The following is a 229094-nucleotide window of genomic DNA, read 5'->3' as shown; positions in this document are numbered from 1 at the left end:
AACTAAGATCGCTAGACCAGCAGAACATAATGTCACCGGAACAGGAAGCAAACATTTTGCTAGTGAATCACTAGGAGTGATGGTGAGTGGTGCCACTTCTACTCCCCCAATGACTGAATTATCAACAAAATTGGATTAGTTATAGATAAATAAAAATCCACACATTCTTTGCACATCTGTATAATGAGTGAATTTTCTACCCTGCAACTATAGCATAAACATTACCACTTAAGTCTGGCATAAACAGTTATAGATTAAAGTACTATGATCCATTCCAGACCAATCTAACTGATCGAGTCCTCATGTGCTACTTCACATTGATTAATATAGGAACAGAACAATTTCTACTAGAGTCTACTAGTCTGAGAAAAGATATATAGACAGAAAAAAATAAGCTTTTATAGTGACTGAAATGTTGGCTGTCAACATAATCAGATGTATATTAAATACAGAAACATAGATATAGGAAAAAATACATACACAAAGCCTACTTTCTTCTTCCATGGTTCCTAATAAGTTAAGGACAGACTTTTCTCCATATTAATCATTCAGTCAACCAATACTCAAAGTAGGAACTGATACCCTGAAGCATTTCCAAATGGAACACTAACCAAATATATTGCCATGTGACTTTAGGTAAAAAGAATGAATCAGGACATCTCTTAATACATGTAATACTTTTGAATGAGAATGTAATACTTCTTCCTTTAATTTAATGTTAATTTTTTCTTTAACTGTGTGTTTGGGAAAGACTAGTTACATATAATCTATAACAGGATCTCAGTTTTTGCATTGGTCATGTAATGAAGGAATTTAGTACAGCTGTTGGTCAATCTAATTACTATTTTTGAAATAAAAATAAGGAGTTATATCCTGTTGTTGTTTTTGTTTGACAGTCACTGATAGAGTTTCCTGGCTAAGCGACTAAGCTAATGTCATAGCAATTACTTAAATGAAAGGTTGGAGTATAAGACTCACTGGGGAAGATGGTCATGAAGACCTATTAACTAACCAAAAACAACTACTCTATCCATCTTACAAAAATTCTCTACACAACAAACAGGCAAGAATTATTAAAATACCATTGGGCAAAATTTGGTCTAGGTATTCCAGTCATTTGAAATACTGTAACTGGTTTCAATGTATACACCAAAATTAAAGACATTCTATGAGAAATCCAAAGGTAAAGTAAGAAAAAGACATATTTTGTTGTTTTTTCCATGTGCAATTTACTAAAAATGGTTAATTTGCCCCATTAAAATAATTTATAAAAATTTTCTTCTCACTGCTAATACTATTCTCTGCCTGTTGTTCCTAGTCACTGCATTTTATGCTTAATCATTGATATTTGCTCCCTTTCTTCTAGTACCAGTTCTCACTTACCCGATTACAGTTGTTCCTAAATTGTAGTACATCATACACAAAAAACATATTCTCTGTGGTTTCTTTAACGTAAAAATGACTAGAAGTGAAATCAAATATTAGTGCTGGCAATGAATTCACTAATTGGAAAATACTCTTGCAAGGTCAAGGCAAGTAAGGAAATAAATAATCAAGAAATAGATCTGGTGGCTTTTATGTTCAAACAGTAATAATTAACTGGTTGATTTAGAGAAATATAATCTTTTCATCTCATTTAACATTACAGAAATTTCTAAGACCAAGAGCAAGGTAATCAACAAATTTCAGTGAAGTGTTTCCTTTAAGATTGTAAAAATTAATAGCTCAAAAAGCAAAGTTAAACAGTCATTGTGTTGGAGTATAATTCCAAAGTTAAAATTATTAATGACAATAAAGTTATTAAAAGTTAGGTATGAAACCTAAACTGAATTTCATTATGTTTTTGATAATGTATCATTTTCAAAAAGTTGAAAAATTGACTAAAACAAATGTAGAATAAACATGTGTCAAAGATTTATTTGGTTCACTAATGAGGGAAACAGAATGTTAAACCTGGTTCCAAGCGCAGAAATACCACCAACCACCACCACTAGTCTGGATATCAAAAACTTGTTCTTTTCAGTGGTGATAAAATATTTTCCAATTGACATAAGGTCACAACTATACAAACAACAACAAATCCCCAGAGATTATTTTTGAAAACAAAAGAAGACTGGTCTCATTTTATCCTGACATATGATTGTAGTACAAAGTGTTAATTAACCTCCTTGCTAAGGTTGGCACATCTAGAGCCATATAATGTTGAACAACTACCCAGTCTAGAAAATTAACTTCAGTGAAAATTTCATAAAGAACCTCAAATTACATTTTTAATAGATTTATTATTCCAAGTTTTTTCAAAATTGCTCTTGTTGGCTATTTTAGTCCAAATCTAGGAAACCAAACCCAAGATACTCATCTCAACAGATTTTACCTATAGTATCTATAAATTTGAGTATATTGTTTTCTGCTCAAGGTCCCTAAAATACAGTGAAGTTCCTGGCCTGTTAAGAAGTAATGGTATTTATAGCCTATAAGATCTCAAATGCATATTAGCGACCATTTTTCTAGGACTGTTTTATGGGCATAGGTTTCACCTACGAAGTGCAACCTTTGTTCCTTCATGGTGGTCTTGTCAGAACTGATGAAATAAGATTTATTCTCATATATGTCACTTCCAAGAATGGTCTTGGTTGCACAATCAGTTTGTCTATGTCCTGGTAAAAAGAAGGACAGATTTTTATTGAGCCTGTGCAATTAACTATATTGCCATAACAGAAGATCAGAAAGACTCAGGAAAGTATTCTGTTCCTCAATTCTGAAGCCTCAGGGAAAATAAGTTACCATTTAAAGAGTGTTTCATTTTCATTTGCAAAAGTATAGTCTACTATATCAAGAGTTAAGGAGAGATTCAGAAAAAATGCGGGAGGGGTTTCTAATATACCCATTAGAAAAAAGAACACTAAACATAATAACAACAATTAGATTTTCCTACACTTTAAATCTTAGGTATTAGGTCAGCAGTTTGCTTTCATGAGGTTGTCTGCAGGACTAAAAAGAGAGTACCTAAAATCCTGACTCAGTCTCCTAATACTATCTGACAGTTGTCTAAGTGGTGACACTTAAGATCCACATTCTATACCCAGATTCTATATCTTGAAGTATCAGTAGTTAAGAGTATAATCAATGAAATATTTTCATTAATAACATAAGTATAATGTAATTACATTCATGGTATTTAGGGAAGGTAGAGATGCTCTTTGATATGCCAACTACTCCATCGGATTTTACAATAGTGTACAGCTCTTTAAGAAATATAGAATATAACCTATAACTCAATTATTTACATCTTCCTGTTTTATGAAGTAAAAGGAAAAAATTTTGGAATTGCCCACGGCCCTGGGAATTTCCAAAAATGGTTTAGATATAAAATATATATTGAAAATAATACTTCTTCCATTGTAGGATCTGACCTTAGGTAGGTAAAATCATAAGAGTTATCAGTAGATATTTGGTCACTTACAAAAGACTCATAGATGCCTGAGAACAGTGAATGGTTTTGATTGGCTACCTATTAATCAAAGTGGCAATAAAATATTTAAATTAGAAGTCAGGAAATTTTATTTTGTTTGTGAATAATCAAGGATATGAAAAAAACACACTACCACAAATTATTAAAAATTATTAAGGTGAGACAGAATCCCTGTTCTGTGAGCAGATTATACAGTATAACTTTTTACTACCTCTTGCTAAGAGCAGATGGAATTCTCTAAGACTTACCTGCAATTTTAAGAGAGAGTAAACCAAATTCTAGTTTTACATAAATGTAACATTTGACAGAGGCTCATTCATAAGCAGCTACTTTAAAAATTATCTTATGAATAGCACCATCAAACCTGAACAAATTTGCCAAAAATTTAACACATTATAATTCTTCTTTTTGGACTTATCATTTGCAGGGAATTATAAACCAAAGCAACTAAAATTCACTTTCTACAAACCTTCTGCAATTGTCTGTATCTATTCACATTTATTTTTTACTTTCTTCTTTCATACTTTAGAACAACCAGACATTTTACCTTAGGATAATACTACTTTCCCCTCCCCTTTTATCAACTAAAACATATTCCATCATCTTGATTTACAATCATAGCACTCTGCCACAGTTGCTTTTAGTAACATTTCTATCACCAATATGAATTTTAACCATAACCAAAGTAACCAACTTCCACTTCACAGAGATAACGGAGATATAGATAATTGAGACATTTTCGTCAGACCCAAGCAATTTAGCAGATTATCAAAAATCATAATCAAATATAACATGACTTTATACATGCATTCTTTTTGTATTTTCTTAAAGTAACAGAAAGTAACATGCATGCTAGCATGAACCAAAAACACAGTTTCTCTTTAGTGAACAAAAAATATTGGCCTTTGTTTCAGTATTCTATATTACTTAGAAATTATCTAAGTATCCAATAACATCCACCAACTAATTAGATTTCATGCTAATTCCAGTTCTCAAAGTTAACCAAGGGGCTTGAAAATTGTTTAAACTGATACATTACAGAAGATACTTAGTTTTATTTTTAAAAAGATTGTCAGAATTGTAATTCAATCTACATGATTGTTATTTTTTCTCACATTATTTTTTTCATAAATTACGTGAGAATAATGTTAGCTTATCTAATCAAGAAACAGTACAAGAAGTGTGGAAATCCAGATTAATTAATCTTTTCATAAAAAACAAACCCAAGTCTTAAATGAAAAAACAAATAAATAAATATGTTTTATTACACTTCATACAGGTAAAAGACATATTGCTGTATTTTAAAGCTAACATTTTTAAAAGTCTAATTTGTTTTCATAGTTTGACCTTGATTAAGTAAACTTGATTCTAAAATTGAAAGGTTTCTGATTGGTTGGTTTCTGTAGGAAGGGCTTTTTGCTTCAGAGTCTAGATCTCTTAAAGGCCTAGAACTTTAGTTTCTTTATTTTCCAGAAATTCTGGAAATTTGAGATTTACGTAAGTGCTTATCCCTAATAAATAAAAATCGAGCTCTGTTATTTTAAAAGACACTGTAACAAATATTTAAGACCCTTCAGAGATACGAAAATACTCTACACTCGGTCAATGAGAGTCAGTCTTTTCACTATCACAGACACATGGAAAGCCTGCATACAAATATAAAACATGTATCAAAAATTTACTTAACTTGTTAATGAGGAAACTGCAATATAATAAACATGATTTCAAGAGCAAGCACACATGAAGAGATACTAAAGAAAAGAAGGGCCGGGCACAGTGGCTCACACTGGTAAACCTAGCACTTTCGGAGGTCAAAGTAGAAGGATCCCTTGAGCTCAGGAGTTCGAGTCCAGCCTGGGCAATATAGTGAGACCTCGTGTTTACAAAAAACAAACAAAAGTTAGCCGGGCATGGCAGTACATGCCTGTAGTCCTAGCTACTTGAGAGGATGAGGAGGGAGTATCACTTGAGCCCAGGAGGTTGAGGCTGCAGTGAGCCATGATCACACCACTGCACTCCAGCCTGGGCAACAGGGCCAAACCCTGTCTTGAAAAAAAGAAAAAGAGTCGGGCACAGTGGCTTCTGCCTGTAATCCCAGCACTTGGGAGGCCAAGGTGGGTGGATAACCTGAAGTCAGGAGTTCGAGACCAGCCTGGCCAACATGTGGTGAAACCTCGTTTCTACTAAAAATACAAAAATTAGCTGGGTGTGGTGGCAGGCACCTGTAATCTCAGCTACTAGGGAGGCTGAGGCAGGAGAATCACTTGAACCCGGGAGGCGGAGATTGCAGTGAACCGAGATTGCACCATTGCACTCCAGCCTGGGCAACAAGAGTGAAACGCTTCACAAAAAAAAAAAAAAAAAAGAAAGAAAGAAAATAAGAATGTTGGAGTAAGATTGCTAGGTTAGATATAAAACTTGATTTATGTCCTATAGGGAAATCAAATAATAATCTTAGAGCAATCTTTTGTACTAGACAAATCCTTTGCATCTCTACCCAATGAAAACCCACAAGTTAACATGTAACTTCACAGCGTAGGTTCTAATCAATAGTAAATACTATATCAAACAAAGGGGCATTCTCCCACAGAGTTAAACTACCTTTAAGTGGACCTGTTAGACAAAGCTCCCATATGATACTGAAAGGACACATGATCCTTTTTGCTTCATTTCCAATGTGTGAGTAATTTTTCATAACAATGTTTAAAGTTGAGATTCTTGATAAACATGAGAGTTCCTATGTCTTCAACTAATCCAAATAATAAAACTTAATTAGATGTTTATCTGTGACAAAATTAATATTATTTTTCAAAAGTTCATATTTAAGCTAAACTTCAGTTGTTGTCAGATACCAACATGAAATTCCTTAAAATCCTGGAGGTCGAGGATAAATTTGATCATAAGATTAGAGAGGGATCAAATTGATATGAGTAGTATTGGGCTTCAGGGGGCAGAGAGCATTCTAAAAATCAATACTAAAAGACATTTTTTTCCCCACATGGTAATGTAGGGCATAATTTGAGTCTAAATGAACTCAGGAATGCCCAGACATGTCTGAAGAACTAATTAGGTAGACCACAGGAGTTGACTCCTGAGTTCTAGGGTAGAAGGAATTTTGAACAGAAGCTGAAGGAGTTTGAGAAATACAAGGATTAAAAGCCCGTTGGTGTAGCACACAGCCTGACCTCAGGATATTGAAGACTCCAGGAATGGGCACCTCCCTAGTATCTTCAGGGCTTACAGCTGTGAGAGCACCAGTGATAAGCTTCTGTAACCCAGAGAGATGTGTGCTTATGGTGCAACCCTGCAGCAATAGTAGTGAAGAGCTCTTGCCCTAAGTAACTGAGAGTGAATAGAACCCAGTAACATAAGAAGACTATCCATGAGCTCAAATTAAGCAATTTTACCTTTAATCCCAAGATCTCCAGGAAAAATATGAGAAATACAAATCCTTGTTATATTGTGAGAAATACAAATCCTTGTATTTCTCAACACTTGAGTAGCTACAGCCAATGCATTAGCAAAGAAGGACATGAGTCCACAAAATATGGATTTTCAACACTACATAACCGTTTGTACCCAAAGGTAGAGAGTCTAATGAAAGAGGCAGCTATTGAGAGAAAAAAATTGGTTGAACGATTTCTGATATTTTAGAAGAAAAAGCAAACTTACTGGTGTGCATTTAGAAATCTAAGCTTTTTCTTTTAATTTATGACCTATGCAGAACTATTAGCACATTGATAGATTTTTGTGTTTTGTTTTTGGAGAGTATTTATTAAATGTTTTAAACAAATAAACAATAGTAGCTTATAGGGGGCATTTAATTATATCTCCTTTTCCTCACCTTTGGTCAGAACATTTAATAAAAGGGAATAGGAACCAAAAAATGATGTTTGGAGTTGCCCAGGTGATAAAACAGGTTAGAGTGTTATTATTGTTTTTTTTTCTGGGTTCATAATTAGGTGAGTGGATGGAAGGGACATTCCTCAAAACGGGGTGAAAGCATTCTGTGAACATGCTCCAATTCAGAGGATTGTTCAAATGTTTCATGTTCTTAATTTGGAAAGTAATTTTTGGGAGATGATTGTTCTCAGGTATTGAGCCTGCCATGAAGGATGAGGATCCTCTCCTAACCATCCCTCCTTACCGCCTCACCACAATATTCTCTGTGCTCTGGGTTATGAGGTTGATGTGGTTTGGTTCTGTGTCCCCATCCAAATCTCCCATCCAAGTACTAACCAGGTCTGCCCCTGCTTAGGTTCTGAGATCAGATGAGAACAGTCACTTTCAGTGTGGTATGGCCCTAGACACAACCCTCATCTAGAATTGTAATCCCCATGTATCAGGGGAGGGACCTGATGGGAGGTGATTGGATCATGGGGGTGGATTTTCCCCATGCTCTTCTCATGACAGGGAGTGAGTTTTCATGAGATATGATGGTTTAAAAGTGTGGCATGTCCCCATTTGCTCCCTCTGTCTCCTGCGGCCACGTAAGACTTGCCTTGCTTCCCATTCAGCTTCTGCCATGATTGTAATTTTCCTGAGGTATCCCCAAGCCATGCAGAACTGTGAGTCGATTAAACCTCTTTTCTTTATAAATTACCCAGTCTCAGGTAGTTCTTTATAGTACTGTGAAAACAGACTAATACAGTGGTTTTACAGTTATCTTATTACTATCATTTCCTCTGGCCACCAATTCAACCCCTAACACACATGCACATATACAACATATGCATACAAATATCTGTTACAAATAAATTACATCTTCATAATTTTACACTCAACACTCCTTATCCATAAATGACATTTTCAGAGCTGTTGAACTCATTAAAACATTAATGTGGAAGATTCCCAATGTTTCATATTTTCCTCAAACCTCTCTCAACCACAAAGAAGTTGTTGGGTTTGAACACCAACCAACCCCTTTCCCAGTCCAGCCTCCCTGATTCAACCTTGCTTCTGCTACTCCCACGAAAAATTTTAAGAGAGAAAAAACAATTAAATGTTTAGCTACACTCCATTTTCTTTTTCTTTAGTTATTGCTGTACCAGTCACAACATATCATTGATTTCTTTTGTAAAACCAACCAGGTAATAACAATTTCTGCTCTGGAATAGCTTCTTTGTTAAAAGAAAAAGGTGTTGCCCCTCTGCATTTCCTATTTTGTCATAAATTTGAGCTGCATTTTACTCATCTTTAAAATAAAAATAAAGGTCAGGTCCACTGGCTCACACTTGTAATCCCAGCAGCTTAGGAGGCCAACATGGGAAGATTGCTTGAGCCCAGGATTTGGAAACCAGTCTGGGCAATATAGTGAGATCTCCCTCTCTACAGTAAAATACAAAAATTAGCCAGTCGAGGTTGTTCACACCTGTAGTCCCAGCTTCTCGGGAGGCTGAGGAGGGATAATTCCCTGAGTCCAAGGAGGTTGAGGCTGCAGTGAGCTGTGATTGCACCACTACACTCCAGCATGAGCAATAGAGTGAGACCCTGTCTCAAAAAATAAATAAATAAAATAAAAATAATTATGCTTCCTTGTTGTCTTGTAACATGTAACAAGAATTAACTGCAACCTTTAAATATATAGCACTCCTTAGTACCTTATAAGTAAATATAATAAATACCAAACATTACTATAACATTGGTAAGAGATTTTTCTCTTTATGGCTTGCTAGAAGGCACTATGTATTGTAGTTTGCACTGTTAATAAAACTTCTTTTATAGAATTTTAAGACTTTTATTTCATATTTTTAGGAGTACTTTCATATGAAAATATTATAATTTGAAATTAGCTACAACTACTGCTTTTGCTAAATAACACAACTTTCAAAAACAGACTTAAATTTAAGAGGTGTCTATTGTTCCAACTTCCTACTCAGGGCAGGCCTCATCTCTATAACCAATCTGATAAATTGTCTTCTAAATCCTACTTGATTTTTCCCTGGGGACTACTGGAAGAGCAATGCATTGCATTTTTAAAATTAAAAATAAACATGCAGTGGACATGAAAAGCCAAAAGTTGGTAATGAAAAAGGTCTTATAAAATTGACATACATCTGGCAAGACTATTAAGAATTTAAAAAAGAAGATAGAAATAAAATGGATTTGGAATAAAAAAAATGCAACATAATTACAGCTTTTTAGGCTAAAACAAAGGATGTTTAAAACTTCAACTAATTAATTTAAAACTTCAACTTTAGATCAGAATAAAAGATATAAGATTCTTCTACATGGTTCTAATGTATACTTTTTTCTCAGCTAAGATTTTTCTACTCTTAAAATGACTTTAATTGTTTACTAGGAGCATAGGTATACTGTATACTTTTTTTTTTAGATGGAGTCTTGCTTTGCCATTAAGGTTGGAATGCAGTGGCGCAATCTCAGCTCACTGCAACCTCTGCTTCCTGGGTTCAAGTGATTCTCCTGTCTCAGTCTCCTGAGTAGCTGGGATTACAGGCACATGCCACCATGCCTGGCTAATTTTTGTATTTTTAGTAGAGACGGAGTTTCACTATGTTGGCCAGGCTGGTCTTGAACTCCTGACCTCAGGTGACCTGCCTGTCTCGGCCTCCCAAAGTTCTGGGATTACAGGCGTGAACCGTGACGCCTGGCCCATATCTCATTTATTCTGTTTCCCTTTATCATGCTTCACAAATACTGCATTTTTACAACCTGAAGGTTTCTGGCAACCCTAATCAGGCAAGTCTATTGGCATCATTTTTCCAACAATGTACTCATTTTATGTGTCTATGTCACATTTTGGTAATTATCCCAATATTTCAAACTTTTTCATTATTATTATATTTATTATGGTGATCTATGATCAGTAATCATTGATGTTAATTACTACTGCAATTGTTTGGGGGCACCACAAATTGCACTTATATAAGATGGCAAGCTTAATCAATCAATGTTGTGTGTGTTCTAACTGCTCCAATGACCAACCATTCCTGGTCACTGATTGATTAAGTTTGCCATCTTATTGGTTAAGTTTGCACATCTGTCTCCCTCCTTTTGAGCCTCCCTATTTTTTGAGACACAACAGTATTGAAATTAGGCCAATTAATAACCCTACAATGGCCTTTACGTTTTCCAATAAAACGAAGAGTCACAGGATGCTCACTTTAAATCAAAAGCTAGAAACGATTAAGCTTAGTAGGGAAGGTATGTCAAAAGCTGAAAAAGGCTAAAAGTTAGGCTACATGCATCAGTTAGCCAAGTTGTGAATGCAAAGGAAAGATCTTAAAGGAAGTTAAAAGTGCTACTCTAGTGAATATACAAATTATTTTAAAAATTCAAAACGATCATAATGCTGATAGAAATTTTAGTGGTCTGGATAGAAGATCAAACCAGCCACAACATTTCTGTAAGGCAAAGCCTAAGCCTGAGCAAGGTCCTAACTCTCTTTAATTATATGAAGGCTGAGAGAAGTGAGCAAGCTGCAGAAGAAAAGTTGAAAGCTAACAGAGTTCAGAGGAAAGAAGCCATCTTTCTAACATAAAACTGCAAGGTAAAGCAGCAAGTGCTGATGCAGAAGCTGTGGCAAGGTATCAAATCTAGCTGAAATCATTGATGAAGGTGGCTGCACTAGGGAATAAATATTCAAGGTAGATGAAATAGCTTTATACCGGAAGAAGATGCCATCTAGGACTTTCATAGCCAGAGAGAAGTAAATGCATGGCTTCAAAGCTTCAAAGGACAGGCTGACTCTCTTGATAGGGGCTAATGCAGCTGGTGACTTTAAGTTGAAGCCAACAATCACTCACCATTCCAAAAACCCTAGGGCCCTTAAGAATTATGCCAAATCTACTCTGTCTATGCTTTATGAATGGAACAACAAAGCCTGGATGATAGTGTATCTGTTTACAGTATGGTATACTGAATATTTTAAGTCTACTGTTAAGAGCTACTACTCAGAAAAAATATTCCTTTCAAAGTACTACTGCTCATTGACAGTGCACCACATCACTCAAGAGCTCTGGTGGAGATGTACAGAAAAATTAATGTTGTTTTCATGCCTATTAGCAGATCCATTTTACAGTCCGTGAATCAGGGAGTACTTTTGACTTTCAAGTCTTATTTAAGAAGTAGATTTCATAAGGCTATTCCTGACATATATAGTGATTCCTCTGATGGCTCTGCACAAAGTAAATTTAATGCCTTCTGGAAAAATTCACCATTCTAGAGGCCATTAAGAACATTTGTGGTTCACAGGAGGAGGTCGAAATATTAACATTAATAGGAATTTGGGAAAAGTTGATTACGATTCTTATGGATGACTCTGAGGCATTCGGTAGATAAAATAACTACAGTAGATAAAATTCAATACATAAAATAATGACAGATATGGTAAAAATAATCAGAGATGGAGAGATAGAAGTGAAGCTTGATGATATGACTAAATTGCTGCAATTTCATAATCAAACTTGAACCAATAAGAAGTTACTTCTTATGGATAAGCAAAGGAAGTGGTGTCTTAAGATGGGATCTTTCCTGGTAAAGTTGCCATGAACATTTTTGAAATGACAACAAATGATTTAGAATATATGTATATATTCTTTTTTTTTTCTTTTCTTTTCTTTTTTTTTTTTTTTTTTTTGAGACAGAGTTTCACTCTTTTTGCCCAGACCGGAGTGCAATGGCACGATCTCGGCTCACCGCAACCTCTGCTTCTGGGTTCAAGTGATTCTCCTGCCTCAGCCTCCCAAGTAGCTGGGATTACAGGCATGTGCCACCATGCCCAGCTATTTTTGTACTTTTAGTAGAAATGGGGTTTCTCCATGTTGGTCAGGATGGTCTTGAACTCCCGACCTCAGTTGTTCCACCACCTTGGCCTACCAAAGTTACAGGCGTGAGCCCCCGTGACCTGCCATGATTTAGAATGTTATAAAACTTATAAAAACTTGGTTGATTAAGTAGCAGTAGGGTTTGAGAAGATTGACTCCAATTTTGAAAGAAATTCTACTGTGGGTAAAATGTTGCCAAACAGAATCACATACCACAGAGAAATCTTTCACGAAAGGAAAAGTCAATTGACACAGCAAACTTCATTGTTGTCTTATTTTAAGAAATTACCACAGCCACCCAACCTTTAGCAACCATCACCCTGATTAGTCAGCAACTATCAACATCAAGGTTAACACCCTCCACCAGCAAAAAGATTACAACTCACTGAAGACTCAGATGATAATTAGTGTTTCTTAGCAATGAAATACTTTTAAATTAAGATATGTACCTTGTTTTTAGACATAATACCATTGCACACTTAATAAACTACAATATAATGTAAACATAACTTTCATATGAAATGGGAAACCAAAAAAAAATATGACTCATTTTATTTCAATATTCGCTCCATTACAGTGGTTTGGAATGGAACCTGCAATATTTCCAAGGTATGCCTGTATTCAGAAAACATGCCTTAAGGAAGAACTGCTATTCAGTTCTGGTTAACAATGGTTGCCAACTGAGGAGCTACAAAAAGGCTTCAAAAGTTTTCATCTTAAATTATTAGATGTTTTTCAGTTTCTTGTGAAACTGTGGTTATAAAATATGGTTATTTTCTTTTACTAAAACATGCTACTATATAACTTTATCAACTATAGGAGTGATCTGTAAACTCTGTAACTGTTCAGTTTCTATTCCTGTACTAGCATATAATTATGTGTATGCCCTCTGAAAAGAATGATCATATCCCATGAGACATGAAACTGTAAAACTCCTAGAGGAAAACAGAAGAAAGTCTCCTTGACATTCATCTTGGCAATGATTTTTTTGATTCGCATGCCAAAAGCACAGGCAACAAAAGCAAAAATAAACAAGTGTGGCTACATAAAACTAATAAGCTTCCGCATAGCAAATGAAACAATCAACAAAATGAGAAGGCAGCTTACAATTTAGAGAAAGGAGCTGCAAACCATATAGCTGATAAGGGGTTAATATTCAAAATATATGAGTACTTTACACAGCTCAATAGCAAAAAAGATGAATAACCTGATTGAAAAATGAGAAAAGGACCTGAACAGACATTTCTCCAAAGAAGAAATAAAAAATTGCCAACAAGTATATAAAGAGGTGTTCAATATCATTAATCATCAGGGAAATGCAAATCAAAGCTATAGTAAAATATCATTTCACACCTGTTAGATTATCAAGAAGTTATTACCAAGAACAACAAGCGGCCGGGTGTGGTGGCTCATGTCTATAATCCCAACCTGGGTAATATGGATCTTTACCAAAAACAACAACAACAGTAACAACAAGCAAAAAATTAGCAGGGCACAGTGATTCATGCCTGTAATTCTAGCACTTTGGGAGGCTGAGGCAGAAGGATGGCTTAAGCTCAGAAGTGTGAGACCAGCTTGGCCAACATGGCGAAACCCTGTTTCTACAAAAAATACAAAAATTAGCTGGATGTGGTGGTATGTGCCTGTGGTCCCAGCTTCTTGGGAGGCTGAAGTGGGAGGATTGCTTGAGCCCAGAAGTTCGAGGCTGCAGTGAGCCATGATTGTGCCACTATACTCCAGCCTGGGCAACAGAGTGAGAGACCCTGTCTCAAAAAAAAAAAAAAATTAAGGAAAAATAAGAAATAACAAGCATTGGTCAGGGTGAGGAGAAAGGGAACCCTTGTACACTCTGTTGGGAATGTAGATGGATGTAGACACTGTGGAAAATAGTATGGTGGTTCCTAAACAAATCAGAAATAGAACAACCATATGATCCAGTAATCCCTACTCTGGGTTTATACCCAAAGGATATGAAATCGCCATCTTATAAAGCTATCTGCACATCTATGTTTATTGCAGCATTAGTCACAGTAGCCAAGATATGGAAATAACCAAAGTGTGCATTGATGGATAAATGGATAAAGGAAACACTGTGTGTGTGTGTGTGTGTGTGTGTGTGTGTGTGTGTGTGTGTGTGTGTGTAAATGGACTGTTATTCAGCCTCCAAAAAGAAGATCCTACTTGAGGTGAGAGGTTTGAGACCAGCCTGGCCAACATGACGAAATACCATTTCTACTAAGAATACAAAAATTAGCCAGGCGTGGTGGTGCGTGCCTGTAGTCCCAGCTACTCAGGAGGCTGAGGGAGGAGAATCACTTGAAGCTGCCAGGCGGAGGCTGCAGTGAGCCGAGATCTCACCACTGCACTTCAGCTTGGGTGACAGAGCGAGACTCTGTCTCAAAAAAAAAAAAAAAAAAAAAAGAAAGACGAAGAGAAGAAAAAAAAAGATCCTGCCATTTGCAACACTGTAGGTGAACCCAGAGCACATTATGCTAAGTGAAATAAGCATGACACACAAAGAGAATTGTTGCATGCTCTCTTATATGTGAGATCTTTTTTAAAAAATTGAATACATTTTGAATAAAAAATTGAATACAGAGTAGAATGATAGTTACCAGAGTTGGGGGATGTGGGTTTGGGGTTGGGGGTGGAAAATGGGCAAAAGGCTCCAAAGTTACAGTTATATAGGATGAATAAGTCTAGAGATTTAATGTACAAAATATGGTCAAAGAAACGAACAAAAGGAATTGTGATACCTCTACAGGTAGGGTCGGCAGGTAAAATGCAAGATATTCAGTTAAATTTGAATTTCAGATAGACAGCAAATAACTATTTATAACAGGCAAATATTGCAGGTGACATACTTATGCCAAAAAATTATTCATTGTTTATCTGAAATTCAAATTTAACTGGTTATCCTGTATTTTTATTTACTAAGTCTGGTTATCTTACTTATAAACTTCAGTTTTCTAATATATGTAATGAATAGTTTGAGCACATGTTATCTAAAGTCTTTTTCAGGTTTAATGTTGTATGATTTCTGTTACAATCAGATATTTTTAATAGAGCACAGTCATTTGCCATACTTATTCATAATTCATACCCTGCAACACAGATGATGATACTGTTGTATTACCATTTTATTGATAAAGAAACTAAAAATTACAAAATTATTTTTTAAAATATTTTTCAGATATGGGATTTTGAATTTCCACTAATGAAATTATGATAATTGCAGAATGCCTAGCTTCAGTGAATTGACTTGATTTTGATATTTAAAATATATATTAATCCTGAAATAACTTAGGTAATTCATCGGTTTTGCTAGACTGCTATGACTGATGTCAACTGAAGCACAGAACTCACAAACAAAAAGACTGTATTCTAAAACCACCACTAGCATGCTCCACCAATTTCTTACAATCTTCAACTTCCTTAAACTTTTTTTCTTTAAGTGGCATATCTCAGAAAGAACTGGAAGAAAGTTCTTGGATGTTGAAATAGTGTTAACCATAGCTCAGCTTGTTCTGTGATATTGACAGATTGCAAAATTTATAACATACATAAGAATTACACCTGGAGTAATGAGGCAATACTTCATTTAAATCAAAATATGTAGAGAAGAAAGGAGTCTTATATTTGCCAGACATAAAATTATATTTTAGTAGCATTCCATGTAAAAGGTCACTGATTATCACAAATAGTCCCCATGTAGCAGGAGATTGAGAAGTTAAAACTGATATGATAATTTTGAAGTCTGGATATTTAAAAAAATAAAAAAGAAAAAGAAAAAATGACATGGTTTCCTTTAACACGGTCAGAAGAAAAAGTCTTAATCCCAGTTTTGTTTTTAATTCCAAAACTAATTATTTATTTACTTAGTACATTCCTAGGTCTCTGAATGAAAATATTTGTTCTTTGTTGATCAAAATTATGCACTCTATTTATTACAACAGAAAATTATAAAGATCTAGAAAATATATATCACTATCCCTGAAATATACACTGTAGCCCTTGTAAATATGCAATCATATAAAAATACGTCAAACAGGAAAATCACCTTATTTAAGTAAGCTTATCCTGCTACTTACTTGTATTGTGGCAGCTGATAAATACTGTAAGCCCAGGAGAAAATACTTCAGTCAGAGATCTGCATCACTCTTTCCATTACCTTGTTAATTGCAGACTCATACCTGTATGCCAGGGATGCCTGAGTGCCCTCTATGCTAGACATTGAGCTAAGTCTGTTAACTGTGTTCTCTCATTTAATTTTCTCAACAATCTTATGGAATTGCTATTATTTTCCCACGTTACTAGATGAGCTAAACAATAAAACCCAAAATTCACACACTTACATATATCTAATAAGTTATATCATCATTTTCTGCCTTTCTATCATTTTTCCATTTCTACTGCAGTTACCAAGGAAAAATAATTAAAGTAGCCAATAATGAATGTTTAAAACATTAAAAAATTGTACCTTATATGTGCTAGAAGCAGTAATTTCCAACATACTAGGTGAACTTTTGGCAGTGTGCTCTTCCCATCATACTATTTGTAATCCAAATATTCATTTTGTGTAATTTTCCATGTAGGGTTGCCTTTGATTTTCCTAGATTGTTGTTGTTATTGTTGTTAGTAGAGGAAAATGCACAGTGTCATTAATTCTGCTGCAAATCTCTCATGGGGTGGACCTTGTTAGGAGTACAGAATGATCTGATTCAACTTCATCCTGTTCTGTACAGTTTTCAATGTCTTGGGTGGATCCCACAGCAGAACATGGACTGATAATAACAAGAGTTCACATTTTTATAGAGTCTTTGTTCTTGGTCTGGTCAAGGGTGCTCATTCCAGAATGTATCTGAGTTTCTGACCATCTCTTAATTTTTCCTCTCTCTATTTTGCCTCCCTGATCTTCATATTCCTTAAACGAAAATGGATATGTCTACAACCTTAAACTCTCCCCAGACTGAAGTGTGTCCTGTGGGACTAGGCGGGTTCAGGTAGGCAGTACCTTTGAAGCTGGCCTAGGAGATAGAAGATCTTCAGCATGCTGCTTACACAATAATATTTATTTGCTCTGGGATAACTGTTAAGTCTGCTATGATTGCAACAAGGTAACTGTAATGCTACTGCAAAATAAAGTAAAAACCAGAAGAAATAACTTTGGATTCTAGTTTTGCTACTTTACTAGTATCAAGGCTTTGGGCAAGTCTTTGCTTCAGTTTCCAGAACAGTGAAATAAGGATATGAGTGTCAATCTATGCAAGCCCTTAAGTGGCTCAAACTAGATTCAATAAGTGAGAGTGCATTGCAAGGGGCTGTATGTGACATCTTGTTATTAATAGTCCATATATATGAATTCAATAGTTTTAACACAATCAGCTTGATTACTCAACATAGATAGTGAGAAAACTCAGAGATCACAGAATATCTATAGATTCATTATAGAGATAAGGAAATTGAAGATCCCGCAGTAAAGTGATTTACTCAAGGTCATTACAGAGCAAGAAGCCAGAGCTCTCAGCTTGGAGGAGGAAATTCTCTGCTTCACAGATGGCAGCTTACAGAGACACAGCTGGCTCCCATTTGTAACATTTGTTTAATAAGGGCTTCCATTACCCTCACTGGACACTTACTCTTTGCCAGAAACAGTAAATTTCCTAATGTCACCCAGATAGTAAGAGTCAAATCCAGGGATGTAAACTCAAATCTGTCTGGCTCCAGAGCCTGAGCTCTTAACCACTGTGGTACTTAGTTAACCGCACACACACTCAGCCTCCCAGGAGAAAAGGCACAGGAGGGGGCAAGGAGCCCTGCCAGGATGAAATATGCTGAGACTTGTTAGGTTTTATGCCTGGAAAGCCAAATCAGTGGCTACCTGGCTCAAAGTCGTACATTTTGAAATACATGGAAACTGACAAGCAGTTAAGGCTTTAGGAAGCTCTTTAAAACAGAAAGGGAGAGATGCAGCTTCCAGTTACAGTTAGAATTGAATAGACAATGTAAATTCTAAATACCAAGATTTAGTTAATTGTATCACACGAAATAGAAAAAAGTTGACTGTTTTGTCCTTATCATTTTTTTTTTTAAAGGAACACCCGCATTTGAATGGTATTTGAATTTTAAATTACCAGGGTACTTTTAACAAAACTGATACTTTAATAGAAGGGCTTATTTACTTCCAATGAGTAAGAAAATTACTGCCAACAGAATTACGGAATCCAGAAATAGAAATTTATTTGACAAAAGGATATCTTAAAGAGGGAAATGAGAAAGTAGATTTTAGTTAACTTTGTGTTGATGGAGGAGAATCTGAGCTTGACATTTGAATGGGCACTGAAAACCCTGCCCTCTTTAATGCTCATAGCACTAAATTACATGTCTGCATGCCCGTGCACGTTTCTCCAGGCCTCACCTCTATTCTGGAATGTGTGCATATTTATAAAGAGTTTCTTTTTAGCACTGAATATGATAATATAGAAATATAGCACCATTTTAAGAGATAGCATACCAAACTCAGGCATTTCTTCTTCTGATACTTAGAACTGAAAAATTATTTATATTTTGGGAGAGCAGTAAAAGGCCCTACACTGATTATTGACCAACTTCCTTAAGATTTTAAGTTGATTGACAGTCACAAAAATAGTACTGATGAGCCCAGTGGTCTGTGAGCCCCTCAAGGACAAAGGCAGTATCTTTGTGATCTTTGTTTTCCTAGCCCAATTCTTAGTATAGCAGATATCCGATAAAATGCTCCTTTGATTGAAATAAAATTTAATTCATGAATATATAATCCTCTCGGAAGTTCTATTCTAAAAAATGTTCAGTGATTTTTCATGTTTCAAAATATAAAATCTGATGAGTTAAAAACTGATTAAAATTGAGAACAAAGCACATCTATTTTGGTTCTTTCAATCTCTAGAAGGCTTGTTTGTAAATGACCCTCCAGGAGAGAAAAGGTATTAAAAAAAAAAAACAAACCTCTGTAATTCCAAATATAGGACCATGAAGAGTGTAATTCATATTTTCCCTTTAAAAATAGTATTGCCGGGTGCGGTGCCTCACGCCTGTAATCCCAGCACTTTGGGAGACTGAGGCAGGTGGATCATGAGGTCAGGAGATCGAGACCATCCTGGCTAATACCAAAAATACAAAAAAAAATAGCCCGGCGTGGCAGTGGGCGCCTGTAGTACCAGCTACTCGGGAGGCTGAGGCAGGAGAAGGGTGTGAACCCAGAAGGCGGAGCTTGCAGTGAGCCGAGATTGCGCCACTGCACTCCAGCCTGGGCAACAGAGCGAGACTCCATCTCAAAAAAATAAAAATAAAAAAGTATTGTATTTATTTTCTTCAAGCTTTGATATCAAAGTGAATACTGAACTTCATACAAGAAAAACAGGGATTTATTCATACTTTAGGAATAAATTAGTCAAATATGACTTTTATTTCTTCTGTTAATATAAAATAACTGGATAAAAATATCTCCCACACTCAGTTACTCTACAAAAAATATTTGTTATCTCTGGTACTTAAAGAAGGGGCATGCATTAAACTTGAAAGTATGAATAAATGTATTACCACTTCATTTGGGTAGGTCATTTAACTCACATATTAAAATAGATATGATGACAGTTAAAATGGCTACAATTATTATGGTTATTAAAAACTACATAAACAATACAGCATTTAGCCATTATATTTGACTTTGAAATGTTTAACAATTGGCTTTAATTTCAATGGACAAAACTAATTCTGTCAGTTTTTATTATAATTGCATACATTGGACATCAAAGTAAACATTTAATCATTTAAGAGTTGTTAACAAGTTTTCATATTTTCCTTTGTATATTTCTAACTTCAGTGCAAAGAAGAAAACAGTTCTCAATGAAACAAAATCAAAATTTTTTTTCACGAATAGACATTTCTGTGTTAAGGAAACTATACTATTTCAACAAACATATCTGCTGAGTTTATTTATTCTTACCTATTAATTGTTGGTCAGTTTGGAAAAAGGCATTAAAATAAGATTATGAATTGGAATAGGAGGAAAGGGAAAGGGAGATATACCAATGATAAAGATAAATACAATTACAAAACCTGGCTAATTACAAAACCTGGCCCAGGATTTCTGACAGCCAAAGAAAATATTTTTGTTATTTTGGGATAAAGTTCTCATGCAGCATTTATATAGGGAACATCAAATTCTAACAACACTTTCTATGTGTTAATACATGTAGGAATACTCTGTCAATTATGAAAGTACTACACAGAGATGAAAAGATAATTAACTATTATGCATATATTACTGGATTGAGACTAAAGCTACAATTCTGACTTTCAGCTCCCTGTTTTCATCAACGAAGTCTTATGCATAAATAACATAACATACTTGTCTGAGATTGGGCAGCTTCTCTGAAATACAAAGTCTGAAATAAGACTTTCATTAAAATTGAAATGCAACAGCCCTGATCTCGTTGTATAAAACCACAAACACATACAGTCTAAGAAGACAGAAAATAAACACTTCCTTTAGGTTGTAATGTGCAAAGGTGAAATGCATAGAAAGATATTAATGACCTTTGAAGTGTAATTTTTCAGTTTTGAATAAAGCTTTTCAAGTGGTACTTATAGTATGAATATAATGGTACTTTTCAAATGGTACTTATAGTATGAATAAAAACATACGTAAAATAAGCATTTATAAATGTTTTCATTGTTCCAAATAGTTCACAAAAATTTTAGACAAACTCCAACCATTATGGCCCACTTTAACATGCCTTTCTGCTTTTTATATAAGCACACAGGAATTTATTAAGCATGTAAACCTCCTTTCCATTTATTACTATCCAGCAGGATTCCAAAACCTAGATTATTATTCAGAGAGATATATAGCTAAGTGAGCCTTCCTTTAGCATCATTCTACCCATTGATTTTGGTACTAACCCCATCAGGTAACCATGTGAAGAATAAGTCTTCTTTCCCTAGTAGGACAAACTCACCTTCCATCTGTTCCATTTAAATTGGCCTACCAGCCCCTTTGAGTTGACGTCTTTCCCCGACTCAAGTTCCTTTTAGGATTCTCCTGAGGAGGGAAGGCCTGAAGGTTTCCTTCACTCTTTTATTCAGTGCACACATATTGGTGGAGAGTCTCCTGTGTTCTCGGCTATGCTTTCAGGAGACAAAGGGTAAGACGTCGTCCTTTAAGGGCACGGTGGCTCACACCTATAATCCCAGCACTTTGGGAGGCCAAGGCAGGCGGATCACAAGGTCAGGAGTTCAAGACCAGCCTGGCCAACATGGTGAAACCCCCGTCTCTACTAAAAATATAAAAAATTAGCCAGGCGTGGTGGTACACACCTGTAGTCCCAGCTATTCAGGAGGCTGAGGCAGGAGAATCACTTGAACCCGGTGGCGGAGGTGGCAGTGAGCCAAGATCGTGCCACTGCAGTCCAGCTTGGGTGACAGAGCGAGACTCTGTCTCATAAAAAAAAAAAAAAAAAAAGAAAAAAGAATAAACCCCCCTAACTCTGCATTGTGTAAACGAATAACTGAAACAAAATGTCATGGGGCCTTGCCCTACCTAACAGAACCTACTGGGGGCCAAGAAAGGGAAGGGCTACTTCTATCTCTGCAATGAGAGCAGTCTTCCTGAGGGGATAATACCTATGCTTAGGCACTTAAAATGATCGGCAGGGTGGTGAAGAGAGGGGGAGATTCCCAAATGGGGAAATTGAGCACAATCTTGGAAACATGGGCAATTTTGAAACAGCTCTGCATAACCAGAAGATTGGAAAACAGCAGTTTTCTCCTGTTATGTAAAAAGATTTATAGCAGCCAGGCACGAGTGGCTCACGCTTGTAATTCCAGCACTTTGGGAGGCCGAGGTGGGCAGATCACCTGAGGTCAGGAGTTTGAGACCAGCCTGGCCAACATGGGGAAACCTTGTCTCTACTAAAAATACAAAAATTAGCCGGGAGTGGTGGCGGGCACCTGTAATCCCAGCTACTCGGGAGGCTGAGGCAGGAGAATCGCTTGAACCCTAGAGATGGAGGTTGCAGTGAGCTAAGATCGCATCACTACACTCCAGCCTGGGCGACAAGAGCAAGACCCCTTCTCCAAGAAAAAAAGAAAAAAAAAAGAAAGATTTATAGCAACTGTGATTATTATTTTGCTAATCATTGGCTACAGTGAGGATAGCTTGTACCATATGTGAAGACCACCAAGCTTGGTGGTGCTCTTAAGTGGTTTTGCCCAACATGAGCTTATTTCTTGGTTATGTGGATTCTGTTGTAGGTCCTTGGACTCTCCAGGGCAGCTGTGCTCTGGGTGATAGTTTAGCATTCCAAGAACCTTCAGTCTTGTGTCACCTTCATTTTAATACATGCTTTCATGATTGTAGCAGCAAAGGAAGGGAACATAGAGACTCAAACACTGGCTTAAGTAATTTCACCAGGAAACAAAGCATTTCATGTCTGTTCACATTTCCACTTACCAAAGTCACAGGGTCATACCTAATTTCCATGGGGTGGAGCATATATTTCTCCCTAGGACCAGAAGGAGGAGAGCAAAAAGTGGTGAGCACTGAAAATGCCTTCAGCGGTTATGAAATGTTATGAAAATGTTTTATGACTAAGATAAGGCCTAATCTTACTAGTATTAGGGTCCATAATATTACTAGTATGTCGTACATTAAGGCTGAAACTAATTAAAGATTTAATCTTGTCTTGTGATTGAAAGTTATGGACTTTCAAGTAGTTTCACTGTTACTCAATATTTGCATCATTGTCTGTGCAAGCAACTGTAAAAGCTTGCACAGCTCCGTGTTCAGAAGCATAAATGATTCATGAAATTGTTTAACTAGAGTTATTGTTTAAAGACTAAAACCCAGAGGTATTTACATAAATTGCTTTACTCTTAGTTAAAATCTCTAAAAGCAACTTTTTCTAATATGGTTCCAGTATTGCAATCCAAATGAGTCATGTGTTTTTCTTTTCATATTTAAGATGCACTGAAAGGACTACATTATGCAGTGAAAGAAAGAAATACCAATGCCTGCGTATGATAGACAAATGGCACACTGCTAGGTATTTAGTTCAGCAATCTTTTTTGTTGCTGAAATGGATAAACAACTAAAGGAGCATTAAAATCAATTTAATTTTAATACCTGCCAAATGTTATTCTATCAGTGGCTAACACAGGTTTATTACTTGATGTTAGTACTACAACAGAAGTCCCCTGTAGGATGTTCCTTCATGTAAGATCTCTCCATCAGTTTAATCCAAATATGTTTTTAAAACTGTCATTTTAAGTTGATTTCTTAATGTCATATGGTTTTCTGAAAACACATTTTTGGACCCATCAGAATGGCTCGCATCTTAAAACAATTGGCACTTATGAAAAATATAAAATATGTAAATAATTAGGGTGGTGCAAAAGTAATTGCGGTTTTACCATTACTTTTAAAAATGGCAAAAACCGCAGTTACTTTTGCACCAACCTAGTACCTGTCTGTCAGGTGTAAAGAATCATGTAAAAGGCATGCACGTGGATACTAAAACGTTCAAACAAGCACACATCTGTGTCTAATTCCTTTACCCTTGTAAAACTTCCAATAAGTGAATACAATCTATCAGTTAATTCTTAGTTTATAGACTGTCATCAGACATTCTGTTGTCCAGTTCAGAGCTGTTATAGGCTTTTACAAAAAATGCCTCTGAAGACAGGGCAAGCTTAAACCTGCCATCAATTAGAAAGATCTGTGTCACAGGTGCACTTTTAAAAGAATGGCAATCTTAGAGGTCAAGTTAAAAACACAAATTAAAAAAAAAAAAAAAAAACAATCCTGGACGTCGAGGGTCAGACTCCAGGGAGGGCAAGCTGCAGGTCCCACTCTGCGAGTTTCTGTCCTCATTCCGCGGAGGCCCTAATCCTCCCCGCGGATCCTGGCAAGGCAGGTAACCTCCCTTCCCCCACACCTGTCCGGCTCGGGCGCACCAGCCTTCCCCAAGCGCAGCCCTAGCGGTGGGAATGGGAACACCTCGTCTGGGAGCTTCCTTTCGGTTCAGCTTCCCCAGCCGGACCCCAAAGACCCGAAGCCCTGGGGGAAGGAAATTCCAACTCGCTCCCGGCCCACCCCCGCCCCGTTCCTTTCTCCGGCTCGCTGCTTCCCTCGCTCCGATGCCGCCGAGCTCGTCCCCACTTCTGCGCGGCAGTGCTGCACAGGCGGCGGCGAGCTCCCGGACTCCGGGCAGGGAAATGGGGCAGGGTGAGTGAGAGATCGGGCTCCAGCGAGGCCCCCAGCGCCCAGCGAACGCCCGCACCCCGCCCGCGGGACAGGGGAGGCGCTGAGTCGGCCCTGCCCGCGCTGGGCTGAGCCTCGCAGGGGTTGCCGCTTCTCCATTCAAGTCCTGGCTTGAGAGCCGAGCGGCAAGAGCGCGGGCCGGGGGAGGGAAGAGTAGGAGAGGAAGCCGCGAGGGAGAACAGGCGAGCTACTGTCTCCTTTGGGAAAGAACGTAGGAGCCTTGGGTGGGAAAAGAGAGATCAGCCCTTCCAACTTCTCTTAGGGAAAAGTTTTCCCGGGGCGTTTTGTTTGTGCAAACTCGGCCGGAGGAGCCTGGGAGTGCGCTGCCGGCGTGGCGGCGGTGCCCGTGCGCCCGGCCCCGCTCCTCTCCCTCCCCGAGAGGCGCCAAATGGCTACCCAGTAAACCCCACGGGGCGGGGGCTGCAGCGCCGCCGCCTCCTCTGCGGTGCTCTGGGCGCCCGCTAGACCTTGCAGCGACGGCGGCGGCGCCCGCGGGCTGGGAGCCGGGGCCCGCAGGTGGAAGCGCACCCGGGAGGCGGGCCGGCCCGGGCTGGGGCAGCGCGGGCGGGCTCTTGACGCTCAGCCAGCTTCGCTCCGGCCTCGGGAAGGCGTGCGTCCCGCCCTGACCCGCCGGTCTCTCCCACCCCAGCAGTGACGCGCCGCCTGGGAGCTGGAGCCCGCGCAGCGCCCCGCAGGGCGATGGACGGCCGAACCCCGCGCCCGCAGGACGCCCCAGTCGGGTAAGCCCAAAGCGCCGCGCCGCCCCTCACTGGGGAGGGCGAGGACGGCGAGGATAGCGAGGCCTCGGCCATTTCACCTGGCTGGCAACTCGCTGCCCTGCCGGCGGCCTGACTCACTGGCTGTCCTCCACGCGGCCGGGGAGGCTGCTTCCTCCCGGCCTTCTCGGAGGCCGCCCGGGCGGAGGGCTCGGGTCGTTTCTGGTTGCCTTCCTACCGGGGCTGCCCTGGGTTGCTGAAGGCCAGCTGAATGCCAGGAATTGGGTGAGGAGTCCGAGAGCAAAAATTGTAACAAAGGGGCCCTTGTTTGGGCTCTGGGGGAGCGGTGGACGATACCTGTAAGTGAGCTCCTGGGGAGGGAGGGCAAAAGTTTCCTTGGCCATGGGCTGAGACCCAGGCAGGTGAGCAATGCCAAGGTGACTGTAAGGAGTGGGCTTTCTGCAGGCGGTTGGAGGGGGACAGGAGGGTGTGCCAGCTGTCAGCCCGCATGACAGTTCCGGGAGCGAGCGGGGTGCGCGCCTCTGACTGGGGGTGTGTGTGCCTGTGGCCAATTGCTGGTGCCAAAACCCAGGGCAAATCAGATTGCAAACAACTCTACTTTTCTTTTTATCCTCACATGTTTGAGAAGAGAGGAAGGGGCTGTCACATGGTGAGTTAATGTTAAATGAGGCATGTCTTCCTGCCAGATATGCTAATAGTCACCTTGCTAAGCGTTTGAGTAAACAGCAATGAGAACAGGTAGTTCTGCAAGAGATGAAGAAAACCCGAAATTAACCTTGGTCTTGGTAAATAGTTCAGGAGTAACCTGGATGCTAGTTGAGCTTCTGAAGTGGGAAACTCATTTGATGTAGTACAACTTCTTTTCCCCCCAGCGTTAAGTGTTCCTCCAACAGTTTATTTTCTTAGTTAATCTGAACGCAGAAATGCCCAATTGAGAATATGAGCATTCCAGAAATAGAAACGTTAGGGAAAAATCGACGTTGTCACTAATGAATGAGACTTGTACAATTTTCCTGATTTAAGAGTGTAGAAGTCATTTTTCCCTGGAACATGACAGGCGTTTCCTTAGAAGCAAGTCACAGCATGTTTATTCATCAGAGACCATGCGAACATTGGCAGTTGTCTAGAGGAAACATGGAAAAGTCTCAAAGCAACATGACTAATCTAAAAGATATTTAGTATAATTTTTACATAGAGGAAACGTAGTATGTGAATTAATTATTTCATTTTGCTCCAATTAACTTTCTCCTCTCTGCAAATATTCCTCTCGCTGTTGACTTTCATTTCTTTCCCCAGGTTTTTCATTGTTTAAATATTATCATTTCTCCTTACATATATTCTCACATTAGGATGAGTAAAGAAATATATTGGTAGAAAGATATTGAGCATACAAGCAAGATTCCTAAGTGGAGCTGCAGAATTATGTGAATTGACGAGACAGCTGTCAGGATACTGAAATGTATTCAGGGATTGCAAAATAAAATAGAATTAAATCGGGTTTGGAAATGGATTAGGTTAAGGTACTTTCAAAAACAAGAAAGAAAAACATACCTGCTTTCACAAAATACACCCATGGGTGTTCAGAAGTCACTGGGGACTTTAAGTAAATAGGTGAGGTCAGGTGGCTCTGTGTTGAAGAAACAGAAAAACACTTTTTGCTGGCAAGCATAACTATAGTAAGAACCTTCCGACTTTACTCTTGGTATTTTATTTTAATGTAGAGACGAGGTCTTGCTATGTTGCCTAGGCTGATCTCAAACCCCTGGCTTCAAGCAATCCTCTAACCTTGGCTTCCCAAAATGTTAGGATTACCAGTGTGAGCCAGTGCGCCCAGCCACTTTTGAGAATTTAAAGGTTAAACTGATAAGTTATTTGCTTAAAAAGGAAGTACAAAAGAGCTTTATCTAATTTGTCAAACATCTTTAAAGGACTTTTGCCCTCCCCTTTTCAAATTTAAGTAGGGAAAATGTGTCAACACCTTATCTAAAATAACACAGTAGTTCTATCATTTTACCTGACATTATTCTATTCAGAGAAGTGATCATTACCTGAAAAATATCAACATTAAAAAATTACCTCTCTACTTCATTTGTCTTCTTTCACTTGTCTAACTTGTCCTTTGGCATATGCCTGTCATATAAGATTTGTTGAATATTTAATATTCAGTATTGCCTCTGTTCTTTCTCAAAAACCCAGAATATAAAAGGTTTAAATTGGGGGAGAAATATCTAGACAAGGATATTTTGGAGGTGGCAGGCAGCAATCTTAATATGTTATAATTGTTAGGTTTTGGAGGAAAATTTCTTGCTATAAAACTGACTAATTATATCATAACTCATAACTTTAATAGACAATGAAGCCTAGTTTAGTCTTTATCCTTGGATATTACTGTTGGAAAGAATTCCTCTGTAATTTTCCAAGTTTTACATTGTTGTAACATGTCATTTTAACATAGCACCAAGTTTTGTTCTCCACATTTTATAAATGAGACTCTGAAGCTCAGAAACACTGAGTGAGTGTGTTGAAGTCCCAGCAAATTAGTAGTAAAACCAGAAGAAAAACTCTTAAGTGCCTAGTTCATTTTGTTAATTGCTTTTAATCTTTTCTTGACCATGGTATGATATAACAATCTACATTTTAACAGATAACTTATATTTAACCATTACTTCTGTAATATTTTAATACATTTCAGGAAAAATGTAGTTAATATCCTTATCCTCACTTTTATTAATTCTATGATAAATTAGCCCATTCGGGGAATGATTGATTATTTTAGGAAAATAAAATAGTATTATGGCCTCTCCGCTGCTGCTTTTTCTTTGAAACATTCTAAATAATAATTGTAACATCAAAAGGGATAGTTTGAAGGTTTTTTGGTGCCTTCCCGCATTTAACTCGCATTTAGCGTTCTACGACATTGTGAGTTATGTGGGTTGGGTGTCATTTTCTTTTCAGTGGAAGCGACGGTGCAAAGAAATAGTGGCTGCCTTAGGGTGTGTGCTGGTGAAATCCCTGCCTTGAAAGGGTCTGATACTGTGGTCATCTTGAATGTCTTTCATTTTGGCCTCCATTGTACTGCTTTAATCCCTTACCATTCTAGATTAGATCCCTTTCTTTTGAGACAGGGTGGAGTCTTGCTATGTTGCCCAGGCTGACCTTGACCTCTTGGGCCCAAGTAATCCTCCCACCTCAGCCTCCTGAGTAGCTGAGACTACAGTCACAAGCCACTGTGCCTGGCTTTAGATCCCTTTCTTAATATCATGCAGAAGTATCCACTTTATATTTGTTGTTCTGTATCTTATGGGCTTCTTTTTGGCATTTGTTTTGAGGCTAAGAGTTCAGATGTCAAAAGACATTGAGTCACAACAGTTTCGGTTTTCCTTTGAGCAAAAAGTTTGCATGCAACTTTATATATATTCAAATGTGATATGTACATTCTTATATATTTACATATTTTATGTATACTATACATATACATACATAGATACTCCTATCTAATTCGTGTGTGTGTTTTCATATGTATGTGAAAGTTGACTGGCTTAACTTGCATAGTGATCTAGATGAAAAATGATAAATCATTTTTATATTTGTTTCTACGAAGTGGAAATCCTAGGTTGGTTTGCGTTTTTTTGTAGAGAGCAACACTGTTGGAGACCCTTGTTGGAAAATTGAAATGCTGCATTGGAAAAGAGAGTGATAGCCAAAAGTGATTTCCTTCTCTAACGTGGATATCCAATTAGTAAAGTTATTTAAGTTTCCTATATTAGTACTTAGTAAAGTGACATTAATCTCTTAGAAAAAGCAACATGATTGCTGACATCAACTTGGGTGCTTATCTTTGGAACTAGTGCTTACGTTCTTTACTTACCCAGATATGCTTTACAAAAAAAAATCCTTCGAAATTTAAATGTCAAAAGCTTAATTGACCTTGCTCCTGAGGATCTTAATATTTTGATTCTGAAGTACATTTTCAGGAATGTACAAGGGGGACAAAAGCTCTCTATCATTTTGCAGCTTTGGAGCTATGGGGTTAATTGAAGGCATATGAAAAATTAAAGAATGATGTAACAGCTGCTTTCTTAAGCTTTCGTAGGGGAGTGTTATTGGTTCTAAAGTTTCCCTGTGTGAACTGAGTTCTTGAATACTTAGAAGTTAAGTGACTTTTCTGAAGTTTCAACATGAGAGTCATCTGGGGTGCTTTCACACTAATTCTTGGGCTCTCACACCCCCGCCCATTCTGATTTTAATTCTCCTGGTCTGGGACCAGGGGATGGCTAGTTTTAAAATGCTGCTCAGGTGATTGTAGTGTGTGACCAGATTTGAGAATCATTGATTAAGTAGATATCAACAGCTAACATGGAGCTGATGCCAAAAAGAGAATAGAGGCTGTTACTAATCATTTGTAAGGAACTCAAGATTGTAACTTTAGCATTATTTTGCCTTTTGAAAGATTCCATGTAGGTGCTTTACAGTATTATTTTTAAAGCTTTTGCTACTTCTTTTTGAATAAGTATATTAACTTCATTTTACAGTGAATGAAACTGAGGATCAGAGAGCTTAATTAACACATTGAAGGTCATACAACTCTAAGGAATGGAAGATTATTAGAAACAAGCTCTGATTCCAAACCTATGCTTTTCATAGGGCTATGTTTTCTACCATGGATTATACTGAATGGCTAAAAATGATTTTTATTTAAAGTGGCCTTATAAAAGCATTATCTTGATTCTTTTTAAAATCATGTTTATATTTTATATTTAAAAACTACAAATTTCAATGCATATAAAATGTCTAGCATTTAAAAGGAGATTAAATATTGGATTATGTCTTCAAAGTAATGTGTAACATATTCCTGTGTTTGGTATGATGTAATTTAACTCATAGTAAACTGGCATTTTTTTTCATCATATGACAAAGTCTATACTTATTTTTTGATATTAGGCAGCTATTAAATGTGTAATAATATTTCAAAAGTAGGATTTTTGATTACTGAATAAGAAAAATGAAATTATTTGTTAAAACAGTGCAATACTTGTCCTTCAAAATCAGATTATCTCTACATGAATTAGAGGATATTGAATAACAATATTATGACCTTATATTTTTGGTTTATATTTAACCATTAACTCTGTAATATTTTAATACATTTCAGGAAAAACGTAGTTGATATCCTTATCCTCACTTTTATTAATTCTATGATAAATTAGCCCATTCGGGGAATGATTGATTGTTTTAGGAAAATAAAATAGTTTTATGGCCTCTCAGCTGCTGCTTTTTCTTTGAAACATTCTAAATAATAATTGTAACATCAAAAGGGATAGTTTGAAGTTTTTTTGGTGCCTTCACACATTTAACTCGTATTTAGTGTTCTACAACATTGTGAGTTATATGGGTTGGGTGTCATTGAAATGCCAGATGTGTTAATATAATAATAAATGCCAAACTTCATGTTATTAAGACAACTACTTTTAATTAATCAGTCAAAAACTCCTGAACCCTTACTTTATATAAAACACATTTTTCTAGGCACTGGGAAATAGCCTTCTAATCTTAAGAGCTTCACTACAGAAATTATATGTATCTGTAGGAATAAAAGGAACATGATATTAGTGTATAAATGATACTTTGTTACTGGCTTAAAACATTATGTCTATGCTTATAATTTAAAATGCAACAGCCTAACTCATGGGTCAGCAAACTATGGTCTAGCCAACTATGTCCTGAAAGTCAAAACAGCCCTCTACCTGCTTTTTTCCCCCTTTTTTCTCCTTTTTTTTTTTTTTTAAATTGTGGTAAAATATGCATAGCATAAAATTTACCATCTTAACCATTTTTAACTGCATGGTCATTGGTGTTAACGCACATTCATATTGTTGAACCATCACCACCATCCATCATTATAACTCCTTCATCTGGCAAAACTGAAACTCTAAACCCATTAAACAGTAATGTCCCCATTCAACTTTCTCCAGCCCCCCAACAACCACCATTCTTCTTTGTCTCTATGATTTTGACTACTCTAGGTACCTCTTACAAGTGAGGTCAAAGTCTGTCTTTTTTTGACTGGCTTATTTCACGTAATGTCATACGTGTTGTAGTATGTATCAGTACTTTATTTCTTTTTATAGCTGAATAATATTCCATTGTATGTATAGACCACATTTTGCTTATCTATTCATCCGTAAGTGGATATTTGGGTTGCGTTCACATTTTAGTTATTGTGAATAGTGCTGTTGCTATGAATAAGGGTATACAAATACTTCTTGAAGACCCTGCTTTCAGTTCTTTTGGGTATGTTGTTAGAAAGGCTGGATCATATAGCAGTTTTATTTATTTATTTTGAAGAACTGCCGTACTGTTTGTTTGTTTGTTTGTTTACAGTGGTTGTATCATTTTATATTCTCACCAAAAGTACACGAGGTTCCAATTTCTCTTCACCAATTTTTATGTTATGGAGCTCCCCCCCCACTTCCCTGTAGCTGCTATCCTAATGGGTATGTGGTAGTATCTCATTGCATGTTTGATTCCTGTTTCCCTAACGTGTAGTTATTTGGAATACCTTTTCGTTGGCCATTTGTAAATCATCTTTGGAGAAATGTCTGTTCAAGTCCTTTGTTTTTCAATCTGTTTGTTTTAATTCTGTCTATATTCCGGATGTTAATCTGCTATCCTCCACCTGTATTTATAGAGTTTTACTGGCAAACAGCCACCCATGCTCATTTGCATATTATTCTCCAACTGCTTTCACATTATAGTTGAATAGTCCAGATAAAGACCATATGGCCTGCCAAGCTAAAAATATTTGCCCTCTGGCTCTATACAGACAAAGTTTGCTGACCCACTGGCCTAATTTATAAGATCAGTAAATTAACTAGTCATTGTTTAATTAAAAATTTATTGTATACAGGAGACTTCTAAGTATGAACTGAAATGTCGGTTAAAACAAAATTATTTATTATCTGTATGGAGTGAAATATATCTTATACTAGAGGATTTTGCAGAATGGAGATTGGTGATTGATTCCTTTTTCAAGTAAAGACTAGACTTGGCTGTTGGCAAACATTTTAGACTTTTAACATTTATAAGATATTAGAATATATTTTAAAGAGAATTCCAGACTTCTGTGCCAGAGAAACTTTAGAAAAAATGACTGATATAATTAAGAAGATATTTAGAAACAAATGTGCATAGGAGGAAATGGACCGAAGGTGGAAGGAGTTCCTATCTAGTTTTTTGAGTCTAAAAGTCAAAATGTCTTTATAATTTCCAGCAAGTATTTTTATTGTTGTTCAAGATACTTCATGTACTCAAGCTTTTGGTGTTCTAACATTAGTATGATAGTTGTTATGAGATTTTTTTTATGACTTTGCTTTGCTAAAATTTTCCCCCCATCTGCTACAGTAAAAACAAACTAAAAGTATGAGAGAAAGAAGTTTCCCATGACTATTTATAAAAGGCCAAACGTCTTCAGTTTTGCATACAAACTTCATATCTGAGGAATGAATCCTTTGGAAAAGATTCTCAAAGATTGGCTAGTCTTTAGAAAAATGGTAGAGTGAGCATGGGTAATTTATTTCATATAATTTAAGTTCACTGTGCTGTTTATAAATTTAAATATTTTAAAACCGTTGACTTTAGATGTAAGAAATCTGTGGAGTTGAATTTTGGAGCATTTTGGCAAAGTGCTTTAATTGGAATTGTCATCTCAGTATGAAGGCAGCAAAGAATGTAAAGGCAGGAGATATGGCCTATTAAGCTCAACTCATAGAAAGTTGAAAACTTAGTTCTATTTGTAGCTTGTAGCTATTTATTTATTTATTTATTTTTGAGACAGGGTCTTGCTCTGTGGCCCAGGCTGGAGTGCAGTGGCACAATCTCAGCTTATTGCAGCCTCTGCCTTCTGGGCTGCAGTGATCCCCTCACCTCAGCCTCCCGAGTAGCTGGGATTACAGGCATGTGCCACCATGCCCAGCTAATTTTTGTACTTTTTGGAGAGATGTTGTCCAGGCTGGTCTCAACCTCCTGGCCTCAAGAGATCCTCTCACCTCAGCCTCCTAAAGTGCTGAGATTACAGACATGATCCACAGTGCCGGGCTTGTAGTGTGTGTGTGTGTGTGTCTTTTTTTTTTTTTTTGAGATGGAGTTTCACTCTCGTTGCCCAGGCTGGAGTGCAACGGCGAGATCTCGGCTCACCGCAACCTCCATCTCCCAGTTTCAAGCAATTCTCCTACCTCAGCCTCCTGAGTAGCTGGGATTACAAGCACGCACCACCATGCCCGGCTAATTTTGTAGTTTTAGTAGTGACGAAGTTTCTCCTTGTTGGTCAGGCTGGTCTGAAACTCCTGTCCTCAGGTGATCCGCCCGCCTCGGCAAAAGTGCTGGAATTACAGGTGTGAGCCACCGTGCCTGGCCATTTGTTGGGCCATTTGTAGTTTTTAATTCCTCAATTGAAATCAGAGCTATATAAACAATTATTATTTGTAATATAAACAATTATTTTTTAAAAGTATGGTTTAATAGGACAGAGGTTTTCTTTTGTAATGACTTCAGGCTTGTAGAAAATTCCTTTGGACATAAAGGTGTAAAAATACCATATATTTGAGAATAGTCAAAGTGTTTCAGAAGCAAACCTCTGAAGTGTGGTTGAATAAAAGCTGAGTTATAGTAGTTTGGGTTCAAAATATGGTTGTACTTATAAAATCTGATGTTTTAAAATATGGTGTGTAGGTTGACTTTAAATAGGATTGAATGCTAAGGCATCGGAATATATCTTTAAAATAATATTAATCATTAGAAAAATTACATTGATTCTCAGTGTGATTAATTTGAGGGATTAACACCAAGTAGTTGGTAGGCATTCTGGTGTATTTTTAAAAATTAAATATACCTTTTTACCTTATAGCCTAAAGTAAAGCTTTACAGCATAGCTTCTGTAATTACAACAACATGTGTTTGTAAGGAAGTAGAGTTAAGATGCTCAAATCTAGGTGAGACATTTATCTACAGTCCTTGAGGATTCCAGCTCTCAAATCTGCCTTCATGCACATGCACACATAGTATTTCTGGAGAAATGGAATCGAGGAAGTATTAGATGATCCCAAGGGGAGTAGCGGGGGCTGAAGCCAAAGTTTTAATAGCTACCACAGTTGTGTATTGATTGAGATGTGCTGGAAAAACAGGAAATTGAGCTGCTAAACGGGAAAATGACTACTATCCTACCATTCCCAGACCTGATTGGATGTGCCACAGTTTCTAGGCCTGTTAGCCATAATCAAGATAATTACAGGAGTCATTGAATTCATTTTCTCCTTTATGCTAAGATGAATGCAAGTTACACACAAAATGGAAGCCTCCGAGGGTAGAGCAACTCTTTCTCTTTTTTTATGCCTGATAGTCACTTGCTGTATCACTGCTTTAATAGAATTAGGAGAGAGACAGGGTCACTATCTTATAGGACAGTATCTGTATTTCCTGGTCTATGGCAGCTCCTATAATTCTCAGGTATCCGTGATTCAGTTATTGGTGGCAAACTCCTGAGCAAACTGTCGTACCACACTGTGGGGGTGAGTTCTTCCTGTCTTTTGCTCCTACATAAGATGTGGTGTTCCCCATTTCCAGATAGCAGCTAGGTGCTTTAACTTAAAGCAAAAAAAAAAATACTGTTTCTGTGCTTCAGGAGAGCAAAGCTGAAAGTGGTAGAAAAAAACATCAGCAGGTGAAACGAATGTTTAAATTTTATTTATTTCTGCTAGATAACGTAAGTAAAATTTAAATGATCCCTACTAGGTAATTTAAATAAAATTTAATAACATTTTAAATGTTAAAATAAAAATTATTTTTATTTTTTAAATTATTTTTTGAGACAGAGTCTCACTCTGTTGCCCAGGCTGGAGTGCAGCGGCTTGCTCTCAGTTCACTGTAACCTCTGCCTCCCAGGTTCAAGTGATTCTCCTGTCTCAGCCTCCCGAGTAGCTGAGACTACAGGCATGCACCACCATGCCTGGCTAATTTTTGTATTTTTAATAGAGACGGTGTTTCATCTGGTGGCCAGGCTGATCTCGAACTCCTGACCTTGGGTGATCCCCCTGCCTTGGCCTCCCAAAATGCTGGGATTACAGGCATGAGCCACTGTGCCCTGCCAAAAATAAAATAAAATTTTCAATGTTCGTGATCCTATGATATCAGTCTTTTCAGTTTCCTCTTTCTCTGAAAGTAGGTAAACTTTATTGTGATTATTATCTATGAACTTTGTTCCTCCCTTTAGGAAAGTGAGATTTGACTTTGATTGAACGAAAAATATTTAATGCTAGTAATCTGAAAAGAGGAAATATACTCATTTTTCCTCTCACATTTGAATTGGGATGAGTTTTATATCTAGAATCTATTCCACTTTCTAGTTCACTTCACTTTACCATACATCATTTTGAAATACAATCTGATCTGAAACAAACAATATTCAAGAGTAATTCACACCATAGGTTTGTGATTCTATGTAGAAATATGTAGGAAATTCACTCTTAGATGACGCTAGGAAAATGTAGTCCTGAAGTTTGTGCTGGTATCCTTGTGAAACCTAGAAACATATTTCCAACACTAATTTAGTTACACGGTTATAAGTTATATAATCTTAAATTTATTTAGGAGAATTTTTACAGCTTTCTAATCAAATTCAAGATTCATATATATATGTGGGATGCAACACTTTGAGATTTGAGATTTTCATTTTTTGTGTATCATTTAGGACACTAAGGTTATGCATGTTTGAATTAGTGGCAGTTCTAAAAATTATCTGAGGATTTTGAATATTTACTATACTTTTTGATAACCCAAATCCATTCTTTTTTGTTGACAGCAGTGGGGTGTTTGAATGTCTTGGATTTGGGACATTCACAGTTTCCGTATATTACTATAAAGCGTAGGTAAGGTAGAGACCAAGTTTCTGTTATCCCATGGATATTTGGAAGGGTTTGAACACAAAGGTACCACAAATACCAGTGGTATTAAAGGAATAGCCTTGCGGCACCAAGAAATACAGTTTAGGATGCAGGGAGTGAGTAGTACAGTGAAATGATTTAATTCCATGATCAGCATCTTTTACTTCTACTTTTACAGAGGAACTCATCTCAGCTTAGTTGCCACTCGGTGGCTGAACCATTGTGGATGGTTTTGTACTTGTCATCACCGTGGCCCTAGGACTCTCTTTTTTCAGAATGTGGATCTATGTCACACCAGTATGGACCTATGTCAAACATTCTTATGGAAGTGGAAGGAGTGCAAGAAAAGGAGGAGACACTTTAGGATTTGAGAAGGGAGATGTTTTTATTCCTAAATCTTAGAGAACCAGCCAGCTTCTTAAATTTGACACTTCTAATTAAATAGTTTTCATTGTTATATGCAGCTGAAGCTCTATAATTGGTTATCTCAAGAAAAATATTTTAAAGTATTTATATTCAAAATAAAATGGAAAAATCTGGGAGATTTGGGGTAATACCCCATTCATATACAATTTTATTTTTCATTTATATTTAAATATATTATTTTTCAGTTGTGTATATGATATATATTTCTTTCTTTTCCCTTTGCCCTGTGTGATCTGCTTATGTATTTACACTACTGCTTCATGGAAAAAAATTAAATTTCATGGAGTTCTCTTCAAGGAGAGAATTTTATTTTTTATTTTTTGCTTTGGTTAGCTAAGTAGATGCATGCTTTGCTAAATGGAAATGGAAGAATAATTGTGTTTTTATTTGGGGATGTGGATGAAGATGAAAGAAGAAAACAAGCAAAATATATTCAGTGGGTGGGAAAATAAAAGCAGAGCAGTTTCTGATGGTAGAAGAAGAGGCAGCTGTGCTAATGCTGGGCTGTATTGCCACTAAACAAGCAGTTTGAAGGCTTTGATCACTTGTATTCACTTTGTAACTCGGGTACTGTTTGTGGAACACTTCTGTGATCTTAGGTTATTATGAAGTGTTTTCTGCCAAAGACTATATATAACCCCTTCAAAAGTACCCTATCTGATTGTGGGGGAAAATATTTCGTCCAAAATTAAATGGATGGTTGTGCCAACGACAGTTCTTTACAATGGGATTTATGGGCCATGTTATTTATTCGTTATTTTTCTAATAGGCAACATATTCAAATGTCACAAAAAGCAAAAGAGCAAAATGACAAAACGGTGAGACATCTCCTTCTAGCATCTTGGTTCCTGTCACCCATTTCTTTCCCAGAGGCAAAAAGTGTTATGAGTACTTTTGAATCCTGGTAGCATTCTAAACTAGCACTGTCCAATGGAAATATAAGCCACAAATGCAATTTTAAATATTTTAGGAGCCACATTAAAAAATTAATGTAAATAACATATTACATGACACATGGTTATATGATTCGAAGTCTTTCAAAACAATAAAGTTGTCTTTAGCAAAAAAAATTTTATACCAAGTCAGATTTGAAATGTAAATTAATTCCATTAAAATGTCAGTTTCTTAGTCACACTAGCCACATCTCAGTTGCTCAAGAGCCTCATGTGCGTAGTGGCTACTGTACGGTTAGTGCATCTCCTTATATTCATGAGCCAGTGTGTGTACGTATATAGTTTCTCCCTTTTTTATACACATTGAGTGCTGCTTCATACATTTCTTTTTTACTTAACAATCTACTTTGTAATTACTCCATTTTATTACATAAAGAGCTTTATTTTTTTCCTAGCTATGTATTATATCTTTGTAGGGATGAATTTTAATTTATATAACCAGTCTCCTATTGATAGATATTTAGGTTTATTCCCCTCACTCACCCTTTGCTACTGAGTTGTCATTTTAATAACCTTTATGCAGTTTACAATTTGTTGTGAAACCCTAAAAGGAAAAGGCCATATTCTTTATTGCTTCTTTTGTGTAATTTGCAGGGTTTAATATCATTTCCACAGATACCTAGAAACAATGATCAGTTATTGTATAGGTGGTATTTGAGTTTGTGTGAACTCAAGCAAAAAGTCAGTGTTGAAGATGGAGACAAATTACTTGTCCATTGGAACGATAGGAGCTCAGTTACGCAAAGTACTGAACTGATTATTTAATATTCATTTTTATAGCCATTAAGCAATGAATTATTATTAAGACACCATTAAATGCCACACCGTTAACATTACTGTTTTATACCTCTCAGCACTCTATTATAAAATTCCATTCTTGGTTTGAGCTTCTCATTTAGGATTATTCCCTGCCATAGTATTTTTGAAAGAAATATGCATTTCATTAACAGTACTATATAAGTGAAAATTCTGAATAACATGTTCATTTTATATCTAGAAAAAACAAAAACTTTGTCCATCATGGGTAAGGTTGTTTAACAAGACAGAAAGGGTATATTATTTTTTACAACCTAAATATCCCCATTTGAGTAATTACAGCAGAGTGCTATTTTATTTATAGAACAGGTTGTATGTTTGAGAGTGAAATAGTCGTTAATTGTGTGACTAATTAGTACCTAAGAATTCATACTCATTTGTGTCAACACCTTGAAATCTAAATTGTCAATTTCCTTGCTATTTTGATTCCAGACTTCAATTGGTAGAGGACATTAGTCTTTTGATGTGAACAATAATGGGCTGAAGAATAAGACCGAATAATGAAGGGTGTTTTCTTCTAGCTCATGAAAGAAAAGATGAGAATTTAGAGGTCTCATAAATGCAAGGAATCCAATTGTCATGTGGGCAGATAGGAAAAACAAGTATGAGTATTCTTTTATTCTTTCTTCCCAGTGTTTTTTTGAATGTTACTCTTCAAAATGGCTACAAAACTGCAAATATTGTGGTAGAAATCAGATTTGTGCTTTTTAAAAAAATAAATGTTTTTTGGCAACAAATCAGCATTTTACATTATTCCCAAATAAGATGAAATTCTAAGCCAGAATTTACCATGAAAGAAAACCTTAAAGAAATGGGCCGGGCATGATGGCTTATGCCTGCAATCCCAGCACTTTGGGAGGCCAAGGTGGGTGGATCACTTGAGGTCAGGAGTTCGAGACCAGCCTGGCCAACATGGGGAATCCCTGTCTCTATTAAAATTACAAAATAGGCAGGCGTGGTAGTGCATGCCTATAATCTCAGCTACTCTGGAGGCTGTGGAGTGAGAATCTCTGGAACCCAGGAAGTGGAGGCTGCAGCGAGTCCAAATCACGCTACTGCACTCTAGCCTGGGTGACAGAGCGAGACTCTGTCTCAAACAAAGAAACAAGCAAAAAACAAAACCCACACAAAAAGAGAAACAAAACAAAACAAAACAAAAACCAAAAAACTTTAAAGAAACGATCATTTAATAGGATCAAGTATTCCATAAAACATTTTAAGTAAGCCTAATACTCTACATTTAACTCTGCTGGCTGCCTCACAGTTGTCTGATGCAATGAAACAGTGCACTTGGCACTCTAGCATTTAACAGCATTAGTTTTGGTTTCAAATAAAACTGGTCCAGCAAGAAGTCAGATAGCACTTGGCAGGCGGCTACTGGATAGCGAGCTTGGAGACAGAACCTAGACCTCAATCTGTGCTCTGCCACTTGCTGGCTTTAGGCACTTTGTTTCCCCTCTCTCAGCCACAATTTCTTCCATTGTGGAAGAAGACAGTAATACATAATGAAAGCGTGACAATAATACAGTATATGCCAGCCATTTGGTTTATGTTTGTGAAATCTTAATTACATTGCTAGAAAACAGCTGATTGTGATGTGGGCATCATTATTGTACTATTTTGAAACCAGTGAAGGACAGTACACTCCCTGTTCTCATTTGCCTCTCCCAGGAAGTGGAGGATGAAGTTGGTTAGAAAGTTCATAAGTCCACTGTGAAACTTCTTGTGCCAGGGAACTTGTTCTTGGCACATTGAATGCAAAATGTGTACTAATCTTAATGAAAATCACATTTCCTTTTGGAGGAGAAAAATGCCCCCACTGAGATTAGGAATATGCTACCAAGGTGATTGTAATTCTGATTCTTTCCTTGCTTCACCATTCTGAGAATTGCCTTACCTCTTAATATTTCACTTTTCTCTTATGTAAGATGAAAGTAACTCTAACTGCATTTCTTTGATTTTGTTAAGACTGATATGCAGTGACTGAAAATTTTCTATGGTAAAGTCGTATACAAGCATCATTACTCAGAGAGGAGGTAGAAACTTGACATCCATTCTAATCATAGGTTATCATATATTGAATATACTTTCTTTACACATGGATTAAAATCAGATTTCCTACCTCCTATAAACAAGAAATTGAGGTATTATACTTTACCACAAATGGCTGTAAAACTGTCAAGAAGCTGACTTCAGTTATTAAAAAGAGCAAGAGAAGTCTATAACTTCTGACTCCTCCATCTCTCAGGATGACCGCGACCCATGACTTAGTACAGGGGATAAGAGTGGGTGGCATTTGTTTCAGGTTGTTTAAAGCTGTAACTCTTTCAGGTGTGGTGGCAGCACAATGTCATAGTCTGAAAATTTGCCTCACCCTCGACTAAAAGCTTTTAATAGCACAAATACAGCCAAATAGACTTATTGATTTGTATTTTTTACTGGATTCGCTTCTTGTTGTAATATAGAAATTTTAAAAAAATTTTCTTTCAGGTTAAGTTTTGATGTAAAAAGAAAGTGATTTTATTTTATAATTTCCATGTACTGTACAGCAATATTTTCAATGCAATTGGCTGCTATCAAAATCTCAACATAATTAAGATCTATTTTTTTCCTAAGTAAACTTAATGGAAATTTTCAGGTAGAATACAGTATAATCATGCATAAACTCTGCACTTGGAAAGTTTCTTAAGCATCAGGGTACTCCTGGTAAGTTTACCTTATAATAAATGTGTTTCACAAGTAGTATATAAAATAATATGGTGCCTTAATTGCTTCAGAGATTGAATGAATATTTGTAAATGTATTCAAATTTCCACTAATTAAAAGTGTCAGGGTCACAGTAATTTAAGAACAGTGACCAGTGGCTTGCATGACTCTGGTTATGCAAGTAATGAACATTTATGATTCACTAGGTACTGTGCTAAATGCATGACATGTTGCTATATTTAATGGTCGCATCGAGCCCATATCCAGTAGATGTAGATGTTATCCAGATTGTACAGAAGAGGAAACTGCAGCTTAAGGTATAACTTGTCTGAGATCATGTGGCCAGGCAGTGGCAGATATGAGCCTGGAATCCAGATGTCATTTGGAACCTATTTGCTTGACCACTTTGCTTTTTGACAACTTATAGACAACTTGTAGACTGGCTTTACTGACAAAGCCAGTAGGATAAGTAATAGCAAGAGTGATCTTAAATGGGAATGAACACTATTTTTTTGCATTTTTAATATTTTTTTCAATTACAAAATAAACATGCTTGTCACAGAATGTTTGAAGCAATAGGAATAGGTAAAGAAAAATAATTTTGCAAGCCACCTAGAGATAAATAACACAACTGACTTGCATTCCAACCTTTCTCAAGGTGTATTCTGATTTATAATTTAAAATGCTTTCTGTAAAAACAACTCCCATGGTCACATAACTTTGGGAAAGTGTAGGTTTTAAAAAGTTAAAAAGTTAAAATTGTTAAACTGTTTTCTTCTCTCCAGGCTTTCCCAGAGATACCTTGAAATCACTGTTTTTTTCAGCTATATTTTAGATAATGCTATGGATAGACTGCATCCTTCTAGACTTTTTTTTTTTTTTTTTTTTTAATTGAGACGGACTCTCACTCTGTTGCCCAGGCTGGAGTGATCTCAGCTCACTGCAACCTCCAGCTCCCAGGTTCAAGCAATTCTCCTGTCTCAGCCTCCCAAGTTGCTGGGATTACAGGCATGCACCACCATGCCCAGCTAATTTTGTATTTTTAATAAAGACGGGGTTTCTCCATGTTGATCAGGCTGGTCTCAAACTCCTGACCTCAGGTGATCCACCTGCCTCGGCCTCCCAAAGTGCTAGGATTACAGGCATGAACCACTGTGCCCGGCCCTAGACTTTTTAATAAGCATTTAGGCTTTTAACTGTGTATACTATTTATATATTCCTTTTTCTTCAGGGTTATATTATAGGCTATTTCAATTATTTAAAACTCATTTAAAAATATGTTTTGAAGTATTTGCATAGCAAACCCTGTGTGTATGTGTGTTCTGCATTTTTTTCAACCTTTCATCTGTTGAACATTTCTGCAGTTTCCAATGAAATCATTAGATGTGAAAGTTTTCCATTTGGGTGAAGGTGATTCCAGAACTGAAAGGTTACAGTTCCTGCAGCAGTGAGGAAACCAACCCCAGGGATTGTTACACAGCTAGAAACTGCAAAACCCATCACAAATTTTATCCTGTGATTGGCCATCGTGGGAGAGACATGCCAGAGAAGGGACATTCTCAGGGGAATAAATGAGAAGTCATCTATGAGAATGAGTTGGTAAGTTAGGTGTCTGCATATGTAATTACACATTTGGTTCAGAGATGTGGAATTATTCAAGCATAGCCTGTGTGTTCCCCAGGTTGTACTGGAGAAGCTTGGACACATGAGGAGTTCTGGTTATTAATCTTTGCTGTGGTGAAGGAGGGTAGGAGGTTTGGAAGTTTTCAGTCTCCTTGAAGGGTGAAGAAACTGGGCCTGTGGACAGGGATCGATTTAACAGGGAGATTTAGATTTGTTGTAGAGGATTGGGTTTGAAGCCATTTAATCAATAACCCATTCTAAGAAGAACAAGAAGTCTTGAATCAACAGTTTGTTGATTTTCAATAAGTATTTGTTAAGTAAACAAACAATGTCTCAGACACTGTGCTGGGCACTAGCAGCTAATTGTATTGAAACTATTACTATACAGTACATGGAAATTATACTTATGGAGTAATGTAACTGCTTGTAATGAAAACATGATTGAATCTTATTAAAAACACACATCTTTGAGCAACCTCCAGGGCAGTGTAAACAATACTCTGTTTTAAAATAAGGAAAGTCCAAATCTCTGAATTGCCACTTACTATGCAGTTTCAAATACATTTTTTGGTTGTTGTTCCTTGGATGAATTTATGTTTGGTTCATAAGATCTCTTAAAACTTTTCACCAGCCTGGCCAACATGGCAAAATTCTGCCTCTCCTAAAAATACAAAAATTAGCCAGGTATGTGGTGGTGCATGCCTGTAATCCCAGTACTTGGGAGGCTGAGGCACGAGAATCGCTTGAAATCCGGGAGGTGGAGGTTGCAATAAGCCGAGATTGCGCCACTGCACTCCAGCCTGGGCAATAGGGTGAGACTCTGTCTCCAAAATAATAATAATAATCATCTTTTCAGAGAGCTTACATGACTATGGAGCATGTAAATGTGTATATACCTTCTCTCTACTCATATTGAAATTTTCCCTGAGATTAGTTCATCTCATTAGACTTTGGGAAGTTAATATCAACTTCTCTTGACCAGAGCCAAGTTTGAAACCTGACCTTCCCAGTTTGAGATAATTAATGGCAACACTTGGAGAATATTACCTTCGTCAGGGGCAGTGGATTGCAAGGGCCATTGAGATGTCAAAGGGAAAATTCCCAAAGGGAATAGCCAACAACCCAGAAGGCATATGAGGACCATTGTTGAGGCAGCTAGAGGTGGTTGGCTTTGGTGATCCCTTTCCTGCCTGGGGCTTCCAGGGCCCCCAGCTCAGCAGACACAGGGGCAGAGCTGCCAGTTTGACATCAGACAACAATAGAGGTTATTCTTCATCTGACCAGACTCTACCAGTCACCTTTGTTCCCTTAAATGTGTGACTAATTATGAGAAGTGACAATTAGGACACACTGGAAATAGTCCAAGGGACACTGGTGTGTCATTTTAGGGAGACCTATGGTTGAATCTTGGCTCAGAAATTGAACAGTTATGAGATTTTTGGACAAATAAATGTCTTTGACTCTGTGTTTTTGTTTTCCATCTGAAATTGAGGATTACTTGTCTATTTCACAGGCTCATGGGTATTAATTGGAAGCATTTATATGTAAAGCCATGAAATATTAACAAAGTGATAAACCTCATGGACCATGATTTTCATTTAGTGATTAAATATCTGTAGCTAAGTTATTAATGTTTTTGTACATCAGCCATATGAAAAGTTAACAAGATTGGTTTAAGCTCACCACTCTCAGTTTCTATTCAGTAAGTTGGTAGTTGATACTTGGTTTAGGATCATTGTTTTCCAAATATAAATAAGGTAGTTTTGTAACTCATGAATTCATGGAATGTGATTCTTGATAAGCAGGTTTTCCAGCCCTTAATCATTAGAAAAGGTTCTACTAGGTAAGATGCAGAGATAGTGAGCACACAATATGTATATTATAATAATTCCCTTTTCCTGTAGGAAATAAAATAACCAAGTAGCCAAATATGTTCTTTCCCTAAACTTTATTGTTGGTAGTGGTTCCTAACAAAAAGGCTTTGTCTCTGAGCCCGTAAGACAGTCCTCTTGTGTAAGAAGATAGTTTTAATTTTGTTCCTCCCATGAGGTCTATGGCTTGGGTTTTATCTCTTGTACACAGATTGGGAACATTCACTATGCTGTCTCCCAGTAATTGCATAATTTCCACATCTCCACGTCTGTAAACTAGAAATAGTACCTTTACATTATAAACAATGTGTAAGATTGTTGACAATATGTGTCTTGAATAGGTTATGCATTTCCTTTCTGTGTTTTTGACGAGGTTAGTTCTCTTGACAGCACAAATTCCCTTGGGTGTGGAGAGTCAGATGGCATTTGTGTGAAAGTGTTCTTTCTCAAAAGTTCTTTGAGCTTTGTGGTGCCATCTTCATGTCAGATCACATTCATTTTGACATGGATACTCATCTAATTAAAAATTGTCCATGGCTGGGCACGGTGGCCCACACCTGTAATCCCAGCACTTTGGGAGGCAAGTGGATCACGAGGTCAGTAGATTGAGACCATCCTGGCCAACATGGTGAAACCCATCTCTACTCAAAATAAAAAAATTAGCTGGGCGTGGTGATGTATGCCTGTAATCCCAGCTACTCAGGAGGCTGAGGCAGGAGAATTGCTTCAGCCTGGGAGGCGGAGGTTGCATTGAGCCAAGATCACGCCACTGCACTCCAGTCTGGGCGACAGAGCAAGACTTCATCTCAGAAACTAAATAAATAAATAAATAAAATTGTCCATGTCATTTCTGAAGGAAGGCAGATTATTATTTTATAATATTTAATCATATTATTATTTTAATCATAAAGCACACAGTTGCACTTTTTCTTATTTAAGGAATCCTAACCAGGTTACCACTGCTCATAAACTGCTGAAAATTGGTGAGAACCTCAAAGTCATGGAGGAAGAAGGTGTGATCATGCAAGAGGGTAGCCCACTAAAGTGTGCTCACGTTTTGAACTTGATGTTTTCTGATAAATGCAGGTATTCTTACTGAAGCTAGCTGGACAGTGTGAATACATTACTATTTTGTTATTTCAGATAACTAGATAATTTTAAAGATTTGTAAAGTATTATTGTTTCCTGGCAGTACTTGTATATTTTATGAAAATAACAGCAGGCCTGGCGTGGTGGCTTATGCCTGTAATCCCAGCACTTTGGGAGGCCAAGGTGGGCAGATCACCTAAGCCTAGGATTTCAAGACCACCCTGGGCAACATGGCAAAACCCCAACTCTATAACAAACAGAAAATTAGCCAGGTGTGGTGACATTTTCTTGTAGTCCCAGCTACTCAGGAGGCTGAGGTGGAAGGATCAATTTAGCCTGAGAGGTAAAGGCTGAAGTGAGACGTGATTCTTCTACTGCATACTAGCCTGGGCAACAGAGTGAGACCTTGTCTCAAAAAAAAAAGTGGGAGTAAGGAAATGACAGCATTTTGCTCACTCCAATAAACCGTTCTGAATAGATTAACATTTGGGAGTCTATGAAGTTAAAAAATCCAGTGGTGGCTGGGCACGGTGGCCCACACCTGTAATCCCAGCACTTTGGGAGGTCAAGGTGAGCAGATCACCTGAGGTCAGGAGTTCAAGGCCAGCCTGGCCAACATGGCGAACCCAATCTCTACTAAAAATTTTTTTAATAAAGGACAAAAAAAAAAAAAAAAAGCCGGGTATGGTGGCAGGTGCCTGTAATTCCAGCTACTTGGGAGGCTGAGGCAGGAGAATAGCTTGAACCCAGGGGGCGGAGGTTGAAGTGAGCCAAGATGGCACCATTGCACTCCAGCCTGGGCAACAGAGTGAGACTCTGTCTTAAAAACAAACAAACAAAAAAACAAAAAACAAAACAGTGGCAGAAAAACTAGATGTTCTTTTTTACCCTGTGGAAATAACTAAACGAAAAATATTTTAAAATCCCCAGCTTTTAAAGCTAAGGGCATATTTTAAATGAAAGTCAGTGAAAACCTGGACCCAAGATTATAAACAGTAGAAACACAAGTTTCTGAACAATTGTTTCTTTCTCTACCTCAAATTCACTTTGTGTTTGACACTTTGCCACATTCCCTGACATCTCTGAGCTTTCATTGCATTTTCTCATTTTTCAGTTTGATTAAAAAACTTTTTTTTTTACATTGTCAAACCTTGGTGGTTTCCAATATGATCAGAGTAAATAGAAGATTATTTTAAGGTTGTATATTTTAGATATTTGACAAACTCTTAAAATATTCATAACATTTCAGAAACTCTTAAAATATTTAATTTTAATTTTTCCATTATAAATTCACTTTCTATGCTTTATCTCTTTTATGTTTGTGTATCCATTTTTCTCTTGTTGACTTTATAAAAGCTCTTAGTATGTAAAAGCTATTGATGCTTTAAGACCTGTGTTCTAAATATTTTGCTAGTTTTATCATTTACTATGCAACTTGGTTTATGGAAACATTTTTAGCATTTTAATTTCATTATTATTTTAGAGACAATTCTGTTTATTTTCGCTTTTCTTGGAAGGAAATGCTTACACTTTGTAAGTCTTTAAACTATTACTTTAAGTTATGATAGATTAAATATTTGACAGAAACAGGCCAGGCACAGTGGTCGACACCTGTAATCCCAGCACTTTGAGAGGCTGAGGCAGGAGGATCCCTTGAGGCCATGAGTTCAAGATCAGTCTGGATAACATGATGAAACACTGTCTCTACCAAAAAAAAAACAAAAACAAAAACAAAAACCGCGCTTGGTGGCATGCACCTGTAGTCTCAGCTCCTTAGTAGGCTTAGGTTGGGAGGATCCTTTGAGCCTGGGCGGTCAAGGCTGCAGTGAACTATGATTGTACCACTCACTGCACTGAGTGACAGAGCAAGACCCTATCTCGAAAAAAAGAAAAAAAAATGTATATATGCGCATGTATGTATATATGTATATTGTATATACATATACATATGTACATGTGCATATATACATATATATTTGGCAGAAATTAAGAAGTATATATTCTTTTTTGTTATGAGATAGCATCTAAATTAAAAAGTAATTATTTCAACATTACCTGCTGGACAATGAATCTTTTCCTACTGACTCAAATAACACCTTTATAATATTTGATATCTTTTTTTTTTTTTTTGAGACAGAGTCTTGCTCTGTCGCCCAGGTTGGAGTGCAGTGGTACAATCTCAGGTCACTGCACCCCTCGCCTCTTGTGTCAAGCAATTCTCGTGCCTCAGCCTCCTTAGTAGCTGTAACTACAGGTGTGCGCCACCATGCCTGGCTAATTTTTGTATTTTTTGTAGAGATAGGGTCTTAACCATGTTGCCTAGGCTGGTCTTGAACTCCTGAGCTCACGCAACCCTCCCACTTCAGCCTCCAAAAGTGCTAGGAGTACAGGTGTGAGCAACTATGCCTGGCCTTGAAATCTATTTTTATTCATGTGTTTGGTATCAGGCTTTCCATTCTGCTCCATTGATTTTTCTGCATTTCTATAAGTGTTTTACTTGAGGTGTGTTTATAGTATGTTTTAATGCTCTGGTAGAGTAAGTCATATGGTTACTATTCTTTTGCAAAATTCTCTTGTCTCTTTTCAGGCATTGTTTTTCCAAGTGGCATTTAGAATTGGGAATGAGAATTGATTAGGTTGCATACAATTTCCATTTATATTTGTATTGCATTTTCCCATTCAGGAACTTCTCCCCAGCACTATTGTCTTCCCCTGATGTCTTATCTCCCTGTTATAGGACATATTTTATCACTGGGAAAGTGTTTCTTCATGAGTTCCTTCTGTTAGGAGCAAGTTGTCTTGAGGGCTACTGTATTAACCAGATGCCTTCAACTAAGTAACTTATGGTATCATAATGTAACATAATGTAATTAAATCATATTATGGCATTGTGACGTGGTTCTTAAAGTGTGGTCCCTGATCCGTAGCATCAGTATCAACTGGAAACGTGATAGAAACAGATTCTCAGGCCGGGCGCAGTAGCTTACCCCTGTAATCTCAGCACTTTAGGTGGGCAAGGTTGGCAGATCCCTTGAGGTCTGGAGTTCGAGACCAGCCTGACCAGCATGGTGAAACCCCATCTCTACTCAAAATACAAAAATTAGTTGGGTATGGTGGTGCACGCCTGTAGTCCCAGCTACTAGGGAGGTTGAGGCAGGAGAATAGCTTGAACCTGGGAGGCGGAGGTTGCAGTGAGCCGTGATGGTGCCACTGCACTCCAGCCTGGGCAGCAGAGTGAGACAGAGTCTAAACAACAACAACAAAAAACAAAAACAAAAACAAAAACAGACTATCAGACCCACTCTGGATGTATTTAATCAGAAAATCTGAGGGTGGATTCCAGCCATCTCTATAAGCCCCCTAGATGGTTCTGACCATGGGAAAGGTTGAGAACCACTGGTGTAGTAGAGAGAACATAGGCTTTGGAGTAATATAAAATAAAATCCCACTTTACCCCTTTATAGCATTGCAATTTGGATTAAGTTTTTATATGCCTAAGTCTTGGTATGCTCTTTTGTAATATAGGCTGTAACAGGAGTAATCTGTATTATAAGCAAAGGGTATAGATACGTAGTAGCTATTAGTGCTATCAGAGTGCTTCTTAATAAGTGAGAGCTGAAGTAGTGTACAATATGAGTATTAGAAAGAGTGATGGTGCCTAGGCAAATAGAAGGAAAGGTCTAGAAAGTAATGGGTGTTGCAGGTTTTGATGGGCTCTATATAGTTGGTAATGGCCAGAAGTACATAAGGATTCTTGTTATGGGAAGGTGAAGATAAACACTTTTAGTCTTGTTCACAGTTGGCACCTTTTAAGTGGGCAGACACTCGAAGGTGTGCTATCATTGAAAACTAAGAATTTGTGTTAAGGATATATGTAGGATTAAGTTATTCGAGCTCTGCTGTTATATTGCTCAAAATAAAACACTTCTCTCCTACATCTCTAGTTTTAAACAAAAATCTGTCATAATTAGAATATGCCAGTGGAATAAGGATTGATGTCTTCATTTGGTAAAGATTAATATGAAAAAGTAAATACACAAAGCCTTGTTTGTGATTGAGAAACTGGAAAAATTAAATGATGTAATTTATTGATAAATTGCTTTATGCCAGAAACTGGGTTAAGTGGACTTAAAAGGATGATCAGCATTTAGATGTGGCTCATGGGCAGTTTATAATTGGGAGGGAAAAATAGCCTAGTGATGTGATATTACCTATGACAATGCCTACTGATAAAAGTAGCCTACTGATATGATATTACCAGTAATAAAGGAAAAACAAGCATGGCTATGGAAGCCGCAAGGTGGCTTCCCTTCCTAGAAGAGGGAACTGTTGCACTAATCTTGAAGAATAGGTAGATCCTATCCCAGGAGAGGTGTGTAGAATATACTGTAGGAACTCATTCAGTGATTAGTTCTGCCTGAGGCCACTGGGGTCTTACAGTGATGGTGAAGGATATAATGGGAGTTGCCAAGCCAGACAACGAAGAGCTATTCTAAATGATGCATAACTGTTGGAGATTGAGGAGTAACCTAGCGTGAGAACGTACAGGCTTGGCAGGGCAGGTGAGGCTACAGGTGAAACTGCGCAAGTTCTTCAGATGTTGTGGTTGACTGAAGAGACTCTTTGTTTTGTTTAATATTTGTCTTATTTTTAGATAAACAGTATTTTTATCTCCATTGTTGTAAGTCTTTCTTTTTTTTTAATTTTTTTAAATATATACCATTACACTCAGATAAGGGAATTTAGGTTAGAAGTTCAGGAGAACTTTTATGTTACAAGTTCACATTTATACATCCCAATTTTAGTTTGGGTTCTATTCAGTTTTTCTCAGCCTTGAAGGCTTTCAGCTGTGGGCTTAAAAGTTGGTTGGTTAATCTGACAAAGCCTCTTCCACCAGCGGCTGTGGCTATGAGTTATTCTTGCTACCTGCAATGCTGTTGCTCAGTGAGTTCTCATCATTCATGTTCCAGATTCTACAGTGTTCCCCCCTGAGCCTATGGATGTTTGTGTATACCTCGCTGGAGTCCTGACTTAACTTCAGTTCACGTAGCTGGGTTCTGACTCCCTGGCTAGCTTTTGCTAACCTTTTCCTCTTGGGGCCTGGATCCTAAGTTCTGTGGCCTCCATAATCAGCTGTAAGCCTGCTATGAATCAGAGAGATCGACTGGGAACCTTGGCTAGATTCCATCCTGACTTCTATACATGGTACAAAGTGCCTTGAGATCTTGGCTGTTGTGTTTCATCCACCAGATGATACCTGTTTAGTAGAGTGTAGATAACCCCCCATAACTAATATTGAACCTCTACTTAGCAACTCTTGGGGTTCTTTTGACTATTGGTCACACATGTTGATAAGCTCCTCTTGTCTTAGTCCCACATAGCCAAACACTGACTTTTATCCTGAATGAAAGATATGTATTTTTATATTGTAAGGATTATAAATTGCTAAATTCTGTGGATTCTTACAATATAATATCCTTTAAAATAAAATTTCTAATTTAGTCCTGGGCTATTTTGATAACCTCTTCTTGCCCTCAGCTTTTAAAAACTTAATACACTACAGTGTTATTTCCAAACTACGTGTCAATTCCTGTCAAGCTTTCCTTCTCTTCCCAAAAGTCTTTGCTGTCTGTACGGTAAAGGCCAGATTCTGTAGAAGGCATTGAGAATGCAGGGTGTCTGGTTCTAACTTTCCTTTGTGGCCTTATCTCTCACACTGTCTTTTCATCCATATTCTTTTCAGACTTGGAGGGCTGCTGGTAGCTTCTGAAGACTGGGGAGTTTCACACCTCCTTGCCTTTGCCTGCTGTTTCTTCAGTGTGGAATTCTAATGTCTCAATTCACTTCCCAGAGGAATCCACACATTTTTCAAGACCCACTTCCAAATTCCGCCTTGTCTTTGAAGCTTTCACAGATCCTCAAACCAAATGCATTTCTTCCCTTTTTCTTTCATGATACTTTTAACTCTATCAGAGTATATATTACCTTCTATTTTCTATGTTTTTATGTACAAGCTTGCTTTTACACAAAATTATAAACTTCTTAGGCAAGATTTCTCTTTATATCTACATTAGCACTTGCTCACATTGTTTTGTACCTACTGGGTTTTCAAAAATTGTTTTTTCCATGATTAGGATTTTGATGGTCTAAGAAATTTTACTTTTTGCAAAGAAGGGTACAGTGGAGGAATTTAAGTCTTTCAAATGGTTGTCTGTTTTTTCTAACCCCTTCCCTTTCTCTTGTACGTGTCAGGTAGAGGAATCTGGGTGAGTGCTTGAGGCTGTGTTAGAATGAATAATATGGTTTGGGGAGGAACAATTCCCATGGATCTTTAACCAATTAGGATAATGGTAATACTTTGTTTGAAAATTGTTTAAAAATAGATCATAATCCTAATGATTTATTGATATTCCTAATACCAAGTACTGGGATAGCACTTTTACATCCTCCTGCAACAACCCCATACGGTTCATGTTTTATCCCTTTTTATACAGGAGGAAACTAGGCTTATACAGTTTTCTTAACTGAGATTAAGTGAGAGATGGAGTCAGGTTTTCATGTCAGATCTGTCTGATTTCAAAGCCTGCGTTCTTCATCACTGTGCTCTCTTGCCTTAAGCGTTTGGAAAGTATGCATTTCTGTGAATCTTTTTTTTTTTTTTTTTTTTCTTTTTTCAGACAGGGAATCACTTTGTGCCCCAGACTGGAGTGCAGTAGCATGATCTCAGCTCACTGCAACCTCCGCCTCCCGGGTTCAAGGTATTCTCATGCCTTAGCCACCCAAGGAGGTGGGATTCCAGGTGTGCACCACCACACCCAGCTAATTTTTATATTTTTAGTAGACGTGAGTTTCACCACATTGGCCAGGCTGGTCTCAAACTCCTGACCTCAAGTGATCTGCCCACCTCAGCCTCCCAGAATGCTGGGATTACAGGCATGAGCCACTGTGTCTGGCCTGGAAAGTATGCATTTCTGACCTCACTTTCCTGCTATGGAGATCAAATCAAGTTCACCAGCTCACAGTAGAAACTAGTGATTTCAGTGTCTGCCCTTCTCCAAATTAGCTCATTAGCTTGTAGGTGCTCAAGAGGTCAACACGGTAAGTTACCTTATCAAATTGGATAATAGATAAGAGAAAGAGGCTAAAATGCTGAGACACTTATGTCAAATATAGTTACTTTTTGTTGCATATAATTAGATGCCAGGTAATTAAGAGAACTTGTTGGAGGGTGGAGGAAGGTTTAGAGGATAGTGAGAATTTATACATTTTTCTAAAGTTGAGGTATAGTTTACTTTTAATGGAGAAAAGACTAAATTGAGGTATTTTGTATGTACATGTCTACCTGTTTTTCTTTATATGATATATGCAAATTCTGTCTTTTTCCCCTCTTTCTCTTTAACCAAGTATGACTTCCTATGGAGATATGGTGTCCTCAGAAACTTTTGAATCAATGAATTATTGTGGGGAAAAAAGAAAGATTAGTAGAAGGAATACCTTATTGTTTTACTCTCCATCAGTGTACATACATTGAGATAAACATATATGGAAACTTTTAGTTGATTTATTTATTCAATCACTATTTATTAAACATCTATGTGTCAAACTCCATCAGGATGAGAGATAAGACACACCCAATGTCTTCCTCAGAGATTGCTTAATTGATCACCCAGAAGAAAGTAAAGACTCTTTCATTTTATATATAAGAAAAAGAGTAATAATACAAAAATCAGTTGTTTATTAAGACCTTATTAGATGCTAGGTCATTGAATATATTAATGTTATAGCATTTTATCCTTATAATGAGTGTGTGTGAGAGATACTACTATCTTTGTCCCAATTTATCAGATGGGGAAGGGTAGGGGGGAACCAAAGAGACAATGGGAAATGAAGCAGCTTCTATAAAGTATTTCATTCTCGCTACCTTACTACTCTGATTCATCTATTTAAATTATATATTATTTTGGTGTATACTGTGTGAAGGATTTTCTTTAGACATTACTTGTCCAAAACTTTATAGAAGTAGCATTCCTTGTGCCTGTTCTGACCTTGTTACACAGACATGGGTCTGAATCAAGGATGTGCCATTTTCTTATTGGGTAACCTTCAGAAAGTTACTTAATTCTCACAGCCTCTGTCCCCTAGCTTATAAAATGTAGATTAAACCCCATTTTGCATAGCTCTGAAAGCACATGTTGGTAAGACCTTAAAAGTTTATTTCTCAGTCATTTTCCTCTTATGCATTTCCATAAAATAGCTCAAAATAATCGTGTGATCATATAAAAAAGATTTTGCTGAAATTTTCAGCTTGACTGAAAACGGTTTTCTTGTAAATTCCTTGAGGTGTTCCAGCAGCCCAATAAGTTCAGTTGTGATGTTGGAGAGTAAACATTGGAGTTGAAATTGGAAGCCCTGTATTTATTTTGCTACTTTGTTGTTCATTTCTTATTTTAAGAGACATGGAGTTGCTTTCATTTAATAATTAGCTTATAAGTTTTTACTACTTGTTGATGCTTGAAAGGGCCACCAACTCAGCAGTCAGATGGAGAAATAACCAACACCCCTGATGTTCCATTTGGATAATGGTAGCTGGTTACATAATGAAAATAATGCTGTTTCTATCTGTTTAGCTAAAAAAGCAACCATGACTCAAGATAAAAAATCTCTCCTGAGAAGCTTCTTGAATGCCCAGTTTGACGTTATACATTTTGTACCATTGGTTACCCCTGTGAGGTCTTTCAAGGGGTACATGGTTGTTCATGTAGTGGTTACAATAAGTGCATTACTAAGAGATCTTTGTTGATTAAACCAAAATTTCATATGACAATGTAGATTCACATTAGCATATTGTTCTGTTGTGATTTAAAAATCTTGACTTAAAGTGGTATCTGAATATAGTGAAGATGTGTTTATTCAATATTTTCGCATATGTCCATCCATTTGATGATATAGGCCTGTGATATTAGAAGTGTGTGTCACTTTCTAAAATCTAATTTTAGAAACGTTGCTTAGAAATCAGTTATTTTTTTTTATTTAAATCAGAAATTTAATTTTTGGTCTTATATGTACTGAAAAAAGTTGTTATTTCAAAGAATCAATGGTAAAATATTTGAGGTGAATAATCAAGACCTAATTTATTTGAGTGTGCATAAATGAATTTGGTTATGCCATACTTATGGAGAAAGTGCAAAACTAAAGTATTTCTATTTTAGTGTACAGTAGGGTGCAACTGCATAATGCTTATTTAAACAATGACTTTTTTTACAGAGTCTTTTTAAAACTAAAATCAGGGTTATAATTTTTAATACAAGGATCAACTAACAATTATCAAATGCTTACTCTAATATATGCTAGGCATTGTGCCAAGTTTTAGCTTATATTTTATTTTTATGACAACTCAGAGATGGGTGCTAAGATACTTGTTTTATATCTGGAGAAATCTGGGCAGGGAAGGGTGAACTCTTGCCAGAGTTACAGGAGGTTTGGAAGGTCGTGGGAGGAACGGTGTGAAACCATTCACATTCACTTAACCATTAGTCTGTTGTTGCCTCTATAGTGTCACAAAAATGCTATTTGCTTACCTTTTTATGAGGATTTTTTTCTAGAAATTTAATGTTTCTAGAATATAAACTGATATATAACAGACAGGAACTAAGTAGTTCATAAAAATCTTAGGAGGACAGGGACAATGCATGCCTTATTTACTTCACTATGTACCTAGCACATGGTAGGCCAGTTAATTCATTTTAGTAAAATGAATCAATTAAAATGTCATCGTAGAATAGTGGTATTAAAAAATCCTATGTACATCCTGATTTTAATTTTGTGTGTAAAGCCAACATTCGAGTGTTCTTGACTGGCTGACCTAGTTTCGTACATAATACAGTGTCAGAAATTAAAATGGTTTTGTTCTTTTATTTGTGTTTCTAGATGTTGGTGAAAATAGTATAAGTCTTAAAATATCTTCAACTAATTGTGAGGTCAGAAAAAAATGGTTTTGTTTGTTTGTTTGTTTTTTCGGAGCCTTAGTTTGAAATGGGTTGTCATGGTTACTACAAATTGGAATCTAATCAAGAAGAGTCTCATGAGGAATCAAGACCATGCTGCAGGTATTTTAGTTTTAGAATGAAAGGAAAAAGGTCTTGACATCTCAATCTATGTGAACTGTTGAACCTCAGCAAAAACTCTACCACAGAGGATTATGAATTTAGGTTGATAGTTGCAAGTGTAGATGCTTCTAGCATTCAATTTGGATAATATAAAAGCTTTTTTTTTTCTTTTTTGGTGAACTTTTGCAGACCGTTGCTCAGGTTCTTCATGTATTTCTAGTCTTGATGACAGAAACCTGGATAAACTTTTTTGGGTGTTCCATTTTTTCAGTTATGTCTTGTTGATTCTATCATTAAATGTCTTTCAGATAGGGGTTTGAAAAATGTAACTTCAACTTTTCTGGAAGTCAGAATACCATTTTAAAATAAGTAATCTTAGAGCAAAGAAATTGAGAAACTGGAACCCAATATAGAATGCTGGTCACAGATGATGGAATTCTAGCTCTTTAACTAGAGTCAATGTTTAGATACATGGTATTCCATTCAATCTAGGATGACATAAAATCTTAGATTCACCATTATGTATATTTCACTGAAAGAAAATCACGGCCAATTAAACTGATACAGTGCTTTACACCAGTTTTGATAAACACATGCAGTCATAATGCCACTATCACAATTGAGATCTACAATTCCAAACACGATGCATTATTGCTTAGTTTAATATTTAATGATACTGAAAGATTTTAAATTTTTCCTGTTTTCATCATATCCTGTGCAATCATGAGAAGAAACATGTAAACAATAAATAGTTTTAAGGTGTTTCTTAAACTTCTTCAGATTCAGATCTGACTCTTCTTTTGAACTCCCAGTTGTCAATGACTGTTATTTCGCTTATCTTGTTCTTTATGCAGTGAATTGCATCACTAGTTCAATACTTCCGTAATCAGAAATGCTCTACTGTTGTCCCTGGGGTTTTCTTTCAAGTGGATTAAATCTATTATGCAAGTTTTGGCCATCATTTTCTTATTTGACTAACTCTAGCTTTTGTTTATTTCTCAGTTGAGTAATATGTCACTTGAAGTTAAGCAATTTCTGTTCAAAGTCAATAAGAATGTTCTGACAGATTAATGCTTGAAGCATGCTTCATGTATTTATTTTCGTATATTTCAACATGCTTTTCATATATTTTGTTATTTTTCTTTATACTTCTTTTCAAATAACTTTTGTTTTGGATAGTTTTTTTAAAAGTTTCCACTGTGAACCATATCTCTGATATCTGAATTCCCTTTAGAGAACTTGAATAAAATTCAGTATTAAGAATTTTGAGCTTTAGTGATTTAGAGAATTATAAATTATTAAAATATGTTCATGACATACATAACAATTAACTTCAATGTTACCATACCTAAAGAATCAACTCTTTTGATTTTAGGATATTTCCTTTGTTTTAAAAATTTGGATCCTATGATTTTATGACAATTATGAATACTTCTATATTGCTATAACAATCAACATTTTCATATCTATATTATATTAAATTTCATTGCTATGTCATTCATTTAGTTTTTATATGGCATGTGCTTATATAATTACTTTTGGATTATTTTATAATAACTTGGATTTTTACAATAAAAATTTTAAAAAGAAATTTTCCAATAAATATAAAATCTGTATATGAGACAGATTTATATTTCTAGAACATACCTCTCCAACCCCAAATCCAATTTTCAAATCTCTTCTTTTAGGAAAAAAAAAAAATTCTTAAATATATTCCAAATACCAGAAAGGAAAATCATCTATAGTCAAGAATCAAAAGATGTTTCTTTATACTAGAATTATAGGTAATGAAAATATCATATGATTATAAGATGGTATTTATTTGGGTTGAGAGCTAGAGAAGTGGATGATTTTTTGTGTTAAATCCTTTTTCTCTCATACATGTGCCAATATATCTGATCTTTGTTTTATTTTTTCTAAAGTAAAATTTTCTAAGCATCTCAAAGTAAAATAAGATAGATAATTTTTTAAAGAACTTTTTGGGCATTTATTTAAAAGAGGGCTTTTTTGTTAAAATTGTTACCAAACAGTTTAAATAATTACTAGAATTGTGTGGCTCTTCATATATAAAATTCTAGTTCTATTATATGATGTTAATGTCATGTGAATATCTTGCATAAAATTTTGAGCTTAAATGCATACAGTATTTGTATTTGAGAAATTATATATCATGATCAGGGCAACTCAAATTATTAAAAGATGCTGACTCCAGGTGTTTCAAAAGAAATTATTTTATAGTCTGTTTAATGGAAATGACTATTAATAGTCTAATTCAACAGCTTATTTAGATACTTTAAAAATAATTTTTATAAAGTCAGTTCTTTAGAGGTTAAATATTTTCTTGTCATTGTTGTCTTTGGATTGTCCTTAATACCCTGAGACTTGGCTGTTTGTTCTTGAAAGACCAATTCTGTAATTTTGAGCTGTTTGTCATTTAGCTTAGGCAATGAATCATACAAAATTTTAGACCCCCAAAATATTTTTTGTGTTAATATCCTGATTTTATGGATGATTAATAGCAATTCCCAGGATGTCCTCAAAAACAGGGATTTTGCTGGCGAGGGAAATTTTGTTACATGTAGGAATAAGAGTTCATTATACTTAATAATGAATATTTCCTTTGTAGTTGGACATTTTAAAAATGGCTTTTATGGATGCTATCAAGCATACCTACCAGAATATTAAAATATATAAACTGCACATATCTTTCAACTCTGTGATTTCTATTGAAGGGCAAGAACAGATTGCTGAAGGTTCTTTAAATTCAAATATAAATCTTATTTATTCCCAATTTAAATGATAGAATTTATCCTCTAAGTCAACAAAACACTATTGTAGTCAAGAATGGGAATATTTTGGCTACTTCATATATTGACATTTTTTTGAGGATGACAGTCTGGTGATTAATGAATTCCAAGTGTTGCTCTAGTGCTGCTCTCCAATGTACTCTGAGAGTATTTAGTGAATGCTGTAGAAAGTACCACATTGTTTGGCTATAAAAAGAAACATTGTTCTTACTTGTTAAGAATATGTGAGGGGGGCAACAAACCAGCTATTTCTGGTTGAAACAACTTCACTTAGTGATAGTTTCTTTCAAATACAGTGATATATGAAAGAGTATAAAACACTGTGGACTTTTATTTACTTAAAATTTTCAAGTTTTTAGAAAAGTAATAGTGTTGTGTTTTTTTTTAATGGGCTTAAATGCTTTAAAAATCTGGTTAAACTTATACTCTTCCTTGGAAAGCTAAACTAAAAACAAAGAAGTAAGGAAATAATGTCAGACTAGCTAAAGGAAGTACCATAAAATTCAAACATGTTTCTTAAAAGACACTAACAGATTTTTGTTCATGCCTTATCAATTTTTATTTAACATTTAATCCTAACATGTAGCTAGTTGGTTTGAAAACCAAAGGCAGATGGTAGAAATGGTGATTTAGAATGGTGAAAGATAGACTGCTACAAATGTGTTGGTCTAACAGTAAGCACTGATGACGAAAACAAGAGGAGACAGAAAAACTATTAGAACTAGACTCAAAAACTGTAAACCTTATCATGAGGGCCTATACATATCAGTAAATCCCTAAGCTATTGTATAATCCAGCAAAGACATAGTATTAAACATTATTTACCAAGTCAAAAGACCATAAAGCATCAAACTGAGGTAAAATGTGCTTATTAAGGAAGGTTGTAAAACTAATTACAGATTGGGCCCGAAGGAAAATCTAGTCCATTTACACAAATATGAATTGTACAGAGACATTCTTTGACCCAAAGATATTATTTAAAGTAAAGCCGAGGCCAGGCACGGTGGATCATGGCCGTAATCCCAGCACTTTGGGAGGCTGAGGTGTGCAGATCACTTGAGATCAGGAGTTTAAGACCAGCCTGTTGAACATGGTGAAACCCCAGCTCTATTAAAAGTACAAAAATTAGCCGGGCGTGGTGGTGCATGCCTGAAGTCCCAACTACTCAGGAGGATGAGGCACAAGAATTGCTTGAACCTGGGAGGCAGAGGTTGCAGTGAGCCGAGATCCTGCCACTGCACTCCAGCCTAGGACACAGCAAGACTGTCACAAAATAAAATAAAATAAAATAAAATAGAGCTCAAACAAAAACAAACCACTTGGAAGTAATAATCAAATTATCCTAAATGCTTAGAGGAGAAACTAATAGGAGAATAAATTATCCTAAATGCAAAGGAGAAATCAAAACAAAACAAGTATAAACAGTAAAAACAATGCTAGTACTATTAATAGACTATACTCAGATGCAAATAAGTATCTGCACTGTATTTACATTATTAAAGTGAAAAATGAGAACATGAATAAGAAATTCAACTCCTGATACTAAAACAACAAAACAAATATATGGAGAGGATGTAAATAATGCGTACATAAGTAGTAATTAATGATTTGACAAATATAGAATTGAAAACTGTGTAGCTTTTTTTTTTTTTTTTTTTTTTTTTTGAGACGAAGTCTGACTCTGTCGCTCGTACAGTGGCACAATCTTGGCTCACTGCAGCCTCTGCCTCTCAGGTTAAAGCGATTCTCCTGCCTCAGCCTCCTGAGTAGTTGGGATTACAGGCGCTCACTGCCGCACCTGGCTAATTTTTCTTTTTTTTTTTTAATTTTTAGTAGAGATGGGGCTTCACCATGTTGGTCAGGCTGGTCTTGAACTCCTGACCTCAGGTGATCCACCCACCTCGGCCTCCCAAAGTGCTGGGATTACAGGCATGAGCCACCATGACTGGCCCTATGTAGCCATTTTTTAGGAGAAGGGCAAAATAGACTTCTTGAAAATTTAATGAAAAGGAGAACAATAATGTTGTAATGGCTTTCCAGAGTTAGACATAACTTGTGGTAATGGGTTAGAAATTGCAGATGAAATGGATGAGTTTCTAGAAAAAATATAGGCCGGCCATGGTGGCTCACGCTATAATCCCAGCACTTTGGAAGGCTAAGGCAGGAGGATAGCCTGAGCCCAGGAATTTGGAGACCAGCCTAGGCAACTAGTGAGACACTGTTTCTGTTTCTACAAAAAAATAGAAAAATTAGCCGAGTATGGCAGCACATGCCTGTAGACCCTGCTTCTTAGGAGGCTGGGGTGGGAGGATGGCTTGAGCTTGAGAGGTAGAGGCTACAATTAGCTGTGATGGTGCCACTGTACCACAGCCTGGGCGACAGAGTGGGACCCGGTCTCAAAAGAAAAGAAAAATAAATAAATTGAATCGAGAATTAGAGCTGTTGGATCTAACAATGATAGAATGAAAATTATGAAGAAAGTTATCAAAGGTCTACCCTCCAAAGGCTCTGGGGTCATTCATAGAAACAAACTTATTAAGTCTTCTAAGGAAGGCATTACACACTCTTTATAGCTTTACAGAGCATAAAAGAAGCCAGGAAGCTTGAGTTTATTTCACATAGTGGATACATTTCTACTAACATTTACAATGAAATTGCACAAAATGAAAAAGAAGCCATCCTCTCTTATGAGTATGGTTGTAAAATCCTAAATTAAATTATTGTTACTAAGTGGGATTATTGCAGGAGTTCAAGAATGGCTTAGTTAGTAGAAAATTATTCATATATTAATTAAAGAAAAATCATGCTTATAGTTATATAGATTATACGTGGCAGAACTAGGTATCAAACTCAGTTTTGTGGTACACCGATAGTCACTGTATATTCCTTGGGAAGTCACTGTTAGAGAAGAAATGGCAGCACAAATTTCAAAGGAGTTTCTTTGGAGTTTCCTACCCACCCCTCCTTTTTCTTCCTTTTATTTTTTGTAAACAAGACCGCTAACAGTAAGAGAAGCAAAGGAAATCTTTCATTTAAAACCAATAAAAACATTTAGGAAATTGTCTGGATAAAAAATATGTAACCACCTATTAAAATGGCTAAAATGTAAGACATGGACAGCATCAAATGCTGGAGAGAATGTAGAGCAATAGGAACTCTCATTCATTGCTGATGAGAATGGTACAGCCACTTGGGAAGACAGTTTGGTAGTTTCTTACAAAACTAAATATGTTCTTACTATATGATCCAGCAATCATGCTCCTTAGTAGTTAGCTGAATGAACTGAAAACTTAAGTCCACACAGAAACCTGCAGACAGATGTTTATGGCAGCTTTATTCATAATTGCCAAAACTTGGAAGCAAACAGGATGTCCTTCAGTAGGTAAATGGATACACAAACTGTGGTATACTCGTACAATGAAATATTCATGATAAAAGAATGAGCTATCAAGCCATGAACAGACATGGAGGAACCTTAAATGCACATTACTCAGTGAAAGAAGCCTAACTGAAAAGGCTACATAACTATATTATTCCAACTATATAACGTAAACTATGGAGACAGCAAAAAGATGAATTGCTAGGGATTTGATATGGGGAAGGAGGACCAAATAAATAGATCATGGGATTTTTAGGGCAGTAAAACCATGACGTATGATATAGTAATGAGGGGCACTTTATACATTTTTTCAAAACCAATAAAAAGCATGAACCCTAATGTAAACTGTGAGCTTTAGTCAATAATAATGTATCAGTATTGGGTCATTAGTTGTAACAAAATTACCACACTGATACAAATTGTGTATAATAGAGACAACTGTATGTGTGTGCTGAGGAGGAGATGAAAGGAGTATGTTTGTACTTTTTGATCAATTCTTTGTAAAGTTAAAATTACTCCAAAAATTTATGAATCAAAAATTAATATGGAAAAATCTGCATCTTTTGCCTTAGCCACTTGAGGCCATCGTCATCTGTCTTCTAGATCAGTTGAATTTTCAGAGAAAGGAGACATATAAAATGACTTGCCGGCATGAGAAAGAAAGCACTAGAACTTGTATTAATATGTAATTTTACAATCAGAAATTAAGCTTCACTAATAAAACATAAGTAGGCACTAGAATGTTACTCAGTTTGTGGGTCAGAGAGTCCACGTGTGGTGTTGGAGTTGGGCTGTGGGAAGAGAGGTTGATTTGAGCTGCACTAGGAGTTGCCTTGTTGCCCTCGTGTAGTTAGCACCTTTCAGTATAATGCAGGTTACATAAACCAGGTAAGTGTTTTACACATTGTATTATTTATTAACTAATCTTCATGATGGATAGGTGAATATGTTTGCAAAGAAACTGTACATTGAATACAGTGAAAATGCAAGCACCAGTGACCCACAAGAAAATAGCAGAGTGGATGGTTATCCTTTGTATCAACGTTTTGTCAGCCACGTTATAAGAAACAATCAGATCTAATAAGAATTGAACCCCCAAAAGCAGTTATCAGACTATCTGAAATAAAGATTTATATTCACCTTTACTAAAAATATACCATTAATAAAACATTTTATATAATATGAAACAGACATTTCATATTATAGACTTTTGATTTCATAAGTAAACTTTTATTATTCTTTTCATTTTCATTTTTTAAAAAAGCACCCATGAATACAGCAGCACATGTTATTTATAAGTTGTGTCAATTCTTTTTCTTTTACTCATAGAGTTGTGTGATCCAATACGTCTGGAGATTGCTGGTCTGAATGACTCCAACAGTTTCCCAGCTGGTTTTCCTGTCTCTGGTCTTACTTTCCTCCAAACCATTTTTCATATTGCCACCAAGAAAAGCACCCCAAAATGCAACTTGGATTCTGTCATTTTCTTGCTTAAAACATGTACTTTCTATTTTTTTAGGCTAAGGCCTAACACTGGTCATGTAAGACACTGATAGGGGCCTGGTCCTCCTCCCTAGCCTTATCTTCTACTATCCCTGTTCCTGAAAGATCTTTCTCTCTGTCTCTCATGAGTATCTAGAGGAATTTCATCTCCCCCTTCATTAGCCTGTGTCTGTCTCATTATTCGAGTATGTTGAGCCCTCACTGCCTTCAAGAAGATGTTTTCTGCCTCGAACTTGGGTGTGATGTGTCCTTAAATAGCTACCTGCCTAGTCCACTGGGCCTGGACTATTGGTATTTGCTTGTCATCACTGTGACAAACTTCAAGTACCTCTAGGGCTTACTGTTTTGGCTGTCTTCGTGTGTATAATATATGTTTGTGATTAGACAAATTGATTAAAGCCGTATTTTAGAAGGACAGTGATATTTTGTACAATGTTAGTTGACACAAGATGTATTATTATAAGCCTACTTATCCAAAAATAGATCAAGGATTATAACCAATGGTAGTTTTATTTGTCAAACTTTGTTTTTTAAATCTTGTATGATTAACACTTTTTAAAGATATCACATATTACTAATACATTTATTGAGAGGCAGAGAAATATGTAAAAACTTAAACTAACATATTAAAATAGTTAAAGCAAAAGTTACTTTCTAACATTCTCCAAAAATTTTGGTTCTTATCCTTTGACCAAGTTTACATTCCAGAAGATCACTAAGGCTTTATAATAGTGGAAAATTTCTTCTTTTATTTGAGGAAATACTTGTCATAAAAACTGAATTAAAAATCTGTATATTGTAATCTATAATCTTTGAAGTGGCAATTTCTGTTCTTCAGAAAGTGAAAGACTACTTAGCACTGACTATATCACCTGATTATTTAGTTTTGGAAAACTTCTATTCATGTCTTCCTTTAATTATTCATTTTTCAGTTTGCTTCCCTCCCCTTCCTTCCTCCCTCTCTTTCCCTCCATTAAGCATGAGTTTTAGTTTAAAATGTTATTTCCTACTTGTAAGTCTAATGGGATGTTATTTAGGGAATTTTATAGACTTTCAAAAATAGTTATGTATCAAAATAGTAATACTTCAAAGACTAAAAACTCTTAGTATTAAAGTAAACTATGTCAGACTTTTAATTTGTTACAGACTTTCTGTATCTAAATACCTGAACATATGTATGTTCTAACTTTATCAGATCACCCAATGGACCTTATTTGGAAAGTCAACACTGTCTAGTGAGTGAGGCAGTGGAAGCTGTGCACACAATCTTCTCTTGATTTCAGTAAAATCCCTCTCTGCCTTCAATCCTGTGCTTTTTCCTGCTGTATTGGGCCAAGTAAACTCAGTTTTTCCACATTTCCATCATCTCTTTCCTTCACATACATTACTGGCAAATACACATGCACATTTGGATGTATGAATTGTTCAATCTTAGCCTACATTATAGAGGTGCAGGTTTGAACTGTTTAAAACTGTTATCAGAGGACCCATTATGAAATTATGATCGATGCTTACCATGTGCCAGGTATTGTGCCAAATATTGTGAGGTTTACGAGAGTAGAAGCATTTTACTTTTTCTTTCAGTTTCTTAACAATTTTACTTTCCCTACAAATACTTTTTTTGTCACTAGAAATTATTTATGAATCTTAATATACTATGTAATTTGATAGTTGACTGTAAATAACAAATATAAAACATGCTAAGTATTTTACAACTTTTTTGCTTAAATTTTGTTTTAATTTTTAAACTCTAGGTTCTAAGCTAAAATGGAATTTCATATTTATTTCAAATGCAGCTACAAAGAATCAGAAAATACATTTTTTTTCCTCCTTTTGAACGTTCAGGAAATAGGACATGCGATTCAAATGACTGGTTCTGTCTGTAGGAGCTTGCACTGTAGCCCAGTCTTCTTTCAGCTTCTGGATGCCATTATTCTGCTAGAAATATACAGCATGTTCACAGATAATAGAAATAAATGTACTATTTACTTGTGTGATTTCTTTTTCCTGTCATGGATACTTTTACTTTAAAATGGAGGTGGGACAGGATCAAATAGAAAACTGTGTGGCAGCCTGGATATCAATTCTGGCTATTAAAACTTTGGACAAATAAACATGCAGTAAAATTGACTTTCATTGGATGTATACTTCTAGGAATTTATTAAATTAAAAAAAATTGAGATAGGGTCTTGCTCTCTCTCTCAGGCTGGTGTGCAGTGGTGTGATCATAGCTCAGTGTAACCTCAGATTCCCGGGCTCAAGCAATCCACTTCAGCCTCCCAAGAAGCTAGGACTACAGGTGTGTTGCCACCACACTTAGCTAAGCTTTTTAATTTTTTTTGTAGTGATGAGATCTCACTATGTTCCCCAGGTTGGTGTTGAACTCCTGGCCTCAAGCAATCCTCCCTCCTTATTCTCTCAGAGTTGGGATTCCAGATGTAAGCCACTGCACCCAGCTTCAGTGCTAGGAATTTTAACCCATGCACATGTTTATAAAATTTCCACCACTGTCAGGACATAGACTGGTTCCATCCCTCCAGAAAAATCCCTTTTGCTGTTACTTTGTAATGAGACCCTCCCTATCAATAACACCTGGCGACCACTGATCTATTCTCTGTCAATGTAGTTTGAATTTTTATGAATGTCTTAAAAATAGAACCATACAGTATGCAACCTTTTGAGACTTTTTTTTTCCCCACTTGGTATAATGCCTTTGAGATTCATCTAACTTTTATGGGTGTCAGTGGTTCCTCTTTATAGCTAACTGTAGTATTTTGTAGTATGGATGTACTGCAGTTTCTTTATCCATTCACCCATTGAATACCATTTAGATTGTTTCCAGTTTGGGGTCATTATGAATAAAACATTCAAGTACAGTATTTTCATTTCAAGTACAAAATTTTCATTTCTTTTGTGTGCTGCCTAGGAGAGAGATAGCTGGGTCATGGTAAGTGTATATTTAATAAGAAACTTCTAGACCATTGTCTAGAGTAGTTGTACCATTTTGCATTCCACCAAGAGTGCAAGAGAATTTTATTTGATCTGCATTCTTACCAACATAGTATTGCTGGTATTTATGTTAGCCATTCTAATACATGTGTCATGAGATCTCATTTTGTTCTTAATCTACATTTTCATAAAGGCACTTGATGTTGAAAAGCTTTTCATGTGCTTATTTGCCATTCGTATATCCTTTTTTGAGAGAACTGTTTAAGTCCCTGGCCATTTTTAATTTGGGCTGTTTTCTTACTGCAGAATATTCTAAGTTCTTTATATATTCTGGATACAAGTTATTTGTCTGATATGTGATTTGCAAATATTTTCTCCTAGACTGTTGCTTGTCTTTTTTATTCTCTTAATTGTGTATTTATAGAGCAAAAGTTTTCAATTTTGATAAAATCCAATTTACCATTTCTTAAAAATGTACTATGCTTTGGCGTCTTAAGAACTTGTTGCCTAAATCCAGATCATGAATGTATTTTTGTTTTTTTAAATTTTACAGTTTTTCATTTTGTATTTAGATGTATTCATCATTTTGAGTTAATTTTTGTTAAAGGTATAAGCTTTAGGTCTGGATTCATTTTTTTAGCATACAGTCCAATTATTCCAATATTATTTGTTGAAAAGACTATCCTTTCTCTAATGAATTGCCTTTGAACCTTTGTCAAAAACAAGTTGTTCATGTTTGTGTGGGTCTATTTCTAGATTCTCTATTTTGTTCCATTGATCTATGTGTTTGTCAATATCACATTGTTTTGATTACTGTAGCTTTCTTTATAATAAGTCTTGAAATTGAAGTTTATCAATTCTCCAGCTTGCTATTCTTTTTTGAGCTTTTTAAAAATTCTAGTTCCTTTATCATGCTGTATATTTTAATATCCGCTTGTCTGTACCTACAGAAATCCCACTGGAGTTTTGACTGGAATTGTGTTACAAATACAGATCAATTTGAAAATAATCTTCACTGTACTGAGTCTTCTAATCCATGAACAGGATATGCCTCTGAATTTAGTTAGGTCATCTTTGATTTCCTTCATCTATGTTATGTAGTTTTCAAAATACAGATCCTCTACACATTTTGATGGAGTTACAGTCAAGTATTTTCATTTTGGGATCTTAAAAATTATTTATTGCTATTATATGGAAATATTTGTGGTTTTCAATCAATAAAAAAAGGGCAGCTCCCTCTGTGCATTAGGAAACCCCTTCCCTTTCCTTGGCCTTGAGCTATAGAGCATCTCCTTGTATTCCTTCTAATCCTCTGCTTCTGAGTTTAGGCTGCATTGAGTCCAAGCTGGGGTATACTGGAGGGGAAAAGTAGTTATTCAGCTGCTTTTCAATTTACTTTTCAGATTCTTTGAATTGTTGCTTTATGGATTCTCTCTGGGTTTTATAGCTGCGTTCTGTTAAGGTAGAGTAAGCAACCACTTGCTTACTCCCTCTTAACTGAAATTTGAAGCAATACCAGTTTCTTCTGCTGTGAATAGAACTAAATAATTTGAAAAACATTGTAAATATGTTTTGTTAGCAGATAGTCCTCCTGAGTATTGAGATTTTGCAGCATTCTTCCCTTGTCTGCTCCCTCTCAAGAAAATGACAGTACAACTCCTTTCCCAGCCCTGAATACCCAGCTCTTATTTATGGTCTTATTTAAGTATTGATTAGGGAAAAAAACCTTTTTTGGCTTGAGTAGTTGTAATTGAGTATGTGATGTCAGAGTAATCTGTTTGTGAAAATTCTTCTTAAAGAAGAGAAGTCATAGTGTTCTATCTACATAACTAGGTTTGAGTTATTTAAGACTGCGTCTGCTGGCAGCCTTGGCAATCTCTAGGGAGAAGTGGAGGACTGATATTTAGAAAATTGTATGAGAAATGTATGAGAAAAATGTATGAGAAATTTGATATTTCACAATTAAAACTTTTATGTAGCAAAGTAAATGCTGAGATGTGAAGGCAAATATTTTAAAGAAGGAATGAACTCCCTTAATTTACATAAGAGCCTTAGATTTTTTTTTTAAATTCACTGCTTTAAAAGCTGATTTATCTAGGTAGAATTCTGCAGTGAGAGTATTAAAAGCTTTTGGATTGTAACTGGTGCAAGTACATTTTCTTTTACATTTGTTGGCCACTTTGTTTCAGGTTTGTTTTAGGTATGCCAAGCGCAAACCAGTATAACCATGAATTTCTGAACCCATCTCCTGTAATAATTGATCCTTTCAATGTAAGTTTTAATTATGTTCTGGCTTAGTATAATGATATAGAGATAGTGTTATATAGTTTCAGTTCCAATCTGGTTTTCCCTAAAACGGAAGATATTTAGCAACATTTGTATCTGCTATTACTTGTTCTTGTATAAGAGAAAGGAAGTAAAGAAATGGTTAGTTTTGTGTTTGCAATGGAGGAAGAAAGTGTTCACTTGCTTTTTCAAAAGTGGGAGAAAAGTGCTCTACATTCCCTTTTGCTTTTCTTGGAAGAAATATGTACTGTAGTAAAAAAAAAAAAAAACATAATTAGAACTTCTTGAAAAAACTAGCTGGTATTTCAGTTATACCTCATTTTGATGAAGGATGGGTATCTGGAAGCAGGGTTGGGTACATGGTCATGAGGAATTGAAAAAGCATAGACTTTAAGGTCAGAGAGCTATGAGTTTGGATCTAAGCTCTGTCATTAAAATGGTGGATATATTGTTTAATAACCCTAAGGTTTTTGTTTTTCTGTCTTATGTACAGTTGATTTACCTACTTAATTCAGAGACTTGCTTAGTGAATTTAACAAGAACATTTGTAAAGGGGCCCAAAACTATGCCTGTCATATAGTGGCATAAGAAATAGTGCTGTCATTATACAATAGAGCAAAAAAGTAAGTAGTTTAATAGCTTAGAACTCTCTGAAAAAAATCACAGGATGAGTAGCAAGGAAACTGATTAGCTTATTTAATATGGACAGATTCCAGCCATCAGGGAGGCCCAACATTGCCTAGTGTGGTAATGCCGGCACATGAGAGGACTTTGAGTTACATTGGCATTCTACCTGTAACTTATGACATCAACAAAGGTCCCAGAAATAGTACTTCATTTTTCTTCTAGCCTTGTGAATAGCATTGACTTTTAGAAACTTTATAGGCAATACCAAATGTGAAATTGTTTCAATTAATATTTTTTGTTAGATAATTTTATTGACGTTAAATCTCTTTCTCTTCTCTTTAAAACATTTTTTAGAGTCAGAGTGTCATTCTGTTGTCCAGGCTGAAGTGCAGTGGTGCAATTATAGCTCACAGTAACCTTGAACTCCTGGGCTCAGGCAATCCTCGTGCCCCAGCCTCCCGAGTAGCTAGGACTACAGCTTTGCTCTACCACATCTTGCTGATTTTTAAATATTTTGTAGAGATGAGAGTCTTATTGTATTGCCCAGGCTGATCTCAAACTCCTGGCCTCAGCAATCCTTCCCCCTTGACCTTCCCTCTCCTTTTTTATTTTTTTGGAAGGCCAACTACTTCATCTGTCATCACCCACCATAAAATTTTATAGGAGCTTGGTTGCCTGAACAGGTTTTTAAAGTTTTTATTAATTATAGTAAATTTATATTAAAAATACTTTATTATAAACAATATTCCTTGTAGAAAGTTCGAAGATATTAATATGCATAGGTAAAATAAAGCAAACTTCTCCAGAGTTTATTCCTATTTTCTTCAGTGTATAGAATTCTATATTATTTATTTCTGTATGCATTTGTTTATACCAAAATGAAATGCTGTTTTGGTTATCCTCATTTGTCAACTGATTTTTCTCTGCTAATGCTCTTTACTTTTTCATGTTAATTCATTTTCATCTTAGTTATGTCCATTCTCACATCCTCATATGTACCCAGTTCATCCTCACATTGACTCAAATGCCCCTACTAATTAGGGTCTAATCTGGGACTTTGCTTGGCATTTGGTTATGTCCTGTAACCTTCAAGTAGTGTCCACTATGACTCTTTTTTTGAGGGGATCAAGATAGTTGCTCTACAAAATATTGTGCCATCTGGATCTTTCCGGTTTCTTCTTTGTGGTGGTGTTAACTTGTTCTTAAATCCTTGTATATGGAAAAGCAAGATCTAGGCAACATCGATTTAAGTTAAATAGGTTTCAAGTAGAACATATGTATGTGGGGTCCTGGATGCCACCACGCATCCCACCAGGAGACACAGCGTCCAGTGGGGCCGCTGTTCAGGGAGTACTCTTCAGACCACAGTCTCAGTGCTGCTTTCTGAGTCTGACATGCTTCTACTTCTTATGTTTGATATCACTGTATATCAAAGAATCATAATTTTTTTAGTCTAATAAAAAGTTTGTACATTTTAAAAAAGTTAATTTCAAGTGTAACTTTGAAAAAACTCAGTTTTTACAGAAAATGTATATTTTAAGATTGTTGATCACACTATTTATTATCAGGGCTTTCTCTAAGACTAGGGATGTCTTATTTGAGGTTTTCTAATGTGGCGCCTTTAGTCTCAAGAAAACAGTAAAACACCTTAGATATTGTAGATGTATGTTCTGTATGATTAAAAAAAATACATATAGACTTTTAAAGCCTGTAAGAAGTTGTGATGAAGACATAGCTTATGATCCTGGAGAGAAATAATTTAACTGGGAGCTGGTCATTGGTCAGTCTAGCTACTCTGGGAGTAAGAAAGATTAGAAGATATTTGCAATGGTTAATTTAATAAAATATAATGAATTAATAGAAACGATTAACAATAATGCCATGAAACATGTTTTTAATTGACATTTACTTCATTTTAATTTACTAAACTTTGAGGAAATTCCATATTTTTATCAAAAGTGAAAAAGTTGCCATGTAATATATCTCCTCCCTCACTCTCCTCATATATATGCATAATATTCTTCTGTCAAATAATTTTCAGTTTATACCCCTTTAGCCTTGTGAGTGCTTCAGAATATTCTATTGCTTCTTAAAAAACATTATTTCTAAAAGTTCTCCTGTAGAACATTATTATAAAGGAGTACCTTTAAAGAGACATTTAGGGTTCCCTTTCAAAATAAGCATATTTGATTACTTGATATGTGGAACCAACTTTCCCTAGAGACGAAGATGAAAAGAGTCCTCGAAGGAAGTGGGCTTAGTGAAGACTGGTCATTATGATAAGTATTTCTCACAATTCACTTTTGTTTTTATTGCCTCTTGCTCTTGGCATTGATTTAGAAGGTTTAAAAATTCATTTTCTTTGCTTTTCTTAATATGAAGTATTAAATATTAGTACTTGTTGTGTGGGGCAAAGATATGTGAATCCAACAATGTCTTTTGCTCTTACATGTAAATGGTGTTAACTTAATAGAAGAACACAAGGGCATTCTGGGGCAAGAGGGTCTGTGTCTGTGAACCATCAATCTTCATGTGGGGGACATGAAATTGCCTTGTAATTCCTGGGGAATTCAAGTACTCATGTTCCATATGTACCGAGCCCCAGTAAGTCTTGTTCTTTCTCTTTCCTTTTCCTGTCACTGCCTTGTTCAGGAGTATGCACTTGACTGAACAAGTGGAATAAAATTTGCTAGGCCATCCCTGTGCCTAGTAAAGGGTCACCGAAATGTCAGAATTCTAAATACGGTCTTGTATGACTCTTCAGAGGTGTGTCTGCATTTTCCCTAATCTGATTTTTTTTTTCAGATTACTCCATCCTGCTGCCCTTCGCCTCTGCAATAACCTGAAATGAACTTTTATCTGTATACTTCTGAAAATTTTTACCAGGACCTTCCCTAGGTGTAACATGCCTCCCAAAGTCAAGGACATTCTTTTTATACTTAACACGGAGCATTTAGACAAATGCAGTTTTCTTTTACCTTGCATGTATGGAATGATTTATGGTATGCATAATTTAAGCCTTACAATAACACTGTAAGAATAGGTACTGCTATCACCAGGATACAGATCAGAAGGCTGTGGTTCAACTTCCACCCCTTCAGTTTTGAGGTCTGGATTTTTCTTTTCAAAGGAATTGGCACCTTAAATGGGTAGACAATTCTTTCTCTTAACAAAGAGAGCTTGACTGTGAACTTCCTTCAAATTTACTCTGCCATTTCTAAGTAAGTATTACCTTCTGTTTGTATTAATAAATAGGAGACCATATGGAGGGGGTACTAATTATGATTAATAATTTATGTAAAAAGCCATTTTTACCATCTGGTAGAACTTTCTATAATGTTACTTTTACAATTTAAAAACACATACACATTCCTAATCTGTAATTGAAAATTACTTTTCTAATAGATGATGCTAATGATTTCCATACTCTGTTACAGTTTACAAAGGAATATACTTATGGTCTTATCAGTCTGCTATAAAGCAGGCTTGGTTTTGAATTGTTAAATGGTTCCTCATGCAAATGTCTTTTATATTCCATGACATACTAGGATGATTTTTCTTTTCTTTGCATTTTTTTTCCTTGTCCTATGTGGACCTGTTAATATTGGAAAGGAATTTCACAAGGAACTTAACATGGAAGCTATAACAACAAAAGTCTCTGAAAGTAGAACATATTTTCAGATCACTAGTGATTTTAGTCATTTAGTTTTTTGAAGATAGCAAAAAGGATCTAACATAAGAATATAGATAAATTAGGTCACAGTATTATCATAATCTCTCATTTGTTTTCCTTTAGTATTTTTCAGCATAATAAAATGTATGTCAATAACATGAAAATACCTGAAATGAGGTTTTGTTAAAGAATTAAATCTATGAGATTTATGTAAAAGGTTCAGTTTTGGTAGTGCTGTAAATATAAGATGGTACAAACTCCCCTTTTAAAAAACTGTTTTTTAAAGAAAAGCTTGAAACCTTCCTTTAAAAAGGTTTACAAGACACTATCATGTTTTGTTCTAGCTAAACAAATTTCTGTTTGACAACTTAAATAGTACAGAAGTCACTCCAGAAGGAATAAATTGGATGTTTCACAGGTTTGAATTACATTCTACTGCGGGGTCAGGCCCATAGCATGAATTTAAGAGTTTCTGCCTTTTGGTAGGATTCCAAAGGCTGATTATCTCGGACCTGTTTTTCAAAAGTAAGAAGCAGAAGATAAGCTTGTGGCTCTTTTTTCTCAGACTGGGTGGTGATCCTTCATTGGGAGTTGAATGGAGTTTTGGGGTAGGAATTTTTATGGGGAGGAACTGTAGGGTGTGTCTGCCAGTGGAATGTTCATTCCAAGGAAAGATTCCAGGATAGAGTGGGTCTAGGAATGGAATTAATCCTGAGGTGGAGCAGAGTACATCACTTAATCTTCCTGCATACTGGTCGCAGGACAGGCATGTTTGAGGAGTAACATCTCCGGGGAAAGAGTATATGCTCAAAAGTGTTCTCTCTAGATGTAAAGCATACATACAAAATTGATATTATAAATACTTGAAAAGGGAAAATTAGTCTTTTTCATCTGAAGACATTTAATGCTTACTGCATGTTACATGTGTAATTTAATCTGAACGCTATTTGATTGGTACTATTCAATTTGAAAGTTGAGGAAATTAAGGCTTGGATGTTAAGTAATTTACTTAAGGTTATATAATGAATAATGGAGTCTAAATTTGGCCTTACGTCTTTTGAACTTGAGTTGTTTCTTAGTCATGATCCTATTGTGAAAAGCAGGCTGTTTCTAATTATGTGATGGCTGAACCCCAAGGAGAGCCAAGAGCCAAGGAGGTCCAGTGCAGTTGGACCTCCTATAATCCCAGCACTTTGGGAGGCCGAGGCAGGTGGATGGCTTGAGCCCAGAAGTTTGAGACCAGCCTGAGCAACATAGTGAGACCCCATCTATACAAAAAATAAAAATTAAAAAAATTAGCCAGGTGCGGCGGTGCACACCTGTAGTCCCAGCTACCAGGGAGGCTGAGGTGGGAGGACTGCTTGAGCTCAGGAGGCGGAGGTTGCAGTGAGCTGAGTTTGTACCTCTGTACTCCCACCTGGGCCACAGAGTAGTCTCAAAAAATAATAAATAAATAAATAAATAAATAAATAAGAATAGAAAGGAAAAGAGCCAATGGGAATTGGTTCGGAAAGTGTATCTACTCTCTACCTAAAGCAGCATCTCTTATGTATTTATCAAAAGAGACTGTGGATTTAAACAATTAAAATAATTGAGCACTTATCTGACCCACTTTGATATTGAAATACAAATGTGTATGATCAGTCAGTTTTTAGTTTCAGAAAACAAGAAAAGCCAGCTGTTTTAAACAGAAAAAAAAAAAAAAAAACAGGGAATTTGATACTTGTAAAAAAGTTGGCAGTTTGGAGCAGCAGAACCTCACCTGTGCTTTCAGGTCTGGTGACACCATTTGTCTGGCCTACCAGAGGTGCTGCTACCTCTGCTACCATCAGGAACGTGGAGAAGTTGCTCCTAAAGTTTAGTTGTGATCCGGGAATCACAAAGACAGCACTATACCTGGTGGCATATCTAATTAACAGATGCCTGGAGGTAAGGGAGCCTGGGAAGAGAAGTATTTAGGATTTTGGCCTCTGCAATTCAGGCAGGCATGCAGGAAGACACTTGGTATGGAGGTTACCCACCATATTTTAAAAAAATTTAGGCCGGGCGCGGTGGCTCACGCCTGTAATCCCAGCACTTTGGGAGGCCGAGGCGGGCGGATCACAAGGTCAGGAGATCGAGACTCACGGTGAAACCCCATCTCTACTAAAAATACAAAAAATTAGCGGGGCGCGGTTGTGGGCGCCTGTAGTCCCAGCTACTCGGGAGGCTGAGGCAGGAGAATGGCGTGAACCCGGGAGGCGGAGCTTGCAGTGAGCCGAGATCGCGCCACTGCACTCCAGCCTGGGCGACAGAGCGAGACTCCGTCTCAAAAAAAAAAAAAAAAAAAATTTATCTATCTTTCTATCTATCTGATAGCAATGGGATAAGACCCTGCTTTGCCTCCATGTCCACATTTCCTGACCTCCCTCACTCCCAGCTGTCATTAAAATGTGACTTTTGTCTTTCTGGTCGTGTGTTTTTGTTTTGTTTTGTTTAGTTTAACCATGTCACTAAAGGCTTTCTCAGTGAATAAATAATTTAAAAATAAATATTTGATTAATATAGGTAGGTAACTTTTTAAAAAGTAGTTTGAGAAGTTGTTTTGGCAAGTAAGACAAGGGGTGCTAGAGCTAAACTCTAGCTCTCAATTCCAAATAACCAGCAAAAAATAATTAGCAGATATGACACTAGGAGAGTGTTCTGAGTCTATTGTAACTCTGGCAGCACTAGATAGGCTGCAGAGAATCAAGTATTTGTATAGAATACACTGCTGTATGTATGTATTTATATACATAATTTTTCTGAATGGAAAGTAATTTAGATGTGGACTTTACTGGACACTTCTGATAGGAGTTATCTTTTGGAGCGCACATTATGATATCATATTTCAAGTTATGCAGAAGTGTGCAAAGGATTGTTCTTAGCTCAGGTGCCTAAAACTCTCAAAAGTTTAATTAGTTTCTAGGGAGAGGTGGAGAGTCTTCCAAAGCATTTTTCCCCTCAGTGATCAATGATGTATTATGTAAACCATGTTTTCTTTTCTGGAGTTCCTTGTGGAGTCTTACAACTTTCTTTCTTTACTTCTTAAACCTTTTATATGTAGCAGGCAAGTGTGAGATACCAGTGTATAAATTAAGAGAAACAATTCAGTAGGGAGACTCTTTGTTGCTGTTTAATTTCAGACATCTGTCTCTCAGATTTTTTCTTTATACAGTTAAGTCCTCAATTTATGTTGTCACTGGGTTCGTGGAAACTGCAACTTTAAGTAAAATGATGTATAAGGAAACCAGTTTGACTATAGATTAATTGATGTAAACAAGACTTCCTATGACATTTCTGGTCACAAAAGCATCAACAAACTTTTAAGTAAAAACCCGAACTGTGAAATTATTAAACATTAAAATAAATCAGAGCTATACATACATTTAAGAAAGGTTAACAAACCAGGTGGGATAATGATTTACCTATTTATTCCAGTTTAGGGTCATGGGTGGCCAGAGCATATCCCAGCAGCTCAGGGTGCAAGGCAGGAACCCATCCTAAATAGGATGCCATCTCATGGCAGTGTGTAGTCACACACACCCACACTCACATACACTGGGACAATGTAGACACACCAGTGAACCTGACGTGTACATCTTTGGGAAGTGAGAGGAAGCCAGCCATTCTGGAGAAAACCCATGCAGACATGAGGAGTAAGTGAAAACTCCACACAGATGGTGGCCCCACCCAGCGTGAATTGATTTCTATTCTCATTAACATTATAATGAAACAACATTGAATGAAACAACATTATTCAAGAATCTGAAGTTATGTATTTTTCCCCTTCCTCTGTTTTCCCTTGATGTATTTAACTACAGGGAGGAAAAAACAAGTGGTAAGCTTTAAAAACAAACCAAAATCAGCTGGCTGTTTTGGAAGTATTCACGTTTTTGTAACCAGTCCAGTGTGTGTAAAATATCTATTAACTTAAAGGCAAAACAATAAGCAGTAGCCTTAGCTAAGAATTACCCAGTTGCTCAATTACTTCATTTTCAAAATGTCCTTTAAAGGGGGTAACTGCAGAGAGAATGTCTGCTATTACAATCTAAGTTTTGATACAAGAAATAGGCTTGCTGATGATTGGGTTTCAAGTAGAGAGTTAAGTAGTCTTAAATTTCATATTCTCACCTATTGTAAATCTGAATACAAATAATACAAAAGCTAAAAATATAGACTTTTGATGGAATAGCTAAGTATTCTAATATACCCTCTGAGCTCCCCCTCTATGCCAAACAACTTCAATTTCACACTTCCCTCTCCTTCCCCACATATTCTTATTCCTCAAAAGCACTGCTGTTCCTTTGGAAGGTATTCATTCTCCTTAGCACAGAGGTAATATTGGCTTTTCTCATGCCCCATTTTTGCTTCATATTCTATCAACCTTATAAGACAGGATATGTACAACAAAAATTCTGACTACTTTGGATACCATCTGGCTAAACATACGTGACCACTCTCTTGTCCTCCATCTACCAGCCAGGTCATTTCTTCCCCATTTCTATCATCTCACTCCCTTCTAACCTTCTATCATCATGATCTCTGTTAAAATACGGTGTATGACCAATCTAATACCCTATCTTAATGTGTTTTTGTTTTGTTTTGAGACAAGATCTTGCTTGTTTTTTTGAGGCCAGGTCTTGTCTAGGCTGGATTTGAATTCCTGTACTTAAGTGATCCTCCTACTTCAGCCTCCCAAGTAGCTGGGACTACAGGCGTGCACCACTGCATCCGTGTGTGTGTGTGTGTTTAAACCTCTACTCCTACAGGTAATTTCCTTTGTTACTAACTGGAATGACCATACCTCTGAAATTCAGAAATTCCACTCACTTTACAAATCCTTTCCAACTAAACCTTTTCTAGTACTCTGTACATCTCTTGAACTTTTTATTCTAGTTATCTGGCTTTTTTTGGTTAAACATAGAGATGGGGTCTCACTATGTTGACCAGGCTGATCTTTGTCTTACTCTTGGCCTCAAGTGATCTTCCCACCTTGGCCTGCCAGAGTGCTGGGATTGCAGGTGTGAGCCACTGTGCCTGGCCAGTTATCTGACTTTTCATGCATTTATTTCTGTATTCTGTGTAAATTCCAGCATCAGTCATTTTAACTACTTTCAAAGTTGACTCAATTTCAGGTTTTTCCTTCTTCCTAGACAAACTTTTACCAAACATGTCACTAACCATAAAATGGAATCATCCTAAACTGTAGTATCTCCTATTTCTGTTTTCTAGCTGATAGATGTTTCTAGAGGGAGAAAGTGGACCTTGATAACCCAGTGGAAGACTCTTTGCATGTATCTCATGTAATTTTCATAACCTCCATGAAAGCTATTTTTATCAGCAACTTGCAGACTTTTTTTTTTTTTTTTTTTTAAGGTGCAGTGTTGTGTTTGGACCTAGGCCTTATGATGTGTGGAGGACAATGGATGTGGCAGCTCCAAATGTCATATCTGCACATGAGTCTTTCTTAGAGAATAAAATCTCTTTCTCTGATTGTCAAACAAGACTTGTGGTCTCACTCTGAACTAGCTTTAACTGAGTGGCCAAAGCAGTCGCCATGGCCGGAGTAATGTCAACATCTAGCTGGCCTGGGCTAGGGTTCTGGTCAATCATAGTAGTAAGTTTGGGAGATCTTTCTACTTGGTTTAGGCCAATCAGTGCCCACTTATGTGGGTAGGTTATGGGAATCAATCCCATCTAGTCACCAGCACTGCTAATCTGTGCAAAAAGTATAAAATGGAGGCCAGGGAAGCATCTGACAAGTGTCTGTTACAGTAATTGATATTTTTATTAAATAAAAAGGCTTCTCACATTTTCGAATTCTAATAGTTTATTTCAGGTTTGGTTGTAGAAATTTAGAAAGCCAAGTCCTAAAAGAAGGCACTATGAAATCAACAATGAATAATTTTTCAGGGTTTATGTTTTTCAGAAGCTCCTATGGGAGTAGGGAAGGTATTATTATAGTAAATACAAGTTGGGATGTTATGAGCCATATAAGCTGGAAGACCAAGGATGCAAAGTAATTGAGGTTGCAGGTGAAAGTGTAGCCCTGGTGATTCTTCAAGTACTCAATGATGGATGGCATGTAAATGAGGTTAGGGTATTTATTTGAGGGCTCAAGGTCACAGGCAAGGGATGCAGGAGTGGAAAGTTATAAGAAGCTATATTCAGAGGATGAATACTTCTTTTTTGCCCCAGCCTTACTGAGGTATAGTTGCCAAATAAAAATTGTATATATTTAAGATACAGAATATGTTTTGATATATGTTTACATTGTAAAATGATTACCACTGTTAAGTTAATTAACATATTCATCGTCTCATATAGTTACCATTTTCTGTGTCTGTGATGAGGACATTTAAGTTCTACTCTATTAGCAAATTTTAGTTTTATCAGTCACCATGCCATACATTAGATCTGCAGAACTTGTATTTGATACATTATAATCGTTATATTTGATACGTTTGATTTTTCAGATGTGGAGATGTTTCAGGTAATGACAAGTTCCTAGTGGTAATGGAGGACAAGTTTGGAAAGACCAGTGAGCTAGGTAGGATGTTGAATGGACTATCAATATGGGCACTGAAATTTAGAGAGTAGTGACAGCACCACAGAAGTATAAGCTTACTATTAGCCAGATGTCAAATTCCTCAGTGTTTGTTGAAGGTGACTCAAAGTTAAGTGATTAACATGGTTAAAGTGGTAATAGACATGGATGATGAGACCCTTGGGGGTGAAGGAAGGATTGTTAATGAACTAGAGTCATACATTAGCGCAGAAGGGATTCAGGAAAATGCTGACTGTTCCCTTTCCCTGGTCTGTGGAGGCAAGCAGAGAATGAACAGAGTCCATTTGACAAGTGTGTGATGGAGATGGCATAATCAAGAAAAAGACAAGATACCTTAAGGCAAGGAAGTAGAGGATGCTGTCATAGAAAATGTTAAGAATGGTGTACCAAGCTTTTTGGGAATTAGCAGTTCAAGAAGTACAATGGAAATCATTAGAACGGTGTGGGTAAGGGTTAGTGAAAAAGGATCTGGGAAGGTGACACTGAAGCCATTCTGGGAAGTAATTCTGGATCTCTGTCTCCTGAGGGAGACAGGGCTGCGAGATGAAGACCCTGCATACAGGTTCTCTATGCTGTGATTCTAGACTTTTAAAATTTTTCATTCTTTTAGTGTTATCACTGACTGTTGCTTGAGCTTCTTCTCTTGGATCACCCAAGAAACTGAGCTTCTTGCTGTTTTCCAAGCCATTCCCTATTCCTCCTGCTTCTGTTCATACATCTAGTTTTGCAGAAATGTCTCAGTTCTACTTCAACATCTCAAGTTAATATCCCATAAGACCATGTCAACCCTCACCTCCTCCAGCATGTGACTCACTATCCCTCTGCCCAGTTATATTCTCTGTTTTATTTGGCATGACTTTTAGGACACTTTGTATTCATGTTATTTTGTGTGTATTTGTGGCAGGACTCCATATCTTAGTATATTTCCTATGCTCTCTAGTAAGGTGCCTTGCACTTTACATGTATCAAAGTACTGTGTGGAATATGAGCAGTCAGAAAAGACTCCAAAAGGAAAAGCCTTCTGAGTTTGTGAAGTTTTGATCCATGTATGAAAATATGCTTAATTCATTTCTGTATGCAGTAAATTCAACTTTGTTAACTAGAATTAATTTTATATAGTACATAGAAACACTGGAAATTGAATTTAAGACATTATTCATCTGAAAAATTAGATTTACCATCTTTTTAAATGTGACTGCTTCATTTTAATTCCTTAATCATCTTAGCTGCCTGTTTTATACCTGTCTGGTATTTAAAAAAAAAAAATCCACCTTTTATTGCGGAGGAGGATTTCCTCTAGCTATTTATTTTGAATCAAAGGAGACATCAGCTGTAGCCTATGTCCCTGAATCAGCTTCCTATTTTCTTCTTTGAGAATAAGCCTCAGATGTCTTTTTTTTTTTTTCTTTCTTTCTTTCCTTTCTTGGACTCAAATACCACTGAAAACTCCCAGCAAGCAGAAAGAATAGTTATATGATGACTGGAATATTGGTATAAAGTTTATTTTTGTTGCCATAGCAACTACTCAGCTACATTGTCTCTCACTTGTGAAACTTCTAGCTCCTATGAAAATATTTTGTGTAACTTCCTGTATTAACCCCTGCTTGAAGTTATGTGTCTGTTCCTGGCTCATCGTGAAGGGCTTTGCCTATTGTTTTTCTTGCTTTGAAGAAACCAAAACCAAACAGAACTCTTTAAATCTTTGACTACTTCTGTTCATTTATGGGGTTGGCTGGAAGTTTCTTGTGAATGTCCAGAGTACCCTTCTGGTATAGTCCGTTTGTGTGGCTATCTGGGACCATCACAGACCAGTCTCACTCTGTCGCTCAGGCTGGGGTCCAGTAGAGCAATCTCTGCTCACTGCAACCTCCACCTCCTGGATTAAAGTGATTCTTGTGCCTCGACCTCGGCCTCCCCCAGTAGCCAGAACTACAGGTGAATGCTACCACACCCAGCTAATTTTTGTATTTTTAGTAAAGATGGGATTTCCCCATGTTGTTCAGGCTGGTCTCAGACTCCAACCCAAATTACCAGACTAGGTAACTTCTAAAGACTAGAAATGTACTTTCTCACAGTTCTGGAGGCTGGGAAGTTCAAGCTCAAGGCCTGGACATCTGGCAAGGGCCTTCTTGCTTCATCCTCACATGGCAGAAGGCAGAAGAGCAAGAGAGCTCACTTGCAGCCTCAAGCCCTTTTTACAATAGCATTAATCCATTCATTAGGAGGGAGCCCTTGTGACCTAAACATCTCTCATTAGGCCCCCCTCCCAACACAGTCACATTAGAAATTATGTTTCTAACACAGAAAGGAAGGACCATAGCATAGCAGGTATGGACAGTCATACCATAGCGCCTTCATTTTATATGTATATTAATTGTTTTAAAAAAAAAAAAACATGTATTGACTCTAGTAGCAGTGCAATCCAAAAACGAAAATAGCAAATTTCCTTCTCTAAGGGAATCTACAGTGTAAAGGGAAACAGATAAATGCATAAGTATCATATAGCACTTTTGCACCCTGATTACCCATGAATGGCCTCCTCTAAGTGCTTAGGGAACAGAAGACAGGGAAGCAAAGTATGCAAACAGAAGGAAGGGAGGAGAGATTAGGATGCCTTCTTCAGGAAATTCACATTAGAGCTGGCCCTTCCAGAGAGAATACAGTACGGTGGACAATGGGTGGATATGCTCACATCACTCTGGAATTCATCGCAGCAGCCGCGTGAAATAATTACATATGTGGATCCAGCACTTTCTGTATGCTTTCGCAGTGTGTAAGGAACTTGGAGGACTAAAGAAATATCTACAAATTATGCCTTAAAGAAATGAACTTAACATTTAGAGATAAAATGCAGATACAAAAATAGAACAATAAAACGATGTAGGATTATATACAAAAGCAAGTGTTTATTGAGGGACTTCTGTGTGTTGCACAGTATAGTGATGCTACTTTTGTGGATCTTAAAGTCTATAAAATATAAAACATATAAAACATGCATAAATGAAAACTTAATGTGAATGAAGTTAGAGCTAAATGCTGTGAACACTTTGAAATGACAGAATGTACCATGAGATGAGAGAGAAAGGAAGCCTGAGAAGATGACAGTGGTCCACTTGGATCTGCTGCTTCTCCTGCCTGGACTCTGGTCTTGTCACCTCCTTCTCATGGCCTGGCTCCACACATCTAGAAAGAACGTGAAAATACCCACTTTTATCAGAAGCGTTTGATGGGTTAATTGATTGATTGAGACAGGGTAGCTCTCTGTTGCTCATGCTGGAGTGCAGTGGCATAATCATGGCTTACTGAAGGCTGTATCTCCCAGGCTCAAGCAGTCTTCCTGCTTCAGCCTCCTAAACAGCTGGGACCATGGGCATGCACCACCATGCCTGGCTAATTTTTTATATTTTGTAGAGATTGAATCTTGCTATGTTGCCCAGGCTGGTCTCAAACTCCTGGCTCATGCGATCCTCCCTCCTTGGCCTCCTAAAGTGCTGGGATTATAGACATGAACCACCATGCCTGGCCAGTGTGATGGTTTTAACTTCATTTCGATCTCTTGCTTATAATATTAAAGTGTCTGAAACCACTACTGCTAAATCTGTAATTGAATATCTGGGATGGAGGAGGAGTTTTTAATGTTTGGGTCTGACCAGCCCAGCGAGGACATGCACTTCTGACCACACTGATTCCCTGAACTGCTTTCTTCAGAGCCACAGGCCACAGCTTGAGAGCCTCTCTTCTCTCCTCTCTGCTCTCCTCTCTCCTCTCTTTTCTCTTCTTCTCAATGGAGTCTTACTCTATTGCTTACGCTAGAATACATGCAGTGGCACGATCACGGCTCACTGCAGCTTCGACCTCCCAGGCTCAAGTGATCCTCCTGCCTCAGCTTCCTAAGTAGCTGGGACCACAATCATGTGTCACCACATCTGGTTAACTTTTTTTTCTAATTTTTATTTTTAGTAGAGATGAAGTCTCATTATGTTGCCCAGGCTGGTCTGGAATTCCTGGGCTCAATGGATTCTCTGACCTCAGCTTCTCAAAGTGATGCGATTACAGGTGTGATCCACCATGCATGTCCTTCATCTTGCCTTTCTGAAAGACCTGTGGAATTTGGGCATTTATTCTTGGAATATTTCTGTAGAAGTCCAAAAAATACATAGTTGTGATAATTGCATACTGAAGGCTTAATCTCCCTTTTATGTAATATATGAAAAAAAATGTGAAAGCAAGGCAAACTACTGAACTATTGAAGTTATAACATTTTAAGTATAACCATTTAAAATGTATCTTGGGGAAGTTCTGATTTTATAGGTGATAAACTTATACTTGCAGTGCGTTTTCTTGTTATTTTGAACATTAAACTTTTATCATTTAATGTGATATATTTATAGAACATTATTTTTGTATTTCAATTGCTATTATGAAGTCTAAATCTTTGACCAGAAATCTACTTGTTATATTAATAACAGTCTTAAAATATCTGGCTGTTTTTATTAAAATTGTGGTAAAATACACAAGATAGAATTTACCATTTTAATCATTTTAATGTGTAAGATATAGTAACAGTTAGTACATATAGAGTGTTGTGCAACCATCGCCACTATCCTAGCTCAGAACATTTCTGTCATCCCAAAAGGAAACCTGTACTCATAAAGCAGTCCCTCCCCATTCCCTTTCTTCCTCAGCGATCTGCTTTTTTTTTTTTTTTAAATGTGAATAATATAATGTCACAGATTGCAAAATAATGGAAAGAAACTGGTTTGATCTTTCTTGCTCAGTTGATATAAAAAATAATACTTTTCTATTCGGTTTGTTAGACTAATTTTTTAGTTAGGTGATTTAAAAAACATAATTAACAGTTAATTAGGGATGAGGAGCTCCACTGTAGAAATTTTTATTAAAACATTAGTAATTTTATTAAAGTAGCAAATGAAACTCACAAAATTAAGAAGTAGTAGTAATAAAGGCCAGGCATTTTCTTAAACTTTCATAATACTGAGAATGAACTGTAATACTGAAGCTAGCCATCAAGATTTTTCACACTTTAGTAATTTCTGGGAATATAAAATTGCAAACATGAAAGTAAAAGATAATTCAAAGGAACAAGGATTAGAAGTGTTGGCTGAATAAAGTGTCCTAAGTTTTAAGGATAAAAGTTCTACTTTTTTTTTTTTTTTTTTTTTTAACTGGATAGCCTTCTCTGAGGCCAAAGAAAAAACACCATTAAAAGAAAGGAATCGGCCGGGCGCGGTGGCTCAAGCCTGTAATCCCAGCACTTTGGGAGGCCGAGAAGGGCGGATCATGAGGTCAGGAGTTCGAGACCATCCTGGCTAACACGGTGAAACCCCGTCTCTACTAAAAAATACAAAAAACTAGCCGGGCGAGGTGGCGGGCGCCTGTAGTCCCGGCTACTCAGGAGGCTGAGGCAGGAGAATGGCGTAAAAACCCGGGAGGCAGAGCTTGCAGTGAGCTGAGATCCGGCCACTGCACTCCAGCCTGGACAACACAGCGAGACTCTGTCTCAAAAAAAAAAAAAAAAAAATAAGAAAGGAATCGCTTTATTCCATTTTTAAAAATTCAACAACACATTGATAATGTTTTTAGGGAAGCATGTTTGCAATTTCTCTAAAAAGCAGCAATGAGGTTTGAATACTTTGTTATATTTTTGAGATTTGTTGAAAATAGATCTACTTTATTGGTTTTCTCTGTGTATGTGGTTTCTTTATGCTTTGTTTTGTCTTGAGCACCTTCACAGATAAAGCCTTTGAAATAAAGTCAGGGTCGATGTTTCATTTGGGGCACAATTTCGAATTAAATTTGACTTTTAGTTCAGTGGAAAAGAATGTAGCTCTGGAGTCAGACTGCCTAGGTTCAAGTCCTGCCTCCAAGGTGTACTACTGCCTTGACTAATTTGCTGAATAGTTCTTACCCTTATCAGTGAAGTATCTTGTAAAGTATCCATAAAGAGATGTGTCTGTGGGGTTGTGAGAAAGGGGAAAGAGCACCTCAGCAGCACTTCACAAATTGTCTGTTCTGTAGTAAGTATACAGTGAACATGAAAGCTTCTGATTTGACCGTGATGATACCAAAGCATTCTTTTATCTAAAAATTAAATGTTGGCCCAATGCTTCTCTAACTTGTTAGTAGCAATTTTATTTTTATCAGCCTTTCTCAAAACTGTTCCAACCTCTCTCCACAAGTATTCACATACTGTTATCACAGGCATGGGCCATTATTGTGCTATTTTTGTCATATGGATATGAGGTACCTAAAAAATAAAAGGTTTTGGGTTAAAAAAAAGAAAGTCTAGTAAGTTAAATCAATTTAAACAAGAGAAATGTTTGTTGTATCTGTGTAGTGTTCATTGTGATGTATGCAAAAGGTATTTAATCTTATTTTTTGTGTTTTTGATTTTGAGGCAGTAAACTTCTTTTATAATTAAAGTGCAACATTATGAAACTCAGACTATTACAGAGGGAAATGCGTTACTGCTGTTGAAATACTGGAGGGATGTTTGTGTATTTAAAATTCTCCTAAGTATAAGGAAACGCCCAGGGGAAAATATGCACATCACAGGCGAGGGATTCTTAAAGGGTGTCTGTTCTAAGGTTGACTTAGTGGAGGAGCAAATTATTGACTGAGAATTACATTTACTCCTTGCCCAGAGACCTCACAAGGCGACAGCAGTCTCCATGAAAACACAGCATTTACACTGTAATGTTGCCTACCCTGCCTTGTGGATTTCCACTTTGCCCGTTAGATACTCTGGCAGCACTGCCCAGGGCAAACATTATTTGGTTTCTAAATAAGGCATAAAGCTGAAAATACACAAAAGTGGAATGGTTGTGGAATAAATAGGAGCGCTGCAGCTCTTGTCCCTTCTCTGTGGTGATAATATCATCTATGTCTTTGAGCTCATATCCCATTATCCTGAGATCCAAGGAAAATAATAATTAGATCTTCAATTAATGTTTAATTATTCATTATTGTCAAAGAGGAAACCACGCTAAAAAGATTGCTCTCGAAAAAAGCCATGAAAATCTCAAAACTTTTCCATGTGACTGACTCAGAAGCCTTAAAAAAAATGGACATATGTCTTTAAGTTGGCCAATAACTTTTATAAATTTAAACGTTTATAAAAGGGAGGAATTACATGGAATTCCTTTCATTCTCAGAAAATGTTTACTACAAAGGCCTCTTATGTTCTCATTTGTGGCATTAGAACCCTCAGTGTCAGCCATTTCTACACTGTAGGCACTGTGCTGAGAACTTTGGTTACAACAGTCCCCTAAGTGGCTGTTATTACTACCCCATTTTACAGATGTGGATTTAGGAGAATGAGGATAAGTTAATTTGCTCTAGGTCACACAGACAACTAATGGGAATACCAGGAATCGGGTCCAGGTAGTCAGCTCTGTGTTGCTAGACTACCTCACATTTAAGCAAAAGTAACACTTTGCTTGAATTGTAGGACAGCAGAGTGACATCATTATTTATCTAAGCTATAAAAGAAATAAAAGTAAATCATATCATACTTTAAAAATATTTTAAAATTCATGAGACAAACCTTTTTCTCATTAGGCCTCATCTCGGCTCTGAGTGCAATATGCAAACATTCCCGCAGATGGAGGCCTGACCCGTGTCTCATACCTGCACGTTCCCTACCATCCCTTTAATATTTGGTCTAAACGTGTGGAGTGCTGTCATCTTAAGTCTTCCCTTTCCCTCTAGACTCAGTTACTGAGACAGAAGCTGATGAAAAAAGACCTGAAGGAAGGCCCTAGTCTCTGTGGTCTCTGTTTGGAGGAGCTAAAAGGGGACTTTTTGGTCAAGAGACTCAGAGAGAATGTCCCTGCTGTAAGGTGACTGTCCTGCCTGGGCCTGAGAGTCTGTGGGAGGCTGGGAAGTGTCCTGTGGAAATAGGCTCTGTGTTCTGGGAAATGGCATGGGTGGGGCAGGGCAGGGCAGGACAGGACAGGTCATTAAGAGCAAGGAGGAAGAACCCTGCATCTCCTGAAGTTTACGTGGAATTCTCCGAGGGATTCAAGACCTCATCAGTGTTGGTGAAGGCTCTTTAATATTGTTCTCAAGGCTGAAGGGAGCAAGGAACTTCCCTGGCTTTTCCTGTTGGGAAAATAGAAGGCAGGGATAGCCCAGATTCTTTCAACTTATCAAGAGATAGCAGGACAGTTTTGCTGAAAATTTCCCAGGCAAAGATGGTGACTTTGTCATGATTTGTACTGTTTATCCTTTCTCATTAGAGAGCCTGTGATCTAGGGTAATATTTACATGTTTGGATCACTTTTCCACTTAGAATGTAAGAAAAGACCAAATTTCCCTAGCCCTACTTAGGAATAGGAAAGTAATTTGGATAGAAAAACAAAAACAAAACAAAAGAAAAAAAAAACAAAAAAAACCACAAGCAATTGATCTCATTTGGAGACTGCAAAATATAAAGACCATGTTTCCAATATGACTCTCAAATTCAAAAATCCTGAATGACTCATTTCCTGTGAAGTTTTGTCTTCCTCCTGTAATTTCTATCCTAGTTGTGGTTGGTCTCATCATTTACTGAATTATCGTAGTCATACACTGGGATTTCTCCTGGTCTTCCCCCTCCCCTTTTGTTAACCTGTGACTCGGTCACTAAATTTTGCTGATCCTATCACTTAAATGTCTCCTCAACCCATTTCCTTACCCCTCTTCCCAGTGCTACCAGGCCTTGGCAATTTTTACCTGGATTATTGATCATTTAATTGGTCTGCTTGTCCCTGGTCTTAACCCTTTAATCAGTCCCTTCCATTTTCATTATAATGATTATCTCCATATGCAAATAAGATCGTATGACTCCCTGTTTTACTGATTTTAGATAACCCAAATTCAGTATGGCCTACAAGGCCTTGCTTGGAAAGTTGTCTTTTTTGTCTCACTCACTCTTGTCGCCCATGCTAGAGTGCAGTGGCATGATCTCAGCTCAATGCAACCTCTGCCTCCTGGGTTCAAGCAACTCTTATGCCTCAGCCTCTTGAGTAGCTGGGACTACAGGCACATGCCACCACCCTGGCTAAGTTTTGTAGTTTTAGTAGAGACATGGTTTTGCCATGTTGGCCAGGCTGGTCTTCAACTCCTAACCTCAAGTGATCTGCCCGCCCCTGCCTCCCAAAGTGTTGGGATTACAGGCATGAGCCACTGTGCTGGGCTGACAAGTTATTTTCTTTGGAGAATTAAGACCTCTTTTCTCCCCTTTCATTTGCTATTCCTCCCAAGTATAACCCTTTCTGACACACCCACTCTCTGAGCTGGCATTTTATTCCTTCAGTGCCTTGCAATCCTCCATGTCATAAAGGCTCAGTCAATGTTGAGTAAGTTTCTCCTGATCAGTCTCTGCTTTTCTCATGTATCTGAGGCTATTCCTATTAGAACCATCCTGTTAGAAGCGCCAGAATTATCTTTTTGTGGCTGTTGCTGGCAACTCTTGGCCACTACGCATAGGAACAGACAACGGTGAGATGTAGCCATGTACTTTGTTTTCAGTGCCATTCTCCCAAGGCCACATAGAATGCTGTGTTTAGCAGGGCAAATTATTTGACAACATAGAAAATTTTACATAAAAATTCAGAGTTCTTATGTCTTCTGAAAAACTGGAAAACTTCCTAACACAAATTCTCTTTTCCCAGAGTATTAATTAGCTAGATCTGAATAGCCTGTACTATTGCTAGCCTTTTCTCCAGCTCGCTGCAGGTACCCCTATGCCAGTTTCTTTTACACTTGACCCATTTCATTTCTATTGTGCCTCAGTGATGCCTGTCTTAAGGAAGTTGTTTTACACTCTTTAAAAGTTGCTTTCGGAAATCAAGCTAATATTAAGCTTATTATTCATGAATTTCATTTATCTTGGTTTAGAAGATTGTGTTCTTATTTTTCCTAAGAAGGATCATTGTGAGCATTCTTGCTGTTATCTGCATTTAGGTATATAGCAGCATTCCTGTGTCGCTCTCCCTTAGTGCTGCCTGGAATCCTCAGGTGCATAGGTGCATATACAAAACGTTTCAGGAGAAGCTTAGGGCAGCATCCTTAGGAAGGTATGCAAAGAAAATCTAAAAAAGAATCTTGGATTATACTGTAGTAGTCATTCTGTCTTTAACAGTAGTGTGTGTGTGTGTGTGTGTGTGTGTGTGTAACTCATGATTTAGTGAATTTTTGTTTTTCCTGGCATATTATTTCTTTTATATTGGGTCAAATTACTTCTTTTTAAATAAGTTAAGACCAATAGTAAGGTTTGTATATGCCAGATACAGAACTGAAAAGACATTTTGAAAAATAAAAAAAAAATAAATCAAGCTACAATTCAAAATTAAACTTGTACTAAATGACATATGGTATTCTGGATTAGATCATGGAACATGTAAAAGACATTAGTGGATAAACTCTTGAAATCCAAATATAGTCTGGAGTTGAGTTAATAATCACTAATTTTAGTATTAGTTTTGCCAAAGGTACATTGTTATATAAGATGTTAACATTAAAGGAAACTTGGTAAAGTGTATATGGGAACTGTCTTTAGTTACTTTACTAATTTTCTGTAAATCTAAAATTATTCCAAAACAATAAGTTTATTTTTAAACATTAAATATCGATCGTAATTATTTTTGTGTTTTTTCCCCAAGGGCTAATAGTGTTACCCTTTTTATATATGTTAATCATAATGTTGTTCCAAGGACACTTAATCACAATTTATATAAATAGTTGTTGAATTAAAAAGAAAAGTGTTCCTCATAACTGATTCACTTATTTGATAGCAGAGACTTAATGATTGCTTGTCAAGTGCCAGCCCCTGTTATAGGCATCAGGAGAAGACTGACAAGGTGTCTCTTCTCAGAGTTTAGATTCTGAGGGAGAACCAGGTTGGTGGGGGGCGGGGGGGGGGCAGCCAGACAAAATAAATAAAAAAAAAAGTGATAAATGTTTTGAAGATAATTAAAATAGGGTGATGGTATAGCAATTGGTATGCTACCATAGACTTGACTAAGAATCTTTATTAGAAGGAAACATTTAAACAGGGATATGAGTGAGGAAAAGCATTCTAGGTCCAGGGAACAGTAGTGGCAAAGCCTCTAAGACTGGGGGTGCTTGTATATACCAGACCTAGAAAAAGCCAGTGTTGCTGGAACGCAGTGGGCTGATGAAGGGGCCATGAGAACTAGATAGCGCTGCAGTTTGGGGCTTCCTTTACCATGATGAGGAGTTTGAAATTTATTCTAAGGGCCATGGGAAGCGTTTGGAAGATTTAAAAGAGAATGAATTGATAGTTTACATTTTAAGGTGGTGACATGGAAGTTTTGTGGAAGAGATTGGAATGCCTCCTGAGAGCAGAGGCAGGGAGACTGTCAGGGTGGAGTGGGAGAGGATGGGGGGTTGAACTGGACTGGGGGAGGGTTGTTGTAGTGTAGATGAAGTACATGAATTCAGCATCTTTTTCGGATTGAAAATGGAAGTGAGGGAAAGAGAAGAATGAACCAAGATGAATTCTTAGATTTTGGACTATATTGGGGCTGTTATTGGGGTGGGGGAGACTAAGGGAGGAGGGGTGAAAAGTTCACTTTTGACATTATCAAGTTTGAGATGAAAAATAGGCACCCAAGAGATTTTAAAATATGGGTAGTAAGACCCCCAAGTAAGGTGATCCCATATAATTGATTATGCAACTTGGGGTATCTTTGAGGGCATACGAGGAGGAAGTATTTGGACACTAACGACTACCACCAGAGGCCAGGTGCCATGGCTCACGGCTGTAATCTCAGCACTTTGGGAGGCCAAGGCTAGGGGATCACTTGAGGTCAGGAGTTTGAGGCCAACATGGTGAAACCCTGTCTCTACTAAAAATACAGAAATTAGCTGGGCATGGTGGCACATAGCTGTAATCCCAGCTACTCAGGAAGCTGAGGCAGGAGAATTGCTTGAACCTGGGAGGCGGAGGTTACAGTGAGCCGAAGTCACACCACTGCACTCCAACCTGGGTGACAGAATAAGACTCCGTTTTAAAAACACAAAACAAAACAAAACAAAAACTACCAGCAGGACAACAGAGACAAAAACAGAATGTATTGCATGTAGGAAAGATTTCAGGATTGGCAACATGAAACGTTTAGAGTGCCATGAAGAAATCAAGCATGATAAGATTCCAGTAAGAATCCTGTTCTTCAATATCTGGAGCAGCATGAGGGGCATTGGTGTTAATGAAGATATGAGACAGTCTGGGTGGGGTTGGGGATGGTTGCCAGATGGAATTGGACTCACGAGAGGCTATGAGGTAAAGAAGTAGAAACTATGAATGCATTTTTTTTTTTTTAAGAGGCAGAGTTTCTTCCTGTTACCGAGGCTGGAGTACAGTGGCACAGTCACAGCTCACTGCAACCTCAAACTGCTGGGCTTAAGCAATTTTCCTACCTCAGCCTCCCTAGTAGCTAAAACTACAGCATGTACTGCCGTGCTAACCTGAACATCTTGTTTTTTGAAGTTATTATTGTATATATATTTAAGGTGTACAACATGATGTTATGATAAACATATACATATTGAGATAATTATTGCAGTCAAGCAGATTAAAATATGTATCTCCTCGCACAGTTACCTTTTTTTTTTTTTTTTGAAAAAATGGTACAGGCACTTGAAAACTACTCTTAGCAAATTTCCAGTTTCCAGTATACAGTACAGTATTATTAGCCACAGTCCTCATGCTGTGCATTAAAGCTTACTTACTCTTCTGAACACCTTCTTAAAAATGTTTTGTTGTGGAGAGAGATGTAGGTACAAAGTACGCAGAGCTGTATAAGAGACAGTCAAAGCTACAAAGCAAATGCCAGTGACAGTTCTTGTGATATTCTGAGCTATAACCTTATCAGTCAGTATTGCACACATGGAGGAAGAAATAATGCTTCTGTCAGTGAAAGTAATGGGACATGTAATTTTGTATCAAAGTTTCTGTCACTCAGAATAGTCTGTGTTTGATTTTGAACATTCTGGAAATATCAGAATTGTTGCAAAGATGCACTTTGATTTAGAAGAAGACTGACTATAAAATCTAGGTGTTTAAAGTCTTCTCCTTTCACATCAGGGCCCTCACAGTAGAATGTTAGTAGAAGTGAAGCCATGAGACTGAAATGCCAGCTTCTACTGGCTGAATTGAGGTTTCCATGATAGAAAATGATGTTTGCGCTGGACCCATTGGGAGAAATTTTAGGGCATCTGCCAGGAAGTTTACCTGGTTCTTTTTACAAAATTAAATGCCTGCTTTTTTATCCGAATTTTATTTTTATATACTCAGCTTTCTTCAAACTATCATCCTACAAGTAATTTTAAGGTTTTAAAAAATATTATACAGATGTGCTTCTTAGCCATAAGATCAAATGATGAATTAAAATATTTTGTATATATTGAGAATCTGCATTTATAACTTTATAAAGGAAACAAAAAATTGGATTCTCCAGTTTTAAAATTGCTTGATAAGGAGCTGCTTTTTATTTTTGTAATTTTTATTGTGTAAAACACGTTCTCTTCAGAAAAAGACCCTATGAAAATGTTAGCATGATTATTCCCAGAATGATTTGATAAGACCAGTGAATTCTTTCTTTTACGTATTTGCCAGAGGTAAGAAGTGCCTGGCGCTTACGCATACATGATAAACAGTTGAGTTAGTAAGAGAGCAGGGCAGTTGGTTCAGCATCCTCTAAAAGTAAAGCGCTAAAGGAACTACTGTTTTATAGAGACTTTCTGGAACAGTTGTAAGTAAATATGTTGTGTAAAACTTTCAAAATAATTTAACCTTTCCTAATCTTTTGCTTTAAAAATATCTAATATTTTCTCTCAAACTACTATTACCCTTACACATTTTAATATGTCTGAGGACTCTTTTTCTCTGTCAGCATTTTTGTAGAAAAAACTGAAGTAGTTATGTTTTTGTGAATTGATGTTTTGGAGAGTAAATTATGTAATTTTTTTTCTTAACGCATTAAATGTATATGCAATGATTAAATGTACATGCATATTAGGGAAAAATGTTTTTAAATGTAATGCTTAATCCATTAAACTCTGTGTGTATACATTATTAACTACTGCTGTTCATTATGTTCTTACTGGAAACACTTCCTTAAGACATGGTGAAGTTCCTTTCAAATTATGGTAAATACTTCAGTAAACAATATGATAAATTACACTAATCTAAGGCTTTAGCTTTTACAAGGAATAATCTCTATCATTTAAAATATGAGAACCCTGTGAAGCTAACTTTAGGTATTTTCTTCGGGTACTGGACAGAAATTCAAACTAGAATGAAGCATTTTGATCTCTAGATTGGCACTCTTTCCCCTGGCATAGGCATCTCTGTGTTAACAACCCTCTTGCTAGTAACAATTGCAGTTAGTCAATCTACCCGCATTAAATTAAAAAAATAAAGAATCCTTTAGTACATGACCCTTAGAACACACCTTGAGTGTAATATTAACTGTGTCAGCATGAACCTTGAATAAGAAGGTTGCTCGTGGACATTCTAAGTTGGCTGGTACACGATTACATATAACTTTGTTAAACTAACTGAATAATGCAACTTGACTCATCTCCTTGCTTACAGTACTGTACTTTCTGTGTGTGCTAAAACATTATTCTTTTATTAAGGACTGCATTAACTTCATCCCTTAAATAGATGTCTGGTATTATGTAATATTAGATGAATGTGAGAATTAGTCTTTTTATGTAAGATAAAATTGTGGTATAGAATATCTGTGGATAGCCAAATGCATCCTTTAATTGAAACTCCAAATGGTTTGTGTTGAAAGTTTGGTGGCCTAAAAGAAAAAATTGAGTTAACATTGTCTTGTGGTATAAAGTATTGCTTCTAACAGAGCTAATTAGTATTTAAAGAAGTCTTAGAAGAAATGATAAGATTAATTAAAAATCTTTACAGAACGAAGGAGAAATAATACATATACTTAGGAGAGATTCCAAATGTTCAAATTATAAATCTACTTGCTATTATAAAATGTATATAAAATGCGAAAAATAGTCAATAGAATCATTGGTTGTATTTTTTTTTAAAAAACAAGGGCTGTGTTTCTAAATACCTTGTAGAAATCTAACTTATATAATTCAAATGTAAATTTCCCTTAGAAATAAATACATGAGATTTACATTTTCCAAATTTTGCCGATAAAGAAACTTGATCATATTTAAGGTTGACATAAACCAGACCAGCACAAACTGCAATCTCGCCATGTTTTATTTTAAAAATAAAAAAGATAGTATCAAGTTACTATCTGTCACTGGTTTATGGCTGCTAACCACACACTGTGAGGATTAACAGCTAAACAAATCCCCTTATTCATGTAGGGCATGAGGTCAGATGATTGAGACTATACATAGGCAAACTTAATGATGTCATTAATAAGGAAGAGGAGAAGGTACCTTTCAGTGTCTTGTTTACTCCCTATGTTCTTTAGAAAGCAAATTACTGAACCATATGGAAAAGGAAAAAACTAAGGTGAGTAACAGAATTGTTTAACACAAACTCATTATACATTCAATATTAAGAGTATAATTATATTCCATTTTCATGTTTGAAATAATTATGCAATGATCTTTAGAACTGGATGACTCTTCTGTAGAATTTTGAAGTTATATAGCTATAACTTGGAATGTTTAGATGCCTTATCACAATTTATTCTTGTCAAAGGAAAGTAGATAGTAATTTACAAAGACACATGCAGTAGTTGGCACATAAACCATATATGTGGTGATGTACAATTAGTAACTAGTGCTTTCTAAACCTGTCTCCATCTATTCAAAATAGTGTGTCTTGTACTGACGCATTTTTTTTTTTTAACTTCAGCCTGTTGTCAATTATGTCATGAAACTCCCAAGTCATGTGGAGAAGCCCATTTATAATTCTAGTTGAGGTCATTTGTTTGTTAAAGATTTTCACGTTTTGCAAAATATACTTAAGTTTGAGTTTATGTTTTGTCTAATAGGAGTACTCTAATCATGCTGTAGTGCCTGAACTGAAACTGTACACAATTTTTTTTTTCTAATAAGAAACTCTAGAAAATAATGATACCCTGTTGTTTAAACAACAAAATATTTGGATGGAATATCAAATTGGTTACGCGTTACATGTGTGTTTTTTGTTTTGTTTAGAATTATTAAAGATGTTTTTCAAAGTGTCATACTGTTGACGTAAAAAACTTAGGTGGTTGGTCAACGTCATCTGTGGTTTCTTAAAGTGCACATACATTATAGGTATCTCATCAAATTCATAAATATAAGCAATGATCTCAGTGATATAAAATTAGTTTTGCTTTTGAGATAAAATTTTTATATTTTCTAACTTTTTATAAGAAAAGTGGTAGAACGCAATTAAGAAAATATTGTAAGAGTAACATAAGTGGTGCTTATGAAATTGAGGACAAAATATAGAACATAATGATCTTTTTGTGAGATCAGTACAATAAAAATATCTTATTTTTATTTTAGGATCAAAAAGTAAATGTATAAATTAGGATTTTAGCTTCTGTATCTTGACATTCATAATAACTGGACCACACCTATAATACCAAAATTCTTGTGCTATAAAAATTGTTTTAATGGCTTTAATATTCAATGGCTATTTTTGAACAAAGTCTTTGCTAAGACATTGCTAAGTACTGACCGCCACCATTACTTGGCGTGTTATATACGCCTTTGTTTCTAGGTCCACCTATTTCCTCAGGGAAAGTTTGTATAAATGAGACTACCGTATATTTCTTTCTCATTTCCTTTTCTTGTTTCTGGGAGGAAGAATTGCAATGGATTTTACAGTGTTTATACATTAAATCAGATACCTTTCTGTGGTACTGAATGTGATGGTAGTTGGGAGGGCCAGGAGTAGTATTTTTGTTTGTTTAAACGAGACAGATGAAAACATTGTTTACTTTTCAGAATATGGGTATTTTTCCTTTGTTTTAAAAGATTTAATATAGTTTTACAGATCATGAAGGCATAATTATAATGAATTAGTCTTTAGTATGCATATAGCTAATGCTTTTCTTTTGATAAGTTAGTGTTTCTTTTAGTAGATGTCATTTCAGAGGAACTATTTATTAGATAGGTTTGCATAATGTATTGTGTGTTTTTTTTTCCTTTTTGTTTCAATCTGTTACTCTAAATAGAATTTTAAGATCTTAGATTGGTGTTTCAGTGGTGCTGGGCACACAGATAGGGCATACAGTAACAGAATGGCAGAGGAGAAAGAAATGGGTCTTTGAAATGAACTTCTCTGGGTTTTAAACCTAGGTCTGTAGTTTACTGACTGAGGATGAGTTAACTCCCTTCTCAGGAATTTATGCCTTGTCCTGTAAATTATACACAAAACAACAACTCACAGTGTTGTGGTAATAATTAGTTTAATTCGTATATAGTCTCCTACACATTGTACCTTAGTAAATTCTATTATTTATGTTTTTACGGGTATTTCAAAAGTGCTCATTTGTTGACCAAAGACACCTAAAGAGAAAGGGAGAACAAGGTAACATTTGAGACTTTTTATGTGAATGTGTAGTTGATTAATATTGTCAAATAATAAACTGTTGGTTCTTTAAATACAGGAATTGTACTTATTTCTTTATCCATAGCCAGCATAGGTGCTTAATAAATGCTTGCTCTAGGGGGGGTGCATGTGGCAAAACTAAAGTTTCTTCACTTCCTGGTTTAGAGTTATTTCCCGTGCATTGCTTCTTTTATTTATTTATTTATTTTTTAAATTTTTTTTTTTTTTGAGACGGAGTCTCACGCTGTGTCACCCAGGCTGGAGTGCAGTGGCGCGATCTCGGCTCACTGCAAGCTCCGCCTCCCAGGTTCACGCCATTCTCCTGCCTCAGCCTCCGAGTAGCTGGGACTACAGGCGCCCGCCACCACGCCCGGCTAGTTTTTTGTATTTTTAGTAGAGACGGGGTTTCACCATGTTAGCCAGGATGGTCTCGATCTCCTGACCTCGTGATCCACCCGCCTCGGCCTCCCAAAGTGCTGGGATTACAGGCTTGAGCCACCGCGCATTGCTTCTTTTAACTCCTTGCAATTACTATTTTTGAAATTGAGAGAGGATCTAACTATGTTGCTCAGGCTGGTCTCGAACTCCTGAGCTTAAGTGATCTGCCTCCCTTGGCCGCCCAAAGTGTTGGGGTTATAGGCATGAGCCACCGTGTCTGTCCCAATTACTCTTAAATGAGCTCGTTTTAATTAATCTGTAGTTTGACCTTTTTCACAAACAGGAATATAAATATATTCTTATTTACTGATGGGGGAGAATATATATAAAATGACTTATTTGGTAGAGTTGTCAAACCACCAGTCTGAAAGTAAAAGGCAAATGTCTCTACGATAGATGGGAAGAAGAAAATGATTTTCATGGAATATAGATGTTTAGCAACCCTACAGCTTGATTATTTTTATATATTGCTGGAAGACAGCCTGGTTGTTGAATGGCTGAGGATAATTTATTCTTTGTGCAGGTTCTTGTTTTCTATGAATCAGGGTCAAATGCTGAAAGGAACTGTTATTTCACACTAAATACATTAAAAATTCTAACCCAGCATGCTTTTAAGAAATGAGATTATTTTTTTTTTCAAAATTAGGAAAACATTTGAACACATAATACAGTACGTGTGTATCTGAAAGAGAAATCATTCAACCATGTTTTATTGAGCATCTTCTTTGTTCCAGTAAATATTCTAGATGCTTCAAGACACAGCTTTAAACCAGAGAGTTAAGGTGCCTGGACTCAGTCAGCTTCCATTCACTAATATGAACTTGCTAATCTGAATTAATAACTGAGAATTGTGAACATTTACAATAAGCCATTTGCATATTGTTGCTTATATGGAAACATTTAGTGTGTAAACAGATTTCTTTGCTTAGTGTGCCATTGTGTGCTTGCAATAAAAATATGCCTAAAAATAGTTAAGGAAATAGGAAGGCCAGTGCTTTCTCAGAGATTTTTAGAAATGTCATTTGTCAATACATATTACTTGTCTTTAAATTTAATTGTGATTTTTCAATTCTGATGACACTAGTAAGATTTGCAGATTTTTAAAATTTCTTTTTATCAAATTATTTACTAAGGGATAGATGATAGGAGGCATTTAACTAGTAGACATAAGATGGTTCTGGATCATTTCTTCCCCAGATAAGAGGGATTATTTCTGTAGATGAGTAAAAATGGTTTCTGGAAAGCTGTGCTTTCTGTATTTATATCTTAACTCAAAGGTGTCCAATCTTTTGGCTTTCGTGGGCCACACTGGAAGAAGAAGAATTGTCTTGGGCCACACATAAAATATACGAACGCTAACAATAGCTGATAAGCTAAAAAACAAAACAAAACAAAACAAAACAAAAAAACCTCATGTTTTAAGAAAGTTTACGAATTTGTGTTGGGCCACATTCAAAGTCATCCTGGGCTGCATGTGGCCCTCAGGCCACAGGTTGAACAAGCTTGGCTTAGATTATTATTTTATTGAGAGAATCATTTGTATTGTTTCTGGTGCATGTGATCTATCCACAGTCTTCTCATTTTCTACTGCCTTTCTTCCAAATTGTGTAATAAATTAAGGAGTAACAGGTGGTTGCTTTTGCTTGGCCTGCACGTGTTTGGATAAACTAAAAAAAAAAAAAAAAAAATCAAGTTTCAGGTCATGATTTCTTAAAGGTTTGTCAGTGTATGTATCAAGGTTCCCCATCATTCCTGTATCTAGTAATCTGTAGAAGTTCTTAAACTTCAGTCACAAACTTGTTCAAATAAGATCTCCAATCCCTCAGTCATACATGCTGAATGTCTGTTCTTTGCACTGTTTGGGGCTAGGACCAGTAGGGTAATTTCTAGTTCACCTGCTCATCCAGTTATATTTCTTCAAAATTTTGTTTTACTTAACCTGTTGAGGCCTGTTTTTACAATTGCTTATTTTAATAATGTAATTTTGAAAATATTATATACATACAATGCAAAAACAGGAAGAGCTGTTTCCATAAAAGCAAAATTAAATACTTCAGAAAGAATCTTTGGTGAGCTACCTACCCTAACCAAAAAATTATGCTATTGAATTATAATCGAATGAGACTACTAAAATAATGAAATAAAAATATGAAATAAATGAATTTACATATAAATTATTTTGCAGATGTATTGAAATATTTGATCTACGTAGAAAAGGAAAACATCAAAGGCAAGCCTTTGTATGCTGTGTATGCAAGAAGGACAGGATGAAAATCCCATCAGTGGGTGCTTTTGCAAAAAAAAGCTTTCACTTACATCAAAGAGCAGTGAATGAATTTGCATCTGTGCATTTTAAGTTAGAATGTTTGAGGTTATGTGAACTTTTGATTTCCCACTTTACCTGACCTTTTTGTAACCTACTGACTAGAAATATTACAGAATTTTGTTATACTTGCCTCCCTTTTCGATCATTTTTCTAAATCATTAATCCCAAACTATTTTCCATAAGATAATGCTAGTATATCTTCTATCTATATGTTTTAAAACTCTAGTGATTTTTCCAAAAAATGAACTTATTTAATTATGTGAGAAAAAAATTAAAAATCATTCGTGCAGTTTTATGTTTGAATTTGAAAGTACACTTTTGAACGGCCTATTGTTGCATAAGCAACACTTGGAGCAGAATTCCATCCCTCTCTGGTTTTCGGTAGTGAAACCAGTACATGAGTTAAACACAGTTATGCTGTCTTCATTGTACCAACTACATCTTTCTTTATTGAATATGTTAGTTTATTCATTATCCTTATGATATACTCAACATTTATACTAACCCATTGATCTGTAGTTGAAGGAAGAATGGCTTAATGAAAAAGCAGAGGCTTATGGTTCTTCAACTGTTTTAATCATAATCAAAATATTTCTTGGATAATTAATTTTGTGTCCGAGGCTGTGTTTTGTGTAATATAGGTGTGGCTTATAGTTCTTGAATATCTGTTGATCTTTCATGAGTAACTTATAATTTTAAATGCCAGTGGCTTTAAACTATTTCTACGTGCATGGAGGAAAGCAGGAGGAATCAGAGAGTACTAGGAACATGTTATGTATCTGTGCTGTGAAGTCTTAACAACAATGACATACTGTATTAGTTCGTTCTCTCACTGCTATAAAGAAATACCTGAGACTGGGTAATTTATAAAGAAAAGAGGTTTAATTGGCTCATGACTCTGTAGGCTATAGAGGAAGCATGATGCTGGGATTTGCTCAGATTCTAGGGAAGTCTGAGGAAACTTAGAATCATGGCAGAAGGCAAAGGGGAACCAGCACTTCACATTGCTGGAGCAGGAGGAAGAGCAAAAGGGAGGAGGTGCCACAAACTTTTAAATGACCAGATCTCACAAGAACTCACTATTGCAAGAATGGCACTGAGGGGAAATCCACTCCCATGATTCAATCACCTCTCACCTGGCTCCATCTCCAACAACGGGGATTACAATTCAACATGAGATTGGAGCAGGGACAGGGAACCAACCCATATCACATGCAAAAAAAGGTATATGCAAAGACTTGTATGTGAGTGTTCATAGCAGCGTTATTCATAATAGCCAAATAGTGGAAGCAACTCAATCATATATTAATTGGTGAATGGGTAAATAAAATGTAGTCTATTCATACAATGGCATTCTATTAGGGAATAAAAAGTAACAAAGTATGGATATTTGCTACAACAGCGGAAGAAGCCATTCAGGAGAACACATATTGCATGATTCCTTGTATATGAAATCTCCAAAAAGCAAATATATAGAGACAGAAAACACTCTACTGGGTGCTTGAGGCTGGGGTCCATTAGGGTTAGAGCAGATATATTAGAAAAAATTATGATCTTGGCTTATTTAAAGGACAAATAAGAAATAGTAGAATGAAAAGAACTTCAGAGATCTTCCAGACAGCCCTTCATTTTACAGATGAAAAGGCAAAAGTGACCTTCATTTAAGTCACTGTTCCTAAATGTATTTTTGATTAGCTTTAGTAATTGCTTTTGTTTCTATGTTTCAATTATTGTTTTGTTCATGTATATCGTAGAGCATAGGATTTTTTATTGTTTTACATTAGTAATTTTCAAACACAAAAGGAATATTCATTACTCACTTTTCACCCAGCTTTAAAAGTCACAAACGCTTTGCCAATTTTGCTTTAGCTATCTCCATTTTTTCCCCTTTATTCATCTCAAGAAAATCCACACATAGCCATCTTACTCATAAATATTTTATAATATATCTGTAACTGATAAGGAAATTTAAAAAATACTTTTTGTGGCATTAGTGTATCTAACATTTGGTGATTATGTCACTTAAATCTCTTATTCTATATGGGTTCTTTCCCACTCCCTTCTCTTTGTTCCTACATTTTGATTTGTTAGTTAAATTGGATTATTGATCTTGTAGACTATCACAAATTCAGGATCTTGCTAATTACATTCTTGTGATTGTGTTTATATTGTTTTTCAATCTACATAATTTTTTGGTTAGAGTCATATTAAATATTTTAGGTAAGAGTACTTCATATGTGGTATTGTGTGTGTTCCGTTGCAACATGTCATGAAGCACATAATGTCTGTCCAGTATTTAGTGATGCTAAATTTGAAAAGTGGATTCAGGTGGTGTCCATCTCATCCATTTATTATATTCCCAGTTAAATTCTCACCTCATGGCTTAGAGTTCATTGATGAATGGTTGCTTAATACTGTTTTTGAGCAAACATTGAAACCAATAATTTTCTAATTATTTTATTCCTTCTGTATTTTACTAGCTAGAATTCTTTAAAGGAAACCCTTGTTCGTCAAATGTTTTATTTCTGTATGAACTGTATTTCAGGCAGTATAAATGCTTGATTGATTCTTTCCCTACATTTTCAGGGTGCTAAGAGATGTCCTACCCTAGCGTCCTTCGTAGTGACTATTTAGTTTATTATTAATAACTTATGGATTTTTAAAATAAATGTTATGTTTCTATACAATGTAGTCATTCTTTTAGTGTTCAAATTATCCCATCTTAGGCCAGAAAGAGGCCCTTCCAGTTGCCTGCTGAGTCATTTTGCCATGACCTCCATAGTCTGTGATAACCTCTCTGATCCTAGAACATTCTGTTTGCCAGAAAGGTCTCATATGCTTTTTTGGCCCACACCTGGACTCAGCCATTTTTTCAAGGAACCCTGGTTCCTTTGGTGGAAAATATATTTTCAGACCATAGGTACATGCTCTTTGCTACTGGGTGATGACTGTCAAGTGGACAGCTGGATAATATGCACTTTCGAAAGAAGAAAATCATGTTCATACTAATATATTCAATCAAATTTAAAGTTACAGCATTTTTATTTAACTCTAATTTTATGTTTATCTCTTCTCATTCAGAAAATATTGACTCCTAATAGTATACATTTAGGTATTTATTTTATAATTATATGAACAACATAGTTTCAAAATACTATGTTAAATAACTACTAATAGACAACTGGTTACAGTTTTAAAATTTTTAGTGTTTTTGTCTTTAGAATATATCATATTAGGAGCATATAAAAAAGAAAAGCTAGCTGGGTGTGGTGGCTCACACCTGGTAATCCCAACACTTTGGAAGGCCAAGCCAGGAGGATTGCTTGAGGCCAACAGTTCAAGACCACCCTGATAAACATAGTGAGACCCCATCTCTACTACAAAAAACAAAAAAAATAGCCAGATGTGGTGGCACTTGCCTGTAGTATCAGCTACTCTGGAGGCTGAGGCAGGAGGATCTCTTGAGCCAATAGCTTGAGGCTCCAACAAGCTCCTGCACTCCAGCCTGGATGACAGAGTGAGACCCTGTCTCAAACAAAAAGAAAAAGAAAAGCTGTTATCTAAAAACATTTAATGTTTAAAGGCAAAATTTTAAGATACATTTGTAGAAATCTAACTTTCATTCCTATTCCTTTTCTCCCACATAGATAATCATTTTTATTTTTATCTTGACATTGTTTCTATTATATTCCATATAGAACCCCATCTACTTCTTATCAAAAGATACTATACTAAAAGCACTTATTTTCTTCATTTCATTTGCCAATATATGCCAGTCATGAATGTATACGATCTTTTTCATTCCTTTTCATGATTGCATAATACTTTATCAAGTGAATGTACCATAATTTGATGTAGTCTAATATTCATGGATATTTGGTTTGTTTCTTGTCTTTTGTTTTCAAAAATGCTGCAAGAACTAACCTTTTGCATAAGCCATAAGCGAGTGTGTCTTTGGGATAACTTCCTGGTAGTAGGATTATTGGGCCAAAGGGTAACTACGTATTTGATTGTATTAGTTATTGCTAAATATTTCTCTATAGGGAAAAATTCCTCCATTTTGGTCTCCCACCAGAAAAGTATGAGAGTGCTTGTTTTCCCAGCCATACCTATAGTGCGTAGTCAAATTTTTTACATTTTTTTCTCAAACAAAAAGAAAAAAGACATTTTTTTCATACCTGATACGTACGAAGTATATTTTTGCATAAAACTAAGGATTTTAAAATTGTATAGTTATTGGAAACGCGACCCTTTATGCCAGGAATCAGTGAGCTTTTCCTGTAAGTGGCCAGACAGTAAACATTTTAGACTTTTAGGCTCTAAGGTCTCTGTTACAACGACTCAACTCTGTTATTGTGTGAAAGCACTCATAGATTATATGTAAACAAATGAGCATGTTCGTGTTCCAGCAAAACTTTTTTTTTTAAAAAAAAGGATGATAGGCGGCCAGGCACAGTGGCTCATGCCTGTAATCCCAGCACTTTGGGAAGCCGAGGCGGGCGGATCACGAGGTCAGGAGATCTAGACCAACCTGACTAACACGGCGAAACCCTGTCTCTACTAAAAATACAAAAAATTAGCCGGGCGTGGTGGCGGGTGCCTGTAGTCCCAGCTACTCGGGAGGCTGAGGCAGGAGAATGGCGTGAACCCAGGAAGCGGAGCTTGCAGTGAGCCAAGATCGCACCACTGCACTCCAGCCTGGGTGACAGAGCGAGACTCCGTCTCAAACAGAAAAGGATGATAGGCTTAACTTGGCCTGTAGGTCATAGTTTGTTCACCCTTGCCTTATACTGTTTTTAATAATGCAAACTTTTTAAGATGATCAGATACTTTTACCAGGCTAGCTAGTTTGTTCTCGTATAATACACTATACATTTAATATATTGATTAAATGAGACAGCTGAGACTCAGCTCAGTATATGTTGATTGATACTAGAACTGAAGTATACTGTCTTGTAATGCAGCACTCTTTCCAATTCCCCACTACCTCTCCTGGTTGGTGCAGGACACTGTATATTGGATTGTTTCATCTATGGTACAGTAGATGCTACTACTGGCCAAACTTACAGTGAAAGTACTTTGAGTTGTTGTAGACTTGTCCTCCTTCAAACACACATGCTCAGATGACTTTTATTTTGCCCAGTGACACTCACTTTTTTTCTGGCTCAGTGGTTGGCACTGTCACCTGTGGCAAAAGAGCATGGTCAGGTTAAACAGCCCTATAAGGAAGGATTAAGCCTATAATTATGGATTCACTTGAGGCCAGTATTAATCAGCTGAACTATTTGAGCATAATCACATAATGACTATAATTTTTCATCCAAAAGAACTTATTTTTCCACAGAGCGAAGAGCAAGTGAGCTAGCATTTCAGAGGTTACAGCAACTGTTTAATTTAGAGATTAGCAACCTTTCAGAAATGATGTTGTAAGACTTGATTTATTCTCTAGTTGCGTTGCTACTTCTCTTATAATGAGATGGCTGGGAGATAGTGGGAAAACTGTGATTCAATCTTTGCTGAGAAAAGGTAAAAGGGGCCTGGTAGGTACTTGGCACAGAGCTGCCTAATATAAATGTGAAAATTGTACACCTGGATGTTCCTGTGGATATCCTGTGAGGAGAGAATTTGAGTGAAGATTTGGAAACTTATTGGGTTTTAACTTACTATGTTGTATATGGAGTAATATTTAGGTTGATCTTTTCATGAGTTATATCGAACAAAGGAAACTTTTAAATCAAATAACTTGATGCTTATTTTTGTCTATGATTTGTCAACAATAATTATTTCATATAAAAGCATAGATAAAGGCCTCTAATAGACATTTAAATATGTGACACCAGTGTCTTATTGAGGATGTATTTTCCCTGCACACCGTTGTTTTCATAGCATGGGTTTTTTCCTTAGGTCAGTGTTTTCACTTCTGTATTGATATATCAAGTGTGTTATGACTAACAGTATTAGTTGTTTGTTTTTGGGGGGGATGGAGTTTCGTTCTTGTTACCCAGGCTCTAGTGCAATGACGCGAGCTTGGCTCACCGCAACCTCTGTCTCCTAGGTTCAAGTGATTCTCCTGCCTCAGCCTAGCGAGTAACTAGTATTACAGGTATGTGCGCCACCTCGCCCAGCTAATTTTGTATTTTTAGTAGAGACAGGGTTTCTCCATGTGGGTCAGGCTGGTTTCAAACTCCCGACCTCAGGTGATCTGCCCGCCTTGGCCTCCCAAAGTGCTGGGATTACAGCCATGAGCCACCGTGTCTGGCCAGTATTTGCATTATTAAATACATCCATATCGTCATTGCATTTCTTTTGCTGTATCTGTGGCAGCCTCTTGACTCAGTTATATAGTCTGTGAAGGAGGTCTTGTGTGCGTAGGACTTCTTTAGTAATTAGCCGTTAAATACAACAAGAGTTATTGATGGGGATCATCATTTTTTCTAATATCTTTGCCTTTATTTTAGTTCAGTGGTTTCAACCTGTAATGTGCTAGATTATCAACATATATTACCTGGACCCCGTATGCAGGTTTACTTTAAATAGGCACAAAGTAGGGCCACCCAAGCTAACCTTTTTATAAACAAGTTCCATAGGTGATTCTAATATCTACCAAATTTTGAGAATCACTACCTTAGATATAGTTTTATTGTAACTTTTATTTTTTTTACTAGTTTGCTTTGAAAGAAATTACAGAAATAGTGCAGAAAGTTTCTCTGTGCCCTTCTCCTAGCTTTCCCCCAATTAATAATATCATATATAATGGTAGTATGTTGTCAAAACCAAGAAAGTGACATCCATACTAATGCTATTAACACAGGTACAGACCTTATTCTGATTTCATCAGCTTTTTACATGCATTCTGTAATCATTATGTTTGTTGATTCAGGTTTGTAGTTCTATGAAATTTTGCCACATGTGTAGATTTATGTAACTGCACCATTCATTATCAGAGTACAGAACTCTTCACCACCACAAAGAAACTCTCTTATGTTAACTTTAATAGTCTCATCATGCCTCCAAATTTGGCTGCCATTGATCTATTTTCTGTGACCTGAAGTTTGTCACTTTGAGACTCTTACATAAGCAGAACCATACAGTATGTAACTCCTTGAGACTTTCTTTTCTCAGTCAGCATAATGCCTTTGAGATCCATCTGAGTTGAATGTATCAAAACTTGGCTGCTTTTTATTGCTGAGGAGTTTTCTGTTGTATGGATGCATCATAGTTTTTTATTTTTTCTCCCATGGGAGCACATTTGGGTTGTTTCCAGTTTGGGTCTATGAAGAAAGCAGCCATAAACATTCATGTAGAGGTTTTTGGGAATATAAATTTTCACTACTCTTGTGCAAATACCTAGGAGTAGATTACTGGGTCATACATTATGTGTATGTTTAATTCTATATGGCAGTGCCAAATTGTTTCCCAGGGTGGCATTCACCATTTTGCATTCACATTATACAAGCCACATATGAGACAGCCAGTTTCTCCACATTTTTGTCTGTACTTGGTATTTACCAGTATTTTAAAATTTAGGTGTGTAGTGGTAGCTCATCATAGCTTTAATTTGCGTTTTCCTAATAGATAATGTTGTTGAACATTTTTTTGTGTGTCTATTTGCCATTCGTGTACCCTCTTTGGTAATGAGTTTAAAACTTTTTTCCATCTCATGACTGGATTGTTTCTTACTATTGAGTTTAGAGGGTTCTTTGTATATGCTAGATATGTCTTTTTGCTGAATATGTGACTTGCAAATATTTTCTCCCAGTCTATGGCTTGCGTTTTCATCCCCTTAATAGGGTCTTTCACAGAGCAAAAGTTTTTAATTTTTGATGAAGTCAAATTTTTTGATATACATATATGTATACTAAATCTATGGATTGTGCCTTTGATGTCATATCTAATCCTATGGCCTAACTTTTGTTCCCAAAGATTTTTCTTTCTTATGTTTTTGTCTATAAATTTTTTAAGTTTATGTTTTAAGTTTAGATCCAATTTAAGATAATTTTTAAATAATGTGCTACATTTGATTTTAATATTTCTAAACTCTGTTTGAGATACTATGTCCAAATAGTTTTTTTAGCTAGTATTTGTCAAAACCCATAGCTAGGAAAATTATTTTGGCAAATTTATTTCAGGGAATTTTCTTTATCAGTATATGGTGATTGATAGGTTTACCCCAACATAAATTTAAAATTTTGACAGAGTCGATGATGTTTAATATTTACCCAAGTTCATATTTGAGAGTAGGTTATTCGGATTGTGACTTGAAAGCAACTTTTGGTTTTATTGTTTGGTTGGCTAATCTACCAGTAGGCTTGCTTGGCTGATGTATGCATTCCCACTCTTTAATATGTATATGTGCATATATTTTAATAATTATAACTCTTACATTTAATGTTTTAAATGCTAGGTTAGAAATTTTGGAAGTTTTTTTAAAAAATCAACTAAAATTTTTTAACTTCCTTTGGTGGAGAACTTTTTTTTCTACATTTATTGTTTCAGAGAACAAGTATAGTAAAATTTTTAAAAATCCAAGATAATTTTGTTTTTAATGAGTAACTTTTTCTTCAAATTTTTATGAATAATAATTTAACCTTTTTAAAGTAGAAATACATATTTGTAATAAGGCCTTTTATATTTAATTTCTATGTGCCAAAGAAAAAAGAGTTCAGAATTTCACATAGTTCTCTCTTCTCATGTTTTTGTTAATCATTAAAAAAAATTTAACTGTAGTGTCAATCACATTTTTATGACCTTTTTTGGACTAATTTTTCTAAACCACAGTGATTCTCCCATATATGTTGCCTGCAAGGCAACAAACAAAAGTGCGAAGGAAGCTTTCAGTAGATGATGTTGAGTCCAGTTGCTGCTGACACTTGTACCGGCGGAAAGCTGTGCAGGAACACAAGTGAGCATTGGGACATGGTTTTGTGGTTTGGGTTTGTTATTGAGTGAAGTTATTTGGTCATTTCTATAAATGTTTATGAATTATTTTAGGGTTCTATTCAAAAAAGGATAGTATTTGTTAGGGGATTATATACATAAAACATTTGGCATAATTTCTGCAACTAGATAAGCATTCAGTTAATGTAGAGTTTTTTTTCCTAGAGTGCATTTAGGGCATCTTTGCTGTTGTTTAGTTGGACTTATTTCATTTTTAAGTTATTGGTGTCTGAGGACCTCATATGGTATTTCTTTAATCTGCTCACCATTTCTTTATATAGCACTGAGTACACAGGGGGTGCCCAGTAAGTGTTGTTGACTGTCTTGTGACTCATTGTAGATATTTCTTTTAAGTCTGTTTTCTCAAATTGCTCATTTGTTTATATTAATTTTATATCTCCTCCTTTGATATAACTATTTCTGCTGAAGGTTTTTCTCATCTTTTTTCTCATCTTGTTCCCTTTTCTTGTTAAGAAAGTTTGACTGTCTTAACTGTGCAAAAGTAAACATCCCCTGTAAGATATTTAGGAAAACCCAGAGATAAACTGAAATTACAGGAACATTTATGGGACATATATAAGACATTTAATATTTAATTATTATTATTATTTTTTGAGACAGAGTCTCACTGTCACCCAGGCTGGAATGCAGTAGCATGATCGTGGCTCACTCCAGCCTTGACCTCCCAGGATCAGGTGATCCTATCACCTCAGGCTCCCAAGTAGCTGAAACTATAGACATGAACCACCATGTCTGGTCTAATATTTAATTTTTCCTTTGTAGTTATATTTTCCTATCCTATATCTTAGTCTGTGTTGATGGCTCCTTGAGAGAGAAACCCAGACAGACAGAGGTGTGTGTGTATATATGTAAAATTCTATTCACTTCTATTTGTGCATTTTCTTATGTAAATTGTATCTCAGTAAAAAATATAAAGTAAAAGATAATTTTTATTTCTTTCATGAGGAATTTTCCTCTTTGATAAAAGAAAGCAAAAATATAACAGGGATTTGAATTTGAAACACTTATTGCTAAACTTATGGACTGCTTTTAAGATATGTTATATATTCACTGATCCTGAGACCTTGAGTTTACATAAATGTGATTGACCTAGGTAGCAGCTTTTAGGTGTATATTAGAGTTTATAAAGTTCCAGTGAAGGTATATCATTAAGTCTAACTGAATACTTACGGTGTGCTAGGCATTATATGAGACCGGTCGTTCTCAAAATTGACTGTACTTTAGAATCTCTTGGGGAGATTTTTAAAAATCCTCACAAACCAATTAAATCAGAAACTCTGAAAGTGACAACGAGGCCTCAGTATTTTCTTAAATGTAGGTGGGTCCATTGTGCAGCCAAGTTTGAGAACCACTGTGCTAGAAAATGAAGGTACCTTACCCATTTAACCCTCTCAGCAACCTTGAGAGGCTGGAAGTGTTATTCCAGTTTTGCAATTCAAGTTCCGGTGAGATCAAATGACCTAATAACTAATTTGTGCAGACCCAGACACAAATCAAGATCTCTGGCTCTGAATCTTGATTTTTATCCAATAACTCTTGGTGATTAGTATGTAGATTTTTTTTCCTTTTTAAATGCAAGTGTTATCTTTTTTTATTACCCCGTGCCTTTCTGGAATGCATTAATGTTGTCACTGGGAGATTATACTGTATGTATTTAGTGAGCAAGATATTTTTGTTTTCTCCCTCTCATATCGCCCACATGTCCCCACCAGAAACAGTGAAGGCCAAATTATACAACGATTATCTAAAGCACTTATTTTAAATTTATAGACATTAGAATAAGTTTATTGACTTAGAGATGCTGCTTAGGAGTAAACTAGTTCTCTATCAACTTTTATAAAAATATATTTTTGCCATTTTTTTAACTCAGATATTATAAGCAAAATGAAAAATAGAAACCAGGGTTTTGGAATTGAAAATATTATTAGGATATTACTAAATGTTGAAGAAATTTCCCTAGAAATTACCTGGTGATGACAAGTAGACGGGGAATGGAGAGAGAGAATTATGTTACTTAGCATCTCAGTAACTGGCTATCATAGTGAATATTAAATTTTCCTCACCAGAATTATTTTTAGGAGTTACATGTTTTCTACTGGAATACATATCTGCTTAAAATAGGAGAATAAGAGTTGCTTCAGGAAAAGTTACTTGGCAAGTGAATTTGGAATAGACCTCTAGTGAAAGCCAAAGGAAAATAAGTGCTCATGGTGCTCACTAGCGCATTCTCTCGCGCGCGCGCTCTCTCTCTCTCATGGTGTCAAATACACACGTATGTATACTCACACATTTGTATATGTCTATATATGTACTACATGCATAGAATATATTTAGAGTAAGGTGAACAAAAGCTGGCCGTATGTCTATTAAAGGTCTGAAATGATAACTAAGCATGAGTCAGAACAACTTCTAAGATGTATTTGGGAACCACTTTTGCACAGCATAGTGATGTTTTTATGTATACATGAAAAGTATGGCAGGATGATAAATGCTGTCCATTTGTTTATATGAATTTAAAAGGGCATTTAGAAGCAAATGAACTATCTAATTTCATTTAAGAAAAAACAGCTTTTGAGTTGAGACCTAAATTAAATTTAAAGAATCCTGTCATTACCTACATGACCCTTTTATTACATGAGTTAGAACACAGAGCAGGTTATGTCTTTCTGGGTATATGACAACTAAATTACAATAAAGCTTCATCTACTCATGCTAACCTTATTCTCAAAGGTCTAATGATACAAAGCGGTTCTATTGTGTTCCTGTGGCCCACTTTACATAATTGCTATGTTCCTTAAAAGTAGTAAAAGGGAAAGATTTGAGAGAGATATAACAACAAAAAAATGAATCAACCTAATGAAGCTATATTTAAGTAGATTCATTCTTTAAGAATTAATTGAACATACTCTGCAGAAGGTAATGTACTAATAAAAAATGCCAAAATTATGTTAATGGTTTTTGCCTCAAAAAATGTTTCTGGCGGATAAGGTGATGTACTTTGGAAACTATGCACAAGGTACCCTGGGGTATTTCCTGCATTGTGCTAGTCGCTTGGCTACATCTTTACTCTTTCTGCCATACTCTACATGCTAGAGGGAAACCTGTGTCTTTAAAAGCAAAAATTTTTTAAATTTTCCTATATTTATTTCAGACAGGGTCTTGTTCTGTCACCTAGGCTGGAGTGCAGTGGCACAATCATAGCTCACTGCAGCGTTGCCCTCCCAGGCTTAAGTGATCCTCCTACCAAGTAGCTGAGACTAGAGGTGCATACCAGCATGCCAGGCTAATTTTTTAATTTGTTTGGTAGAGATGAAGTATTGTTATGTCATCCAGGCTCTAGGGTTCAAGTGATTCTCCTGCCATGGGCTCCAAAAAATGCTGGGATTACAGGTGTGAGGCACTGCGCCCAGCCGGAAAGCTGGGTCTTGTCTTTGGATTTGCTCCACTTCATCATCACGCAGAGATGGGTGTGATAGATCATCATAGCTAATTATTGAACAAAAGGATTTACATGTTTCCTTTAAATACAGACAAGATCCTAAAAGAATTTAAAATAGACTTCTATGTGTAAAACAAGAAAGTTTCTTGGATTATAAAGAGGATGTGTTCTAAATGTAGGTCACGCCAGGAGCAGTGCTTTAGAGCACAGCAAGTATGTCAAATCACCTGAAACTGAAAGTCAGGTACAGGGTGTATGTAGAACTGTCATTCTAGTTTGTTTTTGAGTGGTGAGATTGCAATCAAGGTGTACACTGGGGCTGAAGTCTCTATTGGGGAGAGATTTGCTTCCAAGCTCACTCTTGTGACTATTGGCCTGATATGTCAGTTGCCACATGGGACTCCCCATAGGGCAGCTGGATTCTCTCAGAGCAGGAGGGTACCTAAAACAACACCATGGTCTTTTTGTAACCTAATCTCAGAAATGACAGCCCATCACTGTTGCTGCATTCTGTTTACTGGAAGTGAGTCACTAAATCCAGCCCACATTCAAAGGGAGGACATTGCACAAGGAAGCAAAGTCATTGGAGATCATCTTAGAGGTGGTCCACTGTGGTAAGTGTATTTCCTTAAACTGAGTATATAAAAATATTATTTTAACATGTAGTCAACATACAATAATTACCAATAGATGTTTAATACCTTTTACTAAGTCTATGGAATATAGTGTGTATTTTACACTTATAGCACTTCTCAACTCAGATGATATATTTTCATTGGAAATACCTGATCTGTATTTAGATGTCATGAAATTTATACTTGAAAAAATAGATTCTGGGCCAGCACGGTGGCTCACACCTGTAACACCAGCACTTTGGGAAGCTGAGGCGAGTGGATTATTTGAGGATAGGAGTTCACGACCAGCCTGGCCAACATGGTGCGACCCTGTCTCTACAAAATTTAGCTGGGCATGGTGATGCATGCCTATAATTCCAGCTACTCAGGAGACTGAGGCATGAGAATTGCTTGAACTCAGGAGGCGGAGGTTGCAGTGACCTAAGATCGCACCACTGCCCTCCAGCCTGGGTGATGGAGTGAGACTCTTAAATAAAAAAAAAAAGTTCCTATACGCAAGTTGTCACAAATATACTTAAACATTTTCCAATAACTGAATCAAGTATCAGTTTTAAAATTCAAATAAAACTAAATAAAACTGTAGTCCCTCAGTCACACTAATTATGCTTCAAGTGCTCAGTAGCTACATGGCCGCCATGTTGGACAGCAGAGTCCTGGAAGTTTTGCTGCAAAGAAGGGAGGGTAATGACAAGGTACTTGGAAGAAGCAGACAAGTAGTATTTAAGATAATAGAAACCTCTGCTTTTTTGTGTGTGTGTGCGCACCTTGGAGAGAGAGATTTAAAGTGGCAGAAACATGGGATGAAATTGATGTGGCTATGGTCAGACTTGAGTGGAGGTGCCATGGAGGCAGAAAGCCTGAAGGGATGAATGGCTTGTGGTAGGGACTTGTTATTCCAGGTGTTGAAATGTAAAATAATTGAGTGTGGGGGACTGAAGCAAGAGCTTTTCAAAATTTTCCTTTGCGTTTGCCATTCCCTTCATCATTTTTTCCTAGTGTGAATGCCAAGAGAGAGAAGAGCACTTGGAAATGGATCCCATTTTCCAGGCTTCCATTTCCTATGAGCCTCAGAGGAGACCCTTTCCTGACCAGGAGCAGAAGTGTTCTCAGCATAGGAAGAGCTACCTGGGAATGGGCGTCCTGTCCATGTGACTCTCAACCAAATGCTGCTTGTAAATTAGTGCAACCACTGTGCCCTGCCCTGACTCTAGTCCTAACTATCTTGTTTCCATTTCCAGTCTCTAAACAAAATTGTGCATAAATATTTGTATGTTTGAGGTAAAGGGGCATGGGATCATCTTGTTCAATACCTGTATTTTGTAAATGAGAAAATGGAAGACCAGAGAAATTAAGTAATTTACTTATGGTAACGCAAGTGGCCATTTAGGGTACTCCCAGGCCTTTTGATGTCCAGTATATTGTTTCTCCAACCTCACCTGGGGAAGTGGCTGACTCAGTGGTAGGGCTGGGGTATGGGTACATCTGGCATCTGCCTTCCTGTTTAAATGTTGAGGCTTATGGCCCTTGCTAGGGTTACTGGGGCAGGGGGTGGATTTGGTGGGTTTTCATTTGTAGTTGTCCCATGTTCTCTGTGCTTTTGGGCAAATTTCTTAAACTTCTGTAAACCCCAGCTAAATGGCAGTGGCAACTGCCTCATAAGATTAAATGTAGACAAAAAGCACCTGTACAGGACTTAGAAGAAGATATTCAATAACCACATTTTTTTTTTCTCCTTCACTACCTGGCTTTTGCTCATTCACTTGTTGTTGTTGTTTTTGTTTATTTTGATGAATGTTTAAGCTCTCAAAGAAATGATGTATGTGATGGTAAGGAGCGCCGACTTTAGAATCAGACACCTTGGGTTTAAATTTCAGCCCCACCACTTACTGGCTAAGGAACCTTAGGCAAGTTCCTTAATCTCTCTGCATGTCACCCTCGTCTGGAATGTGGAGGTGGCAGCACTTGCTTCATACAGTGTAGTAAGGACATGAGTTAGTGCAGGTAAAAAACATTTTCTAACACACAGTCAACACTCAAGGATTAGCTGCTGTTGATACCGGATAAAAACTATTTTTTCTTGTGTTCTTTCTGGCTCTTACTGTTGGGACATGACACTAGCATTCCATATGTGCTGCTTTGATGTGAAGAATACTTACTGCCTTTGCTTGATATATTATACCAAGTATAACTGAAAGATGAGTCCCATTCTTAAAAATGAAAAATTAGATTATTATTTTCTGATAATAATCATGATTCTCATTGGTTAAAGGAAGCTACAGATGAAACATTTGAGTCCTGTCCCACAGATTATATGGCTTCAGCAAATTACTGAGCATCTGGGCAAAATGAGGGAGTCTTCATACAATCTAAAATTTTGTCAGTCCCAATTTAATCCCGTCCCCAAATAGGAAAACCATTTAGAAAATTCCTGAGGATTGAGCTCTTTTATCCATGTGGATGTCTTTGGGGCTTATTTAAACATTGGGACTTATTTGGGTGGCCTTTTCTAGGGCCATTGGCGGGGAGATTTGGTGGGTTTTCATTTGTAATTGTCCATATTCTCTGCGCTTTGGGGCAAATTTCTTAAACCTCTCTAAACCCCAACTAAATGGCAGTGGCAGTGGCCTCATAAGATTCAATGTAGACCAAAAGCACCTTTATAGGACTTAGCAGTAGATATTCATGAATGACTTGAATGACTTCTCATACCTCTGGCTACAGAATAGGTTGACTCTCAGCAACCCACCAAGTTTTTGCTTTTCTATGAACTCATGAAACTAATATGACCTTCCCTCCCTTCCTTCCTCAGTTAAATTAAAAAAAAAAATGCTCATAGAGAACCCCATCTTGTGCCAGTGATAGCTCTAGGTGCCAGCAGAGAATGAGACAGGCCAGGTCCCAGCCCTCCAGGAATTTTTATTCTGGGGTCAAATAATAAACAAGGAAATAAGTAAATAAGCAGGATGATTTCAGATAATGATAAATGTGATGGGGACCAAGCAGGGCTATGTGAAGGGTGGGCCACAGTGGGTGGGGTGCACCTTGGTACCTTTTTTGAGTGGTTAGAGAATACCTCTAAGAGGGGGAAATATTTTAGCTGAATTCTGAATGACCTCAAGGAGCAGGCAATTTGAAGTTTTCTGGTTAAAAGCATTTTGGACCGAGGGCAAAGCTGTGGAAGGCCCTTGGATGTGAAAAGACTGGGTCTATTTCAGGAAAGAATGCCGGTGTGAATTACATGGGGCATTGAAACTGGGAGTAACAAAAAGGGAGCTGAGGTTGGCTCATTGGTTCTCAGATGTTAGCATACATCAGAATCACTCGGAGGGTTGTCAAATGTGGCTTCTAAGTCCCTGCCCTTAGTGTTTTCTGATTATGTATGTCTCAGGGCTATGGTGGTCAAGTACTACGGCTGCTGCTCTGAAACCATATTTAGCTCATCTGGGGCCTGAAAGCCAAGGAAAAGATTTTGGGTTCACCAATGCATTGGAAGGCCAGTGAAGGATCAGAGAGATGTGATCTGATTTATGTATTTTTTCTTGTTTTTCTCCCCCACTGACCTAATGGCATACATATTTAAAAGATCACTCTGACTACTGCAGGGGAGAATAGATTTTAAGGGACAAGAGGAGAAACAGGAGAGACCAATGAAAGGGCTTTTGAAGCAGTTTGGGCAAGAAAAGATGATGCCTTAATTACCAGGGTGGTAGCAGGGAGCTGGTGAAAAGTATAGAAGTTCAGGATATGTTTTAGTGTTTAGATCCCAGGGGAATTGTTAAAGGATTGGAAGTAGGAGATAAAGGACAGAGAGGAATTAAAGTATGCCTGCTGGAGTTCTTTTTGCTTGAGTTAACTGAGTGGTTAGTAGAGCCATTTGTTGAGATGGGGAATAATATACAGTAGGTTTGTGTGAGAATGAGGATTAGAGATGAAGAGGAGAATCAAGTTTTGATTATATACCATTTGAGATACCTATGGGACATCCAAATGGAGATAACCATGAGATGATTGGGAATAAAAGTCAGAGCTCAATAAACAAGTCAGGGTTGGAGATGTGAATTTGGCAGCCACTGACATATAGTGATATTTGAAGCCATGGGGTTTTATGAAGTCCCTTGGAGGTAGAGGTTGTAGAAAGAAGAGAAAAAGGCAGAGAATGGACTCTGGGTTGCCCCAGCATTTAGAAATCGGAGGAGGTGAGGATGGGGAGACTGAGGAGTGGCAGTGAAGAAGGAAGAAAACAGTAGATTATGTGCCCACACAAAGAAGCCAAGGGAAGACAATCCCTCACAGAGGAATTGAGTGACTGTGAAATAGCGCTCAGTGTGACCAAGATGAGACAGATAATTGTCTATGATTTGGACCCTCATAGGTTTTTGGCTACCTTGAAGAAAAAAAAAATGTAATATAAGAGTCATATAATGTCTTGGGTTCTCGTCGATTTTCATTTTTGCATATCATTTCAAGCCGTTTTGACATATTCAGTCTTTGAAATTAGGCTCATCAAGAAAAGAGGGCTTTTATTGTTTTTAATTGTATTCCCTTGAGAACATATTACAATGTTATGCCCACTTCTAAACAAATCTTATTTAATAAATTCTTCTGTTGTTTCATTAAACCCAGACAAACTGAGAAATTGTGTTGAGAAATTGGTCTCCAATTTATAATTGAAATACATAATTTAGTGGCCATCAAAACACTGCCAGTTATTTTGAGGGACTGCCTTATCAACACTTACCACAATAAATCCTGTTTTTGATCATCCTCTGTGTTGAGAGAAGGTTACTGTTAAATTTATTTTTGGTCTTTAGACTGCAATACTTAGAAACCCTATTGTTTTAACACTGAGAATTCACTCTTATATTTTTGTCTTTAATGTTGAAGCCATATTTTTATGTAGCACTTTTCTGAATGAAACTGTAAGAATACTTTATAAATATAATAAATATAACAAACTGATGAGATCCCATTGGAGTTGAGTAGCTTATTAAGGATGTAACTATATCTCGTATAGTATTTTATACCTTTGCTTTTTCAAATCAAGACTAGAATTATGTTTCGCTGAGCTCTTTTATTCCCTCTTTTTAGCTTTTTTAAGGACATTATATTGACAGTAATGGAGTAATGATTACAGTGGGCACATGATTTTGGAGTGCCCTGTAAATCAAAATGATAAAAAGACCAATCAGCAGTAATAGTAGAACACTAATTAAATTCTGTGTTAAAATGAGGTTATGATATTTTCAAAATATATTATTGAGTAATGCAAATTTTGCCTTAATTGGCCTTATTAAAATTGAGTATAATGAGATAATTTTAATAAAGCAATGATTTGCATAAGCAATAATTTACTGTAGCTTGTTATTTTTAAGCTTCAACTAAATTATTTTTGCCCTGATGTGGGAGGAGTTTTCTTATTATACATATCTTTCCAATATAACCTCCTCTCCACCCACCCTTATGTGAAATTTGCTCTTGTTTACTGTTAAGGGGAAAAAACCTCTGAAGAGTAGACTGATAGTCAAACAAGGCCACCGGAGAACAAAAGCATATGTGAAAATCTATTTGATAAGAAAACTGGCTCAAACATTCCTGTTTAAAAGGGGTGAGGAGGCTTCAGTGGCAGTTACTATGATTTTTAAATATTTAAATATTTTAAAAACTTAGTATTCTTAACTATAGTTGTTATTGAATGTTAATGTTACATTTTTCTCTTTAGTTTGTATTATCAGAATTTCCTATATTTAGGTGATAATACGCGTTTGATTATTTTCACTGTACTTTTAACTTTGGGTGACAATTTTGTTATTACTTCAGAGCCTCTGACCAAAAAATTAATGTTAGGAGAGTTGTGAGTAGGTAAAAGATATTTTCAGAATTTTGCTGGTGACTAAAAGGTCAAATAAGTTAAAGGCTTAAAGCTACTTAGGATTCAGGCCAAATCCAGGCTTCCATCTGGTATTCTTTTCACTAGACTGGACTATGTAGTAAGCAAACTAGATAAACACATTCCTAAATTTAGTGCGTATGGATCACAATTGGGAACTAACATATAATTGATCGTACAGACTCTGCTTATCAAAATTCTACTTTTCTTGCAAAACCTGAGTCTCTTGTCTTTTCTCTTTGAAGCATGAACATGCCTTGGTGCTGCTCCCCAGCCCACACAGCTGGGCTCAGCTGGCTTTCATTGACCTAAATTTTCAAAGTTGCCATCTGTTTGATGACCCTTCTTTTTCGTTTTGTATTATTTAATTACGCGTTGCATCTTCTCAGTTGTACTGCGCATTCATTGTGGAAGGATCTTGGTCTTATTCACATTGCTTTCCATTTTTCAGGAACAAAGGTAACAAATACATTATTAAATTGAAATAACAACTGGGAACATTAGGATGTTTTCCTAGAAGTCTTGTGTAAATGCCCCAGTGTGGTGGCTGCTGCCTGTAATCCAGCACTTTGGGAGGCTAAGGTGGGAGGATTGCTTGAGTCCAGGAGTTCAAGACCAGCCTGGACAACATGGCAAAACCCGGTGTCTAGTAAAAATATAAAAATGAGCTGGGCGTGTGCCTGTAGTCCCAGCTACCCAGGAGGCTAAGGCACGAGAGTCGCTTGAACCTGGGAGATAAAGGCCGCAGCAAGCTGAGATTGTTCCACCGCACTCCAACCTAGGTGACAGAGCCAGACCCTGCCTCAAAAAAATGTTCTGTGTGAATGGTTTTTCAACTAGTGCTTTGTCCTACTTTCCCTGTCTTAAAAGAAATTGGCTTATGTATAGTGGTTAGAGATGGATTTTCATCACAGACTCAAACTACCTGAGGAAGTAAAACTGTCACACACCGACATCAAAACTGAGTGAGAGGAGTTCACTGCAGTGTGCAGTAGACAGGGAACACTTCCCCGTAATTACGAAGTTCTCAGTTATCCCTTGCTAATAAAGCCAATGTGTATTTTTCATTCATCTTGTAAAAAATAAAACATAATCAGTTAATTTTTTTAAAAAATCCCAGATAAGTATGAAAGCTCATTTTATCTTTTGGTGGTAAGGACTCTTTTCCTTCCCAATTTTAGGCGTAGGTAGTGCATCTTCTGTGGAAAGTAGTCATTGAATTCACTCTTTCAGCAAATATCAGTGCCTGCTATGTGGCAGGCATGGTCCCAGAGATTCTGTGTATTTGCAAATGTGTGGACAAGGTGATGGAAACAAGTCCCTAGTCTCATGGAATTAATTGCCCTTTAACGGAAGGAGACATAAGTATGTTGCTCATTAACCCTGTGGCCAAAAGTAAAGTAGAGAGAAAGAGATGGGGGTGTTAAAGTCAGGAACAGACACTGTAGACGGCCTGGTATTGTGGATGTGTTCAAGAAAAAGGCAAGAGTCCTGAGATTGGAATGCAGTGAGCCTAGGGAGAAAGTGTTAGATAGGGGACTGGAGAGGCCGGAGGTAGGGAGGAAGGAAGGACCTATTACAGATGGTCCCCTGCTTGCAATGGTTTGACGTATGATTTTTCAACTTTATTGTGGATTTGTCAGAATGTAACCTCGTCATAAATTGAGGGACATCTGAATTTATGACGCTTTGAATTAGGATTTTCTGATTCTATGATGGGTTTATTGGGGATATTTGGTACATTTTGATTTTATATTTTCAATTTAGGGTGGATTTATCAGGTTGTAATCCCATCATAAGTAGAGGAACATTTGTATAACACTCTGGTTGAGGCAAGAAACCACTCGAGAATGTGAGAAGTGAGGCAGTGATCTGACTTGTATTTTATTTTATTATTTTATTTACTTATTTTTCCACACATTCAGAGAAACTTCTCTAGTAATGAACTACAGAAATGACCCCTGAAAGTTTAGTCATCTAACTTGTATTTTAAAAAGATCACGCTGGTTGGTACGTTGATACTAGATTACAAAGTGACAAGGTTGGGAGTGGGGACACCAGTTGGCAGCTTGAGCAGAGGTGTTTGGTGATCCAGGTGGTTGGTGGATTCTGGGTCTATTTATGAAATAGAGCTGGTGGAATTTGTAGATGGATTAGATATATGTTTATATGAACAAGGATTTTTGGCCTGGACAAATGAAAGAAATGTGATTGACTGAGATGGGAATACTTGGAGAATCTTTTTAAATTTCATTTTTGTTGCTATTACCAAAGTTACTTTTTCTTTCATTGTACTTTATGACTAGTTTTTGCTGATATTTATGTAGACTATTGACACTTCCATATATGACCTTTGTACCAACCCACCTTACTGAATTCTCTTATAAAATGTTTCAGTCGATTCACTGATTTCTCATCTCTTCTGATTTCTCTGTGCAATTTTACCAAACCATTTAATTCTAAAAAGTACCGTTTTCTTTTATGGCTCTATTCACTTTCCTCTGCCTGAAATATCATTTATTTCTTGCCTTTTCCTGTGTTTTCTCTTCATTCTTCAAAACCCAGCTCATGTTTACCGTCTGTAAGACATTTCTGGATTCCTAGGAAAGTTCCGTTTTCTTCCTGTGACCTGCGGCTGCACCATCTGCATACCTGTGTTAGAGCAGTCATCAAACTTAATGGTAATTTTGCCTGCCTGTCAATCCTTTGGGGCTATGAACCCTTCAGGAATAGGAACTGAGTCTTACTCATCTTCACTTTTCCTGTGTTTAGCTGAATCTGCTCTGATAATTGTCTGTTATAAAATAAATATTTGTTATACACGAGTGGTCAATTTCTGCAGATTTAAAAACTGGAATTTGAAATTGGGGGCATTCTTCTTTACAGGGATTTTTATAAGCTTTTATTCATTGTAACAGTTTATAAAAATGTAGTTTTGCTACTTTAACGTTCATATGGGACCAAAAAGCCCGCATTGCCAAGACAATCCTAAGCCAAAAGAACAAAGCTGGAGGCATCACGCTACCTGACTTCAAACTATACTACAAGGCTACAGTAACCAAAACAGCATGGTACTGGTACCAAAACAGAGATATAGACCAATGGAACAGAACAGAGCCCTCAGAAATAATACCACACATCTACAGCCATCTGATCTTTGACAAACCTGACATAAAACAAGAAATGGGAAAGGATTCCCTATTTAATAAATGATGCTGGGAAAACTGCCTAGCCATAAGTAGAAAGCTGAAACTGGATCCCTTCCTTACACCTTATACAAAAATTAATTCAAGATGAATTAAAGACTTAAATGTTAGACCTAAAACTACAAAAACCCTAGAAGACAACCTAGGCAATACCGTTCAGGACATAGGCATGGGCAAGGACTTCATGTCTAAAACACCAAAAGCAATGGCAACAAAAGCCAAAGTTGACAAATGGGATCTAATTCAACTAAAGAGCTTCTGCACAGCAAAAGAAACTACCATCAGAGTGAACAGGCAACCTACAGAATGGGAGAAAATTTTTGCAGTCTACTCATCTGACAAAAGGCTACTATACAGAGCTACAAAGAACTCAAACAAATTTACAAGAAAAAAACAACCCCATCAAAAAGTGGGCAAAGGATTTGAACAGACACTTCTCAAAAGAAGACATTTATGCAGCCAACAGACACATGAAAAAATTCTCGTCATCACTAGCCATCAGAGAAATGCAAATCAAAATCACAATGAGATACCATCTCACAGCAGTTAGAATGATGATCATTAAAAAGTCAGGAAACAACAGGGGCTGGAGAGGTTGTGGAGAAATAGGAACAGTTTTACACTGTTGGTGGGACTGTAAACTAGTTCAACCATTATGGAAGACAGTGTGGCGATTCCTCAAGTATCTAGAACTAGAAATACCATTTGACCCAGCCATCCCATTACTGGGTATATACCCAAAGGATTATAAATCATGCTGCTATAAAGACACATGCACACATATGTTTATTGCAGCACTATTCACAATAGCAAAGACTTGGAACCAACCCAAATGTCCATCAATGACAGACTGGATTTAAAAAATGTGGCACATATACACCATGGAATACTATGCAGCCATAACAAAGGATGAGTTGATGTCCTTTGTAGGGACATGGATGCAGCTGGAAACCATCATTCTCAGCAAACTATCACAAGAACAGAAAACCAAACACTGCATGTTCTCATAGGTGGGAATTTAACAATGAGAACACTTGGACACAGGAAGGGGAACATCACACACCAGGGCCTATTGTGGGATGGGGGGATGGGGGAGGGATAGCATTAGGAGATATACCTAATGTAAATGACAAGTTAATGGGTGCAGCACACCAACACGACACATGTATACATATGTAACAAACCTTCACGTTGTGCACATGTACCCTAGAACATAAAGTATAATGAAAAAAATATAGTTTTGTTGCTCTTGTAAAATAAGTCTTTTCTGAAGTATAATATGTTCTATTATTATACCACTAAGAGTTAAGGGCTTGTAATGTACAATGTAGGAACCTCGCTTCAATCTTTTCATGATGAGTCATATGTTAAAGGAGTTGGAGTCATGAGACCTTAAATTTTGAAAATTCCGAATAGGTAGATGTTATATATTTACTTACGAAGAAGCCTTTTGATCTTGTTTGGTTCTAATGTTTGCCTAGCAAGTAAGGATGGGAAGAATTGAAATCTATATTTTTCTGAGTGGAAAGGAGTAGTATTCATTCTTCTAAAACCAATTAGCCTTTTATAAAGGTAATATTTTCAAAAACTTTAATTCACAGTGTTTCAAATAAAACCATAAATATGTCATTACTTATAGTTTATTTTCACATTTTACTTTTTCAACCCATCAGATCTTTGGATTGGCCTATGTAAGTTCAGAATGTCTACTATTCCTGTTATAAGTTAAGAGGTTGTCTTAGTGACACAAAAATATTTGTTAGAAAATTATTAGTAATGTTTTTCATTGAAGCAGATATACTATTTATCAAACAAACCATCATAGTTCATTGCTAGGTACAGTGGGAAATATAGCCATCTATGTGCAGTGGGAAATGCAGCCATCTTTCTTGCTTTTGTTCTTTGAGTTAGGGTCTCACCATGTTGCCCAGGCTGGACTCAAACCCCTAGACTCAATGCATCCCTCAACCTCAGTCTGCTGAGTAGCTGGAATCTCTGCTGTGTGCCACCACATCTGGCTAGCATGCTTCATGCTTCTTCTTTTGCAGGGAGTGATAAGTGTAGATAGAGAGTTGAAACTGGTACCCAGAAAAAAATACTTAAAAAGTTACATCTATGGAATTGGTATGTGCTATATTAATTCAAAGAAGGAAGAAATTCTGTGGAAGGGGTAGTTTGGGGCAAGCAGGGTGGATTTAGCTAGTCTTTGAAGGATAAGGTAGGGTTTGTCTGAATGGAGAAGCAGAACATACTACGTCGGAAACAAATAGGATGAAAGGCCCAAAGGTAAGAGTTACTGTGAAATGAGAGAGTGAGATACTGATCTTTATCCTGAAACATTAAGGATTTTTGTAATTTATCTCATCAAAGAAAATAAATTTTCCTCTTGACTTGCTAGAGTGAATACACAGTAACTGAATGTAATAGAGGCCAGTGTAAAATCTCTTTATCATGTTTCTTTTTACGTCCAAGTAATATAGGCATAGTACTCAAACCAAAACAAAATGCTAACTGGAAAAGGAAAAAAAAAAATCCTAATTTGACCATCTGACACTAACAGTTAACATTTTAGAACATTTTTTCTAGATGTGAAAAACAGCTATATATATATATATAAACTCATATATATATGAGTTTATAAAATTGGATCATATTAAAAAGTTACCTTAAAAATAAAATATTTTGTATTTTTTGTGTTTTATTTATATTTTAGGAGAAAACCAAAAGCCAAGGCACCACTTCCTCCAGCTGAGACCAAATATGCTGATGTCTCTTCAGCTGCTGATTCTGTAGAATCCACTGCTTTCATCATGGAACAGAAAGAAAACATGATAGATAAAGACATTGAACTCTCAGTGGTCCTACCTGGGGATATTATCAAATCTACTACTGTTCATGGCAGGTACGCTGGAGTGAATGAAATATCAAGACCTCCCCTTCTTATTCCACCATTGAAAGCCTCTGTGATATATGTCTTGATGTTTGTTCTTTGAGAAAACGCTTCATTTATCACTCAGTTTAGTTACCTGTTAAAAAAAGAGTGCTAAAATGGTGTTAAAATTTTTCTATCAATGTTTTAATATCAGTGCTGTGAATTCCACAAGCCCAATTAAATGTCTTGAAATCTGGAACCCTTTCATATCTCGTTAGTTATCTAACAAGTTTTTAAAAATAAGCCTTTCCTGGAGGAATGGCCATCAGTTATACTGATTTTGTAAACCGAACTTACAAAACAAGCCCAGTGACCCAAAGGAAAATCCTATCCTTTTCTTCTCAAATTTTTCTTCCCTCTTTAAGCTGCTTCTTTAAGTTTGCAAAACTCTTAATTTTAAGAGTTTTATTACTCTTTATTAAATACTTTTGTATTTATCAAAACAGTTAAATCTGTCTGTAAATTAATTGGCAGTTTTTTTATTTCATTGAATGATTTAATTAATTTATTTTAAATGTGGGTGAGTTAAGTAGAAAAGTAAAATCAAACTTTATCCCAGCAAAAAGGAAAGATGTGATTTAGAAGACTGATATTTTTAAATACCTTTGTGAAAATTGGAAAAATGGAACAAAGCCAAGTGTAATTTTCCATTTCACTTTGAAATGGAAAGTTACATGAACTATAGACTTGGTCTTGTTCTTTCACCTTCAACTGCCTATTTGTTATCAGGAATCCTGTTTTAGAAATTTAAGCTGTTTTGACCTGAGCGCTCTGTGTGTGTGTGTGTGTGTGTGTGTGTGTGTGTGTGTGTGTGTGTGTGTGTGTGTGTTGTGTATAAGGAAAAGAATATGTTGGGTATTGCATTCTTACAGTCTGGTTTTGTCTAGAAAACCTCATTTAAGGTACCCTTAATTTTAAGATGTATCATTAAAATCATGTGTAACTTTACAGATTATTTAAAGTACATGAAAACAAAATAGTTCAGCTTTAGCAAATCATATAGTGTTATTTAGCTCTGATTACATTTGAGGAAGTTGCATTTTGCCATTTATTTTGTATTGAAAGTCATTTTGGAGATCACACATTGAACCCTGTTTATGAGATTGAGAAAACTGTGTTTCTGGTAGGCTCCCATCTGCAACCGTGGATGGCCTCGTACGTGTGAGAGAGGCATCTTGAAAGTTAGAGACAATGACCATTATCATCAGTTCTTGAAATAATATTACTCTGGTTTTAAAAGGATAATGGATCTGGCTGGGGGTAACAAAGGCAATTCCTTTTTTTATTTTTATTTTATTTTATTTTTCCTGAATTCAAAGTAAGTAAAAAAAAAAAAAAAAAGTCACCCTTTTTTTCTAGTTCAGGGTTACAGGTGATGCTGGTTTCATCACAAATACTCTTCAGAATTTCTTCTTGGGGATGTACCAGTCATCTATTTATATTGCCTTATTCTCTGCTTGCTGTAAGTGAATCTCTGGGTTCTTCAGATTTTTTTTTAAACCTTAGTGACTTTAATATAAGGAGCATGTTTTTTCTCTCTGTCCTGTCACCCGTCATATTTATTTTAGACTTTTCCATATGCCACCCCAAGTTAACTTTTCTTCTCTTTCCTCAACTCTGGAAACCGAGATCCATGGTCAGCTTCCCTATTTCCACCAGAGAATGGTGGAATCTCATCATTTTAAAACTGTTCCAGTTCTTAGATCTTAGGGTTCCTTATTTGAATACTACCTTTTAAAACATCTAGCTTATCCACTTTCTCTTTAACTGAATTAGTTCTTCATCCTCCTCAAGTCTAATTTATGACTGTTCTGTAGGATGCTGCATTTTTCTTCATGTCTAAATTTTCATCATATCTATTTTTTCTTTATACCTGATAGATTCTGCATCAGACATTTCTCCTACATTTGTACTTACAAGCACCCTAGATTTTTCCTACCCTCCTTCCAGCATGTTTGCCTCCTCAGGTCCCTAAATCTGAGTAATTTTTCATCAATCAGCTTTGTTTTTCTGGGCCACCAACTATTTTGAATTGCTGTAGTTTTTTTTTTATCTATGAAAATGTATTGTAGCTGAATTGATAGGATTAAATATGATTAAATGAAATACTATCAGGGCTTGGCACCTATTGATTGGCTTCCTTGTTTTTTGTTTGTTTGTTTGTTTTGTTTTGTTTTGTTTTTAATTGGGAACTGCTTTTCTTAACCCTGGCTCTCTTCATTTACCTTGCACCCTCAGATTAATCTAAAATGCCTCTCTGTTTGTGGTACTACCTTTGATAAAAGACTGCAGGACAGCAATTCAATATTAGATTAAAGAAGTCCAAACTACCTAGCCTGGAGATTGGGATACCTTATTTTCTCCTCCAAAATTAAGTAGGCTTTTCCTTCACCACCACTCTCTTTTCTTTCTTTCTTTTTTTTTTTTTTTTTTTTTTTTTGAGACAGAGTCTTGCTCTGTCGCCCAGGCTGGAGTGCATTAGTGGGATCTCAGCTCACTGCAACCTCCACCTCCCAGGTTCAAGCAATTCTCCTGCCCCAGTATCCCAAGTAGCTGGGATTACAGGTGAATGCCACCATGCCCAGCTAATTTTTGTATTTTTAGTAGAGACGGGGTTTCACCATGTTGGCCAGGCTGGTCTCGAACTCCTGACCTTAGGTGATCCACCACCCCCAGCCTCCCAAAGTGCTGGAATTACAGGCGTGAACCACTGTGCCCCGCCCTCCTTTGTGTATCTTAAGCTTCACCACATGACTCTTTGCTCTTCCTTTGTTCTTCTACAAATACTCTATTTCTTTCACCTCCATACTTTTATGAACTTTTTTTCCCCCCTGGTGTAACTCACTACCCTCGTTTTCTCCAGTTAGTTTATATAGCTCAGGTGAGATATTTTATATAAAGGCTCCCTGATCTCCCCGGAATCAAGGATTAACTCTGGCTTCCAAACTCTTCTGACACTTTATATCATATTTATTACATACTGTTTTTTGCTGCAATGTATGTGTAGGTCTTAGCTTTCGAAGAAACTACAGAGCCATGAGAATATCATTACTTTTCTTTATAGTGCCTAGCACAGTTTCTTGCAATGTAGTAGGCATTTCATAAATTTATCAAAATGAATATTGTCTTCCTAAACACTTATGTGTAGATGGAGGTAGCAACATAAATGGTGTGAAGAAGCACTTGGAATGAGTCCTAGTTGTTTACCCAGAATCTTTTAAGTAAAGATATTTTCTCCAGGCAGGGAGCAAGGTAGGAATGCCCCAGATTTCGATTGCTTTTTAAATTTTGTTTAGGGCTGAAGAGTTTTTCTGAGAGTAGAATTTATATCAGTGTGTTTGTTTGTTTGTTTGTTTGTTTGTTTAGACAGGGTTTCAGTCACCCAGGTTGGAGTGCAGTGGTAAGATCTGGGCTCCCTGCAGCTTCTGCCTCCCAGGCTCAAGCAGTCTTCCCACCCCAGCCTCCCAAGTAGCTAGGACCACAGGCGTGTGCTACCACGCCTAGCTAATTCTTGTATTTTTTGTAGAGATGGGATTTCCCCCACATTGCCCAGCCTGTATATCAGTGTTTTTACTATGGGGTTACATTTAGGGACTTTGTTTGCAGTCGTTTTATAATTCAGACATGACTCATTGATGCTATGACTAATTTTCTATTTTAAGTGTTTGTGATTTAAAGTAGTTGTGTGATTCTGAATATCTTGGAAGTGTGATTCTGGGATATCTTAATGCAATCCAAGATGTTTAAGAGTCTGACTTGGTATATCTTAAAAGTGTGACTTGGGATATCTTTATAGTGTGATTAGGGATGTCTTGAGTGTCACAGCTGCTGCTGACCTATTGTTTCACAAAACTGTTTAATAATAACAACAAAAAGAAATGTTCAAATAGAAAATTATGTACTACTACTGATAAATGTTAACTGCCTAATGGGAAGACTCAATGATAAAAATAAATTTTCTTCATGGCTTTGTTACTACCATATAAAAGAAATATGAAAAATCTCAACAGAATAATATAAGAATTTGGTGGGGGACTAAGGAAAGTAATTTTAAGTGTGTGAGGGTTTCTTAGATAAACAGAGTTCTATATGTAACTCTGAAAAGATTTTAATGCAGTTTTTTCACATCATATTTATGTTTGAGAAGTGTCTAGTGATGACAAATGTATGATAAATATAAGCACAGTGTTATCTTCAGAAGAATGCACTTGTTTGTGCATTGATTTTCACAAAAGAGCTTGTTCAGTTTAGGGAACACAGTAGGGTTGGAGGTGCTCATAGACTTTATGCTCAGGGAGAAACTGACTATCCTGAATTAGGTTGGCAGCCATCTGCCAGCTTAACTATTTTTGGTACCAGGACTTAGTGATGCCATCTCTTTAATCTCTTAGTGATGTCATCTCTTTAATAACCAAAAGTCACCATGTCTCCACTATCTTGCCTTTGTGAGCCCCTGCTTACATTAAGGGGGCTTGCCATGCTAACCTGAAAACTCTTGGGCGTTTCTAAGTATCCTGATACCATGGATGGTTGGACTGAAAGAAGGAGGAATTAAAATATTTTATTTATATATAAGATACAGTGTAGTACAGATGTATGTGTACGTATGTCTATGTGTATGTATATATGTTTGCACACATATATAAATGTGTGCATCTATGTATATGTAGACTGTGTATACCAAATCCAAAATCTCAAATGCTTCAAATTCCAGAACTTTTTGGTGCGAATATGATGCTCAAAGGAAACGTTTATTGGAGCATTTCAGATTTTGGATTTCCAGATTAGGAATGCTCAACTCGTGTAATGCAAATATTTCAAAATCTGAAAAAAATATGAAATCTGAAACACTTCCTGCCTCAAGCACGTTGGATAAGGGATACTCAACCTGTTTCTGTGTGTATGTGTATCATGTATATAATCGATAAACATCTTTTTCACCAGACAAAGCAATTCTTTGCCTTTCTAGAAATGAACATTAAAGGATACTACTGTTACAGAACTGGTGGCTCTTCTTCTCAGAAGATGCTATGTACTTCACAACAGCATAAGCAGTGGTGTCTGCTAGTACTTGGGAAAAGTTAATTTTTAATGAAAGTGAGCTTATAGACTAAACAGATATAGAAACCACATAGAGGCCGGGCGCGGTGGCTCAAGCCTGTAATCCCAGCACTTTGGGAGGCCAAGACGGGCGGATCACGAGGTCAGGAGATCGAGACCATCCTGGCTAAACCGGTGAAACCCCGTCTCTACTAAAAAATACAAAAAACTAGCCGGGTGAGGTGGCGGGCGCCTGTAGTCACAGCTACTCGGGAGGCTGAGGCAGGAGAATGGCGGGAACCCGGGAGGCGGAGCTTGCAGTGAGCTGAGATCCGGCCACTGCACTCCAGCCTGGGCGACAGAGCAAGACTTCGTCTCAAAAAAAAAAAAAAAAAAGAAACCACATAGATTAAGGAAATATGTGGGTACATTTGTATATTATTCTAGGTCTTCATCTTATAGTCGGGTATCTGCTTCATAGGTAATTATTCCTCATTGAATAGGTATTAGTTCCTTTTTCTTCCCTTTTTCCAGGCTAAACTTTTAAAGCAAAATGTTCAATTTGGGAAATCTGATAAGATTAACACGAATCCTTCTTAGCCTGTAGAGCATTCTATGGCCATGCTATCACACTTTCTTTCCTACAAGAGGGAGAAAGAAACAAGCACCATTTATAACAGAGGAGGATATTTCTTTTACGCACCTACTACAAATAGGAATTTGTTTTGATTCGAGCACACGTGAGATGTCATAATTGAAAACACAAAGAAAGCACAGAACTCCAAGCTAGAAGTCCCAACTAGAAGTTACAGTTTGTTCTAGACTTGCTGTGTGATCTTAAGCAAATCACCTCACCTCTCTGGGCTTTTCCCATAAAATAACCCAGAGACATGTCGCACATGCTTTTCGGCCTGATTTGCCTGTCCCATAACACCGGTTTACAGCAGAGTTGAGCCTGAGCTTTGACTGGCACAGGGTGGGTCCGCGAAGGAGCTTGGGAGCATTTTACATGGATTACAGCGCCACCTATTGGGAAAAAGTAGACTATGAAAAAAAGTGACAAAATCTTTTTTTCATGGTTGGATCAGTGTGGGGTTTTTGCTAAAAAAAGAAAAGAGTAACAGAACAGAATGGATCTAGAAAAATTTCTGAAGCTCACGTCATATTTATGTTTGAGAAGTGTCTAGTGATGACAAATGTATGATAAATATATGTATATAATAGGGTACTTTTTAAAAAACTGCCCAACATCTATAGGGTGGTACAAACCATGTTTAACTCTACAAGATGCTTAAATTTTGGTGTAGATCCTTATTCTGCTGTAACTGCTTAAAACAAAAGTTGGCATTTAACTGTGCAAGTACCTCAACATAACAGTACTACTTGAGTTTTTAATTGGTACTATTTGAGTTTTTAATCATCCTGTCATCTAGGTTCTGTCACTGCCCTCCCATATCCCCCATGGCTCTGAGCCCAGGAGAATGTCAGCCTCTGTCACCTGCCTGCTCCCCTGGTTGGGAAAGGGGTGACAAAGTATTCATAAATGTCCTCAGAACATTGTTCCTGGCAGGGCCACCCTCTTCCCTTTGCTGTCCTGGCATCTACGCTTTATAATAATGACTCTCTTTAATTTCAGATTTTTAACTTAATTTAATTTTTAAATTTTTCTAGCGACAGGGTCACACTCCATTGCCCAGGCAGGAGTGCAGTGGTGTGATTGTAGCTCACTGCAGCCTCAAACTCCGGGCTCAAGTGATGTCCTGCCTTGGCCTCCCAAGGTGCTGGGATTACAGATGTGAGCCACCGTGCTCAGCCCTAATTTTAGTTTTTAAATTTTTGTGATTACAGTTGCAATAGTTAGATGTTTTAGAAAGTTGGAAAATACAGATAAGCCAAAAAATTGTAAATGCAATTTCATTAAGCAGGCCGATTGCAACTTCTAACGTTGTAGTGTCTAGCCTTTTATTCTTAGGCATGCACATCTATGTATACACGTATGTATGTACACACATCTGTATGTGCACTCTTCTTTTTTACAACAATATGGTATTATATTGTACATGTTATTTGTAACCTCCTTTTTTCAGTTAATGATTTCCATCTTTCATGTCAATAAAATTTTATCCTTTGTCTATTTTCAAATTGCCCCAGTTATAGTGAGATGTATTTGTGGTATTTTTGTTTTTATAAGTGGCATGTATGTGTGTTTAGTAGGTGTGTTCTTAAATCACCATTTTTATGACGGTAATTATTTATAATCAGCTGTGAGTATAACACCCAAGATAAACGACCAGATAGAGTCCAAAGTGGTTACTTTCTAAAAATTGTGGGGTTTTTTACATTTAGTAATATCTATTTTTAGTATGTTAAGAACTTATCAGCTTAGTAATCTGACCTATTACTAATTATCTTCAAATCTTAATTTCATGTATTTTCTTCAAAATGTTTCTTATAGCATAATAAGCATTCTCAATTTTGAGATTAGGTCTAGTTGTTTTGTGTACCTGGTACATTTCATTTCTTGCACACACAGACAGAGCACTGCTTCATTCCTGAACTCATTAATGAACTACATGGGTTAGCATAAGATTGATAAACTCAGCAATAGAGAATGTTTTAAGATTTCTGTACGATTACTGGTATGTATAATTGGGTTGTTGGTGTGCACTTACAAGGTACAGATACGAAACTAATACAGGGAATTGTTATCTATTTCTGAAAGAAGTGGGAAATCTCATAGGGATTTCTTCATTTCAAAGAAGAGCTTTTAGAGTCTTAAAAAAAAATTCTGCCCTCCAGAAAATTATTATATTATCTTACAAGAGAAAAAATTCTGTAAATACTGTTAATGCAAAGCAGACTCCGCTGAGTAATAAAATAACCCAAAATTCAATGTGGTGTAATAATATAGAGGAGTGATTATAATGTTCATTCAATCCTTTTCCACTTTTAATAATTTGCCTCCAGTTTTAGATGGACTGCTCACGTGTGCTCCCGCCTTAGGGAGCAGGAAGACAGGCATCTTTTCTGTGGTGATCCCGTGGTCAAACTCATTAGCCAACTGCCTTCAGGTGCATCGGCTGGGGGATGATTATCCAACCAGAGTTGTTATCTTTGGCAGAAGTAGTTTGGCATCCAGGTATATTCAAGAGATGATTTTATTTCCTGTGGGTGCACTTTGTGACTAGTTAACCCCAGTGGCGTCTCTGTTGGATGCAGGAACTGCTTAAAAGTTAATGTCCGACTTTTATAGCGTTATGACTCCTTTATGGTAAAGCTAGACAGTCAGTAATTCCCAACCTCAAAATCTTGTGGTCAGGGTCAGCTTTCCTGTGTTACAGTGCTGAATGCTGAGGCTTCAATTAAATATTTAAAGCATTCAAACTAGTCTGAGGCTGTTTTTGGAAAAGATCTTAACCCTATTTAATGTTTATGTTTCACCTTTGTGTAAAGATATGGCTTAGGCAAAACAAGCTTACTAATTATAAAAAACAACAGAGCTTTCACCATGTTATTTTTTTCTAAAGCATATGAATCTCCTTTCAACAAGTATGCTTTCTCATGTGTCAGTTGTATTAGTCTACTATGCATTTGAGCCCATTGACTTTCAAACAGAATTAATCACTGTTTTCTCTAAATTCCTCATTCGACAACAGCGACCTGGCCAAGTACCTACAGATTACTAAGATGTGGTCCTGCTAGAGGGGAGCTCACATCCGTGTACACACAGAACCCAAATAACTTGTCGAGGTCACTCTGCTGCTTAAGATCTAAGTAAGATTGGCCTGAACCCCTGTTCCACTTCTGGAAGGTTCAATCCCCTTTATAATCTTATCGTAAACTCCCAAGAGTTTTACGTTCTTGGGGCCACCTCTGGCTCTGACTTTATGTCTCACCACCTCTGGATTCATATTTTTCAGTTTCTACTTCTGAAATTCCATCTGAAATTATTTGACACCTCCCAAGGCTACCCAAAATTCATTGTGATGTAATAATATAGAATGATGCTTTGTAGAGTTACAGTAAGCACATCACATAGCAGACCATTGAAATTTGCATTTTAGATCTCCTGTTGGGTACTTTCAGCAACCCCGCCACTTTGTTATGTCCCTCCAATCCTGGCCCCTTTCCACTGGCTAGCTCCTCTTTCTGTCTCTGTCTCCTTTCTGCATTAGCTTCAATCCTATCAGCTCCCTACAAAATGTATCTGGAATCTGAGTAGTCTAGGCCACCACCATCTTCCACCTAAATTTTTGCAATAACCTTGTAGCTGCTGCCCCAGGCTATTTTGAATACAAAAACCAAAATGTAATCCTTTTAAAAAGTAGAGTAGATCACATCACTCCTCAGAACTGTTTGGAGGCTTTCTGTCTCACTCAGTAAAATCTCAAGTCTTCACTTGAAAGGCCTTTAAACACTACAAGATTATCACTGATTTTGTGCCTATTGTTTTCACCTTAGCTGACTAGTTTCTGTTTTTCTTTAAACACTTAGAGTACATTCCTGCCTCAGGGTTTTTGTACTTGTCAAAGCTATCTTTCCCCAGATATCCCAGGCCCTTCAAGTTCTCTATTCTGGTGTCATTTTTCAATCAGGACATTCCTAACTTCTTTCTTTGTTTTTTTAATTTAAATTTTATTTTTTTATCAGAGCATGTATCACCACCTGATATTTTATATATTTTACTTTTTTCTTTTTTTCTCTTCTCTCTAGATCAGAGTTCCATAAACTTCATAAACTACAGTATGATCAGAATAGGCTGGAGTGCCTGTCAAAGCACAAATTGCTGTTCCTTGTTCCCAGAGGAATTAATGATCTGGGCTGGGGCTTGACAATTTGCATTTCTAACAAGTTCTCAGCAGATACTGATGCTGCTGGTCTATGTATCACACCTTGAGAACCAGCATGTTAGAATTACTCTATCCATTATGGCAGCCATTCACCACATGTGCCTACTTACGTTGAATTTAAATTAAGTTGAATAAATTAAAAATTTGGTTTGGGAGTCCACTAGCTCAGTAACCACTGTGTTGGACAGTGCAGATATAGAACATTTCCAGTGGTGCAGAAAATTCCATTGGGCTTATTACTGTAAAACACAAACCACATAAAGATCCACATGGAGCTTACTATGGTGTAAGGAATCAGGTTAGATACACAACTTTTCTTTTTCATCCGATAGTTTTCCCAGTACCACTTATTGAAAATTCAGTTGTTTCCCCAGAGACAATTCATATGCAGTATTAAATTCACATATGTAATTATGTATATTGCAGAACTTTCTGGATTGCTGCATTTATCTGTCTGGGAATAGGAATACTTTCAAGACAAATTTGGCTTCTGAAATTATTGAATAAAGAATTGGACCTGGAATTATAAAATGAGAGAATAAAGTCATAAAGAAGTTCTGTGGTTTTCAGTTGCCTCTAAAAGAGGCATTTTTAGTAGAAAACATGTAGGCAGTGTTGAGTTCAAAGGTCATGATATAGTCGGCAATTTTTTTCTTATGAAATCTGATATAGTGTGTAAAGTTTCTAGATAAATAAAGTGACTGAGGGAATAGGCCATTATATTAATATTCTTGACCAATTGTCCACCCCATTTATTAGATTAGAAAATTAATTTGTCACAGAAATACCAATATTTCTACACAAAGTATCAAATTGTTCTAACTTTTTTAAAAAATCAAAAATGTATTTTTTTAACATTTATATGTTTATACATAAACGATGATAATTATGGCACAAAAATAGGGATAAAAACGAAACAAAACTTTAATAATTTTTTGTATTTTTGTTTTGTTTTGTTTTTTGAGACGGAGTCTTGCTCTGTCACCCAGGCTGGAGTGCAGTGGTGTGATCTCAGCTCACTACAAGCTCCGCCTCCTGGGTTCACGCCATTCTCCTGCCTCAGCCTCCCAAGTAGCTGGGACTACAGGCGCCCGCCACCACGCCCGGCTAATTTTTGTATTTTTAGTAGAGACGGGGTTTCACCGTGTTAGCCAGGATGGCTTTGATCTCGTGACCTCGTAATCCGCCCGCCTCAGCCTCCTAAAGTGCTGGGATTATAGGCGTGAGCCACCGCACCCAGCCATTTGTCTTGTTAACTTATGTATTTCTGGCAGAGATTCAAGAAAACTGTGTATTTAAGAAGTAAAAGATGTTGGAAGAATAAGTGTCAATGTTTTTACATTTATTACTTGACACATTTATATATAAAGAGAAAGAAATACAGTCTGCATGTATCATCATTTACTCATAGACAACAGCAGACAGTTACCCAGTCAGTTGGCAATGAAAGTTCTCTCCTCCTCCAGCTAAACTGTATTTATAATTGTATTTAACTAGACATTACCTAATCCTTCTTAACTTTATTTACTATCAAAGAAAGTACTATTTCCAAGTCTAGAATTGGTATGTGCCATCCAATTGCTCTTGTAGAGTACCATATTACCAAAAAATCAACTTCCACAAGACCGTTTTGCTAGTCTCTCTCTGGATGAAATTAAAAATGTACTGTTTAAAGCCAAAACATGGGCAATATAGATACATTTATGGGCATAGCCTGTGGCTCAAAAGAAGGATGTAAAACTCTTAAATAATATGCAACCATCTAATAAAGACACAGGGAATGTATTTTGAGAATTGAAATGTATTCCTGAGAATTGTTTTTGAATTGAGGGACTTAGAGCCTTTTATTTATTTATTTTTCTTTATATATATACAAGTAATAGGGTGCTACTTGTATGTGGGGGAGGAGAAGGGAGGTGTGAGAGACCATTGAGAAACATACTCCTTATCTTATAAAGACTGGACTGGCCCAGGAGTAGGCAGCGACCACAGAAAGTAGAAATGGGGGCTGAACACGGGATGATCTGAAATCTATGTAATGTAGTGTTTGACTTCAAGACCACACAGTATCCAAGAGTGAATCCTTCCCCATCTCTGCAGGAGACTCCTTGTCTGGAAGAACTGCATCAGAGGGACTGCAGGCCTGGGAGCTTGCTGAGGGTGACATGCCATATGAAAACAGAGGCACTAAAATAAAAGTGGCATACCGAATGGCGAGATTTCTAGCCCCATTTCCCTGTCAAGTTCCCAAAAGCCAGTAACCAGGTTTATATCTCTAGTCAAGAAATTGGAGAATAACTTTTTACTAATACGTGCATTTCCCTTTTGAGGTGGGATGCAGATGTCTGGCTCCCCAATTACCCTAAAGTGAATCCCATGAACCTACACCTCCAGCCATAAAAATAGGATTTTCACACTGCAGTTCAGTGCCTTATTCTTAAGTATGAACTAACAGCTTAGAATCACCTGACATTTGGGGAAAGCACATGATACCAAAGATTTTTTAGTGTGCTTTCCTTAAGGGCTGACAGTATTAAGAAAGACTCAGAGACTATGTTGTTCTGTTGATGATATGAATGAAAATATAAGTCTGTGTCAACAATGAGAGTCTATGGAAAGCGAAGCAAAAAATTGGTAAGTATCCCTGAATTCCAAGTTGGGTATGAAAGTTTCTATAGAAATAAGTCCTGTATTACCAATGCTATTAAACATTCATTCATTATTTGAAATTATCTCATGCATTTACTTTATTTCTATTTTATGTTCTAGTACATGAGCTGATAAACTTTTTCTGTCATGGGCCAGGAAGTAAAAATAGTAGGCTTTGTGGGCTATTCCTGTATAGTAGGTGTGGTCACGCTACTCCATTCTGCTGTTGTAACTAACACAAAAGTAGCCTGAGACGTTATATAAACAAATGGGCATGGCTATTTTATAATACAACTTTATTTACAAAAACAGACTGTGGGCCCATTTTGACCTGCACATTGTGGTTTGCTGACACTTGGTTTAGTACATCCAGTAGAGTGTTAGATCTATGAGAACAGATATACTATAATACTTGTACTGTGATTCCAGTGTCTAGAGAATATTCATAACTTTGAATGATTAAAGAATTTGTACTATGCCCTTTAGGATTTTGTGGACTTCCTATGTAGATATTTACAGTCTGTTTTCTAAAGCCAAAAAGGTGGTGGTGCTTGTTCCAAATACTTCATTCTTATGAGAACTTTGTAATCAATTCATAAGCTAAAGACTGCCAATATTGTATTACAAATAATGTGTTGTGAAGGACTGCTCTTGGGTAAGGAAAGGACTTCTCCTGAAACTTATAATTTGGAAACAATTTGGTAAAACATAAAAGTAGTTGTTGAACTAACACTAGGATCCATGCTGTCTTGACTATCCCAACACTTTTTAACTATTACAATTTTGTCTGTTTAAGTATCTTGTAGTTCAATTTTTTGCAGTTATATTATTTTTGTTATGATGATGATGATGATGATGATGATGATAATGACAGGATCTGGCTCTGTTGCCCAGGCTGGAGTGCAGTGGCGTGATCTCATCTCACTGCAACCTCATCTTCCAGGGCTCATGTTGTTCTCTGGCCTCCACCTCCTGCGTAGGTGGGACCATAGGCACGTACCACCACAGCAGGTTATTTTTAAAAATTTTTTGTAGAGACAGGGTCTTGCCATGTTGCCTAGGCTGGTCTCCAACTCCTGGGCTCAAGCGGTCCTCCTGCCTTGGCCTGTAGCTTGGCCTATAGCTCAAATTTTAAGCTGCTTTTCCAAATACGATTTTGTAGCCTTGTTTATCTATTGAAGACAAGCATTCTAAGAAAATCCTCAAAATAATAACAGGTAATGAAATACTCTTGTTTTACAGTAAACCTATGATGGACTTGTTGATATTCCTTTGTGCACAGTATCACTTAAATCCATCAAGTTACACAATCGATCTGTTGTCAGCTGAACAGAACCACATTAAATTTAAACCAAACACACCAATAGGAATGTTGGAGGTAGAGAAGGTAATTTTAAAGCCAAAAATGTTGGATAAGAAAAAACCTACACCTATAATACCAGAGGTAAGAATTCCATTATATCTTTTGGTATCTTATGGCTAAAATATTAAGTTGATTTTTCAGTCATTAGCAGCTCATTGTAAGTGAAATGAAAATGGACTTTCCTGATCAAATTTGATGTGAACATAGGTATTATGTTTTTCCAGGCCACTGTGTTTAGGATTCAGTTGGTTATTGATCCTTGGATTCAATAGAATTTGGGCAAAACTTTAGATTTAAGTGCTCTAAAATGATATCTAATATGATTGCCTAAGAATGTAACAATTATGAATGATTTGTATTTTAAGCTCCTTTTTAAAAAAGTATTTTATATGTAAAGGAAGGTTTTAGAATCTTTTCATGCAAATTCATCTAAGAATTTCTTAAAGTAATATTTTAGCTTCTGCGTACTTGGTAAGCAGCAGTCGTAACTTACATCTATTTGTGTGTGTGTGTTTTTGTTTTTTTTCTCACTCTTCATTGTGTTTGAATTAATAACTTCTAAACTATTAATGTGTGCTGCACATTAACTCCATTTTCTTTAATGTAGAAATTCCATGCAAAAATTTTTAACCACATCATTCTAATATCATCAGTCCTTATTAAAATTGTTTTATTGCTGCACGCAATAGGGTAGAATTTTATGGGTTTCAACAAATACTCTTTCATTATGAACATCAACCATTTTCATTTTATAATATATATAAAAGTTTGAATATTAAATTGCTACATGTGACTTAAATATACATATTCTTGCATTTTCTTCATGTTGTTATGAAGCTTTTTTCAAAGAAGTTGAGTTTTTGAAAATATTAAAACATACTTGCTTTCTGCAATATATGATTTAATATTATTAATATGTGTTAGGATATTGGACTGCCTTCTGTCTAGGCATTTGTTTCTGTTTAGGTGTTTATTACCTATCCCTGCTGTTTTTCTAGGTGGAAATGGTTATATTTATGCTATTGCATGGGATTATACAAAGGGTTTTAGTTTTGTGAATGAATGTCTTTAAGGACCTGCAAAATGTACATTTCACTTAGTATAGTCTCATGTAGCTAAGTTCCATACAGGATTTAATTCAATTACATGATGAGATGCTTAAAATCTTCCCAGTAATTTTAAATTATCAGTACTAGATATCTAATGAAGACATTTTAATATTCTTTACTAAAATATTAAAATTAGCCAAAGTAGTAAGAGTAACAACAACAAAAGCTAATCACAATAGTCAATGTTCTCCTATTGATCAATGACTATGTGCCAGAAAGTCTGCTAAGCTTTTCATATGGTTTATCTCATTTATAATGTTTCAAACAGAAACAAAATTTTAGTGACTTAACCAAAATACCCCTTTTTTTTATTGAGGCAATAGAGAAATTATTTGAAAGATAAATATTCCTCAAAGGGTAGGATAAAATATACATAATTTTGTACTATGTACATCTGCTAATTTTAAAGTAAATATTTTAAGGAACAAAGTGAAAACATGAGTGGTACTAGATATGAGGCTAGTTTGTTCTTTTTTAGTTTAAAATCTAATTAAAATCTTACTATAGAATGGTTGGATTATTTAATAAATAAACTAATGTGTTTGCTTCTAAGAACTTGCTTTGGATTTAGGAAGTAACATTAATCAAAAAGAGAATTTCACACCAAAATAGGAAAGTACTGTTTGGTGGCTCACGCCTATAATCCCAGCACTTTGGGAGGCCGAGGCAGGTAGATCACCTGAGGTCGGGAGTTCAAGACCAGTCTGACCAACATGGAGAAACCCTGTCTCTACTAAAAATACAAAAAAAATTAGCCGGGGTGGTGGCGCATGCCTATAATCCCAGCTACTCGGGAGGCTGAGGCAGGAGAATCGCTTGAACCCGGGAGGCGGAGGTTGTGGTGAGCCGATATCGCGCCGTTGCACTCCAGCCTGGGCAAAAAGAGCGAAACTCTGTCTAAAAAAAAAAAAAAAAAAAGAATGTGTAACTGTAGGTTATCTCATTATTCTAGACATTATTGTAGAATGTTTGTTTCAGTAAATTATGATACAAGTATGGCTTTAATCTGTGTTTCAGAAAACTGTGAGAGTAGTGATTAATTTTAAGAAAACACAGAAGACCATAGTGAGAGTGAGTCCACATGCATCGCTTCAAGAGCTTGCCCCTATTATATGTAGCAAATGTGAGTTTGATCCATTGCATACAGTATTGTTGAAAGATTATCAATCACAGGAGCCCCTCGACTTGACAAAATCTCTTAATGACCTCGGACTAAGAGAATTATATGCAATGGATGTCAACAGAGGTAAGACAGACTTCTATTTTATTTATTTAGTGGGATGTATATATTTGTATATTTTTGTGCATTGTGTTTGCATGTAGGTATTCTCAAGTTCATAATGGCAGTTAATGGGTCCTATAGATAGAAGTAATTGCATGGCATTAGGAATAAGAAAACAAAATGTTAATAAATACAAATCAAGTTAAATATAACATTTAACTTAATTTCGGTTATTGAAATTGGAATTAAAACTTGTCTTTTTAGCCATCATCTACATTTTATATTTTTTCTTTCTCTGATTTTTTTTGGGGGAGGCGTAGGATTTAACTTAATTCTTCATGGCTTTGAGGCTTAAACAGAAAATAAAAATTTATATGTAAATTCGTTGTTATTCTAATCAAGTGTGAATTACTGTAGACTCATTATGATTTTGTCTGAGTCTTAATTATCATTCAAGTTTGGAAGTTTCTTGCTAAATTTTTTCTAAGGTCAACACCAAAATAAGTTGGCTTATGAAATGAATCAATCTTACTCAAAAAATTTTTGAAATAGCTTCCAGTTTTAATCTATAGAAATGATGTAATGTATTAAAGTTTGGAGATCTTAGATAATGCTGGTTTGTATGATGTCTAGTAGACAAATGCAAACATTTATTCAACATGAATCTGTTTCACTAAGCGAAATAAAAGTTTAGTGAAGCTGACAATTATTTACATACTCTTTGCATAGGGACTTCAAAATTTGTCCTGAGGTTGTGGCTTTATATAATCCATAAACTACTTTTTCAACTCAGTGATGTTTTATACTTGAACAAACATCATCTTCACAGTCAATTTACCCTCTTTTATACCCCTCCTTCTGTAGCCACTTCTGTTACTGTCTTCAGTAAGTCATCTTTACAAGGTAAGATGTACGAATCATAGAAACAAATTATAACCTGAAATTGGATATATTGAAAATAAGCTTCTAATTTTACCTTTTCTTAACATCACTAATATGTTCATTCTGTAAGAGATTTTAACCTAGAAAATATTTGGGTTTTATTTCCTGAAAAAATTTATAGGTTCCTTCCCCTTGATTTCCAAATTTAATTGTAATAATTTCATTTCAACAAATGTTTAAAAATTATTCTAACAGTGTGGGAAAACATATTCTTTACTCTCATACAAGGAAAAATGATTTGCTAGGATCTTTATTGGGTACAAGTGCTAATAGCTTCGTAGTAACAAGGAAGCATCTCAGATTATTTCACTGAACAGTAATTCAGAATAATGATGTTATATTAACCATATGAAATTTTGCAGTCATTGTTTGTGAATATTTTGTAATAACATGGAAAATGCTTACATTGAAATTAGCTTTTATACCATATAAGTGTGTTTAACACAATAGGTGAATAAATGCTTTTATATGAAATTGCTAAAAGGAAATACATAAAAAATTTCAATTGTGGTTACCTTTGGGTGGTAGGGTTATGGTAGGTGATTTTTTTTTTATTATTTATTTTCTTTATAATACAGAATTACATAATGGGCATGCATTCCTTTCATAGAGAAAAACTGTATTAAAAATTGTCCAATAATAAATTGTAGAAATCATCTTTCACCCATTAAGAAAAGTCTCAAATAATTGATTACCCTAATAATTACCAGCTTACTAAAAAAACAAGCCTTAACAAACTGCATATATTATGTGTTATTGAAATCTCACCTTCTACTTCTATAATAATAAGAGATTAGAAATAGTGATCTCTGTGGTTCTTTCTAGCAACAACATTTTATTACTTGTACTTGACCTTTACTCCTAACTTTGCCTAATCCTAAGCAAATTCCATAAACTTTCTGGCCTCATTTCGAGGTTGTCGAATGTATTGATTTCTAATATCCCTTCCAGTAATGGAAGGATGAGGTTTATTCAGAATATGAAATGTTGTGGATAAATCTTAAGAGAGTGAAATATTAAAATTAAGAAAGCTTTACAGCATCAGAATCTACAAGGTCAATCCAAATGCTGTCAGTGCCCTTGCCTCCTTATTTTTTCTGATACTATTTTGAAAACTTAGACGTTTCCATGCAATTATTTTTAGCCTGCCTTTTAGAAATAGAAATAGGAAACTACAGTATTTGAGTTGCTTTTCTAAGTAAGCTCAAGGCTTTGCTTGTCTTACTGTTTAACCTGACTTGCTATGATCCCTGATATAGAACTTTAAGTGAAAACTTAAGGGCTAACTAGTGTGGAGGATGACCTGAAAATTTCTTCACCAAAAATAACCATGTGGGCCAGGCATGGTGGCTCATGCCTATCATTCCAACACTTTGGGAGGCCAAGGTGGAAAGATTGCTTGAGCCTAGGAATTTCAGACCAGCCTGGGCAACCTGGCAAAACCCGATCTCTACAAAAAATGCAAAAATTAGCCGGTTATGGTAGCACATGCCTGTAGTCCCAGCTACTTAGAAGGCTGAGGTGGGAGGATCACCTAAGCCCAGGGAGGTCAGGGCTGTGGTGAGCCACGACCCTGCCAGTGCACTCCAGACTGGGTGACAGAGTGAGACTGTCTCAGAAAAATAAATAAAAATAAAAAATAAATATAAAAAATATTCTGGTTGTATTTATTGTATTGCACAACCATATGAATTTTTCATCTACTGTTCTAAATTTAATTGTGCATCCATATGCAATAAGTGGTGTATTCCATCTTAAAATGAAATAGTGGCAAATCTAAAACAAAAATACAAATATAAATAATCTTTAAATGGAGACCAGTTTTAGTTCTACTGTTTAATGTCTATTCGTCTTTGTGCAAGTTATTAAAATTCTCTGTTCACTTATAGTTACTGAGAGCGTAATGGAGTAATACCACTGCTTTCATATATATATATTTTTTATATCCTGCAGGGTAAGTGCTAGCATCTTCCAATGAGAAAAGGGGCTTAGAGTGATAACTTTTGATACTTCCCTCACAAGGTCATTCTAAGAAATATATTAGGCATGCAAAAAACTTTAACTATAAAGTGCTATGCACGTGTTCATTATTATTAGTTGCTAGCATTGTGAAACTCATTGTGCAGAATGTATGCTGCTTATTGAATATTTGAATCATCAGATTTAAAAGTTTTACTTTGTAAAATAGTTTTCCTTTCATATGTTATTGAGGCATTACTGTATTTATTTGGTGTTAACTAGCTTTCCTTTCCTGAAGTAGTCCCCATTTTGCCATAATTTATTTTGGTTTTTTTTTAGACAGGTATTTTAAATAAAAGCATTTAAGACTATATATTTATCTCTTAGTTTAGCTTCAGTTATGTCTCACAAATTTTAATACACAATATTTTATTTCAAATGTTATTGAAATTGTACTGTGATCTACCATAAAATCCATATGTTGCTTAGTAGAAGAAATATTTTTTGAATTTTACAGATCACCACTCATTGCTTTTCCAAGGCTTAGGAAAATTCGCTACTCATTTATTGAAGAAACCAGGTCATTTGTCTTATAGCTTCCCACGTTCAGATTTTTACTGTTGCCTCCTGTGGTGTCACTTAGTGTTTAACTTATTGCCAATGTCATTGAAATTTTATTTCAATGTAAATTTCCCCTCTATTTCCTGTAAATTGATGGTTAAATCAAGAGGCTTGATCAGATTTTGGCAAGAGATTTTTTTGGCAAGAATACTTCACAAGTGTTGCTATGTACTTCCATCAGCAAACATGTAACGACAAGTTCTTTTTTTCTAATGTTAGCCATCAATGATCTTTGTCTACATCTTAGTTAATTAGGAGTCGAAAAATAGTGAAAGTCTATTCCAAACAATATTACTAAAAAAGCAAGCTTCCCCGTGTCAGCTATATGACTGCTACAGAGGTTGAATTCAATCAGAAAAAGGTAGAATAGGCCAGATGCGGTGGCTCACGCCTGTAATCCCAGCACTTTGGGAGGCCACGGTGGGTGGATCACCTGAGGTCAGGAGTTCGAGACCAGCCTGGCCAACATGGCGAAACCCCATCTCTACTAAAAATACAAACATTAGCAAGGCATGGGGGCGCACGCCTGTAGTCCCAGCTACTTGGGAGGCCGAGGCAGGAGAATTGCTTGAACCCAGGATGCGGAGGTTGCAGTGAGCCAAGATCACACCACTGTGCTCCAGCCTGGGCGACAGAGTGAGATTCAAGAAAAGACTCCATCTCAATAAATAAATAAAAAAGAAAAGAAAAGAAAAAGGTATAATAAAAGTTTGATGATTTCCTCTCATCAGTTTTTAAAATAATGGACTGGTTCTCCAGCAAAAAATGTGAACAAAGAGGCTTTTTTTTTTAGTATCATTATGAATGTATGAAATTAAACACATGTGACATGTTTCAGTTTATTGAGTTACTTTTATGATGTCCAAATTATCCTTTTACCGGTAGAAACCATCTCAAGTTGGTTCCTGAGTCCTTTTAACACAACCTGGTAGACTTTGACAGCATTCTTTCTAGTATGGCTAGATGTCCCAAGCTTATCTTGTACATTCCTTAATACCAACAGAGAATCAACCATTCTCAAGTAATCATGGTTTCTTTTAATGGGAAATGGAATTTAGAACCAGTTTGGGCCAGGGAGTCCCAGCACTGTTGGCTGTGTCATTGTTTGTTGGCCCTTCAGTTGATATTAGGAGATGCTTTTTGGAAAATTTTATATAAATATTATGTATGCAACCTTGAGGTTTGACATTTGCCATTCTAACTAAAGTAGGGCTTCCTAATTTTCAGCAGTATTAACATTTGGGACAAGATAATTCTGTCATTGGGGACTGCCTTTTGCAGTGTACTATGTTTGAAATCCTCACTGGCCTCTACCCAGTAAATGCCGACAGCATAGTCTCCTAACCCCATTGCCAGTGGTGGCAATCAAATTGTCCCCAGACTTTGTCAAATGTCCTCTGGGGGGGCAAAATTGGTCCCAGTTGAGACCCACCCTATTAAAGAAATAACTTTTATGAAACATTTAGCAGAGTACTGAGCAATTATAATGACTCACATTTTGTAGAAGAAAATATTTCACGTAGTTTAGCTGTGAGAGCAAAGTATAATAAAAATAAAGGAACAAACTGTGTGGTAGCAATTTCATATCTTGTTTAATTTGAAGTGTCCTTTCTATTTTACTTCTGCTTCTGAAATGTTGTATAGAACACAGACTCTGAATCAAAAAAACTGAGTTTGTGGTATAGCTCTGTCATTTCCTGAGTGTTCGCCTTGATTATGTATCTTAGTTTTTTAAGCTTCAGTTTCCTCTTTTGTGAAATAAGAACAATATTTGCTTGTTGCTTTGAGAACTTAATAAGATTTAAGGTGCTTAGCAGAGTGCCTTGTTTGTAGACTACAATTAGTAGCTTTTAGCATTAGATAAGTTTACAAAGGGGAAGTAAGAGAAAGAAATCTTGGAATTGAACAGTCAGCCTCACATACAAAAGTAAGATGCTTTTCTTCTATTTTAGAGTCCTGCCAAATATCACAAAACCTAGATATTATGAAGGAGAAAGAAACTAAAGGGTTTTTCAGTTTTTTTCAACGCAGTAAGAAAAAGCGGGACCAAGTAAGTATTTTCTTATATTGCATTTTGTAAGATTCTTCAAATATTTTTAATTACTAATGCTTTTTACTAATATCTTGAAATTACTAGATTTTGGCTTTGTTGTTCTTTACCAGACTGCCAGTGCCCCTGCAACTCCTCTAGTAAATAAGCACCGCCCGACTTTTACGAGGTCGAATACCATTTCCAAACCATATATTTCCAACACCCTGCCATCGGATGCACCCAAGAAGAGGCGGGCTCCACTGCCTCCGATGCCAGTGTCTCAGAGTGTCCCCCAAGACCTCGCACACATCCAAGAGAGGCCTGCTTCTTGTATAATGAAATCCATGAGCGTGGATGAGACAGATAAGGTGCGTAGTTTTGTTTTCTATTTTGTTTTTTTGGATGAGGCAGGGTACCATTTATTTTTCCTCTTACCTAACTTGTCCTTTCTAGGTAGACTAGAAAGAAGTAGTCCTATAACAGTTGGTAATTAGTAGCAGTTACTAATCTGTAATAAGATGAATAGCTCATTCTAAGATTGGTACTAGGAATAGATCTTCTGTATACGTACAGGTCTGTGATGCAGTAAAGGATAAATGTCCATTTTAAGTAACTTTCATATTCAGGTGAAAAAAATATCCGAAAACTAAAGTCTTGGTTTACTAAGGCCTAACTAGGGGCTCTTGCTTGGTGCATGTAATAGGAATGGAAATACAGTCTTTATTTTTGAATAATTCTTTTTTAAACAGTAACACAGTCTTTGAGTTGTGTTCATGGGTTTCTAACCACATGTATCTTCTTGACCTGACTGAGATTCTCCAGGGAATAGCCTGGTATCTACCTAGTACATAGATACTCCATAGTGAAAAAAGAAAATGAGCCTTTTTATATAGAATATATCACAGTTACCTCTTATCTTCAAAGCACAGTTCTATGTGTACCTTTTTCTCAAAGTTTCTTATTACTCACCTTTAATCTCAAATTTTCCCTGAGTTTGCCATTTTGTGGAGATCCATTTGCAAACTACTTTTCATTACTAAACAATCCGCGTATTCCTTGCTTTATCCATGTGAAAAATAAATGAATTTTTAGGTATATATAATTGAAGATGAGACTGTATATATTGTTGCTGGTAATCAGACAGAATGATTTAAGTAACTTTGAGAGCAGATTTTATTTGCAGATACTTGAGACGCTGAGAAGTTTTCTTGTATCTAGTTGAAAGATTTCGTTTCCCCCTCGGGAGCTTAGTAAATGCAATGCTAAAGTAAATTAACTCTTCCTAAGCACCTGATACACATTTCTGTGCTGCTTTGACTTAAAATTAACCATAGTTTTAAATGTAGTTTATAGACAATCATATGTGCAACTCAAAGAGATAGAAATGAATTTTGAAAATGCTTAACCTCAGTACTTGGGAAATGATCCATTAAGTTTCTTATTTCTATTAAGATTTTCTTGTCTAATTTAGTATTTGTGGTATAAAATCTCATAAAATCTCATCTAATCTCACAAATCAGGAGGATAATGTTTTTGTCAAGTGATAGAATCATATACTGACAAAGAATTTGCAGGGTAACTGCTTGAGAGTTAGGTGAATCTTCACAGAAGAGATGATTCTTGAGTTCACTCTTAAAATATGTGCGGGATTGCATTAGGCAAAGGAACCGTGTTCAGAGATGCAGGAATGTGAACACTATGGCTTGCCTAGGCATGAGCAAGAAACAGAGATTGAAATTAAGCATGGTGAGCAGGAGTCAAGTCAGGGTCCCAAAGACTTTGTTTTGTGCTTGTAGCCCTTTTAAATTTATTCGCAATAAGAAGTAGCATTTTTAGGGTTGGATCATAGAAGAGTGTAAATTATACTCTTGAGTAGCTATGTTTTTGCATATATTAATATATATAGAAATATACTTTAGCCCATGCTCACAAATCTTTATTCTAGCTGTCCTCATCCAATCTATTTCAGTAAACTTCCTTTGTACTTGGTTCCCCAAGAGGTCTATGTTGTCTTTCTAGTAGTCTGTTTCTTAAAATTCTGGGCTGCGCTACCAGTGACCTCACTGAAAGCTATTTCTTTTGAAGCTCTCCCTCTGCTCTGTGACCAGTTGCTGCCCCTGTGTTAAGTAATCTTTTTTTTTAGTATGTTGCCTTTGGGAAACTACACATCTTTGTACAATTTTCTAATTATTTTTTCTTTTGATCTGGACATCTGGATAGTTCTTTGATGTATTGTTCAGTAGAACCCATAATTATTTGTTTTTCCCTAGAGAAGCTGAAAAACTATTTTTTATTTATTCATGGCAAAAATAATAGTGATTAAGCTGTAGTGCACACACAAATTCATACCTTCCTAGACATCTCTGCAACAAACTTCTTGATGTATTTGATGTGATTAATTACCCCCTTGGTCTTGATTTGTCTTTTTCTTCCTTGGTCTTCAGCCTCTTCTTATATCTCAGCCCTCTTGTATTTTTTTTTCTTGTCACTATTTTATTCATTTTCTAAATTTGGAGGCACTAAATCCATGGTCTTGGTCTATATTTGTGCGCTCTTTCAGAGAAGACTTCTCTTCTTTTTTGAGTTTGTGGGCTGATGGTTCTCAACTGTAGTGGTTTGAATAATGTTCCTTGCAAAAGGTGTGTCTGAACTCTAACCCCTCCAAAACCTAGGTTTCTGACCTTATTTAGAGAGATAATTTTTGCAGTTGTACTTAAGGATCTAGGGATGAAGTCATCTTGGATTTGAGGTGGGCCCAAATCCAGTGACAGGTATCTTTATAAGAAGAGGAGACACACAGGGAGAGAGACACAGAGAAGGTAGTATGAAGACAGAGGCAGAAATTGGCATTATGCTGCCACAGCGAACCATTACCAGGAGTCACTGGAAGCTGCAAGAGGCAAGGGAGGGTTCTCCCTAATGCCTTCAGAGGGAGCATGACTCTGCCAACACCTTGATTTGAGATTTCTGGACTTTAGAACTGTGGAAGAATACGTTTGTGTTGTTTTTAGCCACCCAGTCACGGTAATTTGTTAGGGCAGCCCTAGGAAACTATACATCAACAATATTAGTAATTCTAATCTCAATATTCTTCCAGTTGCAATTTGAATTCACAGTTGCTATTGACTCATCACTACCTGGAAGATGTATTTAACACCAACATCACTGTTTTTCTACCAGACTGAAAATCTCAAGATCAGCTTTGATTTTCTTTTTACATCTAATTAGAGACCAATCCTTCATTCAGTCTCCCTTCATGATGTCTTTTATTCCCTCTGCTGACATCTTTTGTAGAGAAATCCAGGACAGAGTATAAAGAGAAAACCAATACTTAACATGTCATTGAAATACTCAACGTGGCAAGCTGCTGCATTTGTATTTCTTAATTATCACTTCTCAGTTCAGAAACTTTGCATAGCTTGTTGTCATTTTTCTGGGCATTCAAGATCCTCTACAGAATGATCACAATTTTACTTTTAAACTTTTTAATTCCTCATCATTTATAGGATAGGATAGGATACTTGTATCTCTAACCAGAAGATTTGACTTATTGTTGCTGATGCAAAATCCTGTGTTCTGTCTTTTCAGAATGGAGTGGCCCCACTTCCATCTTCTTCATTTCTACTTACCCATCCAAAGGATGTCCATTCTTTTATCAGATTCATGGAGAATTTTCAAAAGATTCCAGCACAGAATAATCCTTGCTTTCTCTAAATTTGTCTCTCTTGTCCCTTTTTATTTTCTCTTAATTTGCATTATGTATAGGTTGTATATGTTATTCTAAAAGTAAAACGAGGAATACAGTAAAAATTCTCCTTCCCTCTCCCCAACCAAGTTATCCTGCCCAGAGGCAACCACTATTAACAGTTTCTCGTGTATCTTTCCAGAGATCATGTATGCATATTTAAACCAATATTCATGCTAAATATTTTTTTTTTCCTCAGGTGGCCATATGCTACATGCATCTTATACTTTACTTTTTGGTATAGAATGATTTATTCTGGATATTCCTAGCAGTTCATAAAGGGCTTCACCTTTTTGAAGGATTGAATAATATTACATTGATGGGTATAACATGACTTACTTACCTCATCCTCTAAAGATAAACTTTAGGGTTGTATTATGGCTTAATGCTTGCAGCATTGTTAAATTTTGCCTTTTTCTTTTCCCCACCCAGAGGGCAGGAATTGTGTTCTCCAGCAAAATTCTGTAACATGGTAGGTGTTCAAGAGAATTGATAAGTAAACATTAATCACTGCTTTCATAGCCAGGTACAGTATATACAATGAGAATGTGTCACACTTATATCGTAAAATTTTAGTATGTCATTCATATATCTGGTAAATTTTCAGAAGTACTTGGATAACTTAAAGATTGCTTATGTTTACTTTTATGGTAATTGGACCATGTAATTCTTAACAATATATTTGTTAAGCTTTTATAGAAAAGCCAGAATTTAGATAAGGTTATATTGAAAACTTAAGGTCCAACTAAACTATACTGTACATTGCATAATGCTTATAAGTATAAATGATCCTTGAATTAAAATTGTTTATAGCCCAGGCTTGGTGGTTCATGCCTATAATCCCAGCACTTTGGGAGGCTGAGGTAGGAGGATCACTTAAAAGCAGGGAGTTTAAGACCAGCCTGGGCCACAAAGTAAGACCCCTGCCTCTACAAAAAAATAATAAAATAAAATAAATCAACCAGACATGGTGGTGTGTGCCTGCAGCAGTGCCAGCTACTCAGGAGACTGAGGTGGGAGGATCACTTGAGCACAGGCATTCAAAGCTGCAGTGAGCTGTGATCTCACCACTGCACTCCGGCCTGGGTGACAGGGTGAGACCCAGTCTTTAAAAAATAATAATAAACTTTAAAATAGTAAAAGCATGGTTTGTATAGCCAGATGCAGATATTCAGGAAATTCAGCAAAACATATGAATTTATGAGTGAATCATACTTATTTCACTGCTTGCTTGTTTTAAATTTAAAATCAAAGATGGTCATTATCACTATAAACATTTGTATCTATTTTCACAATTTAGTTTTGAATTCGAAAATGTAAAATGTCACTATTTTTAGTGATTGAAAATGATAGCATGTTGAGGAAAACATAACTTGGAAGAAAAATATGTATGACCAAATTGGTTCTAAGTATGTGAATTTTAGACACACTTTAATTTTTATTGTTCAGGATACAAAATAAACCACAAGGGTGCGCTGTTTGACAGAAGTATAGCATTCTAATTTTTCCACTTTTTTCCTCCAAAGCACCTTTTAATAAAGCAGAAAGAAAATACTGAAAATAGTTACATCGCATGAGAAATAGAAAATGCTTCTTCATGTGGGTAAATAAAGCTAGAGAGATAAATGTCAGTAACATATGACAAAGGGATTTTGTAATTAGCAATTTTATTCATTTTGAGTTTTTAATGCATTTTATTGTTCTTTTAAGAGCCACAGAAACTATGTTTGCCTTAGTCAAGGTTTACTGATGTCAGTAAATCTGTAGCTTAGGAAAAATTTTGTCAACCACGTTTATTTTATCCTTTTTGGCTGTCTATATTTAATAATTTGCCTCATTCTTCTAAGATATTTCTCAATATTAGCAAATTAAAGTATATGGATGGTGAGTTTTTTAGAGCTCATACTGAAAATGCTCACATAAAAGACTGTTGATTTGCTGAGCTAATTTTAACAAACTAATTGTGCCGTTTCCAAAGACTATTCAAAGTTAGCAGAGATAGCAAAGATCCAAGTTAGCAAATGATTGAACCCAACCTTTCTTAGAATATTTCTGCATCTAAAATTATTTTTTCCATCTAAAGAATACATTTTGAAGAACACATATTTTACTATTATTGCTGCAGTATCCTTTCATATCCCTAAATTTCTCTGCACCCTCTTTCACATTATTTCAAGTCTCATGTCATTTTTCCTATAAAGGTGAATATACCATCCTCTATGAAAATGTTCATTTGAAAAGAAAACTTTCCCATTAGAAATTTTCTGGCAGTATTTCTTGGTAGTTTTTGAGCATTTTTTAAATATGATTTTTCCTGATGATTTGAAATGCCATCTGTGTAACAAGACATGTAATAGATAATGCTTTATTTGTATGACCCATATAACATATATTCTTATATAAAATGTACATAGTCATTTACAATAAGATTGTCATTTGTGAAATGGGAAGTCAGAAATTCAATTACATTGACTTAAATTGAAAGTGACTTAGAATTCTCAGATAAATCTAAGTTCAGAAATCTAATTTCTGCACCGTATCTGCTGACCAAGAGTTTATGAAGAGAACATTTAATAAAATCAGTGGCCAAAGGATGTTCTGGTCTTATTGACAAATTAGCCTCATAAACTGATTTTACATTTGAATAAGTGGAAGAAGAGTCAGGAAAAAGCATTGAGTAATCTTGACCCATAGAATTCACAGAACCTTTTGGAGAATTTTTCATTTGGCACATTTGGTGTGACTGCCGCTTGGAATGATGAATATACAACAGCAATCAATTTTTCCCCTGGCTATGGGCATGGCACATCATTTTGTTTCGGACATTACATTGTGGCTGGAAACACTGTAAGAAGTGATCTTCATTGGGCATTTTATTTTGTCTCGTTTTGCATCCTGCTTTGTCCAGACAAATACTCAACTATTGAGAAATGGAAACTCTTTGCCATCTAGTATTATGCAAGTGAAATTTAATACCTAGAGTGTTAGTTTTAAAATAACTGACTTAACTTTTTAAATGTTTTACATTATTCATCTTTTACTCAATTTCATATTCTAATGTATATCATGGTTTATAAGCAGATAAGATGACATATTATCATATACTTATCAAATGTACGGGTACATATTTTGCTCTTTTACTTCATTTTAATCTTAGTGATTTTACACAGAGTATGTAAGGTTGTACCCTCTCTTTTAACAGAGTATGTATTTGCAATTTTTAAGAAACACACCCCTTTTTAGATTTTTACACAGGTTGTCACAGTTTATTTTCCCCTCCATTTTCCTCTTATATTTATTATATAGAAAGTGGACCACACGCATAATTCTACAATTGCCTAGGAACAGTGGTTACCATGGCATTTGCAGTTTGCTGTACAGAATACAGCTGTCTGTACTTCCAAAAATATGATTGGTTTCATTCAGTAGAGAAATGTACCAACACAGTATAATATTTAATCTGCTCCCCTTTTTAAGGCTTTCCTAGATATAATACATACTTTGCCACTGTAGTTTTCATCAGATTTTCAAAGGGTCATAATCACAATAATAAAAGCAATGGTGAATGCTTATATAATGCTTACTAATGTTTCAGACAAGGCTCTAAGAACATTACTGATTTAATCCTTATGACAACCCTCTGGGCCATTCCATTTTAGGTTTCTGACAATACTACCTCTGGCCTAAAAGTAAAGAACTATGAATTATGAGGAATCAATGACTTGTTAAATTTTAAGGAAAAATATATTATTCAAAGAGCAGTAGGTCATTTGTGGAATTAATGTGGATTTCTCGTTTTTATCTGTTAGTATATAAAAAGTCGTACCTCTCTGAAATAACAGGCTGAGTTAATAAAATACTATTGAAAATAATTAGTGTTAGGAGGCTTACTTTACCAGTATGAAGTTTACTTAGTCTCTGTACCTCTGTGATGTTTGCGACCTCATGGGGAGATTTGCCTTTCTCTAGTAACCAGCATGTGTTAACAGAGGCCAGGGCAGATAGAAGCAGGCCTCTTTCCTGGAACCACAGTGATAACCTTATGGTGTCACTGGGATAAGCCTGCTCCCAACCTTAATTCCCTTTCTGGATGAACTGACTTGGCCCCAGTTTGTTTGATTGACTGTAGCTTCACTCTGGTATAGGTCCTAAACTCAGTTGACTTCTAGATTATTCACATTTTCCTACCCTGTGGCTAGGAGGGTCTGTGATCACTGTGATCACAGAGAATCATGGTTACCACCATTCCCTGTCTTTTAAACTTGATCCTGAGCTCTGCTTTCTGGTGGTTCATCCTGGGTTTTTTTCATCCAAGATGTACCATGGAGCTAGACCCTCATCACTGGGCTCTTACTAAATGCTATATGCAAAGGATTATCACGAATAAGACTTAGTTTATGTACTTTATCAAAGTATCATAGGGTTGATGAAAGCACAGATTGCCTCAGGAAGACAAATGGAAAAAACCTACAGGGGGATAACATGGGAATTTTTAGTGTGTGTGTGTTTTCTTTCTTTTGTGCCTAGAGAAGGGCTGGAAAGAAGAAGTCCTGACCTGGCTTGAGAGAGAGAATCTTGAATTCTACTAATAGGTCTATTATCTTTTTCTTTGCTGTTGTAGTTTTTTTTCCTTCACCTTCGCTGAACTTCTCTATGACTTAGTTTTCTCCTCTGTAGAATAAGGTTGTGTAATTAAATTTCCCAAAGTCTCTTCCAACTCTAGTATTACAAAATTATGCTATTTTGCTATTTTTTAAAAATTGACCTCTAACAGATGAATGTGCTTGTTTTGGTTTGATCGACATTAACGAGATCATGGTGTCTAATTCTGGCATTACTCCTCTGAGGATTTCGGAAACTTAAAGTACAATAACAAAATAAAACATTGACTGACATCTTTCTTCCCAAACTCTTGACTGTAACACAAAAGTTAACACGATTGCATAGGTATTGCATTACTAAAAAGAAGTAGAAGACTTGATGATTGATGAAGACATGCTTAGATTAATGAGTTTGTTAACCATGGGATACAAATGTTACCATTGACTAATGATGAGTTTTAAAGTAGATGACTTTAAGAGAAATCTAGTGGCAAGCTTGGCCACTCAGAATCCCCTAAATGGGTTTAATTTTAGTAACCAAAAAGGGACAAGTTACTGTTGGTGGTGGTATTTAGATCACATATAAGTGAACCTAGTTGTAACCTCATTGCTTCCTCTTATAGTATTTATTTCAGCAGATTGGTAGGAGCAGCATTAAAATTGTCCACATAGTGATAGCTGGCCTAGTGTAGACGTAAGAGCTCCAGACCCTGGTACTGCTGTCCTATTTCTCCTCTCGTTATTACAGTTGTCTGAGATCTGACATACCACCTCTATTCCTTATACCCCTTCACTTTGATGTTATACAGCTTTTCTTAATCTACAAAACCTAGGCAGGCTAAGATTTCCCATGCCATCAGTGAAGAATCTTAAAACAGGTTTATATAGAGAATAAAAAACTAGAATGTATAAGCTCTAGATTTTCAGGAGTTGGGAGGAAGTGCCATCCAAACAGGAAAAGGGTGTAGAACAGGGAGATATAGGATATCAGAAATAAACTTCCCCCACCCCACCAAAAGATAACATTTTATTTTTACAAATCACAATAATATAACGAAGAAACTGGCATGTATGCTTTCATACAATGCAAGCCAAAATTTGCATGCATGTGTGTGTGTGTATCTATGTGCATTATGTATATACAGGTGTAAAAACGATACACATATAATAATGGACACCAAAACTTCTATGAGGCGACTTTTATTTGAGATTTACTGATTTTTTTTCCCTCATCATTATATACATTATTTGTGTCTTATGAGATTGAGCTAATTTTATCACATCAACCGTAAAACTGATTTAATTGTGATAAAAACAGCTTATTCTGCGAATTCAAAACAAGACCTCGTACTTCTAAATTACATTTATTATAGTGTAACAATAATATGTATAATAATGACACTTAAAATTGACTTGCTTGTCTAAGTTGTAAAATTGTTTTTGCATTCTTCCATGAAGAGTTAAGCGTTAAAACTTGACCTTCAGATATATGAAAAGTTCAGTTATTGGGATACAATAGCAAATATCATAAATTAATGTCAATTTATAAGATACTTTATATTATTTAATAGTGTTTATTGGGAATGTCCAGGTTAGAGAAGAATAATGTGAGTCTGTCCCTTGAAAAAGAAAACATGAGTTTTCAGACAATTTCAAGAGATTGTTTACATTCTCTCCACTAACCCCACCCTTTTCCACCTGTGAAAATCATATTATAAACAGAACCAACAGATTCTATTAGAAACATTTAACAAAATTATTGAAGTTGGGCTTCTATGTTTCTATCCCCTAATTGAGTGTTTTTATTTTCCGTGTGTATTCTTTCATTTAACTCTTTTTTTTTGGGGGGGGGGGGGTCTCAGTTCACTCTTTCCTTGTTTGTTAAATATCAACTTTTCCTGCCTAGTGGGCTGAGGTTCATTTTTCCTTTCCTCGAGGTTAGGGTAGACTATCTAGGAACTTATTACATCTTTAGGCCGGCTGGCTTAGTGCTACCCATCTGAATCCCCAGATTACTACCCAAGTCTTCCTTTTGCCCCTTCCTGCCCTAACAGCAAGTACCAGGCCAGTCCCTTCCCCAGCAAATGCCAGGGGCTTCATGTGAAGAGGAACTGGCCACAAGGCTGTGAGGGGAGGAGGAGAAACTGTTTCTGCAGGAAGGACAGCAGTGCCTCCAGGCTCTTGGGCATCTTCACATGTTTCTAGAGAAAGGACAAACTCAACTCTCAAGCCTCTAGTAGGCAGAAGGCAGGAGGCAGGGAGTATGGCCTGGGCTTCAGACACCGCTGTTCTGGATGGATCCACAGATGATGAAGGCAGGGTTCCTGGCACCCAGAGTCACGCAGGGCCACGACCAAGCCTTTTCACTAGAAGGGCAGGTAGTGCCCATTCATCTTATCAGAGGTAACCTCAGCTGTGGACCTGAATGGAGTGAGCAAAGGGAGTCCAGGCCTCCACTCTGCTCTAGAGATGGCAGTGTCCAGGCTTCTGATTCCCAGGAAGCAGGGAAGCTAAAGAAAACCTGGAAAGACACTCTGGAGCAGCAGGATGGTCACAACGATAAGCCCGACACACAGCAGGAGCAGGAGCCTCACAGGAACACTCTGCAATGAAGGCAGCAGATGCAGCTGGCAATGACTGTCCACAGCCACAGAGAACCGGGCAGTTTCATGGGACCCAAGGAGCTCTGGACCACGACCCTTCTCGGGTAGAAAGGCCACATCTGTCACCACAATGCCATGGGCCTCCCTCACGTAGTACAGGCACTGGAGAGAGAAAGCTATGTAGATGGCAACAGAGCCAGTGACCATGCCCAGGCCTAGGAAGGTGCCAGACTCACTGACATTGAGGCAGGAGATGACTTCATGGCCCCAGGACTTGGTGCGAAGGGGCAAGAAGTTGGAGCCATCCCAGGCTGTGAGGTACCAGGGAGCGGGCTGGCTCAGGCGCTTGTGGGGAATTTGCACTGTGAAGAGTCACAGCTCAGCAGGCTGGTCTGGAACCTGCCCAAACCTGCAGGCCTGACGATGGTAAGGTGTGCTGGAAACGGTGGGTCCATTCTCTTGCCAGTGCAGCTGTGTCACCAGCTGATCCTTCTGCCACGGTTACCAACTTGACATCAGGCCCTAAAGCCAGGTCTTCAAACTCCCCTTCGTGGGCTTTGAACTCCAGAACCTTCTCCAGCCCTGGTACCTTCCAGACACGAACGTAGCCATCTGTCCCTCCAGTGGCAAGCAGGGTATTATAGTGGTTGAAGCACACAACTTTCTGCAGTGGATCAGAGCTGAAGTCTGTCTGCACTGCCTGCAAATTCTCCACCCTGAGTTCTAGCCCCTCGTGCTGGGTTTCCACATTTCTTCTCTGCTGGGGCTGCTCCCTTCCTTTGTCGAGGCCCCTGCTTCTTGGAACCTGCCTTCTCTGCCTTGTTGACCTTCTGTTGATGGGCCTGGAAGCGCAGGAGCTGACAGTGGGCATCCTGCCCTGCAGCAAGGATGTCACCAGCCAGTGCCAAGTTCATGGTGACCCGTGTCTCTGTGTCATGGGAGTGCAGCAAGGAGGCACTCAGGCGCCCATTAATCCGCTCTAGCTGCAGAAAGTGCACGCCATTCTTTATGCCTGCCTTGGCGGCGCCTCCTCCGCCTGCAGCGATGAGCAGCCCAGTGCTGGGGTCGACCTGAAGCCCTAACAACGGGAATGGAGCCCGGTACAGTTCTGGCGCCCGGCATGGGCCCATCTGGCCTGGCGCGCGTTCACTGCCCGCACCACGGCACCCAGGACGTGCTGGGCCTTTGACTACTGCCCAGGCCGCTGGTGAATTCGGCCCCGTCGCCTCCTGGAGCACTCCCTTTGCATTTAACTCTTTAATCCAGGATACTTCGATTTCAGTGACCCACATTTTATAATTCAACTATGATTATTAAGTGATCTAATAACTAGTACAGAGCAGGTATTCAGTAAATCTCTTGAATGCCATTTGATTCTATTTTCTTCAGCTAAATTTAGTTCAATTTTGAATCAGAATTCTGATCTGGATGTGAATTCTGGGGGATTAACAATCTGGCATGGTTTTCAACCTGACCTTACCACTTTCATTAGTAGATTCTGTTTCTCCTTGTGGTATTTTCCTTTTTACAGACCATAAAATTTGGTGATGTGCATTCCTGTTAGAAGTGCAGTTTTCATTAATGGCAAGCAGACTTATCAGTGACTCTAACTAAAGTAAATAATTGAACATCGCTAATGATTAACCAAAGCAGTTTCCCCTAGTAAGTAGAAACCTCTGTGTTTTCTCATTTTGTAAAGCCTTCAGACTTAATAAATTTTAATGTCTACCACTTTTTAAAATGTAGTCATAATTTGAACAAAGAAAAGGTTTGTTGGTAGTAAAAGCTGAAGAGAGTTATAAATAGTTCTTTAATTTTTCACATTGAATTTGCTTATGAGACATTTCAAATGTATGTACTATAATACACATCCATGAATTCACTGATTCAACAAAGTAGTGTTAAATATTTAACTTTTATTAAAGTCCTTTAAAGTATGTTGAAGAGACCTGAGTTGACTTAAAGGTGGAGATTTTTAGACCCACAGTGATATACAGTAGACTAAGCATCGGTTCCTGAACGCTGGGCACTGTTGAGCTTTAAGGTTAATTATTACTAAGACTGATTCCAATAGGACTGTTACCAACGCAGTCACCAGAGAGTACAATCTTAAAGTAAATACCTCTTTTTACCTATACTTTTTACTCCAACATCTACATAATTATAATTCTTACATTATTTGCAGAACATTTTCATGTACTTTAAAATAGACAAATTAGATGTAATAATATCAGCTGATGGTTATGAAGCATCTATTGTATGCTAGGGACTGTGCTATGTATTTTACATATAACATTTCATTTAAGCATCCCAGCCCCTTTTGACATAGGTGCTGTTACTTTTCCTTTTCGTGAATGAGGAGACTGAAGGTCACAGAGACAATAAATGGCAAGCTTTCTGGTTCAACCGCTTGTATTGACTCCAAAACCCATTTCTTTGGGAATCATTGTAATGGGCTGCCTTCTACCTTGCAAACTCCCTGTAAGCCTCTCTCCAACTGGACAAATTCACATTCAGAAATAGTGGGTAGTTTAGCTGTGATGAATGCAAGAGCAGAGCTATTGGGAGGCTATTTGGAGCATACTCCTGAAGTGCACAGAAGAAAATATAGCTTAAGAATGCTGCTGCTGGCCAGGCACAGTGGCTCACGCCTGTAATCTCAACGCTTTGGGAGGACAAGGTGGGTGGATCACAGGGTCAGGAGTTCAAGATCAGCCTGGCCAAGATGGTGAAACCACATCTCTCCTAAAAATACAAAAAATTAGCCGGGCATGGTGGTGGGCGCCTGTAATCCCAGCTACTCGGGAGGCTGAGGCAGAGAACTGCTTGAACCTGGGAGGCGGAGGTTGCAGTGAGCTGAGATCGTACCACTGCACTCCAGCCTGGGCGACAGAGCAAAACTCTGTCTCAAAAAAAAAAAAAAAAAAAAAAAGAATGCTGCTGCTTAGGTATCAGTGGTCTTCCCACCCTTTTAATTTAATTTACTTTTTTAGCATTCTAAACTCATGATGTATATTACTTAAATGCTGTGGCAGTTTAGTAAGGCTGCTTTTAGCATTAGTCATTCCTGGGTTTGGAGCCTCTCCAGTCTTGCATGTTAGATATGTATATTCTCTGTAAATCCCAGTGTATACATGTGTTTTCCTGGCTACAATCTATTTAGAAACATGAGAGTCTTCTAACTTAAATGTTCCTTCTTTTCCTGCAGGCTTTCACCCCGCCTCCCCAAGAGAAGGTTTTTTAGTAGGTGTAGAACATCTCTTTCTCAAGTCCCAGTTGTTCTTCTGTTTTGTGTTAAGAGTGATGTTTTAGTTAACACACAATAATTCCACATTTGATTTTTATTATCTTAACTTTCCTTGGCAATTTCTTAAGTAATTGAAATTATTTTCCAAGAGTCTTCAAAAAACCTCTTGCTTCTGTATCTTATAGGACAACAAAAATATATATATAAAGCTATTTCCTTGAATGCTAATATGAATATTACTTATATTTCAAAAGAAAATTTACATTTCTGTCCATTAATCTGTTGCTTATTATCTAAACTCACTATTCTTATTTCTTCAAAACTCTTGCCTTTGCATGACTTATACCAATTGTTAAATTTACATTTTGTCCTCAACTTTAGTAAGTTTTAAGCATTATTAACAGCATAAGTTCCAGTTATGACAGGCCACATAATTGTACTTCATATCAATTAGTGAAATCATGTTCACTTTCCTCTAATGTCTTTTTATTTTTATTTATTTATTTGTTTATTTATTTTGAGATGGAGTTTCACTCTTGTTGCCTAGGCTGGAGTGCAGTGGCGCGCTCTTGGCTCACTGCACCTCCACTTCCCAGGTTAAAGCGATTCTTCTGCCTCAACCTCCCAAGTAGCTGGGATTACAGGCACACACCTCTCTACCTGGCTAATTTCTATGTTTTTAGTAGAAACGGGGTTTCACCATGTTAGTCAGGCTGGTCTTGAATCCCTGTCCTCAGATGTTCTGGGATTACAGGTGTGAGCCACCGCACCAAGCCAATGTCTTTTTTCTTAGCCGCTTTAATTCAAATTGCAGCTTTAGTAATGCCTGTCCATTTACCATCATGATACCCATGCACAACATGGTAAGGGTGGTGAATGTCGCAGAATGGGGTTGTAAAATAAATGCTTCCCCTGATGTCCATGACTTTGTCTTTTCAATATGCACTTCCCCCAATTATCTTCATAAATGCTGTTGAAAAAAATTTAGCATTTATAAAACTGAAATATGTCTATTTTGACAAATTTTAAATTCTTTATCCGTAAAAATATAAATACTCTGTTTTACAAAAAGCTACCTTATTTTAAGACCTCTAGGCTGAATAATGAAATATATGAGTCTGTGGTTATTCTGTCTTTGAGTTATGAATAGGTTCATAAAAATTTGTGAGTCTGTATATATTCCTCCCTTTTATAATTCTGTACTGTCTGCTTTATTATAACCAAAATATAAGAGCTCTAACTCCCAAATAGATACTCTCATTGAGAAATTCATGTCATGGCTGCTTTTATCATGGAAAATACCAATAAGTGACAATGATAAGGAATGTGACCTAATGATGAACACATTTTTATTATACACCTCATGAAAGCAATCAGTTGAAACACGGGAAACATGGAACTGGGGAGGAAAATCAAATGCTGCTGTTGCTTCATGCATTAAGCTGCCACTTATTGATCACCTATTGCATTCTTACTGGTAAACTAGATCTGCCATAGGAGTGGAACTTGGCTTTAATAGGGCTTTACAGAAGTAAATCCAAGAAATAAAATCACATCTTCTACTGCTTTTGATTTGCAGGTAATTATTTTTTTAAAGTGAAGGGCCATGTTCTTTTGGGAGAACTTTTGGCCTTTTTTTCTGATGTTTCCTAAATTTGTTACTCTTATAAGATATCAGGGGAAGGTTTTAGAACACAAAGACATTATCAGTAGAAAGATTTCTATTTAACCTTTATATTCTATTCAAAGCAATATTTAAATACTGCCAATTCCTTGGTGCATTTCTTTCTTACCTTTTTGTTGCAGCGGGCCCTTGTTTTGAATTATTTCAAACATCGATTGAGAATCCACCCCAATGCCTACCCTAGTCAGGATGATCATAATATTTAGTCAGAATTGACTTTAGTGACTCTGAAACAAAATCCGACTTTGGGTGGCAGGATTTAACTCTTTTCTTGCTGGATTATAGAGAAATCTGAAGAATTTTGGAGGAGGAATCAGAGTAATGGGATGGGGTTGGAGGCAGCTATTTGCCAACTAGTAGGAAAGAAGGTTAACATTTCAACTATTGGTAAGACCTCCCTGGTGCCACCTTGTCCCATTCCTCTGTTATAAGGCACAGTTAGTGGGTTTGTGAGAGGTTTGTTCGGTGAAGCTCCTGCCACTGTAGACCTAACAGTTTCTCTCCCTGTTGAAGTGACCTGCCTTCCTCTTTAGTACCTAACACAATTGGCAAAGAGCACAGCTAACTCAAACCCTTTTCTTTGGGAGCAGGCTTCCCTTTCTCTCTGGCAGATATATTTAAAAATTATAAAATAGTAAATTTGCCCATTTTTTCTTGGTGTGTAGCAAGGCATAAAGACTGAAAAATATCTTATGAATTAGTTCACTTCCCTTAGACGTACCTATCTTGTCTTGTAAGACTAGACTGCCCCAGTCTTTACACATGCTCCTGGTCTGAGTACGTCAAGGTCTTTTATTTACAAATGAAGATGGCAGCATATCATTCATTTTTTATTCATTCAAGGAGTATTTACTTAGAAACCTCTGTGAGCCAGGCATGGTTCTGGACAAACAGCAGTGAGCAAAATAGGGGAAAAAAATCCCTGCCTCTGTGGTCAACCCTAGTGGGAGCAGACAATGTATAAGGCAAATAAGTCAACCATATAGTATGTTAGAGAGCAATTAAATGCTGATCATAGAAATAAATCTAGGAAGCAGGGATAAGAAATATTGGGAGTCAGGGAGGAGTTCGTTGAAGAGATGACATTTGACCGGGTATGGTAGCTCATGCCTGTAATCCATCACTTTGGGAGGCAAAGGCAGGCAGATTACTTGAAGTCAGGAGTTTGAGACCAGCCTGGCCAACATGGTGAAACCCTGTCTGTACTAAAAATACAAAAATTAGCTGGGCGTCATATTGCATGCCTGTAATCCCAGCTACTCAGTAGGCTGATGCATGAGAATCACTTGAGCCTGGGAGATGGAGGCTGCAGTGAGCCGAGATCATGCCACTGCAGTCCAGCCTGGGTGGGTGACAGAGTGAGACTCTGTCTCAAAAAAAAAAAGAAGACATTTGAGAAATGGCCTGAAGAAAATGGACACCGAGTTGTCAGAAGAAAAAGCATTCCAGGGACAGGGAGCAGTAAAGGATGACCACCCTGTGATGGAGGAACTCTGCCGGCACATTTGAAGAGCAACAAAGAGGCCAGTGTAGCTGGAGTGGAGTGAGCCACTCCATTACCAAAGGAGGAGGCCAGAGAGAGCTAGATGCCAGGTTGTTAATGGACTTATAAAGGGAACTATTAGTGGGTTTTAACCAAAGTTAACCTAATCTGGCTTACATTTTAATAGGATCCTTTTTTATGATCTTATTTAAAGATAGCAGATTCTTTTTGCTGCTATCTTGAAGGACTATAGCGAAACAATGTGGAGATGGAGTCTAATTAGGTATTTTCTAATGATGATTCAGACTGTGTAGTAGCAGTTAAGCTGAATGCTGGATATCTTCTAAGGGAAGGGATAAAAAGGTTGACTCAGTGTGAGATGTGACAGAAGATGAGGGCAAATGGAAGGATAACTTGTTCTTTACTAAGACAGGGAAGGCTGTGAGACTACGATGTGGCAGAGGGATAAAGAGGAATTATCATGGTCTCAGTTTTAGACATGCTAAATTAAAGAGGCTTCAGACATTAAGGGGAGATCAGAACAGATGTCCAAGATAGAGACATGGATTTGGAATTCATCGGCATACACATTATACTTAAAGAGAATAGATGAGATCCTCTGGAGAGGGAGCAGAGATACTAAATGGAATGTGTTCACAGACCACGCCCTAGGTCACACCAGTGTTGATCAGGAGATGGAGAGAAGCAGACATAGAAAACTGAGTAGCCAGAGAGTAGGGATCTATGAAGAGTAAGAAATGTGGTCTCCTGGAAGAAAAATAATGTATTTTAGGAGGGTGATCAGCTTTGTTTAATGTTGCTAATAGGTTGCATAAGTGAGTTCTGAGAAGTGGCCATGGATTTCTTCATAGTCAAAGTCTTTGGTGACTTTGATAGGAATCATTTTAATGGATCAAAAGCTGAGAAAAGTATCATTGAAAGGGTTCAAGTGGGATAAGAGAAATTAGAGACACAAACTGCAAACAACTCTTTTATTTATTTTTTCGAGATGGAGTTTCACTCTTGTCACCCAGGCTGGAGTGCAATGGCACGATCTCAACTCACTGCAACCTCTGCCTCTGGGATTCAAGCGATTCTCCTGCCTCAGCCTCCCGAGTAGCTGGGATTACAGGCGCCCGCCACCACGCCTGGCTAATTTTTTTTTTTATTTTTAGTAGAGACGGGCTTTCACTGCATTGGCCAGCTGGTCTCGAAATCTTTACCTCAGGTGGTCTGCCCGCCTCGGCCTTCCAAAGTGCTGGGATTACAGGTGTGAGCCACCTAAACAACTCTTCTAAATAGTTATTTATTCATTTATGCATGCATGCATGCATTCATTCATTCATTCATTCATTCATTCATTCATTCATTCTTGGTAAAGGGAAAGAGCAAAGATGACATGGCCATTGGTGAGGAGGCACTGACCCCTGCTGAGGAAGGATGTCTTAGGGTCTGCTGACAGTCATGGGCTAGGAGTGTGAGCCGTAGCTGTTTCTGGTAGGTGACCTTGAAGGACCTTTCCTCGGGTAGACATATAGATTTTTGCAGTATTCCTCACTGAAACACTGCAGTTATAAAGAGGTAGATTTAATCAAGCTAGATGCTACTGTACAAATAATGTTCCCTTTTTCATCCCTTCCTTTTTATTTCTCCAGGTTTTTCTTTAAAAGTTAGCTTTTAACTCTGTTACTTATGAGTCCTCTACATTACAGTTAGTTGTTTGCGTGGCAGTCTCCCATTCTAGCCCAAGTTTCTTGAGAAAGGCCATATTTTATTTTTCTTTATGTATCTATCCCATAGCCCAGCTTCTGCATGTGGCAGATGCTTCATAAACGTTTTTAAGGAATGACTATTATGTTCCATTTGGGTACATCTGTGTTTGACATAAAGTTCAGTGTCTTCCTAAAGTTTGCTACAGATCTCTAAATGTAGCATTCTATTTGGTCATTTTGTTTTCCAGAGTCCCTGTGAAGCAGGAAGAGTGAGGGCAGACTCACTGCAGCTCAGCAGCACATCTGCAGGGAATTCATCTTTGAGAAGGACAAAGCGAAAAGCACCTTCCCCACCCTCCAAAATACCCCTGCATCAAAGTGATGAAAATAGTCGTGTGACTGGTAATGTGGTTTTTTCATTAACATTACATTTGTATTGTGTTTTGTTTAATACGGACAGTAGGAAAGATATGGGTTTGTAAGTTGTGCTTTTTTAATAATAATACTTAGGCTTTTAAAATACATCTTGATTAGTCTCACTTAACTGCCTTTTAAAAATCTGAAACATCACCAAATAAAGTATCAAAATTATACAGCTCCATTATCCTGAGGTGAACATGTCATAATTCGTGAATTTATTCAGAAAGATACTGCCATTTCAGGATTAGCTGTATGTAGAAAAGGGAGTCTAAGTGGATTTTAGTGTTTTACAACTAGATAGTAAAATGACTTCTAGCAAGGCTCACTGCTTTCTGAACAATATAAAAATAACTAAGTTAAACTGTTAAGGAATTGTTTTATTTGTGAATATGACTTTATAAGTAGTGTTGCTTCTTTCCTTTAGCCTTACAGCCAGTAGATGGAGTTCCTCCAGACAGTGCTTCAGAAGCAAACTCTCCTGAGGAGCTATCCAGCCCAGGTATGATGCCCTTATTCCACATGGAGTAATTACTGAAAAAGGACTTCTATGATAATTGAGAAATGAATCCATTCGCGATGCTTTATACATGAAAGAGATACAGATTCTTGGCCTCATTTCCCAAATTCTGTTATTATGAAATGAATTCTTGCCCCCACCCCTCTGCCCCTCAACTCAATTAGAGTATGAAGCTGGCAGAGATCACAATTTCAGTTCTGGAATTGTCCTTGAGTAGTTTCTCTATGTAGTCTCCTGCTTTCTCTTATGCAATATCAGGTTAACATTTATTAACTCCTTCCCAAGTGTAATGACACACCATAATTAGGAATGTACCTTGGCGTGTGCGGAAGAAAATTTACAGGAAAGTGTAAGCACAATTTTTTTATGCAACTGTGCTAGGTATGAACTCAACATACAAGTTACCCTACTCTAATGGTAAAAATTTGTTACCATGAAAATGTTTTCTGTTGCAGTATATGGCTCTCCTTGTGCATTCTTCCCAAACAAAATTCCATTACAAGTTGTATAATTTATTCTAATACTTTTCTAGTATTTTTAATACTATCTACTTAGTAGCTTTTATAAGAAGTATGATAACAATGTTTTAATATTTACAGTTACTATAAGACATCAATGAATGTGATAGACTAGTAATGTCATACCAAAAATAGAATATGATTATACTAGGACTTTATCATGGGGATAATTTTGTAAGTATAAAAAACGCTTAATATAACTCACCTGATTTTTATAATTTATATTCTAAATACAGGAAACATTTAGGAGCAACACTCTTGAATCTTGAATCTTTAAGTGGTATTTAAGAATTTGGAATTTTAACATATATATGTAAGAATTCTTCACTCCTCTGTGATTTTAAATCTTACTCTCAGATAACTAGTAATGATTTTTCTCAGCTTTTACTCAGAATAATATAAATGGCCCCATTTTTTTTTCCACAAAGGAAATGTATTGAATAATAACAATTAAAACTGTTGAGTGAAATTAGAAGTCACTGAAGCATTATAAAAAGGAGTACATGCTATTCAAACTTTGCTTCATATTTGTTTTTCTTCATTTTTTTTCACTTTTACCTCTTGTTTAATGCATCGATAATTGTGAGCTAACAAATCTGATTTCTTCCAAAATGCTTCTTAGTCTCTGCTTGCCTTAACTCTGTTGTCTAAGTGCCATTTCTACAGATTCTACTTCTTTGGCAGAAACCTCCTTTGGCCCTGGGCTCTCCAGTCAGGAGCAGTGCACTGCGCCCAAGCTGATGGAGGAAACCTCTGTCTTTGAGTGCCCTGGAACACCTGAGGCAGCCATAACATCATTGACATGTAGGTGGTCAGGCCTTTCCTTGCTGGTGCTTTGTGTCAGGCAGATTAAGATATCATCAATTGTAAATTTGATTAGCTGTTGAAACCTTGTGTGAACATATTTTATAAAGAAAGATAAGTTTCCCCCTTTTCACTTGAAGTTTTATCTGGGTTTAGACTTTGTTGTTTTTCCCAACCACACAGATGAATACAACAGAGTCGATTAGTTAAATAAAATCAGTGGTTCTGAAGAATTTTAGCTTCTCTTCTATTTGGCTTACATATATTGAGGGGTCACTTTGAACACACAGTTGAGGCTGGGCCTGGTGGCTCACACTTACAATCCCAGCTACTCATGAGCCTGAGGTGGGAGGATCGCTTGAGCCCTGAATTTTGAGACGGCAGTGAGCTATGATCATGCCACTGCACTCCAGCCTGGGTGACAAAGCAAGACCTTATAATAAAAATTTAAAAACACATTTGTATCTAAACCATCATGGCCTTTCATTTTTCTCAATACAGTTTTTTCAAATTATATAAATACATTCTTAACACATAGATAAAATATCGTAGACACATTATATTATACATTGGCATCATAATGACTATTTCACGTCATAATAAAGCATCATTTGCCAAAATATGTACATTTGAAAATTCACTTAAACCTAAATTTTAAAATATTTTTTATTGAGTAATCTATTTTTATTAATGATAAAAATACCATTAAAATTTCCCATGTTTATTTCTCAAATAGCACAAATAGCACACTTTTCTGCCTACATACTTAGAGATAAAATTTTAAAAGTATATTTTAAGTACTTTATTGAATTATGTTAAAAATTAAATTTTCTGAATGTACTGATTACTATAATCGGATGCTATACCACCTACCCACCCCACCCCCACGACCACGCCCCCAGCCTTGGGATAAAATTAAATTTCATTCAGATACTATGGTGTACATGGAAATGTTTAATTGTATTTAGCAAAAATCCAGAACCTCACTCTTTGGCTTCCATTTACTTCCACGGCTAATCTTGACAATGAACATTAACTGCTCGGGGTGCCTCCTTCTCTTTTACCCTGCTGGCTTGGTGTTGGTGATAAAATACATTTTTTTATACAATGAAATGTTAACCACAGCTATTGAAAATATTTATGTATACACATATATATTAATATGGATAATATTTAAGATATTGTAAGTGGAGAAAAAAGCTAGGTGGCTACAGTATGCTTCCATTTATATTAAATAAACTAACAAAGGGAAACATGTGAGTATAGTTATCAACCTATATATGTATATTACACTTTCTCAGGACATAGAGGAAAAATGGTTAAAGTGAGTTGCCTCTGAGAATCAAACTGGATAGGAATAAAACTTAATTTTCATTGTCTGATACTTGCTCTGTTTGTATTTTTAAAAATTAAACATCTAGGTCAGTGGCTTTTAACTCAGGTTGCATAGTAGAATCATCTAAATAGTTTTAAAAGTCCCTTGCCCCACCCATCAGAGATTCTGATTTTGTGGAGTAGGGTGTGAGCCTCAGTATTTTTAAAGGGGGCTCAGGTAATTCTCGAGTTTAGTTGGTTTTAATAACTATTGAGTCAAATTTTATGAGTGCCCTTGTAGACAATACAAAAATCTCATGTGCTTTTCGTTTTCACTTTTAAAATTATTAATTTGCCTTTAATTTGCACTATTGAGTTGTTGGATGAGTATAAAAAACATTGAATTGAAAGATATTTCTTAAATGAAATATTTAACTTGAGGTTTATGAGATTAAATAACCTCTTGTCTCTACCATGAATGAAACCTAGAGTGATAGCAAATTGTTTTGAGAATTATGAGTCTGAGATAATCTGGTTTTATGTTAACATGACTACTCACCAGGAGAAAGAACTTCACTATTATTTTTGAAGCAGAACTTAAAAGAGTCCAACTAATTATTATTTTTCAAAATTCCTTCCTTGCCAGAATTGCATAGGATTAATGAGGCAAATTAATATTTAGGATTATATCTGCATTTCTTTGTAGCTGGAATAAGCTCTGATTATAGCCTTGAAGAGATAGATGAAAAGGAAGAACTGAGTGAAGTGCCTAAAGTTGAAGCTGAAAATGTTTCTCCGAAGTCACAAGATATTCCTTTTGTATCTACTGATATAATAAATACACTGAAAAATGATCCCGATTCAGCCCTTGGCAATGATAGTGGAGAGTTCTCACAAAACTCCATGGAAGAAAAACAAGAAACTAGAAGCACAGATGGACAGTAAGTATTCTCTGTGCTGGGGTGTTGGTGGCAGTTTGTTTAATTAATATTAGTGTTCTGAAATATAGATCTGAAATTTTAAACATAAATACAGTCAGCCCTTTGGTTTTGACTTTATCCCTTTTACCATTATTATAAGAATGTTTATTAATGAAGTACTTATTTGCATGTAATTATGTTCAGAGAAAATCAAATGTGACAGTTCTAATATCCCTGTGTCAGATAAGCCATGAGAAATAGTTAATTTGTGTGATTCAAAAATGAAAGTTTTTCTTTGTGTGTGTATTTTGCCTGTTACCTATGTGACCTAAATGTAATATTTAATTTTCAATTTTTACCAAGTATTCCTGGAGGATTTTCACTGGTATGTGAAAACAATTCTGCATATTAGAGTATGATGTTAAATCATGAGTATTATCTTTGCAGTCAACTTTATGAAACAGAGAATGTATTTTCCACTTGATTCTAGAAATGGACAGCTATAGTCTAGTCCATTTAGGTTTGAAATGCAACAACATGCATAAAGATGAAATCAGCCAAGCAAAATAAACCATATATGTCAGAGGTTTACTATAATTTGCATGAGATTGTCTCCTTATTAAACTGTTCTATCACCAAAGGGAAAAAAACATCAGTGAGGTCAATCTACATTCTGATTTATATAGTTGACCTTGCCAGATGCAAAACTAAAATGTTTCATTTAATTTCCTTTTTCTTTAAAAGGCAAATAACTGATAATAACCAAATAAAGCCACTGTTTTGGAAAAGTGTCTATTTTACCAAGCTTCTTTCTTTTTAATGGGACCACCATATGAAAGCTAATATGTCATGGCAGCATTTCTTCTCAGTTATATTTTTTCTCTGCTTTAAATTTCCGCAGTTTGGCAGAAATAAATGATTGTTTTAGTCCATCTGTCTTTGGAAATTATTGCCTGTTTTCTCATTGAGCATGCGTGTGTGTGTGTGTGTGTGTGTGTGTGTGTGTTTCAATAGTATCAACATATAACATACAATGTTATATCTTCCAGAGAACCACACAGTGTAGTATATGATACAAGCAATGAAAAGAAGGTAGTTGACAGTATAAGAAACTTGAAGTCGTTGGGCCCAAACCAAGAGAATGGTGAGTTATATAATTAATAGCCAGCATTTTATTTTATTATATGCCAAGGACAATTCTTAACACTTTATATGTATTAACTCATTTAATCTCCTGTAACTCACTTAATACCTACCTCATTTACGGATATTTTGGGTACTATTATTTTTATTCCCATTTTGTGTGCCACAGAGGTATTAAGTAACTCACCTTAGGTCTCACAACTGCTATGGTAATGGTGAACCTAGGATTTAAACTGGGGCAATATTGCTCTTGAGTGTGCCCTTAACTACCATGTGTACTACTTTTGTTGTTAAAACATAGAAATTATCTAATTTAGACTTTGGATCTTAAAAATGTTTCCTCTGTGTATGTAGCTGTGATCTGTTTCTCTTTTTTTCCATCTAACTTCCTTAGATGAAACTTTTCTGCCTGATTTTTCAAGGCCCAAATCATCTAATAATATAACCTTATTTACCACTGTTTCCCAGTTCCCATCCTCAAATCAACATAACTTATTTTTTCTCATGATGTCATTTGCTCATTTCTATATCATAAGGCATATATTCATGTTGTCTTTGCCTAAAAAACAATTTTTCATCTATTTTACCCATTCAATTTTTATCCAAATCATATTTCATTTCTTTTACTTGATTATTAGGAGCTTTGTGGTTCTATATTTACGATTCCTCAACTGAATTGGGTAGTCTTGGATCGGAGAAATTACATTTGATATTTTTGCACTACTCACGGCACCTAGCAGAATACTGAGATACTCATAAAGTATGTACTTAGTATTGAATTTCAGAAAAACAATCCTACGCAAATAGAAAATTCAAGGAATAAACAATGGTGTTTTAAGGGGTTAAGAAGGAAGTGGCTTATGAATTCTCATAGTTCAATCTATTATGTTAATATAGAAAACTAGGTTAAGATATTTAGAAAACATAGGGATGTAGTATTCATATTTGAATAAGACATAATCACAATGTCATATTTATATATATATAATTATATATATATAATTTTATGTATGTGTTCATTAACTTGAATATATATGCTACTGATTCATTTTCTCCCACATTCAATACCATTGTGAGATACCATACTGAGAAGGTCTGAAAGCAAATAAGTTTTTCATTCTTTTCCACTTGAGTCAGTTTTTCACAGCATGTACTATGATGGCAATAGCATTCCTATTGAGAAATTATGATTTAAAAGCTGCTTCTTTCTCTTTAAAACAATAGTCAAGTTGAATCATTTTTGTTAAGATTTTTGTTGTCAAGTTAGTGCCAGAGTCACAAGTACATTTACGTGGTATTTTGATTTGCACATGTTTTATTTTGCTATGACCTTTGTCAACTCTAGTTCTTTTTTAAAGTAAATAATGTCTATTATTCTTTAAGTACTTTTATTCTGTTTTCCTTTTTACCTACCCTTATCTAAATCACCTTTTTGTAAGTTTGTCCATGTCAGTGTCACTTTTGAGTAGAGGGTCACTATAGTATAAAAGATAACCTCCTCCCTCTACTGGCCATCCTTGGAAAATGATCTAGCCCTTCATAAACACTTGGTTAACATCATTGTCAGTTGTAGATGAGGATGGATTCTGGGTTTCCAGGACTGCCAATCACTGGAAATAATCATGAAATGTTGAGAAGAAATTCAGAGTTAGACAATGGTAAAGTAGGAGAAACCTACCAAAAATATGAAAAACAGAAACTTATAATTCTAAAACCAATACATTTGGGTTTTTAAAAGGGGATTCAACGTAAAATATATGTTTACATTGGTTTACTTTCTTTGGGAAAATGTTTCTGTTGTGTGAACTGGGAAATATATATATTCAGTGGAAAATTAGAAATAAGAAAAAAGGAAATACATTTAGATTCATTTCCTGCTGCCAGAGGGTCTTAAATTTTTCCATGCTTATAACAATGTTCAAAATAGTGTTTTTCATATGAACATTGAAAAATACTTATGAATCAAGTAAATTGAGAGCAGAGGCAGAAATATGCCTCTTCTATGGTTCCTAAGAGCATGGGTCCTTAATTTTGTAAATCAAAATAGTTAAAAATCATTGGTCACTGAGAAAAGAATTCACCTAAGTATATAATATGTATTCTGATACTCAGTTGCATTTTATCTGGGAAGAATAAAAATGAGTTCCATTTTTAAATTACATGTTTAATATAGGAATCTTGCAACACAATATGTAATATCAACTGCCACAACCAAATAACTGTGCAATCAGGCAGAGTTTAAAAACGTGAAGATTTAGGCCGGGCGCGGTGGCTCAAGCCTGTAATCCCAGCACTTTGGGAGGCCGAGACGGGCGGATCACGAGGTCAGGAGATCGAAACCATCCTGGCTAACACGGTGAAACCCCGTCTCTATTAAGAAATACAAAAAACTAGCCGGGCGAGGTGGCGGGCGCCTGTAGTCCCAGCTACTCGGGAGGCTGAGGCCGGAGAATGGCGTGAACCCGGGAGGCGGAGCTTGCAGTGAGCTGAGATCCGGCCACTGCACTCCAGCCTGGGAGACAGAGCGAGACTCCGTCTCAAAAAAAAAAAAAAAAAAAAAAAAAAAAAAAAAAAAAACGTGAAGATTTTAAAAAAATTGTTTGTATACAAATTTGCCTAACATGATATTTTTCTGCCTGCATATCTTTTTTCTTTTTCTTTTTTTAAGAGAGAAACTATATAATATAGCTCATTACATTTTAGGCAATGTACTTCATCTCATCCTTTAAGTAAAAGTGGGTAATGATAAAACTATAGAGAAATACTTGGCATACATTCACAGTTTGACCCCCAAACCTCACATTTAACTTATGCTGTGCAAACTATTGCCATATGTGAAAAGGCCACTAGGGTTTTGAAGATAAGCACAGTGATCGCGCAGGAAGCATGATTCTTCAGGGCATTTAAATAGAGGAGCAGAGGAATGACTTAATTCAGTACTAGGCACATGGTACAGACCCCAAAGCCTGTTTCCTTCCACATGCTTCCTGCCAGTGCTTTGCCGTCATGTTGTTGACTGGAAGCTGTTGCTCTGTTAACCTAGAGACTGGCAAATGGTTTTTGTTTTCAGGAGGTCTGAATTAGAATCAAGAGGAAAAGTAGTGCAAAGGAGAGGAAGGTTATTTTCTCTACTTTGATTTTGACTGTGACTCTAGAATGAGGATGCCTATTTCCAACAGAGAAAAATCAAAACCAATATGACTGATTTCATGCATTGAAATCACTGATGTTATAACTAAAAATAAAGTCCTCTAACAGCCTTCAGCAAAGATACCTAATTAACAAGACCATCAACTGAGATTCTGGTCTTTTTTTCTTTTGAGATGGCGTCTCACTCTCTCGCCAGGCTGGAGTGCAGTGACACGACCTCAGCTCTCTGCAACCTCCACCTCCTGGGTTCAAGCGATTCTCCTGCCTCAGCCTCCTGAGTAGCTGTGACTACAGGCGTGCGCCCCCGCACATGGCTAATTTTTGTATTTTTAGTAGAGACCGGGTTTCACCATGTTGGCCAGGATAGTCTCGATCTACTGACCTCATGACCCGCCCGTCTCGGCCTCCCAAAGTGCTGGGATTACAGGCATGAGCCACCACGCCTGGCCTGAGATTCTGTTTTTACTGTAAATCTTAATGTTTTCTGTTAAGGCCGTCATTAAAACTGACTGCATTTCCTGAGATTCCTTTCCTTTTAATGTAAGGTATGAAAATATAAATATGCTAGGGGCTATAGAAAAGATAGTCAAAATAGAGGAAAAATACAGTTTTTGAATTTGTCAGTTTCATTTTTTGTCATTATGAACAATGGCTGAATGACATCTAAGAAGTAAAAACTTATTTTTACTTACCTTCTATGGAGTGTTTATTGTGGTCAATATACTAATGAGCATGCTATCTAAATGATACACATATAATATACATATTTTCGCCTTTTTTTGTCTGAGCAAACTGAGGCTCAACAGGGTTAATTAACATGTTGTGGCCACACTAGTTAAGCCAGGGGTTAAGCCAGGAATTCCAGACTTCAGTCTGTATGAATCCAAAGCCCATACTGTTTTCTCTGTATGCTACTACCTACCTTTATATAGTCAGTGAGTTGAAAATTATCTGTCGAATTCAAACCAAACTATTTCAGGTGGGAGAAAGTAGGCATTAAAAACTTGAGGTTTTCTACTTTTTCATATATTTAACTTGATGATTTTTTTTCTCTCAATAGTACAAAATGAAATAATTGTCTTTCCAAAGAACACAGAAGACAATATGAAAAATGGAGTGAAGAAAACAGAAATCGATGTAGGAGGCGTTGCCAAAAATAATGACATTGATATGGAAGTTGAGAGACCATCAAACTCTCAGGCACATGAAACTGATACTGCTATAAGTTACAAGGAAAACCATCTAGCAGCTTCATCAGTACCAGATCAAAAACCGAATCAACCTAGTGCAGAAAAGACAAAAATGCAAGATGCCGCAATTCAGACAACCCCTTCTTGTAACAGTTTTGATGGGAAACACCAAGATCATAATTTGTCTGACTCCAAAGTTGAAGAAAGTGTACAAACTTCAAATAACAACATATCAACTCAACACTCATCCTTAAGTTCACAAGATTCTGTAGATACCTCAAGGGAATTCAGGAGTCAAGGCACCCTAATTATACATTCAGAAGATCCGCTTACCGTAAAAGATCCAATTTGTGCACATGGTAATGATGATCTTTTGCCTCCTATAGATAGGATTGATAAAAATTCAACTGCTTCTTACCTAAAGAATTATCCACTTTATAGACAGGACTACAATCCCAAGCCAAAACCTTCAAATGAAATTACACGAGAGTATATACCCAAAATTGGAATGACTACTTATAAAATAGTGCCTCCCAAATCCTTGGAAATACTGAAAGACTGGCAGTCAGAAACCACAGGGTATAAAGATGATCAGGACATACATGCTTTAGGGAAAAAGCACACTCATGAGAATGTGAAAGAAACTGCCATCCAAACAGAAGATTCGGCTATTTCTGAAAGCCCAAAAGGGCCACTGCCAGACCTTAAACCGAAGCCGAACCTGAGAACAGAGCATCAAGTGCACAGTTCTGTGAGCCCACCTGATGGAGCCATGGTTAGTCCTCTGAAACCAGCTCCCAAAATGACAAGAGACACTGGCACAGTTCCTTTTGCACCAAATTTGGAAGACATAAACAATATTTTGGAATCAAAATTTAAATCTCGGGCTTCTAATCCCCAGGCCAAACCCAGTTCTTTTTTTTTACAGATGCAGAAGAGAGTATCGGGTCACTATGTGACATCTGCAGCTGCCAAGAGTGTCCATGCTGCCCCTAATCCTGCTCCAAAAGAACTGACAAATAAAGAGGCAGAAAGGGATATGCTGCCTTCTCCAGAGCAGACTCTTTCTCCCTTAAATAAAATGCCTCACTCTGTTCCACAACCCCTGGTTGAAAAAACTGATGATGATGTCATCGGTCAGAAGCCTGCTGAAGCCTCTCCTCCTCCCATAGCTCCGAAACCTGCGGCAATTCCTGCTCGTCAGGTATCCACACAAAATCTGAAGACTCTGAAAACTTTTGGTGCCCCACGACCATACTCCAGTTCTGGTCCTTCACCGTTTGCTCTCGCTGTAGTGAAAAGGTCACAGTCTTTCAGTAAAGAGCGCACCAAGTCATCTAGTGCTGGTGCATCGGTCCAACCTCCAGCCAACACAGAGGAAGGGAAGACTCATTCTGTAAATACATTTGTGGACATCCCACAACTTGGTGTGTCTGATAAGGTAACTGTAGCCTTTTTAAAAATAAGTATTCAAATTTAGTCACAGGGTTTAATGGGGATTAACAAGCATGTTGATATGTTTGTGTGCTACTTTACTCTGAACTCATATTAATCTGAAATTAAGCTATTGTAGTGAAGAGAGTGGTAATACATAAAATCTGATTATTTGCTTACAATTATAACTTACATAACTTGTTTAGGTATTGCTGTAAGGTCGTCATTATATAATTGTGTCATTAGCAAAGGGTTTAAAGTTTCTTTGCTCATATCATTTGTATGGTATATTTACTAGTTTATGGTTCTATTTTCCTGTGTTATCTTAATTTGTTTTTAACTTGTCTAAATCTTCTGGTTTATTCTCCAATTTTACATTACTGTGCAATAGCAAAGGAAATAGTCTTAATGAAATGGAAAAATAACAGTTATCAGAGACTAGACAAAATAACTGAGCATCTCTCAGCTATGTGATTTCTATCATATACACTCAACTTCAGCTTGCATATATTGTGCATTTTCACATATAAAAAAATTGAAAGCAGAGTTTTAAAATGTAATTTTCTTAATTCTCCATTTTGTTAAGTCAGTGTCAACTTTCAACTATAATATGTATGTTGACCAAACTGTTATCTAACCACCATCTAACCTTAAATATTTACCTAAAAGGAGTGTTGTTGACTTAGTGTTTGGTCAACCAAGTGTTGTATTTTGCTAGCTTCAGATAATAGAGTCAAAGGAGAAGATGAAATTCACAGCATGATTTATGATAATCCTCATGCAATTTTAAAGAAATGCTTTGTGTACTCTTACTCTGATAGTGTTTAAAGAATACATTCATATTTGTGTGACAGTTCCAGAAGTATTTAATATTACTTTTTCAAACATTCCTAGAGCAAAAGAATGTTAATCATATTGCCAAGTAAATGTTTTTCCATAATTGTACAACAATATCTTAAATAATATTTTTTCATGTATTTTACATTTATGTTTATTACTTTGATATAGCATCGGGAATAGAAGTATGATATAGAGATTAATTCTGTACTTGGGCACAAAGCCTGTGATTTTTCTTGGACTAGAATACCATTCCTAAACAATGGAAGCTTGGTGTAGATAATAAAGCTTTTAAGTCATTGCCTGAGCCCTCTTTGGATCATTTTTTGGTAAAGATATGTATTTGGCAGTTTGAAAAAGACATTTAAGATTACTTGATAACATATGCCAGTTACATCAGTTACTAAATATGCCTTCCTGAGAAGCGTAATTCAATTTTTGATTCTTCAGTTTGGAAGTTCCTAACTTTTATGTGTTGCTTCTCATGGCAAAAAATAAAACATGGTCAGCACTTAGTCCATGTGACTTCCAGAAACACAAAATAAGCTACTAAGTGTAGCATAGTAATTCGTATTCCTTTATTAGAAGATATATTAGATTCAACAAATATGACATTGTCTATTTGACTCTTTTGCTCATTTTAAAATAGTAATTTCACAGCTAGTATGTTGAAACCATGAAAATGGGTCATTTTTTAGTTTGTAGTATTTTTAAAAATCTTAATTTGACTTTTCTAACCAATTCTGTGTATTGGTGAAGTCAGCAGTATTTAATTCAAGAACAATAAAATTACCACTGTATTTATGAAGCAAAGAGGTGGTACCACTTTTCTTCTTTGGCTTCCTGAGTTCAAGAGAAAATAATGCCCTCATCTTCCAGCTTAGCTCTGGCAGCAGAGATAATTCAGTGGGTGAGGAAACAGAGCTGTGTCTGAAACACCAGTGGGGCAAATGGCGATTGTTAAAGAACTATGGATGATGAAAACGTTTTGCAAAAAATGGCCCATTCTTTTCTTGGCATTCATATAAATATTTCACATTTATTTTTGTAGGATAATAACTCTGCACATAATGAACAGAATTCCCAAATACCAACTCCAACTGATTGCCCATCATTCACTCTTATGAGACAAAGTTCTTTAACATTCCAAAGCTCTGACCCAGAACAGATGCGACAGAGTTTGCTGACTGCAATCCGTTCAGGAGAGGCTGCTGCCAAATTGAAAAGGGTAAGTCTTCTTTATCAGATGGGTGACAGTGGGTTTATTGTCACCATTGTCAAACTAATACTTAGGGTAAAAATTTTCTAGCATGTAAATCTAAATAGCATTCCCAAAGTTACTCTTTTATGTCTTTGAAGTATAAGCTGAAAGAGTTCCAGAGTCTTACATGTACTTGAAAAATATGTCAGGTCTATTTTCCATAATATGGGCCAGGTGCAGAACTTGAATTTTGTTCATTCTTATGTAACTATATAGAGAATGCCCTGGGCTCTTATTTTAAGAGATTATGCTAGCACCTCAAGAAAGACTCTTTGGAAAATACCTCCCTGTTCCAAAAAAGGTAAATTAGTGATAGGAACCTACAAGTTTGTAGTCATAGCTCTTGCCATGATTAGTCACTGCCATATGTGAGGCTTAGGGAAGAGTTTTATAGGTTAAACCAAAAAAAGTACAGAATATCTAGAGAATGTAGATGATAAATAATGCAGAAATTCAATTCTTAGTAATGTCCTGCCAAAGTTTTCTAGCTCCTGCTTACTGTGGGGTAGAATAAAAAGAGGAAATCTGCTTTTTCTCAGGAAAAACACCCAAGTGTCACAGGGAATTCTTTTCAGGTGAATTTCCTCCTTGCGTTCCCTTCATCCACTGAGAAGAAGATGTGGTGAAGCTTTGAACAAGGCATCAGCACTTAACTTAGACTCTCCAGAGGCAGTCCTCTCCCTAAACCTTCTCCCCTTAATTCTCTCCCCTTAATTCTCCTGGTTGGAAGTACCTCCGCATCTAAGACAAGGAAAGTACTTATTATTCCATTAACTCCTGAGGCATTTCATTTTGTGAATTCCTTCTGTGATCGTTTTAAAAGTCATTTAGAGAATAGTAAGAGACTTGTTGAGCACAATATTGAGCTCAACAGAAATTAAATCTGCAAAGGAACAGGAATGCTACAAAGATAGGAAACGAAATGGGGAAAGGCTTTCTGGGCCTTTCAACCGTATCAACATTGGCCAAACTTGACTGCGTAAGCCAACTTCCTCGGTGTGTATGTGAGGAGGTATGAGTGACAGCCGTTCCTTCCCAGAGGACTTGGCACCCTGTCTGGGCAAACATGGAGACAAGGCAGAATACTGAGTGCTGTCAGGAGTGGAGGAAACAGGAAGGAGTAATACAGTGGATTAGATTTGAATTTTGTAAATTATTTGTAAAGTCTGATTTTAGTGCCTGACAGCATAACAATTTGGTATAGTTTTTAATATTGAAATTGGTTTTTCATCGGTCATAACAAATTTATATTTTTAGAGAAGGATAAATACCCATGTTAATAAATTATACATCCTCACTTGTGAAAAATTTTCTCTTTCTGATCTTGTGAATTAAGGATGAGTTTCAAACCAAGAACTACTGGTTGCTCAGTTCAATAAATTTGGCAAGCATTTTTAAAGCACATAAGTAACAAATATTGTACTAGATACTGAGAACACAAAAATGAATAAAATGAAGCCTCTGTCTTCTGTGCATTCACAGCCTGGTCCTGAGATACAGTGGTATATTGGGGCCATGGGAGAACCAACTTACTACACAGAAACTGATTGCGATGCCTTTATACTAGGTCAGTGAAGATGTTCATCAGTTTCAATGAACTAATTGCAGAAAACTGCATTAAGTTGGAAATGCCTTTTTGGCCAACAGAATTATACAGGCCAGCAGCTATATACTTGGTGTGTTATGGGCCCTGACTTGGCAGTCCTTTCACACAGACAACTCTCATTGCTTCTAGAATGAGCTGAATATGAATCAACATAAAAAGCGGGCACTAAATGATTATCCTATAATTGTTTCCTGTTTAAAACTAATTACTTTAGGTTCTATTGAATCTAAAATTTTCTCTCTTTCAATGGAACCTTATTGGTAGCTCTGAGTATAGTGCCAGATTCTAATTTTTTTAAAATAAAAATTCCATCTATAATCCATCTCATTTCACTAAAAATGGACATGGTATCTAGTAAAGTTCACAATATACAAACTTCATGACCAGTACTTTTCACTTCTAGTTACATACCCTAAAAATGTTATTGTGTACCAGGACTCTCACACATAAGAGTGTTCATGGAATATTATTTGTAAAAACTCCAAATAAATATAACCCTAATATCCAATTAGTAGAATTAATAGCAGTATATTCAAATAATGGACAAAATATAGTAAAATGCAATAATGTGCACAAAAATAGATATATATGCGTAAAGTTTGACAGCATACAAAACTAATTTAGATTATTTAGTGATGCATGTATAAGCAGCAGTTATTTTTAAAAGCAAGGAAGTAATTACAAAACTTATGATAGCGCTTACTTCCAGAGGGGAGGAAAAGGGGTCGGTGAGGGCTTATTGAGCTAGGCTATGCACACAATTTAAGGGGTAATCAAAAAGCTAAGTAATCCACGTAAATGTTATTTATTGTAAGGCAATAAAAATATTCAATATAAGGCTAAAATCTATGATGAAGAAAATACCACAATTTTAAAAGACGATTAATAGGAAACTTGGAGGTGTTTTTTCTCTTGACGTGAGTGGTGCATTGTAAGCATGTTTGTTTTTCACTGGGCTACGTATTTACATTTAGTGAATTTTTCTATATATATATTCTATTTCAAAAAATTGCAAAAGGAAGTAAAAACGGGCACAGGCAGGCTCTTAATTTCTTGTGATCTTTGCTTAAGTCCTGTGTTTCTGTTCTGTACTGAAGATTTCTTCTAGTTTCTTTTAAATTCTGACATTTCTTTTATAGAACAACAATTGTATTGCCAAATAAAATCTCTGGTGATTTTGATGGTAGGTTTAGATTGTTCATCAGAAAGTTGGCTCTGTGTTTCTCTGTATCTTGGCACCCAAATATTCAATTTAACTCCAGGTACCCACTTGTCTTATGGCTCTGGTTCATACGCAGGCAATTAACCTTCATTATAATGGTTGGTTCACAATAGAACAATTATCTAGTTGATTACTCTAGTGTAAATGTAGTCATAAATATGCCATTTTTCTTCATGTTTCAGAAGGAATTTTTTTACATACCTTACCCCTACTCAATCCCCATATAGTCACAGAGATTAGTCTTTTCTTCATGTAAAGCATTAATAAATCGAGCTCAGTATGTTATAAATTGTGTGATGTTAAGGTTTATATATGAATCAGCAAATTATTTACAAAGAACAAGACAGATTAATTCATTACCCTTGGCCTGTGTTGACATAAGAACAACTTTGGCTTTCAGTACTTGATGGTCTCTGATTTACTAAAAATCAAGTTATTACCCCATTACAAGTAAGGTCTGAAAATAGTGAATCATATTTTGATATTTATCGCTATGTATTAAGTGTTTTTCAAATGTAAGATTTATCTTTGGTTCAACAGAAGGTGGAGGGAAGGAAAAAACTGGGTAAGTCATACAGAATCTTGCTGGCTTGTTTTGTTTATTTAATTAGTTTTTTAAATTCATATTTCCTTAGTTTAAATTTGAACAACCAGAGTTTCAGGTTGGCAGCGATTTCTACGTTTTTAAAGTAAATGTAAATGATAGAAATTTTCATAGTTACATTCCTTGTGGAAAAAAAGAAAGCTATGTGGAATTCCTAAAAATTCTTTAAACTTCAAGAGTAGACAATCAATTAGTAGATATTCACATCAGTAAATTCTTAAATGTTTTTTTTAAGTATCTGTATTATAAGTGTAATATGTTCCTCATTCAAAAACATTCAAGTGATACCTTCTTTTTTCTTTATGAATGTTTGTAAAAAGTTACCATATTCCATTCAAGAAATATTTATTGAGCACTACACTGTCCCAGGCACTAAAATAAATATTGATATAAAGTTGGTATAAACTGGCATTAAAATCAATAAGATCTCTGCCCTCAGAATTTATAAACTAGTATTTTAATGATGGCTTCTTTTGTTTAAAAGTTTAGTAAACAAGTTTTTAAATAGTAAAGAAGATGTCATTTTTCTTCAAAAATAACCATTCTTGATAGGTTGCTCTGTAAGCTTCTAGGCCACTTTTGTAATATGTAAATGTATTTAATTTACAAAATGGAATACTCTGCAAATCCATTCATAAACAAATGTCTCTTCGAAGCTTTTTCAAACTGTTAAATATATATATCTGTACTATTCTTTTTAAGATTACATAGTATTTGACTTTATGAATGTAACATAGCTTATTTGTTCCTTATTGGTGGTCGTTCAACTGGATTCTATATATGGTGCTACAATGAGCATCTTTTACTTGGAGACATTTAGAGCCATCCATATGTTTTCTAAATGCCTAAAACAAATTTTCCCCTTCACAAAGAATTATGAGAACTGCAATTTTGGCAAGAATTACAAAATAATTCTCCCGTACACAGAAACATTTGGGACCAAGGTTCCACAATGAAAGTCATTACCTCTGCAGCCAATTAAACCTACTGAGTTCCTTTCCTTATGGGGGCCCAGTGTGCAGTGGCTGCAAACAGCAGCCTCCTTGGTAGTGTATGCAACCTGTTTCTTATATAGGTTGCTCTAAGGGACCTTGGTGATAGGCCTTTCAGATGTATGTTCATGTCTCTGACCTTGCACTACCTCAATGTAAGCTCCAAACAGGCATAGGAGGTGTCTTTGGAAAGCCCCAGGGTACTGTGGCCAGGGTTCACATTGGCCAAGTTATCATGTCCATCCGCACCAAACTGCAGAACAAGGAGCATGTGATTGAGGCCCTGCACAAGGCCAAGTTCAAGTTCTCTGGCTGCCAGAAGATCCACTTCTCAAAGAAGTGAGACTTCACCAAGTTCAGTGCTGATGAATTTGAAGACATGGTGGCTGAGAAGTGGCTCATCCCAGATGGATGTGGGGTCAAGTACATTCCCAATCATGGACCTCTGGACAAGTGCCGGGCCCTGCACTCATGAGGGCTTCCACTGTGCTGCCCCCTCTTAATACTCACCAATAAATTCTACCTCCTCTCCAAAAAAAAAAGAAAAAAAAAAAAAAAGTCATTACCTGTCATTTGTTGGCTATTCTTGGAAAGAAATCTCACAGGTATACTAAACAGTGCAGATGAGTTTTCCCTTCTGCTGGTGGCAACTCTTCTTCTCACCCATTTTCTTTTAGGTGTGTAGCGTCAATCACTCTGCTCCATCCTGGATTCATCAGACAGTCGAGAAAACTCATTAGTTTAGATGACCAATCTTTATTTAGTAAAAGGCAAAAAACGAAGCGCAAGGAAGCCAAGTCCAAACTAAATTTGCCAATTTCATTTTCCTTTTAACCAATTTACTCGGTTGCTAGGAAAATCTGTGGCCATTTGTACTCTAGTTGTCTTCTTGTGAGAAGATGATAGTGTTTAGTTATGAACCTAAATTAGTAAAATTGTAATCTAAATTGTCTTAAAATATCTTTATTATATTGCAGGTATGATATTTCAAAATACAGATATTTACTATTCATAATCCAGATGACTTTACATTTTTCAAAAGCTGGAATTCACACTATGTAGAAAATTCTTGTTTTCGTGTTTTTATTCACTTATAGTTTGTGAATAGAAGACTTTACCATAGAATTTTGAAACTTAGGAGTTTACTTACTAAGAAAAAGAAAAAAACTCCCTTTCAGTCTGCAATCATTTGGCTTAACAGTCACAGATTTTACTTTTTAAATCCTTCACATGAAAACATTTTTAATACCAAGGACTCGTTTTTTTGTTTTGAATAAATAGGGGGCCATGGGGAGGGGGATTTCATGTTAATTTATACCATCAGTACAAAACTTTGTAAAATTCATTGCTTTGTGGCATTCACTTTATCTTTCTACATTCTCAGAGGCAGTTTTGGGGAGCCAGAATTACAGAATTAATCTAGCTAAAAATGCTGTTTAACAGCTTGGCTTGCAGTCTGTTTGTGCTCTTGTCCTTTGTGTTGATTTGGTAATTTTGTACAGATTAAGATGTGTTAACGGATTATTTAACTTATTTGTTGTGAAAATAACAACTCTTTTTAAATTTTATGGTAGAATGAACGTTTATTCTTGATTATAATTTATTAAATAATAAATACTTAGCATTTACAATTAAGCAGAAGTTAAAATGTGGTAACTGTTGAAAATTAGACAGCTGTCCCATTTTAAATTGATGGGTGCAAAGTGTGTTTCTTTCTCTTAGGTTACCATTCCATCAAATACAATATCTGTGAATGGAAGGTCAAGACTCAGCCATTCCATGTCCCCTGATGCCCAGGATGACCGTTAAATGTTACCCCGCCACACCACTGCACTTCACTTCCACTTCAGACCAACTTCATACTAATGGAACATTTTGGCAAATGTATATTCAGATGTACACTAATATATTATCTGTTAAAATATTAGAATTTGTGCCGTGGCTTTTAATGCCAGAAGAAAAGTTACCAGAATTTATAATTTATAATAATTTTTTAATCTTTTTTTTTTTTTGCCTTAAGTGTTGAATATGCTGCTTTAGAACTTTAAAACAAGGTGTAAATGATTTTCATTTTTTACAAATGAAAAATAATCACTTTGTATTGATTTCACTTACCAGCACATTCTCTACAATGGTGACTTAGACAAAGGTATAAGATTCATAGACTTATATTTGTATGACATACAACTAGGACAAACATAGATATGACATTTGCTGCCTCAATGTTGCAATTGGAAATATTTATAAGTTATATGAAAGCCTGTTTTGTGCTGAAAGAATAATTTAGAAAACTAGTGATATCAAATAAGTATATTCAGTTCAATAATTGTTTTCAATGATGAATCACTTAGTGTGAAAGACTTGCCTTGTGTATTCTTTGTGTAATTACAAATCACTGTCAATTTTATGGCAAGCTCATAGTATTTTAATATTTTATTAACATGGAACTCTTGTTTTTTTAATCTTTAGAACTTAAATTCTACAAGAATTTAAAATATTTTCTGTATATAATTATGACATTGTCACACAGAAATTACACATTTTATGTGCCAGAAGACTTAAAAATCTTTCTTTGAAAATGCTGATATATTGTGACAGTTATTTCACATTTGATATGTAGAGAGGAATAGGGGTTAGTTTATGTTTATATTGAAAAACTTTAAAGACTATTTGGAAGTTCCAGAAATTCTGGTTTTAATTCAAGTAAAATGATAAAATAGTCATTATATAGTTCAGATGCTAATATCCTAAGTAATAATATATATTTACATTGAAGCTAAAACTGTTAAGCAAAACAATGCCAATTTGTCGACTTACAGCTCTTCTGGAGTCTAGAGCTTGTTGGTGTTCTGTCCCTACTTTAAGAATTTAATTGCTCACTTATTCTAAAAGCTTTGTTCAAACAAGATGATATTAAATTTGTTTTCACTAAAACTACTGGGATATCTGCCTCTTGGGGATTTTTTTTTTCTATTTAATAAAAGTAAGTTGTATATTTGGGGTGCTTTTTAAAAAATATAGTTTCTGTCAACCAGAATATTTATTTCCCTTACCTGATGCATACATTTCTATTAGCCAGTGAACAAACAAGAAATTTGTAAAATTTACCATCTATCAGGGATCCCTAGTGTACATTTAAGCCCTGGCATTCTGACTCCAAAATGCATGGTCTAAGCATGTAAAATGTTTAGAATAGTTCCTGATACATGGCATGGCCATCTCAAATGCTAAATGTTGCTGCTGTTTTCCTTGAATCAGATGGAGAGACCTTCGTATATAGATACTTAAGTTATGTTGTTATAAGCAAGTAGAGAAGAGTGAATTTTTAAAAAAAATTGTGTTGGCATAAATATCTACTAGTAAACATATAAATTTGGATCCCTAATTTAAACCATCATATATTTGAGTTGGATTGAAGACTTAACTAAAAGATAAGCGACATGTAGGATGTTTTCAATATATTAATATATAAGAAAGGCTTAATTTATGAAGATATAAAAGTTCCTACAAGTCATGATAAGTCTACCTAATAGAAATATCAGCACATTATTCTTACAAGAGGGAATTCAAAAGGCCAACAAACATGGAAAAAAAATACCCTTCACTGATAATCAGGGAAATACAAGTTAAAAACATGGAAAGGTGTCACATCAAATTAGCAAAAACGTAAGTTTCAAAATAGCAAGTGTTGTCAGGAACATCAAACAGTGGGAACTCTAACTGTTGGTGGGAAAATACACTGGCTTGACTACCAGTTCTGCAATATCTAGTCAAATTAAAGATTCCCTACCATGTTACCTTAAATAAGTACTTACGCACATGCATAAGGAGACATCTACAAAAATGTTCATGGCAGCCTTGTGTAAAACAGCAGAAAGGGGTCCTAACCCATGCTCAACTTTGATAATGCATATATTCATGTGATAGACTTCCACACAATAGTCAAAATGAACAAGTTAGAGCTATGTGTGTCAGTATGAATACATCTCAAAAATAAGTGACAAGAGTGAGTGGTGGAACAAGGCATTTTACGAAATTAGTTATATAAAGTATAAATATAAAAAATGATACTATAAATTATTGCTGTATATGTAGAAAAAAATATTTGCTGATGGTTACCTGTGGGAACCAAGAAAGATTGAATTGAGGAGATTTATAAGAGGCATCAATTGTGTTTGTAGTATTTTATAAACTGCTGTTTGAAAACAAGTGCTTATTCTAGATTCTAGTATACTTGTAGTTTATAATTAAAATAATGTTTTAAAGGTCACATAGGATTTAGGGGCTATGTATATAAACCATTAATGCATTTACGTTCTGAAAAGTTGCCTTATCTACACCATTTTATGAGAATGTGTGCTACCGTCTCAATGGGGAAAGAAATTTGTGACAAGTAGTTTTCACTCATCCTAAAATAACAGCACAAGTAAGATAAAGGAATGGTCTAGAACCAACTTTTGACTTTCATGCATAATTTTTAGCATCTAGGCATTTTGCTTTTCCTTCTTTTCCCCCAATCAAGTTATTTCTTTATATAATATTATAATTCAGATTATATATATATATATATATGATAGAGTATAAAATACATTCTTTTTCATCCCCAGCATCCCACTCCCCTCTCTAAAGATAGCTGTTAATATTTTGATATGAAGCTCTATATAGATGTATTTATTTGAAGTACATTTGTGCAGGTGTGTTGGGGGCTTTTGTGTGTGTGTGTGTGTTTGTTTCTTAACATGAAAGGAGTCACACTCTAATACTGTTTAACAACTTGCCTTTTATACCAGCAGTGTTTTGGAAGAGCTTTTCTTTTTGCACATACAGATCGATCGTATTTCCGTTAGCCATTCTATTTTTTCTTGCTGCGGTCCATAATGTTGGCTGGAGTGAAGAGATTGCAGTTCAGATCACAAGTCTGCCACTCATGAATCATGGGATCTTGGGCAAATTACTTTCTCTATGCTTCATTTTGTCTTCTGAAAAATTAATATGAATAAAACTGAACACTTTTTAAAAATGGCAGGTAATTCATCTTTTAAAGTTACCTGATGTCAATATTATTAGTGAACAGGTGTTATTTGCCTAATACACTCCGTATTCTTTGAGTAGTGACCCTTCTTCCGATTTCACCTCTTTATATACTGCCAGATCTGGCCTTGGCCACTAGGCACTGGCAACAGCATATACACTCTGTCACCTTATCCAAGTCCTTGAAATGAGACCAGCCTTTGTCCTGAGACTTAGTTACTTATAGGTGCCTAAAACCGAAAGTGTCCCAATTGATACAATTATGTGTCTAATGCCAGTTTACTTTCTACCCCCTACCAATAAAGAAAATAAGTATCAAAGAGCTAAGAATCAAACTCATCATTTTAAAAATCTACTGATTTTGATAACTGACTTGACAGAAAAGAACTTGCAATTTGAGGTCATAGTGAAGATTTCCAGGATCAAAGTGGTTTCTGAGGTTTTAGATGTAAAAATAGTTCCTATTTATTTGATATTTCAGAGTTTACAATGAGATTTTTATTTGATCCACATATTTAAAAGGTGTGCAAAGATTGCTACTTTACAAAGGTCACACAAGCAGAGGAGTCTCAGAGTCCCACATCCAATTGCTAGTCTGTTCTTCCCTGTAACTAAATGTAGCAAATGATGAAGAAACTGGTGCTAGATTTCAAGGGATACCAGAATAGGAAGTTATTTGTTCTGAATCTTCAGTTCGTTTTCCTTTTCTCTTAAACGTTACCACTTTCCTGCAAATTTCCATCCTTAATATGTTAGACTCTTCATATAGATACATTGTGTTTACAACAAGGAAAAAATGCCACCATGTGCTCAGAACTTTTTTGACAGGTATTTTGAGAAGAGTTGTGGAACATTCTGGTAATTTGTAGAGATCTGTTGGCATCTCTGCTTCGCAAACTGGAAAAAATTTGGAAGTCTTGCTAATTACTTTTCTTGGAGAAGAAAAAAAATGCTACAGTTGCAAACAAATGTATAGTTTTCAAAAGAAGCAACTTTTTTGCTCCCCAGTTTATTCTTAGTTTCCAGCCCACGCCTTGGGATAGGCATAGTGATGGCCTCAATTCTTTCCCTCTCTTGCATCCATACCTTTTGCTGTGTGACTTTGCAGCTCCTCTCATTAAAGAGGCAGAGACCCCTTTCCTACCCATAGAAGCAGGTTTTGAGAGTAAGAGAATGAAGTGAAAATGACACTGTGCCAGTTCTAAGACCAGCGCTCGAAGGTTCACATGTTTCTGCTTGCTTTCACTGTATTTGAAATGTTGCTGTGAGAAAGACATCTCTGAGACAGCTGAATGGTCCTAAGAAAAGGATGAGAGACACAGGGAGCAGAGCTCCCAACGATCATCTAAGAGCCAGGCCCCCAGCTTACTCTGATGTGTGAGCAATAAATGCTTACCCCAGCAATACCACCAAGGTTTGTGGTTGGCTTATATAGAGCATTAATGTGGCAATAGGCGCAATACACCCTGTTAAACTATACACATATGACTCTAACCCCAATCATAAATTCATTCAATCTGTTCAGGTCCACAACCCTGTTTCCTCCAGAATCTCACAGATGACTTACTAAATCCGACACAAACACACATCAGACTTTCTATCTAGCTCCCAACCAGTTAAAAGCAATTCCAAATAATATTTTCTTAGTTGTGGTGCAAAAGTATATTCTCTCCCTTTCTCTATAGTTTTCTCTCATTTTGCCTTCAGGCCTGGAAGCATGAGAGCCCAGCTGTCAAAGTCATCTAGACCCCCTTCAGAAGGTTATTGAATTTATGTGTTTCACAGGATTGTGAGATAAAATACAGAATGCCCACTTAAATTTGAATTTCGGATAAACAACAAATTACTTTTTTAGCATAAGTATATCCCATACAATATTTGGGATATACTTGTATTTTTATATTGTTTATCTGACGTCCAAGCTAACCAGGCATTCTGCATTTTTCTTAGCTAAATCTGGCAACTGTGCTATTTTGTTGAAAACCTGAAAGTGTACAAAGAAGGAAGAAGCAGAATCTGCCATATGAGTAATAGAAGTGAGCAGGCCCAGAGCTTCCTAAGTCAAGAAACCAAGAGGCATCATTATGGAAAAGAGTAGCTCACCCTGTGTGCTCCTTGGTAGTTCTCTCTCAGAGATACCCTCATGTTATGAATGGGGAAAAGTTCACTGAAGAGTTCATAGTGAAGAAACTTTGGATGATTTCTGTTGTTGGATTTTGGATACCTTCAAGGGATCAGAAAATAATATACTTAGGAAATTTTGGTAATGTCATCATTACCCTCCACGTTATTATGATGACAGTTACAATTGTTAAATCTAGGTGGTGGGTATGTGGGTTATAATTGTACACGATTTTTAACTTTTCTGCATATTTGAAATTATGATAAAGTCAGTAAATAAATTATTGAGATACTCCTATTACAGTGACCAATTGCACTCTATTCTTATGGGTAAAGACATTTAATCTGTGGCCATTTGTTCTCCCTCCACCCATTAAAAATGTTAGTCAAGGCCGGGCCCGGTGGCTCACGCCTGTACTCCCAGCACTTTGGGAGGGCGAGACGGCGGATCACGATCAGGAGATCGAAACCATCCTGGCTAACACGGTGAAACCCCGTCACTACCAAAAGCACAAAAAATTAGCCGGGGGAGGTGGCGGGCGCCTGTAGTCCCAGCTACTCGGGAGGCTGAGGCAGGAGAATGGCGTGAACCATGGAGGCGGAGCTTGCAGTGAGCCGAGATCGCGCCACTGCACTCCAGCCTGGGCGACACAGCGAGACTCCGTCTCAAAAAAAAAAAAAAAAAAAAAAAAAGAATGTTAGTCAAGTCAAGATAGATGATGCGAGGCAAGTAGGAATTTGGCAAAAGCTTCTATTAGCAAAGTTAATTAAGGGTGTCATGGTTCAGTTTTAACTGAAAAACACCATGCACTGCAAGATCTGATGGAGCACAGCATTATTCTTATTATTTTATTATACTTTAAGTTCTGGGATACATGTGCAGAACATGCAGGTTTGTTACGTCAGTATACATGTGCCATGGTAGTTTGCTGCACCCATCAACCTATCATCTACATTAGGTGTTTCTCTAAATTCTCTCCCTCCCCTAGCCCCCTCACCCCCCGAAAGGACCCGGTGTGTGATGTTCCCCTCCCTGTGTCCATGTGTTTTCATTGTTCAACTCCCACTTATGCGGTGTTTGGTTTTCTGTTCTTGGAACACGGCATTATTTTTAAGAGGGAGGGGAGAAATAGGGAAAATGAAGTTAAGTACCGCTTCTCTACCATTTACTCTGCTACACTTCCCTTGAGGTAGATTTTTATCACATTTTACTCATGAAGCTCAGAGCACGCTAGGGTGGTGCTGGGGTTGAAGACATATTTGATACCATGGCCCCATTTTTTTTTCTGCTATACTCTGCTGCCTTATTCCAATTGTAACTGTGTACTTGAACAATCTTCAAAAAGTTTTTTTTTCTCTTTGCAATGAGTACCTCATAAATTACATCTCTAATTTTTGTAACCTTATTTCAGTTGCCTAAACCTGAGAAAAAAAATCATAATGAAAGTGACCAGTATTTCTCCCAGACCACTTATTCTGCCATTTTGAAGCCTGATGGATGGCTGGTAATTTGTACTAGGTGTTGCGCCACATCCCCCATAAATATGGGACACCTCATAGAATTTTACTAGGCACTGTGCTTTAGAGAAGTATGGCCTTCTCGAGAAGTCTAGAATCAAAGAGGAGACAGACATAGAAATGTGGAGAAACGTAATCCAACAGTGCGTGAGATATCCCAGAGAAATGTTTGCTAAATGCTAGAGGCTGCGAGGACTATGATGTAAAGTGACTGGTGATCTGGACTTCCAAACTGGGTGGATAGGAGTTGGTAATGTGAGTATAAGAGGAAAGACTCTGAGGGCATGCATATGGTGAGTTTTATAACAGTCTGCATTATTCTGGGGTGGCAAGTTTGTTCCTTTATTTGATGAACATTTGTTGACCATTTTCTTTCCAACAGGCACTGTGCTGGGTCATAAAGAAAGATGGCTAAGACAATTTTAGTCCTCCAAGAATTATAGACTAGTGATGGTTCATAAAACACGGTCATAAAAGAAAAGTATGCTAGAGATGTAAGTTGTCCCTTTTTCCACTAGGTCATTTGCCTTTTTTCAGAAGTGCTTCATATATTCTTGATACTAGCTCATTATTAGTTACATGAATTATAAATATTCTCTTCGTGTTTGTAGCTTACTGTTTATTTAAATTGTCTTCATGAAAATTTCTTATTAACATAATTGAATGCATCAATATTTTCTGTTATGATTAACATTTTTTGTATTATGTTTAAGGAATCCTTTTCTACCCTGAGGTCAGACAGGGGCATTCATTGGTATTTTATTCTGAAAGTTTTAAGGCTTTGCTTCTTGAATTTAAGGTCTGAATTCATCTGAGGTATTTTGTATGGTTTCAGATAGCAATCCATTTTTCTTCTTGCTCCCTATATGAATAATCAAATTTTTTAACTGTATTAGTTAAATAACCATGCCTTTCTTCAGTGATCTGACATATTATCTCCATAATTTTTGATGATCCCTAAATTCATAAGTCTATTTTGGGATTTTTATTTTCCTGTTCCATTGGTCAAGATGTGTATACAGCATCAATTTTACTGTTTTGATTATTATAACTTTATAATAAGCCTTTATATCTTGAAGAAAAGTTGCTCCTTTTTCTTCTCCTTCAGAAATGTCTTGGCTATTCTTGCTCTTCGTTCTTCTCTATAAATTTTAGCATAAACTTAATTTCCATAATATATGACTGGGAATTTTACAGAAGAGTTAATGTGTCTAACTAGTAAACACAAAGAATAGATCAGTGTTAGCAGTTAACTGAGGGAATGCAAATCAAGACCACAAGGAGATAACAATTTGCGCCTATTGACAAAAATTCAGAAGTCTAATAATACTTAGTGTTGGAGAGCATATGGCCCAGTATGATCTTATCTGCTGTTGGTGAGAGTATCAATTAGTACAAACACTTTGAAAACTAAGAGGGAATTCTATAATATCTAACATTTGCATGTATCAATTTATCTCTCTAGATCTAGATCCTAACCCTCTCCACCCTGCACTGTGTTCTTGGAAGTGGATCGTGAATGGTTTCCTTGCATTCTGGCTTCTGATTTGGTTCAGCCAATGAGAGACCATGGCAAGACATTAGAGAGAAGGGTAGAGAGTCAGGTCAAGGTTCTTAGTGAGATCAACTCTTTCTCTGCCAGTTTGTTAACTGAGTTCTACTGAAAGCTAGAGCTCTGTTGAGTAATCTTTTAAAGCTGCAGCTACCCTTTTGAGATTAAGTAGTAGCTCCCTCTTTGTGCCTTGTTAGGGCTAGGGATGTTTAAGGATCCTTGCCCTTGCTAGTCCTAGCATGTGGTGTTGTCCCATAATAGTTATTTTTTTAAACTTTACTCAATTACACAATTTGATCATGTTCCCACCAGTACCTTTGCTGGTACAACCTAAAACTCAACAGTTTCACTCTTAGGCATATACCCAAGAGGATTCAAAGTAGGTACGTTTTCCAGAAGACATGTTAAGAATGTTTGCAGTACACTTTGGATCACTTTGGATGCTTTGGTAATAGCAAAAAAGAAAAAAAAAAAGACAAGAAAGAAACAGCCCAAGTTCCAATGGACACAGATAAATAATAGTAAGCAAATGTCAAGGAAAAAACATTTTGAAGAAAGCCACAGAAGGCAACATATAAAATTATAACCTTTTAATGAAATTAAATTAGATGTACATATATGTGCTAAGAGTTTTTAAAAGGAGGCTTGATAAACATTACATTTAGGAGATTGGTTACCTGTGAGAGGGAGAAAGGGGGATAGGATTAGGTTAGGCAAGGGACACATAGGTAGGTTATCAGTGATGTTTTATTATTCTGTGATATAAATTAATGGATTTAGGGATGTTTACTATATAAATTGGTTGAATAAAATGAATGCATAATTAATGTATTACTGTTAAAAATGAATAGCAGGTTTAGAGAGTGTGGGATTCCTCTAAGTAACCCTATGAAGTTTTGAGCAGAAAGGTGACATAATCATAAAATTAATCTGCTGGAAGTGGCCAGAAATTCAGAAGGGAATGATCCTTTGCCAAAATCCAAGTCTGATTTTGATGGGGTTCTGGCTCTAGACTCGTGGCAGAGAAAGGAAAAAAAATAAAAAAAAAAAAGCAGAGTTAAGAATTGATGGCATTTTTGGTGGAAATACAGAAGTCAAAATGAGAGAGGACTGAAATATGAGGCCAAGAGTTGGTAATCTGATACAGATTTTCTGTCCCAGAATTATTGAAACCAGCATTTTAAATATTTTCTTTTAAGGAAATATGAAGAATATTTAACCATTTGATGCCATCTCTATATTGGCTACATTTATGCTAAATGATATAGAATGGCTTCATTTCTTGGACTTTTCCCTTTCCTTACTGTTTTCTGGGAATTGAATACAAGACCAAAGCTGAGACTCTGCAAATAAAGGTCAGGTTTTAGCTACATCTACAAGATCAGTTATATTTTTTATAGCTGACAGATATCCAAGTTGTGTGTGTGTGTGTGTGTGTGTGTGTGTGTGTGTGTGTGTGTGTGTAGTGAAAGGAATACCATTAAAAGATACAAAGGTACATCCCAGCTAAAAAGATTAAAGAACTTCTATTTGAAATTATGGTGTACATTATCTCTGCTTGAATGTCAACCATTCTTAAATTCAGAAAACACTTCTACACGAAACATTTCACTTAAATATTTAAATGTTAGTTTCTTTCCTGCATTCAATAAAAATAGCAAAACTTATTAGGGAATTCAATCCTGTGGGTTGAGTTGTTAATCCCTGTACTCTATTTATACAATTATTTTTCAAGTTTATTTCCTATTTTTATCTTGTCCTTCAACTGCAGTATAGTTCAGGGTTGCCTATTTTTAGTGCACTCAAGTACCACACTGTGGAAATGCTGTCACAGTTCACCATATAACCACAGCAGTACTGGACCACACCTTGCCTGGCAGCAGGTGACCAGTGCTTATGTTATCTGTCTTTCAATTTAAAGGGTAAGTCCCAAGTCTTCTATTCTCCTACAATAAAGAATATCCATGTCATTGTGGAAGAAAAGAAAAGCAATAAAACATTTTTATTACCCCTGTGTTTTAGAAGAGACCTCAAAAACCTTGTCTAAAATTTAAGATAAGACATTTAATACGTGTGCCAAAGATAAAGTCAGTCATTTTTAGCAGCCTTGGGACTTTTGGCTCACTTTTTGTCCCATCCTCATTTGGGGAATCCTATAAAATCATTTTGTTTTATTTTTTAAGAAAAATCTCAGAAATGAGTTTGACTTCTTGAAGATTCTTTGGCAGCTTTATTTTCTTTTTTAAATTCTTGTCTAGATGAGCTGTCTGCAGAACAAGCCTATATTTATTTAAATATAAATTTAAAATCTGTGCCTCAAGCCTCTTTGATATCTGAGATGGGGCCAAAATGACAAGTGTGTTTAGAGATATCTGGTTAATATTTTTTCAGATTTTCCAAATCAGCTCACTTGTAGAAAGCTGACAAGTGGTATTAGAAGAAAAGAAATCAATATGTAATTATGACATGGTGCTGTGGTATGAGACAATGGTATATTTGAAATTTGAAATTGGGGATGCAGGTTTCCTCCTTCCCAACCATCAGTCTGTCAATGCCATCTGTTGCACAATGTGAAGAATGACTGAGCTCATCTTCAACAAACACTGGCTGTTGGTCTTTTCATTTTTTTTTTTTCTGAAGTACTTGTCTTTATCAAGACAAAGGTCCCTGAAACATCACAAAGATTTGTGCCTTAAGGAGTGTAGCACAGTGAAATTAAGATTGTTTTCTTGAAACTTTTAAGTGGTCACAAAGAAATAAGAATTAAAATGGAGAAATGAATTATTCCAAGGATGCCTGCCCAACACAATGTCACAGATACGAAATTTCACTTGCTTCATTTAAAGGGGTATGATTTACTGTAGAAATAACAAAGATTTCAAATCTCAGTTACCAAAATGTGGAATAGCAATGTACTGTGCAGCTTCCTGTGGTTGCAATAGCAGAAGAAAATTACACATGAATGTTTAAAGAGATTTATATTAGTCATGCTATACCTTCTTTTAGCACTTAACATAATTGTAGTGTAAAAGCTATTTACCCAATTTTCCCCATGAGGGTAGACACCATATCTACCTTGTTTGCCCTCTATCCCCAATCCATAACACATCATAACAACAGGAGCTTTTGCCCTTACCATATCTTCATCTAAATGCTTCATTGATGTTAATCATGTAATAAATAATAACAGTAGGTATTATCATTGCCTCCATCTTATAAATGAGGAAACTGAGGAACAAATTATCCAAGATTACATATCTAGTAAACAGAAAGGCAGAACATGAACCCAGGCATTTTGACTCCAGAGTCCTCATTCTTCTATATTGCCTGTCATATTAGGCATGAAATAAATGTTTGTTGAAAGAATGCATGAATAAGACAGTAAATTTTGGCTGGGCACAGTGGCTTACGCCTGTAATCTCAGCACTTTGGGAGGTTGAGGTGGGCAGATCACAAGGTCAAGAAATCGAGACCATCCTGGCCAACAAGATGAAACCCCATCTCAACTAAAAATACAAAAATTAGCTGGGCATGGTGCCTGTAGTCCCAGCTACTCGGGAGGCTGAGGCAGGAGATTCACTTGAATCTGGGAGGCACAGGTTACAATGAGCCAAGATTGCACCACTGCACTACAGCCTGGCGACAGAATGAGACTCTGTCTCAAAAAAAAAAAAAAAAAAAAGACAGTAAATTTAATGTTTTAGCTTGACTAAATGAGGCATAGACCATTAGAAATACCCGTCCTACCTCCGTACAAATGTTATAATAGAGGTAGTCAATAGTATTTATAGCATAATAATATGACAATAGCCAGCTTCATTCTTGATGTAATGGTAGAATTCTCTCAAGTTCTAAAGGGATATTTTTTTAAAAGTTGGTTAGGTTTAATTTGCTCAAAGTTGTTTTCATTTCCATTTAAACATATCCTGCCATAAACAATACACAAATATATAAGCACAGAACTCTTTCATAGTACTTGTAAAAGTGGCTTACAAACTTGGAAATTCCTATAAAGTGAATTCACCGATAGAGTTTATTAATTTTTATTTATTTATTTATTTTTGAAACAGAGTATCTATTGCCCAGGTTGGAGCACAGTGGCCCAATCTCAGCTCACTACAACCTCCGCTCCTGGGCTCAAGTGATTCTCATGCCTCAACCTCCCTAGTAGCTAGGATTACAAATGTGCGCCACCATGCCCGGCTAATTTTTGTATTTTTAGTGGAGATGAGTTTTCACTATGTTGGCCAGGGTGGTCTCGAACTCCTGATCTCTAGTGATCTGCCCGCCTCGGCCTCCCAAAGTGCTGGGATTACACGCATGAGCCACCGCACCTGGCCTAACCACCACGCCCAGCCTTAATGATCGATCTTAAAAACATTCACCAAGTACCCACAATATAAAGTGCTATGCCTCTAACTAATGCCCCCCTCTCCCTTGGGCCTTTCTTATTCTTTCCATAGAGGTGAATAAGTCTGGTCACACTCTCTGATTTTATATTTATTGTGTATTTTTTAGCTTGGTTTGATTATTACTTGTTTCCATTTTAATAGATTTTAACAAGAGAACAGACAAATTTCACTATTTCAGTAATAAGATTCTCATAAGAATTAAGAAATAACAGACATGAATTATGTATACTTATAAATGCAATTGCTTTTTCCAAAATTATATTTCATGAGAAAAGTTCAGTAACATTTAATTGAAGAGAGTTTTTAAATTATAGCTGTTTTTGCTAGAATCAGTTTTATTCCAGAGTGTGTGGGGCTCCAGTTACACAGTGCAGGGAGGGTGCAGTCTGGACCAGGATCCCGGAGATCTGGGTTGTGGGCCTGGGGATGTACCAATTTACTAGGAGACCTTATCCAAGTTACTCACTTCTCAGAGCCTCAAGTCTTTTATCTGTAATACTAAGGTGCTTCTGAAATATCCTTGTCGCTTCCAGAAAACATATATTGTAATGAATCATCACACCAATACTGTGAATTTCGTAGTGACATTTTTTACAAAGTCATTTTTAAGGGAAGTGAAAAAAAACCCTCTCTTTTCTTGAAATCTAGATTCCATTTAAGTGAGAGTATTTGTCTATGAAAAATACAATGAGCTATGGTGAAGTGATTTGTGTAAATGATCTCATTCAGGAGGCACTGAAGGGACTGACACATGTCATTGCCAAGTAAGTCACATTTAAATTCCCTCAAGCCTTGAGAAATAATGTGAGGGAAAGTGCAAAAATAGCACAGTCATTCCTTTGGACTAAGTCAACTCCTAGGCCTCCTGAGAGTGCTGCAGCTGTGTGTTCATCTATATGCAAAGAGAAATAAAAAGAATCATCTATATTTGGCACAGGGCACTTTTCTATACACCAGTGTACACATCTATCAATACATTTTATGCTGAGACTTTCGGTAAGGAAAGACCCACCATGCACACAGATATGGACACACACTGAAGATGCTTTCTTTCCCCTGCAATACAGAAAATTGCATGAGCCCACAACCACACTGAACCAACCAGAATGAAACTAGAGGCAGCTGTATCTGATTGAAACTGTGGTGAGAATTGAGATTGACAGTTACAGGGCTAGGAGGTTAATGAGTCCATAGTCCTGCCTCCAGTCAGAACTGTCCTAAGCCATTCCAAGCAAATGACAGCTCAGCCTCTTGGAAAAAAAAAAAAAGAAAAAATCTTCATAACGTGCTTCAGTAACCTATTCCATTGTCTAAATGTCCTTATCCTCGTAAAGTTCTGGGAACAATGAGTCCACATTCTCCTCTGTTTAATCTCTGTTGACAGATATCAAAAATAATAAATTGACAGAAATGTCAAAGATGATGAGAGCCTTAGGGATGGGTCATGGAACTGGTTATCACCTTTCCAGAGACCTCAGAGGAGAGAATAATTAGCAAGTCTGTTGTGGATTGTGGTTCTAGTTTAAGTAATATTATGAGTCTATTTGTTTTTACACATAAAATCTGTTTTGAACCACTAAGTGAAATTTTGCCTTGCACTTCATAGCAAGGACCATAGGCTTAGCAAACACTATCCCGAGCGGAAACATGTTATCAAAGAATAGGTTCTTACATTTTAAAAAAAAAGAACAAAAAAGGAACTGCAGAACTGGTGTACAAATATAACCATACTTTATTTACTAATTATTTTGTGTTATAGTATTCTAATTTATAGATACTTTCTTATATATAATGCTTCTAATAATAGATTCCTGCCTGCCCTTTACTTCTGAGAATTGGGAGTGATGAAGGTGTTGGCAGCATTATATAGAGAAAAGAGTAAGAGATTTGCAGACCAGAGTTCTAATCCCTTGTCTACTGCTTATCATCTGTGTGGGTTTCAGAAGACTGCTTGATGCCTGGACTTCATTGCCCTCACCTGTAAAGTGGGACTAAGGACACCTATTTTACGCTGTTCTTGAAGAATGAAATGGGATAATGCTGGTGAAAGCATCCAGGACTTGGCAGGCACTAGAATAAATGTTGGTTGACCATGAATCTGATCTGCCACCATTGCTTTTCTTTCTTCTCCATTCCTCAAGAGTGCTGAGAAGTAATTGAGTGCGGGACAAACTTGCCTCTTCTGAGCGTGTCACTAGCCTGGGTTTCTGCTTCCATTTGGCCTCTCCTTTGTTGCTGATCACCATGCAGGCTCTTGGGGGGCGTTTCTCCCAGGGACATCAGGGGCAAAGGCAAGGAGGCCTTCTCATCCCAACTTAAAACTGATGTTGGATTTTAACTTGAATTTTTAAAAATCTGCACATGTTACATTTTTGCTAAGTAAAAGTAGATGGAATTCAGGTTCTAAAACACTGTATTCATTTTTAGAAAGCCATAACAGAACTTCTTTGTGCAAAGGATAAAGAGACTGATTCAAAGATAGACTACTTTTTAATTCACAAGAGTGAGCAATAAGATTGCTATTATTCATTGTTAGCTAGAAATGCTATTATCTTCATTATTTGGAATAACTTTTAAAAACTTCTTATTATCAGAGAAATATGTTCGTATAAAAGAAGATGTAGAGATAATTAAGCCATCACTTCTAATTTTATGATCCAGAAACAACCACTGATAATATTTATGTATATTTTTTTTCCTCTTTTCCTACATATATTCTGATAGGAAGGACTGCTTTCAAGTTCAAATTCTTCCACTTACTGGTTGGTCTTTGCAAGTTATTTAGGTTCTCTAAGCATCTGTCACTGCATCTGAAAACTGGTACCAACTTTGTAGAGCGCTTGTGAAGATTAATAAGAAAATGCATATAAAACACTCAATACTGAATATGGTACAGAATAAGCGTTCGATCATGTCAGCTACTGTTATGATCTTTATTATCTGTGTTATATTTTCAATGGAAAAATTACAGTTCAAGGAGAGGAAATGACAGTCACTAGCAAGCTATTTTGACTTGGGCATTTGGAGTTTGTGCACTACAGAAAGGTTTCTCACATGGCAACAACAACAACAACAACAAGACAATTTACTTAATTCTTTACTAAGTGATCCCAGATACTGTAATGTCGTAACTTATTTAATCCTTACAACAGACCTATGAGAAACATTATTATTATTCCCATTTTACAGATGAGTAAACTGAGTCAAAGGTTAAGCCACATGCAAATTTTCACAGCGAAGTGGAAAACTGGGATGTTAATGGAATCAATTGAGTTCCAGAGCTCATTTTTGTAAAGAGATATAGAAGAGTTTAATATTTAGTAGCTATATTTTTAAGTATTACTGTAAAAGTCAAAAATTATAAAAAGCAAGTGACTTTGAATTAATTAGAGAAGGACCAGATAGATAAGTACCAAGAAAAGAATTAGATAGATGGCCTGTCCTTTTAGAAAGAATGTTTTGCAGTGTTCTCAATTGGCCTTTTATACCCATCCAGCAAAGTTACAGGGCTTCGCATTCAGTCCATTTCTTCTGAACGTTGTGGGTAGCTAGAAGTGGTCGGGCAGCAAGCAGTGTTCTTGGAAAAATATATGTGTGTTACTCTTGGAAACAGACCATGTTGCAAGAAAGTCTTTGGCATAAAACAAGGCTGAGTATACACAGTTGTCTCTCATATGGCATTGGTTTGGAAACATAAGTGGACAAGCCAAACCCTATAAGTCTCCCTTTTCCTCTGAATTGAATTCCAGAATGTGTTTTTACACTTGATCTTAGCCAAACGGCTGAGAAGCAATCAAAATGTGATTTTTATATTACTAGGTGGCATTCATGCTTGTCCTTAGTTATTCCTGCATAATATTTCATTCAGCGGATGTAGCAAAGGCTATTGAATGAAAACAAGATTCCTCATTCATCCCAAACTAAGTTAAAAATCCTATGCTCTCTGAGTTCATCAACTTTTCCCTTTTGGATAATGAGAAAAAACAAGAGAACAAAAGAATCTAAACACACAAGGCGGACAAATGATAAACCATAATCGCTGTCAACTTTTGGGGGGAAACTACTATGTTCAGCTATTGCTGGGGAAAGGATAAATTGGTACATTCCTGTTAGAAAACAATTTAGCAACATTTATGAAGTGTACTGTAAATGTTCATACCGTTCATACCACTTGGCACAGTTCTCCCATTCCAGGGAATTTATCCTAAGGCAATAATTAAAAAGAAAAAATATATAAATGCAGGCAGAATTCAAATGAGGTGTTAATTATAAATGAAACCCAAGGAGCAAACTGATTGTTCAACAATAGACAAGTAGATAAATAAACATACACAGAATGTTTTGCTCCTTCAAATAATTATAATCATGAACTGGAAAATAACAGAGAAAAAGGAAAAGTTAAAGGGCACTAAATAGACAGGCATACCTCATTTCACTGTGCTTTGCTTTATTGCACTTCACAAACATTGGATTTTTTACAAATTGAAGGTTAGTGCCAACCCTGCATCAGGGAATTTGATTGGTGCCATTTTTCCAACAGCATGTTCTCACTTCATGTCCTTGTGTCACACTATTGTAATTGTTGTAATATTTTCAACTTTTTCATTACTAATACATCTGTTATGGTGATCTGTGATCAGTGATCTTTGATGTTACTATAGCATTTGTTTTAGGACAACACAAATGTTGCCCATATAAGACAGCAAACAACTGAGAAATGTGTGTGTTCTGACTGCTGCAACAACCAGCCATTCCCCCATCTCTCTTGTCTCCTCAGGCCTCCCTATTTCCTGAGACACAACATATTGAAACTAGGCCAATTAATAACCCTACAATGGCCTCTAAGTGTTCAAGTGAAAGAAAGAGTTACATGTCTCTCACTTTGAATCAAAAGCTAGGAATGATTAAGTTTAGCGAGGAAGGCATGTCAAAAGCCGAGACAGGCCGGGCATGGTGGCTCACACTGGTAATCCCAGCACTTTGGGAGGCTGAGGTGGGTGGATCACCTGAGGTTGGGAGCTCACGACCAGCCTGGCCAACATGGTGAAATCCCATCTCTACAAAAAATACAAAAATTAGCAGGGAGTGATGATGCATGCCTGGGGTCCCAGCTACTTGGGAGGCTGAGGCAGGACAATCGCTTGAACCCCAGAGGTGCTCACACCACTGCCCTCCAGCCTGGGCGATAGAGTGAGACTCCATCTCAAAAAAAAAAAAAAAAAAAAAAAAAAAAAAAAAAAAACCAAGACAGGCTTATTATACCAAACGGCCAAGTTGTGAATGCAAAGGAAAAGATCTTAAAGGAAATTCAAAGTGCTACTCCAGTGAACACATGAATGATAAGAAAGCAAAGCGGCCTTATTGCTGATATGGAGACAGTTTAGTGGTCTGGCTAGAAGATCAAAGCAGTCGCAACATACCCTTGACCCAAAACCTAATCCAGAGCAACATCCTAACGCTCTCATCAATTCTATGAAGACTGAGAGAGACGAAGCTACAGAAGAAAAGTGTGAAGCTAGCAGAGGTTAGTTCATGTGGTTTAACTGAAGAAGCTGTCTCTGTAACAGAAAAGTGTAAAGTGAAGCAGCAAGTGCTGATGGAGAAGCGGCAGCAAGTTCTGCAGAAGATCTAGATTAGATAATTGATGAAGGCAGGGCTACACTAAATAACAGATTTTTAACGTAGACGAAACAGCCTTCTCTTGGAAGAAAATGTCATCTAGGACTTTCATAGCTAGAAAGAAGTCAATGAAAGCTTCAAAGCTTCAATGAACAGGCTGACTCTCTTGTTAGGGGCTAATGCAACTGATGACTTTAAGTTGAAACCAATGCTCATTTAGCATTCCAGAAATATGAGGGTCCTTCATAATTATGCTATATGTACTGTGCCTGTGCTCAAAACACCAAAGCATGGATGACAGCACCTCTGTTTACAGCACAGATTACTGACTATATTTTAAGCCCACTGTTGACATCAATTGCTTAGAAAAAAAGATCCATTTCAAAATATTACTGTTCATTGATAACGCACCTAGTCACCAGGACCTCTGATGAAGATATATAAAGAGATTAATGTTTAATATATAATATTAAATAAATATTATTTAAGAAATACATTTTGTAGGGCTATACCTTACATAGTTACTCTTCTGATGGATCTGAGGAAAGTGAATTAAAAACCTTCTGGAAAAGATTCACCATTCTAGATGCCATTAAGAACATTTGTGATTCATGGGAGGAAGTAAAAACAGCGACATTAACAAGAGTTTGGAAGAAGTTGATTCCAACCCTCATGGATGACTTTGAAGGGTTCAAGACTGCAGTAGAGGAAATCACAGCAGATGGGGTAGAAATAACAGGAGAGCTAGAATTAGAAGTGGAGCCTGAAGATGTGACTGGATTGCTGCAATCTCATGAGAAAACTTGAACAGTTGAGGAGTTGCTTCTTATGGAAGTGCAAAGAAAGTGGTTTCTTGATATGGAAATGACAGCAAAGGATATAGATATTACACAAACTCAGTTGATAAAGCATCGGCAGGTTTTGAGAAGACTGACTCAAATTTTGAAAGAAGTCCTACTGTGGGTAAAATGTTATCAAACAGCATTGCATGCTACAGATAAATCTTTAGTGAAAGGAAGAGTTTATTGGCAAGCTTCATTGGTATATTATTTTAAGAAATTACCATAACCACCTCAGCCTCCAGCAAACACCATCTTGATTGATCAGCAGCCATCAACATTGAGGTAACACCTTCCACTAGCAAAAACATTATGACTTGCTGAAGATTCAGATGATCGTTAGCATTTTTAGCAATATAGTATTTTTAAGGTATGTACATTTTTTAGACTTAATGTCATTACACAATTACTAGACTACAGTATAGTGTATACATAACTTTTATATGTACTGGGCAACCAAAAAATTTGTGTGACTTGCTTAATTGCAATATTTATTATATTGCAGTGGTCTGGAATGGAACCTGCAGTGTCTCTGAGGTATAACTATACTTCATGTTTAGAGTTTTATTTTATTTCTTAATTGACATATCATAGATTATACATATCTATGGGGTACATAGTGATGTTTCAATATATAAACTATATAGTGATCAGTCAGCTTAATTGTATGTATCACACATCATCTCAAACATTTATTTTTGTTAGGAACATTCAATATTCTTCTAGCTATTTGAAACTATATAATATACTATTGTTAACTATCATCATTCTAAAGTGATATGGAACACTACCACTCTCAATCTATTTTCTTACTAGGATGGATAATGCATCTGTAAACCTGAAACATACCCATTCTCCTTGAAGGCAAATGGTAAGGTCTGTAGTTTTCAATGTGTTTGGTTAAATAGTTATGATTGCTGGAGGGGAGAAGAGGAAAACTAACATACTCTTCTAATGACAAAAAACCCACATAATCTTCCTCCCTTTATTTAGCTCATTTATTAATTCTTTTGCATTTCTCAAACAACATTTGAATTAATTTAATTAAAAAATAGCTACCATCCAGCTTGTGGTAGGTAACATTGAATAAATAGGAGCAATGGTGTTAAAACAGGAATATCAACTATGCAATTTTTTTCTTTCCAAATTAGCCATCTTAGAAAAGATTGAGAATAAATTTCTGGGGTAGGACCTTCAATCTACAGTAAGATTTCACTTCAAAAATTATGCCAAGTCTTTTTTTTTTTTTTAAACTACAGTAGACACTTATGTTGCTCTTTCCTGTTACTGTTTTTCCCGACCATCAACATGAATTTCAGGCTTCCTTTTCAGTAGCTATTCATTTTTTCTTTTTCTTTTTGAATACAGAGTCTTGCTCTGTCACCCCAGGCTGGAGTGCAGTGGCGCAATCTCAGCTCACTGCAACCTCCATCCCCGGGTTCAAGAGATTCTCGTATCTTAGCCTCCTGAGTAGCTGGAATTACAGGCGACCTCCACCACACCTGGCTAATTTTTGTATTTTTAGTAGAGACAGGGTTTTGCCATGTTGACCAGGCTGGTCTCGAACTCCTTACCTCAAGTGATCTGCTCGCCTTGGCCTCCCAAAGTTCTGGGATTACAGGCGTGAGCCACCGTGCCTGGCCTACTTGTGTTTTCCTTTATCTGCCATCTTGATATGACCATTTAACCTTTCATTTCTATTTGTTAGTAATTGCTGATTCTACTTTTTCCTTCCCTGTTTTGTGTATTTTTTTTTTTTTTTTTGACAGAGTCTCGCTTTGTCACCCAGGCTGGAGTGCAGTGGTGCGATCTCGGCTCACTGCAAGCTCCACAACCTCCCAGGTTTATGCCATTCTCCTGCCTCAGCCTCTGGAGTAGCTGGGACTACAGGTGCCCGCCACCACGCCTGGCTAATTTTTTTGTATTTTCAGTAGAGACGGAGTTTCACTGTGTTAGCCAGGATGGTCTCAATCTCCTGACCTCGTGATCTGCCTGCCTCAGCCTCCCAAAGTACTGGGATTACAGGCGTGAGCCACCGCGCCCGGCTGTTTTGTGTATTTTTTAAAGGCACCCTGGCTAACTAGACACACTTTCATTTTCAGTTTTGGACATAAAGGATAACTCAGTGCCAGCTCTTAAATAGAACTTTATTTGGTTAAATAATTTATCAGGAGAACTAAATGACCATGGTTTTGTGTCACTAAGAACATCTACTCATTATTCTCATCTTGTATTCAAATGCTCTGTTGTAAACAGAGAAAATGCTTTTAATTTATTTTTATTTATTCAATATAAATAGATGCCTTATGAAGAAATTAACTGTTCCTCCTCACCTTTATTAAAAGTTTTGTCACTTAGTTTATACAGTTTAGTCTTATGGTTGAATAGTACTTATACATTTTAATCGTGTTGGAGTAAAGTAGCTAAGTATTCATTAACTTTGTCTGCAATGATTGGTTATCCCTCATTTTGTGTTGCTGGTGATTTATTTTTTGAATTATTCATATGGAAATACTTTCTTTCCCAAGTGGATCATTGCCCTAAAGTACTTTTCAATGTAAGAAATATAAGATAATATTGAACTTTTCATTTTGTCATGAAGTCTCAAATATAGGCAAGGACTCTAATTTGACTCTATTCTTTGATTTGTGTCTTTTAACATCTGAAAATACCAGCTATTAGGAAAGAAAATTATGCCTCTCCAAATGGTAATGTAACACCACGGGATGACTCGCCCGTTTTCATAGATGACATGTTAGTGCTTATCTATACTTTAACCATCATAGGTGACTGCTTGAGCAGTGTCATCAGAGAATAATGTGCAAATACATAGGACTTCACTTAACAATATGCAGTGGGATAGAACAGGAAGCAAAACCTTACCCTGTCTGCATCATAGGCTCTTCTGCAAAATGGGAAATTGTCACTTCATCTGGGAAGCCTCTTCTTGGTATAAAGTATCCAATAAATCTGATTGTTTTTATTTTAAGGATCATAAAAGAGTATACATTTTAGTAAAAGCAAAAAGGATTTTAAAGCTTATTTTTCTTTATTTTTAATTTCAATTTTATTTTAGATCAGGGGGTACATATGCAGATTTGTTACAATGGTATATTGTGTGAAGTCTGGGCTTCCATTGATCTTGTCACACAGATAGTGAACATAGTACCCAACAGGAAATTTTTCAGTCCTTGCTTTCTCACTTCTCTAATTTGGAGTTCCCAGTGTCTATTGTTCCCATCCTTATGTCTATGTGTACCCAAGATTTAGCTCTGCTTATAAGTGAAAACATGCAATATTTGATTTTCTGTTCCTGTGCTAATTTGCTTAGGATAATGGCCTCCAGCTACATCCATGTTGCTGCAAAGGACATGATATCGTTCTTTTTTATGGCTGTGAAGTATTCCATGGTGTATATGTACCACATATTCTTTATCCAATCCAGCATCAATGAGCACCCAGGTTGATTTCATGTCTTTGCTGTGGTGAATTCTGTTGCATAGTTGTTGGTAGAACAATTTATTTTCTTTTGGGTACATATGTAGTAACGGAGTGCTGGGGTGAATTGTAGTTCTATTTTTAAATACTTGAGAGACCTCCAAACTGCTTTCCACAGTGGCTAAACTAATTTACATTCCTACCAACAGTGAACAAGCATTCAAAAAAGACTTTAAAAAATAAAGATATTTTAAGTGATTCATGGCTCAATATTTAGAATTTATTGTGGTAGACAATAACTGGTGAATATTAGGGATATGTTGGATTATAGCTATAGCTACCTTTATTTACATTTTCAAATGTATGCGCATTGAAGAAAGAAACATAAATGTGCAGGTTGCCCTATGCCCTCAGAATATTAAACGAAGGCAATAAAACATGATAAAACAAAACGAAATGGAAATTAGAAGTTTTTACATATTGACTAAAACCCTGCCCTGAAAAATCCAATGCATACATTTAATATCTCTACTACCATGAAACTGAGATGAAAGGATGTTGCCATGGTATTATACTGACTGTATTAGGCTGTTCTTGCATTGCTATAAAGAAATACCCAAGGCAGGGTAATTTATAAAGAAAAGAGATGTAATTGACTCATCATTCTGCAGGCTGTACAAGCTTGGTGCCAGCATCTGCTTCTGGGGAGGTCTCAGGGAGCTTTGACTATGGTGGAAAGCAAGATGGGAGCAGGCATGTCAAATGGCCAGAACAGGAGCAAGAGAGAGAATGTGGGGGGAGTTGTCACACACTTTTAGTCAACCAGATCTCCCAAGAGCTATGGCAAGGACAGCACCAAAGGGATAGTGCTAACCCAGCACCAAAGGGATGGTGGTAAACCATTAATGAGAAAGCCACTCCCATGATCCAAGTATCTCCCACTAGGCCCACCTCCAACACTAGGCATTACATTTCAACATAAGATTTGGCAGTGACATGTATTCAAACTATATCACTGACTCCTCAGAAAATCCAACATTAAAAATGTTAAATGCATAACAGAAGTAAGTTTATTAGTTCCATGTTACACAGGGAGTACTTGTAGGTTTTCTTTGAAAGGAGCCATTTATGATTCCTTCATTAGTGCATTTATAATATGATTCCATGTGCAAAATTTCCATTTCCACAGTTTCTTGGTAACAAATCTCTTGTGTGAAGCAAGGTCTACTTGTAATCTTATGCTTTACTAAGCAAGGCTGAGTAGCCTCAAGGTCATTCAGACAAGTTTTTGGCTTCTGTGAGAAGACAGACTCAAGCTATTTAAGGAATATCTGGCTGCTGGAGAGCCTGAAGCCAAATTTGCAGCTCATCACTAGCAAGTGTATGTTTTTTAGATGTTAACCCGACTTCTGACTCCATCTAACTTTTCCATACTTATTTTTCCTTTACTTTGTTTAAAAATACTTCTCAAATCAAAACATTTTGAATTTCTGTATATTAAAAATGATCTCAGTAACCTGCCTTAAATTGTTTTTGATGCATATCTGGATATGAATTGAAAAATAAGAGTGACTAATTTGTGTGATTATTAGGAAGCTGAAAAGAGCAGAATTAAGAAATAGCCTATTGCCTAAATTATTTTTATGCTAGAATAGAAAATCAATAACCATAAAAAGCATGACTTCTTAACAAGAAATAACTTATTTGCTGAAAAACACAAATAATTAAATATGCCTTAAGTTAAATATATGGCTTTACTTGAAGTAATCCTAATACTGTAGTACTTATTTATAAATTAAATTCTAAACAGTATATGGATCTGCAAAAGATTACAACATTTTGAAAACTCTGTTTCAATATTTAAAGTGGCACATTGAAGTGTGATTCTCATGAAAATACCTATGACATCTACATTAATACACATTGGAAAGATAGTAATCAGTGAAACTTCTGTGATTTCCACATGAATCAACAGTGGAACATTGCTTAATGTACCACTCAATTACATCATGTTTAATTTATGTGGAAATGTTTGGAAATGCTTAAAATGTCTGTGGTAAATCATTTTACAGTCTTAATTAAACAGTTTTCTATGATAAATTGCTCTATAAACAAACTAAAATAATATTCTTACATAACTATCAATTTATTGTGAAAGACTCCAACCCCAAATCATTACAGTTTCTTCTTTGTATGAGCCAAAGCTTGTATTCTTCAGGGATTCATTTTCCTGTCATGTGGCAAATAATTTTAATACTCATAGAATGCTTATTTCCATCCCATAGCTGGTTGTTTTTTTTTAAACTCACAATATTTATTTCTTAATATATAAATATCATAGTGAGTTATAGAGTCTCCAAAAACAATTAATTCTTAAACTTTGACACCCTTTCCCCCAATAATAAGGTACTGAATGTAATATACTAAAGAGTAATGTTCTCCTCCCAAATTCCATTACTTTTATTATAAAGAATATTTAAGAAAGGAGTTCAATTTCATGGTAGAAACTAGTTGAAATGTAATTTTTATGTTTGGCACATGAAATATTTTATGTTAAGCTGAGAAATAAATATTTTGAGTCAGAAAAATACTATCTAAAAATCAATAACTTCACAAGTACAATCTCCGTAATTTTAAAATCCAGGAAATTAGAGTCCTTTTAGGGTTTAAATCACTACTTGATTAAATGTTTCAATCAAATAAACCCCATTTTGTAATGTTTTATATGCACACTTACTTAAAATATAGTATTTTTCAAAAGCTATGATTGCTTTATGTAATGTAATTTAGTTAAAATAGATGCAAATTTATATGATTCCAGTTACATATGAGCTTAAAATTAGATGTCTGCTGCTTTTTGTATCATTTTCCAGAAAAATGAGTCAACAACTAATTAGGAAACTGTACCAGTCAACTCTTGGTTACAAATTAACAGAAATCCTTAACAACAAAGCAACACAGTCTGAGTATAATACACCAAAAGGAATATAGGTAGTGCACTACTGGGATTGTTTTTCAGCTGAGGCCTCAATGGAACTTTATGAGTCTCCTCCTCTACTTCACTTCCTTTGCCTTCAGTTTGAATCTCAGTGGGTCATGGTGAGGGATCTGAACCCCTCATGGCCCTCCTGAATCAGGTGGTAGTATAATTTCGTTGACATTTTCTCCCATTTCCCAAGTATAGCAGTAACTCTACTTTCCCCCAGGGGGAACAAGAAAACACAATAACACATTAACAACAGTAACGATGTTTTTATTTCCCTGTTTACTTAGGGCATTAAAAATCCAAACTCATCTGGTGCAACCTTAGTTTCCAAATCAATGGAATATTACTGTGTCTCTTGGTAGAGAATTCCCCTTTTCTTGGTGCCATGCTATCAGAGTCCGAAAGCAAAAGGACAGAAAGCAAACAATTAGAACGTGTCAATAAATGTAATCGCAAAGCCTTGCATCCCAGTTTCCAATCCTAGGATTCCAGACCCATGTGTTTTAGCTAAGGGGGTAAAAGAACCCCATGTGATAGTCACTTGTTCAGAACATAAACCATATTCTGCAGGACAGTACCTCAAATTTGTAAGCTGTTGACTCTGGATGAAGCTCATCTGAGTTTTCATGGAGTATGCAATAATACCAACAAATCCCTTGAACATTAGCTCATTGCCTTTTTTCTCTATAAAGTTATTTCCTTTAAACTAAAGCAATTTCGTGTAGGATACCATATCCTTGCATACGGTAGACAATTAATCTATAGATAGAGCAAGGACAGAGAAAAATGATCAATAAAAGAAAAAAATATCCAGAATAAATATTTATTGCAAGAAGGAAAGATTTCTGCTACTCACTCCTTATTTCCTAAAAGATGGCAGCTGCCCACTCTAGACAACCTGACACCAAATAGTTCTTTGGTCCTTCTAGGTGTAATGCTTATAAGGACTTGTGGTGGACTACTGCTATTATTAAAGGGAGCATTCATAAAGACCATAGCCATATTAACATTGGTAAGAACTCCATGTTGTTGAAACCATGAATAACCTTCATTCCTTCCATGATGAACATGTGGTTCTTGAGTCCACTGGAATTTTCTGAGAAAGAAGGGTGAACTGTGTCTACTGAGTGGGTCACCTTATTCACACTAGAGGCTTTGTGGTGAATATATAACTTCCCAATAAATATATTCTCCTTCTGGTCTCACTATAAAGGGTCATACCCCTTCAGCATACCCTTTCCCAAAACTTCCTCCATAATGCTCTGAGTCCACTATTTTCAAGTGCCTGATTGTCTAACCAGTGCCTTAACAGCTGAATTGGTGTAGGTTCCTGTTCTAGTTATTGTTGTTGCATAAAAACTTAACCCACAGCTTTGTGTCTTAAAACAATCACTTTATGGTAATCATGGATTCTGTAGGTAAGGAATTGGAGTGGGAGACAATGTATCTTTGCTCCATGATGTCTGTGACCTCAGTTAGGAAGTCTCAAAGCCTGGGGATGACTCAATGACTGTGGGCTGGAAGCATCTGAAAGCTTGTTCATTCACATATCTAGTACCTAAACTGGTCTGACTCAAAGACTAGGACTGGTGACTGGGGCACCTACACGCAGCCTCTCTTGGCAACCACACAGGATGACAACTACAGGGTAGTAGGATTTTGTTCCGGGTGACCACAGGAAAAATTTAATTAGCTGTTTCACTTTTCTATGCTAGGATGAGGCAGATCTAAATTCCATCCCTAAAATGATTAGGATTTAAAATTCCTTCAGCCTCAACAAGGCCAGATAAAAACCCTAGATTCTGCCCATTTCACTGAGGGTCTGTGCTATAACTAGCTATAGGTAACAATTTCTGTTTAAATCCAGGTCTTTTGTTGCACAACAAAAACAGACTCTGGCTTTACTAACCAGAAAAGAACTACACTGGAAGAATATAGGCTGGCTCAGACAGTCCACAGGAAGGTTAAAGAACCATGCTCAGGAAATGGGCCTTGGAGAATGGGAAGATAAAATGTATCTAAACTTGCATCTCAGAAACAGCTTGATAGGACATTGTCACTAGCAGTGCCACCACTAGGTCCTCACCATTGCTGCTGGCATGAACATCTACCACTACTACGACTACCTGACCTAGTCAAATTCTACTGCGTCCTCCAGAACAACCTCTAACTATCCCAGTCTGTCACCTACTACAGATCCAGCATTCCTGCATTGAGTATCCTGTTGGTTTACTAAGAGACATGCCTATATCTTAGTTAATGGGGTGTGAAGAGGGGTTGAATGTTCTTTCCAGTTCACTAGAGGGAAGTGGGGTTTTGCCTCACCACATTTACACAACAAAACTCCTCCCAAGTAAACAAAAATGAAGCAAATACCCATTGAACATATTAATCTGACTATTCAATAATTAAAATGATTGAATGGATGGATTAAGAGTGAGTTAGTTCAAATCATTGCTTTAACTCTTTTATAAAATAAGGGTTCGACCTGTGATCTCTGATTTTTATTATAACTTTAAATTCTTTTTTAAAAATTATTGTCAGCCGGACATGGTGGCTCACATCCCATATTAATCTGACTATTCAATAATTAAAATGATTGAATGGATGGATTAAGAGTGAGTTAGTTCAAATCATTGCTTTAACTCTTTTATAAAATAAGGGTTTGACTTGTGATCTCTGATTTTTATTATAACTTTAAATTCTTTTTTAAAAATTATTGTCAGCCGGACATGGTGGCTCACGCCTAAAATCCCAGCATTTTGGAAGGCTGAAGTGAGATGATCACTTGAGACCAGGAGTTTGAGACCAACTTGGGCAACAGGGAGACACTGTTTCTACAAAAAATAAATAAATAAATAAATAAATAAAAATTTAAAAAGTAGCCAGGCATGGTGGTGCATGCTTGCAGTCCTAGTTACACAAGAGGCTGACATGGAAGGATCACTTGAGCCTGGGCTGTCAAGGCTGCAGTGAGCCATTATTGTGCCATTGCACTCCATCCTGGGCAACAGAGCAAGACTCTGTCTTTAAAAAAAGAAAAAAAAATATTGTCAGTATTATTTGCAGAGTCTCATCCACATGGTGGAGCCATATGCCCAGGACTTGGCAGTACCCACTGCACGAATATCATGAAACTCCTAATGAACCAAGTGGGCTAATATTTTGATGTTCCAATGGCTTGTTATATGTGTGTATATGAAACAGGTATACTTAAAGATAATTGAACACAGTTGGTTAAATGTAGTGGTTCTGCATCTAATTTTCCATTGTGTGAGCAGAAATGTGAGAATTTTTTTTTGACATCATCTCATTTTGCTTTCTGAACTACAGCACAGCTTGATCATCTAGAGATAGTGTATAAACTAGCAGACAGCAAACTCAGGAAACACCTTTCCCAAGGGTGTAGGTTCTTGGTACAGAAACCCTTCCATGAGAGACTAGGTTCCAAGGTTTTCTGTGAGGAAATTTGGGAACTTTCTGTTTAATTCACCTCCTCTGAGTCATTCCTTCAGTAACCTAGAACTCACCTCTGAGAATGATTCAGCCTTTTTAAGCCGATACAGAATCTTTTCTCCCTCCTTTGGGAAAGATTGCAAATATTCTTGGAGCAAAAGGTGATGACACTCCAGAACTGGCTGGCTTTACTCTTCACAGTAGATCTGTGATGGTTTCCAAGGAAAATACCTACAGGGAATCTCCCTGGCTTCATCTTTTGGCAGCCAATGCCAAACCAAGCTAGAATCTTCAGAGAAGATTTCACTTGCAGTGGCTCTGTGATTCATATATTGAAATCCTAACCCAAGGTATTAGGAGGTGAGGTATTTGGGAGGTGATTAGGTCATGAGGACAGAGCCCCCATGAATGGGATTAGTGCCCTTTTAATAGAGACTCCAGAGGTACCCTCACCTCTAGCAACAAGACACCATCTATGAACTAGAAAGTGAGCCTTCACAAGACACTGAATCTGCCAGTGCTTTTATCTTGGACTTCCCAGCCTCCAGAGCTGTGAGAAATAAATTTCTGTTGTTTTGTTAGTCACCCAGTTTATGGTATTTTGTTATAGCAGCCTGAAATGACTAAGATAGGACTAAAGGGCATCTAGTAAGAAATAGGACCAGGCCCAAGTTTGGAGAACAGAAAAGCTTTTGTAATGATAACTATGAAGCAAGATCTCAAAGAATGAGTAGAATTTAATATGACAAATTATGTAGAATAGGATGTTCTAGACAGAAGAAGAGAGCTGCATGTGTAAAGCCCTAAGCCAAGAGAAAGAATGGAAGTTTCAAGGTAACTACAAGTAGTTCAGTAAGGGTGGAGCAGAGCTCTGCTGGTGCCAGGGAAAGAATGGTATGGAGAATGATGAGTTAAAGCCAGACAAGAAAGCAGGGGCAAGATCATGAGGGGTGCTGAATATCCCGCACAGGAATTTGGGCATCATTTTAAATAAAAAGAGCAATATGTAATGTATATTACAGAACATAATAAAGCAAACAGAGTATGTTTTATTATTGAAAAATTGGGAGTAGTAACAGTACCTGGAGCATATGGTAGTTGTGAAGACTAAGTGAGATGAGTTTAGAACAGTACAGGGTCTGTAGTAAGCACTAGAAATGCATTACATATTGCTCTTATGATTTAAAATGATGCCCAAATTCCTGTGCGGGATATTCAGCACCACTCATGATCTTGCCCCTGCTTTCTTGTCTGGCTTTAACTCATCATTCTCCATATCATTCTTTCCCGGGCACCAGCAGAGCTCTGCTCCACCCTTACTGAACTACTGTAGTTACCTTGAAACTTCCATTCTTTCTCTTGACTTAGGGCTTTACACATGCAGCTCTCTTCTTCTGTCTAGAACATCCTATTCTACATAATTTGTCATGTTAAATTCTACTCATTCCTTGAGATCTTGCTTCATAGTTATCATTGCAAAAGCTTTTCTGTTCTCCAAACTTGGGCCTGGTCCTATTTCTTACTAGATGCCCTTTAGTCCTATCTTAGTCATTTCAGGCTGCTATAACAAAATATCATAAACTGGGTGACTAACAAAACAATAGAAATTTATTTCTCACAGCTCTGGAGGCTAGGAAGTCCGAGATAAAAGCACTGACAGATTCAGTGTCTTGTGAAGGCTCACTTTCTAGTTCATAGATGGTGCCTTGTTGCTAGGGGTGAGGGTACCTCTGGAGTCTCTATTAAAAGGGCACTAATCCCATTCATGGGGGCTCTGTCCTCATGACCTAATCACCTTCCAAAGACTTCACCTCCTAATACCTTGGTTTAGGATTTCAACATGAATTTCAGACCATAGTAAGTACCTGCTGTTTACCCCTGTCTTTGTAAAAGTTCATTGTAAACTACTTGATTCTTTGGCTATCTCCCCAACTTCCTCGTAAGATTCTTAAAGGTAGAATTTCCTGATAGTATAGCATATCACAGTGCCTGGAACATAGTGCATATATCCCATAAATAAAGGAATAATGAGTAAATAGGCCACTTATGGAATGATAGTTATTTCAAAACTGAAACAAAGAAAAGTAAGATATGCTGGTGGCAATTATAAAACATAATGTATGTTTTCTGCCCAAAGTATTCAAGCATACTGGGAATACATAAATAAAGGAGTCATTTGGGGTATGTCTTATTCAAAATGGAAATTTGTAATCATTATGTATCACATATTTAAATGAATGTACTGTAAAATATAATTAATCCTACAAGAAAATTATTGCATCAGATAGAGAAAATCAAATAGGTAAATTGATTAATTATATTCCTAATTATTTCTTACATTTTTTGTTTTCATTTCTGTTTTTCAGTTAGGGCTTCTGCCTTAACTTTGGAATAAAGATGTTCACTGATCCTGGCTTACTGGACTTTAATCCAGTACTACTGAATTGAAGCACACTGTGAACTACAAACATATTTTCATTCATCATGGCAGATGCTCTTTGAAACCTGCATTGTGAGGACAGAAGTTCAATTAATGTGCCCATGTGTTCTTCTGACAGATAGAGGCCAAATGACACAATGGGAAGATCTTCAACTAAGTGTCAAGAAAAAAACTAGTGTTCTAGTGTTCTAGAGTCCTCTTTGCCACTTAAAATAGCCTGTGACTATAAGTGTGTCATCTATCATCTTGGAGGTTCAGAAATGGAAAGCAAAGACATTTTGTAAGTGGCATAGCATAAATGTCCATAGAATCCTGGCTTTGTCACTCCAACTTAGGTGACCACTAAACCATCTGTTTCCATTTTCTCTTTCACTTATTTAAAATACGTTTAGTGGTTAGCATAAACTGATGTTGTATTAGATAATTAAAAATGAAATAAGCGGTTGTTGTCTAGAGAAATACAGCATTTAGTGTGAAAGGCAGACATCCAAACCTCACATGATATGGTCAATAAAAGCCTTTCTCAAATTTGTATGTGTATAGGAACCACCTGAGGATCTCCTTAAAATGCAGATTGTGGTTCACTAGGTCTGGAGTGGGACCTGGGATTCCTCATTTCACACAAGTTTCCAGGCTATGGATACTGCTGATCAGTGAATCACAGTTTGAGAAGTGAGTGTAATAAAATGTAAACAGAGATATGCTACCAGAGCACAGAAGAAAAGAAACTAACTCAACTATGTAGGATCCAAAGAGGAAGTGAGACAGAGTTGAAGGATGAGTAACAAAAGGTGCAAAGGAAGGCATTCAAATGTCTTTGAGTAGAGGCACTATTTTATATTAGAACACAGAGGTATGAATCGCCATGGTGTGGGTGTAGAAAAATAATCCCACACTGGAGAGTCATATACAGGGAGACCAGTTTCCAGGAAGAGCAACAGTTCACTTGGGAGGTAATGAAGGCCTGAATTACTATAATGTATTCATGTGATTATTCATAGCTGAGTTTTCTAAAAGGTGTAGTGGAGACGGCCTAATGAAGGGGGAAACAGGGAGGATAAAAAGAAAAAGGAAATACATTTCTCCCAATATATTTATGAGGTAAAATGTGACAAGGCCATGGCCAGGTTCGGTGGCTCATGTGTGTAATCCCAGTGCTTTGGGAGGCTGAGGTAGGAGGATCACTTGAGGCCAGGAGTTCAAGATCAGCCTAGGCAACATAGCAAGACCCTCTCTCTACATAAAATTAGCTGAATGTGGTGTCACATGTCTATAGACCTAACTACTTGGGGGACTGAGGCAGGAGGATCACTGGAGCCCAGGAGTTCAAGGTTACATTGAGCGATGGTCATGCCACTGCACTCCAGCCTGAGTAACAGAGCAAGACCCTGTCTCAAAAAAAAAAAAAAAAAAAAAAAAAAAAAGAAAGAAAGAAAGAAAAGAAAATGAAAACAAAAAAGAAAAAGCAAATGACAGAACCAAATCACTGATCGTATGTGACTGAGGGTAAAAGAGAAGATAGACAGGAAAATTTATTGCTCTGGTGACAGGTAATGTTGTTTTTACTCAAGATAATGGTTATACTAGGGGAAACAGTTTCCGATTTTCTGGTGGAGGTAAAAAGTGAAGACAAAATGAATTTGAGCATTTAAAATTTAACGACTGAGGGACATATTTCCAGGGCCACTCTAGGTTTAAAGATCTACTATTGCTTCCCTATTATTAAGTAAATTTTCTTTGAATGCTGCATAGAGTGGCTACTTTATATTTTATAATAAATTTAAACATTTTTGAAAAAAAATTAACATTTTAGCATCATTTCATGAGTCCTTTGAGTAATTTCATTTTCTCATTTGTAAATTCTCTGTGTATTCCTTAAAGGTAGGTGTTATGACTTTTAATAGTATTAGGAATAATGCCAGCAAGATGGCAGAGGAAGGTGCCTAGACCTTGCTTCCCGACAGAAACACTGACTTAACGACAATACACAGCTCAAAAAGCCTTTATGACAATGGTAGAAATCAGTTAGAAAGTTGAAGTACACGAGGCAAACACAAAGCCAAGAATAGCCCCATTGAAATGGGAAGGAGAAGCAAGCTCCTCCTGTAAGCTGTTACAGTTCATAATCTGAATGAAAAGCCCCAATGTACAGCTTCTCCCTTGGGAGAAAGGAGAAGATTGGAATGTATGTCCAATTTCCAGCTTTTGGGGTGAGAGGAGGGCGCTGCCTGAGAGATTGATTTCTATTTCTCCTAACTTGGAGCATTAACAGGGAACCAGGATGCTTTGGATGCCTGAGAACAAAATGCAACTCTAATTTGTGGCAGCACCAGAGAAACTGCAGTACTACAGACGGACATCAGAGAGAGCAAGAGATGACGAGTTCCTGAAAAAGAAACTGGCAAACCTCTTTCACTATAAAATTACATGCACAAGTTCAGGGAAGATACATTTCCTTAAAAGGTTTGTGAGGCCACTAGACTCTCTATGCAGGATGATTTATGAAGGTCTTCTCTGTACAAACCCAGTGCACAAAGATTGGGGGAAGTGGCTGTGCTTCAAATGCAAAAATCACAACAAAAAATAAGGCACACAAAAAAATAAGAAAACATGTCCAATTCAAAGGAATAAAGCCAATTTCCAAAAACCAATCCTAAAGAAACGACAAAGATCTTTGAAAGTAGCTAACAAAGAATTTAAAATAATCATCTTGAAGAAGCTCATTGTGCTTTTAGAGAAGACAGAAAACTAAACAAAATTAGAAAAATGATGCATGAACAAATTGAGAGTATCATTAAATAGATTTTTTTAAAATCCTATTAAAACAGAACAAAACAAATTCTGGAGCTGGCAAATAAAATAACTGAATTGAAAAATTCACTAGAACAGATGAAAGTAGACTTGATTAAGTAGAAGAAGGAATCAATGACTTCAAGGACTTTTAAAATTCAAAGGTTACTTGAAATTATCAAGAGAATAACAACAACAAAAGAACAAAGAAAAGTGTTGAAAGTCTAAGGAACTTATAAGACACCATCAAGCAGAGCAATATATACATGATAAAAGTTGAAGAAGAAGAAGAAGAAGAAGAAAGAATGGGGCAGAGAGCTTATCTGAAGAAATAACGGCTAAACGTTTCCCAAATCTGAGACAGAAAATGGTTGTCCAAATTCAAAAAGCTCAAGGAACTATAATGTTGATGAATGTAAAAAGGCCCACACCAAGACACATTATAAAGTCAAAAGACAAAGACAAAAAGAGAGTCTTAAAAGCATCAAGAGAAAAGTAACTCATCACATACAAGGGAGCTTCCATAAGATTATAAGTGGATCTCTCAGCAGGAACACCTACATCACAAAAGAAGAAAGATCTCAAATCACCAACCTAAATTTACACCTTATGTAACTAGAAAAAGAAGATCAAACTAAACCTACGGTCATCTGAAGGAAAGAAATAATAAAGGGTAGAGCAGAGATTAAGAAAATACAGAAGAGAAAAAAGTCAGCAAAACTGAGCTCATTCTTTGAAAAGATCAACAAAATTGACAAACTAATCTTCTCAAACTCTTCAAAAAAAATGGAAGGGGGGGACACTGCCACCTGATGCAAAATCCCTCAACAAAATACTAGCAAACCAAATCCATAATGCGTTAGAAGGATTATACATCATGACTAAGTGAAATATATTCCTGGAATGTGAGGATGGTTCAACATATGAAAATCAATCAGTGCTATACATTACATTAATAGAATGATGGACAAAAATCATGTGATCATCTCAATTGATGCAGAAAAGGCATTTTGCAAAACTCCAAAAACTTTCATCATAAAAACACTCAACACAAAAGGAAAAAAAAGGGAATGACATCCACATAATAAAGGCCATATGTGAAAAGTCTACAGCCAACATCATGCCAATAGTGAAAAACTGAAAACTTTTCCTCTAAGATCAGAAGCAAGGCAAGAATACCCACTCTTGTCACTTCCCTTCAACATAGCACTAGAATACCCAGCCAGAGCAATCAGACAAGAAAAAGAAATAAACAGAATCCAAACACAAAAGGACTAAACAAAATTATCTATGTTTACAGATGACATGATATCATATGTAGAACACCCTAATGATTCTATAAGAAAACCTGTTGGAACTAATAAACATATTCAGCAAATTAAAGAATACAAAATCAACATGCAACAATCAGTTGCATTTCTATGCATTAATAATAAATAAACTGAAAACAATTTAAGAAAAATATGATTTTTAATAGTATCAAAAATAATACTTAGGAATAAGCTCAAGCCAAGAGGCAAAATCTTGTACACTGAAAACTATAAAACGTTGCTGAAAGAAATCAACAAAGACACAAACAAATGGAAATACATCATGTTTGTGGATTGTAAAACTTAATATTGTTAAAATATCCACCCTACCCAGAGCGATCAATGAATTCAATACAATCACTGTCAAGTCCTAATGGCATATTTTTTGTAGAAATAGAACCCTAAAATTCATATGGAATCTCAAAAGACAATGATGAAATGACCTTCTACAAAGGCACCAAGGATACACAAGAAAGAAAAGATAGTCTCTTCAGCAATGATGTTGGGAAAACCATGTATCTATATCCAAAATAATGAAATTGAACCCTTACCTTATGCCTTATACAAAACTTAAAATGGATTAAAGACCTAAATGTAAGATCTGAAACTATAAAACTCCTAAAAGAAAACACAGGAAAAAATCTTCATGACATTGGATTTGGCAATGATTTCTTGGATTTGACATTGAAAGCACAACGATAGCAAAAATAGACAAATGAGACTAATGTAACTTGAAAACTTCTGCACAGCAAATAAAACAATCAACAGAGTGAAAAGGTAACTTATGAAATAGGAGAAAATATTTGCCAACTGTATATCTTATAAGGGGTAAATATCCAGAATGCATAAAAAACTACTACAACTCAACAAGAAAAAGAAAAGTGGCCCAATTAAAAAATGGGCAAAAGACTTGAATAGATATTTCTCCAAAGATGTACGAATAGCCAATAAGTATATGAAAAGATGCTAAACATCACTAATCATGAGGGAAATGCAAATCAAATCCACAGTAAGATATCACCTCACACCAGTTAAGATGGCCACTGTCAAAATAACCAGAAAATAACAAGTGTTGGTGAGGCCATGGAGAAATTGGAACACTTGTGCACTGTTGGTGAGAATGTAAAATAGTATAACCATTATGGAAAACAGTATAGAGATTTCTCAAAAAATTAAAAATAGAATTATCACATGACCTAGCAATCCCTCTTCTAGGTACATACACAGAAGTATTGAAAACAGGAACTCAGAAACATATTTGTGTACGGACATTCGTTGCAGCATTATTCACAATAGCCAAGAAGTGGAAGCAACATTAATGTCTACCAACAGATGAATGGATTTTAAAAACATATTCAGTGTATTAATCCATTTTCATGCTGCTGATAAAGACATATCAAAAACTGGGCAGAAAATGTGGTATAATGGACTTACAGTTCCACATGGCTGGGGAGGCCTCACAATCACAATGGAAAGCAAGGAGGAGCAAGTCACGTCTTACATGAATGGTGGCAAGCAACGAGACAGCTTGTGCAGGAAAACTCTCCTTTTTAGAACCATCAGATCACGTGAAACTTACTCACTATCACAAGAACAGCACGGAAAAGACCTGCCCCATGATTCAATTATCTCCCACCAGGTCCCTCCCACAACACGTGGGAACTATAGAAGCTACAAGATGAGATTTGTGTGGGGACACAGCTCCAAACCATATCATTAAGCCTGAAGAAAGAAGGAATAACCCTGTTGAGTTATACAACATGGAGGACATTATGTTGACTGAAATAAGCTAGTCACAAAAAGACAAATGCCACATGATCCCACTTATATGAAGTATCTAAAACAGTCAAACTTTTAGAAACAGATAATAGGATGGTGATTGCCAGGGACTACAGGGTGGGAGAAATAGAGAGTTATTGTTTAATGGGCATAAAGTTGCAGTTTTGCAAGATGAAAAGAGTTCTGGAGATGGATGATGGTGATATTTGTACAACATCCTGAATGTACTTAGTGCCACTGAACTGCACACTTAAAAATGGTTAAAATCATAAATTTTCTACTATGTTTTGACCACATTAAAATGATTTTGCATACTGTATCTTCTAATCTTGCCTGTGGTGGTCATATAATACAATTGACTTTCTATCTCTTCCTCTTAATTATTGCCAGCATCATTTCAGCTACTTTTGTAGAAAAGCGATTATTGAGCATATCTTCTCTTTTCACAGTACCCTTTCATTTCTCATTGAGTTCTATTTGATTATATTCCAGACTCTTTAAATAAATTATTCTGAAATGATTTGTCATAAATAAATTATTTTTGGTAGTGAATAATATTGGAAGTTTAAAAGAAGTACTGGGTGGTAAAATGAATTTAGTAAACTTTTGTCTCCATTTGTAGAGCTGATTTCTTTTATATAACGGGAGTCTCAAAATCATGAATCCCCAGGGCCAGAGAGGTAATATAGTGGAGTGCAGCAGGCTGGGTATAAGAATTCTGGCACTAGCATTTCATACTACAGTCGAAATTTAGTCTTTTTTTTTTTTTTTTTTTTTTTTTGAGACGGAGTCTCGCTCTGCTGCCCAGGCTGGAGTGCAGTGGCCGGATCTCAGCTCACTGCAGGCTCCGCCTCCCAGGTTCACGCAATTCTCCTGCCTCAGCCTCCCCAGTAGCTGGGACTACAGGCGCCTGCCACCTCGCCCGGCTAGTTTTTTTTGTATTTTTTAGTAGAGACGGGGTTTCACCGTGTCAGCCAGGATGGTCTCGATCTCCTGACCTCGTGATCCGCCCGCCTCGGCCTCCCAAAGTGCTGGGATTACAGGCTTGAGCCACCGCGCCCGGCGAAATTTAGTCTTGATGCTAGGGAGACACTGGGGTTCAGTAGGAAGTGTGGCAAACTGGAAAGCATAGGACCCAGGTAAAGGGGTAGCTATTCATAGTTCCAGGGAATTGATGCTGTGTGGGAATGCACATCCTCTCAAGATCTTCTGGTTTTTACAGAGAAGTAGAGATTTGCATTTTCATTTGAAATCTACTGATCTTACTATATTGGTGCAAATATTTAAAAAAATACCATTCACAGTTCTTATGGGTTGAATGTGTCCCCTAAAAAGGTATAGTGAAGACTTAACCCCAATACCTGTGAATGTGACCTTATTTTGAAATAAGGTCTTTGCAGATGTAATCAAGATACATTGAGGTCATTAGGGTGAGCCTTAATACAATATGACTGGTGCCATTATAAGAAGAAGAAAAGAGAAAAGTCCATAGGGAGAATTTCATGTGAAGACTGAAGCAGAGATTGAACAGAAGCATTTACAAGCCGAGGACCACCAAGGACTCTCGACATCATCAGAAGCCAGAGGTGAGGTATGAAACGGATTCTCCCTCAAATTCCTCAAAGGAACAAACCTTGCCAACAATTTGATTCAAATGTCTAGCCCCCAGAACTGTGAGAGAAAACATTTCTGTTGTTTTTCTAGTACCCAACTTGTGGTACTTTGTTATGGCAGTCCTGTAAAACTAATGCCATAGTAAGTAAACGTACCTCTGAGTTTTATATGTCGTTTGCCACCGTATCATATTAATAATCTTATTATGGATTTTTTAAAACCCAAGAATTTTAAAAAGTACATGTTTGTGGCTATGCCTGTTTGGAATATAGCAAGGTACTTTGTGTCATTATCAACATCTCCACCATATTCTGATCTCTTACTCCAAGAGATGACCAGAGAGATAAGTATTTCAGTTTATTACCTCAGTAAATATTAAGGACTTTCCAGGTGCCAGTTATTGGACTAGGCACAAGAGGTACAACTGAAAAAGAAAATCCAAATCCCTTTTTCCTCAAGAAAGTTACCATTATAAAATCAGTTCTAATACAGTAACTGCGATGATGATGGAGTAGCATGGATTGCTATGGGAAGACAAAGGAGGAGCTCCTAACACCAAGAGGCTTGGAAAGTGATCACAGGGTGAAATGATAGCTTATTTGTCCTACAACTAGTATATACTGGCACTAAATTCAAACCCAAACCTCATTCTACCTTACCTCTCCTTTGTTTTTTTTCATCTGAAAAATGAGGATAATATTACTTGTTAAAGATTTACGGTGATTAAAAAAAATAGGAAGCACATTGTCTCAATGTCTGATCATGGTAGACCTTACTTGTGCCCACACAAATCTGGGCCTTTCTCCCTGTCCTGGATACACAGAAGACATTTCCCAGATGCAAACAGAAGATCACATTTCCCGGAATCCTGTTTGCAGCTATGGGGAGCCTTGTGACCAGTCCTGGCCAAGGTGTGAAAGCATAGAAGGGCCAGCATGTGATTTTTCACACTCTTGACCCTTGCAGGAACCAAGGAGACCCTGTGTTCTAGATGGTGGACCTGCAGATGATGACATTTGTGTCATCTAGGATTCCCCAGCAACCACATGGAATAGAACCTCTGCCAAAGAGGTCCTTTCCACATGATACAAACAAATCCTTGTTTTGTTAAGCCACCAGGATTTGAGAGTAAAATTTTCACAGCAATTTATCTTAATCTATCCTAATTAATATACTTGTCCATAAAACAGGCTCTGCAAATGTCAGTTTTCTTCTTTCTTTTGATAATAATTTGGAAATAACCATTAAGTTTTTAAAAAGTATTAAAAGTTAGGCTGTGTATTAGCCAGCTGCATAGAATATTCTTATTCTAGGTTCTGAGACAAACCAAGAGCTGCTATAATAGTTGAGAAAGCAACTGTGTCCTAAGATGAGCTGAAATAAAAAATCCATTCATTGTCATAAAAAAGTCACATCTCATTAAAGATCATTTCTCTCATTCCTCCAGACCAAATTATTTAAGTTTTAAAATAGCAGAAAAACATTGAAAAAACATATCAATGCTAAAAATTTCATCTTGAGGTTTCAGTCACTATTCTTAACGTACCTTCAAAGGGTTTTGACTGTCTTTACTACAAATAGAAGACTTCCAGGAAGGGGTCATTCAACAAAAAGAAGTCTTTTATTTTCTCTACAAAATGGGACATACGAAAAGAGATGAGAGTAAATATAATACCAACTTTTCTGCTCAAACAAATCTAAACACTTTTGCCTAACATTCATGTCTTGATGATATGTTCTGATTTGCTAACCAACCTCATTTCCCACTTTTTCCCAACATAGACTTCATTTTAACCAAGTCTTCTCAAAGTCCACAAACAAGCCATATTCATTCTTTCTTTATGTCTTTACCCATTTGCCTGAAATGCCCTTCTCTCTTACTTGGAAAATGAGCTCTGCGTCTGCTTCCTGTAGTTGTACTTTGTTCTCTTTCTTTATGTCTTTATCCATTTGCCTGAAATGCCCTTCTCACTTACTTGGAGAATGAGCTCTGTGTCTGCTTCCTGTAGTTGTACTTTGTCCTCCAGGATTCAATATATGTTTTTTTATGCCTAGTAATTTTGTGTCTTTTCTGGACTATAACTCTCCAAGAACAGGAATGATTTTTTTTTTTTTTAAACACACTTTACCTCCTTATCCTCAAAGCTCTGGCACAGTACTGAACACACCACCAACAGTAAGTAAATTCCTCTTGGTTGGCTGGTCTGTGAGTGTGTGTGGAGAAGGATGGGTAATGAAGTGTGAGCAGGGAGAGTGGAAAATTGAAGTGGTTTTAGCAGAAGGTCTAGCAGCTGAAGAATCAGTCTCTGAAGGCAGGGGGAACTTGAAAATCGTCTTCCACAGTTTTGTTTTTTAGTTGAGTATTACCAACTAATGACCATTTTAACAATAGACTTACCACAACTGTTCCATAGAGAATGAAAGTATGCAGTGAGGCACTTCAGAAACTTTCCTGGTTGGAAATAGCTGTGTGTGGCTGTAGAAAGAGGCCCTGGGAATGTTACTACCGTTCATATTTTAAATATCAACTACTATATTCTCTACTATTGCCTCCACTTTTGAGAAAAACATGCATGATCACTGGGTACAATGTATGTATTATATCATTTCGCCCAAACTGTCACCCATAACAAATTATTTTATTTTAGAGGTCACTCTATTAAATTGCTGTTGTTTCCCATCTTTTTAAACTTTTTATTCTGTTTGCCTTCTCCCAACATAATATTTACTATGACATGGATTGCTTTTCTTATTTTTGCCAACCAATGTGCTTTAATGACAGCAACAAATAAACATGGAGATTACAGACAACTTCCAAATATTCTATACATTTATGCAGATTATTTTCAGGGTTTCTCATACCAATTGAAATTAATCATAAAAGTGAGTTAAAACAAAGAGGTTTTATGTAACGATGATGTTTCAGTTTGTTAATAATGTGATGCATACTCATGTGAAGTGCATTGGTACCAGTAAGTAAAAAGATTTAAGATGTGTAGGTAGATTTTTCTCAGCTTCCTGATTGTACAACAATATACTGTAACCCGTCAAAATTGCTATTTTCAAATATATTATGTTAAAATAGGTGCTAAATTAGATTTGATGTTCTAAAAATGAAAGGTCATATGCTCGAGTCAGGGCCATGAACTGAAGTGCTTGAGTGGAAGTAGAGAAGGAAAGGATTGGGAGGGAGATGTTCACTTGAGCATAGTTACTCATTGGATAAGCATTTCTTGAATGCCAGGTGCTGTTCTAGGCACCGAGGAGGAGCTCCGAGGATCCCAGATAGACCTGCTGTCCACAACCATGGAGCATACATTCAATTTGGGGAGATAGGCAATATGCAGATGAATAAATGCTCATGATGGCTTCAGGTAGCAGTGAATTCTATGAAGAAAATAAAACAGGGTGATGTACCAGAGTGGTGAGGGAAGGGTTGTTGAGGAAAAGCTCTATGGGGAAGTAACATGTATCAAAGGCCTAAGTGACACAAAGGAGATAGCTTTTCCCCAATGTGGGGAAATAATGTCCCTGCAAAGGCCTATAGGCTCGAGTGAGCTTAGTATGTTTGTGTTTGAGGAACAGGAGGAAGGCAAGCATGACGAAAGAAAAATGAGGCGGCAGATGTGACAGGATAGAATGGCATGGGGCCAGGCTGTAGGCCATGGCAAGGAGCTTGGGTTTTCATTCTGTTGAAGATTGGAGCCCTGACTTCCTGTTTTATTGATTCTGGCAGGACCTGCGTACAGTCTGCCTGCGTGTCCACCTGTTCCTAGCTGGTGGCTTCAGGTGCATGTTTTCTCCCTTTTCTTGTCCTGGCTGCTGTTTTGAGGAAACCACCATCTTTCAAACAGGAAGGCTTCATGTCTTTGAGGGATTATTTGGAGAAAACACATATTCTGTGACTCATGAGCCATTTCTCAAAGTACACCTGGTCCTCATGGTGGCTATTTTTGTAATAAACAGAATACTAGTTATGAAACAAACCTAAATGTGAGGATGGGTAAAATGGAGTGCCCTTTAGAAGCTCCATGCCATCTCTTGTGGTGTTGGTCCCAAGGCCAACATATTCATATGGCTCAGCAGACATGGCACTTTGAGCCTATAATACTTTTAGGGGTACATAAAGTGATTTAATTATTTGAATAATAAAAAATCAACTTTTAATTAAATAATATATTCACCTTTATACCAATGCATTCATAAAATATAATTTAAATATTTTTATGGAGGAAGGGACTTAAGAAGGCAAAACATCCCCAGGAAGTCATGATACACCCATGTTACCGCTTATATAATAAGAGACATTAACGTACTGTGTACTCTTCAATAGAATTGTAATTCTGAAAGAAATTCATTTTATTTTGCT

The 229094-nt window shown here is 36.5% G+C and overlaps 1 protein-coding gene, 1 non-coding gene and 2 pseudogenes across 39 annotated transcripts; 2 read left to right on the top strand and 2 right to left on the bottom strand.

The window, feature by feature from the left end:
- Window positions 1–24244: 24244 nt before the first annotated feature.
- On the top strand, window positions 24245–218302 carry COBLL1 (cordon-bleu WH2 repeat protein like 1). Of its 38 annotated transcripts, none has more exons than XM_077956563.1 (16): window positions 24245–24523; window positions 25209–25299; window positions 124808–124996; window positions 138808–139009; window positions 141055–141283; window positions 142124–142162; window positions 146734–146831; window positions 146945–147181; window positions 166137–166290; window positions 166733–166807; window positions 168028–168147; window positions 170168–170402; window positions 171431–171525; window positions 175735–177305; window positions 179187–179363; window positions 217159–218302. In XM_077956563.1, exons 1-16 carry the CDS (start codon window positions 24286–24288, stop codon window positions 217174–217176), a joined length of 3768 nt encoding a protein of 1255 aa, XP_077812689.1. In that variant the 5' UTR covers window positions 24245–24285; the 3' UTR covers window positions 217177–218302. The 38 variants fall into 38 exon arrangements, with proteins under 38 accessions (XP_077812689.1, XP_077812690.1, XP_077812694.1 ...); XM_015110261.3 differs by lacking the exon at window positions 217159–218302 and adding an exon at window positions 185543–186754 and having other exon boundaries at window positions 24246–24523; XM_077956578.1 differs by having other exon boundaries at window positions 24278–24770.
- Window positions 120788–120865, bottom strand: LOC114671668 (small nucleolar RNA U3; annotated as a pseudogene).
- Window positions 157670–158892, bottom strand: LOC106992599 (guanine nucleotide-exchange factor SEC12 pseudogene; annotated as a pseudogene).
- Window positions 183797–183931, top strand: LOC114671602 (small nucleolar RNA SNORA70). The gene has a single exon (XR_003721636.2). It is a non-coding gene; the product is annotated as a small nucleolar RNA SNORA70 (small nucleolar RNA).
- Window positions 218303–229094: the final 10792 nt, after the last annotated feature.

The sequence above is a fragment of the Macaca mulatta genome, chromosome 12, assembly GCF_049350105.2.
Source record: "Macaca mulatta isolate MMU2019108-1 chromosome 12, T2T-MMU8v2.0, whole genome shotgun sequence".
NCBI lineage: Eukaryota > Metazoa > Chordata > Mammalia > Primates > Cercopithecidae > Macaca > Macaca mulatta.
This window is presented reverse-complemented; position numbering and strand designations above follow the sequence as displayed.

Coding starts and splice junctions, on each gene's coding strand:
- COBLL1 (XM_015110261.3), top strand. CDS start 24,286: ATGGGAACACCTCGTCTGGGAGCTTCCTTTCGGTTCAGCTTCCCCAGC. Junction 166,808..168,027: donor TGAGGAGCTATCCAGCCCAG/GTATGATGCCCT, acceptor CTTCTTTGGCAG/AAACCTCCTTTGGCCCTGGG. Junction 168,148..170,167: donor AGCCATAACATCATTGACAT/GTAGGTGGTCAG, acceptor ATTTCTTTGTAG/CTGGAATAAGCTCTGATTAT.